Source organism: Phacochoerus africanus, chromosome 11 (genome assembly GCF_016906955.1).
Source record: "Phacochoerus africanus isolate WHEZ1 chromosome 11, ROS_Pafr_v1, whole genome shotgun sequence".
NCBI classification, from domain to species: domain Eukaryota; kingdom Metazoa; phylum Chordata; class Mammalia; order Artiodactyla; family Suidae; genus Phacochoerus; species Phacochoerus africanus.
Window position 1 is genome coordinate 121540014 of NC_062554.1, and position 265810 is coordinate 121805823.

General features: G+C 38.0%; 2 protein-coding genes across 2 annotated transcripts; one reads left to right on the forward strand and one right to left on the reverse strand.

The window, feature by feature from the left end:
- Positions 1-13405: 13405 nt before the first annotated feature.
- Positions 13406-240141, forward strand: XPR1 (xenotropic and polytropic retrovirus receptor 1). The gene is made up of 15 exons (XM_047752002.1): positions 13406-13654; positions 40284-40335; positions 135311-135412; positions 146423-146646; positions 150147-150296; positions 150578-150661; positions 161757-161838; positions 173248-173438; positions 173652-173831; positions 181253-181424; positions 182574-182768; positions 223193-223359; positions 226679-226818; positions 234683-234904; positions 237944-240141. The coding sequence occupies exons 1-15, from the start codon at positions 13586-13588 to the stop codon at positions 238002-238004; spliced, it is 2091 nt and encodes a 696-aa protein (XP_047607958.1). The 5' UTR covers positions 13406-13585; the 3' UTR covers positions 238005-240141.
- Positions 79649-80166, reverse strand: LOC125110624 (40S ribosomal protein S24-like). The gene has a single exon (XM_047752003.1). The coding sequence runs from the start codon at positions 80129-80131 to the stop codon at positions 79733-79735; it is 399 nt and encodes a 132-aa protein (XP_047607959.1). The 5' UTR covers positions 80132-80166; the 3' UTR covers positions 79649-79732.
- Positions 240142-265810: the final 25669 nt, after the last annotated feature.

Consider the following 265810-nt stretch of genomic DNA (forward strand, 5'->3'; position numbering starts at 1 on the left):
AGAATAATTACCTCCTCTAGTGAGGATAAATTACTTCCTCTCTCCCCAGCTCCCATGATGGGAACAGATCAATGTAATCAACCCTACACCAGGTATTTGACTAGTCTACCACCCATCAAATACGGTGAATGTGCTAACCACTACACTATGGAAACGTGATTACCTCAAATATGGGATTCACCACAAATTATATTAGGGACTCAGCCCTGGTCCCTCTCCGTAGTTGATGGACCAGCCATGGTGAAGAAAAGGCAATATTTTTGAGCCCCTATATATCCTCCATCCCTGCTGCTATGACCGTTTGATCCATGAGCCCATTAACCAAGCCCCACTCATGAAAATCATTATGGGTATCTGATTATTGAGTACCTCCTTGGCAACAACTATAGGCAAAGTTCTTAATCCCTATGACCCATCTAGGGTGCTTGGTTATAAACAGGAAAATCTGACTCTGGTTAACTTAAACAGAAATAGATTTTATTGGATGGCTTTGAGTTGCTCACAGTATCAATGTGAGGCCTTGTAAACAAGTCTAAGATAAACACCGAAGCCAAGAAAAGCTTACAGCCAAGAACACAGCAGAGGTCATTCCAGAGAAACAATCAGATTGGGACCCTGCGTTAGACAATCCAACTGTGGACACTTGCTACCATTTTCACGGCTGGATTTGAAATCTATTGCAGCTTCTCAGAACATACTCTATCTAGTGCCCTGTCTTTGATTACTTCCACAGGAGACAAATTCCTGGCAGGAGCATCTGATTGGCCAAATCCGGGCCACATATTTCCTGCCAAAGAGCTGACATAAGGATATCTACCCACTTTATCCCTAGTTGGAGCTGGGGTCTTGCCTCCTATCAAGCCCTAAGGGATGAGGGATCTCACTGGCTAGAAAGGTAGCTCCCAAACCTGGCAAATACCTTCCATGCCTGAGGTTTCTCATCTGAGAAATATCCTTTCTTATTGTTATCTTTCACTATGATATTTTATTTTTATTTATTTATTTTTCGCTTTTTAGGACCATACCCGTGACATATGGAGGTTCCCAGGCTAGGGGTCCAATTGGAGCTACAGCTACCAGCCTACGCCACAGCCACAGCAATGCGGAATCTGAGCTGAGTCTGTGACTTACATCACGGCTCATGGCAATGTTGGATCCTTAACCCGCTGAGCGAGGCCAGGGCTCGAACCCGAAACCTCATGGTTCCTAAGGAACTCCCGATTATGACATTTTAATCTAATATACTTTTAATCCTTATCCATTGCCATAAGGATTAGTTTAAGCAATGCATGTGAAATACAACAAATTTTAGTTGTTATTCTTTTGTTTCCATTAGTACCCCAGTGTCTTTATCTCCTTGTCCCAAGGCGATTTCTGCAATTCCTAACCTTGAATCAATGCACTATCCTTTCCTTCAAGTCCTACTCCTAGACTGCTGACCACTGCTGGAAAAAATTAACAAAGTCATTCTGGTTGATTCTATTGCAAGTGAATAGTTTACAAACTCAAGGGGCCCTCAGTGCTACTTGCAAACCTCTGTTCCCATTTTCTCACATGGATGAGCTTTGCTCCTTTAGAGATAAATCCTTCCCCTTCCAGCTACAAACTTATGTATGTCCACCCCAATCATTGCTACCATTCCTGCTCCTCAGTCTCAAATGATGTCAAGTGTCTCCTTTTTTTTAAATGGCTGTACCCAGGGCAGAAGGAAGTTCCCAGGCAGGGACTGAACCTGAGCCATGGCTCAGACCCACGCCGCAGCTGTGGTAGTGCCGGATCCTTTCATCCACTATGCCGGCCAAGGAGCAAACCTGCCTCCAAAGTGACCAAGCTGCTGCAGTCAGATTCTTAACCCACCGCACCACAGTGGGAACTCCAAGTGTCTCCTCCTTTTAAGGGCTAATCCTTTGTTTGCACTCTTCTGTTTACTCTGCGCCCTTGATTGAGTTTTCACTGCCTGGATTTCCTAGTCCACTGGTTTGTTCCCTGTAGCGTGCAGTATCCAATGCTGCAGATAATTTTTTGTACTCATTGGACATCACTTGTTCTGGAATTATTTACACAGAATACTTGTTTTTGTAGATTTGATAAATGTACTTTGTAAAAATTGAAAGTAGCAGAGAAAAATATAAGGAAAAATCCCTTGAAATCTCTAAGCCCGAGGCAATTTTTCTGAACATCCTTCTTGAAGACTTGTCTCACTATTCAGACACTTGTGTATTTTATGTTTGATTTTACATAGAGAAAATTTATGGGCCCTTTCTTTCCTGTATGATCACTTTTTTCTACACTGAATCACCTCCATCAGAATACATACATACTGTAATTTCTCCCATCTTAAAAAAAAAAAAAAAAAAGCAAAAAAACAGCAACCCTCTAGGAGTTCCCCCTGTGGCAAAACCAGATCTGTGGTGTCTTGGGAGCACTGGGACACAGCTTTGATCCCCGGCCTGGCACAGTGGGTTGAGGATCTGGCGTTGCTGCAGCTGCAGCTCAGGTCTGATCCCTGGCCCGGGAACTCCATATGCTGTGGGAAAGCCAAAAAATAAAAACAAAGTAAAAGAAAGAAAGAAAGGAAAAAGGAAAAAACCCTCTATTACTACATTCCAATTCAACTATTACCTTATTACCCTTTTATAGAATCATTTCCTGAAAGAATGATCAATTCTCACAATGTTGGCTTCTTCTCATCCTAATCTCTTCTTATCAGTTTCCTTTGTGAATTCCTCCTCACCTTCCCAACATTTAAGCATCAGTGTAGCCCAGGGATCTGTCTTTAGATCTTTTCCCTTTTCTATCTACACTCACTTCCTGGGCAATGCCATGGATTGCTTTACACATCACTTTTATTCCATTGACTCCCAAATTTATACCTTGACCCAGGGCCTATCTTGTGACCTCCAACTCTAAATTGCCTATTGGACAGTTCCACCTGCATGTCTGATAGGCATAACACACCTCAAACTGAACTTCTGGGTGTCACCCTCCACTTCAAACCTGCTCCCTCTGCAATATCCCCCCATCCTCATTGTATTATATTGTATTGTATTGTATTGTATTGTATTGTATTGTATTGTATTTATTTATATTAGGGCCTCACCGGCTTCCAGGACTGTGGGAGAATAATTTTTCTGTTGTTTTAAGCCAGCCAGTTTGTGGGGAAAAAGTACATGATTTATCTGATTGATGATGTCGCCTCCAAAGCCCCATGTCCTCAAAAAGTTAAACACAGAATTACCATATGATTCAGCAATTCCACTGCTAGGTATATGACCCAAAGAATTTAAAGCAAGGATTCAGGATGTTCATGGAAGCATTATTCACACTAGTCAAAAGGTGGAAATAACCCAAATATCCATCAACAGATGAATGGTATATTTTCTTTACCTGTAACAAATGGCATAAATGGTAAGCCCTTACCACTAACAAATGGTAACAATGCACTTAAAAAGGAAACGGAGGAGTTCCTATCGAATGTGACTAGGAACCATGAGGTTGTGGGTTCGATCCCTGTCCTTGCTCAGTGGGTTAGGGATCCTGCATTGCTGTGAGCTGTGGTGTAGCTTGCAGATGCGGTTTGGGTCTGGCATGGCTGTGGCTCTGGCGGAGGCTGGCAGCTGTCGCTCTGATCAGACCCCCAGCCTGGGAACCTCCATGTGCCTCCGGTACAGCCCTAAAAATACAAAAGATAACAAACAAACCAACAAACAAAAAATAAAAAGGAAACAGCGATACATGTAACAACATGGATGAACCCTGAAAAGATTATGCTAAGTGAAATAGGCCAAACACAGAAGGACAAATATTGTATATTCAACACATGTGAGGCACCTAGAATAAGCAAATCCATAGAGATTGCAGGTAAAATAGAAGTTATTAGGGCCTGGGGGCCAGAGGGAGGATTAGGAATTATTGTTTAATGGGGACAGAACTTCTGTTTGGGATTATGAAAAAGTTCTGGAAACAGATCGTGATGATGGTTGCACAACACTGTGAATGACACTGAATTGTACACTTAAAATACGGTTAAATGGAAAATTTTATGTTCTGTTTATTTTACCACACTTTTTAGAAATGTGTTAGAAAGAAAAAGGTGGTTATTACTGCATGTAAAGGAAAACAAAAAAAAAGAAACCAAAAACCAAAAACAAAAACCATCTCCAAAGGCCTCAATTCACTCAGAGCCTCAGAGCCCCACAGCCCAAATCTTCACCTTGGCCCTAAACGCTAAGAAATTTGGCTTCCAACTACCCCTCTGACCTTATCTTTCTCCCTGCAACTCTTTAACCACACTGGCATCCTTGCTGTTTCTCAGCACATTCTGGCCTCAGGGCCTTTGGACTTGTTGATTCCTCTGCTTTGAACTCTACTTCCCCACCCAACTCCCATCTCCAAACCATAGCTACCTAGTTCTCGCCTTCCCTGCTTCAGAGCTCTGATTAAAGATCACCTGATCAGCAAGGCCTTTCCTGACAACCCTATATAAAATTATACAGCAATCTTTCTAGCCCTTACTCTGCTTTATCTTTCTGTACATGCTTATCTCTGTCTACCCTACTCCATGCTTGTTTGTTGTGTGTATCCTCCCACTGGGCAGCAAGTTCCATAATGTCAAGGACTTTGTTTTATTCACTGCCCTACCTAGAACAGTGCCTAGAATAGTGCCTGGTAAGTAGCGGCTGCCCAGTAAGTATTTTTTGAATGAATGAATGAATGTTATAAATGCTCTTTGTAAAATTTTTTTTTTTTGGTCTTTTTGCCATTTCTAGGGCCGCTCCTGCGGCATATGGAGGTTCCCAGGCTAGGGGTCTAATCTGAGCTGTAGCCGCTGGCCTACACCAGAGCCACAGCAACGCCAGATCCGAACCACATCTGCGACCTACACCACAGCTCACGGCAATGCCGGATCGTTAACCCACTGAGCAAGGGCAGGGACCGAACCCGCAACCTCATGGTTCCTAGTCGGATTTGTTAACCACTGAGCCACGATGGGAACTCTGCTCTTTGTAAATTTTAAAATACCCCTCTTGCTCTTTTAAAACAACAACAACAACACTTAGCGTTCCCTAGTGGCACAGGGGATTAAGGATCTGGTATTGTCACTGCTGTGGCTGGGGTTTGATCCCTGACCAGGGAACTTCTGCATGCCGTGGGTGTGACCAAACAAACAAAACACTCAAGGTGTACTTAATCAGAACTGTGTTGAAATAAAATTATTTCTAGAAATAACTACATTGGATTGTTTAAAACCTCTTTATGTTAGTTTTTTTCCAGGGAGGAGGAGGGACATTTAATGCCCTGGTGCTATTGTTTTCAATGTTTGCTGGGTGTGAACACTTTTGAGAAATGATGTTGATGCTTTCTCTAGAAAAATTTTCAAATAACACACAAAGTTTTGCATGTAATTTTATGAGGGCCATGGACCACGTGGCGCCCATCTCTTGAACCCCTTTTAGGTATATAAGTCTATCACGTTTTACAGCTAGATGAGCCTCCTATATGCCGAGCCTGGGCTGTACTGAGAACACCGTCTTTTCTCCTATGACTCCCTAGCTTATTCAGCTTCAGTGGGAAGTATAGCTTAAGATTTGATCTCTGCAGGTCAGTTTCTCACCTTTCAGCATGATCACCAGTCTCATTTGCTCAAGCAACAGTTCGACTTTATATTTATCACACATAATTCTAAGTTTTAGAAGAGGTGCTCTGTGGTAAGTATAACTATTCCCAAACTTAGAATTATATGTGATAAAAATAAAGTGTTCAGACTCAGCACTTATGAATTTCTAGATAAGCTGCTGAGTGTACTGTTAAATTCTCACGCCTGGTCCTACAACATGTACGCAGAATCAAGACAATTTAGGGATATACAAAACCCAAATGTTATTTACTGCTCAGCCTTCTGAAGCTGTTCAAGGTATTGGAGCCACTTTCTCTGAGCTTACTCATGACTCTTTAGTTGCTAAATCCAGTGGCCTGCAAGTCATCCTATTCAACCTCTCTGTAACAACTGAGAGAGCTGATCCTGCCTCCTTTATGAAACTTTTTTTATGGCTTCCTTGACACTGCTCTCTCTGTATTGTCTTGCTGCCCACTCTGGCCACACCCCAGCCTCCTTTCTTGGCCCATCGTCTTTATCAGGCTCACAATAGGATGGTCCCTTGGACCACTTTCCGTCTCAGTGTGTGGCCTCCCCCTGGGCAGACATACCAGGGCTGAATTATCACCTAAAAGTGAATGGCTCCCAGTCCTCGGCCCTACCCTCTTTTTCCAGAGCTCTAGATTTCTATCTCTGAGGGAAGAAGTTGACTTCCCGTCACGGTGCAGCGGAAACAAATGTGACTAGGAACCATGAGGTTTGGGGTTCGATGCCTGCCCTTGCTCAGTGGGTTAGGGATCTGGTGTTGACGTGAGCTGTGGTGTAGGTCGCAGATGTGGCTCAGATCCTGCATTGCTGTGGCTCTGACATAGGCCAGGAGCTGTAGCTCTCATTGGACCCCTAGCCTGGGACCTCCATATGCCACAGGTGCCCTAAAAAGACAAAAGACCAAAAAAAAAAAAAGATTGTCCAATGGGAGAACTGCATGTCTTACAGATTCTATTTAACACACCCAACCATGCCCCAAACCTGCCCTCTACCTCCTTATCTCAGTTTGTGGCTGCATCATCTACCCTGTCACTAGGCTTAGAGTCACATGTCATACCTCCTTTTGTCCATTACTGTGACTGACATTGGTTGTTGCATCAATAGTTAGTATAACATAGTGGTCAAGAGCAAGGACCCTGGAATTGGACTGCCCGGCTTCAAACCCAGCTCTGCCACTTACCAGGAGGATGACTTTGAGCAACACTCTGTTTTTTGCCACAGCGTGTCAGTGGCTTATTGTAGGATCTCAATTCCCAGACCAGGGATTGAACCCTGGCCATAGCAGTGAAAGCACCTTGGACACAGTGGTGAAGGCACCACTAGGGAACTTCCTGAGCAAGATTCTTAACTGTTCTGTCTGAGTTTACTCATCTCTAAAATAAGAACAATAATAGTAGCTGCCTCCCAGGGTCCTTGTGAGGATTAAATAAATTTGTATTTGTAAAGCACTTAGAACACTGTCTGGCACAGAGTAAGTGCTACCTAGGTGCTTGTTAATAACTTGGTTTCTGTTTTGTCCCTCTTCTAATCCACCCTTCACCCTGCTAATCAAGGTTTTTGAGGGGCTGCCAATTACTGACTGAGTGGTCAACTGGAGGCCAGTCCTTGTGTAAAGTGCTTTATGTGCAGAATCTAATGTAATCCTCATTACAGTCTGTTAAAGAAGTGTAAAAATTCCCATTTGAGAGATGAGGCATTAAGAGCTGAGGTACCTTGCCCAAAGTCACACAGACTATAAATGCCAAAGTTGGGATTTTTAATTTTTTCTGTCTTTTCCAGGGCTGCACCTGCAGCATATGGAGGTTCCCAGGCTAGGGGGTCTAATCGGAGCTGTAGCCAACAGCCTACACCAGATCCGAGCTGTGTCTGCGACCTACACCACAGCCCAATGGCAACGCCGGATCCCTAACCCACTGAGCGAGGCCAGGGATCAAACCCGCAACCTTGTGGTTCCCAGTCGGATTCATTAACCACTGAACCACGACGAGAACTCCCCAGAGCTGGGATTTTAACTTAGGTCTGTCTCCTCCCAGAACCTGTTTCAAAACCAGGAAGCTATACAATACTGCTTTCCCAAGCCAGAGTCAGTCCCTTACTGCACAGACTTCTCCTAAGATCATGCACTGCCTCTGCTGTCATGATCTATTCCTTTACAATCTTTCCCCAACGTACCTTTATTTCCTGCAACTTCACTCCAGGTGGATGCCCTTTCCTTCCTCCTTCCTTCTTCCCTTCCCTTCTTTCTTTCCTTTCTAGCATCAAGACTTACTGAATGCTTAAATCCCAGGCACCAGGGTGAAGTGGAGAAAATGAGAAAAAGAGTAATTTGTCTTCAAGGGGCTCATAGTCTGACACAAATTATGATTGACAATAGAGTGAGGGGAGTGTGCCAGGGGGATATGGGAGCCAGAATGGGTAAGGAGGGGAAGGGGATGGGGAGAAGTTCTTTGAAGTGGGGGACATTTAGCAGCCTTAAGGGATTTTCTAGTCAGATAACTTCTTGCCATTCTCTAACAACCCTCCTGACTTCTCCTTGCTTTTTTTTTTTTGCCTTTTTGCCTTTTTGCCATTTCTTGGGCCGCTCCCGTGGCACATGGAGGTTCCCAGGCTAGGGGTGGAATCGGAGCTGTAGCTGCCAGCCTATGCCAGAGCCACAGCAATGCAGGATCCGAGCCGCGTCTGTGACTTACACCACAGCTCACAGCAACGCCAGATCGTTAACCCACTGAGCAAGGCCAGGGATTGAACCCGCAACTTCATGGTTCCTAGTCAGATTCGTTAACCACTGCGCCATGATGGGAACTCCTTTTTTTTTTTTTTTTGTCTTTCCTTGCTTTTTGCCTTTTGGATCTTTAAGGATCTTTCTCCCTATCAGATTGTCATTTAACTGTATCTGAAAGTCACTTTGTCTGGGATGCCATCCTTTCCTTCCTAATCACTTGGATGTTTCTTTCCTTGTAGATACTATAGTGCATCTCACACTGTATTCTAGCTATTGGTCTATTTGCCTGACTTTTTTCTTTCTTTTTTTTTAAATTACTCAAATGAATTTATCACATCTGTAGTTGTATAATGATCATAACAATCCAATTTCACAAGATTTACATCCCCTAACCCAAGCACATCCCCCCACCCCCCAAACTGTCTCCTCTGGAGACCATAAGTTTTTCAATGTCTGTGAGTCAGCATCTGTTCTACAAAGAAATTCAGTCTGTCCTTTTTTCAGATTCCACACATCAGTGAAAGCATTTGATGTTGGTGTCTCATTGTATGGCTGACTTCACTTAACATGATAGTTTCTAGGTCCATCCATGTTGCTAAAAATGTTGGTATTTCACTCCTTTTAATGGCTGAGAAATATTCCATCGTGTATATGTACCACATCTTCTTGATCCACTCCTCTGTCAATGGACATTTAGGTTGTTTCCATGTCTTGGCTATTGTAAATAGTGCTGCAATGAACATCGGAGTACATGTGTCTTTTTGAGTCGTGGTTTTCTCTGGGTAGATGCCCAGGAGTGGGATTGCTGGATCAAAGGGTAGTTCTATTTTTAGTTTTCTGAGGAATCTCCATTCTGTTTTCCACAGTAGTTGCACCAATTTACGGTCCCACCAACACTGCGCCTGTGGCATATGGAAATTCCCAGGCTGGGGGCTGAATCAGAGCTGCAGCTAAGGGCTCTGCTGCAGCCACAGCAACACGGGATCAGAGACACATCTGCGACCTACACTGCAGCCTGCAGCAATGCCAGATTTTTAACCCACTGAGCAAAGCCAGGGATTGGACCCATATCCTCACGGAGACTACATTGGGTCCTTAAGCCACTGAGCCACAGTGGGAGCTCCTTTTCTGTCTTTGTTTGGTTTATGATGTCCTCCACAGAAAAGACAGTCTTATTTATTTCTGAACTGTCCTTCATTCCCAAAGTGGCATAGCAAGCATATCACAGTGCTCAATAAAATTTCGATGAATGAAGAATTATTTGCCTACTTACAAAAGAAAGTGTAAGAGTTACTTCTGATTAGAGTAAGACCTGAATGTAAGAGTTACTTCTGATTAGAGAGTAAGACCTGAATGTAAGAGTTACTTCTTTTTTTTTTTTTTTGTCTTTTTGCCATTTCTTGGGCCACTCCCGCGGCATATGGAGGTTCCCAGGCTAGGGGTCTAATCGGAGCTGTAGCCACTGGCCTATGACAGAGCCACAGCAACGAGGGATCCCAGCCACGTCTGCGACCTACACCACAGCTCACGGCAATGCTGGGTCCTTAACCCACTGAGCAAGACCAGAGATCGAACCCGAAACCTCATGGTTCCTAGTCGGATTCGTTAACCACTGAGCCACGACGGGAACTCCAAGAGTTACTTCTGATTAGAGTAAAAGACCATTCAGGTGATCATTCTTAGTACCTTAGCACAAGGCTCTATAGAAAGTAGGTGTTTAATAAATACTAATATTTGATGGTTCTGTCAGTGAACTCTCTGAAGTAACACTAGGGATAGGAAATTTATTACTAAATCTACTTTTTTGTCCAACTGAGTGTCAGTGCCCTTGATCAGGTATGAGAAAATTAAGAACTGCTGGTTATAGAGCTAATATGAGGCTTTCTTTTCTTCCCTGAGTTGGGCCATGGTTCCAGAATCTTGTGCATAGTTGAGGCACCAAGAGATGATGCTGTTGGGAGCAGGATGCCATGGTCTACAGGAGTTGCTACCAAGAGTCTGCCATTTTTCCATCATCAAAAAGTCCACAAATGATAAATGCTAGAGAGGGTATGGAGGAAAAAAACACCTTCCTACAGTTCTGGTGGGAATGCAGATTGGTGCAGCCACCATTGAGAACAGAATTGAGTTTTCTTTAAAAAACTAAAAATAGGAATTCCCATTGTGGCTCAGTGGTAAGGAACCCAACCAGTATCCATGAGGATGTGGGTTCAATCCCCGGCCTTGCTCAGTGGGTTAAGGATCTGCTGTTGCTGTGAGCTGTGGCGTAGGCTGGAAGCTGCAGCTCTGATTCGACCCTTAGCCCGGGAACTTCCATATGCTGCACATGTGGCCCTAAAAAGAAAAAAAAAAAAACAAAAACCAAAAAAATGAAAAACTAAAAATAGAGTTACCACATGATTCAGCAATTTTACTCCTGGGCATATATCCGGAGAAACTCTAATCTGAAAAGATACATGCGCTCCAATGTTCACAGCAGCATTATTTACAATAGCTAAGACATGGAAGCAACCCAAATGTCCATGGACAGATGAATAAAGAAGATGTGGTATATATACAAAATAGAATATTATTGGGCTACAAAAAGAGTGAAATAATGCCATTTTCAGCAACATGAGTGGACCTAGAGATTATCATAGTAAGTGAAGTAAATCAGGAAAAGATAGACAAATATCATATGCTCTCACATATGTGGAATCTAGGAACTTATTTACAAAACAGATATAGATTCACAGACATAGAAAACAAACTTGTGTTTACCAAAGGGGAAAGAGGGGGAGGGATAAATTAGGGATTTGGGATTAATAGGTACATACTACTATATATAAAATAGATAAAAAATAAGGACCTACTGTACAGTACAGGAAACTATATATAGTTTCCTTTAAAAACCCATAATGGAAAAGAATCTGAAAACTTACATGTATAACTAGATCATTTTGCTCTACACTTGAAACATTGTAAATCAACTATAGTTCAATTAAAAAAAAAAAAAAAAAAGAGTTGGAGTTCCTGTCATGGCACAGTGGAAACGAATCTGACTAGGAACCATGAGGATGCAGGTTCTATCCCTGGCCTCCCTCAGTGGGTTAAGGATCTGGCGTTGCCGTGAGCTGTGGTATAGCTCACAGATTTGGCTTAGATCTGATGTTGCTGCTATGGTGTAGGCCGCTAGCTGTAGTTCCGATTTGACACCTGGCCTGGGAATCTCCATATACTTCGGGTGTGGCCCTAAAAAGCCAACAACAACAACAAAATAAATAAAAAGAGTCTTCCATTCCAGCTCACATGTGGTAAAGGCCCAGCAATAGCTTTTGCAGCTACCCCTGGTTCTGTCTTCCTAGGCACACCACGCAGCCACCCCCTCTCTGTGGTGGCACTTCCTTTCTGGGAGCACAGCCCTCTCTTTTGCCTTTCTCTCCTGGCAACATTTACCTCTAGTAGAGGGGAATTGTTATGGTGGACAGAGGAGTACAGTGCTGACCTGAGATGAGTCTTCCTCCTCCTCTTCCTCCTCCTTCCCGTTCCTCTCCTTCCCCTTCCTCCCCTTCTCCTTCCTCTCCTTCTCCTCCTTCTTCTTCCCTGATTACCCTTTCACAGAGGTTGAGGCTTTTGTACAACAAAAAATCAGAAAGCCTCATAGCCCATGACTATTTTCCATCATGCATCATCCCCTGTCCTGAGGAAATAATTCTAGTATCCCTACTGACATGATTTAAGAGGAAGAGGAAGGGGGAAAAATACATAGAGAAAAAAACCTCAAAAAACCCAAACCAACAGTAGATACTGGTATCACAGAACACTGTCCCAGTCATAGTTGCCACTTAATCTTTGGATCTCACCAAAATTGTGAGAATTAAAGGACAAAGTACTTTGCTTCGATTTAAAATAATTTTTGTTCCACGGACAGTAAGTGCTTAATAAATTATTATTCAGGTCTCCTCCACTCAGGGAAAGACCTTGATTTCTGTCCAAAATCCAGGACAATTGCTCCCATACTCAAATAGTGCCAGCTGTGTGAGTGATCTGTTCTCTATGCTCCCTGAGAAGAGTCAGCCTGGATGCTGGACCCCTTTTTTGATCTCCTTGGAGGTGGGGTTCCTACTGTACTTCTAGAGGATTCTCTCTCCTCCCAGCATTGGTTTCCCTCTCAAACCTCACTCCTAATCCCCACGAAGCTTAGCCACAAGTCCAGTTGATACCCCAGTCCTAGTTTGAGTCCAGGTGTTGTGGTTGGCCTTTCTGGGAGCCCTGGGGCTAGACAATTACATTGAAATTCAGAAGCAGCATGCAATTTTTGGCACTGATATCTTTAATTAAATTCAACAAGCACTTATCGAGCACCTAGAATGTGTAAAATAAGCTTCCTTTAAATACATCTGGCCCTTAACTATTTAGTCTGTTTTTGCCTTTTTTTTTTTTTTTTTTTTAGGTCCGCACCTGCGGCATAAGGAAGTTCCCATGCTAGGGGTCCAACTGGAGCTGTAGCCACAGGCCTACACACAGCCACAGCAAGGCCAGATCTGAGCCGAGTCTGCAACCTACACCACAGCTCACGAGAAGGCCAGATCCTTAACCTACTGAGCGAGGCCAGGGATGGAACCCACAACCTCATGGTTCGTAGTTGGATTCGTTCCCGCTGCGCCAAGAAGGGAACTCCTATTTAGTCTGCTTTTAATTTGAATTAATGTTGACCCATCCTTAAGGGTTTTACGAAGAATAAATATTAAAAAGAAAAAATACTTGCACAAATCTTTGCAAATATAAACGTCTTCTGTGGAGTATTGTTGCTACAGTATTAATATTAATTGCAATAACACCACAGCTTCCCAAGCAAGCGTTAAGAGCGCAGCTGTAAGGCCAACAAGAACCAGACGGAAGAGGTCAGGGGAGGTGCCTTCAGCACGTCCGGCCCAGAGGGGCGGAGCTATAAGGAATATACTAAAATACCGCCCGTTACCCCGCCCTTTTCGTCGGTGCGGCGTAGGCGGTTACCATGGCGATGACGTATAGAGGGCGGGGCGGGGAGGGGCGGGGCTATGGAGAGGAGGAGGAAGATGGCGGGAGGGCGGCTCTGAGGAGACCTCGGCGGCGGCGGAGGAGGAGAGAAGCGCAGCGCCGCGCCGCGCCGGGGCCCATGTGGGGAGGAGTCGGAGTCGCTGTTGCCGCCGCCGCCAGTAACTGCTGGACCCGAGTGGGAGTGAGGGGGAGACGGCAGGATGAAGTTCGCCGAGCACCTCTCCGCGCACATCACTCCTGAGTGGAGGAAGCAATACATCCAGTATGAGGTACCGGCAGCGGCCGGGGAGTGGGAGGACTCTGAGGGGCCACCATCTCCCCAGTCCTGACCTCCACCGCCGCCTTCGGCTCCTGCTGCCTCCCCGCGCCCGGGCGGACTTTGACCCGGTGCGGCGGGGAGCCACTGCGGCATCCCCGCCGCGGCCGGCCCCCTCTGGGCCCCGCTGACCTTCCCCTCCCCCGCAGCCCCGCTGCCGCCGGGGTAACGGATATGCGGGCGGCGGGCCGGGAGGGAAGGCACAGCCGGCCGGGGCTGGGGAATGGCGGTGGGAGGGCGAGCCGCAGGTGGAGGAGTCGGGGTGTGAGGGCAGCCCCGGGGTCGCGGCGGTTTCGCGCTAATCCCCTCCTCCCGCTCACCCTAACCTCGCGTCCCCACCCTGGGCGAGCGCCCCCTCGCCAAGGTTAGGTCTTGTTTCTCTCTGCTCACCTCTCACCGAGGAATCCTCTTCCGAGATAAGCCCCTCCAGTGATTTCCTTCATTCCACGGAGCCCTTCAGCTTTTCTTCACTTGCCCGCTGTTGACAAAGGCTTTGTAACAGGGTTGAAACTTGATTTAAATGTGTATTACACATGCAGTGGTTACAATATGCACACGTACCGTAATCAGCTATTTTGTTTTGATGAGACTGACTTGTCTTTTCACTGATTGCATAAAGTATACAAAGTATATAAAACATCCTTATCTTTGTTTTTGGCTCTTCTCTTGTTTTGGGATGAAGGGGGAAGTGGAAGGAAGAAAGAGAAGGGAATTATTTACAATTTTCACATTTTCTTTCCTAAATTTTTTGTTATCTAGGGAGAAAAGTACTACATTGTAAACAATGTACTTTGAAAACATACCTGTGTATTACAGAAATCATGGCCCGTCTCACCCTTAATTTCTGTAATAACGGCTCTTGGAGTGTATTTAATAGATAGTGATAAGGAACCTTGCATTAATAAAAGGAAGAGTAAAGGTGATGAGCCCATTTAGAGATTCAGAAGCCAAGATACCTGAAGGGCTTTAAGCATTGCAATAGGTTATTTTCCTTAACTGGCAGTTCAGCTCCTGGATAGAGAAAGACTTATCTGTAACCTCCAGGAATTCACATCTATGTTATGTGCAGGAACAAAGAGTATAAAATCAATATGAACACAAATATTCTAGCTAGGTTTTATGAATTAAAATATTTTGGTTCTCTATTTAATTTCTATTTTAAGTTCATTGATAGGTGTTTAGGCAATAGTTTATTCATATAACAGTTGTAATAATTGAAGAAGACAGGGAAAGGGATTGTTAAGTAGGTTAAACAGAACCTTGAAGAACCTTGTAAAATAAATTCACCTTGTAACATACAGTATTTGATTATTGCCAGAAATGAAAGCCCGAAAATTATTAATGCTTTCTTTTCACTTAATTTTCTTACAGTGTTTTGTGGCTATGTTTCATGAGAATGAAAAAAAGGGACTAGCTTTTCACCTTGTAGAGGTTTTGATTTATTGTTTCTAATAACGTTTGGTCAGTTTAAAACCTTGGCTAGAGTCCAGATGATGGTTTTTATTGAAAGGAAGGTATTGGTCTTTCATCTCTCTAGTAGTAATTTTCAGCACCACTGCCAGTTCTTCATAGAAGCATAGAACACAGCATGCTGAAGCAACATCTTATACTTAAGTAGTATGGAATGCTTCATTTGGGGAGAAGTAATGGTGGTTGGTTGTATGCTATGATTTGTTTTAAATATTACAGCACTCAGCTGTTTCATAGAATTGTATTAACTTGGAATACAATTTCTGGGGCTGGAAGGAGAAGCATAAGATTTAGTTTGAATACATAATTACTTCTTGATTTATAATGTCAGCTTTGTGGCTGGAGTAATTCTGGGATTCCTTATTCACATACTCCATTTGGACACTAGTCCTAAGTGGTTACTTTAGGTTGGTCACAGAGGAACAAAATTCCTGAGCATATGTGTGACTGCATTATCTTTCCTAGTCTAATTATAAATTATTTTTTGAAAAATTCATTAATTGTGGATAATTGAAATTTTATTCTGCAGAGAATTCCTACCATGTGACTCTTGACTAGGATAAGCTCATTGTTTGGTAGGCAAAATTAATAAGAAACACTTTTCTTTGTGAATTGGAGCCATTGAGGACATTTTTTAGAGGCTTGGGATCTGTTGTGTATTGTTTCTTGAGAACTGGTGCTGTTCCTTTAAAAATAGTTGAAGAGTCATAAATAAGAGTCTTTAGAGTCCAGGAATTTTAGTAGCTTAAAAACTTTGGGGAAAAAAAGGACATCATAAAAGATATTAGTATTTACTAGAGAAATGAACTTCCTTATAATGCAGTAACATGTAGTTTCTCATATATGAAGATGATGCTCTTGAAACACTGTTAGTAGAACAGACACTTGAATTTGCTTTTCAAGTACTGATGATGAAATTTCAGTGTATTGCCCCTGATTTCTAGCATAGGGTGCTTTCTAGTACTGTGAACCACGGTGAACTGTTCAGCTTCTTTGTGGTTTATTTCATTTTGCTATGTCAAATTTTACTTGAAATAAGCAGAGCTTCAGGTAGAAGCTGAAAATACTGTTTTACATCTATGATTAGATGTATTATTGTGTACACACGATCATACAATAACTGCTAGTTCTCATATGTGCTCGTCATGAGGCTTTGAGGAGAGTCTTTTTGCCTTTCCAAGGTTCTTCTTTCATAAAATAAGAATATAGAGCCAGAGCTTTTCATAGGATTTTTTATTTAACTTTCACTGGCTTTTATTTTTTAGATTGTTAAAATTATTAATTTTAGTGATGCATCAGTATCCTGAAAATTATTAGTTTCTGATTTAAAAGTGAATTGTAGAGTTCATAGATTCAGTCTTCATAGACAGAATGATAAAACATAAAAGAAGAGAGCAACATGGAGAAACTATATGAAGAAAATCTGATCCATTTGGGAATAGTTTTTACACAGAATAAACACAGTGGGAAGAGACTGTCCCTGTTTCCAGTAATCTAGTTGAGTGTAAATCTTGGTTTATATTATAGAACATCAATAAATCTTTATAAGAGCATAAAAACTTAGAATCAGTGGCATCTGGGTGACAGTGAAACAAACAAACTGGCAAAAAAAATTTGGAATCAGTGATTGTATATTTTAGAGCTCTGTAATTGATTAATCAAAATTAATTTAGACCAGTTTCAGCCAAATAGACTAGTATGACCATATTAATATTTTACAGAATACTAGCAAAAGAAGCAAATATATTTGGTGTTGTAGGCTGCTGACTTGTGTTTTTTTCCCTAGGGTCCTGTGCTGCTTTGGTTTCTCAGAAATGTGGCATTTTTTTTTTTTCAGTGTACACTAATTTTGTAAGGTAATAAAATAATGAGACATCTAAATTTCGGGATTTTAGAGTTTGAAGGGAATTTAGAGATTATTTGCCTTCTTGTTTGTTTGTTTGTTTTTTTCAAGTAAGGAAACTGAGGTCCAGAAAGGTTAAGTTACTTGTCCAGGATCATATCTAGATAGCTAGTCTCTTGAGCAGAAGGCGTGTAAGCTTTGGTAGTGAGGTTACCCTAACTGTGTGACCCTGAAGAAATCACTTCCTCTTTCTGGGCTTTAAGCTCTTCATCTGTAAAGTGAGAGAACTGGACTTGATGGTTTCTAAGCTCACAGACCTCTATTTTCTAAGGACCATATAGCTCTAAATTTCTGTGCATTTTTTGTGGTTTGTGTTTGATATATGAAGAGGAGAGAACTTAAAGCATTATTGTTAATAGCATCTTTTTAAATTAATAGTCACCTTTCAAAATTCTTTGATGATATTTTAATGCGTGAATGGAAAGCTGACCCAGTGAAACTTTTATTTAACTTAAATAAAAAATGATGGTCATAGATTAATTTTTTGTTGCAAGATTTGGGAAAAGAGAGATTCTTCATAAACTGCGTATCTTATTTTTAATTGCAAGGAAACAGTGCTGTAACGTTATTGTGATTTTCATTTATAGAACTCTCCCATGAGAACACTTGTGTTGCAGGCTTCAATTTCCCAAAGGTATTATGTTGATTAGTTAGGGTTAACTTGCCTTGCTGGAACTTGTTTTGAAATTTCCAGTTTGGCCACCCGATGGGGCACAAACCACACTTTTTCTTTCACTCACTTCTGCAAATGAAAACCCAGTATAGCATATTTAAAATAACACTTGTAAATGATTATGTCAGTAAAATGCTTTGCATTTCAGAATGTTTCTTAACTGAGTGAATGAGTGTTGTATAAGACAGAAAACTATTACTCTTCTTTATTATTTTTGTATAATAAAGTGTGTTAGAGTGAGTATCCTGGAAAGATTATACTTGCCCTCCCATCCCTGAAGGTTGGTTTTGGATCAGTTTTTGGGTGAAGGCCCAGATCATAAGAACCTAAGAGTCTTATTTGACCTGGGGTGACCATGGAAAATCAGTCCTGGCTTCAAATCCAGTCCTAATCTGGAAAACATCTGAGAGACTGAGTTGTGCTGGCTAGAGATTTCAAGTATATTTGCATCATAGCCCCCAAAGGAGAGTACCCAAAACTCCCATGGAGTAAGGGAAGATAGTTGTTGTTGTTGTTGTTGTTTTAATGATTTTCATTTTTTCCATTATAGTTGGTTTACAGTGTTCTGTCAGTTTCTACCATACAGCAAAGTGACCCAGTCATACACATACGTATATATTCTTTATTATTTTTTAAAAGTGATTTTCATTTTTTTCCGTTATTGTTGGTTTACAGTGTTCTGTCAGTTTTCTACTATACAGCAAAGTGACCCAGTCACACACACATATATATACATACATTCTTTTTCTCGCATTATCCTCCATCACAGGTGACTGAAAATAGTTCCCTGTGCTATACAGCAGGATCTTATTAGAAAATAGTTTTAGAAATGTTAATTGTATTTGTTTTTGTGCATAAAACAGAAAGAAAATTTTACTAATATTGAATAAATGGGTTAATACAGTGACCTTGTTTAGGAGGTAGTCGGAGGGCAAATAGCAGTTAATCCAGTTTATGGGTACATAGTTAAATGAATATATATGGCTGTTACCTAATTTTGACTAAATGAACCCTTATAAAATGGATGAGACTTAAAAAGACTCCTGTAAAGAAGCCTCAGCAGCAGTACCAATAATCAGGCACACGTGAATATCAAGAAAATGGCAGAGCTGGCAATTCTACTTCTAGTACTAGCTTTTTGTCAGCCAAATTATAGAGAAAACAGTGATACTTAAATAGATCTGACAGGAAGTTTGCCAGAATGTTTCAAAATAATTAAGATAATTCTTTGAAGTACTGTTTTACATCCATTGTCATTTACAGTGAACTCCACCTTAAATAAATATGATATATTAGAGTATTTTGTCTTTAAAAGGTCTGTTTTTGGAGTTCCCGTCGTGGCGCAGTGGTTAACGAATCCGACTAGGAACCATGAGGTTGCGGGTTCAGTCCCTGTCCTTGCTCAGTGGGTTAACGATCCAGCGTTGCCGTGAGCCGTGAGCTGTGGTGTAGGTTGCAGACGCGGGGGTTGCTGTGGCTCTGGTGTAGGCCGGCAGCTACAGCTCCGATTGGACCCCTAGCCTGGGAACCTCCATATGCCGTGGGAGCAGCCCAAAGAAATAGCAAAAAAAGACAAAAAAAAAAAAAAGGTCTGTTTTCCAGCCATTATAATCAGGTTTCAAAATCAGCTGAACCCTACAGTTTGAACTAGGCTTTTGAAATACTATTATCATGAAATGTTAAACTAAAATTTTAAAAAGTAATGAATCTTTTCAGTTAGGTTGTTCTTTAAAAGTATTGTTACTGATGATAATTTCTTAAAGGAGGTTAAAAATATTTTAGTATTATTCACAAATGAAAGGTTAAAATTATTTATTTTATCATTGTCTCAGCTTTTAAAACTTCCATTAAAAAAAATCCTGTGTTTTATAATGTAAACAGATGTAGAAGGAAATAATTTATAAATAAATGTACCTATATTGGAGGTGCATAGTAAGCTTTTTTTTTTTTTTTTTTTTTAGTAATGATATGTCATAAAAAAATATTTGGAAAATTTTGCTCAAGTTGTACTACTTAACCAGAGCTATTTTGTGGGTTGCTTGGTATTTAATTGGCCTTTGGGACTGAGAAATTGTCAAAATTCTCTAGGTTTCTTGCCCAATTGTATTTGCCTTTTCAGGTCTTCACTCTACCTAGTAAATGCTAAAAGAAGCCAAGTAGACAACACTCATGAACAAGTACTGTAAAAAAATTATTCATTCATTCAACAAATATTTATAGGGGCTCTACTCTGTGCCATGGGTTGATAGATATGCCATTAAATTCTAGTTCTTTTGCTATCTTAAAAATAGAAAAAACAAAAACCAGTATTTTCTTGTGTGTTTTTGGTTTTATATTTCATTTAATGTAGTGCTTTCAAAATTAAAAATGGTATAGAAAGGGGAGATTGCAGATTGAGGACTTGGAACAGGTTTTAAATTTGAATCTCTTGTGTTAAGTCATATGAAAGAATTCTCCCTGGCTTTTCAAACTTTTTTTGTTATTCATCTTTAAAGTCAATTTGTTTATAGGAGGAGATTTAGTTACTTGTTTCTTCCCATCACCAGGCAGGTGTGGTATCTATGGGGCCTGATCAAAAAATCCTTAAAAAGTTGTTTGTTTATAATAGGTAAGAGGAAAGTACAATTAGCTTGCTGCAAGCAAAACTTAAGATTTTCATATTCTCTGTAACAAGAGGGACAGTTATGTTAAGAAAACATAGTCATCTCTTAATAAAGATGACTGCAGTATTTAAAAAGACCAGACCGTTAACAAGGAGATACAAGTCCTTAGACCCAGTTTTGTCATTGACTATTCATAAATAATTAGTGACCAAGTGCTTTTTTTGAAGATTGAAGGCTGAAATGTAGTCATGGTAAAGTGAGAAGTTTTTTAGATTATTGCATGAATTACTTATTCAGGCTAAATTGGTAAAGTTGTAATTCATGGATTAATCCATGTGCTTTGTGGGCTTTTTCTGTACCTTAGAGCAGTAGTTCTTCAACTCTTTGGTCTTGGGACCATTTGAAACTCTTACAAATTGAGGATTCCAATATCTACTGATAATGTGCTATACTAGAAATTCTGAGAAATGTCTGAAACACAAAAGTATACAAGCTCACCTTCAACTAGCCATCAGATACATGACATCACATTTCATGTAGCCTTTGGAAAACTCCACTGTGAAAGGATGAGAGTATAAAAAGCACATGAAGTTGTAGTATTATTATGAAAATAGTTTTGACTTTCTGGGTTCCCTGAGTTTCTGAGAGTTGCTGCTTTAAAGCACAGAAGTCCTTTCAGAAAGTTTAGAGATGGCCTGATAATCTCTCTAGTCTTAGGAAGCACATAAGAGGATAAAGGAGATCCCATGAGTGAGGATTCTCTGGTATCTCTGTCCTGTAAGGATGGTAGAGAAAGGAAAGTTGTCTTCCCTGGGATCCCCATTCTGTTTTCTCTTCTTTGAATTGAATTAGTGAAAATGTGATCATTTTATCAGTAAGGAGAAAGGATTTAACATTTATTGACCAGTTAGGAACCAAGTATCAGCAATTGTTACCTTATTTAATCTTCACAACAGTTTTGCGAGATAGATGATTTATTATCACTATTTTACTGATGAGGAACCCAGGCTTAGAAAAACTAATCAATTTGTTCATGGTCACACACCTAGGAAGTAGTAGAGCCAGAATTTGAAATCAAATTTTGTCATACTTTGGAGCTCTTGCTTTTATAGGGGAATTGTAAATAACTGCAAGGTGGTAGCAGTGGCAATAACAACAGCCATTATTTTTTTAGTTTTACTTTTGCCAGTCACTGTGGCATTCCGTTAAAAACATTTTCTCTTTTTAGCAAGCTGTTTAGGTTGGTTGTTATTTTAACTTTGTTTGTAGATTGGGGAACCTGAGCCTTAGAGCCATTAAGTAACTGATTATGTTGATACTGTGATTGTGGGTAGCAGAGATGAGATTGTAAGTGTACCTTCTCTTAATTTCTACCTCATACTGCTTTATGAAAAATAAATCCACCCACTTATACATACATACATTTAGGCATAATGTGACCTGTTTGCCAGAACCTGCTGAAGTAATGGCTAGTCTGTTTTCAGTCCCAGGTCTCAGTCTACGTGGTTTGGAGGTAGCAGGGTGTGGTATGGAGGTCAGAGTTCACCTGTCAGTTTATATTTTCCTCAAGATTTCTGAATCGACTCTTATGAGATACCTAGCGTATACAGAGGACCTTATAAAGATGAGCCATAAGAAAAAAATAATGAGATGTAATGATAACGGTAAAAAGAGGAAGATAAAGAAGAGTAGACAGGAGTTCCCCTTGTGGTGCAGCGGAAACGAATCCAACTAGTATCCATGAGGATGTGGGTTCAATCCCCGGCCTCTTTCAGTAGGTTGCTTGGATCCCGGGTTGCTGCGGCTGTGGCATAGGCTGACAGCTGTAGCTCCAATTCGACCCCTAGCCTGGGAACTTCCATAAGATACATCACAGCCACTGCAACCCTAGATCTGAGCTGCATCTCCGACCTGCACCACAGCTCATGGCAGCACCAGGGAAAAAAAGAAGAGTGGACACAGTTGTTGCTATAACACAGTCGTGGCTTTGGGCTTTTAGATCATAGATCATGAGATGTTAGACCTGTCAGGAATTTCACAGATTATTTAGCCCAATTTCCTGTTTCACTTAAATGGGGAAGGTCCAGAGAGGTTGTGATTTAAGGTCACAAGGCTTGGTTAGTGGCTGAGGTATCACAATCACCCTGATTCACTTTGTTGTTTAACTATTTTTCATCAGAGGCTTATATGTTAATAATGCATACAGAGAGCAAACTCTGAAGCCAGACTGCCTAGGTTTCTATTTCAGCTCCACAGTTTGCTAGCTAAGTGACTCCAGGCAAGTCATTCAACCTCTCTGTGCTTCAGTTTTCTCACCTGTAAAATGGGGTCAGTAATAGAAGTTATAGGACTTTTGTGGGGATTATATGAATTAAAATATGAAAAGTGCTTAGAATAATGCCTAGCACATAGTAAGAGCTATATATTTGCTATTAAAATTATTTGTCCTGCAGAGCTCAGTGGTATTACTTAATGCTAGGTTAACAGTATCTTTGTGAGGGAAACTGAGCCTCAAATTTTTACCTCTGGTCTTGTTCAATTCAAGTTTTCTTGGAAAATGGCTGTGTTGATTTTTTCTCTTATTATGTGATATTTATGTTAATAAGCTGTCCTTTTTATATACCGTTAAGAAATTCAGGTGGGAACAGGTATATGGTTTTGAAATAAATGAGCTCCTCTTTGTTACTTGTAACCCATATACATTTCAGGTATAGACTGTGCCTGTGTATTCTTTTCTTTCTTTTTTTTTTTATTTTTTAAATTTCTTTTTTCTTTTTTTTTAGGGCCACACCTGCGGCACATGGAAGTTCCCAGGCTAGGCATCGAATCAGAGCTGCAGCTGCTGGACTACATCACAGCCACTGCAATCCTAGATCTGAGCTGCATCTCTGACCTGCACCACAGCTCATGGCAGCACCAGATCCTTAACCCACCGATCAGGGCCAGGGATCGAACCTGCATCCTCATGGATACTAGTCACATTCGTTACCACTGAGCCACAAGGGTACTCCCTCTTTCTTTTTTTAAATTGGGTTGAAATTCACATGTGCCTTCCTAAGTATGTCTAAATAGCTTAAGTGAATCCTTGGAGTTTTTAGTGGATATCTAATTTTAGTTCTTTTCAATTTTCTGGTGGAAATTTAATTTTTAATACTAAAATTGGTTTTAGAGTCGAAAAAGACCTTCTCAACTCTTCTGTTTCACAGATGAATAAATTGAGGGCACAAAGGCCAAGGTATGTGGTCAGTCTCACAACTAGCTAATAGCAGAGCCTGGAATAAAAATATTACCTCCTGCTTATTGCTTTACCTCACTGAGTCTTATCACTGCCATATAAACATTTCTTTGCTTTTAATTTTTAGAATGAATTTTCTTTTTAAGAGCCCATATGAATTTAAATGTTCTTGTTAATGATTACCTTAGCATTAGTACATTTATCTGAATATAATCTATTAGTTCACATCAACAGCTTAAAATTGTTCTTGTGTGTGTCAATTAAGACTAAGTAAATTAAGAGACTCAAACCTTAAAAATATTATTTACTCAACTACAGAAAATTAGCCATTGCTCCTTCTAAGTGGAAATCTATATTAGGTGAGGAGACAGGATTGAGGAATTATGGTGAGGCTTGAGGAGTTAGGTAGAGATGAAAGCACAACTCGGGAAAATTAAAAAATCATTTGGGCATTGCTGTGTAACATACCTGTTTTTGAATGTTAACAGAGGCTACATGTCACCTGTCCATGTAGAGCACCCCACCCTACAACATCTCTTTAACCCTCTGCCAAGCCAAAGTGAGGGCTTACCTGACTAGAGAAGATTAGAATATATATTAAGCCAATTCATTAAGTATTCTGGAGCATCCCCTTCCTTTTAAAAAAATTAATAAAATGATGGTAATAACAACAGCTAATGTTTAGTGTTTCCAGTATGCCAAGCATTTTACGTTTAATCCTTGGCCTCTAAGGCAGGTTTTGTTATCCTTGTTTTAAGCAGTCACTGAGTCTTAGATTGAGTGGATTGCCCAAGGTCACATGGCTAATGAATGATAAAAACCAGAATTCAAACACAGATTTGTCTTATTTCAGAGCCTGGATTCTTAACATGGTGTTATATGGTCAGGATCATGCAAGGGGCTGGTGATATAAAAATAAGTAAGCCCCTGTCCTAGAGGAGCTGGTAACTTGGGTGGTCCCCTAATCATAGTATATTGTGATTACCTTACAGAGGAATGCCGATTGATTTTGCCCTGGAGATCAAGGTATTTATCTTTTTTTTTTTTTTTTGTCTTTTTGCCATTTCTTGGGCCGCTCCCACGGCATATGGAGGTTCCCAGGCTAGGGGTGGAATCGGAGCTGTAGCTGCCAGCCTACGCCAGAGCCACAGCAACATGGGATCCGAGCCGCGTCTGCAACCTACACCACAGCTCACGGCAACGCCGGATCGTTAACCCACTGAGCAAGGGCAGGGATCGAACCCACAACCTCATGGTTCCTAGTTGGATTCATTAACCACTGCGCCACGACGGGAACTCCCCAAGGTATTTATCTTGAAAGCTTTTCACAGAGCTGGTATTTAAACTGGGTACTAGAGACTGAGTAAGATTTGTGAAGAGGAGATAGGGCACTGGCAGCTTTCTGGGCAGATAAGGTAATATTGAACAAAGGCATAGATGGGTGGAAGCATCCAAGCATATTAATGAAATTTGGTTTAGTAGGTGTCTTGGAGAGCCGATAATGTGAGTTGGGGAAGTGGACTAGGAGGTATCAAGGACTGTAGGGCCTTAGATACTATGCTGAGGAGTTTAAATGTTTCCTGGTTGTGAACCATTAAGTTTTTTTGTTGTTGTTGTTGTTGTTTGTGTTTTTTTTTTTTTTGTCTTCTTGCCTTTTTTAGGCTGCTCCTCCGGCATAGGGAGGTTCCCGGGCTAGGGGTCTAATCAGAGTTGCAGCCTCCGGCCTACACCAGAGCCACAGCAATGCGGGATCCGAGCCGCGTCTGCAAGCTACCCCACAGTTCACGGCAATGCCTGATCCTTAACCCACCGAGCAAGGCCAGGGATGGAACCCACAACTTCATGGTTCCTAGTTGGATTCGTTAACCACTGTGTCACGAGGGGATCTCCCATTAAGGATTTTTAAAAAAAGAGATTGGGAAAAGGAATCAGGGCAAAGTGAGAGTGTAATTTAGATCTTGGAGGAAACATGGGAAAGACTAAGACCAAAGACAGGAAGACCAAATAGTATAACTAAAAATAGTAAAAGCTTAAATTAATACCTATTTAGTAAACATTTTAACATCTGTTTTTTTGTTTGTTTTTTTTTGGTCACCTGCTGGCATATGGAGTTCCTGGGCCAGGGTCAGATCTGAGCTGCAGTTGTGACTGATGCTGCAGCTTCGGCATTGCTGGATCCTTTAACCCACTGTTCCTGGCCAGGGATCAAACCTGTGTCCTGGTGCTGCAGAGACACTGTCGATCTCATTGTGCCGCAACAGGAATTCCCCACCTTTTAACATCCTAAATCAGAATACATCTCATAATTAATTGTCATAGGTTGGCAGACATTTTTTTCATTCGTAGAAGTGCATAAAATAATGCCTTTTATTACTATTAGCACCTTAGATTTGATGAAATATGATAATAATAATATATAGTATTTACTGAATGCCTGCTGTGTGTTAGGCGGTGTCGTAGATATCTGTCAGCATCCAGCATCTGGCAGTGTCTGGCATATTTAGAAACTTAAAAAATGACAACAGCAGCAACAGAAAGTGACCGAAAGGCCATGAGATCTGCCTGAGATGTCATTAAGGGATAAGAAAGAGAAGTTGACAAGAACGTGGTTGAAGACAGTGAATAGAGAAAATAAGAAAAGTTCATGTTTATCCCCTACAGAGTGTGGCTCATGCTCTGGAAATGAGTTACTTTGGTATCAATTTAGAGAAATTGGTCTTATTCTTTTAGTTTTTTTTTTAATTCAGTGAGTGCAGAGCTAGGCCTTTTACTTAGTTTTATGTAACACACACATGTGTGATCAATGATGATGAAATTGAGGTGATATTCTTTCCCCTATTTTTTCAAAATATTTGTATAACATCAGGTAACAAAACTGTTGATAAGTAGGTGAGTCACCACCTCTAATCAAAGAGTTCAAACATCTTTTGATTAAACCATTCTTTTTTTTTTTTTGGCCACCCCATGGCATATGGAGTTCCTGGGCCAGGGATCAGATCCAAACCATAGTTGTGACCTAAGTCACAGCTGTGGCAACGGTGGATCCTTAACCCACTGTGCTGGGCCAGGGACTGGAACCTGCGTCCCAGCACTCCCAAGAAGCCACCGATCCCATTGTACCACAGAGTAGAATAAGATTATTTGAAATATGAGTATTTCAGATTATGTCGCCATTAGAAATTTCTTAAAGAGGATTGCAAAATTTTTTCCTAGGATTTGTTTGCTTAATATCATGGACTTTCACAAATTCATTTCTTGAAAAATCCAGAAATTAGAAATTGCATTGATTTAGAGACCATGGATGCTGGTATTATAATAACCCTGTGAGCTTGGACAAGTCATTTAGACTTTCTATGCTATGATTCTGCTATCTTTAAACTGGGATAATAGGAATTATCCTTTGAATTATTCTGGAAGGATCATGTGAAATGAAATGAATCAATAATTGGAAAGGATCATGTGAAATGAATCAATAATCGGAAAATAGGACAGTAAGTATAATAGCTACCATGCATAGTATTATATAACTATTAGCCACTATTACATATCTGTCCCTAGTGGTTTGAAACCAGCAGTTGAGCAGTATCTTACTTGATTCATTTACTCTTGACCCAACTGGGGGAAGGAGTTAGTGAAACTAACTAGGAGTCAGTGAAACTAACTGACTAACTATTGAACAAATGGAAATTGTAAGAATTTTACCTTTTTATTTTTTTATTTTTTATTCTTTTTGTCTTTTTAGGGCTGCACCCGTGGCATACGGAAGTTGCCAGGCGAAGGGTCGAATAGGAGCTGTAGCCGTTGGGCCTAAGCCACAACCACAGCAACGTGGGATCTAAGCCTTGTCTGCAACCTACACCACAGCTCACAGCAATGCCAGATCCTTTAACCTACTGAGCGAGTCCAGAGATGAAACCCGTGTCATCATGGATACTAAAGAAGAAGATGTTTTAGGGAAAAACATACTATCAAATGAAGAATTTTGAAATTCCCCCTTGCTCTTTATTGGTAACATTTTCTTTTTCTTTTTTTTTGGCCACACCCATGACATGTGGAAGTTTCTGGGCTAGGGATTGAATCTGAGCTGTAGCTTTGACCTGGGCCACAATGCAGGATCCTTAACCCAGTGTGCTGGGCTGGGGGTCGAACCCTTGCCACCACAGAGACACTGCCAGATCCTTAACCCACTGCACCACTGTAGGAACTCCCTCTTCCGTTTTAGAGATAGTATTATTTATTTATTTATTCTCTTTTAAGGTCATACCCATGGCATATAGAAGTTCCCAGGCTAGAGGTTAAATCGGAGCTTCAGCTGCTGGCCTATGTCACAGCCACCAACAATGCCAGATCTGAACCATGTTTGTGACTTACCTTGCAGCTGGTGGCAACCCTGGATCCTTTAACCCACTGAAAGAGGCAAGGGATCAAACCAGCATCATCATGGATACTAGTCAGGTTCATTTCTGCTGAGCCAAAATGGGAACTCCAGGCTGGGAGGCTTTTAAACAGTTACTTTGTTTCTGTGAACCTCATTTTTCTTGCATGAAAAAGGGGGTTAATACTCACAAGACCCTCAATGTTAGGAAATTTCTTGGAAACCAAATGATGTAGCTGGACTTTTAGAATCTATTGCTTGGAAAACTGCATTTTTGACTACATGAATTACTGCATTTTGTAGATTCTAAGATAGATGCACATTCCCTGTTCCACATTCCAATACCTTTGAATTCATTTTACAGATGTTATTATAGTTAATTGGTATGTTTCTGTTTCTTAATGGTACATATAATAATGGTGCAATGATACTTAATGGTGCATCTTAATAGTTGAAGGTTTCTTAGACTCGATGAAGTATGATGGTATTTTTTTAAGTACAAACATATTCATGTATTTTGACAAGTAGTAATATATTTTTGGGAAACATTATTTAGCCTACAGAGAAAACCTAGTTTTTAAGGTTTTACAGTATTGAAATTGAATCTGTGAAGTGGTCTGAGACTCATGGATTAGAAACCAGTTTTATAGGTGTATTGGGAAAAGCATTGTGGAACTTTTGGGTTCTTTTGTTTTCTTTCAGTTAAACTGGAAGAGCTGAGAGAATTTTGTTACCATACTATTATATTAGGACAAAATGTGTTTTACCAACCTATAACCTTATATATTAAAGAGGGGAGTTCCCGTCGTGGCGCAGTGGTTAACAAATCCGACTAGGAACCATGAGGTTGCGGGTTTGATCCCTGGCCTTACTCAGTGGATTAACAATCCAGCGTTGCCGTGAGCTGTGGTGTAGGTCGCAGACGTGGCTCAGATCCCACGTTGCTGTGGCTCTGGCGTAGGCCGGTGGCTACAGCTCCAATTAGACCCCTAGCCTGGGAACCTCCATTTGCTGTGGGAGCGGCCCAAGAAAAGGCAAAATGACAAAAAAAAAGTAAATGAAAGAGGTTTGAATTTTGTGTAGAAATAAAAGATAATGTAAATTGGGAAAAATAAGAGCTTCTCATTTTGACATTTCATAAAACTGGAAATGCTGTAAAATAATTCAATACAATAACATAGCTAACACTTAAAAATTAAATTTGTGTTGAAACTGGAGATTTAGGTTTTGTATTAAAATTCTGTGTAGTTTACAAACATATTTTGAACTTGTACTGTGCTAGATGCTGTGGCCGGTAAGAATTGAAGTGAGACTGCTCCCTGCCCTTAGAGAATTTATAACTGTTACAATAAATGTAAGAATGAGCCATGTGGATTTAATTAGTTATAAGAGAGCTTTATTTTATCATCAGAAGAAGGTCTTTTTTTTATTTTTCCATTTTTTTTAATTACTCAAATGAATTTATCACATCTGTAGTTGTATAATGATGATAACAATCTGATTTCACAGGATTTCCATCCCACAGCCCAAGCACATCCCCCCACCCCCCACAGAATAAGATCTTTAGACAAGGAAGACACTGATTTATTCTGTCAGACGTGTTCCAGCTCAGAAGCACAGCTATATGGCTTCTCAGGGCATTCATTTTAAGTTAAATTACAATGTTGGTGGCTGTGACATACAGAAATGCAGTTTTGCTTATTATTGTTAAATAAATCACCTACTTGAAATTGTCAGTCTTCCTTTCCATAATTTTTGTATCTTTATAGAATAAAATTTTTAGGTACTTTGATCAAGACAAGCCAAAGATGTTGGTTTTGAGCTGATGACATTACATTCTATATAATGTCTATAGAAGTGTTTTTCAGATCTAGTCTTATGTATTAATTATCTACTGCTATGTAGCAAATTAACTCAAATTTAGAGCTTAAAATAATAAGAAACATTTGTTATCTTACGCTGTTTCTGTGTCAGAAGAGTTTGGAAGCAGACCAAGTGGGGGTAGTTGTAGCTCAGGATCTTTTTGAGGTCGCAGTCAAGATGCTCAGTCAGGGCCACAGTCATCTTAAGGCTTGTCTGTGGCTGAATTCCATTCTAACACGGCTCCTCATATGGTTCACAAATTTGTGCTGGCTTTTTTTCAGGAGGTCTCAATTTGTTACCAATTGGACCTCTCCATAGGCTGCCTCAGTTTTTTTGTGACTGGCTTTCCCCAAAGTGGGTAATTCAAGAGAGAGCAAAACAAAAACCAGAGTGCCTTCTGACCTAGCCTTGGAAGTAGTATTCTGTCATTTATGCAATATTCTATTGGTTATACAGGTCATTCTTATTTAGTGAGGAAGGGGATTGCACAAGAACATTACTGCCAGGAGACAAGAGTTATTGGGGGCTGTTTCCGAGGCTAGTTTCCACACCTGATATAAAAATCTAATGGCTTAGAAAAGTTTGGAAGTAAAAGGGAGAGTATCAGAAAACTGAGAGGCCAAAATTAGAGGTAAATCTTAGAAAATAAGATTTCACTCCAAATAGTGGGCTGTGTGTCTTTTTCTCAAAGAAGCAGATTATAGAATGAGTAGTACTTGGGCAAGGTACTTTAATAACCTTTCTGAATTTCTGATCTTCAGTGGTAAAATGAAAATCATATTTACATTAAAGAATTGTAGGCCTCTGTTAAGGTAGTATGTTTAAAATACTCAGACCAGTATCTGGTAGCAGGCATTCAGTCAAGCTATTACTACTTTTATTATTGAACAGTATTCATGGCTGTCATATTCTCAGCTCTCATATGTACTCAAGCCAATCTAATCTAGCTTCTGTCCCATCACTCTACAGAAACCATTTTTTGATGGTCATCAGTGAGCTCCTGATCCTCAGATCTAATTTAATCTCTTGTTATTTTCTTCCTTCTTGATCTCTCAGCAGCTTTTAATTTTTTCTTTAACTTAAGGATATATTTTATTAATCTTACGTATGGATGGTGTAAGTTACAGGCTGTAAAGTAGAAGGTCAAAGTCTAGGCATTCTAATGTTAGCTATTTTTCATTCTTTGTAAATCAATTGCAGCATTCCAGTTACATAGATAAGTAGGTAGATAGGCATTGGTATTCACCTTCTAGCCCAAGAAACAGAACAATTATTAGTATATTGAACCTTTCCTTGATTGCTGTTTCATTTAACTCAAATGTTCTGTTTCCTTTAAAATTTTTTCCAGTTTGAGATATAATTGACATATAACGTGTAAATTTAAGATCCTGTACAATGTGTTGATAGGATACATTTATAGATTGTAAATGATTACCGGTATTATAGCATTAGCTAACACCTCCATCTTGTCACATAAACAACCATTTTTTTTGTGTGTGGTGAAAACATGTAAGATCTACCACTTTTATGATTTTTGAGTATACATGATACATTGTTATTAGCTGTAATCATCATGCTGTACATTAGATGCTCAAACTTTTAAATTTTGTAACTGGAAGTTTGTACCCTTTGCCCAATATCTTCCCATTTCTCTCCCCCATCCTTACCCCCACTCCCACAGCCCTAGGCAACCATCATTCTATTCTTTGTTTCTTTGAGTTTGGCTTTTTTAGATTCTACTAAAAAAAGGATCACTATTCTAGTATAGTGATATCCTATACTATTTGTCTTTCTCTGACTTATTTTGCTTAGGGTAATGACCTGAAGGTTTATGCAAGTTGTTGCAAATGGCTGGATTTCCTTCTTTCCCTTGGAATATATTCCTCTCACCACCCCTCCTCGTGTGTGTGTGTGTGTGTGTGTGTGTGTGCGCGCGCGCACCCGCGCGTGTGTGTACACGCATGCGCACATGCGTGTATTTCACATCTTTATCCATTCATCTGTTGACAGACACCTAGGTTGTTTCCATGTCTTGGCCATTGTGAATAATACTGCAGCAAACATGGAGGTGCAGAAATCTCTAAGCACCTTTTGATAATTTTTAATATATCTTCTTTCTTGAAATGTTCCTTTAATTATTGTGGCCCTCTATACATCTGAATTTTTTTCCTTATTATCTCCTCTGCTGCTTTGTATTCTAAAAGAGTCTGTCTTGGCCCACTATCACTTTATGAAAAATTTTATTTTCTTAGAGCATAGGCAGTTTCAAATCACCTTGATATAGATAATTTGCAACTCTTAACCAACTAGCTATGACCCATCTTCCAAATTGTAGATCTCTATTTTCATTTATTTGCTGACCATCTCAGTTGTCCAGTGGATACCTAAAGTTATTTGTTAACCCAAACTCCTATCTTTTCTTTGCCCAAAGTTTTTTCTTTGGTGTTTTTATAGCTTGGTTAATAGTATCATTAATCATCTTTAATCATCTACCTAGGCTCAGAATCTTGGAGATCTTTAATTCCCTTAGTTCACATTTAGTTGCTGGTCTGACCTTTCTGTTTTGCCTTTTGGTATCTCCCCTTTTTTTCATTTATCACCGTTTTTTGTTTGTTTGTTTTTAATTGCTTCTGTGTTTGGCCGTCAGTTTGTTCTGATCATTTTGAAAAGTATTCAACATATTATGTTAAAACATACCTATTTATATGTCTGTCTTCTTGTTTGATGTACCATTGTTTTCATTAGAGCCTGGCATAGTGCACAGAGTAGATATCCAGTAATGAATAAAACTTTGTCACATCTCTTATGATGATATTAAATAATCTAGAAATATTTATGATAATGCCTCTTATAAAAGATCAGCAAGGTGGCTAATACCCTGACTTTACAGTCAAATGGGGAATGAGTAAAACAGATAAATAATTAAAACATGAGGTGGAAATATCAAGTGCTGTAAATGGTTTCAAATAGAATACTACAGAATTTTAGAGGAGTGAGTAATGACTTCCAGCTGGAGGAATCAGGACAAAGCATAAAAAAAGTTAAATTTGATTTGGACCTTGAAGGATGGTTAAGATTGGGAAATTAGATTTAAAAGACGGGGGGTATGGCTAGGGGATTCTAGGTAGAGGTAATAGCTGTAAACAAAAGGCAGAGATGGAGGAACTATTGAGGTCTCCAAAATGAGTAATAGGTAATTAGTTTTGGCTTGAGGGCTGGGTTATAAGAATGAAATTGATTTTTTTCCAATTTGGAAGGAAAGCCTAGAAAAATAGATTGGATCATTCTGGGTGCTTTAAAGGCCAGCAGAAGAGTATAGGCTTTATTTTGTGGCCATTGAGAAGTCCTTCTAAGTTTTAAAGCAGGAAAATCAGACTGGTGCTTTGGAAAGACTGATTATGGCAGCCATTTGTGAGCTGCCTTAAAGAGATGAAAACCTAAATCAGTTAAGAGTCCACTGAAATAGTTCAGTTGGAAGGATAGGAGAGAATGAATGTAAAGAGGTTATGGTAGTGGCATTGACTGAATCAGATCACTAAACTTAGGAGTGGAAAGAGGAGAATGTAAGAATGTTAACTCCATCAGGACAGGGACTTTTGTTTTCCTTGTGATTTATCCCAGGTACCTAGAACAGATCTGGCACGTGGCAGTTACTCAGATATTTGTTAAATGAGAGAAACAGTAACTGAGATTGTGAATCTTTGTGATGTGGATACTGTCAGTGGCATTAACAGAAATAAAGACTTAAGAGTAGGCTTTGGGAAGAAAATAAATTGAATTTTGGACATTTGTGTTAGCGGACAAGTGGCTGAGGATATAGATTTGGGAAATAGTAGAAGCCATGTCAAGGGGTGTCAGAGTATGTTGGTGAGGAAATTTATAAAAGTGGAATATAAAGGACGTGTTGTAAGTTCTTATAAATCATATATATTTTATACAGTTAATGAATTCAGTGATAATTAATGTTGTAACTTTCTTTATATTGAATTACTTTTTGCTAATGGGGTACATTTGAATTCCATGAAAATTTTGAGTCGCACAAAATCCTTCTCATATAACATAGGGTTTTAATTGTTTGAAGTAGGTTCAAGAATACATTAAATTTTAGTATACTAGATTATAAAAATTTGTATAAGAGTTTCTATTGACTTTACAGATTATTTCTATCATCAAAAACAGAGCTAGGTTTATTTATTTCTATTTGGGATAGAAATGAAGATTAATTAGATGGTCATTCTTTGTAAGGACACATGAGAGGCTCAGTGCCCTCTTTGGAGGTTTTTAATTTGCTTTTTAAAACTGTTCTTAGCACTTTACTTATTTTTTTATTTGTTTTTGGCCACACCTGTGGCATATGAAAGTTCCCAGGGATCGAACCAGGAATCTAGTCTGAGCTGCACCTGCAACCTATGCCACAGATGTGGCAGTGCCACATCCTTAACCCACTGCACTGGGTGGGGGGTCAAATCCAGGTTGCCGCAGAGGCAATGCTGGATCATTACCCCCATGTACCACAGCAGGAACTCCTTCTTAGCACTTTAGTGTTAGGAAAACATGACTGATTTTTAGATGATGAGACAAAGAAACCAGGTCAGATGTAACTGACTTGCACGTTATTCACAGACTATTCGGTATTTCTGGTGAAAAAATTTAAAAGGGAAATACACAAAGAAGTAGAAACTGAAAAAAAGGTAAGTGGAGAATATTTCTATGGTTTGTAGACCTGGCATAGTGTACATATTTTAAGGTATGTATCAAAATTCTAGTCAAGGGGATTCCCATCATGGCTCATCGGAAATGAACCCAAATAGTATCCATGAGGACACTGGTTTGATACCTGTCCCCACTCAGTGGGTCAAGGATCCTGTGTTACCTTGAGCTGTGGTGTAGGTTAAAGACACAGTTTGGACCCATATCACTGTGGCTGTGGCGCAGGCCGGCAGCTGTAGCTCCAGTTCGACCCCTAGCCTGGGAACTTCCACATACCGCAGGTGTGGCCCTAAAAAGCAAAAAAAAATTCTAGTGAAAAGTGCCATTTGGAAAAGTTTTTAATATAAAAAACAGGCTCATGTAAATTTTATCAAATTAAACACCATAAATAGGGATTATGACTTCATTAAATTTTCATTATATTCCTTGCCCTTCTTCTTCAAATGCTTGTGTTTATTAATTTTTATTTTCATTTTTTTTTCTTTTTAGGATTGCACCCGCAGCATATGGAGGTTCCCAGGTTAGGGGTCTAATCAGAGATACAGCTGCCAGCCTACGCCACAGCAGTGCAGGATCTGAACTGCATCTGCGACCTACACCACAGCTCACAGCAATGCCAGATCCCTGACACAGTGATCGAGGCCAGGGATCGAACCTGAAACCTCATGGTTCCTAGTCACATTTGTTTCCGTTGCACCATGATAGGCACTCCTGTTTTCATTTTTAGTTTTTATTCACCTGTGTTTTTTGTTCATAATCCAGTAATTAGATTGCAGTGTACTGACTAAATGAATGTTGAAGCAGATGAGAACAACATAGATATTTTGTTGATAGAGATATATTTATAGTATGTTATATATGTAGCTAATGGCAAGTTAATAAGAAGTAGGAATTCTTCTAGCTTCTGATACTTGTTCTGTAAAGTGGTCTGTGAAACCCGTCTGTTTGGAAAAGAGATTAGAGATGATCTGTGGGTTATGAAAATTAACAACATAAATAATTTTATTAGTATTTAATATCATTATTATTATTATTTGGTCTTTGTAAGGCTGCACCCGCAGCATATGGAGGTTCCCAGGCTAGGGGTCGAATCAGAACTGTAGCGGCTGGCCCACTCCACAGCCATAGCAACACAGGATCCAAGCCACATTTGCGTCCTATGCCACATCTGCGACCTACACCACAGCTCATGACAATGCCGGATTCTTTTTTTTTTTTGCCTTTTCTAGGGCCACTCCCACGGCATATGGAGGTTCCCAGGCTAGGGGTCGAATCGGAGCTGTAGCCAGCGGCCTACACCACAGCCACAGCAACGTGGGATCTGAGCCGCCTCTGCATCCTACACCACAGCTCGTGGCAATGCCGAACCCTTAACCCACTGAGCAAGGGCAGGGACCGAACCCTCAACCTCATGGTTCCTAGTTGGATTCGCTAACCACTACACCACAACAGGAACTCCGCAGTGCCGGATTCTTAACTCACTGAGCGAGTTAGACATATATTCTAAGTCATCTAGATGATCATCTTGTAAACTAGTAATGCTAGGAGATTGCATCCTTATGATACTAGTTGGGTTCATTATTGTTGAGCTACAATGGGAACTCCCTGTACTGACAGTATTATTGAACATACATGTTAAGTTTGAACTTTACCCTATTTTGTACAATAAATATGTTGTAGAAAGTTTAAGTTATAAAATTAGTAGTCCTTGTTATTTAAAGCGTACACAAATTGGGATTGCCTATATTTTCTTAGGTGTCTGTAGATTTCTTATAAAAATTAAAAACTGTGTGTGCTCATGTTAGTGGTCTTCTGTAAATATAGTAGACATATATTCTAAGTCATCTAGATGACCATCTTATAAACTAGTAATGCTAGGAGATTGCAGTGCCTCTATTTATATTTGCTTGGTCGTGTTGGCTCCAGGTAGTATTCTACTATTTTGCGAAGAGTTAATTAAGAATTGAAGCATATCTAATGCAATAAATGATATATTCATGTCTAGTGGATGGCCAAGTGATGCTACAGTCCATTGCATGACATAAGTTTTGTGATAGTTCACATTCTGTTAGCTAAAGTTTTTTGAGCATCTTCTATGTTTTAGGCACTGTTCAACATACTCTTCATGTATAATCATCAATCAGTTAATATAAAAATTTGTGTTTTAAGCTTTTAATTCTTCAAATAGACCTGTGAGTTATGTGTAATTACTATTCCTATTTTACCGATGAGGGTGCTGAAGTATGGAGAAGTGGTAGAGTTGATTTTCATACATATTGTCTGACTCCATAGCTCTTAGCTGCTGTACTATGCTGCCTCACAGTAGATCCCATCTGAGGGCAGTTAAATGGGCATTCTAGACTCAGAACAGGTAAACTGGCAGTCAGCAACGTATTCATGTTACCAGTTGAAATTTTGTTTCAGCAAACATCTTTTTTCCTGTCTCATTAATGTTGGTTGAATAATATTGGTTTTGTGGTTGTGTTTGGATTTAATCTGTAAGATTTTACTATTATATGCGTTATTATAAGCACTGAGAGTTTTGTCCTAGTTTATATATTTCAATAACATTATAACAAAATAAGTTTTTTTTATGGCCACAACAGCAGCATATGGAAGTTCCTGGGCCAGGGATCAAATCAGAGCTGCAACTGCAGCCTACATCACAGCCACAGCAACACTGGATCCAAGCTGCATCTGTGACCTACTCAGCAGCTTGTGGCAACACTAGATCCTTAACCCACTGAGCAAGACCAGGGATCCAACCTGTATCCTCACTGAGATAAGGTTGGGTCCTTAACCTGCTGAGCCACAGCAGGAATTCCTGTAACAAAAATAATTTAATACTCAGAGATTATGATAGAGATGCTGATGTAAAGGATTGCTTTGAAGCCTTTGGAGATCAAAAATCTTTTGTAGGAATTTCTGTTGTGGCCCAGTGGTTAATGAATCCAACTAGGAATTGTGAGGTTGTGGGTTCCATCCGTGGCCTTGCTCAATAGGTTGAGGATTCGGCGTTGCTGTGGCGTAGGCTGGCAGCTGCAGCTCCAACTCAACTCCTAGCCTGGGAACCTCTATGTGCCGTGGGTGCGGCCATAGAAAAAGTCAAAAAGACAAAAAAATAAAATCTTTTGTAATGCACATTAATACATATTGATTTACTTATTATACAAATTCATCATTTTATGTGAAGTATTGGATTTCCTTGATGTAAAACAGCATGAATTGAGGAAACTTTGTTGTTTTGTGTATTTGGAACTTCTGCTCCCAACCCACGTGACACATATTATAGACAAACAATCCATAGGCACTAATATAGACAATATTTTTTTGCCGTTTTCCCTCTCTGGGACTATTTTCTTGTCACAGGCAGGGAATGGTATCCTATTTATGGAGTTCTCTAAAGTATATTATTATCAAAAACATAGAGGGTCTCTTATTCAGAGGAAAACAAATAGTAAGAAGGAAAAAAATTTGTCCCTGATTTTACCAAGAGTTGTCTTGATTTAAATGAAGTATGAGTTTTATAATCAAAATGAAGACTGTCATAATTTTCCTCTTTATAAAATTTAAATCATCTTTTAAAAACTTAATTTGGTAAGCTTTCCTATAGCAAATTTAATTCATTTTCATTACGTGTCAGGAGATTCTGCTTAGTGTGCTTTTTCAGTGTGCTAAGAAAGCCTTTTGAATTCAAGAACTATTTATAGAGCTCCTTCTGCATAAAAGACACTGCTAGTTATTGATGGTTTACTTGATTACTGATAACATAATTTGATTTTGGTACACATGCCTATCATACTCTAGAAGTAGAAAAACATCATTCAGATATTTGAGTTGCTGATATTCTTGTTGCCATGATGGATCTATTTCCTTAAGTATTTTCTGGCTGAATTTTTTGTTACTTTCTTCTTAAATTTTTCTGCTTCCAGAGATTTACTCAGCTCTAAGCAAATAATTAGATTGCTTAAAAAAATTCTATAGAAGAAATGTAATTTAACTACCATTCTGCACTTATATAAATTTAATATAAAATTCCGATCTATGAAGTGAAATAAAGACTTTCTAATATTTGATAAGCACTTAAGAACTAAATTCTTTTTTAGACTGGAAGTTAGTTGTTCGTGAGACATCTGAAATTGTAAAGAAAGTAGTGTATATACATTTTTCTTGAAAGAAGTTCTGTGTCTTTGTCATAGTCACTTAGGGCTTTTTGTATATTGTCAGACTTGGTTAGGGTCAGTCATGGAACTGATAGGTTGGCCACTACTTTAAAGTAAATAGTATATTCACTTGGGAAGAATCTAACTTACTAGACTTGAATACAGAGCGGGTTACCCTGGAAATTTGTTTCTTCTTTTTTGGTTTTATATTGCTTAAATGACTCTAGGCCAGTGGTTCTGGGGAGGGGTGATCTTTGTCCCTCCAGGGCATTTAGCAAAAAAAAAAAAAAAGGCAGTCTCTGGACATTTTTAATTGTCACAACTTTGGGTGGGGGGAGGGTTGCTACTGGGTACTAGGGATAGTACTAAAAATCCTATTTTGCACAGAACAGCCCCCCACAGCAAAGAGTTATAAGGCCTTAAATGTCAGCTGTACCAAGGTTGAGAAATGCTGGAAGCCAATTTGGGAATCACTAGTGGTTGGTTAGATGGTATTAAAAGCAATAGAATTGGATAAGGTCACCTAAACTTATGACCTGGTCTTCTGCTCTGAAGCTTATCCACTTAATCGATTCTACCATTTTGATAGGTATGGAGAAATACTTTTTATTCCTGTCCTAAACCAGTTATTGAGGGACCAAACTTCAACCATCTAAATTATCTAGATACAATTATTAATTAATTGGTTTGGGAAAAAAAGAATAAAAGCTATACTGTCTTTATAGTCCTGAACAGAGGACTTACCAGCCCTTCACTGGAAAGTATTTGTATCCATGGTGAAAAGAATTCTGGAGAGTGTCTATACAACAGTGTAAGTGTACTTAACACTATGAATTGTTCACTTGAAAATGGTTAAGATGGTGAATTTTATGTTTATGTATATGATAACCACAATTTGAAAAAAATTTGTATCCTGTGTTTTTTCTTTTCTTATTCAGTGTTTCATTGTATTCCTCTGGAACCATTCCCAATCTCTATCACTATATTTTTTCATTCAAGAGAGTTTATGATCTCTTAGGTGATTTTTTTCATGCTTTTTCAAATGCCTTTTAATGTTTAAGGTGTGCACACACAAACTCTCCTCTTTTTTTTTGTCTTTTTTTTTGTCTTTTTGTCTTTTTGCCATTTCTTGGGCCGCTCCCGCGGCATATGGAGGTTCCCAGGCTAGGGGTCGAATCGGAGCTATAGCTGCCAGCCTACACCAGAGCCACAGCAACGCAGGATCCAAGCCGCGTCTTCAACCTACACCACAGCTCACAGCAACGCTGGATCGTTAACCCACTGAGCAAGTGCAGGGATCGAACCTGCAACCTCATGGTTCCTAGTCGGATTCGTTAATCACTGCGCCATGACGGGAACTCCTAAACCCTCCTCTTAAAGATGGACAATATTGGATTGATATGAAAGTATAATATTTGGGTTTTTGCTTATTAAAGTTAATTAAAGTACTTCACTAAATTCTCAATTTAGGGAACCATATATAGTCATTGTCTAGAAACTGAAAAAGAAGTAATTGCTTAGCTCAAAATGCTTTTATTGTAAAGATTACTCATGATTTCATGTACTTCTTTTCTTTCTTTCTAATAGGCTTTTAAGGATATGCTATACTCAGCTCAGGACCAGGCACCTTCTGTGGAAGGTAAGATGCATTAATCCCTGTGTTTAGCCACATAAACCTCTTTTTAAGAAAAGATATTTTAAACTGAGCAGTATAAAACTAATATAACCTACCCTATTATATAGATCTTTTTTGCTTTTTATAATTATATCATGATTACTTTATGTTTCAGTAATTTTTTTGTGTAGCTCACATTTACCTTATGGTGGATCTCTTATTCTGTCCTTTAGTCACCTTAGCATTATGAATCACAAATATTGGTTTAAAGTTCTTAATCTGCATCATGTTCCCTCTTCCCAACAATGTATTTTTATTTCTCTCTCTGTTTATCTATTCATCCATCCCCCATCCATCCTTCATTCAGTGGATCCTCAGTCTGTAATTAGTCTGGGCAACATAGCTTTTTCTTTCTATTTATGTCATGTCATTAGACTGGGATTAGTAAAACAATGGAACATATTTACTCTCTGTGTGTGGGTATAAGCGTGTATATATATGCATGTGCACAGTTCGGCATTCATAAAATGACTGACCTAAGGACAGTAGTTATCTTTCCAATTATCTTTATTGATCCTTCCTTTACTGTTATCTCGGCTTCTGTTCACCAGCTCATTCTTTATGGGTTTAACCTTTGGTAGATTTGGAGAGTTGTAAGTTAAAGTTATAGTTCTTCTGTCAGTAAATAATTAGGAGCTAATTCAGCAGCTATTTCTTGAGTGAGTGTTACTTCAGAGGCTGGAAATATCAAGCAAAATTAAAAATGTTTGCATCACATATTTTTAGGAGAGATGAATATGAAGTTGTTCATTGAAAAGAGAGATCTGTAGTTAAAAATCTCATTGTCTTTAATGACATAGAAGTATATATCTCATCTCTGACTATTCTGCAATCAAATGCCCTAACATCGAGCTATATCTTCTCACTGACCATTCCGAATTCAAAATGTGCTTCCTTCAAAATCTTTATTAGCGTATTGGCGCTTAGGTATTAGCTTTATAATATGTTACTGAATTTTGGATTATAGTATATTTATTTCCCTAATATTTAAGTGAAGACTCTTAAGATTTATCAAAATGTTTAATTCTTTATTGGGTTATTATTTCTTGTTTATGTGTTCTAAAGAGTATCTCCTTAAAATATTTTAAGAATGTAAGAAAAATGAAATTACATTGAAGTTAAACTGATTTCCTCACCCTGTGTAACTTGCTTTAGTATTGATTCTTCTAATATTATTCTTAAGGTTAGGCTACTTATCCCTAATTCTTTCAAAGTTTTACCATCTGGTTTGTAACAAAGGTATTCTGAAATGTACTGACAGTTATCATAATCTTTATTCATACCTCTCTGCTGGGTCATGTTGCTAGTAATTCTTATACACATTAGTTATTATTATAGAAAAAGTAAATTCTCTCAAAGTATGCTAAAATGACAAATATTTATAGTTAACTTTTAATTTCTTTGCTCAAAGACATGAACTTCTTTGGACCTTGTTATAAAGGGAGTATTATTGACTGATCATGCAGATGTGTATGCTGCTCTCATAAGGGAAATATTCTGCACTTGCTCTTTCTTCCACTCTCAGATTAACAAACTAAAGCTGTGTATTGGGAAGTAATATTGAGGTTTAAAAAAGTTATTAAAGGGACTCTAATTTTGTCTCATTAGTATATATTTAGTATCTTTTATATGATATTAAATTTAAACATTTCTTTATTCTTGTTATTTAATCTGTATTTCTAGGTTTTTATTTAGCAGTTATTTATAAAATAACACCACACCAGCAGATTTATCACAAAGTCCAAGACAGGACTTTCAACTTTTAACATTTTTAAAGGAAAAAATATTTGATGGGCCTCAGTTATTTTTTAGAATATTGTCTTTCTCTCTTTCCTTTAGTCCCCTTTTTGCTACACCTTAAGTTTTAGTGGACCTAAGACTTTTGGTGCCAGTAAGCAAGTTTTGGGGGTTTTTTAATCTTATTAAAACTGAAGTGTACCATAAATTGTTGATTTTCAAATCTGCTGCTCAGTTAACTCAGTTTGCTTGTGTTTTGTTTGTATGTTTGTTTTACAAATACTAATATTTGGCACACCAATCAAAATAGGGTTTGGGGGGTGGAGCCCAGGCTTTGATAGTTTTACAGTCTCTCTAGGTGATTCTAATATGTAGCCAAAGTTGAGAACCCTTGCCATAAATAATTTTAGATCAGTATGGTTAATTCTGAGGTTTTTTAAGGCAGTAGCCAGTAAGTTTATAGCCTTCTAATTTTTTTTTTTTTTTTTTTTTTTTGCCATTTCTTGGGCCGCTCCCGCGGCATGTGGAGGTGGAGGTTCGCAGGCTAGGGGTCGAATTGGAGCTGTAGCTACCGGCCTATGCTAGAGCCACAGCAACGCGGGATCCGAGCCATGTCTGCAACCTTCACCACAGTTCACAGCAATGCCAGATCCTTAACCCACTGAGCAAGGCCAGGAATCGAACCCAAAACCTCATGGTTCCCAGTTGGATTCGTCAACCACTGAGCCACGACAGGAACTCCCAATTTATAGGCTTCTTAAGTTCATTGATGGTTTGACTATTCTATTATCATCTATAGGATGTTTATTTTTTAATGTTTATTGCATTGAATTGAAGTAATAGCTATCCTGATTATTTACATATATTAAATGGTTATAACTTAACATCATTATTAGAATAAAAAAACATTTTTGTTACTTACTGCTTAAGATGAGTTATAGTAAAATAAGTTCCTTCTTCATATTTCACAGTACCTTTAATTAAGATGAAATGGATTTATAATTATAGGGAAAGAAAGATAACTTAAAATGGATTCTCAAAGAGTAAAGTGGTTTATTTAATAAAAGTATATTAGGGAGTTCCCGTGTGGCGCAGCATTGTGATTGGAGCAGTTTGGGTCGCTGCTGTGGCATGGGGGCAGTTCCTGCCCCAGGAACCTCCACATGTCACAAGGCACAGTATATGAAAAAATTTTTCTGATGAAAAGTTGACTATTATTTTTTATACTAGTTGATTATTTTCTTCTAATTTGAAGAATTACTCTTCATAGATAAGGCGGCTTTTTTACACTTCAAAAAAAAGCAGCCAAACAAAATAATTTCAGTGTATTAAGAAATCAAGGAGTGTTTATTTAAAGTTGCTTTTATTGGAGTTCCCATCGTGGCTAAGTGGAAACAAATCTGACTAGTACCTGTGAGGACGCAGGTTCAATCCCTGGCATTGCTTAGTGGGTTAAGGACCTGAGGTTGAGCTGTGGTATAGGTCGCAGACATGGCTCTGATCTGATGTTGCTACAGTTCGATTAGACTTCTGGGAACCTCCATGTGCCATGGGTACAGCCCTAAAAAGACAAAAAAAAAGTTGTTTTTATTATTCAAATAAACAGACATTCAGATTCTTGGTTATTTTGCTTCATTCATCATTTGGGAGTGAATTTCATGAAGCATTTATGCATTGATTCATGAAAAATAAAGGGTCTCCACTTTTATTTAAAATAAGTGTCTTTTGATTGTAACTAGGAAATGATCATATTCTGAAGTAGTATGTATGTAACACTTAAACAATTATTCTCAGATATTCCTTATCAGTTTACATCTGATCTCCTTTGATAGATATCATTACCTACTCCTCTGTGTAATTTCTGTTATTTTTGGTGGCATTTACATTTGAAAATATGTGACTGAGAAGGTGATTTATAATTTTACCCTAAAGCTTGTAGAGTGTATTGATTTTTTTTTTCTTTTTTGCCATGCCCATGTGGAAGTTCCCAGGCCAGGGATCGAGCCCACGCCACAGCAGCAACCTGAGCAACCACTGTGGTGATAATGCCAAATCCCTAACTCATTGTGCCACAAAGGAAAAGGAATTCTCAGCAATTACTGATTTTTTTTTTTTTTTTTTTTTTGCTTTGTAGGGCTGTACCTGTGGCATATGGGTGTTCCCAGGCAAGGGGTCGAATCAGAGCTACAGCTTCTGGCCTGCACCACAGCCACAGCAATGCTGGATCCCCGACCCACTGAGCAAGGCCAGGGATCAAACCCACATCTTCGTGGATACTAGTCAGATTTGTCTCCACTGCACCACAATGGGAACTCCCTGATTTTTAAATAGTGTCATGAATAAAATTAAAATTTTACTATTTTATCTTTTTCTGCAGAAAGATTTGTTGGGCATACATAACAGTAAAATAAGTGGTCTAGACTTGTGGGGTTATTTTTTGTGTGGAAGGGTAGACACACATTTAGGGCCCTTAGAGTCAGTCTTTCATGGAGTAATGTTTTGGAGAATTTTTGGAAATAGATGATAAAAACTTTAAGCTATATTATGTTTTTACAGTGCCTGCTGTCAGTGAGGTATTTGGTATTTGGATATTTGGGGCAGAGTAGATTAAGCTGCAAACTAGAAGTCCCACCATAAATGAATCAGTCACATCTTAATAATCAGGATTGTCTCAAGGCAAGACAATTTATTATAAATACGAAAACAGAACTCTTAATTGTGTTACCCATTTGACATAGTCCAATTCTGTCAAATTTGCTTGGGTAAATATTCACACCTCTTTCGTGGGAAACTCCCCCTTTCCTCGGGATGCTTTTGAGATTTATATAGTTACATATATATATATAAACTTATTCACTTAGTATAACTTATACAATAAATTAATGTTTTGATTTATACTTAATAAATTTCAAGTAAAGCTTCAAACTTTATTTTGCCATCCTCTTTTAAAAATGTAGTATCTTTTGTTTAGAAACATTAAATGTTTTCCTCTCTTTACTTGTGATGGAAAAATGTCAAGATGAGAATGTAGGAGTTCCCTTCGTGGCTCAGTGGTCAATGAATCCGGCTAGGAACCATGAGGTTGTGGGTTCGATTCCTGTCCTTACTCAGTGGGTTGAGGATCCGGCATTGCTGTGAGCTGTGGTGTAGGTTGCAGACGCAGCTTGGATCCCGCGTTGCTGTGGCTCTGGCATAGACCGGCGGCTACAGCTCCAATTCGACCCCTAGCCTGGGAACCTCCATATGCCATGGGAGCGGCCCAAGAAATGGCAAAAAAAAAAAAAAAAGAGAGAGAGAATGTAAGAGCCTAGGTCACAGAATTAAGATATCAATATTTCTAATTGAAAAGGACTTTAAAAGATCATTTTGCCTCACCCTTATCTTAGATTTGTGTGATCTGAGACCATGTTAAGGCTCAGTAAGAACAATCAGGATTACTAATGCTGAATGTCAATTAAACTAGTATGGAAACATAAAAATGCTTTTTTTATAATAACTTTGCATTTTTATCCAAATGATATCTTTGAATAACATTTTTATTTGAACATTTCTTTGAGTCTCTATATTTTTAAGAGATTTATGAAGCATTACCTACTCTGAATAATCCTAAACTATTAGACCTGAGCAAAAGCTAATTGTGTCTTTTGAAAACTCTGCTAATTTTTTTTCCCACATAGTTCCCAGAAGTATTGGAAAAGGTTCATAGAATTAGATAAATATATATTAGGTAGTAGTCACAGAGGTAAGGATAAGGGGGAAATAAAGGCAGAGTAGTAAAATAAAGCTCCAGTAAAAATCTAATAGATATCATAAAGATCCTGGAAGAAAAAGAGCATCAGGTAAAAATTAGGGAAATCTGAGTAAATTATAGACTTTAGTTAATAATATATCATTGTTTGCTCATTAATTGTGACAAATATGCAATGCTTATCATGTAAGGTATTAATGATAGGGGAAACTGGTTGACAGCTTGGATATATGGGAACTCTCTGCACTACTTTTAATAACTTTTCTGTAAATATAAAACTCTTCTACAGAGTTCGCATTTTAGCTCTGCAGGTTAAGGACCTGACATTGCCTCTGTAAGGATGCTGTTTGACCCCTGGCCTCACTCAGTGAGTTAAGGATCTGGTGTTGCTGCAAGCTGCGGTGTAGATGGCAGATGTAGTTCAGATCTGGTGTTGCCATGGCTGTGGTACAGGCCTCAGCTGCCACTCCAATTCAGCCCTTAGCCTGGGAGCTTCCATATGCCACAGATGTGGCTGTAAAAAGAAGAAAAACTTCTAAAATAAAAAGTTTATTAAAAAATAGATGCCATAAGGTTTATACAGCTGCCAGAAGCTAATTGCAAATTCCACCTTGACTATTCTAGAGTTCAGAGGATAGAGGAAGGCATGATTAATTTCTCAATTCACATAAGGTAAATTTATACCAATTCCTCAGAAAAAGATCAGCTTTTATTGAACATGATTGAAAGAAATTCTTCCTTTGGAGCTTCCTTAAGAATGTTTTGTTTGGTGTGGTGAATAGTATCCAGCTGTTTTACAAAAAGCATGACAGTAAGTTTCAGGATGCTGCTTCTTACAATCCAAGGGTATAATATAAAAATTTATTGCTCTAACCTAGAAGGCCCTAAATAATCTGATCATGTGTTTGTGACCTTCTGCCATTTTCCCTCTTCTTCAGAAGGCTCTAGTCACATTGCTTTTTGTTCTATACCTAAATCAGGCTAAGCTAGATCTTATATTCAAGCCTTAGCTCTTAAATTTTATTGAGAATCATTAGATTATTCCATGGGCTATATCCTTCAGGAGGCCTTCTGAATACCCGATCTTATAGCCACTTTATATTATATTACCCTATTTTATTTTTTTTGCATACTGTTTGTCACTTTTTGATATCTCGTGTTTTTTCCATTGGTTTATTAATTCTCTTGAGACATTGTAAGTACCTTGAGACCAGAGATTTTGTCCTTTTTTTTTTCATTTTTTAAAGTTCTATTGAAGTATAGTTGATTTACAATGTTGTGATAATTTCTGCTCTACAACACATTGCTTCAGTAGACGTATACCCACATCCATTGTTTTTCAGATTCTTTTCCCATGTAGATTATCACAGAATATTGGGTAGAGTTCTTTGTGCTATATATAGCAGGTCCCTGTTGGCCAGGCATTCTGTATACTGCAGTCTGTATGCTAGTCCTAGACACCCCTAGTCCATCCTTCTCCCTCACCTGTCCCCTTTGGTAACCCCATAAGTTTGTTTTCCAAATCCATGAGTCTGTTCATGTTCTGCAAATAAATTCATTTGTATCTTTTTTTTTTTTTTAAGATTCCACATATAAGTGATGTCATATGATGTTTATTTTTCACTGACTAATTTCACCTGGTTTGGTAACCTCTAGGTCCATTCATGTTGCTGCAAGTGGCATTATTTCATTCTTTTTAATGACTAATATTCCACTGTATATATGTACTGCATCTTCCTTATCCATTCCGCTGTTGATGGACATTTAGGTTGCTTCCATGTCTTGGCTATTATAAATAGTGCTGATGTGAACACTGGGGTGCATGTATCAGAGTTTTCAGAGTATAGGTCTTTTGTCTCTTTAGATAGGTTTATTCCTGGTATTTTATTCTTTTTGATGTGATGGTAAGTGGGATTGTTTCCCTGATTTCTCTTTCTGAACTTTCGTTGTTAGTATATAGAAATACAGTAGATTTCTGTATTAATTTTGTGTCCAGCAACTTTACTGAATTCATTGATGAGCTCTACCAGTGTTCTGGTAGTGTTTTTAGGATTTTCTATATATAGTATCTTGTCATCTGCAAACAGTGATAGTTTTACTTGTTTTCCAATTTGGATTCCTTTTATTTCTCTGTTCATCAGTGATCTTGGCTTGTAATTTTCTTTTTTTGTGCTATCCTTGTCTGGTTTTGGTATCAGAGTAATGGTGGCCTCATAGAATGAGCTTGGGAGTATTCCTTCCTTTTCTTCTTCTCTTCTTCTTCTTCTTCTTTTTTTTTTTTTTTTTTGATAGTTTTAGAAGGGTAGGTGTTAACTCTTCTCTAAACCATTGATAGAATTCGAAAAGTTTTAAATTACGGTTTCAATTTTAAATCATAGTTCTTGTTTTTGGTCTGTTCATCTGTTTCTTACTGGTTTGGTTTTGGAAGGTTGTATCTTTGGAGGAGTCTGTTTCTTCTAGGTTGTCCATTTTATTGGTATTTAGTTGCTTATAGTAATCTCTTAATGATCCTTTGTATTTCTGTGATGTATATTGTAACCTCTCCATTTTCATTTCTAATTTTATTGATTTGAGTCCTCTATCCTTTTTTCTTGATGAGTCTAGGGAAGAGTTTATCAATTTTGTTGATCTTTTCAAAGAACCAGCTTTTAGTAATTGCTCTTTTCTGTTGTTTTCTTCATTTCTATTTCATTTATTTCTGCTCTGATCTTTTTTATTTCTTTCCTTCTACTAAGTTCTAGGTTTTATTTGTTTTTCTTTCTCAAGTTGCTTTCGGTGTAAGGTTAGTTTATTAGAAATTTATGTTCTTTTTTGATGTAGTCTTATATTGTGATAAACTTCCCCCTTAGAACTGTTTTTACCACATCCCATAGGTTTTGGATCATTGTTTTTCTTTTTTTTTCCTTTTTTTTTTTTGTCTTTTTGCTATTTCTTTGGGGCCGCTCCCGCAGCATATGAAGGTTCCCAGGCTAGGGGTCGAATCGGAGCTGTAGCCACTGGCCTACGCCAGAGCCACAGCAACGTGGGATCTGAGCCGCGTCTGTAACCTACACCACAGCTCACGGCAATGCCGGATCCTTAACCCACTGAGCAAGGGCAGGGACCGAACCCGCAACCTCATGGTTCCTAGTCGGATTCCTTAAGCACTGCGCCACGATGGGAACTCCTGTTTTTCTTTTTTATTTGTAGATATTGTTTGGTTTCCTCTTTGATTTCTTCATTGATTCATTGATTATTTAGTAACATATTGTTTAGTCTGCACATGTTTGTGATGTTTTGCAGCTTTCTCTCTGTTTTTTGGCAGGTTTTTTTTTTTTTTTTAGTAGTTGATTTCTAGTCTTACAGCATTGTGGTCAGAAAAGATGCTTGATATTTTAATTTTCTTAAATTTATCAAGGTTTGATTCGTGGCCCAGAATGTGATCTATCCTAGAGAATGTTCCAGGTGCACTTGAGAAGAATGTCTATTCTGCTTTCAGATGGAATGTTCTATAAATATCTATTAAATCTTCCATCTGGCCTAATGCATCATTTAAGGTTTGTGTTTCCTTGTTGATTTTATGTGTGGATGACTTGTCCATTACTGTAAGTAGGGTGTTAATGTCCCCCACTATTATTGTGTTCATTGTTAATTTCTCCTTTCATGGCTGTTAGCATTTGCCTTATATATTGAAGTGCTCCTATGTTGGGTGCATATATATTTATAATTGTATTTTCTTCTTGGATCGATCTGTTGATCATTATGTAATGTCCTTCTTTGTCTCTTGTAACCATTTTTATTTTAAATTCTCTTTTGTCTGATATGAGTATTGCTACTCCAGCTTTGTTTTAACTTCCGTTTTCATGGAATATCTTCTTCTATCTTCTCACTTTCAGTTTGTATATGTCCCTAGAACTGAAGGGGGTCTTTTGTAGACAGGGTGTATATGGGTCTTATTTTTGTATCCATTCAGCTAGTCTATGTCTTTTGGTTGGAACATGTAGTCCATTACATTTAAGGTAATTGTTGATATATATGTTCTTGTTGACATTTTAATTGTTTTGGATTTGTTTTTGTTGGTCTTTTTTCTTTTGTTTTCTCTTGTGGTTTGCTGTCTTTAGTGTTGTGTTTGGATTGCTTTTTCTTATCTGTGTGTGTATATATATCTCTTTTAGATTTTTGGTTTGTAGTTCCCATGAAGTTTTGATATAGGATATACAAGATTGTTCTAAATTACTGGTCTCTCGATTGCAAATTCATTTCTAGTAACCTGCATTTGGACCCTCTTTTCATGATTGCTGGTTTTGATATCATATTTGTATGTTGGTGATTTCCTACCTTTACTATATATTTGCCTTTATCAGTGAGCCTTCTCATTTGTAATTTTTAGTCATGGCTTTTTCTTTTCCTCCTAGGGAAATTCCTTTTTTTAATATTTGTTGTAAAGCTGGTTTTGTGGTGCTGAATTCTCTTAGCTTTTGCTTGACTGTAAAGCTTTTGATTTCTCCTTCATATCTGAATGAGAGACTTGCTGGGTGGAGTATTCTTTTTGTTTTTTCTTTTTTGGTCTCCCTGAAGCATATGGAGTTACCAGGGCAGAGATCAGATCTGATCCTCACTTGCAACCTACACCACAGCTGCGGCAACACCAAATCCTTAATTCCACTGTGCCAGGCTGTGGATTGAACATGCATCTCAGCATTCCAGAGGTGCCACCAATCGTGTTGTGCCACAGTGGCAACTCCTGGGTAGTGTATTCTTGGTTGTAGGTTTTGCCAGTCACTTCTGGCCTGCAGAGTTTATGCTGAAAAATCGGCTGATAACCTTATTGTTCCTTGTATGTAATTTGTTGCTTTTCCTTAGGTGCTTTCAGTATTTTCTCTCTTTTTTATTTCTCCTTTTTGCTTTTTAGGACCTCACCTATGGCATATGGAGGTTCCCAGGCTAGGGGTTGAATCAGAGCTACAGCTTCTGGCCTACACCACAGCTGCAGCAATGCCAGATCTTAGCTGTGCCTGTGACCTACACCATAGCTCATGGTAATGCCAGATCCTTAACCCACTGAGTGAGGCCAGCAATAGAATCCACATCCTCATGGGTACTAGTTGGGTTAGTTTCTGCTGAGCCACACCAGGAACTCCCAATTCTTTTTTTTTCCCCCTTTTTTTTTGGTCTTTTTATGGCCGCACCCTCAGCCTAAGGAGGTTCCCAGCTAGGGGTCGAATTGGAGCTGTAGCTGCTGGCCTACACCACATCCACAGCAACATGGGAATTGAGCCACATCTGCGACTTATGCCACAGCTCACAGCAATGCCAGATCCTGAACCCACAGAGCAAGGTCAGGGATCGAACCTGCATTGTTTTATAATGCTGACTGTGGTTTAGAGTCTAAAGTGATACACGTATCATTTCTTTAAAGCCAGTAGAGAAGCAGATGATATTGGATCCTAGTTTATAAATATTTTTTGACATTGTGTTGTCTTGATGCCAAGAATTGTTTCCTTTGATGGCTTATAAATCAAATTTTATAAGCTGTTGGGTAATTGTATGTTTTTTGGTAAGACATTAAATTACTTCTTTTTGTTTTGGTATGCTTCCTTTCAGAGGTATATGAAATACGCTTTGGTTTGAAAAATCATATAGGAATTGTTGGAGAATTTTTTCATATATGCCTACTTAGTGCAATAAATGTTTTAGCTTATTTGAATTATAATGGAAAGACCTACAAGTGCTTCGATTGTTTTCTTTTTGTATTTTGCCATTTCTATTATAAAGTATTCCTTTTGATGGGGAGGATACATAGCTAATATTAGCATAATGTAGCCTTCTGCTTCAGTTGATTTAATACAGCTATCTGACTTTCTAAAATGAAATGAATAGATACAGTTAAGGTAAAAGTCATTGACCACTACTACACCAGTCTTTGCCTTTCTGCCATTTCTTTTTAGTTCCCCAACCCCTTCCCCAATCTTATGAACAGGTTTTATTGAATCATTTTTGCTTAGTCTCCTCTGTTTATTCAACTTGGTTATCTGATGTGTTACAGTCTCCCTAAGCTCCTTAGAATTCAGTTCTTAGTGGCAATGAAGATGAAAGTAAGCTTGTAAATTATTCATTCTGATTATATGCTTGAATGGACAGAATCTACTTCAGGCTTCCTCTTCCACCTCACCTCTGTCCTCAGGTCTTTTTTGTTTTAACAGATGTGAGCTTGCTTTTTTTTTTTTTTTTTTAGTTCAAGAGGATAGAAGACTGAATTGCATTTGTAAAATTCATGAAGTAGTTTTTGCATATATAGATTATTGTCAAATACATACATTCATAATACATTACTTTTCTTATGTTGTTTATAATCTGATGTCTCCCCTCCTCCCAGTTTTCCGTTTTGTTAGCCTGCATCACTGTCTCTTTAAACATTTTTTTTTCAGACCTAGAAATAAAATATTTGATATATGTTATAGGGAAGACTGTATCTAATTTGTAACATTTTCAGCTGGGCAGTGGCAGGAGAGTATCTTTTCTAAGTTTCACTTTTCTATTAGTGTTGTTTTGTTTAGTCATTTATTGTTGATTTTCAAAAATCCTTCTGCTGGTAGTAGGTTAATATTCAATGAGAAGACTATATCCAAGGACTAGTCGAGAGTTTAAGCCCAAAAATGAAATGCTGCATTCATCTGTTAGCCACTGCAACCTTGTTTTGAAATAAAGAAATACGGATAGCTACTAGTGGAAGTTGAGACACAAGCCAAGCCAAAACGATAATTGTCATATCTTTAAGGATGATATGTTTTCTTTTTTCTTTGTAGGGCTTCACCTTTGGCATATGAAAGTTTCCATGCTAGAGGTTGAATCAGAGTTGCAGCTGCTGACCTACACCACAGCTGACAGCAATGCCAGATCCTTAACCCACTGAGCAGGGCCAGGGATTGAACCTGCCTCATGGATACCTGTTGGGTTTGTTACCGCCGAGCCACAACAGGAACTCCCAAGAATGATATATTTTCTAATCTCATTTAACTTCTTTTAGAAAAGATCAAAAGACCTGATTGATATTCAGAAACATGTAATGGGGTTTTTTCTTCTGAAGGATGTGCTTTTTTCATATTTACATTGAAAAAGGATTGTGTATTCATTTGTATTGTGAAATAACTTCTAGATAAAAAAAGTTTATCACCTTCAAAAATACACTTGTTAAAGATGCCACTACAAACTAGTTCACTAATAGGAAAGACATGTTTTAGATAATAAATAGCATTACTATTCAAGTTGACAAAAATATCTACTTCTCTTTCATAGAGAATTAAACTTAATTTAATGCTCATCGTTATAGAACAGTGTTAATAAGTAGTAAAATTATGTGACAAAAAATATATATATCCAGTTTAACAGGTAGGTAGCCAGAAGAAATGAAGAAATGTTTTGAACAGCCTTTTAATCCCTTTTTTGTGACACTGCAGAGTAGGTAACATATTTTCAGTGTTTAAAAATTTCCTTTGCATACAAAAGTCCATAATACATAAAGGTACTCACACAGTGCTATTTCTTTTTTTTTTTTTTATTGGTAAGTTTGAGGGAAGTTCATAAAGTAGAAAAATAATTACAAAACACTAAATCATGAAACAAAAGTGCTCTGCAAATTCTTGGTATATAGTCTACATTGTATAGGAAAAGATCGTATACCACATGAATGAATATGATGATTTCAGATAGAATTTTCTAAATGGGCCGTTAGGAAACTGGAATGATGTTAAAGCTTAAAGTTGGCAGAATTTAAAGAAAGAGAAGGAGTTCCCGTCGTGGCACAATGGTTAATGAATCCGACTAGGAACCATGAGGTTGCGGGTTCAGTCCCTGCCCTTGCTCAGTGGGTTAAGGATCCAGCGTTGCCGTGAGCTGTGGTGTAGGTTGCAGATGCGGCTCGGATCTGGTGTTGCTGTGGCTCTGGTGTAGGCCGGTGGCTACAGCTCCAATTCGACCCCTAGCCTGGGAACCTCCATATGCCGAGGAAGCGGCCCAAGAAATAACAAATAGACAAAAAAAAAAAAAAAAGATAAAGAAAGAGAAGTATTTTCTTGTCATCTTTTTGTTTTCCTTAGGCAGGACCACCTTAGATGTTTAATGAAAGAATGCTAATGAGAAAAGTGTAGAAAGAGGCATAAAAAAGTATGATCAGAGAGTAGTTTTCCAGCACTTGGTATACATCATTGAATAAAAGAAACAAAAATGCCTGCCCTCAAAACAGAAAAGATGTGGAGTTCCTATTGTGACTCAGCGGGTTAAGAACCCAGATTGCCTCTTTGAGGATGCAGGTTTGATCCCTGCCTTGCTGAGTGGGTTAGGGATCCAGTGTTGCCTGCCGTAAGATGTGGCATGTTTCAGATATGTTTCAGATCTAGTGTTGCTGTGGATGTGGCATAGGCCTCGGCTGCAGCTCCAATTTGACCCCTAGCCCAGGAACTTCCATATGTCACAGGTATGGCCATAAAAAGAAAAAAAAAAAAAGGTCTAGAAGTCATTTTGATTCCCAGTAACATTTAATTATTGAGGCAACATGAGAAAAGAGAGGTATTCAGTAATTCAAAGAGTAGATAATCCTTTTGTTAATTTTCTGTGGCTGCCTCAACAATTTATCACAGACTTAGTGGCTTAAAGTAAGAGAAATTTATTCTCTCACAGTTCTGGAGGCCACAGTCTGAAATCAAGATGTTGCCAGCACTGTACTTCTGGAATTTTGAGGGGATAATCTGCCTCTTCCAGCCTCTCGTGATTGCTGACTTCCTTGGTTTGTGGCCGCTTCACTCCAATCTCTGCCTCTTCACTTTGCCTTCTCCTCCATCTATTCTCTCATGTTTCTGAGGACATTTGTCATTGGATTTAAGGTCCTCTTGGTAATGTAGGATGATTTCATCTCAGGATCCCTAATTACCTTGAAAGACCCTTTTTCCAATTATGATAACATCAGAGGTTCCAGAGATTTGCTGTGGATATCTTTTGCTGGAGATGGGGTAGTGGTGGTGATCTTTGGCCTACCATATCCCTAAATCTAAGCTGGAAAAAAAAAAAAAAAACACTGCAGTTAATGTCCTTTCTTCAAATTTTGAGCCAGAGTTAAAGGTACAACTGAGGCATATGCATTCACATTCTAATCTACCCACATCGAAAGGAGCAGTCAAATAATATCAAAAAAAGTTTGTGTATTACCCAGAAATAAAAAGCTGTCCAATAGATAGTCAGGCTTAAGTGTATCAAATATAGTATAGGACAGTTTATCTGCCTCTAACCAAACTATCCCTCTTAAGAATTTCTTTTGTATTTCCAATATCCTTCCTGGGAGAGACAAAAAGGCAAACTTCCTCCTATCACACAGGTTAAGTGTCTTTTCCTCCCCCAACAATTTTTATCATGGAAAATTACAAAAATATACAAAAGTACAGAGACAGTATATAGAGTCCCATTTATCCATCACCCAGCTGCAATCTCTGTCAATTCATTGCCTAATCTTAGATTATTCCCTTTGATTATTTTGAAGCAAATTTTAGAAATTAAATCATTTTATTTGTAAATATTTCTAAAGGGTAGTTTCTGCCCTCATTACCAAAATACAGTTATCACACATAAAAATGTTAATAGTAATTTCTTAATATTGAGAATGTCAAATATTTTATGCTTTTAAGAAATTACTATTAATATATATTTTAAAGATTTTATTAATTTGGTTCAGATAAGATCCATCATATGATATATTATGATTGATTAATAGGTCTCTTAATTCTCCATTGATCAATAATGGCATCACCCAGTAGGGTAGCCACTAACCACAAGTAGCTGTTTAAATTTAAATTAATTACAATTAAAATGAAATATTCCAATCTTTAGTATATCAAGTGCTCAGGAGCCACATGAAGTTAGGGGCTGCCATATTAGATAGTACAGAGCATTTCACTCATTGAAGAATGTTTTATTGGTCAGAACTGATCTATAGATTCCCTCCAACTCTTTTTTCCTTGTGTTTTCCATTTTCTTTTAAAAATGTTTATTATTATTATTTGGTGGAACAAAGTCCTTGTTTGGATTTTTTTTTTTTTTTTTTGGTCTCCCAGAGTCTGAATTTTACTGATTGTACTCCTGTGGTGTACCTTAACATGGTGTCTCTTCTCTCTATTTCCTGTAAATTTGTAGTTAAGCCTAGAGACTTGACCTAATTCAAATTAAATGTTATATATACATACTTTCCCCTAAGAACACTTTATAGGTTGCCCTTAATTACAGATTGTATAAGAAAGGTAGGATGATTGCCTAATTCTTTTATTTTACAGTTTTCAAAGTAATAATTTGTGTTTCAAACTTTCCAAAGATGACCAGTGTACTATTTTTAGGTAATTTAATAAATTAATATGTTTAAACTTGTTTAGTATGTTTTGGTCCAGTGCAGTTTTTATCCTTAGTAATGATCAGATAATCAACTTTGATTCAATAGGAGCATCTTCAGGTATTTCCTCATTCCTTTTGATATGACCCTCCTAGTCTTTGATAGCTTCTTTTTTCTGTCTGATATGATAGAGCTTTCCAGACTCATCTAACATATCTCTAACCTAGTACTTAGAATCAGCCGTTTTTTCCAAAGAATCTTAATTCTTTTAATGATAAAGAGTCTTAATTCCTTTAGAAGCCACATATCAGCACTTCTTTCAAAGTAGCATTGCTACTGAGTTATTCCTTGTTTTAGACTTTCTTTTTCAATGGGAAGTAATAGGTACATACACACCCACATATGCATGCATATATGCACACTTAAATTTTAAGATAAACCACCTCGTTCTTTAAAGCTTAATTTCTTAGTATACTTTGGACTTGAAAGTGTCCACTCTAGCTGAAAAGGTGAACCGTGTTGATTTTTAGGATCGAATAACACTCTTAGGCATGGTGACCACAAGTGCAGCTTTTTGGAAATATAGGGATTCTACCTTTATTGATTAAATTTTCATTTCCTTTATTGAAGGTTGAGAGGTGAAACATAGTTTATCAATTCCGAGTCTGAGAGCCAATTTTTAGTTCCTGATGAGAAATTGATCAGCTATGTTCTTGTTACAAAAGGTAACAGTGAGATTGGCAAAGGAAATTGAATTTATATTGGTGTGTTATCCCATGCAATTAATTTTGCATATACACTTGAGGCACATGAATCTTATTCGAGGTTGAAATATCTATACTTTGAATCAGGACATTGCAAATCTAGTGTGATTAAATATATTAAGAGTTTCTGTTGTTCTACAATTGCTGTGCAATTCTAAAATATGTTCTTATTAGGCTATTCACAAAGAAATCTTTTGGTCATTATAATGAGAAAATTGAAATAGCTAAATTTGTACATTCTTTTTACAAAGGATGGAACAGAATAAGGTAATTTATATTGTAAGATTTATTATTTTTACACTTTTATTTTTTCTGTATGAGATCTCTGTCATCTGAGTTATGGAAATAACATAGTATATTAGATAGACATTCTCAGGAGCAGTTTAGCTCAAGTATCCACAAAAGAATCTTCATAAATGAAGTAGTAAGAGAATGATTAATGGAGAAAATGAGATCTGAATTGGGTCTTGAAATAGTTTTAATAGGAACATAGTGTCATTTCATTGCAGTTTTAATTTGCACTAATATTGACCACTTTCCTTTTGCTCATTTGCCATTTGTATGTCTTCTTTGGTGAAATGTCTGTTCGAATCTTTTGCACATTTTTTAAATTAAGGTTGTTATTCTTGAGTTTTGAGAATTCTTTTTATAATCTGGGTACCAGATCTTTATTCAGATATAACCTTTGCAGAGATTTTCTCCCTTGTCTTTTCATGCTCTTAAAAATGGCTTCTCCAGAGTGGAAGTTTTAAACTTTTGATGTAATCTACTATATCAACTTATTCTTTTATGGATCATGTTTTTGGTGAAATCTAAGAATTCTCTGTTTAATTCAAGTTGCTATGGACTGAATGTTTGTATTCCTCCCAGTTGATATGTTTAACCCTAGTTCTTAATGTGCTGGCATTTGAAGATGAGGCCTTTGGGAAGTAATAGGTCATGAAAATAGAGCCCTTATGAATGAGAGATTATTGCCTTTATAAGAGACATGAGAGAGCTTGTATCCTTTTTCTACTCCCTGCTGTGTGAAGATGCAACAAGAAGGCAGCCTACTGCAAGCCAGAAAAGGTCTCACCAGAACCTGACCTTGTGTCCATGTTGGCACCGAGATCTCAGACTTCCCAACTTCTAGAACTGTGAGAAATAAATTTCTGCTGTTTAAGCCATCCAGTATGATGTATGTAACAAAATTTATATTTTGCATACAGATGTCAGCTAGGGCCAGCCTCATTTCTTGTTTAATGAACTTTGGTAGTTGATGTCTTTTGAGGAAGTAGTACATTTAATCTAAATTGTTGAATTTATTGACGTAAAGTTGCTCAAATGCCTTTGTATTGCTTTGGCATCAGGGTAATGTTGGCATCATAGAATGAGTTGGGAAAAATTCTTTCCTCTTTAATTTTCTGGAAGAGTTTGAGTTGGGATCATTCTTTTTAAATATTCAGTAGAATTCAGCAGTGAAGACATTTGGGCTTGAAGTTTTGTCTGTGGAGAAGTTTAAATAAGGGTATGTAGATTATTCATTTCTTCTTGAGTGATTCTGTTGAAGGAACCATTGAGCGAGGGCCAGCACTAAAGTTGATCTACCTTATCCCATACTTTCCAAACTGATTTTTTGACAGTGAATATAGGATTTGAGATTTTTCCTAGTTAGCCTGCATCTTGATATGTTTAGGCCACCATCTAGTCTTTTGGATTCAGTTTGGTACTTCAGAATATTCTCTCCAATTCACGAAGTAGTCGAACATACTGTTATCAACATTCTCAATAGACACTGATTAAATAAAATGCTGATTAGAAGGGCTGATCAACAGAAAAGGATCACACTGGAAATAAAGCTTCCATTTTAAAAAACTTGAAAAAGAAAAGCAAATTAAACTCAAAGTAAGCAAAAAAAGGAAATAATAAAGGTCAAAGAGAAAATCGATGAAATAGGAAACAAAACCAAAAAAAAAAAATAGAGAAATCAGTGAAACAGAAGTATAGGTCTTTGAGGAGAACAATAAAATTGATAAATCTCTAGCCAGACTATGAGTTAACAAAAATAGAAGACACGTATTGCCAGTATCAGGAATGAACAAGATAACACAGCTACAGATACTTAAACTAATGAAATAATAATGAGAGAATATTATCAGGAGCTGTCTGTTGGTTAACTCAATCAAATAAGTGTTAAAGATTGGATTTTCAGTTTCTAGAGATCTTTCAGCATTCTTTCCAGTGACCCATGTTGTCATCAAGATATGGTTCAGAAGAGATGTGAGAGTCTTGAAATCATCTGTATGAAAAGAGATCAGTTATCATCAGTAAAGTGTTGCAGTAAAATTGTTTTATTAATCTTAACAAAAAGTTTGAGCTGTCCATGTTGTTTCCAGTTCCTGTAGGTAGTCAGTGGGAGACTGGACCAGACAGCCCCTAGTTGTGGTTGAATTCATGTGTCAGATAAACTTTCTATATCAGCTGTCGGAGTCTCTTTGTTCTTTTGGTAGTTGCCATAGTCATCCTTAAAAGCATTTTCATATTGCCGCTGTTTTCCCTATTACTAAAGTAGTGCTGCCACAAGCTTGGAATTCCCAAGGGTGAGTTGTGAGAGACAGGTACTCTTTACAATTCTAAGACAGGTTTGCCTCTTCCTGTCTGTATTAGGGCCAAATTCCTTTTTCTGGGTGTCAGCCTCTTTGGGAAGTTTCTTACTTGTATGTTTTAAGAAGAAACAAGTTTTTCTCTTCATCTTCTAAGTTTAGAAGATGACTTTTCTTTTAGAGCATTTGTGCTTCTACCCTAGCCCTGTTTCCCAAGTTGGAGTCTCAGTTTCATTGCTCTTTATGTGTATTTGACAGCTAAAATCAATGCTTTCTTTCTTTTTTTTTTTTTTGGTCTTTTTTTTTGCTATTTCTTTGGGCTGCTCCCTCGGCACATGGAGGTTCCCAGGCTAGCGGTCTAATTGGAGCCATAGCCATTGGCCTACGCCAGAGCCACAGCAACGCCAGATCCGAGCCGCATCTGCAACCTACACCATAGCTCACGGCAATGCCGGATCGTTAACCCACTGAGCGAGGGCAGGGACCGAACCCGCAACCTCATGGTTCCTAGTCAGATTCGTTAACCACTGCGCCACGACGGGAACTCCTCAATGCTTTCTAATGGTTATGCCTAATAACAGATATGATAAATAAATATAAACTTATGCTCATAGATGTAAGTAATAGGAGACTTCAGAAATTATGAGCCGAAAGTGTTCTGTGGCCAAATAAATTTGTGAAACATTCAATAAAACAAAAATGGGATTTTCTACTGTTGTTTATTAATATTATTGTTATTTTTTTAATTCTAGGGCATTTTAGTGGTTTCCTTACTTTTTAGCATATACTGTGACTATCAAAGAGGAAGAGATACAGTATTTAATGTTTCTCAGATTTATTTGAGCATGAAACCCCTTTTGCTTTTAAGGGTCTAAAATTCTGTGAAGCATTTTTTTCAGAAAAATTCACTTTGTTCTCCTTAGTTTACAAGATGAAGTTATTACTAGGACTTCGAGAAGTGAACCAAATTTCAAATTTCCCACATCACTAGTTAGTGATTAAGAAATCACTGTTCGGGAGTTCCCTTCGTGGTGCAGTGGTTAACGAATCCGACTAGGATCCATGAGGTTGCGGGTTCGGTCCCTGCCCTTGCTCAGTGGGTTAACGATCCAGCGTTGCCGTGAGCTGTGGTGTAGGTTGCAGATGCGGCTCAGATCTGGCGTTGCTGTGGCTCTGGCGTAGGCCGGTGGCTACAGCTCCGATTCAACCCCTAGCCTGGGAACCTCCATATGCCGCGGGAGCAGCCCAAGAAATAGCAACAACAACAACAACAAAAAGACAAAAGACAAAAAAAAAAAGAAATTACTGTTCGTCTGATCAGTTTCAGGGCTCTCACAACTAAAAAAATAATACACCTTCTTTTTACATTTGACACAATTCTCATTGTTATTCTTTTCCCCTACCTCTTAGCCACTCTTTTTCCTTCTTCCTAAGTAACTTTTTCCCCCTTGTCAGTCCTCTCTCATTCCCTTACATAGTTAAGACACTTGAAATTGTAGTTTTATATGGCTTCTCAAATCATTTTTTCTCTTGGAATTAAGTTTTGATTTTTGTTGGTTGAAACCTAAATATGTTGTTTTTCAAAAGCAGCCTCCACTGTGCAGTTTTTTTTTTTTAAAGTATCCTCAAATTGTAGACATTTTCAAATGTGTATGGATAATTTTAATTTTCTTTAACTTCTAACTATGCAAAGTGTGACTCTAAGGTTACTTTCCTTCTAACATCTAAAGTAGGGGCAAAATATGGAAGTTTTAGTTGGTAGCTCAGGTCAGTAGGAATATGAAGTAGTTTGGGAACATGAGTTACTCTGAGGAGTTTAGGTCTGAGTGAAAAGTGGATCTTATTGACATTTAAAGTTAATTAGCTTGGGAGGCTGTTCTTTTGCCATTTACAATGAGAAAGATGAAATTAAAATGTACCTTGTTTTACTAAAATAATAACACTGATACATATAAAATATTTTCAATGTGAATAATTGAAAACATTTTTATTTTCTGGGTATTCTGTATTTCACTTGTGTAGTATTTTTATGGTGAAATATAAATATTTATACTTCCTTAAAAGGCAGTTCCAACTTTATAGCTGTGGAACCCTGAGTAGGCTCAAATGCCTATTGTGTTTACTTTTTAATTTAATGAAGTCTTTGACAAGTAGAGGGTATTGGTGAATAGTGAGTGAGCCAGTGTCTGAAAGAAAACAAGCTGAGATTAATTTAAATTTAGAGGCACAACTGTTACTGCCATTAATGGGTTAACAACTAAAAAAGAATAGAACATGTTGTTCCCTAGGTATAAACAAAAGCTCTCTATGGATAAATTTGTAACTTTTTGTGAAACTTAACTTGTTACCTTACAAATTATTAACTGTTGTCAATTGAGCTTTTGTACCTTGTTAAAGCATGCTTGCATTTATTTTAAAATAATTGTACTTTTACCATAGTTACTCCAGTGCTTGGTTTCTGTCCTGCTGTCATACAGACTGTGAATGTAGTCAGCACCTCAGGAATTACAGAGTAGGAGTCCAGATTGTTCACTTGTGCAAATGTTTCATAGTGCTTGTTAAGAGTTGGGTAAATATTAAATTTTCTATTGCAAGTGATTTTTTAGAACATTTAAAAAAATTAAACCTCATTTTGTTCTATAGTATTGATTTTATGACAGTTTTTAGTGTCTAAGACTTTTTGTAACTTTACTGTCCCAGACTTACACTTCTGCTGTTAATTGCTATTGTTTGTTTTCTAAACAGCCATTCCCTTTCTTCTACCTTTCTTCTTACTTGCTAATTGAATTGCAACTTTCTTCAGATTTTGGGGTGTTTTATTTATATAGTTCTGGGAGGTTGAGCCATTTCCAGTTTCAGGGGATGAATCTCATTTGGTGTAAGCCAGAAGTTCTTAAAATGTGGATCCTAGGAGGGTTTGAGATTTGAATTTTCAGGGAGTTTGTGAGGTATAAACTGTTTTTATGATATGTGCTCAGATGATTACTTGTTTTTTAAGAAATCTCATTCTATCATGATTGTCTAGTAGAGTTTCCCAGCAGCTACATGATGTGTCATACCCAACACATAGGAAATGCTGGATGTTAAATTTGCAAAAAATAAAACAGTAGCATTCTTTTTATTAATTTTTGTGTGTTTTTGGAAAGCAGTTATTTTTCACCAGTATGTTATTTGTTGTTATTTTAAGTGAACTGATAAAATATATATTGTGAATATTCTTCAAATTTTATTTCTATTATGGTAAATAGTGATAGGTATTATTTATGTAAACTAAGCTTTTTGTGGGTCTTTAATAATTTTTAGAGTGTATAAAAGGTCACGAGATTGCATGGTTTTTTATTTTTAATTTAATTAATTAATTAAGTCTTTTTAGGGCTGCACCCACAGCGTATGGAAGTTCCCAGGCTGGGGATTGAGTTGGAGCTGCAGCTACCAGCCTATACCACAGCCATAGCAACACCAGATTTGAGCCCTGTCTGCGACCTATACCAAAGCTCATGGCAACATTGGGTCCTTTAACCCACTGAGTGAGGTCAGGGATCAAACCTTGGTCGTCTTCATGGATACTAGTCAGATTCATTACCGCTGAGCCAGGTCAGGAACTCCTTTTATTTTTTATTTTTATGGCCACACCCACAGCATATGGAAGTTCCTGAGCCAGGGATTGAATCTGAGCCACAGCTGCAACCTATGCCACAGCTATAGCAATGCTGGATCCTTAACCCACCATGCCAGGCTGGCGACTGAACCCATGCCTCTGCAGCAACCATTGTAGTTGGATTCTTAACTAATTTCTCTTCTTTAGGAAAAAGGAAATAATCCCAAATGGAAAAACAGAAACATAGAAAGAAATGAAGAATACCAGAAAGGGCAGGTATCAGAAAAATGACTATTAACTGAAAAAAAAATTGTAATGATTTGCAAAATTTAAAATACATGTATAACTAAAATATTCAACAACAATATGTAAAAAGTGGAGGGTGAAAGATAAAGGTTCTAAAGTTCTCCTGGGGTAGTGATAAAAGTAGTAATTCAAGAATGCATTTTGTAATCACCAATGTTAAAAAAAATTAATATGTGCCAGTTTCTGGAAAAATGCAAATGTTAAAGATCAAAACATCAAAAACTCATATATTATGGAATGCAGCTCAGAGTAAATCATAGTACACAAACCATAATCTCAAAGTCAAACAAATGACTGTTGATATGCACTTGCAAAAATTAACAAAATTCAATGGAGTAAAAGTCCAGTAGAAACCTTTTTTTCCTGAGAGAAAGATTTCAGATGTGAAACTAAAGAAGCCGCCATAAATGCAGTACACAACAGACATGTTCAGGCTGACAGCCATAAAAGGAAAGAATATAAATTTGGAGAGTCACCTGAAGAAAAACATTCTAACAATATAATCAAGAGGAAAGGATGGTGGTAAGACATATTTATTCTACAATCACACAGGCACTGGGGCATCCTTATATTTCATCTCTTATTAGAGCTGATCCAGGGAGATCTACAGTTGATGGTCAGTATGCCAGGACAATTTACTGGTGAAAAGTGGCTCTAAGTCTATGGTCACAGAGGGTGGTAAATCACACACAATCTCAGTATAGAAGCATCTTTTCTCCCAGTGTTTGGTGGGCTGCTGGATGGCAGCTGGTCACCCAAAAGACCAGGCTGTCATTAGAAGCTTGGAATTTTCAGATCTGCAGATCTGCTGATCGAAAATTCTTTTAGTTTTTATTTGTCAAGAAAATTTTATTTTACTATCACTTTTAAAGAATGGGTTCACCATGAATATAATGAAAAGTTTAACAGTTTTCCTTTCAGCAATTTAAAGATGTCATTCCATTGCTTTCTGTACTCAGTATTTTCTTGTTTCTTTTCTTTTTTAAGGCCGTATCTTTGGCATATGGAAGTTCTCAGGCTAGGGGTTGAATAGGAACTGCAGCTGAGGCCTACACCACAGCCATGGCAACATAGGATCTGAGCTACAACTGTGATCTAAGCTTCAGCTTGTGGCAACACAGGATCCTTAACCCACTGAGTGAGGCCAGGGATTGAACCCACATCCTCACAGAGACAGCATCAGGTTCTTAACCTGCTGAGCCACAGTGAGAACTCCTGAACTCAGCATTTTCTGATAGTAAGTCAGCTGCCTGTCTTATTGTTGCTTTTTTTTGAAGGTACTATGTTTTTTTCCCCCCATGGATGCTTTTAAAGTTTTTGTTTCTTCCCATGTCTTTGATTTCCATCACTTTTACAAAGAGTGAGTCTAGATGTGGTTTTCTTTATGTTTATTCAGCTTGGCATTTGCTGAACTTCTTGAATTTGTGTATTGTTTTTGTTTTGTTTTTATTAGTTTGGGAGGCTTGCTCAGTTTTTATCCATTCAAATTGCTTCACCCCATTGTCTTCTACCTTCTCCTTCTGAGACTTGTAACCATATGTGTGTTCTATATCCCTCACACATCTCTGACACTCTTTTCCATTTTTCTTCTTAAGAAACCTTGGTATTTTCTATTGAACTGTCTTCCAGTATACCAGTCCTAGCTTTTTCCATGTCCAATCTGCTATTAAATTCATTCATTGAACTCTTAATTTCATATATTGTATTTTTCAGTGGTATAATATCACTTTCATTTGTTTTTGTTTATTTTGATTTTCTGATGAATATTTAAATCCTTTTATCTCTATATCCATTTCTACTAAGGTTTTTTTTTAATAACTGCACCTGCAGCATATGGAAGTCCGTGGGCCAGGGATTGAGTCTGAACTGCAGCTACAACCTACGCCACAACTGCAGCAGTGCCAGATTCTTTTTTTTGTTTGTTTGTTTTTTGTGTTTTTAGGGTCACACCCAAGGCATATGGAAAATCCCAGGCTAGGGGTCCAATCGGCACTACGGTTGCCATCCTACACCACAGCTCACAGCAACACTGGATCCTTAACCCACTGAGCAAGGCCAGGGATCAAACCCATGTCCTCATGGATCCTAGTCGGGTTCATTAACCACTGAGTCATGACAGGAACTCCTGAGTGCCAGATTTCCTCTTTTTTGTTAGTCTTTTTTTTTTTTTTTTTTTTTAAGTCTTTTTGTCTTTTAGGGCTGCACCTAAAAGTTCCTAGGCTAGGAGTCCAATCAGAGCTGTAGCCACTGGCCTATGTACCACAGCCACAGCAACTTGGGATCCGAGCCACATCTTTGACCTACACCACAGCTCATGGCAATGCCGGATCCTTAACCCACTGAGCGAGGCCAGGGATTGAACCCCCATCTTCATGGATGCTAGTCAGGTTCGCTAACCACTGAGCCACGATGGGAACTTCCTGAGTGCCAGATTTTTGAACCCTCTGTGCTGGGCCAGGATCAAACCCGAGCCTCCACAACAACCTGAGCTGCTGCAGTTGGGATTCTTAACCTACTGTGCCACAGTGGGAACGTCTACTAATGTTTTCTTGCAATATTAATCACAGATATTTTAAAGTCCTTGACAATCCATTATCTGAATGATCTGTGCATCTATGTTATTGTTTGGCTTTTTCTTCTTGGTTATCATATTTTCTTGCCTATTTTCATTATATGTAGAACATTGTATGTAAAGGAAGCTTAGAGACTTAAGATGATATCATCCTTGACCAGAGAAGATTCTCACTTTTCTCTGTTAGGCGGATAGACCAGTGGCTGAGTACCTCAATCCAGTCAGAGATTGAGCCAGGTTTGGGCTTTGCTGCACTTTTAGTAGTTTGATTAAAACTGTAGTTGTGGGGTTTTCGTGGTGGCTCAGTGGTAATGAGCCTGACTAGTGTCCATGAGATTGCAAGCTTGATTCCTGGCCCTGCTCAGTGGGTTAAGGATCCGGTGTTGCCATGAGCTGCAGTATATAGATTGCAGACGCAGCTCAAATCCCACGTTTCTGTGGCTGTGTTGTAGGCCGGCAGCTGCAGTTCCAGTTTGATCCCTAGCCTGTGAATTTCCATATGCCATGGGTGTGGCCCTAAATTTAAAAAACAGAAACGAAATCAAAACTGTAGTTGCTCTTGTTCCTAAGTCCTGGTGATTTCAATTGAGAACCTAACTGATCTCTGTCTCCTCAGCCCTGAAATGCTGCAAGAGTTCATTTCTGCTTTGCAGAGGTTCTTAGCCCACTTTCCAGCCTCCTGCCACGCATGTACCTTTAAAACCTAGCAAATGTCTTGAGGAACAAGTGTACTAAATCAGTTGTGTACTTGAGGCAAGGTACCTTTCTCTGTCAGGCTTTTGTGTCCCAAACAACTGTATGCTCAAGTTTATGATCCCATACAAACTACTGGAAGCTTTGTGGATTTCTTTTTACTACCTCAGAGATTCCCTATGTGGGCCAGCCAAATCCATAGCCTGGTCCCCTGAATCAGAGATTGATGGAGTTTAGAAACAAAAAAACAACTCTGATGGTACTACTTGATCTATAAGTCTGTAGCTCCTACAGCTCTCTGGTACTTCTGCCAATAAGATTTAAAAATTTATCCAGCTTTTTCTAGTTTTTGCATTGTGAATGTTTGCTTTGACCTGCTACAAATAGAAGTCTATTTTTTTTAATTAAAAGGATGCTGTGATAAGTGCCATTTTTGAAAATACAATCTTATTTCCTATATATAACATGATTTAGGTGTACCATTTCTTTGTCCTTACATACATTTTTGACTTTTACTCTGGTAAAATCAGTTATTTTAAGTCCTCAAGATACAGAATATGTTAATGATAGCAGAGGTGACTTCTGTAGGGAAAGGTAGCAGCAGAAGTAACATGAGTTTTGCAAAGGAGCTGTTGGACAGATATGATGAGAAAAGACAAGTAAGAGGGAATTGAAGATTGTGGTCACTGAAAAATAAACATTTTTAAGATTTCAAAGTCAAAATATTCTAGAGAATCAAAAGTTCCACCAAGGCATAGTTTCTGTCCTCCAGATGCCGTATTCTAATTGGGAGATGTAAGTTTAAGACTGAGTGTATTTTAAATACCATTTGAGAGAAGGGCAGGGAACTAGAAGTTTATTGACAGAGAAGATGGTAGGGAGAAACAGTATATGTAATTGGTCTAGTAATGGTCAAAAAATTATATTTTCTTATATTGGTTCTTAATAGTTACATTATTTTATTAATCTTTCATTCTTTCAGCAGTATTTATTGAGTACTTGTACTATTCAAAGAGATTAAGTTGTAAGCCAAGACAGATGTAGTCCCTGTAATTGTGGAATTTTTAGTCTAATAGAGAAGCATCATACAGATACTCAGCTTTGTAATAAGGAATCTGAAAACATACAGGGTTCTGTGAGTTCCCTGGTGCCTCAGCAGGTTAAGGACCTAGTTTTGTCACTCTGCGGCATGGGTCCAGTCCCTGTCTGGGAACTTCTGCATGCCAGGGGCACAGCCAAAAGAAAGAGTACAGAGTTCTTTGTAAGTGTATGGTGGGAAAATGGGATGAATTGGGGGGTGGATAGTTTGTGAGAGATTTTCTTTGAAGACGTTGCCTTTGAATTGAGGGATGTGGAGGAATTAACTAGCAAGGGGAATGATTAAGGGGTTTTTATATGTTATAGGACTGGGTTCAGTGGTATATCCCAAATGTGAGAATACCTAGAAATGCAGTCTAGACATTTCCCCCAAAAGTCTGCTATGAAATTGAATCAAATAATTAATTTATATTATTCTTAATACTACAAAACCATGTGAATTTTAAGTATAATATGTTGCATGATTATCATAGCAACAGACAGTGTTGTGGGACATGAATAAAAATTTGAAATATTCCTCCTGGTATGTGACTGTAACCACAGTTTGATTCCTCCCCTTTATGAGCACCCCAGAATTTATCTTCTAATTGCCATGTTTACTTTCACTGCAACATTATGATCATGTAAGAAATTCTATAAGATATCACAGTATGAAATAATTACAGATGTATTTTGCTGCTTTTATCTATATCATAACATAATAATGTATTGATTGATGAATTTGATTAGATACTTTTTCAGTATCTGTTGATATCATATGGGTTTTCTATTTTAATTTGTTAGTGTAATTGATTATATTGGTACATTTATTGATGCTTTACTCTCTCCCTTTTACATTTCTGGAATAAACCATGCCTGGTCATAGTACATTAATTACTCTTTTGAACATTTCTGGATTTTATTTTAGATGGGTTTCTCCATCCATATCTGTAAGCAGTATACAAGTTACTTCTCTCTGTGCCTCAGTTTTCTTCATCTATAAAATATAGGTTATGGTTATTACTATTTTTAGTTTCATATGAGATTAGTTTAAGTAACATATGGAAGTGCTTAGAGCAGTGCCATGCCCATAATACACTCAGATAAGTTTTAGCTATCATAATTATCATTTTTTCCTTAAGTTAAGGGGGAATGATCTGAAATGGTAACTTTCCAGTCATTTTTTTAATCATTTCTATAATAATTTGAGTATTCAAGTTTACTACTTATTATTGAGTCATTTTGGTCATTCATATTTTGCTGGTAAATTATTATTATTATTATTGCTTTTTATGGCCACACCTGTGGCATATAGAGGTTCCCAGGCTAAGGGTCCAATCTGAGCTATGGCTGCCGCCTACGCCGAAGCCACAGTAACAAGATCTGAGCCATGTCTGAAACCTACACCACAGCTGACGGAAACGCCGCATCCTTAACCCACTGATAGAGGCCAGGGATCGAACCTGCAACCTCATGATTCCTAGTTGAATTTGTTTCTGCTGTGCCACAACGGGAACTCCTGGAAAGTTTTTTGAATTCTTTAAGTTTGCAAATACTGCCATACTATCATTTGGGGTCTGCTTTTTTATGTCTTTTAAAAATACATTAAAAATGTGTCCTCTCTTCTTTATCTTGTCTGTTTTACTCTCCCTGTTTTCCAGTTTGGAATTATTTTAATACTCCCTACCACCCTTCTTTGTTTTTTATTAGATTAATTTTACCTTTTGTCTTTATTGTTTGGACTTAATAGGTTTTGGTCTGAATTAGTCTCTTTTGCTTTTTATTGCTTTCTAGATTCTTGGAAATTTCCTTTTAGTATCTTCTTTTATCCAAGTGTTACCTAAAAATATGTTTCCTAATTTCTAAGTACTTAGGGTTTTTAGAAAGTCACTTTTATTATTTGCTTTCAGTTTTATTGTTAAGGATTTTGGAAGTTCCATAATCATATTTATTTGAGGTTGTAAGAATCTCTTCATAGATATTTGTTGAGTTATATTTAACAGGTATGTTTTTTATTTTTTAAGCATTTTTTCCCCTCTATTTCTTTTATTTGTTTGTCTTTTGGTCTCCTGACCTGGACAGCAGGAATTTTACAGGATATGTCCATGTATGGGATTTTTTTCCTCATTAATAGTAAGTCCTTTTGGTCTGCACGTCTAGGTTGTTTTATATATGTAGATATATATGTAGATTTATATATATAGATAGATAGATATATCTGTATACACACAGGTGTGTGTGTGCATGTGTATAGTTGTTATTGTTGTTTAAAGTTGTTTAAATTGCCTCTAAAGTCTCTTGGATAGATTCTTCAAGTGTCATCTTTTTATTCAGATTTTCTGCTTCAAACTTTGCTCTGGGCTTAGAGATGTTTTTTTCCCTGTTTATTCTGGGGTAGAAATTTGGGTTTGAATGGTAAACTTTTACTGAATGATTAATTAGGAAATCATGTTTTTTACAAATTGAAAGAATTTCTTATTCCGTGTACAGAATTACTTTAGTTGTTTAATTATATTATTCATTCCTTTATCTTTCTCCTTCAGCATCATATTTCACTGAGTCTTCTGATTATTCTGTATTCTGATTATTCTGCTTGTTATTTGTTCTATTGGATTTCTTTGCCTTGTTGGACCTTTTAAAGGAATCTAAGTCAAAAAGAGAAAGACAAATACCATCTGGAATCTAATATACAGCACAAATGAACCTTTCCACAGAAAAGAAAATCATGGACTTGGAGAATAGACTTGTGGGTTGCCAAGGGGGGAGGGAGTGGGAAGGATTGGGAGCTTGGGGTTAATAGATGCAAACTATTGCCTTTGGAATGGATTAGCAGTGAGATCCTGCTGTGTAGCACTGGGAACTCTGTCTAGTCAGTTATGAGGGAGCATGAGAATGTGAGGGAAAAAAATGTATATATGTATGTGTAACTGGGTCACCATGCTGTACAGTAGGAAAAAAATTGTATTGGGGAAATAACAATTAAAAAATAAATAGGAGTTCCCATCATGGCTCAGTGGTTAATGAATCTGACTAGGACGGGGGTTGTGGGTTCAATCTCTGGCCTCACTCAGTGGGTCAGGGATCCCCCATTGCTGTGAGCTGTGGTATAGGTTGCAGATGAGGCTCGGATCTGGCGTTGCTGTGGCTCTGGTATAGGCCAGTGACGACTACAGCTCCGATTGGACCCCTAGCCTGGGAACCTCCATATGCTGCGGGAGCAGCCCTAGAAAAGGCAATATAAAATAAATAAATAAATAAATAGTTAATGTATACAAAAAAAAAAAAGGAATCTAGGTCTAGAATTTAGACAGTACAAATAGATAGGAATCTTCTGGGTGTTTGAAAGCAAAGCAGTTCCTACTCCCATGGATCTATAGTGGTAAAGACAGGCGAATTATTGTAGTTTCCTTCTGATGCAACTAGAGGAATACTTCTATTTGCTTTTCTCTCTGTATTCTCTGTGGGAAGACTCAGTCCACCCATTTATGTTGGGAAGGTTAAGGAGACATGGACCACTAATACTAGGCTGATGTTGATCTTCTTGTGGGGCTCCACAGTGTTCTGAAAGCTGAAGGCCTCCCAGAGTAGCCTAGTCTTTCCTTCTTTTCCTTAGCTCTACAATTGTATATCCAGCTCATGAGGGAAAAGACCATACCAGTTATCTCTGCAAGGTTCTCAACAGTTATGAAGTCCTCAGTTACACTCAGTTGCCCATGGGCTACAGTAGCCATATGTTTCAGGAAGATTAGATAACTTGGAATTAGTAATGGAACAGAAGAAAGCCCTCATCCTGTTGCCAGAATCAAATTAGGTAAAATCTTCATTGCTGAAATCGTCACTGTCCATTCAATTTCACCACTCCCTACCTCCCAAGGAGAAAATGACTTAATAGTGACCATAATACAAGTTTGGAAAGTTGAAAATCTTTCTTGAAAAATATTTTATGTTCTCCAAAAGGTATGGCCTTGTGTTGTCCAACTTATGAATACTCTTTTTGATGTTCTTATGTCTTACTTAAAGTATATTGATAGTTACCAAATTTTCTTAGTGACAGGCCCACATTACATAGTTTTATGTATTTTTTTTTTTTTTAAACACAAGAACCGATAGTCTGTGGCCTTTCTGCTAAATGTTTAATGTCTGTTCATGTTTGTTAAAGTATGATGGATACCTTAACAGACATTTTCTCAAAAATGAACAAAGTATTACTTCAAGAAAAGCAACTGACAATATTAGTTGCCAATAAAAATTTTTGAGGAGTTCCCGTAGTGGCGCAGTGGTTAACGAATCCGACTAGGATCCATGAGGTTGCGGGTTCGGTCCCTGCCCTTGCTCAGTGGGTTAACGATCCGGCGTTGCCGTGAGCTGTGGTGTAGGTTGCAGACGCGGCTCGGATCCTGCGTTGCTGTGGCTCTGGTGTAGGCCAGTGGCTACAGCTCCGATTCAACCCCTAGCCTGGGAACCTCCATATGCCGCGGGAGCGGCCCAAGAAATAGCAACAACAACAACAACAACAAAAAAGACAAAAGAAAAAAAAATTTTTTTTGAGCTTTTAAGTGAAAATTAGAATTTTGGAAAACTTTATGTGTCACTGTAAGCTTGACAGCTTCCCACTACTTACCACTTTTCTTTTGAAACCAGTGTTAATATTAACTTATCTCACTTTAAAATGAAACTTGGCAACTTTTGGAAGATCTGTATAACTGAATGAACTAATATTTTCCAAATGACCAGGATATGTTACTACATAATTATGAATGGGTACAAGATCTGTTCAAAGTATAGGATAGGCAAATGGATCTTAATGTTAACAGTATGAAAAAAGACACTTATACATTACAAGTAACCTTTTTTTGTTTGTTTGTTTGATTTTTAGGGCCACACTCGCAACATATGGAGGTTCCCAGGCTAGGAGTCAAATCAGAGCTGTAGCTGCTGTCCTACGCCACATCCAGGGCTACACAGAATCCAAGCTGTGTCTGTGAACCACAGCACAGCTCATGGCAATGCTGGATCCTTAATCCACTGAGCAAGGCCAGGGATCGAACCTGCATCCTCATGGAAGCTAGTCACATTCATTTCCACTGAGCCACATGGGAACTCCCCAACAGGAAACCTTTAAGATACGTTACTGCTTGTTGAGTTTTGGTGTGGTGTCAAAAAAGAATATACACAATTATCTGAAAAGAATAGTAAGATATCTTTCCAACTACATGTGTGTGAAGCTTGATCTTCTTTAATCACAGCAAACTTAATGCAGACAAGAGCATCCAGCTATCTTATATTAAGCCAGGAATTGAAGAGATTTGAAAAAAATATAGTACAGTGCCACCCTTCTTACTAAATTTCTTTTGTTTTGGAAGGTATGATTATTTTCATAAAATATGTTACTTATGCCAGCATATTAATATGGGTTTGTTATTATTTTTTCTTTTTAAATTGAGATATAAGTGACATACACATATATATGATTATCACATTAACTTCAGTTATTATCTATCACCATTTTTAAATGAATAGCATTCATTAACTATATTGTTAATATAGTTAATTTCTAGTATGATATACATCCATAGATATAATCCATATAAGCAGAAACACCTCAGGGTATCAGTAATTTTTAAGAGTGTAAAAGGGTCCTGAGATGAGAGTTTGACTCATTGGCTCGACAATGTAATGTTATATTACTATGTTATACTTCCAAAAATCAGTCTTAATTGTTCTCTTGCCCAGAAGCTTTTTATTGTCTGTCAGATAAAACTTATACCTGTTTACTTGACTTTCAGGTGAGTTTACCCCAAATTAATTCTTTAGCCCTATTTCTTAGTATTCTCTGAAGCTAACCCAGATTGCTTAATGTTCCTTGAAAATTCAGCATTAGTGAGTTGATTTTTGCTTATGCTGTCTTTTTTGTCAAAGGAGTGCAACTGTCTTCCTTTATCTGCCAGTAGAAATTTTGTCCAGGTTTATAGATTGATTTAATCTTCTATAATGCTTTTAGTGGGAAATAATATTTTTTAATACTCCTAGTAGTCTCTTTTTCCCTCATGATACTGATCAAATTCTAATTTGTATTATAGTTAACTATGTATATGTCTTATTTGTTTTAGTAGTTTGTAAGATATTAAGGGAAAGATAGATTTGTACTTCTTCCCAGTATACTCTGCTTATGTATAATAGGTGCTCAACAAATATTTTTTTATGAAGACTATTACTTTGTGTTAATTATGCGGCTATATAAAAAGGGCTTTTGTGTTTCTTTTCTCATGTCTAATAAATAATTTCAAGGTTTATATTGTGCTAGGTATTTTTTTATTGTTTTTAACCTCCTAAGTCATGAGTTTAACATTATCTGTCTCAGTAAGTGGCTTTGAGTTTTGTCCTGTCACAAAGCTTAACTTATGTTCTAGAGCAGTGTTTCCTGAAATGTGATATATATACAACAGATAGGATTATTTTAAGTAGAACACTTCCTAAAATTTTCTACTTTAATACTTATATATAACTTCAACATGCAACAGGATAAATAAAACCAGTACATTATGAATTCAAGAGTTGTGGGTTTTTTTTTAAACAAACATGTTCTAGAAATTATTAATACTTTTAAACTGGCTTTTTGGAGATCCCATCATGGCTCAGTGGTTAAGGAATCTGACTAGCATCCATGAGGATGCATTTTCGATCCCTGGCCTCACTCAGTGGGTTAAGGATCCGGCGTTGCCATGAGCTGTGGTGTAGTTTGCAGATGCGGCTCGAATCATGCATTGCTGTGGCTGTGGCGTAGGACAGCAGCTACAGCTCTGATTTGACCCCTAGCCTGGGAACCTCTATATGTTGCGAGTGTGGCCTTAAAAAAGCAAACAAAAAGAAAGTAAACTGGCTTTTAAACTGGCATAATGAGGCTAAAGAAATTATGGCAAAGAATAAGTACCTTATGATTATCATATTTCCTTAGCATATCAGATACTTTAAGAGGCATAATACATTGATGTGAAATAGTGCAAACAAGGAAGAAATATTAAAAACATAAAAGAAAGAAATATTACCCTTTGTTTTAAAATGCTTAGTTGCTATTACTTCATTGTCATTTATTTATTTGTTTATTTTATTTTTCTTTTTACAGCTGCGCCTGTGGCATATGAAGGTTCCTGGGCTAGGGGGTCCAATCAGAGCTACAGCTGCTGGCCTGTGCCACGGCCACGGCCACACTGGATCTGAGCTGTGTCTATGACCTATACTGCAGCTTATGCCAACAGTGGGATCCTTAACCCACTGAGTGAGACCAGGGATTGAACCTGCATCCTCACGGACACCATGTCGGGTTCTTAACCCACTGAACTCGTGGAAACTTGTGTCATCCCTTTTTTATAGAGCAAGGAAACTGGAGGGACATTATATGTATAAGAATGCGTAATTCTTGCAGAATTTTACTCCTTCTTATATCAAGTACTTTGCTTTGTAAAACTAACTACAGCTTTTACTACTAAAAAATCAAATAGGACTGACATTCTTTTTTGCAGCTCAGTGACTGCAACACTTTCTTCATGATGTGTAGTGCATTTAGTAACATAACAGAAATTGTTTCTTTGGTTTCTTTAATTCTTTACTAATGTGATTTAATTATCACTTTTTGCTCCATGAGTTACGTGCAGTTCTTTCTCTGATCTTAATAGGTGTACTAAATGTCACCCCCTAAATGTCATTTTAAAAAAACCCAAAAACTTAAGTCTCTACCAGCTATTATTCTTATTAACTAATGTTTTCATGTTGAAAATGCTGTCATTCTTATTTTATCTATAAACGATTTTTGGCTTAGCTAGCTTGAAAACAGTAAATCAAGAATTACATTGTAGTCAAAAGACCCTTAGTCTAATCTCAGCTTTGCCTCGAACTACCTATATGACTATCTATGGGCCTCAGTTGCTTCATCTGTAAAATAAGAGGAGTGGATTAGATAACTGATAAAATCCATTCCAGATTCAAAACCTGTGTTTTGACTGTTCTACCAGAAGAGTTGAATACATTCTGGATTTTTTCACCAACACTGATGTAATGGTTTTCATTAAAATCTTTGTTACTTTCACTATTAGTATTAATTAAGTGTTATGTAATAGAGCATGGGGGTAAAAGTTTTAGGAACGTAATGCCCATTTTAAAATATACTCTACCTATTTAATAGAGGTTTATAGTTTCTTTTGATGTAGGAGGTGACCTGTTTCAAATTTCTTTATCTTCAGAGAGATACATTTTTGTTAAGAATATTGTATCTTTATGATATCAGTTATAAGGCCAGGAAACTAATAAAACTGAGGGCTGTAACAAAAAAAGAAAGAAAACTAGGAAAAAACTTCTTTTAAATTAAAAAAATAAGTGCACTCTTTGAGCAGAGAGTAACCCTGGTAAAAATTAGTTCTTTATATAAGCTGTTATGTTACGTTATCTTTCTGGTGTCCTTGCTGATACTTACACATCTTAAACAGTATTTTAATTTTTCTACCCCACATGGTTTATATGTTTGAAAATATTTTCCTTTAGAGGGAAGTTTTTTTAAACCAAGAGGTTGTATAATTTTGGTTATTTGAATCAGAATAGTATTGGAATTGTTCCTAGTTAATTGTTTTCTGTTATCTATAACAAAGTATGTGTGTGTGTGTAATAACACTTTTTAAGACAGTGGTACTCAGGTAACTATTAAAATATTTTATGCCAAGGGGGAGGGGGAAGGAGTGGGATGGACTGGGAATCTGGGGTTAATAGATACAAACTATTGCATTTGGAATGGATAAGCAATGAGATACTACTGTGTAGCACTGGGAACTGTATCTGGTCACTTGTGATGGAGCATGATTGAGGATAATGTGAGAAAAAGAATTTGTGCGTGTGTGTGTGTGTCTGGGTCACTTTGCTCTATAGTAGAAAATTGGCAGACACTGTAAACCAACTATAATGGAAAAAATAAAAATCATTAAAAAAAAGAAAACTGCTTTAACAAATATCTCATGTATTTAACTATTAGCAGTCTGAACTTTAGGAGACATTGCCCTTTATAGCCTGGAAAATCTCAAGAACAGGGTTTAAATCCACCTGGCTTAGTTGCTCAAAGATCTTATTGTCATAGAATGCTTACTATTTCATAAAAATCTACAGTCAAAAAATTATTTTATACTATTTATTTTGGATCAGAATAGTATGATGAAGCATGATGACATAGGTAAACGTGGCTTGAAAGTTAAGACTTGTTCTCTACTAAATGGAATCAGCCTATTTTGGTTACAGTATTAGTTGTTTTCCTCACTTTTCTTATTGAAATTTTTACTTTGTCTGCAAAGGTCTTGGAAATAAAGCCCTTGTGAGTGGTTCAGATATAGTATAGTCCTGTTTCTAATATGAATGAAATACTATAAATACTCTAGTAAAAATACTGTGTAAGAAATTATTTTCAAACATCACAATATATCACCTATTTCATTGTACTATACATAATCTACTGTACTATTGAACATAGTGAAGGAACATTGATGAATGAATAAAGGCTATTAATACTTTCAGGTTGTACTTAGGACAATGTACAGTTAAATCACTGGAAATTATTTTTAAAAAGAATTTTTAAAATTTCCTAAGCATTATTGACCATATTAATATCAGTAGTGCTAGTTTTGTATCAAATCAACCCAAATTTCAGTGGTTTAACATAGTGACAGTTTAATTCTCATTCACACAAAATGTCTTATGGGTATGCAGTATGCTTGATCAGGACATCCTCCTAGACAAGTTTCTTCCACAAAGTGATCTAAGGATCTAGGCTTCTTCATATGTATTTCTACCATTTTCAACCTGTTGACTTCAAAGGTTACCACATAAAAAGAGAGTATAAGAAATCATGTGGAAGATTTAAATTGCCCAGGCCTAGCGTTAAAATTTGTCACTTATCTGCATCGTTGACCAAAACTCTATTATTTGGGCCTGCTTAATTGCAGAGGCCTTCAAAAATATTATTTATTTGTGTGCCAGGCAGAAGAGGAGATACAGTTATATTGGTAGCCACTAACATTCTCTTCCACATTGATATTTTGTAAACCTAGTTATTTGTCAAAATTGTGGTATTTAGTAAGCATTTATTACAGCCATCTTATATGGAGTATAGTTTTCTTTAAATTAAGGAATCAGAAGAAATCAGGGAACTTCAGTTTTGGGGAACAAGGTGATTACTCACTGAGTGACTTGGCAAAAGCTGTTTTTTGAAAGGTTCAAAACAGTATAGTTCAAATACAATGTATGTTTGCAGATTAAAAATGATCAGAATGAATTGAAAGCAATCAGGGAAAAATGAATTAGTACCTGATTCAAACTGGTTTTTGAGGTAATTTTAATTGAAAGAGAAGAGCATAGAGCTTTACAGTTGAGAATGAAATTTAGTGGGAAGTTTGCAGATATGCTTGTAAAAGAATCTGAACAAGAAGATTGGAGAGTTATGTTGGGGTCTTATCTAGTGGATCACAATGTTTGATTTTGATGTTTAATAAATACTCATGTGTTTTAGCATCTTTTAACAATTTTATTTCTTAGAGATAGGCAGAGCCAAAGTATAGTTTATGAAAAGGTAAATGGTTCAGATAGGAGAATGTGCTAGGAGATAGGAATGCTTTTTTATATAGTAATAAAGTTTATTAGATTATCTTTCAAATAAAGTAAAAGGAAAACTAATTATCTAAACCAAATCAAGTCATAATGTTTTAGAGAATAAACCTGATTAATAAGGGATGGCAAACATAATTCTATGATGACATAGGGTAGAATTTATAAAGACTTTCAGATTCCATTGTCTAAAAGCAGCAGGTGAAGCATCAGCACTTTCCTTTTTGGAAGCTTTTCTTTTTTGTTAAAGGTAAAACATAAAAAGACTTGAGGACATAGGCTGCCATGTTGGTTTTTTACCATCCAGTAAAAAATGTGGAAACTGCTGGCTTAAAGTAACTTACTTAAATTAATGAATAAGAACAATCTGAGGTATGATTTTGTGTGTAGGACCTGAAAATGAATATTATAATTTAACATTATTAGATCTGTGATTTTCAAAGTGTGGTCCCTGGACAAATAGCATCAGTATTACCTAGGTACTTGTTAGAAGTGTATATTCTTAGATTTCACCTCAGACCTACTAAATCCTGATTCCTATTGAATCAGGAGATGGAACTTGGCGATCTGTGTTCTTCATAGTATCCTGATCCATGCTAAAGTTTAAAAACTAACAACTTAATTTACTCTCCTCTCTTGTACTAGCCACTAAGCAGAATTCTATATGTGTTATCCTGTTTGAGTTGTGCCCTTATAAAGTGTCTTAGTTATATACTGTTTGTATCAGAATATTTAAAATTTAGAATTGAGAGAGTAAAATCAGAGGATGTGGTGGCTAGATGTTATAGAAGGAAATTGCACTAGTTAGTGCTGACACTGGAGAAATCCAGGTTGCAAGATTTCAGTGTCATGTCTTTTGGGCACCATTTATTGACATTTAGCCAATAAATATGAAAGTGTTGAGTTTGGAAGACTGAGCGTAGACTTAGGTAGTTGTTAGTAATTGGCCTGGAATATTATTTGGGACAGTATCAAAGTAGGTGTTTGAGAGAGGTAAGGAAAGAAGTTGTGCCCGTCTTGGGTTTGAGCAGGGGTTGAAACAGTCTATTTTGCCATTGATTATGTGGATCATAGTTTGAAAGTCATTGTTTTAATGTAGTAAAACATGTCTTTCTAAGGCACATTATTAGGGTTTAGATTATTGTTATATACAACAAACCATTTGAATAGAAATACAAATACATTTAGAGGGGAGAGTTAAATGTTAAATTTGAAACTTTTTTTTTTTTAAAGTTCTTAGTTTATTGGGCCCCTCATGAAAATTTTGCACAATCACCACAGACACAGTCACTGCAGAATCTTTACTCCTTCTTTTTGCCAGCACCAACATTGGCCTTTGCAGTTCCCCTAACTTTCTTCATCCTGTTCTTGCGTTCTTTTCTCTGTTTTCTTGAGGTCTTTTTCTTCTCACACAAGCCGTGTCTTGCAAGCCTGTGTTTGGGCTCATTTTTCTTTGCATAATCCAAGGAATCATAAATCATGCCAAAGCCGGTTGTCTTGCCACCACCAAGATGGGTTCTGAATCCAAAGACAAAGATGACGTCTGGGGTAGTCTTGTACATTTTGGCTAGTTTTTCCCGAATTTCTGTCTTAGGTACCGTTGCCTTCCCAGGGTGAAGGACATCAATGACCATTTGTTTCCGCTGAAGTAGTCGGTTGGTCATGAACTTCCTGGTCCAGATAGTGACTGTGTCGTTCATGATGGCGGCTGGCCTTCAAGCAACCAGGGAGAAAAAGAAGCTAAATTTGAAACATTTTAAATGTTACTTTAAATTTATACTTTCAGTTTAATGTTTTACATTATTTTAGAACTCTCATTTGAGAAAGGACTAAATGAAATTGTAGAAATTAGTTGAGAAATTGGCCTATGGTATATAATGATCTGATGTATAATGTAACTTAATTGAACAAAAAATGTGATTTCATTGTTTTTAACTGATAAATTCATTTATGCTTATTTATCTGGGATTTGATTGTTCTTTTGAAAAATCCTACCAAAGAAAGCGAAATGTTTGACCATCAGAAACTGGTCCCAAAATAGAGTTCAGACTGTTTTTCAACTTGACACAGTTGTCTCTCTTGCTTTGCTTTCCTCCTGAAATGATGTTTCCATTTTGGGGATCGGAAGAGCTATGATTATTTATAGACAAGTGTGTTTTGGACAGGTGGTGTGTTTACACAGATCAGTGGAATTATCAAATGTCCCCCAAGACCTTTAATGTAATACATTTCATTTCATCATCACTCTGTATTTTTAAAAACAAAATAATTATGTAGGATGGATGGAGAACTTTCTTTAATTTTATATTTGAGCACAACAGTTGTCCTATATATGTCAGGAATTTTTCAGTTTGGGAATGTTAAGAGTTTCTTGTAAACCATAAAGTTTTGTCATTTAACGTTTTTAAAGATTGTGTTTCCTTAAAGAGCGTACAAATTATAAACATCTCATCCCCTTTTCCAATTTTGGCTATTTGACAGGAGTTTTTTAGGGAGTTAGGCCCTATAGGAACTAAACCATACATAAATTATTGAAAGTTCCAGTATCATGATTCCAAAATTATAATAAAGTCATAAAATAACTTGGAAATACTACATAACAAAAACATTACAACTTAAAAAACTCCTGACCATCAGAAACTGGCATGTGCACAGATTTTTCAGCTCTAAAACCATTGTTACATCAATTACGTAAGTAACCTTAGACTCAATGCCAGTTACTGTATTAGGGCCATTTTTTTGCCACCAAAAATACCAAATAATATTTTTCAATCATTGTGTATATGATAGCTGTCTTCTCTAATAATAATGTACCTAATGAACTGCTTCCACTTCCTCCTTGTAGTAGATAGGGACTACTTTCATGTTATTCCTTTTTGAGACCCCCTGTTTCTTTTGAACCTACTCCTATATGCTTAGGGACTGGATGATATAATATAGTCCTATTCAGAAAAATACTGATAGTAAAGTAGTCTTTTTTCTTCTGCTTACCTGTCTTCAGCTCCCTTCTGGAATCTCTTTGTACTATGGCCTTAAAGTCCTGGTCATTCAAAGCCATCTTCAGTTTTCTGTGTTCTTCATTATGCTGAATTAACAACTCACTGTAGGATCATCCAGATACTTTAAGTGTTTAGCATGCCTCTTAAGACATTTGGCTATTCATCATTTGCATCATATGGTTAAAAGCTTCTTTCTATCTGGATATCGTGGTGTGACCACAGTGCATACCAGTCTTTTCTGTTCTTGTAATTCCTATTTTACCCTTCTTTCTACATCCAAAAATGGAGAGAAGAGTGGATTCTATCCTGAGTATATTTACACTTAGTTTAATTAAAAAAACAGAATTGTCTGCCAAATCCTGGTGGTGAGAAGTAATAGTGAAAAAAATTGAGTAAGCCGTAGTAGGGAAGAAGATTCTTAAGTGTCTGATTTAATAAGATAAATATTATGAGAAGAAAGAGAACCAAGTGCTATGAGAGTAAGAAGATTACATTCTGCCTAGGCCAAGGTTAGGAGGAGATCAAAGAATAACTAGAGGAGGTGACACTGAAGCAGAGCCTTGAAACAGGGCTGATTTAATCCATTAGACACCATAAGCACAGTGCCTAGGGCCCACACTTCTCTTAGGCACCCACCAAAACATGTTTCAATTTTAATATATTTTAAAGTCCAAAGAAAAAGGAGTATAAGAATAGTGAGTATGTAATAATAAATCCAGCCTGAATTATATTCCTCTTTATACTAATGCAATTGTAAAATGTAATTATCAGTATTTTTTACAATGGGGGTTGTGGCTTACCAAGGCAGAAGTAGCCTTGGGGTGGGACTTGGGAAAGTTAAAATGCAACCTGTCTTTAAAGGTAAGTAAGGGTTTTCTGCTAGAGGCCGAGATAAGCAAAATTCTAGTAAGAATTGATAATTAAACCACAAATTCACTGTAAGGAACTTTAATAAGTATGGTTTCTCTTATACATGCTTCTAGGAGCAGTGATGACTACAGAAATAAATAATAGTTAGCTAGAATAAATACTGTTTGATACATGCTAAACCCTAATTAAAGATGTCATTAATTAGTTGGTGAAATAATCATTATGCTGAGAGGCAATATTTACTTTAAAATATCAATTTAATATCAGCTCTTCAGAAAAAGTATTTAAGGTGTCCACATCATTAATAACAGAAATGGGGTTAAAATGCAGTGGTATAGAAAATACATTTTTGATTCTAAGAAGCACTGTAATTTTTTTGGTTTCACACACCCATTGTCATAAAATAAATCTCACCGTAGCATGAACTCCATGGTGAAACAAGGATGACCGCTTCAGACCTTGATTTTATTCGCTACTATAAATATAACCAGTAGATGTAGTATAATTACAATTATTATTTCTATTTTATAGATGAGAAAAATAGTCAAAGATTGGAGTGTCTTTCCCAGGATCAGACATTTAATAATAAGAAAGAGGCAAAGCCAGGATTTCAACCCATAGTGTCTTCATTCCAGAACATTTGCCTCCTAACCATTATACTTCTAAGTTGCTAAATTCAGTTTTGGAAATGCTGAGTTCCAGGTGTTTGTGGGAGAACCAGTGGCGGATATTCAGTATTATGTGTCAGTTTGAAGCTGAATAAGTAATGAAATTGTCAAACCCAAGTTTGTGTGCCTGACTCACAGTGATGCCAAGTGAATTGAAATGAGGTGTTGGGAGCAGAGAAAGGTTTATTGCAAGGGCCCCTCAAGGATGGCTTATGCTGAAAAGAACTCCCTGAAGGGTCTCAGGGAAGAGTTTTTAAGGGGAAGATGAAGGGGAGTCACAGGGTATGTAATCAGCTTGTGCACAATTCTGTGATTGGTTGATGGTGAGGTAACAAGGTCATGTCACAGAGGTTAAAATTATCAATACTCAGGATCCAGTAGGTATGCTTTGTCATCAGATAGTTATCTACTTCTATTTGGTAGGGGTTTTGGCATCTATGAAACAATAGTTCTCCTTGCCCAACTGACATTTTTATGTGTTCCTATCCTTTTAATCATTAGGATTGAAAAGTTTTGTGACTCAGGGAAGCCTAGGAGACTACAGCTTTTCTCTAAGAGGCAGGCAGAGGATATGCAGGAAAGTTCTGTCACAGAAAGGTCCCATACCTGCTGAGTTACAGTACAGTCCAGAGATAAAGATTTTGGTGTCTTCATCCACTAAAAGGTGGTAGACTTAAGTAGAAAGAGCCAGCGATGAATATTAGTATCTTGGAAACCAAGATGGAGGTGTAAGATGTCAAGAACTGAGTAGTCAGTATTGTGAAATGTGGTAGAAGGATCTCATAAGAACCGAAAAAGATCTGTTGCCAGCAAGAAGGATGTCCTTGGTGTCTGTGGACACCATAGAGGCTTTATTTAATCAGCACTGCCTCTTTCGTATTAGAGGGAATGCCAAAAAATATTAACTTCAGAATGTGACCTTATTTGGAAACAGGATCTTTGGAGGTGTAGTTAAAGATCCTGAGAATCTTGTCCATAATGAGTCATTGAGGAATAACAGAGATGCAATTTATTTAGTTCCCTTGACTATTCATAAGGAAGAGTTGATCTTTAATGTGTTTTTATTGTGACTTCATTGAATAATGCCTGTTGATGTGCAGAAACACACAAATTCAGAAATACATATTGTCAGACAGAATGTGTCTGTTCTGTATTTAATAGTCCAAGTATTTTTGAAAACTGAACACATAGTGTGTTTTTAAATGGTTTTAAACAGATTTGGGTATTACATTATGGCTCTCTCTAGACATTTAACTTGTTTAGACTTAAGAAAAATTGATTTCCAATTAACACCAGATTTCATAAGAAAGAAAATATTAGCTAAATAATTAATTCCATGAAATGACATGTATTCCAAACAAAAATGGGCAACGTCTGTTAATTCAGTTGGGAGGATGAGATTGAGTTTTGTCTTTTAATTTTTAAATTAAGTATTGTTCATAATTTTAAAAAATTTTATTTTTTTGTTACAGTTGGTTTACAGTGTTCTGCCAGTTTCTGCTGTGCAGCAAAATGACCCAGTTATACATGTGGATACAGTCTTTTTCTCACATTATCCTCCATCGTGTTCCATCACAGGTGATTAGCTATAGGTACCTGTGCTATACAGCAGGACCTCATTGCTTATCCACTCCAAATGCAATTGTTTGCATTCACTAACCTCACATTAAAGATCACCCCCAATCCATCCTACTTCCTCCCTGGTGGCAAACACAGGTCTGTCCTCCATGTCTGTGATCTGTTTCTGTTTTGTAGATAGATCATTCGTGCCATATTTTAGACTTCCCATATGAGTGATATCATCTTTCTCTTTCTTACTTCACTCAGTACAAGAGTCTCTAGTTCCATCCATGTTTCTGCAAATGGCGCTGTTTTGTCCTCTTTTATGGTTGACTGGTGTTCCATTGTGTATACGTACCACCTCTTCTTAACCCATTCATCTGTTGATGGACATTTAGGTTGTTTCCATGTCTTGGCTATTGTGAATAGTGATGTGATGAACATATGGGTGCTTGTATTTTTTTCAGTGAAAGTTTTGTCCGGATATATGCCCAGGAGTGGGATTGCTGGATCATATGGTAGTTCTATATTTAGTTTCCTGAGGTATTTCCGTACTGTTTTCTATAGTGGTTGTATCAGTTTACATTCCTACCAACAGCGAAGAAGGGTTCTCTTTTCTCCACATCCTCTCCAGCATTTGCTGTTTGTTGATTTGTTAGTTAACTACTCTAACTGGTGTTTGGTGGTACCTCATTGTAGTTTTTATTTGCATTTCTCTAATAATTAGTAAAGTTGAGCATTTTTTTTATGTGCCTGCTGGCCATCTGTATGTCTTTGGAGAAATGTCTGTTTAGGTCTTCTGCCCATTTTTCGATTGCTTTTGTTGTTGTCGTTGTTGAGTTGTATGAGTTGTTTGTATATTTTGGAGATTAAACCTTTGTCAGTTGAGTCATTTACAAAGATTTTCTCCCAATCTGTGGGTTGTCTTTTTGTTTTTTTTTAATGGTTTCCTTTGTTGTGCAGAAGCTTTTGAGTTTAATTAGGTCCCATTGGTTTATTTGTGTTTTTATTGTCTATTCTAGGAGGTGAGTGAAACAAAATAATTGCTGTGATTTATGTCAAAGAGCGTTCTGCCTATGTTTTCCTCTAGGAGTTTTATGGTATCTGGCCTTACATTTAGAGAATTTTTATTTCAGGCATCTTTTAAGGACATTTGTGACTAATACTGTTGTCATAACCAGACTTGAAGTATTTGATTTGTGAATAGTCATCAAATATTTTATTGATTGATCTAGTGATGAGAGCTGGTCAGCTGATACCCTTTTTACCCCAACTCCCTGTTAATGATTTTCTTCATCTACAGTATGACAATTAACTTTATTATCTGGACTTAGTAACTCTGAGGCACTGTGGTTTTTAAAATAGATTTGTAAATAAGATAGTATAGAATAGATTATCCTCAGAGTAGTTTTATTATATGTTAAATTGTATTCTAATTATTTAAAATTTTGTAATTCCCATTATAAGAAGATATTTTAGGGGATTTTGAAGGTCCTCTAGTTTCTGCTCCCATTTTTTGTGTAAATCCCTTTTACGTTATTACTGAGATGGTCCTATAACCTTCTTTTCACACCTCCGGGGATAAAGGAGATCATTATTTCTCAAGGTATACAGCAGCCACTCGTGTGTGTCTGCCATATACTAGACACCAGAAATGTGATATGGCAATGAAGAAAATAGACAATTGCCCTCTCTTGTGGAGTCCATACCTTAGGACAAAATAATTAAACATAATCTGGGAGGGTCAGAGAATGTTGTCTTAAGGTATTAATGCTTTAGCTGACACTTGTAGGATGAGTTAGCTAGGGAAAAGGTGGGGAAGTTTTTCAAGCTGAGGAAACAGCATGCCTCAAGATCTTGAATTGAGAGCATGGCACATTCAAGGAACCTGAAATAATTATGAGAGGGCATTCTCCTCATCTCTAAAGGGACCTTGCATTGTCTCTTATGTATTGAAGACAAAAGGAATTCTTTAAGGATTTGCAGCTTTAGAAGGAGAGTATGAGCAATGGTAAAGCACTTCCATTAAACGACTTTATAAAAATCAGACATCAACAAAATAGGGACAGGATGTGAAGAACATATGAAGACCTGTGAGACATCTGCAGCCTCCCATAAATAACTGGGGTTGGGGGTGGGGTGGGGAGTGGAGGCCAGGAGGAGATATGAACCATTACGCAAGTTAAGGACAACAAAGAGTAAACAGTAGAGTTATCACTAATACTTTTCAGGCTGGTAAGGCTGGAGAAAATTCAAGTTATATATTACCTAATATAGCATTTTCTAAAACAAATGATTTAAACTGTTTTCTTCCTCTTTGTTTCATTTCCCTCTTTACTGGGAAAGGGCCTCTTGCAATATTGATAATTTAAATTGATAGTGCTATTTGCTTAACATTTTAAAATTTATTTTTTAAGTTAACATATACAATAAGGTTGACTTTGGGGGGGGGTTACAGTTCTATGAATTTCAACACATGTATAAAATCCATGTCAAGACTACCACAATCAGACTACAAAAAAAGCTCTATCCACCACCCCAAAAAACTCCTTGAGCTATCCCTTTGTAGTCACACTTTCCTCCTACACATAATCGCTATCAACCACTGGTCTGTTTTCCATCACTTTACTTTCATCTTTTTGCAAATGTCATATAAGTAGAATAGTAGAGTATGTAATTTTTGGTACTGGCTCCACTCATACAGCATAATTACTTTGAGATTAATGCAAGTTGTGGCTTGTATCAATAATTCATTCCTTGTTATTGCTGAATAGTATTCCACTATGATGGATATGCTACAGCTTGTTTCCACTTGGCTGCTGAAGGAAGTTTGGGTTTCCAGTTTTTTATGGCCATGGAAAAAAGCTGCTTTAAACATTTATGTACAGATTTCTGTGTGAATACAAGGTTTTATTTCTCCAGATACTCAAGAGTGGGATTGCTAGGTCATTTGGTAAGTCTACTTTTAACTTTATAAGAAACTACCAAACTGTTTTGCAGAGTGGCTGTACCATTCTGCATTCCCACCAGCAATATTAGCTTGAATTGTTCTACATCCTCACCAACATTTGAAAATGTTAGTATTTTTAATTTTTACACATTCTAATAAGTGGGTAAATGGTATCTCATTATAGTTCAGTTTTTTAGTATCTTTATTATAATTTACATAAAATATAAGTTACTCAGGTAAAGCATACAATCTAGTGGTTTTTAGTATATTCACAGAGTTGTGCAACCATTACCACAATCTAAAGTCTAGAACATTTTCATCACTGTGGTTTTATTTTGCATTTCTCTAATGGCTAATGGTGTTGAGCATCTTTTCATGTGCTTATTTACTGTATTTTTTTTCCTAGTCTTTTTGCTTATTTTTTACTTGAATTGTTTATATTCTCACTACTGAGTTTTGAGAGTTCCTTATACATGTGTCCTGGACACAAGTCTTTTGTTGATTATGGGACTTGCACGTGTTTTCTCCCACTCTGTAGCTTGTCTCTTTTTATAATCCTCTTAATAATGTCCTTCACACAGCAAACGTTTTTAATTTTGATGAAGTCCATTTTATCAGTTTTTTCATTTTTGGTATCATGCCTGGTATATTTACTAAGCCTCTGATCACAAAGATTTCCTTCTTTGTTTTCTTCTGAAAAGTTGTATATTTTTATATTTAGTTCTGTTGTCCTTTTGAGTTTATTTTTGTAGAAGATGTGAGGTTTAGGCCAGTTCATATTCTTATGTATGGATGTCCAGTTGTTCTAATATGACTTGTTGGAAAAACTCTCCTTTCTCTTTTGAATTACCTTTGCGCCTTTGTTGAGAAGCTAATGGACCATGTTTGTTTGGATCTGTTTCTGAACTCTATTCTGTTTCCTTGTGCACTGTCAACATTGTCTTGATTATGTCTTAAAATAAGGTAATGTAATTTCTTTGACCTTATTTTTTTTCAAATACATAATGCTGGAGTTCCCACTGTGGCTCAGTGGTTAACGAACCTGACTAGTATCATGAGGATGTGGGTTTGATCCCTGGGCTTGCTTAGTGGATTAAGGCCAGAACTGCCATGAGCTATGGTGTAGGTTGCAAATGTGGCTTGGATCCGTGTTGCTGGGGCTGTGGTGTAGGCTGGCAGCTACAGCTCTGATTTGACCCCTAGCCTGGGAACTTACGTATGCCCTGGGTGTGGCACTAAAAAGACACACAAAAAATACTTAATGCTTGCTCTAATTCTTTGGCCTCTCCATATAAATTTTAGACTCAATTTATCAATATTTATCTGTCCATCAAGAAATCCAGCATATTGATTGAAAGAGTGTTAAATATATGAATCAATTTAGGGAGAGTTGATATCTTTACTGTTTAGTCTTCTAATCCATGATCATTGTTAAGTCTCTAGGTCTTCTTCTGATATTTTACCAGTTGTTTATAGTTTTCAGGATATACATATTTTGTTATATTTATGCCTAATTACTTCCTTTTGTTAAAGCTATTGTAAATGGTATTGATTTTTAAATTTTCCAATTATTCATTGCTGGTGTATGAAAATACACTTGATATTTTTCTATGTGTTGATTTTGAATCTTGTGACCTTGAAAATTCATTTATTATAGGGTTTTTGGTAGATTCTTTGGGATTGTCTATATAAAACAATTATGTTATCTGAGAATAGGGGTAGTTTTGTGTCTTTTCTTCCAATTTTTATGCCTTTTATTTCTTTTCTTACCTTACTGCATTGATCAGGACTTCTAATATGATATTCATTAAGCCTGAAAGTAGTCATCCTTTTCCCTTTTTCCCATCTTGGTCTTCACCATTAAGTGTAGTAGTATGTTAGCTGCAGTTCACCCTTCCCCACCCCTCGACACACACATACACTTCCTAGAACTCTGGAGAAGAATAGTTAATTACATGTATGTAGATATATATCACTTCTGTTACTTTTTCTTCATTCCTGAGGTTCCCATTTTCCTGATGATTTCTCTTTTACCTAAATCACTAAATCACTGCCTTTAACGGTTTTGTTTTAAGAGCAGCCTGCTGTTGAAAAATTCTCTTAGCTTTCCTTCTATTCAGATTACTTTTATTTCACCTTTATTCCTAAAGGATGTATTTGCTGAATATATTTTCTGAGTTGGTATTTCTTTTCTTGGTGTATTTGAAAACATTAAACCATCTCCCTGGCTGATCTCTCTTGATTTCTGACAAGAAATCTGCAGTCATTCAAATTAATGTTTCACTACAAGTGATCATTTGTTTTTTCTCTGAGCAGGGAAGGAGGGGAAGCGGGGCGGGCGGGGGCGGAGGCGGAGGGCAGGGAGGGAGGGAGGGGAGGAGGGAGGAGGGAGAGCGAGAGAGAGAGAGAGAGAGAGAGGAGAGAGAGAGGGAAAGGAAGGAAGGAAGGGAAGAAGAGAGAGAGAGAGAGAGGGCGAGGGAGGGCGGGAGGGAGGGATGGGAGGCGGGAGGGAGAGAGGGAGAGAGGAGAGAGGGAGCCCTTCTCTTTCTCTTTCTATCTTCTCCTCCTCCATCCTTATCCTTTCCTTCCTTCCTTCCTCCCTTCCTTCCCTCCCTCCCTCCCTCCTTCCTTCTTCCTTTCTTTCTTTCGTCTTTTAGGGCTGCACCGGTGGCATATGGAGGTTCCCAGGCTAGGGGTCGAATCGGAACTATAGCCGCCAGCCTATGCCACAGCCACAGCAATGCAGGATCTGAGCCGTGTCTGCAGCCTACACCACTGCTCATGGCAATGCCAGATCCTTAACCCACTGAAAGAGGCCAGGAATCAAACTCACGTCCTCATGGATGCTAGTCGGGTTCGTTAACCACTGAGCCACAACTGGAAATCCTATTTTTACTTTTATCCTTTTAGGCCTGTACCCGTAGCATTATAGAAGTTCCCAGGCTAGATGTAGCTGCTGGCCTACGCCACAGCAACAGCAGATCTGAGCCATGTCTGCAACCTATACCACAGCTGATGGCAATGCTAGATCCTTAACCCCTGAGCAAGGCCAGGGGTTGAACCTGCGTCCTCATGGAATCTAGTTAGGTTCATTACCGCTGCACCACAATGGGAACTCTAGGAATTTATTTTAGTCTTGAGTTTTCTGCAATTGATTATAGTTTGCCCAGGCATGGATTTCTTTAGATTTATCCCATTTAGTATTAAAGGAAAACCGTTTTTCTACTCATTACTATTCTGATACCAAATTTTGGATTTTCCACACCAAGCAATTTTCTAATTCTTTGTGAACACCAACTGGTTTCCTATGACCTAATTCAGTTCTGATACTATCTACCTGGAGTTAGCACAAAACCCACAGGTTAAGGCCTAAGTCCCATAAGATTGTCCCCACTTTAGGTATCAATAATAAGTAGTAGGTCCTCAGGTTACCTCCACTTCTATCTGACTTGACTGCAAATCAGGAATTTCCACAACCCTCTACGTAGGTTTAAAAATTTTCTGTAACAGCTCATAGAACTCAGGGAGACATTAGTTATTATCATTAGTTTATTATAAAGGGTGTTATAATTATTTTTTATTTTTATTGAAGAATAGCGGTCTCATGATACGTGTCTTTGGCCTAGTTCACTTAGTATGGTAATGTCATCCATGTTGCTTCAGGTGCTTGAGTGGTATTCATGTGTGTGTGTGTGTGTGTGCACACACACCACATCCTCTTTATCCACTTATCTATTGATGGACATTTAGATTGCTTCTATGTCTTGGCTATTGTAAATGGTGCTGCAGTGAACATTGGGGTGCGTGTATCTTTTTGAATATATGCCTGAGAGTGGGATTGCTGGATCGGATGGTAGTTCTATATTTAGTTTTTTAAGGAACCTCCATGGTATTCTCCATAGTGGCTACACCAGTCTACATTCCCACCAACAGTGTAGGAAAGTTCCTTTTTCTCTACACCCTCCTAGCATTTATTATTTGTAGACTTGTTGATGATAGCCTTTCTGATTGGGGTGTATTATAAAGGGTGCAGATGAGCAGCCAGTTGAAGTAATACATAAAGCAAAGTCTCAAAGTGTCCTGAGCACAGGAATTCCCATGGGGTGGGTGGGGTGCAGCTGCCTTATGGCGTGTGGATACATTCATCAATCTGAAGCTCGCCAAACCCATTTATTTGGGGTTTTTTAGGAGATTCCATTATGATGACCTGTTTGATTAAGTCATTGGTTATTACCATCTCTTCCCATCCTGGAGGTCTGAGGTGGGGTGTAGTGGGACTGAAAGTTATAGCCTTGTAATCACATGGTTGGTTCCTTTGGCAGCCAGCCCTAATCCTTAAACTCTCTGGGATCTTCTAGCCACCAGTCATCTTATTAACATAAACTCAGGTACTGTTGAAAGAGGTTTGTTAGTAAAATTATAAAAGATGCTCCTCTCACTCCTGTCACCTAAGAAATTACAAGAGTTTTTGGAGCTCTGTGCCAGGAACCAGGGAGGAAGACTAAATATGTATTTCTTAGTCTATCACAACAATCATGTATGTTTTTGTAACATAATTCTAACATCTGTGTTTCGTGGAGTTGATATCTGTTGTCTTGGTTAAGTATATTGAGATTTTCCTAGTATTTGTATGCAAGGTGATTTTGGATTGTATTTTGGGCATTTTAAGTTTTATAAGGTTCAAAGTCATGCTTGTATCCTGTGGAGAAGCAGATTCTACACAGATTGACTCAGGTTGGGAGATATGACCTAGTTTAGCTTCTGAAGCACACCTCTATTAAGATACTTATGGGCGAGTCTGTAGCTTTTTAAACCAAAACCTTTATGTCCAGGCAGCAAACCTTCCCTTATTTAAAGTGATTAGAGTATCTGTTCTTCAAAATCAAAAGAGCATACTAACTAGTTTCCACTTAAACATTTGCAAAGAAAACATTTTTGCTTTAGTATTTAATATCAGTTTTAATATTAAAGTTTGGTATAGAGTGTATCTTTGGTAACGTAGAATAATAGAGTACAGATTTAGAGTCAGTCATATCCCACCATTTGTGGGATCTTGAATAAATCAATACCGAATTTTAGTTCTCTTATCTATGAAACATTTATATGGTATCCAGCCAGTAGTCTACTGGAGCTGGCTTGTACCAGCTCACAAGGGCCAATTAAGTTCTTAGAACTCTTGTGAGCTGATTGTTTAATGATGCAACCATCATTAAAAATTAAATTACATAAACTTATAATTAAATTATGTTAAAAGCAGTGACATATAGATGCTCAAAACTCATCACTTCTTAATTATTTTGTTACACTGCACTATTACTTATGTCTGTTATATCTATGTATGGTGAAATAAATAATGATATGCTATTGCTTATCTCTTCCCAATTCTGTGTTTGGTGCTTTTACATTGATAGCTTGACAGAAATCTATCAATAAATACTATCATGGTAGTAGTTATACCATGAAAATTGTTAAATAGTATAATTATAACTAGAGCGTAATTTACTGCTTGATTGCTTGATTGTCTAGATTTAAGGAAGTGATGGGAAAAATGCCAGTAAAGCAGATTAAACTTAAACAATCTGTTGCTTGTTGTTATGAGTAGCACAAAAAATTAAGGAACTATTCTCATTATTAGCTAATTTAGCCAAGAGGTTGCTCATTTCATTGGTGAGGTTATGACGTACGTCTTTGTTGTTGTTTCACTTCCCTCATATTTTTTCACATAAATGACAGTGTTAAGGTTGGAACTACACTTATGCATCAGTTGCAACCCTAGGTTGGCTTCTCGTGACTTTTGCAAAATCAGTAAGAGCATTTTGTCAGAACCATTTAGCTCCAAGGGATTTATAATAAAGAGTATTGTATACTTTATTATAATTGATTTTAATTTATTATAATTGTATATTTTATTATAATACTTTATTATAATTGTAGTTTGTAAATTGTGTCCGAAACATCTTTTATATTGGTGAAATTTATAATAAACATATATTTCACACACACACATACACACTGAGAACTGATTGTTAAACATTTATGAAGCACAACATTGTGTTGGGCACAGAGCAGGCCTTCATTAAATATTACTTTCTCCAAAGGGGAGAAAAGGAAATAGAATTTCAAATAGAATCAAAGTACCTGCTATACTTAGAGTAATCGGAGTTGGTGAAAGAAAAGCTTTAACACTGGCGTTTACTTCAGGGTTAGTATATCCTTTGCTATTACTATTACCACTGTCACCAGTTTTAGAAAATACCTTAGTTTAAAAGACAAATAATAGGATGAGGGAGTATGATTTCCTTTTGAATTCCATATGCTAGGAATATCAGTACTTCAGTATATTTCAGAGAGGGACTTTAGAAACTTAAAGGATATAATATTTATTGAATATTAAAAAACAGCCATGAATCATACCACTTATCAACATTTTCTTGAAAAGGTTTTCCCAAGAAATGGGCCTGACTTAAATTTTGGTTTTAATTTTCATTTTTTTTTCATCTTTTGTCCACCTTCTTGTATTAATAAGGAAATTATTTTATAAAAAGCATTTCAGCATTGGGAACATCACAGGCTGATTATGTTTTTTAATCACTGCAAAAATAGATTTTTTTGACAACATTTTCCATCATTATGATGACTTTTCTTCCCATTTTAAATCTGGAATAAAATATTTTTTAAGCATCCTGGTTGACAGGTTCCCCCCCCCCCCAATAGGTTTTTTTTTTCTCCCTGCTTCCATTTAGAATATATTCTAAGGGTCATGTGGTCAGTGTTCTTACTTCCCAACTACCTCCATCTTGTTTAAATAAGAAAAAAGCATCTGTATTTCTATAGTGCCTAGCTGATTGTGTTCCATCTCCCAAAGGAGAGGAACTAATTGCTGAACATAGAGAAGATAAAACATTGAGATACCTTCCTGTGTGGATTTAATGTGTTACTAATAAGAGAAAAGTAAGCCTTTACACGTTTTAATCCTATTACTTCCAAAAGAATAACATGAAGTATTTCCTCCTCACGTATGTTTGAAAATATATACAGAAAGGGTTGAATTATATTAATATCTTAGTAGAAAACCAATTAACCATACATATGTGTGTCTATTTCTGGGCTCTCTATTGTATTCCATAGGGTTTATCCTCCTTATGCCAAAGTAACACTTGTCTTCATTACTATAGCTTCATAATTAGTTCTGAAATTGGACAGTATAAATCTTCCAGCTTTTTTCTTTATTTTCGACATTTTTTGGCTATTCTAGATTTTTTTGCACTCCCAAATAATTTGTCAAGTTTTGAAAAAAAAAAAGCCTACTGGGATATTGTTTGATATTTGCACTGAATCTGTAAATCATTTTGGTGAGAATTGACATATTAACAGTGTTGAATATTGTCATCTATGAACATTATATATTTTTTCACTTATTTAGGGCATCTTTACTTTGTCTTTGCAATGTTTTTAGTTTTCCATGTTTGTATTTACAGACGTTGTGTATATTTTGCTAAATTTATCCCTAAGTATTTCATATTTTTGATGCTATAATAGTAATGTTTTAAAACTTTATTTTCTAATTATTTGTTGCTAGTATATAGAGATATAATTGAATTTTGTGTATTGTTCTTAATATCTGAAACCCCTACTTAAGTTCATTTATTAGCTCTAGCAGTACTTTTGTAGATTTGTTAGGATGTGGTATATACACATTATATTGTCAGTGAATAAAAATAGTCTTAAGTTTTTTCATTTCTGATCCATATGCTTTATATTTTTATAATTGCTAACCCACAAGTTACAAAGCATTTCTTAATTCATTTATACATCTTTTGTCTAATCATTAGTAACTCCCTTAATTTGAAGGCATATGATCAAATTTTCTTAATCATAGTAGATAGAGGATCTCTTTGGTATAGCTTTTCTAATAAGGCCAGTCATTCGAAACATCTCTTTCATATCAGTCCATAGTAAACAATACTTGGATGAATTTATTAGAGAGTAGAAGTTTCAAATTTCTACAGAAAACTGAAGTTCTTTTAAGCTATATCTTTTATTTTTATTTTTATTTATTTTTTGTCTTTTTGCTATTTCTTGGGCTGCTCCCACGGCATATGGAGGTTCCCAGGCTAGGGGTTGAATCAGAGCTGTAGCCACGGGCCTACGCCAGAGCCACAGCAACGCGGGATCCGAGCTGCATCTGCAACCTACACCACAGCTCACGGCAACGCCGGATCCTTAACCCACTGAGCAAGGGCAGGGACCGAACCCGCAACCTCATGGTTCCTAGTCGGAATCCTTAAGCACTGCACCACGATGGGAACTCCTGAGCTATATCTTTTAGGTAAAAGTAGCAAGTCTGCTGTTTAAAAATTTAAGAGTTTTATATTGTTTACTTTGTGAGTATTACATTTCCTTTGTAAGCATGTAACATTTTGTATTACATATAAAATAGCAGTAAAAGGAAAGCCAAATCTGCTGATAGTATTTTAAAATGTTATTCTTCAATACTATTACAGTTGTCATAGTACATTACTATTTTATATATTTCCTGGAAAATTAAATATAGGTCATATTCGACATAGAATAATTTAAATGAACCAATAGTTTACTTTGCAAATGGCAGACCCTCATTCCTGTAGAATAGAAAGAGCAGATGGCAATAATCATTGAAATAAATCTCACCAACATGTCTATAATTTTAAGTGTGTAAGGGATGGTGGCTCATCTTTCACACAGACTGTTGAAAATTGTTTCCATCAAGAGGAAGGAGAAAGGAAGAGTTAATGTCTAAAGGGAATAAATGTGTCGCCCATAAGTCTGGGGATATGAGCTTGGACTCTTATAAGTATAGAAAGCAATATAATGATAGCATCATCTTTGACACTTAGTAATGGAAAAAGAGGAAGGAGATAGTATGAGTATGAGTAAAAATAAGATTGAAGCTTCAAGTGAAAGTTGAATGTTGATAGCATTAATTAACATTTACTTGCAGACTCAAATGCTAACCATGGATGGCAGAAGACTCAATGGATTGGAAAGGAACTTTGTTATAAATAAGAACAGAAGAAATGTGACAAAATAAAGGGTAGTTTAGATGACTAAAATTTTTAAACATTGTACAACTATAAATGTAATAAATTCATTGAGTAATAAAAAAATAAAAACAAACCAAAAAAAGAATTATTTTGGAATTATATGGCTAAATTTGTTCTCTTTAATATAGGTTCATTTTAGATGCTAAAATTATTTGGATGTTGAAACTTTACCATAAAACATTAGACAGTATTGGTTCTCCCTGTTCCAACTTGATATTTTTGAAGGGTTTTAGCAGTAGAAATTTTTACCAAAGTCTTATATACTTGATCTTTGGCATTTGAAACCTGCCCGATTGTCATCTTTTGTATGTAACTCTGTCATTTTTCTTTGGAGATTTTTACGAATTTCCCCATTGCCCGACCATACACGTTGGTTGAACAACTTGATTGTGATGAAGAGGTTTGACTGACTGTAATTTTAACTGAAGATTAACTATTTTGATTTAACAGATCCCAGCTCTTCCATAGCCTGGCTCTGGAATGTCCGTGCAGAGAAATTGAACTTTTGGTTATTTATTTATTTTTTTAGAAATACAACAATTTCCAAATCACAGATCTGGCTTGTTACTAGATCATCATGGACACTATAATGTATTTTTAAAGAGCACTCAAAAAAATAAAGATAAGCTTACTGATAATGATTTTAAATAGGCACAATGACTGATGGAACTGAAAAATAATTCTCCAATTTGATGTTGGAACATTAAGTCTTAGAAGTTGATAGAGGAGTTGCCGTTGTGGCTCAGCGGAAACAGAATCTGACTAGGAACCATGAGGTTATGGGTATGATCCCTGGCCTAGCTCGGTGGGTTAAGGATCTGGAGTTGCCATGAGCTGTGGTTAAATTTACAAATGTAGCTTGGTTTCTGGGTTGCTGTGGCTGTGGTGTAGGCTGGCAGCTGTAGCTCCAATTGGACCCCTAGCCCGCGCCCCTTCATATGCTGCAAGTATGGCCATAAAAAAGCAAAAAAAAAAAACAAAAAAAACCCCAAAGTCAATAGAAGTACCACATAGTAAAGAAGTAGCAGGTATCTAAACATTACTTTTAATGATTTAAAAAACAAAAGCAGCAGTTCCTTGATGGCTCAGTGAGTTAAGGATCTGGCATTATCACTGCTGTGGCTTTGGTAAGTGGCACAAGTTTCATTCCTGCCCAGAGAACTTGTGCATGCTGTGGGCACGGCCAAAAAAAGGCAACAACAACAAAAGCAGAAGATAATTGAGCTGTACATTTTGTAGAAAGAGTACTGTGTTAGCAGCAGAATCTGAATTTGAATCCCAATTCTACCACTTAGTTGACTTCCGGCAGGTCTCTTTGAGCCTAACTTTGCTATGCACAAAATGTTAATTCGAGTTATGACAATTCAAGACTGCTGTATGCACAGGACCTATCATAGGACCAAGTAAATTGTAGACACTCAACAAATCATAGTTGAATCTCTCCTGAAAAAAAAAAAAAACAGAACAGTTAGAAAGTAATTGTGAATGTAATGATCTTTAAAGAGGTAGTACTAAAAATATTAGAACTCACTTCAGTAGTACTGTTAATAAATAAGCTGAGAGGAAAACTAATTTTCTTTTTGTGTAGTTATATACTATTCATTTAATTACTTAATTATATATCTTTTATCAATTTGATGTATGTCTGTAAAATCAATATGCTGTATTTTGCCTGAGAGAAGGAAATGTCCTCTACTTTTAGTACAGTTGTAATTAGCATGGTCCTAAACATGTATTCATATGTGTGGTTAATAATTGGGTGAATACGTATTTGAAATTGTACTTTTATTTCCTCAGCTTTCACAATTGTGGTTCCTGTAGTTCTCTTACAGTACTATTTCCCACCAGTGAAATGTCTGCCCTCAAACATGCCAACTCTTGCTTTAGAGTCTTTCTATTTTGTGTGCTCTTTGTTCTCACATTGTTGCAAGGTTTGCTGCTTTTTGTCATTTAGATCTCAACTCAAATGCCACCTCTTCAGAGAGGTGTTCTCTGACCATCCATGCTAAAGTCACCCTCCCTGCACATGTTACACTATCATATTAGCCAGTTTTGCTTTCCTCATAGCCATTCTGGTGCTCCGAAAGTATCTTTTTAAATTTAATTCCTTGTTTGTCCTTTGTATGGAATATGGATTCCATAAGAGCAGGGCCCTAGTATTTCCTATACTGTCTAAATGACCCCTTGTGGAAAAGTTAATATCATTTATGGAGACTGTTAACTTCTTTGTGTCCAATGTACTTGTATTCCTGTTAATTTATAGGTCTGTAAGAGCTCATGGTATTCTTTCTAATTTTGTCTATGTTTGAGTTTTTCTACAATGTAAATTTTCTACAATGCAAAGTGTTATAAAAGATAAAACTGCTTTATATTACAGAAAAATATTTAATATATGGAACCCAAGTTTGTCCTTTACGCTTCTCCTTATATTTGAAAATGACTTTGTAAGAGTGGAGCCCACTCCTCCCTCAGATTTTTTCAGATCTGCTTTTCTTTAAAAAGTCTTGCTTTCTCTTCCCCTCCCATATTCCCCATCCCCCCAGTAATTAATTCCTAATTAATGCATGTTACTGGAGCCTGAATGGAATAGGACACCTGCATGGATGGGAGTGGATTGCTGCAGCTGTGGTACATTGGTTACACACAGTGGATTGATCAAATAAGTAAACATGTTGGAAGTAATAGGAACCAGTTTCTAACTTTTAGGAAAGGAAATTCCAGATATGGAGAAGGATAAAACTAAAATGAACCATACAGTTTTGCGTTGGCATTGGAGATATTAAGAACTCATGATTTTCAGCATATATAGGTAGGCATATATATAGGTAGACAGACAGACACACACACACACACACACACACACACACACACACACACACACGCATGCACATGCGCCTTAGCTCTGCTTCCAGCACTTCAATAATGATGAGCACACTGAGCATCCAGATGTTAGTTTCTAAGTATAGTTAGTTCTACTCTAACAGTTAGTTGTTAAGAAAACATGAGTTTGTTCCAGTACAATTAATGTATTAGGGAACAGGTGGAAAACAAGTGAATTTTGTCTTTATTTATGTATGATTTTGCCCTAAGTAAATTCAGAATACTACACACAGCTGAACCAAGCTGTGTAAAAATACGCAAAATGCACACGTGCACACCTCAAACATTTTCAGCTATCTCATTTTACCACTTGTGTTATCCACAGCAACCATCCACATCTGTTAGAAATTTTCCCTATTTCTTATAGCTAGCCCTCTTCAAAATAATTCGCAAACTACACGTACCTTTAGACACCCACTTCCACAAGCAAATTTGATATCTGTTTTGAGATAAACTGCCAGACTTATTGTAGCATTTATGTATTTCTCAGCCATTTAACATATATAAAACTATGATACTATATTAAGTTCTTTTTTTTTTTAATGTGCCCTAATGTACTGAAGGTTTTGATTTTTGTGTTCCTTAACCCACTTTACTCATAAGCCTTGTTGTGGTTGTTATTGAACAACTTTGCGTAATGCACTGATTTGGGGGAACATGTATATCACCCTATAGAGATGACCAAACTATTTCCTCATTCTCGTTTTCTTTATGGTGTTAACTTACAGTCTTTAAGGAGATAATAAACTCTTGATATATAAAAGAGCCTTAGGAGTTCCCTTCGTGGCTCAGTGGTTAACAAATCTGACCAGGATCCATGGGGATGCAGGTTTGATCCCTGACCTCGCTCAGTGGGTTAAGGATCCTGTGTTGCCATGAGCTATGACATAGGTTGCAGACATGGCTTGGATCCCGCGCTGCTCTGGCTGTGGTATAGGCCAACAGCTGTAGCTCCGATTCGACCCCTAGCCTGGGAATTTCCATATGCTGCAGGTGCAGCCATAAAAAGCAAATAAAAGAAAAGAAAAGAACCTTAGAAGAAAAAAGAAAAACAAAAACAATAGGCCCCTGAGATAGAGAAAGCTTACCTTGCTGTGATCATATAACTTTATCATTAATGGAATTGAAAGTGGAACTTAAATGTTCTGTTTTCTGGTTCTCTGTCCTTTTTATCATACCCTTCTGCTTCCTAACTTAGTAGGTTACAATATATTTTTACTATCTTATTTAATATTTAGGAAGATTGCATTTGTTTGGTGTTATAGACATATCCTAATGCTATGAGATCAGTAAGGCAAAAATGATTTGGATTTCCAGAAAAATGCTGTCTAAATACAAACAAATGTTTTCTGTACAGGTTGGTGCTGATGGGAAGGATTGAAGTTAAAATTAGCAAGAATGATGTAGTTTTGGTAAATCACATTACTTTTCTGATACGCACGGTATTTATATATCATTAAGGAAAGAAACACTGAACCTGGTGTGTAATAAACATGCACTTAAAACATGTGTCGGGTATGTTTAATTGTCAAATGTAATTCTAAGTGGGAAGTAAATTTTTGTGCTTCTGCCACAGGTTTGGGATATAAACTTAAAGGAAATAGAATATACTTTCAAAAAAATTTTAAAAGAAAATAACATAGAATTGTTGTGAAATATTTCTAGCAGTTTAAAAAAAAAACCTTGTGAAATTGTGATTTAAAAATAAGTTGCAGTAAATAGGTTTACAGTGCTGGTGGTTTAAAATTAAGAACACATTTGTTCTGGAGAGAGAGAGTGATTTCAGGGGGAAAATATAAATAAAAATCATCAGTAAGTTTTCATTTTGTATCTTCAATTAACATGTTTATATTTTATGCCTTTTATTTCTTATTTTGGGTTTTAAAAAAATGAAGCAGTGAATGATGATCCCCAATTATTGGCTACTTTTGTTTTCCTAATAGCCTTTAACAAAAATTTTATTTGTAACTGTGTTTAATATAGGTTTTGTTATCAAATAAGTTTGTGCCCTGTACATGGTGGACAAAGAGTCATGATGCTCTATATAGTTTCTTATGCTGAAGTCAAATGCTAAACTCAGAAGAAAAAAGCAGATTCTAAAGAACTTCTCATCTTTTTTTTTTCTTTCTCCTTCCATTCCTCATTTGACCAAATTCTTTGTTGGCGCCTACAAATATTTGAATTTGAGAAAGAGAGAGGGAAATCTTACTGAGTTCCAAACAGATCATTTCTCTTTGTTATTTTTCAACATGGAAGAAGTTTTTGTATCTTTATAATAAATTTTGAAATATGGCATTAAACAGTTTGAATAGCTGACAGTTTAAAAGCACAGTAAGCAGAAGAGCTTTTTTATTTTTATTTTTTTAAGGCCGCACCCACGGTGTATGGAGGTTCCCAGGCTAGGGGTTGAATTGGAGCTGCAGCTGCCAGATTACACCACAGCCACAGCAATGCCAGATCCGAGCCACGTCTGTGACCTACACCACAGCTCACAGCAACGTTGGATCCTTAACCCACAGAGCAAGGCCAGGGATCGAACCCACAACCTCATGGTTCCTCGTCAGATTTGTTTCCGATGTACCATGACGGGAACTCCCAGAAGAGCTTTAATAATAAGAAAAAACTCTCATTTACTCCCTTTAAAATAAAACCATTTAATAGGAAATTGAACTTAGATATCATAGGTGTCAGTGCTTAGAAGATTGAAACTGAAGTGTGTTCATTTAAGTGGTAATAGCGAAATTAATTGTAGTTTTCAAGACAGAATAGACTGTTGAAAGATGAATCTATTCATTTTGATAGTGTAGAAATTTTTAAAATATGTAAATTGCTAATTCTTAGTGTGTTTCTCTTTTTGCAGTATTCCTATAGAATATTAACTAGGTAAAAGTTGCCCAGGGCTTCCTATTATACATATTTATTTGAAAAAATAGTTTGATGCTGTAAACGAGCTATAATGGGAAAAAATTAAAAATTTTTCTTCTTCATTAAAAAGAAGAAAAAATAATGTTTGATCTTTTTAATATAATTTTCAAGTAGTCATAGGAAATAATAAATTAGAAAAATTGCTATCTATGGACATAATTATATTCTCCCCCCCCACCTTTTTTTTTTGTCTTTTGTCTTGTTGTTGTTGTTGTTGTTGTTGTTGCTATTTCTTGGGCCGCTCCCGCGGCATATGGAGGTTCCCAGGCTAGGGGTTGAATCGGAGCTGTAGCCACCGGCCTACGCCAGAGCCACAGCAACGCCAGATCTGAGCCGCATCTGCAACCTACACCACAGCTCACGGCAACGCCGGATCGTTAACTCACTGAGCAAGGGCAGGGACCGAACCCGCAACCTCATGGTTCCTAGTCGGATTTGTTAACCACTGCGCCATGACAGAAACTCCCTCCCCCCCTTTTTTTCAGAAAGAAAAGTCATTTGGCTTATGATAAAATTTGATCTGGGTAAACAATTTACTCTTGTGGTTTTTTGTTCATAAATTTGATTATTAAGATACAAAGAGCCTGAGAATATTCATAATTTTAAAAGGGATAGCAATTAAAAATGGTAAAATTATTTCTAAGGTGTATAAATGATGGACCAAAAGTAATGATTTATTTACAGAAAGTTTTGAATAGTTTATCTTTAAATTTCCTACTCTTAATCTCTTACTGGTTTAAATAGTCTTAAATAAAATCAACTTATAGCACTTGAAGTAATCAAAACAGTGGTTGAATCCCAACCTCTAATACCTGATAGATGTATAAGCTTGAATAAGTTACTTGGATTTCTCTGAACTTCAGTCTCAGTCTGTAAAATGAAAGTAGTATAACTGTCTTGATGACTTTATGAGAAGATTGAAGAATCAAATTACAGTTCCCAGTACAATATTTCCTATATGTTCTAAGGCAAATTGTATATGTTATCTCCTTTAACATTTACAGTATAAATATTGTTAATGCAGGTAGTATTTTTATGCCCAGTTTAAAAATGGAGAATTGATCTCTTGTAGCTCAGCAGGTTACAAATCTGGTATTGTCACTGTTGTAACTTGGGCTGCTGCTGTGGCATGGGTGCAAACCCTAGCCTGTGAACTTCCACGTGCCACAGGTGCAACCAAAACAAAACAACAAAAAAGGAGTGGGGGGAACAAGGCCTAAAACAATTAGGAAATTTTTACATGGACACAAGGCTGATAAGTGGCAGAGCAGGGTCTTGATCACAAACTTTTTTTTTTTTTTTTTGGCCACTTCTTAGGCCACTGCCACAGCATATGGAAGTTCCCAGGCTAGGGGTCGACTTGGAGCTGTAGTTGCCGGCCTACACCAGAGCCATAGCAACACGGGATCCGAGCCACATCTGCGACCTACACCGCAGCTCTCGGCAACGCCAGATCCTCAACCCACTGAGCAAGGCCAGGGATCGAACCCACAACCTCATAATTCCTAGTCAGATTCGTTAACCACTGAGCCACAACGGGAACTCCTTGATCACAAACTTTTAAACTGCTACAGTAACCTTGGTGCTCTCAATAAGTTGATGAATACGAAAGCATCTTTTATCATAAGAAACTTAATTTTTTTTTCATCTAAACCGAATGAGTACAGGTTTGGCCTACAATTAAGTTTTACGTTGAAATTTTATTCAGTTTGGGTGCTGCGTAAACCTTAGAGATTGTCTTATTCAGGGCTTTCTAGGAGGATCTGCTTCATTCGTAGAAGATACACAGATCTGTTTCTTGATTTTTATATGCCAAAATAGTCAGAATCGATGTTTCTTTATGAAACCTTGAAGTCCTATATAATTTGGAGAATGCTACCTTAGCTTTGATTGGAAACACGATTAATAAGATTATATTTGTGCAGTTCTTTGTGACTCTGAGGACAAAAGATGAAGAAGATACTGTACAATGAAATCATAATCATTAAGTATTTCAGAAGTTCCCGTCATGGCTCAGTGGTTAACGAATCCAACTAGGAACCATTAGGTTGCAGGTTCAATCCCTGGCCTCACTCAGTGTGTTAAGGATCCAGAATTGCCTTGCGCTGTAGTGTAGGTTGCAGACGCGGCTCAGATCTGGCATTGCTGTGGCTCTGGCGTAGGCCGGCGGCTAAAGCTCTGAGTAGACTCCTAGCCTGGGAACCTCCATATGCCGCAGAAGCAGCCCTAGAAAAGGCAAAAAGACCTCCCCCCCCCCAAAAAAAAGTATTTCTCTCTGTGGGATTTATGCACATTACCCTTTAACAGAGTTAAATGGAAAATGTTAAATGTAAGCCTGAAAAGCACATAAACTTTGCTGCAAGAATTAAAGGCTTCTTATTCCACTGAATATATTCCAGCCTATTAAACATTTCAGATTCCTTCCTTTAGTAACTAGAGCCATTTCTCAGTGTCCAAAAGGCTCCAAGCTATTGCTGTTCATAATGATTCTCCAAATCTTACCCAATAAAAGAACTTTATTTCCCTCTGTGAATAAAAATTCTATGACTAAAGATTTCAGTAAGTTCAGAAAAGAGCAATGCTTTCACTGGCTAACATTCAGTAAGTTCAGTCAGCTGCAGTCTGCTTGGACTAATTTGTTCCAGGCATCTTGGAACAGGGAAGAATTGCTGTTGTATTCTCTGCTATTTGCTTCAGATCTTTTAACATTCTGAAACAGTAAGTCTTAACTTTCTTTAAGGTAAATAAATCATCTTACTTATTTGAAGAACAGTATAGATGTCTCCTGGAATCTATAACATTTTACATCTAGTTTTTAGAGGAGTTTTTTATGGTTTATCTGTTAAATTCTGGTTAAGAATGCCAGTTTTAAGAGTGTCTTTGATTTTCTTTGGGTCTTTGGAACTCATTTTGAATACTGTTTGTCCTGTTTTCTTCCTTTCTGCTTGCCTGCCTGCCTGCCTCCCTGCCTGCCTGCCTGCCTGCCTGCCTGCCTGCCTGCCTGCCTTCCTTCCTTCCTTCCTTCCTTCCTTCCTTCCTTCCTTCCTTCCTTTTCAGGGCCCAGTGTGTGGCGTATGAAAGTTACCAGGCTAGGGGTCAAGTTGGAGCTTAGCTGCTGGCCTATACCACAGTCATAGCAACTCAGGATCTGAGCCACATCTGTGACGTACACCACAACTCTTGGATCCTTAACCCATTGAGTGAGGCCGGGAATTGAACCCTCATCCTCACGTATACTAGTCAGGTTTGTTACTGCTGAGCCAGAGTTGAACATGGAGGTCATAAAGTTGTAAGCCTACACACACAAAGCATGTCCTTCTCTTTTGCAAAGGAGTGGATCATTACTTTGAGGTTGACAAAGTAAAGGTAGGATTAAATACCTCTCACTCTCAAATTAATTTTTGTTGGGATAGTTATTCTCTCTCCTGGTACTTACTGAGTAACAATTATATGCTAAATGAGGCCCTTGGGAGAAATATGGCAGCCAAGACACAAAAGTGGCCTTGGTATTAAGACAGAAAAGCTAGAAGATGTTTAGATGAACTGAATTTATAATAACTAAAGAATTGAAAGAGAATTACTAAAGAGTTTACTCATTTAAGTTCTAAATTGTATAATAAGGTTGCCTAAACTTTAGTACTAGAAGTGTAGTAGTAGCAGAAGTTAAGCTTGTACTGTCTTGATTCCGCTGAACATATACAGTGATTCACCTGGTAACATATATCCTAAATGTAGATAGAAATTATTCGTCTCCATGGATATATAATATGTTCCTCTTTGAGTGTAGAAATGATTATCAGTCAAGTTCTTTCATTGCAAGCTGCTGAAGTTGAATGAGTAAATAAAATGGGGATTTATTGAAGGCTGTTAGGGTAGCACATAGAATTGAAAGAATAGGATAACTAGATCAACTGAAAAGAAAAAAATAGGTAACTTTGGTGCTTCCATCACTAGGCTGTGGACTAACTTTTAGAGCATATCTGTTAAATTATCTGTGGTGAAGGACATCTGTATCTCTTGGTTTTTATATTTAATAATCTTTCTTTTAAATAATATTTTGGTTTTGAGCTTACTATTATGTTTATATATAAATGCTGTTTAATTCTGATAGTTTATTACTTCATTAACCAGTTTATCTCTCTAGATGTCTTTGGGATAGCTTTTTGCTTCAGTGTTCAGTTACTGCTTGGAATTGTGTTTTCTCTTAGGTTTTTGACCTCTGAAGGTGTCTCTTACTCTCTTTCAGCTATGCATGTAAAGAGATGGCTTTTAAATTTTATCCAGCATTTTAAGCTTTTTGTACTGTGAAAGATACTTAGTATGTCTAATCTTCTTGGTTCCTAGAAATAAAAGTCTCAGTCTCTTCACTCTTAACTCAAAACAATCTTGTTAAAAGTGCATCAGACCATACTACTTCCCTGCTTGTTATCTTTTACAAGTCTTACATGGCCTTTTATCCACCTCCTGCCTCTCTCTTTGGCTTTCTTTATTTCAGATTAATTTGCAGTGGTCCAGCAGTATTGGATATTTTTCTCAAGTCAGCTGTACTCTCAATTCTTGCATATATTCCGTTATTTCTTCCTACTCCACATCCTTTAGTTTCTTCTTTAGAGCTCATGTAAGGTGTCATTTCCTCAGGAAAACTCAACTTGGTCACTTTACCCTGGCTTGGTGCTTGTTGTTATGTTCTCCTAGCATCGTGTGTTTTTTATTTTATACTTTGCTCATATAATTACTTGATTAGTATACATTTTCTATCAAAGGGTAAAAACTGTGTTAGCCTTCTTGATTACTATATTCCTAGTCAACAGCACAGGCCTGGCACATAGACATTTTAAAAATATTTGCCATTTAGTATATAATCTTGATATATAAGACTAGTTATTGGACTATCTTATTAATTAAATAGCATAGGGAATGGTATTACAATTAAATTATTCTCTTGACTAGGTTTAGTTGTTTTTTATTTCTTAATTGATTTGTCTTCAAACCCTAGACATTTTGAATTAATATTTTTTGGGCTTTTTTTTTTGTTTAGGGCTGCAGCTGTGGCATATGGAGGTTCCCAGGCTAGAGGGCTAATCGGAGCTGTAGCCACCGGCCTACACCACAGCCACAGCAACTCCAGATCCAAGCCACAACTTTGACCTACACCGCAGCTCATGGGAATGCCCGATCCTTAACCCATTGAGCGAGGCCAGGGATCGAACCCCGCAACCTCATCGTTCATAGTTGGATTCATTTCTCCTGTGCCACGGCAGGAACTCACTGAATTAACATTTTTTTTTATTTTGAAATAATTTTAAACTTACAAAAACATTACAGGAAGAGTACAGAGAGTTTGTATATACTCTTCATTTAATTTTCCCTAATGTTGACAGCTTACTTAACCATAGTGCAATTATAAAAACCAGGAAATTAACATGTTGGTACAATACTATTAAATAAAGACAGATCTTATTGGAATTTTCTCCTTGTGTCCTTTTCTATACAAGGATCCAATTCCGTATCCCACATTGCACTGAGTTGTTTGTTTAGTCTGCTTCAATCTGTAATGTTTCTTTAGTCATGACATTGACAACTTTGATGAATACAATACTTGCTTTTTTTAAATTTTATTTTTAAATTACTCAAATGAATTTATCACATCTGTAGTTGTATGATGATCATAACAATCCAATTTCACAGGATTTCCATCCCCTAACCCAAGCACATCCCCCCACCCCCCAGACTGTCTCCTCTGGAGACCATAAGTTTTTCAATGTCTGTGAGTCAGCATCTGTTCTGTAAAGAAGTGCTGTCTGTCCTTTTTTCAGATTCCACACATCAGTGAAAGCATTTGATGTTGGTGTCTCATTGTATGGCTGACTTCACTTAACATGATAGTTTCTAGGTCCATCCATGTTGCAGAAAATGCTGGTATTTTGTTCTTTTTAATGGCTGAGTAATATTCCATTGTGTATATGTACCACATCTTCTTGATCCACTCCTCTGTCAATGGACATTTAGGTTGTTTCCATGTCTTGGCTATTGTAAATGGTGCTGCAATGAACATTGGAGTACATGTGTCTTTGCGAGTCATGGTTTTCTCTGGAGAGATGCCCAGGAGTGGGATTGCTGGATCAAAGGGTAGTTCTGTTTAGTTTTCTGAGGAATCTTCATACTGCTTTCCACAGTGGTTGCACCAATTGACAATCCCACCAACAGTGTACTAGGGTTCCTTTTTCTCCACACCCTCTCCAGCACTTATTGTTTGTAGACTTTTGGATGATGGCCTTTCTGGCTGGTGTAAGGTGGTACCTCATCGTGGTTTTGATTTGCATCTCTCTAATCATGAGTGATGTTGAACATCTTTTCATGTGTTTTTTGGCCATCTGTATGTCTTCTTTAGAGAACTGTCTGTTTAGATCTTCTGCCCATTTTTTGATAGGCTTGTTTGTTTTTTTGGTATGGAGCTGCAGAAGGTGTTTATAAATTTTGGAGATTAATCCCTTGTCAGTGGATTCACTTGCAAAGATTTTCTCCCATTCTGTGGGTTGTCTTTTTGTGTTGTTTAGGGTTTCCTTTGCTGTGCAGAAACTTTGAAGTTTGAGTGGGTCCCATTTGTTTATTTTTGTTTTTGTTGTCCATACTCTGGTAGGTGGATCTGAGAAGATGTTGCTGTCATTTATGTCAGAGAGTGTTTGGCCTATGTTTTCCTCTAAGAGTTTTATAGTGTCTGGTCTTATATCTAGGTCTTTAATCCATTTGGAGTTTATTTTTGTGTATGGTGTTAGGGAGTGTTCTAATTTCATTCTTTTCCATGTGGCTGTCCAGTTTTCCCAGCACCACTTATTGAACAAGCTGTCCTTTCTCCATTGTATATTCTTGCCTCCTTTATCATAGATGAGTTGGCTGTAGGTGTGTGGGTTTAATTCTGGCTTTCTATCCTGTTCCACTGATCTGTATTTCTGTCTTTGTGCCAGTACCATGTGGTTTTGATGATTGTTGCTTTGTAGTATAGTCTGAAGTCCAGGAAACTGATTCCTCCAGCTCCGTTTTTCTTTTTCAGGATGTCTTTGGCTGTTCTGGGTCTCTTGTGCTTCCAAACAAACTTTAAAATATTTTGTTCAAGTTCTGTGAAAAATGTCCTTGGTAATTTGATAGGGATTGCATTGAATCTGTAGATTGCCTTAGGTAGTATAGTCATTTTGATAATATTAACTCTTCCAATCCACAAGCATGGTATATCTTTCCATCTATTTGTGTCCTCTTTGATTTCTTTCATCAGTGGCTTATAATTTTCAGAGTACAGGTCTTTTGTCTCTTTAGGTAGGTTTACTCCTAGGTATTTTATTCTTTTGGATGCAATGGTAAATGGGATTGCTTCCCTAATTTCCTTTTCTGCTCTTTCATTGTTAGTCTATAGAAATGCCATTGATTTCTGTGTATTGATTTTGTATCCTGCGACTTTGCCAAATTCGTGGATGAGCTCTAACAGTTTTCTGGTAGAGTCTTTAGGATTCTCTAGGTATAGTATCATGTCATCTGCAAATAGGGATAGTTTTACTTCTTCCTTTCCAATTTGGGTTCCTTTTATTTCTTTTACTTCTCTGATTGCTGTGGCTAGGACTTAGAAGTATGTTGAAGAGTAGTGGCGAGAGCGGACATCCTTGTCTTGTTCCTGATCTCAGTGGGAATTCTTTCAGCTTTTCACCATTGAGAATGATGTTCACTGTGGGTTTGTTGTATATGGCCTTTATCATGTTGAGGTAGGATCCCGTTATGCCCACTTTCTGAAGGCTTTTTATCAGAAATGGGTATTGGATTTTGTCAAAGGCTTTTTCCACATCTATTGAGAGGATCATGTGGTTTTTATTCTTTAGTTTGTTAATGTGGTGTATCACACTGATGGATTTGCGGATATTGAAGAACCCTTGCATCCCTGGGATAAGTCCCACTTGATCGTGATGTACAATCCTTTTAATGTATTGTTGGATGCAGTTTGCTAGTATTTTGTTGAGGATTTTTGCATTGATGTTCATCAGTGAAATTGGCCTGTAGTTTTCTTTTTTTGTGGAATCTTTGTATGGTTTCGGTACCAGGGTGATGGTGGTCTCATAGAATGAGTTTGGGAGTATCCCTTCCTCTGCAATTTTTTGAAATAGTTTCAGAAGGAGAGGTGTTAGCTCTTCTCTAAATGTTTGATAGAATTTGCCTGTGAAGCCATCTGGTCCTGGACTTTTGTTTGTTGGAAGTTTTTTAATCACAGTTTCAATTTCAGTTCTTGTGATTGGTCCATTCATCTTTTCTATTTCATCTTGGTTTAGTCTTGGAAGATTGTACTTTTCTAAGAATTTGTCCATTTCTTCTAGATTTTCCATTTTATTGGCATATAGTTGCATATAGTAGTCTCTTATGATCCTTTGTATTTCTGTGATGTCCATTGTTACTTCTCCTTTTTCATTTCTAATTTTATTGATTTGAGTCCTCTATCTTTTTTTCTTGATAAGTCTGTCTAGGGGTTTATCAATTTTGTTGATCTTTTCAAAGAACCGGCTTTTCGTTTCATTGATCTTTTCTATGGTTTTCTTTGTTTCTATTTCATTGATTTCAGCTCTGATCTTTATGATTTCTTTCCTTCTACTAACTTTAGGTCTTGTCTGTTCTTTTCTCTCGAAATGCTTTAGATGTAAAGTGAGCTTGTTGATTTGAGCTTTTTCTTGTTTCCTAAGGTAGGCTTGTATTGCTATAAACTTTCGTCTTAGAACAGCTTTTGCTCCATCCCACAGGTTTTGGAGTGTTGTATCTTCATTGTCATTTGCTGCTAGGTATTTTTTAATTTCCTCTTTGATTTCTTCAGTGATCCATTGGTTGTTTAGTAGCATGTTGTTTAGTCTCCACGTGTTTGTGTCTTTTGCAGTTTTTTTCTTGTTGATTTCCAATCATATAATGTTGTGGTCAGAAAAGATGCTTGATATGATTTCAATTTTCTTAAAGTTACCAAGGTTAGATTTGTAGCCCAGGATATGATCAGTCTTAGAGAATGCTCCATGTGCACTTGAGAAGAATGTGTATTCTCTTGCTTTTGGTTGAAATGTCCCATAAATATCTATTAAGTCCATCTGGTTTAACGCATCATTCAGGGCCTTTGTTTCCTTATTTATTTGTTGATCTGTCCATTGCTGTAAGTGGGGTGTTAAAGTCCCCCACTATTGTGTTATTGTCGATTTGTCCTCTTAAGGTTGTTAACAGTTGCCTTACATATTGTGGTGAACCAGTGTTGGGTGCGTAGATATTTAAAATTGTTATATCATCTTCTTGGATTGATCCTTTGATCATTATGTAATGTCCTTCTTTGTCCCCTAAAATATTCTTCATTTTAAAATCTATTTTGTCTGATATGAGTATTGCTACTCCAGCTTCCTTTTGATCCCCATTTGCATGAAATATTTTCTTCTATCCTCTCACTTTGAATTTGTATGTGTCCCTAGAAGTGAAGTGGGTCTCTTGAAGACAGCATTTATATGGGTCTTGTTTTTGTATCCATTCAGCAAGTCTATGTCTTTCGATTGGGGTGTTTAGTCCATTAACATTTAAGGTAATTATTGATATGTATGTTCTTATTGCCATTTTATTAATTACTTTGAATTTGTTCTTGCTGCTCTTTTTTCTTTCCTTTTTCTCTTGTTCTTTTCTGCCTGTAAAAGTTCCTTTAGTATTTGTTTTAAGGCTGGTTTAGTGTTGCTAAATTCTCTCAGCTTTTGCTTATCTGTGAAGGTTTTGATTTCTCCTTCAAATCTGAATGAGAGACTTGCTGGGTAATCTTGGTTGGAGGTTTTTTCCTTTCATCACGTGAAGTATATCATGCCACTCCCTTCTGCCGCAGAGTTTCTGTTGAAAAATCTGCCGATAACCTTATTGGGGGTCCCTTGTATGTTATTTGTTTATTTTCCCTAGCTGCTTTCAAGATTTCCTCTTTGTTTTTAATTTTGGTCAGTTTGATTAGTATGTGTCTCGGGGTGTTCCTCTTTGGATTTATTTTATATGGTACTCGTGCTTCCTGGATTTGAGTGAGTGATTCCCTTCTCCATGTTAGGGAAGTTTTGGGCTATTATCTCTTGGAATATTTTTTCTGTCTCCTTCTCTCTCTCTCTTGTCCTTCTGGCACCCCTATAATATGGATGTTGGTGCATTCCATGTTGTCCCAGAGTTCTCTGAGACGCTCTTCATTTGTTTTCAATCTTTTTTCTCTTTTCTGTTCTGCATCCGTAATTTCCACTAATCTGTCCTCCACCTCGCTTATTCGTTCTTCTGCCTCCTGTATTCTGCTGTTAGCTGCTTCTAGTGAATTTTTTATTTCAGTTATTGTATTTTGCATCTCTTCTTATTTAAGTTTTATATCTTGTATCTCTTGCTCAGTGTTTCCTGAAAGTTATCCATCTTTGCCTCCAGTTTATTCCCAATGTCTTGCATCATCCTCAGCATCAACAGTCTAAAGTCTTTTTCCTGGAGGCTGAGAAACTCCTCATTGCTTAGCTGATTTTCTGGGGTTTTTCCTTTTTCCCTCATCTGAGTTATAGTTCTCTCTCTTTTCATTTTTATAGGTTTTTAGTGTGGTGACCTTTTTATAGATAATGAAGTTGCAGCCTCTCTTACTTCTGGTATCTGCCCCCCCTGTGGCTGACGTTGGTATGGGGGCTTGCTGTAGGCTTCCTGATGGGAGAGGCTGATGCCTGCCCCCTGGTAGGTGGAGCCGATTCTAATCCCTCTGTTGGGTGGGGCTTAGTCTCTGAATGGGATTAGAGGCAGCTGTGTGCCTGAGGGGTCTTTAGGTAGCCTGTTTACTGAGGGGTGGGGCTGTGATCCCACCTGGGTTGTTGTTTGCCCTGGGGCTTCTCAGCAACTGACTGATTTTCCCAAAATGGCCCCCTCCAGAGAAAGGCAGGGCTGCTGAATATTCACAAGAGCTTTACTTTTCAATGTCCTTCCCTCACAACAAGCCACGTTCACCCCGTTTTCCCAGGATGTCCTCCAAGAACTGCGGTCAGGTTTGAACCAGATTCCCATGGAGACTTTGCTTTGCCCTGGGACCCAGTGCATGTGAAAGTCTGTGTGCTCCTTTTAAGAATGGGGTCTCCGTTTCCCCCAGTCCCATGGAGCTCCTGCACACAAGCCCCACTGGTGTTCAATGCCAGATGCTCTGAGGCTTTTTCTCCCTGTGCCAGATCCCCACACATGAGAATCTGATGTGTGGCTCAGAACTCTCACTCCTGTAGGTGAGTTTCTGTGAACCAGTTAGTTTCCAGTCTGTGGAGCTTCCCACCCAGGAGGTATGGGGTTGTTTATATTGTGAAATCGCCCCTCCTACCTCTTGATGTGTCCTCCTCTTTTTCTTCTGGAGTAGGATATCTTTTTTAAGGTTTCCAGTCCATTTGGGTGAAGAGTGCTCAGTCTTTAGTTGTGAATTTTGTTGTTTTTAGGAGAGAAGTTGAGCTGCAGTCCTTCTTTTCCGCCATCTTCACTTTCTTTTTTTTTTTTTTTTTTACAGTATCTCTCTAGGTTTACCTTGTCAGACTTTTTTCATTAATAGGTTCACATTATGCCTTTTTGTCAAGAATACCACAGAATACCTTCAAAATACATCATTTCACGGGATACGTGATGTTGATATGTCTTTTTTTATTAGCAATGTTTATCTTGATTACTTGCTTAAAGCATTCATACAGTTTCTGCACTGTTTCCCCTTTTGTATTGATAAATATCTTCCTGATCTGCAGACTTTTTTGCCCATTGATTTTAGCATGTGTAGGTAGATACTGCCTGCAACAGTTCAATACTGTGGAATTTGCCTAATGGTGATTTAATATTTCTCTCATTCCTTCTATATTTATTAATTAGAATTCCTCTGTAAAGGAGAGTTTTCCTTTCTTCCACAATTATTTAATTATTTATATCAATATGGACCAGTAGATATTTGTTTTGTTATATGAGTTATAATGTATTCTAAAACTTATTTTATTGCTTTGGATATTTGGAATGTTTTCAGACTGGCTCCTGTGTCTTTTTGACATATACCCATCCTTTTGTGAGAATTTCTTGTTTTCTGGTATCACAAGATATTTCAGTGTCATTTTTGTATTTTCCGTCCTCCAGCCCTGGAATCAACCTCTTTTCCTAATAGTTCTGACTCCTGTTATTTGGGGGATGGTGTTTAGGAATCAAGATCTGAGTACTGAGTGTCCTCATTTTTATTAGAAGATCACTGTTCCTAAGCACTGATAGCAGATAGAGCCAGGAAGTGTGTGTGTGTGTGTGTGTGTGTGTGTGTGTTAATTCTTGTACATATACATACCTATATTGCTATGTCTGTCTATATATGCATATATAAACAACCATGAGTTCATTCACACTGATATCTGTGATTCCACTCGAACACATAAGGTTCATTTTAGTTTTTTCTCTTTTCTAGCTCCCCAAGATAGATCCTTAATACCCTTTATCCTATTCTGTGGCTACAATTTGCCAGATAATCTTTGTCTCAAGAGATATAGACTGTTCGACTATACAATAATTTAATGTGTTAAGTATGTGCAGGGTTGTTCTGGTCAGTGATGTTGCTGAGAAGGGTAATTTAAGAAAATAAGTGTCAGGGAACAAAGGAGATAATGTGAATGTGAATTTTGGGGCTGGGGAAAGAGACAATTGGGGGGGCTTAGGAAATGGTTAGGGAAAAGTACAGTTGATATTAAGATCCAAGGGTAAGAGAAATACAGCTGGTTCAGGAAACTGAATATAGTTAAGGATAGCTATAGACATTGAGACATGGAAGTTCTAATTTATTTTATAACGAATTTCATAGCAGTTGGAAAAGATGTTTAATGTGATTTCAGCCTTCTTAAACTTATTAAGACTTGTTTCACTAACATATGAGCCATCCTGAAGAATGTTCCATGTATACTTGAGAAGACTATGTATAGGCATATCTTGGAGATATTACAGGTTTGCTTCCAGACCATTGCAATAAATTGAATACTTCAGAAAGCGAGTCACACAATATTTTGGTTTTCCAGTGCATGTAAAAGTTTTGTTTAGGAGAGAGGAGTAAAGATGGCAGAGTAGAAAGACTTGAGCTCACCTCCTCTCACGAAAATACCAAAGTCACATTAACTGTTGAGTTGAATCTACCAAAAAAGATATTCTACACCCAAAGACAGAGAAGCGGGTAGTAGGGGTGCTTTTGCAATATAATCAAATCCCATACATGCCTGATGGGCATCCCACAAACTGGAAAGTAATTATATCACAGAGAGTTCTCTGATAGAAGTCCTATATCAGCCCCCCCCACCTCCTGGGGGTCTGGCATTGGGAGGAGGAGCCCCCAAAGCATTTGGCTTTGAAAGACAGCAGAGCTTGGGTGCATGAATGCCACGGGACTGCAGGAAACAGAGACTTCACTCTTGGAGGGCACACAAAGTTTCATGTTTACTTGGACTTAGAGCAATGCAGTGACTTCATAGGAACCTGGGCCAGATCTACTTACAGGTCTTGTGGGGAGGCAAGGGTCGGCTGTGGCTCACTGTGGGGAATTGGTCACAGGTGCCAGAGGCTCCAGGGAATAGTCATCAGTGTGAAGTTCCCTGGAGGTCATCATTTTGACATTGAGACCTGCCTGAAGTCATCCTGAGCCCACACCTGCTTCTAAACACACCCCTCAATACTGTCTTGCTCACCAGAGAGACAAAACTCAGCTCCACCCACCAATGGGCAGGCACCAGTTCCTCTCACAGGAAGCCTGCACAAGCCCCTGGATCAACCTCTTCAACCAGGGGTTAGAGACCAGGAGCAAGAAGACTGTGATCCTACAGCCTGTGGAATGGAGACCACAAACACTGAAAGTTAGACAAAATGAGATGGCACAGAAATATGTTCCAGATGAAGGAACAAGATAAAACCACAGAGGAACAACTAAGTGAAGTGGAGATAAGCAATTTACCTGAAAAATAATTCAGAGTAATGATAGTAAGGATGATACAAGATCTTGGAAAAAGAATGGAGGCACAGACTGAGAAGATACAAGAAATGTGTATCAAAGAACTAGAAGATTTAAATAGCAAACAAATGAATAATACAATAACAAATGAAAATTCACTAGAAAGAATCAATAGCAGAATAAATGAAGCAGCTGGAAGACAGACTGGTGGAAATCACTGACATGGAACAGAATAAAGAACAAAGAATGAAAAAAAATGAAGACAGTCTCAAAAGACAACATTAAGTGCGCCACCATTTGCATTATAGGGGTCCCAGAAGGAGAGAAAGAGAAAGGGCCTGAATAAATGTTTGAACACAAAGTAGCCAAAAACTTCCCTAACGTGGTAAAGGAAATATTCACTAAAATCCAGGAAGTGCAGAGAGTCTCATACAGGATAAACCCAAGGATGAACACAATGAGACATGTATCACTCACACTGACAAAAATTAAAGGCATAAAGTATTAAAAGCAACAAATAACATGCAAGAAAATCCCCAAAAGGTTATGAGCTAACTTTTCAACAGAAACTCTTCAGGCCAGAAGGGAGTGGTACCATATATTTAAAGTGATAAAAAGGGAAAAACTACAACCGAGAATACTCTACCTAGGAAGGCTCTCATTCAGACTTGACAGAGAAGTCAAAAGCTGTGCAGAAAAGCAAAAACTAAAAGAATTCAGCACCACCAAACCAGCATTACAACAAATGCTGAAGGAACTTCTCTTGCAGAAAAGAAAAGGCTACAACTAGAAACAAGAAAATTTTGAGTGGGCTCACTGTAAAGGCAAAAACATACAATAAAGGTGGGAAATAATCCACACACAAATATATCAAAAGCAGCAATTGTGAGAAGAGGAGAATACAAATGCAGGATATTGGAAATGCATTTTAAATTAAGACACCAACAACTTAAAACAATTATATATATACACACACACATATTAAGTTAGTGTATATATTATATGTTATACATATTACATATATATGTATATTGTACATTTATATAGGTGTAAGGTGCTGTGAGGTTAGAAGTCAACTACAAGAAAAAAACTGTAAGTAGCAAGACAGGTGTTGGCCAAACAATATGTTGCTAAACAATTAATGGATCACTGAAGAAATCAAATAATATTTAGAGACAAATGAAAATGAAAACATGAGGATCCAAAATCTATGGGACTCAGCAAAAGCGCTTCAAAGAGAGAAGTTAATAACAATATAGTCTTACCTTTAGAAACAAGAAAAATTGTAAGTAAACAACCTAACCTTATACCTAAAGCAACTAAAGAAAACAAACAACCCCAAAGTTAATAGAAGGAAAGAAATCATAAAGCTCAGAGCAGAAGTAAATAAAATAGAGACAAAGAAAACACTAGAAAAGATCAATGAAACTAAAAGCTGGTTCTTGGAACAGATACAAAAATATGGATCAACATTTAGTCAGACTCCTCAAGAAGAAAAGGGAGAGAGAGCTCAAATCAATACAATTAGAAATGAAAAAGAAGTTACATCTGACCCCACAGAGATACAAAGGATTATAAGAGACTACTACAAGCAACTTTATGCCAATAAAATAGACAACCTAGAGGAAATAGACAAATTTTTATTTTTGCTGCCTTTTTTTTTTTTTTTTTTTTTTTTAAGGGCTGTACCTGCACCTGCAGCATATGGAAGTTCCCACACTAGGGGTCAAATTGGAGCTGCAGCTGCTAGCCTGTGTCACAGCCACAGTAAAGCTGGATCTGAGCCACATCTGTGACCTATACCATAGCTCATGGCAGTGCTGAATCCTTATCCCCCTGAGTGAGGTCAGGGATCAGTGAATCCTAGTCAGGTTTGTAACCTACTAGCCATGACAGGAACTCCCTGGACAAATTCTTAGAAAGGTACAGTCATCCAAGACTGAATCAGGAAGGAATAGAAAATATGAACAGACCAACCATAAGTACTGAAATTGAAACTGTGATTTAAAAACTTCCAACAAATAAACTTCTAAGACCAGATTGTTTCACAGGCAAATTCAGTCAAACATTTAGAGAAGAGTTAACACGTATCCTTTGAAGCTGTTACAAAAAATTGTAAAGAAAGGAACACTCCCAAATTCATTCCATGAGGCCACTATCACCATTACACCAAAACCAGACAAAGATACCACAAAATTACAGGCCAGTATCACTGATGAATGTATATGCAGAAACCCTCAACAAATTAAGAGCAGATAGAATCCAATGATACATTAAAAGGACTGTACGCCATGATCGAGTGGGGTTTATTCCAGGGATGCAAGGATTTTTCAGTATCCACAAATCAGTCAGTGTGATATACCACATTAACAAATTGAAGAATAAAAACCACATGATCATTTCAGTAAATGCAGAAGAAGCTTTTGAGAAAATTTAGCACCCATTTATAGTAAAAACTCTCAAAAAGTGGGTGTAGAAGGAACCTACCTCAACATAATAAAGGCTATTTATGACAAGCCCACAGCTAATATCATACTCAGCAGTGCAAAGCTGAAAGCATTTCCTCTAAGACCAGGAACAAGACTAGGATGTCCACTCTAGTCACTTTTATTCAACAGAGTCTAGGAAGTCCTAGCCACAGTCAGAGAAGACAAAGAAATATAGGGAATCCAAATTGGAAAAGAAGAAGTAAAACTATCACTGTAGATGACATGATACTATACATAGAAAACCCTAAAGCTACATCAGAAAACTACTAGAGCTCATCAGTGAATTCTGTAGTGTTGCAGGATACAAAATTAATACACAGAAATCTCTCATATTCCTATACACAAACAATGAAAGATGAGAAAAATAGAGGAAACTTTTCCATTCATCATCACATCAAAAAGAATAAAATATGTAGGAATAAACCTACTAACCTAAGGAGGCAAAAGACCTGGACTCTGAAAAGTATAAGACATCGATGAAAGAAATCAAAGATGACCACAGATGGAAAGATATACCATGTTCTTCAACTGGAAGAGTCAATATTGTCAAAATGACTATACTACCCAAGGCAATATACAGATTCAATGTAATCCACAGATTCAGTGCAGTCCATCAAATTACCAATAGCATTTTTCACAAGAGTAGAATTAAAAATTTTTTAAATTGTATGGAAACACAAAAGACCCTGAATAGCCAAAGCAATCCTGAGAAAGAAAAACAGAACTAGAGAAATCAGGCACCCCAGTGTAATCTTCAGTCTATACGACAAAGCTACAGTAATTAAAACTATGATATAGTATGATACAGAAAATATAGATCAGTGGAACAGGATGGAGAGCCCAGAAATAAAGCCATGCACCTATGGTCAATTAATGTTTAACAAAGAAGGCAAGAATATACAATGGAGAAAAGAAATCTTCTTCAATAAGTGGTGCTGGGAAAGTGGGACAGCTACATGTAAAAGAGTGAAATTAGAACATTTCTGGCACTGTTAAGAAAAATAAACTCAAAATGGATTAAAGGCTTAAATGTTAGATTGGATATTTTAAAACTCATAGAGGAATACATGGGCAGACTGCTCTTTGACATAACTAGCAACAGTATCTTTTAAAATCCACATCCTAGAATAAATGAAAACAAAAACAAAAAATAAACAAACAGGACCTAAACTTAAAAGCTCTTACACTGCAAAGAAAACCATAAACAAAACAAAAAGCCCATAGAATGGGAGAAAATATTTGCAAATGAAGCAACTGACAAGGGATTAATCTCCAAAATATACAAACAGCTCATACAGTACATATCAATAAAACAAACAACCCAATCAAAAAATGGGCAGAAGATCTTAATAGGCATTTCTCCAAAGAAGACATACAGGTTGCCAAAAAGCACATAAAAAGATGCTTAACATCACTAATCATTACAGAAATGCAAATCAAAACTGCAATGATCTCACACTGGTCAGAATAGCCATCATCAAAAATGTCTACAAACAATAAATGCTATAGCTGGTGTGGAGAAAAGGGATCCTTCCTCCTCTGTTGGTGGGAATGAACGTTAGTATAACCACTATGGAGAACAGTATGGTGTTTTCTTCAAAAACTAAAAATAGGCCTAACATATGACCCAGCAATCATAGTCCTAGGCATATATCCCAATAAAACCATAATTCAAAGAAACATGCATCCCAGTGTTCATTGCAGCACCATTTGCAATAGCCAGAACATAGAAGCAGCCTAAATATTCATTAACAAAGGAATGGATAAAGAAGATGTGATATATACATACAATGGCGTATTACTCAGCCATAGAAAAGAATGAAATGGTGCCATTTGCAGCAACATGGGTGGACCTAGAGATTATCGTACTTAGTAAGTCAAAGAAAGACAAATACCTTATGATATCACTTACATGTGGAATCTTAAAAAAAAATGATACAAATGAAATTATTTACAAAGCAAAAACAGGCAGACTTTGAAAACAGACATACAGTTACGAAAGGGAAAATGTGGCGAGAGGGAAGGATAAATTAGGAGTTTGGGATTAACATATATACACTCTATGCAGTAGGCTGTAATAACCTATATGGGAAAAGAATCTGTAAAAGAATGGGTATATGTATATGTATAACTGAATCACTTTGCTGTATACCTGAAATTAACACAGCATCTTAAATATACTCCAATATAAAATAAAAATTAAAAAACTTTTATGTTGGAGTTCCTGTCGTGGCCCAGTGGTAATGAACCCAACTAGTATCCATGAGGATGAGGGCTTGATCCCTGGCCTTACTCCGTGGGTTAAGGATCTGGTGTTGCCATGAGCTATGGTATAGGTTGCAGATGCGGCTTGGATCCTGAGTTGCTGTGGCCATGGCATAGACCGGCATCTGTAGCTCTTATTGGGCCCCTAGCCTGGGAACTTCCATGTGCCGCACCTGCGGCCCTAATAAAAAAGAAAAAAACAAAGCAAAACAAAAATGAAGGGATGGTGGTTATCTTATTGCTGTGGAATTTAAATTTCATTAGTTATGTTTAAAACAAACAATTTTAATTTAAAATGCAAGTAATTACAGTGCATCAGAAATTACATTGCAAGATAGTTTTTTCAAAATTCTTTTAGAGATTATGAAAGCTAAAAACATTTGAAAGCACAGGTTTATACCATTTGCTTTACTATTGAATTTATGCCCTTGTTGGAATTATTTATTGCTATTTCATTTATTGGTGATTTTTGACTAACAGACATTAGGTAAATGTTAATTGGGGTGATAACTAGTTCTAATTATATCAAAGCTAGTGCCAGTGAAATTAATTTCATCTTAACTGTATGTTACTAACATAATTTAAAAGAATTTTTTATTTTTCTATCAGGCATTATTTATAAAGCACGTTTAGTTAGATCTTATATGATGAAATGTCAAAGTAGCTCAGAAAATCTTGTTACCACTTCATCCTAGTTGGATTCACAATCATTTACCAGAAATGAGCAGCTTTAATTATGGAATATGAACTTTAGAATTTGAGGAAAACTTAGATTGCTTATTGAAATGTCCTCATTTGTCAAAGAGAAAATAGAGACCCAGAGAGTCACTTACTCAGGCTAATACAGGGAGTAGGCAACACAACCATAGTCACTGAAGCCTATTAATTTTTCCTCCAGAATCTCTACTGAATTTCTGTACTTCTCTATCTCTAGTGCCCTTACTCTTGTTCAGGCAATCATGATCTCTCATTCGATACCAACTGTATTAAATCTGATTGGTCTCCACACACTGCCTCATTTGCAAAGCATGTCTGATCACAGTTATTCCTCTGCTTAAAACCCTTCAAAAATATCTCATTTGTCATAGGGAAAAAGGCTAGTCCTTTATTCTACAAGGCCCGGATAGATCAGGTCCCTGCTTACCCGTCTGGCCTTAACTGCCACTACTGTCCCCATGCCTCCTGGATTCCAGGCCTCTTCAGTTTCTCAAGTGTACCTTGCTTGTTTCTTTTTACAGTATTATGTTATGTGCTGTTCCTGCTGCTTGGAGTGCTTCTACTGCTCTAGCAAATGCATACCATTCCATCAGATTTCATCTCAAATGACACTCTGAGAGACTCCCTCATTGCCTCTCCCCCAGTCTTTGCAGGCTAGACTGTCTCACTGCTGTTTTTCTCATCTTTTTCTTCAAACCTTTATTACAGTTGTATATTTGTTTGAGTATTTGATGAAAGTCTGTTTCCTTGGGTAGCATGTAATCTCTGACTCCAGAGTTTGTATGTATTTTCCTTACCATTATTTCCCCAGCACCTGCCTCATTGCCTGGTGCATAGGAAGAACTTAATGCTTGGTGAATGAATGACGCCCGATTAGTTCTATGTCTTACTATACCAGTGATTTTAGAGTAACATTTTTATGTTTGAAATCTTCTTTACCATATGCTTTATATAATTCACCCATATGTTGATGAAATAGCATTTGGGGGAAAAAAAGATGTTCAAGTTATTTATTGCTAATTTGTAAATCACACTTTAAAAAAAAACTCCAAACACCTTCTTTTCCCCTTAAAACCATGAACCCAGTAGTGCTAAATATTCTTCTATATTTGATGGAACTTAGTCACATGTTAATTTTTATTTATCAGCTCTCTTCATTTATGAGTAGTTTTTGAGAAGCTATACTATTGCGTATGGAATATAATACAAATGCAGAGAGACAGTGGTAATATTAAAGGTAGTGACTGGAGTTTCCTTTGTGACTTGGTGGGGTAAGAACCTGATATAGTATCCATGAGGGTGTGGGTTCAATCCCTGGCTTCACTCAGTGGGTTAAGAATCTGGAGTTGCTGAAAGCTGTGGTGTAGGTTGCACATAAAGCTTGGATCCAGCATTGCTGTGGCTGAGGCATAAGCCAGCAGCTGCAGCTTGGATTCAACCCCTAGCCTAGGAACTTCCATGTGCCAAAGGTGCAGCTGTAAAAAAAAAGAAAGAAAGAAAAGAAAAGGAAAAAAAATAATAATAAAGTTAATGCCTCTCAAACTAGCATTTCACAGAATTGTATTCCAAAATTTTAATATATATTCTTCACCCCCCTTTCCCACCTTCTCCCAGCCATTCCCCCTCCATCCCCAAGATTCTTATAAATAACTTTGGAAAACACTGTATACTACTTCTCCTTCTTATAGAATAATATCCATGTATGTTATCACAATAAAGCTTTGTATTAAAGCAGTTTCTCAGCCTTGGTGGTGGTGACATTTTGGACTAGATAATCTTTTGTTGTGGAGGAAGGGTGAGAGAATTATGTACAGGGTATTACAGAGTGTTTAGCAGTATCCCTGACCTCTGTTCATTAGACTCCAGTAAAACTTTCTCGTTTATGACAGCCAAAAATGCCTCCTGACATTGCCAGATGACCCCTGGGAGACAGTCATCCCCAGTTGAGAATTACTACCTTAAAGAGATCAGTTTAACTCTTTGCTCATATTTCCCAAACTAATTTGAATCCCTTGGAATTCTCCTTCTTTTCCTTTATCTACATACATAATGTTCTGGGAAATGATATTTTAATTTATCACTTATTAAACCGAAACTAATTCTACTTTCCCCTTGTACTTTTTAGACTCCCCCTTTTAAAACAAAAACAAACAAACAAAAACCTTTTAAAACTTTTCACTGTACTTTGAATAAAAAGCTAACTCCTTAACATGGCCTTCCTGCATGTAAAGGTCTTTGCCTACCTCCCTAACCTTACCTCGTATTATGCTCCTCATGCCATCAGTCCCACTGTGACCAGTCGTCAGGCACCTGTTTCTTTCCTAATGTTTTATTCCTTCTTTGGGTAATCATTTTGCCCTTGCTTTTTCTTATTCTTTAGGTTCATGTTTCAGATTGTCATCCTCAGACAGAGGTCTTTTCTGACCCTCTTTTACTATGCCAAAAAAGATAGTCATTCACCCTAGGACCTACCCTCTATCTCAGTACTGTTTCTTGCCTTCACAGTGCTTTCCAGTTTGTAATTCTTTGTTTATATGTGTGGGTTTGTTTGTTTTTTTTTTTCCTGCCTCAGTCATTAGAATGCAAACTCTATGTGGGTAGGAACCACATCTATCCTGTTCATCATTTTATCTCCAGCATTTAACACAGAGCCTTTTATCTAATAGGCATAATAATTATTTGTTAAACAAATAAATGAATAAATATGCTTATCAGTGTGTTTCTGCTGTAGGGTTAAACTTGGAGTTAAAAATTTTTGTTGAGGTATAATTCAAATACTATAAAACTTCACCCTTTGAAAGTGTTAAATTTAGTGGTTTCTAATAGATTCACAAAGTTGTACAGCCGTCACCACTATCTAGTTCTTGGACATTTTCATCTTTCCCCATTTCCCCTTTCCCCAACCCTAGTTCACCACTAGCCTGCTTTCTGTCTCTATGGATTTGCCTATTCTAGACATTTCATGTAAATAGAATTTTCTTATATGTTATCTTGGACTTCTGTTGTTGTTCAGCAGGTTAAGGACCTGACATTGTCTCTTTGAGGATGGAGGTTCTATCCCTGGTCTCACTCAGTGGGTTAAGGATCCATCATTGCATAAGCTGCAGCGTAGGTTACAGATGCAGCTTGGATCTGGTGTTACCGTGGCTGGGTTGTAAGCCGGCAGCTGCAGCTCCCATTTGACCCCTGGCCTGAAAGTTCCATATGCCACAGGTGCAACAGTAAAAAGAAAAAAAAATGTGGTCATTAGTGTCAGGCTTCTTTCCCTTTCATATAATGTTTTCAAGGTTTATCCATGCTATAACATGTAATACTACTTCATTCCATCTTATGGCTGAATAATATTTCATTATATGCATATGCCATGTTTTGTTTATCCATTCGTAAATTGATAGACATTTGTATTGTTTATACTTTTTGGCTATTATGAATAATGTTGCAGTGGGCATTCATGTATAAGTTTTTGTTTTCACTTCTCTTGGATATATACCTAGAAGTGAAATTGCTTAGATCCATATGGTAGCTGTATGTTTAATTTTTTGAGGAACTCCCAGGATCTTTTCCAAAATGCCTATACCATTGCCACCAACACTATATGAGGGTTCCAATTTCTATTCATCCCTGCCAGCGCTTGTTATTGTCTTTTATTATAGCCATCCTACTGGGTATGAAATGACATTGTGCTTTTGATTTGTGTTTCCCCAGTGACTGATGATGTTGAAATATTTTCATGTGCTCTTGGTCATTTATATATTTCTTTTTTTGAGAAATGTCTATTCAGATTCCCCCCCCTTTTTCTATTTAGGGCCACACCTATGATACATGGAAGTTCCCAGGCTAGGGGTCGAATTGGAGCTACAGCTGCTGGCCTATACCATAGCCACAGCAACATGGGATCTAAGCCATGTCTACGACCTACACCACAGCTCATAACAATGCTGGATCCCCAACCCACTGAGCGAGGCCAGGGATCGGATTCATTTCCACTGAGGCATATGGAATTCCAGAGCCAGGGATCAGATCTGAGCTGCAGTTGTGACCTAGCCGCAGCAACACCGGATCCTGTATTTTTTTTTTTAATATTTTTATTTTGATGAAATTATACTTGATTTCCAATGTGTCTTCAATTTCTCTTGTACAGCAAAGTGACCAAATCACACATAGTTCTTTGTGCTATATAGTAGGGCCCCATTGCCCATCCATTCCAAATGTAACAGTTTGCATCCAAAAACCCCAAACTGCCCATCCATCCCACTCCCTTCCCCCTGCACCCTGAGAACCACAAGTCTGCTCTCCTTGGCCATGGTCTGTTTTGGATACCTTAACCCTCTGTGCCAGGCCAGGGATGGAACCTGTGTCCTGGCACTGCAGAGATGCCACTGACCATAGCATCAGAGCAGGAATTCCTATTTGTCTTTTTATTGTTGAGTCCTAGGAGTTCTTTACATATTTTGGGTGCTAGATTCTTTTTTTTTTTTGCTATTTCTTGGGCTGCTCCCACGGCATATGGAGGTTCCCAGGCTAGGGATCTAATCGGAGCTGTAGCCACTGGCCTACGCCAGAGCCACAGCAACGCAGGATCCGAGCCACGTCTGCAACCCACACCACAGCTCACGGCAACGCCGGATCGTTAACCCACTGAGCAAGGGCAGGGACCAAACCCGCAACCTCATGGTTCCTAGTCGAATTCGTTAACCACTGCGCCATGACGGGAACTCCAGGGTGCTAGATTCTTAACTGACATACAGTGCGCACACATTTTCTCCCATTCTGTGGTTGTCTTTTCACTTTCTTGATAGTGCCTTTTTATACACAAGTTTTGTTTTTTTTTATTGAGATGTAGTTGATTTACAGTATTGTGATGTAATGTTTCAGGTACACAGTAAAGTGATTCAGTTGTGTGTGTTTATGCATTTATGCATGTGTTTGTGTGTGCACAGATATATATATATATTTTTTTGCTTTTTAGAGCTGCACCCACGGCAAATGGAAGTTCCCAGGCTAGAGGTCAAATCAGAGTTACAGCTGCTGGCCTATACCACAGCCACAGAAACTTGGGGTCTGAGCCATGTCTTCAATCTACATGACAGCTCATGGCAATGTAGGATTCTTAACCCACTGGGTGAGGCCAGAAATTGATCCTGTGTCCTCATGGATACTAGTCAGATGTGTTTCCACTGGACCACAATGGAACTCCTGTATATGTATTCTTTTTCAGATTATTTTCCTTTATAGGTTATTATAAGATATTTAATATACTTCCCTATACATTGTTTTTAATTACTGATGTACCATGTACTTGTTCTGACAAGTGAAATAATGCAAAGATACCTTAAGAGTTCATCATCTATCTCCACTATATTTTGAGTTTTACCCTCCCTGCCCCACCCATGGTTACCACAGTCACATTAATTAGAATAAATGCTTTTTTTTTTTTTTTGTCTTTTTGCCATTTCTTGGGCCGCTCTTGCGGCATATGGAGGTTCCCAGGCTAGGGGTCTAATCGGAGCCGTAGCCACCGGCCTACGCCAGAGCCACAGCAACACGGGATCCTAGCCACGTCTGCAACCTACACCACAGCTCACGGCAATGCCAGATAATCCACTGAGCAAGGCCAGGAATCGAACCCGCAGCCTCATGGTTCCTAGTCGGATTCATTAACCACTGCGCCATGACGGGAACTCCTAATTAGAATGAAGTCTTAAACACAAAAGTTTTTTTAATTTTGATGAACTCCGATATACCAATATTTTATCTTTTATTGCTTATAGCACTTTCAGTGTTATGTCTAAGAAACCATTGCCTCATCAAAGGTCATGAAGATTTATGCCTGTTTTCTTTTGAGAGTTTTATCCTTTTTGCTTTTATATTTAGGTCTTTGACCCATTTAGATAATTTTTGTATATGATGTGAGGTAGAGGCGCAGCTTCATTTTTTATGAACAGATATTCAATTGTTGGGAGTTTTTAAAAAAAACTTTAATAAAGCATAATTTTCTCAATTATTGAGACAAATATGTTTCAATATTTACAATTTAAGAAATAAGGTATGCAGCATATACTGTGCACCAGACATTATGTTGGCCATATGATCTGTAAAGATAAAAGAGATGTAATTTTTACCTTTAGTTATCTCACAGATCTGGAAATTAAGAAAATTGAAAGTAATGATAAAAATTTGAATGGAACATATAAGATGTTTTAAAAGGTTATTAGTGATTTTAAAGAATTGACTTTTGAGGGGTTGCATATAAAAGTAAAATTACACTTATGGTAAAAATAAAAATATTCCTAAAATTTGCTATAAAAAGCACTCAGTGGTTGCTATGCAGTACGAATATTTTACCTTGATTAGTATTCTTAGAGTCATTCGCTTTTAACTTAGTAATTTGGGGGTGGTAAATGAGAAAGATACTGTCTGTCATCCACAAATGCAAGATAAAGATAAGACCATAATAGAAATGACAAAGAAATCTCTTGCTCAGTCCCTTTCTGTCTCTCTGTCTCTCTCTGTCTCTCTCTCATAACTGAATGAATTAATATTTATCCAGCTAAGGCAAAGAGTTCTCTGAAGCAGCACTGAGTAATTTTTTGCCAGTTCTGGATTTTTTCACTCCTTCGTCTTCCTTTTTTTTCCCCTCTAGATGCTAGTCTTAAAATTATTGATATCTCTTGCTAAGATTTGTACTTATTTATAATAACTTTCTTCGAACTGAATCTAGTCTTTTGTAACTAATTACTGAGTTAATAGTTTTGTGACTAATTGACATCAGGACATGTTAGGTTCATTGTAGTCTGCTAGGCCTGCCATAACAGAATACCAAAGACTAGGTAGCTTAGACAACAGAAATTTGTGTTCTTATAGTTTTAGAGACTTGAAATGCAAGATCAAGGTGCCAGCTTTTCAGGTAAGGCCCTTCTTCCTGGCTTGCAGAGGGCCCTCTTGCTGTTTCTCACATTGCCTTTGCTTAGCATGCAAGTGCAGGCAAGAGTGGTGGGGAGGTAGGGAGAGGGCTGCATCTATTGTCTCTTCCTCTACTTAGAAGGACACCAGTCCTATTGGAATAAAGCCCCACCCTTTTGACCTCACTTAACCTTAATTACCTCTTCAGTGTCCTATCCAGCCATATTGGGATTAGGGACTCAGATTTAATTGGGTGTAGAGCACAATTCAGTTCATAACACCTGTGCATTCATTGTAGTCACTTTGATATTCTTTATTTTATAATGAGAAAATACAGTGAGTCTCTGTGAAACTGGAGAGGATGGGAAAAAACCTCGTGTTATCTAGGCTCTTTACCTCTGTATTTCCTTACCTATACAACAAGGAAATTGAACTAGTTGATTTCTGAATGCTGAAATTCTCTGTTCCTTTAATTAAGAGTTACTGATATCTAATACTCAGCACATAGGTTATAGGGAGCATCTTACAGTAACTCGTGTTCTGTAAATCAGCATTCTACCAACTCATAAGTGAAAGTCTTAATCGTTCATGCACCTTTAAATTCTGACATAGATTGATTTTTCAACTAGGTACACTGATTAGGTTTTATATATTCTTTTAAACTAGCTATGCTGTTTAGGTTTGTTGTTTTTTTTTTTTTTCACCTTGTATATGCCTTCTTTATTTTTTTTTAATTTTTAAATTAGAGTTGGTTTTCAGTGTTCTGTCAATTTCTGCTGTACAGCAAAGTGACCCAGTCATACACATAAATATATTCTTTGGTTAGGTATAATTTAAAGATTTGTATGTGACATGTTTCTTTTTTTCTTCCAATACATAGTACCTTTATACATTACAGTTTATCCTTCATAAATGCATTCCATCCTAATGGATTCAAACAATACAATAAGTGTAGACAGCAAAATGTGAGCATCCCCGTCATAATTACTCCTCTTTCAAAGGGGTTAACAACAATTTTTAACAGTTTGGTATATATCCCACTCTTCTTTCTATCAGTGTACATAGGAATATTAATTTTTGTACTTTTTTCATAAATGAGAATATGTAGTATATATTAGTCATTTAAATTTTTTTCCTTAACATTGTGTCTTAGGGTTTTCATACATATCAAGATGTATGTATGTCATTTTTTAAATGACTACATAGTGTTATAGAATGTTATTGTAATTTATTTAACTATTACTCTTTTGTTGGATATCAGTTTTTCTGTATCACTCTAATAAAAATGTTCAGATTCCTTTAGATAAATTTCCTACATGTGGGATTGAACATCATGAAACTTGTGATAGCTATTATCTGTCTTCCTAAAAGATTTTACAAATTTACATTCCACCAACAGGGAGTGAGAGTGTTCGTTTGCTTTCACCACTGCCAAAATAATATCATTATTTACAAATCACTTCCAATCTGATGGTTGGGAAGTTACATTTTGTTGTTTTAAATGTGCATTTATCTGATATCTGGGTTGTTGAGTATCCTTTTACTTGTACATGGCCATATGTAGTTTTCTATGAATTACTCTAATTTACCCATTTTCTTACAAATTACTTTTTAATATTGATTTTTAAAAAACATTTGTAAAATATATTTCACATTTGAATCCTTTATTTTAAATGTTGCAGATTAGTTTTCCCTATCTGATTTTCATCTTGTAGCTTTGCATGCAGTATCTTATGGAATAGAGATTTTTCATTTTATGAGAATGTCAGTCATTCCCATTGTCTTCTCTGTTTTGTGTAGTGTTTAGGAAGGCCTTCTTCATGTAGTTATTTAATTTTTTTAGTAGAAATTAACAGAACACTATAAACCAACTACAATGGAAAAATAAGTAAATAAAAATCATTTAAGGAGTTCCCGTCATGGCGCAGTGGTTAACGAATCCGACTAGGAACCATGAGGTTGTGGGTTCGATCCCTGCCCTTGCTCAGTGGGTTAACGATCCAGCGTTGCCGTGAGCTGTGGTGTAGGTTGCAGACGCGGCTCGGATCCCGCGTTGCTGTGGCTCTGGCGTAGGCCAGTGGCTACAGCTCCGATTCGACCCCTAGCCTGGGAACCTCCATATGCCGCAGGAGCGGCCCAAAGAAATAGCAAAAAGACAAAAAAATTTTAAAAATTAAAAAAAATCATTTAAGAGCTCAAAAAAATTTTTTGCAGTATTTTATAATGTAATTTCCTTAACTCTTCTTGAAGGTTATTTAAGTGGATAGTCAGTTCACACAACCCTATTTGTTATATAGTACATTCTCTTCTCACTGATTTGAAGCCCTTTTATCTTAACCTAAATTTCTGTGTATATTTCTGGATTTTCTATTCTGTTCTTTTTGTTGTGTTTCCTTAATTTCTTTACCAATAGTGTCCATCTTTATTTTAAAGATTTTTTTTGGAGTTCCCGTCGTGGCACAGTGGTTAACGAATCTGACTAGGAACCATGAGGTTGCGGGTTCCATCCCTGCCCTTGCTCAGTGGGTTAAGGATCCGGCATTGCCGTGAGCTGTGGTGTAGGTCGCAGACGTGGCTCGGATCCCGCGTTGCTGTGGCTCTTGGGTAGGCCAGTGGCTACAGCTCTGATTAGACGCCTAGCCTGGGAACCTCCATATGCCGCAAGAGCGGCCCAAGAAATGGCAAAAAGACAAAAAAAGAAAAGATTTTTTTTGTTGTAGTTGATTTACAATGTACAGTCAATTTCTGCTATACAACAGAGTGACCCATATGTACATATATACATACATATTTATATATATACACATTCTTTTCCTCCATCATGTTCCATCACAAGTGATTAGATAGAGTTCCCTGTACTATACAGCAGGATCTCATTGCTATCCACTTCAAATGCAGTAGTTTGCACCTGGGAGTTCCTGTTGTGCAGTAGAAACGAATCCAAATAGTATTCATGAGGATGCGGGTTTGATCCCTCGCCTCAATCAGGGAGTTGGTTATCCAGCATTGCAGTAAGCTGTGGTTTAGGTCACAGATATGGGTCGGATCTCATGTTGCTATGGTGTAGGCTGGCAGCTGTGGCTCTGATTTGACCCCTAACCTGGGAACTTGGTTATGCCTCAGGTGCAGCTGTAAAAAGCAAAGAAAAAAGAAAGTCCAAACTCCCAGTCCATCCCAGTGCCTCCCTCTTGGCAACCGCAGGTCTGTTCTTCAAGCTCCATATTAGGAGTGCTAGTCGTGTCCTGATTCCTTCTCTCTCTTTTTTCCTTTTTCCTTTTCTACCCAGTTATGTGGAGGGTTTCTTGCCCCTTTTGGAAGTTTAAGGTCTTCTGCCAGCATTCAGTAGATATTCTACATGTATTTTTTTTTTTTTTTTTGATGTGTTTGTTGGAAAAGGTGAGCGCCACATCTTACTCCTCCACCATCTTTTTTTTTTTGTCTTTCTCTCTTTTTCACGGTCGCACCTGGTGGCATATGGAGGTTCCCAGGCTAGGGATCCAGTTGGAGCTGTAGCCACCAGCCTACCCAAGAGCCACAGCAATGTGGGATCCGAGCCAGGTCTGCGACCTACACCACAGTTCACACCAACCCTGGATCCTTAACCCACTGAGCAAGGCAAGGGATTGAACCTGCATCCTCATGGATCCTAGTCGGGTTCATTAACCACTGAGCCACAATGGGAACTCCCACTCCTCCACCATCTTGATCCTTCCTCTTTTTTTTTTCATAGCCACACCTTCGGCATATGGAAGTTCCCAGGCCAGGCATTGAATCCAAGGCACAGCTGCAAGCTATGCCACAGCCATGGAAATGCCGGATCCTTTAACCCACTTCTGATTGGGGCTTGAACCCACACCTCTGCAGTAGCCCGAGCCACTGTAGTCAGATTCTTAACCCACTGTGCCACGGGAAGAACTTCAACCAATAGTGTACTTCTAATTACGTCAGGTTACTATGTCTTTTGAAATCTGAGACGATGAGAACATTTTCCTTCATTTAATTTATTTTACACAGCTATTCTTACTGCTTTCCTCTATAGCTTTTTTCCTCTTTTCTCTCTGCTTACTACTACTTCTTAGTGTTGCTGTAATCTTACTCTACCCTCTTCTCATTTCTGGCTATTAAGTTATATGTGAACTAGAAAACTAGATAACAGACTACTGGTATTTTAGATAAAGTGATCTTTAAATTGAGGAAATGAAGAATTCATATGAGATTGATTCGTGAGTAGAATGTTCATGCTTTAATACATAAAATTTATTACATGTGTTTTAATTTCTAGGAGGCTTAATTTGTTGTTTCTAGGTTCTTTGTAATATTTTAAATAGTTGATGTTGCTGAATATGCAACCTATATATAAACATTCATGTATGTTAAAATTATTTTTTTAATTATATAGTTGATTTCAAATATCATGTTAGTTTCAGGTGTACATCAAAGTGATTCAGTTATACGCACACACATATTCTTTTCAATTATAGGTCATTATAAGGTATTGAATATAGTTCCCTGTGCTATACAGTAGGACCTTATTGTTTATCTATTTTTATATAGTAGTATCTGTTAATCCCATAATCCTAATTTATCCCTCCCCTCTAAAATTTTTAAAACAGAAACTATGTTTAAATCACTTTGCTGAACAACTTTCTTTATTTCTATCATTTTACATTAATGAAAGCTGTCTTTTAATAGAGAAACAAAGTAAATATGACCAAGCCTGGTTTTTTCCCTTTGGGGTTTTCTTTTCTGATAATACAGTAGAGATTAAAATTAAAATTTTAAAAGAGGAGTAGGTAGTTAAGTAGAATAAGATATTACTTTACATCAGTTATAATCAGATGCTATTATAAGAGTAGCATATGTTCCCATGGTGCATCTTTAACTCAAGGTCAGCTTTAAAAAAAGCTTTGACTTGTTCTGTGGTTTGAAAAAAATAATTCTCACTGGCCTTGGGCAGTTATAGCATTTATTTTACCTAAGTTGCTAGGCTTATATGAGGAATTTAAAGTAGCCATCTCTTCCTCACTGCAAAATCAGTAATAGACTCCTGCATTAGCTGTTCGGTTCTAAAGCATAGGAAATAGAAAAAATAGTAGTGCTGTTTTGTTTTTTGGTTTGGTTTGTTTCTTTTTAGGGCTGCACCTGTGGCATATGAAGTTTCCAGGCTAGGGGTCAAATTGGAGCTTCAGCTGATGGCCTGCACCACAGCCACAGCCACCCAGGATCCTAGCCACGTCTATGACCCACACCACAGTTGATGGCAACTCCAGATCTTTAACCCACTGAGTGAGGCCAGGGATCAAACCCACATCCTCCTGAATACTACTAGTTGGGTTCGTTACCACTGAGCTAAGACGGGAACTCCAGTAGTGCTATTTTGTTACATTTGTATATTCAAATTAAATGAATATATTCAGTATGCTTTTTGAAATTTTATTTTAAGCTTTTTTTTCTTTTTCTTCAGTATCTCTCTGGCACTGTGAATTAGAGTGTGTGTGTGTTGCATACTACTTAGGACATACCTGAACAGGTGAATTAAGAGTTTCTGTGATTGTACTAAGATTAGGAACATCTGACAGACATAAAAAAACCTATACTTTTTCTAGACATTTCAAGTTTAGAATACTTTCACAGATCTAGAAATAGGATAGTTCTAAATTAAAATTAGCATCTGGAGTCTAGTCAGAGCTCACTTGGGCAAGAAACATACCCATTTAGGCTTGGGGTTCCTAAGCCATATATATATATATTTTTTTTTTTTTCCTATAAGATTCAGCAAATTGACATGCTATGTGACAACAAAGAGGATCCTGCCTACAAAGACATATATTGGTTGGCGCACACAGAGTTTTAAAATATTTAGATTTATGGCTTATCCCTGAAAAATTGAAAGATCTGACAACCTGGGCAGCAACTAGCTAGATGGATTTGTACTGTACAGTTTGCTAGAATCCATACCGCTACTTATCCTGAATGTGTCAGTTGCTGTTTATCACCACACTTGCGCAATTATCCACTTGCTTAACTCATTTATGTTCCTACCCAGCAACTGAAGACTTGGAATATCTAATTTATATTCGTCAGTCTATATCTTTCTGTGTCCGGTTCAGCTAAGGTAAAAATGACTAGATAGCAATTTACTATAGTTAGAACAATCAACTCTTTTTTTTCCAGAGACACATTCATATTCATGTCTTCATTTTCTTTTTTTCATTTTTTGAATGCAGTACTTAATTCTGAGATATTTAATCTGCTAGCTACTGAATCCTACTCACTTAAACTCCCAGCACCTTGACTCTGCCTTGATCACCTCTATCTGCAGTAGTATCTTCTGCTTCTGAAGTCTTAGAATACTTATTTTCTGTACTACTACAAGTTTATTGTAGTAGAAATTTAGAAAACGTCATGCAATTAAAAAATAATTGTGGGCTTCGGTTAGCCTTTTCCTATTATGGTTCATAGTTCACTTTTTCAAAGAAATACGTATAGTGTTGTCATTTTGAAGATTAAAATTTTAAGTTACTACTTTCTTAATTTCTGTAATTTTCCTTGTTGGCCTTTGAATATTAAATTTAAATACTATTTTCCTTGCTTTCAGTTACAGATGAGGACACAGTAAAGAGGTATTTTGCCAAGTTTGAAGAAAAATTCTTCCAAACCTGTGAAAAAGAACTTGCCAAAATCAACACATTTTATTCAGGTAAGTAATTTTTTTTGGTATAACATACAAGAGACAATTTCTGCTGCTAAGGAAGGAGAAACTCTACTATTATAGTTGAAACTTCTGATCATTTTAATATTTGGGCTTGTTTTTCTAACTGTGCTGCAGTTAAGGGATATTTAGCTGAGGTAGTAATGCATCCGGAATTCACTGATTGAGCTTTATATGGTCGTTGCCTAGATTCTCTTGCATTTGCAAGGATTTGGGGACCTTATTGTGAAGGAATACCTTGACAGAGCTTCTCTGTAGCCCAGTCCAAAGCATTAAAGAGTCAGAAACTTGATTTTATCATTTCTCTCAGAGCTGAACAATGCAGTTGCAGCTTTTCAATAATACAAGTTTTATGCCTTTACATTGCTTAGGACATTCATCTGTCTCTCTAGGGCATGGTTTCCAGAGTGGCATTTGTAAGATGCTATTGGAGTTGAGAAGATACGATATTAGAACTTCTATTTATTTATGTCTGACCTTTTAAATTTTTGTTTTATATATATATTTATTCCCCTACTCCTTTAACATCTGTTTTTCCATCTGCAGAACTCATATTGCTTCACTCTCTCAGGCTCCTTCCAAAATTACTTCTGTTTCCATTAGCCCTTGTGTTTTTAGTCCCTTTACCCTCATTGCCTGACGTTGATTGCTTCTGTTTAGCACAGTCCAACTGTGTACCAATCTAACCTTTTACCTTCTTCATGCCAACGCAGGCTGTTTGAGACAGCTAGGAAAAAAGAAAAATCGTGTAACAGAACAAATTTGAACCACTGTAAATTTATTGTTGCATTCTTAACTGTGCCCTCAAAGCTGCCTGTTAGTCCTAATCAGTACCCTTGTCTGTGCACCAAAGTGCTTTTCTAATCCCTATACCATTCTCTTGAACGCTCAACCCAACTGTCTCCCTATCGTAGTCATTATACGTCCTACTTTACAAATAAAACTAAGGCCTTTGATTCCTGTTGATGTATAATACTTATGCAGATCTGTGCCACCCCTCCCCCAAATACCTAGCCATTCTGACCCTTATTTATTTTCTTCCAGTGTTTGTAGAAAAGATATCCCTCTTCAGCCCATGGCAAATCCTAAAATTACTCTGACTGAATTTCAGCTCTTGGAGACCTTGTTCTAGAAATTATTTTGTCCAAAGTATTATTGAATAAATGCATTGTTAACTTCCCTTTTTACTAGTTTAGTCTACTTAGCAAGTCATTCCCTTAAAATAAAAAATAAATTAAAAGGAAACAAATAACTTAGCTCTTTGTTCTTCTTCTCTTCCATTTATGGCTGGATTTCTTCTAAGCAGAGGGAGCAGTTTATGCAGAGTCACAAAGCTGTGAAAGGGCTTGGCATATATGCATATCCTTTTCATTACACCTGGAAAGCAGAGACAAAACAAATATTATTTGAAACCATGCAAACAAATAGATTTTCAGCAAGGGAAAATTGTACAAAAGGAGTTGTAGTGTTCAACGACAAAGATAATTTCCACAATTAGGAGGTAAGAGGATAAAGAGGAAGCAGCAATGCAGAGGAGAGGGCAGTAATAGAATGTGGAATGAGGAAGAGGAGACTAAAAGAGGAAGGTATTTGTAGTGGAAAGATTATTTAGACTGAGAAAAGGCTATTGGGAGATTTAAGGCTGTAAATGAGAAATACACAAGGTCAAGTTTATTAACATTTTTCTTTTACTATGAATGTTTCTGGGAAGAATTTCTGATCCCAACTGTGATTGGATAATTTGATCACAAAAAATAGGTAATGCTTCTTGGTTTACAAAGAAAATAAATATCTGCTCTTAGCAATAGGTACATTATTGTGTTTTGAATTACAGTAAAAAATACAAATTATGACCCCATTTCACAGACAGATGTGTGTTTTATGTATGTTTGCATGCATTATCTTGAGTGTGTATATGCAATATGTTTGATTAAAATTTTTTTCATGAAATACTTATCCTTACTGTTTATAATATATTCTGTTTCATCTAATTTGTATTTGGTTTTTAAATGCTGATTTATGATATGTTAAATTGCTTTCATGACCCCATATTTGGTTACAACTCTCAGTCTGAAAAATGGTATTTTAGACTTGGGTATTTTTCAAAAATAATTTTAGGCTTTCCATGATTAAAAATTGGGGAACTGTAATTTAATGACTTTCTTCCTCTGTGTGTATTGGTAGAATGCTTAGAGCATATCTCTTGATGTCATCAAGGAGTAGGTACAGATTGATAGACTTGAGACTGATCTTTTGCCAGGTCAGGAAGTGGTAGGTAATATGAAGACATGATTGACAGAAATAGAATTTGGCACTTGTCCTAGACAGTGTCATTTTTCTCCTTGTTTAGCCACCTTCTTCATGGCAGATTGTCTTGTAGACTGCAATCCTCAGTTACTAGGACATACCAAAAACTATAAATAATGTAGGGGTGAGTTCATCTTATAAACTTATGTCCGCCCAGTTACATTTCACAAATTATTTAATGATCAGCTAAAGATGGTTTGTTCGTTTGTTTGTTTTGGGGCCGCATCTGCAGCATATGGAAATTCCCAGGCTAGGGGTTGAATCGGAGATCCAGTTGCCAGCCTACACCACAGCCACAGCAACATGGGATCCAAGCTCTATAACCTATACCACAGCTCATGGCAACACCAGATCCTTAACCCACATCCTCATGAATCGTAGTTGGGTTTGTTAACCACTGAGCCATGAAGGGAACTCCCATTTTTCTTTACTTTTATAGAATTTGAGGCACCATATAACCACTGAGTGTTTGTAATGAAACATAAGAGTATCTCACTGAAATGCTAAATGTTCATTTTATAAGCCATTATATCTAGTACTTGCACATCTAAATTGTGACTTAATGGATAGTTTTGCTCTTTGCTTATATGTGGGTTAAAATGTGGATTAAATATATTTAATTAAGTGACCATAGGTTTGTAGTATTGTTTAAAATTCTGTTGCCTTCGCATTTCTTCCTACCTCATTGCAACAGAATCAATTACATAAAAGCTGTTAAAGGATGGAAAGTTGGGAAGGTAAATTAAAGCTTTCGGGGTGGCTTGCTTTCTTGTTAATGTGCCTGATGAAAATTAGAATTCTAATTATTTATGTTCTGTCCAAAATAAATGTTGCTTTCTTCATTTTTTTTTTAATGATTGATAGGATTCTATTAATAAACAAGCCATGGGACACCAACTTCCTTTTCTTTTTTCTTCTTTCTTTCCTCCTTCTTCTTGCTTATGCTTTCTTATCCTAAGACTGAAAGCATGGGGAATGTCCGTAGTTATAGGGTAACATTTTTAGGATGGCATTTTCACCAGAAAAAAAGCAGACTGTCATCTAAATTAGCATGCTTTTAAACAATTGTAGGTTGCAATCCAATAAAAAATCCAGGCATTTAAGAAAAATATGAATAGAATATAGTAGAATGAAAAATATCCAAGTACATCTAATGCATTTCTTTACCAATTGTATCTTTTTTTTAGTTTTATGTACAATACGATACTTGTTATTTCAGAGTTTTGCAAAGTACTGTGAAAGTGAACATGAAGAAGCATGAATGGAAACATTTAAACTTTGTCTTTGAAAATGTATGGGCATTTGCCAAATGCCCTTGGAGGAGTATGTTTGGGAATGGCTGAGCGGGGAGTGGGAGATTTGGAGTACAGTGTTCCAGGGCAAGGGGAAAATCTATCTGGAGGCATAGTGCATTAAAGTACACTATGGGGTACTTTAATGGGGTAAAGAGAATAACAAATAGTCACCTGAGGCTGAAGTTGTAAGAAAATAAGGAGTATTGTTAATTAGAGAGAAAAGTGAAATGGAAGAATATGGGTTTTTTTCACCCATGAAGATTTTAGATGTAAGTATTTAAAGTGTAAAAATTTCAGGTAGTAAGAACTCCAGATAAAAGCAGTGCAGAAATTGCATGTAATGTAACAAGATTAACTATTCCAAATTATCTATAGTCGGTCAAAATACTTACGAACTTACTTTGTATTTCAGGTAACAGTGGTCCATAAATTTAATCAGCAAGATGGTAACATTGCAAGACAAATAAGCAATAAAAGTATTCTAAGACATTAACTTTATCTTATCAAGAATTATTCTTTGGAGTTCCCATTGTGGCTCAGCGGAAACAAATCCAACTAGGAACCATGAGGTTGCAGGTTCGAGCCCTGGCCTTGCTCAGTGGGGTTAAGGATCTGGCATTGCCATGAACTGTGGTATAGGTCGCAGACATGGCTTGGATCCTGCATTTCTGTGGCTGTGGTGTAGGCTGGCAACTGTAGCTCCGATTTGACCCTTAGCCTGGGAACCTCCTTGTGCCATGGGTGTGGCCCTAAAAAGCAAAAAAAAAAAAAAAAAGAATTATTCTTCAATTGCATAACAATATAACAGCTTTGCTATTTCGAGGATACCTTGTATTTCCAAAATACATTTTTTTAAAGTAAAAATATATATACAAATCTGGTTAAACCTAAAAAATACCTTGTTAGTCTTTTTTATTTAGCTCTTTGAGGGACACATAGGTGCTTTGAAAGTTCTTGAATGGTTATTGGAAATTTTTATCAAATTTTTATTATATGAGAGCTTGTGGCATTAAACATATTTTATTAAAATAATTATTCTTATTCAGAGTCAGTTGATTCACTGGCATGGATAGAAATTGGGATTTATTGCCAAAATAGGCTATTTTTATCAGTATAAAATTGCTAAGGAATATTCATTTTTATTTTTTATAACTGATTTGTCGATTTTTATTCATAGACCAAAGTATATTTTTTACTAATGATTTTTATTTTTCCATTAGAGCTGGTTTACAGTGTTCTGTCAGTTTCTAATATACAGCAATGTGACCCAGTCACACACACATATATATATATATATACACATGCTTTTTCTCACATTATCCTCCATAAGTGATTAGATATAGTTGTTTGTGCTATACAGGAGGATCTCATTGCTTATCCACTCCAAATGCAATAGTTTGCTTCTATTAACCCCAGACTCCCAGTCCATCCCACTTCCTTCCCTTCCGTTTTGGCAACCACAGGTCCATTCTTCAAGTCCCTGAGTTTCTTTTCTGTGGAAAGGTTCATTTGTGCCATATATTACATTCTAGATATAAGTGATATCATACAGTATTTGTCTTTCTCTTTCTGACTTCCTTCATTTAGTATGAGAGTGTCTAGTTCCATCTCCATGTTACTGAAAATGGCGTTGTTTTGTTCTTTTTATGGCTGAGTAGTATTCCATCATCATATATATACCACATTATCATAATCCATTCATCAGTCGATGAACATTTAGGTTATTTCCATGTCTTAGCTATTGTCAGTAATGTTGCAATGAACATAGGGGTTTTTGTATCTTTTTCAGTGAAAGTTTTGCCCAGGTATATGCCCAGGAGTGGGATTACTAGGTTGAACCATAGTTCTATATTTACTTTTCTGAGGCACCTCCATACTGTTTTCCATAGTAGTTGTACCAGTTTACATTCCTACCAAGAGTACAGGAGGGAACCCTTGCTGGAGAAATTCTTTATTTCTTCTTCTGTTTTAAATGATATTCTTGTTGGGGAGAGTATTCTAGGCTGCAGATTTTTCCCTTTTAGAACTTTGAATATACCTTGCCACTCTCTTCTGGCCAGGAGTGTTTCTGCAGAGAAATCAGCTGGTAGGCTTATGGGGGTTCTGTTATAATTAATGCTTTGTTTTTCTCTTGCTGCCTTTAGAATTCTCTCCTTAACTTTAACTTTTGCTGTTTTTGTTGTAATATGGCTTGGGGTGGGCCTGTTTGGGTTCAACTTGTTTGGGGCCCTCTCTGCTTCCTGTATCTTGATATCTGTTTCCTTTAGGTTTGGACAGTTTTCAGCCATAATTTCTTCAAATATATTTTCAGTCCTCTTTTCTTCTCCTTCTACAGTCCCTATTATGCATAGATTGGCCTGCTTTATACTATCCCATAGATCTCTTATATTGCCTTCATGTTTTTTCATTTGGTTTTCTGTTTTCTGTCCCGATTGGGTGTTTTCCATTATTCTTGGGTTGAATCCCACTTGGTCATGGTTTATGATGTTTTTAATGTATGATTGGATTCTATTTGCTGATATTTTGTTGAGAACTTTTGCATCTGTATTCATCTAGGATACTGGCCTGTACTTTTCTTTTTTATTAGTGTCTTTGTCTGATTTTGGTATCAGGGTGATGGTGGCTTTTTAGAATGTCTTTGGGAGTATTCCCTCATCTTCAGTCTTTTGGAAGAATTTGAGAAGGATCAGTATAAGTTCTTTGTATGTTTGGTAGAATTCACCTGGGAAGCCATCTAGTCCTGGACTTTTATTTGTATGGAGTTTTAAATTATAGATTACATTTCACTTCTACTGATCAGTCTGTTTAATTTTATCTGTTTCTTCTTGATTCATTTTTAGTGAAACTTGTCCATTTCTTTTAGGTTATTGAATTTGTTGGCATATTTGTTCATAGTATTCCCTTATGGCTTTTTGTGTTTCTACAGTGTTGGTTGTTATGTCTCCTTTTTCACATCTTATTTTTTTATTTGTGTTCTCTCCTCTCGGTGAGCCTTCCCAAAGGTTTGTCAATTTTGTGTACCTTTTCAAAGAACTAGCTCTTGGTTTTATTGATTTTTTTTTTCTTTTTTAAATTTAATCTTTATTTATTTCCTCTCAGATCTTTATTATTTTCTTCCTTCTGCTGACTTTAGGTTTATTTTGTTATTCTTTTTCTAATTCTTTCAAGTGGTAGATTGTTCATTTGATATTTTTCCTGCTTTTTGAATTTTCATGTATTGCTTGAATTTCCTATGCTTGCTTTTATTGCATCCCATAGATTTTTGTATGGTAATCTATACTGTTTTTGATCATGAGGGTAATAAGACAACATATATGCAGTAGAAATGCTTAACTTGTATAAAAAGAATCCTGAGATTAATTTTACTTTAGACTTACTTTTATAAAAAGAATCCTGAGATTAATTTTACTTTAGACTTAAGTGTGAAGTTTGAATATAGGTGAATAGTTATTTTTCACCTATAGAAGACTACAAAACACTAAACTGCTGTATAAAATATGTAAATTATTAGGTACAAAATAAAATATATGCTTAGTCTGGCTTTAGACATAAAAGAGTATCAAAACCATGAGCAAATAATAAACTATTAAAATTGACCTTTAAAAATAACATAATAGAAATTTTTAATGAAAACGTAGTCACTTAAGTTAATATCTTAAACAGTGATTAGGTAGAGCTTAAGAGAGAATTTATAAATGGCAGACAGAGCTGCAGTAGTCATTCAGAATGAAGCACAACAAGACAGAGAAGAAAATATAAGATATGTAAACAACAGAGCAAGAAGATCAAGAAGGAATAGTTGATATCTGTGGTTTGCATTTTTTATTACCTATTCCATTATTTCCTTTGTCCTCAACCAGTACCTTAGCTGGCTAGAGTTCTTTATTGGATGGGATAACCTAAACTCTTAATTCATCAAGATGTTGGATAGCTCTTATCTTTTTTGATTGCTTTATTTTTCCATTAAATTTATTATTGGTCATGGAACTACTAGGATGTATTCTGGAGAGTCTCCTGGGTTGCACATTACTTTTTTGCTATTTTTGTCTTATCTCTCCCCTTGGTAATCAGAATCAATCACTTTAACCAATAAATAACCTTCTTTGCCTATTGGTTCAGTGGTGTATGATGAGCCCAAAATGGCAGGTGGCTGTCTCATCTTCTTTCAGTGAAACTATTATTGTATTCCTGTGAAAGAGGCATTTCTCCTTGAGAACTAACCATAGGCAGAGCTCAAGTTACAGATTGGGAAGCAAAAATTATGAGTGGATTATTAGATAAAATAGCGAAAGGAGCCACTCCTACTTCCACCCAATTCCTAGACTATATTTTGGCTGTGATTGGGATGGCAACATACAATGCTCTTGATACTGCATTCTGTAAGATGGAACCCCATCCTTTTAGAGTTTTGCCTCCCGCCTCATTTCAATATGCCTTTCTCTTAGGCCAGCTCTTTCTAAGTATGTGGTAAAACCTTTTATTCCACAGGTATGCCCTTTGCTTTACTACCGTGAAAATGGACGAGGCATTCCAGTTCATTGTGATGCTAGCAGAAACATGCTAGCAGGGAAGGCACATCCATATCAAGAAAACACTTTTTCTAGAGTTCCCATTGTGGCTCAGCAGTAATGAACTCAACTAGTATCCATGAGGACGCAGGTTCGATCCCTGGCTTAGCTCAGTGGGTTATGGATCCAGTGTTGCCGTGAGCTGTGGTGTAGGCTGGCAGCTTAAGCTCCAATTCAGCCCCTAGCCTTGGAACTTCCATGGGTGCAGCCCTACAAAGGCAAAAAAAAAAAGAAAACGTTTGTTCTGGAGTTCCCTTTGTGTTTGCCTCAGCAGGTTAAGTACCTGACATAGTCTCCGTGAGGATGAGGGTTCATTCCCTGGCCTCGCTCAGTAGGTTAAGGATACAGTGTTGCTGTGAGGTGTGGTGTAGTTGGCAGATGCGCTTGGATCCCATGTTGCTGTGGCGTAGGTGGGCAGCTTCAGCTCCAATTCAACCACTAGCCTAGGAACCTCCATATGCTGAGAGTGCAGCCCTACAAAGACAAAACAAAAGAAAAGAAAACATTTATTCTGGAGTTCCCGTTGTGTGTGCCACAGTAGGTTAAGAACCTGACGTAATCTCCATGAGGATGAGGGTTCAATCCCTGGCGTCGCTCAGTGGGTTAAGGATCCAGTGTTTCCGAAAGCTGGGGCATAGGTCACAGATGTGGCTCAGATCTGGTGTTGCTGTGGCTATGGCGTAGGCTGGCAGCTGCAGCTCTGATTTGACCCCTAGCTTGGGTACTTCCATATGGTGCAGGTGTGGCCATAACAAGAAAACAAAAAGAAAAAAAGAAAGAAAACATTTGTTCCAAAGAGAACAAATCTCTGCTCCCTGCATCCAGTGCCTGCAACCTGCTGCTAAGTAGCTGACCATTTCCAATGACAAAAGATGTCATTCATTTATGGAGCTCATTGCTAGTCTCTGCTGCCAGGCAAGTATCTGCATTATTAGATATGTAATTGCACACTATGTGCCTGAGACTGTGTTGATGCTTCAGTAACAATACCACATCTACAATAGTAGCTGCCTTCAGAATGACCGCTTAAGTTTACAGTAATAATTCACACTTATTCTTGAAGATCTGTCCAACTTCTGCACAGACTAAACAAATTAATTAAATGGAGATGTGATAAATAACATCATCCCTGGTGGCACTAACTTCTGAAGTTCCCCTAAGGATATGTTTTTGCTTCTGGCTTATTACTATCTTGATAGGGAGAAATTCCAGGAATTCTCACTGGCCCTTCATACCATAACCGTCCTTTCCCCTGGGTCAGAGTCAGTGTGGAAATTCCACCAGTAGCCCACTATTTCTATTCCAATTATACATCACATAATTAGGGATATAATCACAGCACAAACCTGTGAACCAGCTGGGTCCACTGTTAGTTAAACCTGGGCTAATATTCCATCTGTCACTTAAATGCTGTAAATCTCCATTTTGACTGCTGGATTAAATGGCATTTGGACTCCAGAAATTTGCATCAGTTAAAAGATATATAGTAGACATAATGCTAAAGTGGTCTCCAAGATCCCTTCCCTCTTATATACACATCTTTTCTCTTAGTTACTCAGTCAAACACTAACTTAGGTGCTGCTATGAATGGATTTTGTGGGTATATGCTATGAAGGTTTCAAATCAATTGACTTTAGGAAAGTGAGGTTATTCCCCATGAGCCTGACCTCCTCATGGGAGACTTTAAAAGGGACTGACCTATTTCTGAAGTGAGAGATTTAAAGCATAAATATTCGCAAGGTTGTACAACGCTCACCACTGTCTAATTTCAGAACATTCATCACCCCCAAAAGACCCTGTACCCATTAGCAATCACTTCTTTTCTTCCCTCCTACTATCCCCTGCCATCCGGTAATCTATTTTCTTTCTCTGTGGATTTGTCTGTTCTGGGCATTTCATATAAATGGAATGACACAATTCTGCGGCATTTTACACCTGGCTTCTTTCACTTAGCGTTATGTCTTCAAGAATTTTCCATGTTGTGGACCTAGAAATTATCATGCTAAGTGAAGTTAGATATTGAGACACCACTAACATGTGGAGTCTAAAAAAAGGACATAATGAACTTCTTTGTGGAACAGATATTGATTCACAGACTCTGAAAAACTTATGGTTTCCAAAGGAGACAGGCTGGGGGTGGGGGGATGGGTTGGGGGATTGGGATGGAAGTGCTATGAAATTGGGTTGTAATGATCATTGTACAACTATAAATGTCATAAAGTTCATTGAGTAAAAAAAAAAGATTCATCCATATTGTAACTTGAATCAGTACTTCATTATTTTTTGACTCAGAAATCTTCTGTTGTATATATATACCATATTTCACTTATCCATTCACCAGTTAATGGATATTTGGGTTGTTGCCACTTTTTAATTTTGTGAATACCAGTTTTTGTTTATATACAAATTTTTGTTTGAATGTATTTTTGCAGTTCTCTTGGGTAGATACCTAGGAGTAGAATTGGCTGGATCTTAAGGTATCTCTATGTTTAACCTTTTGAGAACTGCCAAACTGTTTTCCATATTATAATGTGGCTGTACCATTTTGTTTTCTCACTCTTAGCAGCTTTTAAAATTCTTTATCTTCAATCTTCATCTGTAAAAGGAAGAGGGCGAGAGTGTTGCAGGGGCAAGAGTGGGGTAGAATTAAGGGAGGGTATTAGACTGAAATATGTGTTTTCCTATCTAATTCTAATTATACGTGCAGCATTTTTTTCTTCTAGAAATTTTAGGGCAACAAACTAATTAGTAAAAAATCTAAAGTCATTGAGAACTTTTATCAGCTTTTTTATCTTGATGATTTGACAATTTTGTTTTATTTCTTGTAGAAAAGCTTGCAGAGGCTCAGCGCAGGTTTGCTACACTTCAGAATGAGCTTCAGTCATCACTGGATGCGCAGAAAGAAAGCACTGGTGTTACTACACTGCGACAACGCAGAAAGCCAGTCTTCCACCTGTCCCATGAGGAACGTGTCCAACATAGGAATATTAAAGACCTTAAATTGGCCTTCAGTGAGTTCTACCTCAGTCTTATCCTGCTGCAGAACTATCAGGTACTTCAGTTCTTACACCTGGAGAATAGAACCTTTAAATGATTGAGAAATTATAATAAATGAAGTTAACCTTGAGCTGTACTAATGGGACAGTCCAAAAAGGGAAATTCTTAGCATGTCAATTTCATTATTGTTTTGGGTCTTACGAGGATTTCAGATGTTCTTATTGGCTAAAAAAACAGCTATCAGAGATGGTAAAATAATGTTAACAAGATCTCAAAAAGATCAGTTTTCCAAACTCTTTTTTACCGTATTCAGGGGTAGCTCTTCACTCAAGGAGTAATAGTTAGCTTCCTGTTTAGGAGGCATCCCTGTTAGTAGTGAGTAGAAATAAGAAATAATATTTGTCTATGCAGCCACTGCTGGTTTTGTAAGAGCTTTTATACCCCTCCAGATCTACAGCTGAGAATCCTTTCAATTTTATTATCTGTAAGCTGCAATATGACTGTATTTTAAAAAAAAAAAAAAACTTGCAAAAGAAAAGAAAATTTAAAACCCTTCCTGGGAGTTCCCATAATGGCTCAGTGGGTTAAGAACCCAACATAATGTTTGTGAGAATGCGGCTTTGACCCCTGGCATTGTTCAGTGGGTTAAAGATCTGGTGTTGCTGCAAGCTGGAGCATCATAGGTAGCAGATGCATCTCGGATCCAGCATTGCTGTGGCCATGGTGTAGGCCAGCAGCTGCAGCTCTGATTTGACCCCTAGCCCAGGAACTTCCATATGCTGCAGGTATGGCCATAAAAAGAAAAGTTTTTTTTTTTTAAATCTGAAACTTTGAACTACCTTGTATACTAAATTATGGAAATGAATGGCATTTATTAATTTGTAATCCATTGTAGATTTGTTCACATAGTTAGATCTATAAAGAATATATTGAAAAACACATTATTTGTTCAGTGATAAACATTTAAATAGGCAAAAGCATCTTCTTAATCTTAAGAGACCTTATGTACTATATTTTTTCCATTTTATTCTTGTGATTGTTACTTTTAATCAGTAATTAAGATCATCACAGGATCATATGCTATAGGAAAAATAGAGGTTATAGAATAAAAGTATTATCATGAGTAAATACTAGAATTTTAAAATAAAAAGATCCATCCATGTTGGTGCAAATGGCATAGTCTCAATTCTGTAGTAATCTGAGTTGTTAATGCATATAATTATTTCCATTTTTCCCTTTCACAATTCTACTTTCTTCTTTGCTTATTTCATATTTTATCATTCAGAGAAGAACCCAGATGGAAAATAATTTTAGAAGAATAAAAAAGTAATTATATAAAATATGTATGATGGGAAATTCCTTTGAAATTTATCTATAGCTTTATAATTTTTTAAAAAGCATATAAAATGTATTTCTTCTTGTTTATAATGCTATAAAACATTAATATTTCTAATATTTCATATTTTATTAATTATATTTGCGTATTACAAGGAAATACCCTTGTTAAATTTTATTTTATTAATTTTGCCCGAAGTTTTTGTTTAGGGTCATTATTAAAAGCTTCTTTTTTTCATTTTTTAAAGTTTTATTGAAGTATAGTTGATTTACAAGGTTGTGGTAATTTCTGCTGTACAAGAAAGTGATTCAGTTATACATGTACACACATCCATTCTCTTTCAGATTATTTTTCCACATAGATTATCACAGAATATTGGGTAGAGTTCCATGTGCCATACAGCAGGTCCTGGTTGGCCAATCATTCCATATACCTCAGTGTGCATATGCCAATCCCAACCCTCAAGTCCATCCTTTGGTAAACAAGTTTTTCAAAGTCTGTGAGTCTGTTTCTGTTCTGGAAATAAGTTCATTTGTATTTTTTTAAGATTCCACATGTAAGTGATATCATATGATGTTTGTTTTTTACTATCTAACTTCACTTAGTATGATAATTTCCATGTCCATCCATGTTGCTGCTGCAAATGGCATTATTTCATTCTTTTTTATGACTGAGTGATATTCCATTCTATATATATACCACATCTTCTTTATCCATTCCTCTGTCACTAAACATTTATGCTGCTTCCATGTCTTGGCTGTTGTAAATAGTACTGCAGTCAACATTGGGGTGCATATATCCTTTCGAATTATGGTTTTCTTTGGATAGATGCCCAGGAGTAGGATTGCTGGATCATATGGTAGTTGTATTTTTGCCAGAAATTTTTATTGGGGGTCATTATTAAAAGCTTCTTGAAAAATAGTTCTTAATTGTAAGTTTTAATCAATCCTTCATTCTTTTAGACTGTCTGTAAGAATGCATTTATTTTGCACATGAGGAAAAAGGAAAATGGATTAAAAGGAATCTCCAAATCATGGTGTATGCATCTCAAGGAAGGTTTAAGATGATCCATTAAAGTCTGAAAAAAAAAATATTAGCAAACCAGCAAACAAGCAAAATCCAATTTGGAGTGACTGCTCAATTTTTTCTTTTTCTTTATAACTGATGGGGATATGGGGTCAGTAAATTTGGAAGACCTCTGATTTAAAAGAACCTTGCAGGGAGTTCCCGTCGTGGCGCAGTGGTTGACGAATCCGACTAGGAACCATGAGGTCGCGGGTTCGGTCCCTGCCCTTGCTCAGTGGGTTAATGATCCGGCGTTGCCATGAGCTGTGGTGTAGGTTGCAGACGCGGCTCGGATCCCGCGTTGCTGTGGCTCTGGCGTAGGCTGGTGGCTACAGCTCCAATTGGACCCCTAGCCTGGGAACCTCCATATGCCGCGGGAGCGGCCCAAAGAAACAGCAAAAAGACAAAATAAATAAACAAACAAATAAATAAAAGAACCTTGCAAATCCATGATTTCCCACTTTTTTGTCTGTTGATCAAAGAACAACAGAATTTGAGAATGTAGAAGAGTACAGTATTTTGATATTACAGAAATGGATGAAAGGCATGAGTGCCTACCTGTTTTGTTATCAGCAAAACCCTATAAGTATAATCACTTCTTTTCCACTGACTCTTCTTTGCATACCTATCCCCAAACAGAATGGATGGAAACAAAATAAAAATTAAGAGAAATAGATGATCATCCATTTTCCATGGCTGTTTGTACATGCTTGCATATTAGGGGGGAAATACATAGCTGTACCAGTCCTTCAGAAAGCAAAGAATAACTGTATCAGTGTGTGATAAATCCAAAATATTTTCTGAAAATATTCTTTTGATCAAAGAAGCAAAATAATATAAATTAGCTGTTTTAAGAACAATTGTACATAGGAAAATGGAAATAAGAAAGTTTTGAGTTTAGGATTTGAATTAATTTACATAAAATAGCAATAATAGAGTTCATGATTCAAGGTTTATATTTCTATAGCATACTACCTTGAAATGGATAAATGAAATAAGAAGTATCTTATTCTTTTATAGTAAATGCTTTTATGAAAGCATTGCTATTTGCCTCAGTGCTCAATCTTAGTCAACTCAGCCAGTGCAAATGCTTATTACTTTTCATTTTGTCTCATGGTGGTAGAAATATAAGTGTTTCTCATTTCTTTCTGTAGAATCTGAATTTTACAGGGTTCCGAAAAATCCTTAAAAAGCATGACAAGATCCTGGAAACATCTCGTGGAGCAGATTGGCGAGTGGCTCATGTAGAAGTAGCCCCATTTTATACGTGCAAAAAAATCAACCAGCTCATCTCTGAAACTGAGGTACAGTAATTCACTGATATACTACATATTTTCAATAACATCATTTGAAATAAATATTTCATTATTTTTAACAAAACAGTTCTTCTATTCTCCTATTATTAGTTAGTTGCTAGCTTTAAATAAGTATATTCTTACTCATGATTTTTTTCTTTTGCTTTTGTCAGTATATATTTACCAAGGGATCATCAGATTACTATATATATATAAGTGGTTCAGAATTATTTATGCATTACTCAAGTTTAGTATAACCTACATCAAAGTTCAATAATATGTCTCTCTAGGCTGTAGTGACCAATGAACTTGAAGATGGTGACAGACAAAAAGCTATGAAGCGTTTACGTGTTCCCCCTTTGGGAGCTGCTCAGGTTAGTATTTGTTTCCAGTTGTTTGGTGGTTCATTTTGCCTGTTTAATACTCAACACAGTCTGTTAGCTGATAAAGTATACTAATTTCATTACTTTAAAAAATGTTTCGGCCAAAGTTTCTAAGTAGTTAGTACTATTGTTATTTTCATTTTAAAAAATTAGATACCAGATCTCACTTCATAGTAAATTGTACTGTCTTTCCACCTTTCTCTTCTTTGTCTGTACTTCTTCTCTTGTTTATCCTTATTGACATACTAACTTGGTCTCACCAAATGATTAAGACGAGATATTTATTTGATGATATGTGGGCAGGGAGTTCAGCTATTGCATACCTTGATCCAAGATGCAATAATTATATCTAAAAAGCATTTTTTTTGTCTTTTTAGGGCCACATCCATGGCCTGGGGAAGTTCTCAGGCTAGGGGTCTAATCGGAGTTGTAGCTGCCGGCCTACACTACAACCACAGCAACACAGGATCCAGGCCGTGTCTGTGACCTACACTGCAGCTCATGGCAACGCCGGATCCTTAACCCACTGAGCAAGGCCAGGGATAAAACCCTTGTCCTCATGGATACTAGTCATATTCGTTACCATTGAACCACAATGGGAACTCCTAAAAAGCATTTATTAAATGATACCTACATAGTAGTTATACCAACAAAAAATTTAAGGGCTATCTTCTGCATCATAAATCTCAATAAATTTAAAAGGATTTAAATCATAGAAAGTATGTTCTCTGACCACAGCAGAATGGAAATCAATAACAGAAAGAGCTTCCTCATCCCAATGAAAGGTATTTACAAAAACCGCACAACTAAAACCATACTTGATGGTGAAACACTGAATGCTTTCTCCCTAACTAGGGACAAAAAAAGGGTATTCATTCACCCTACCACTTCTATTCAGCATTATACTAGAAATTATGGCCAATACATTAAGGTAAGAAAAAGAAATAAAAGACATTTAGATTAGAAGGAAACAAGTAAAACTGGTGGTGTTTTGTATTGTTTTGTTTGCTGATGACATGATGACCTGATTGTAGAAAATCCAGTGACTTCATAGAATCTCTACTAGAACTAACTAGTGAGTTTAACAAGGTTGCAGAGTACAAGGTCAATATATAAAAATTAATTTTATTTCTTTATACCATCAAGAACAATTAGAAATCAAAAATTTTTAAATAAAAATTTATAGTAAAAATATGAGATATTTAGGGATAAATCTGACAAAATATGTGCAGGACCTTTACATTGAAAATTACAAAACAATTCTGAGAAAAGTTAAAGATGACAGATACACGTGAGAAGTTAGAAAACCCAGCATTTTTAAAGTGTAAGTTTCTTTTAAAATTCATCCATAGACACAACACAAACTCAAAATCTCAATAGGCTGTTTTTTAAATAATTAGGAAGCAATTTTAAAATTTATATGAAAATATGAAGGACCAAGAATAGCCAAAACAACTTTGAAACAACTAAGTTAAAAGTAATATGAGGAAAAAAATATATATGTATGTATGAGTAGGTGACTTTGCTGTACAGCAGAAATTGACACAGCATTGTAAATGAACTATAGTTTCATAAAAAAGATTTTTTAAAGAATTAACATTGATATGAAACTTCTTTACAGTTATAGTAAATAAGACAGTGTGTTATTAATGTCAGGATAGGTAAAGAAATTAATGCAAAGAATATAGAGTCCAAAAATAAACCAATTTTCAATAAAGATGCAAAGGCAGTTCACTGGAGCAATTGTCTTTCCTATGCCAAAAAAAAAAAAAAAGAAAGAACGAACTTCCATCCTTCAAAAATTAATTTTAGTTGTACCATTGACCTGAAAATCTAAAACTAGGAATCTTGAAGAAAATATGGGAGAAAGTCCTGGTGGCCTTGGGTTATGCAAACATTTTTTTGGAAATGACACCAAAAGCACTTTACCAAAATTAAAAACTTTTGCTCTTCAAAAGACAGTGTTAATAGGATGAAAAGAAAAGCAACTGACTGGGAAAAAATACCTTAAAAATATATCTGATAAAAGACTTGTACCCAGAAAATGCAAAGAACTCTATCTAGTACTCAGTAATAAGAAAACAAACAACCCAACTTAAAAATGGACAAAAGATCTTAGTGAATGATGTATGGGTGGCAAATAGGCATGTAAATAGGTGCTCAGTATCATTAATGGGGAAATGCAAATTAAAACCACAGTGGGATAACACCTGTTAGAATGACTGAAGTGAAAAAGATTGACATTCTAAATAAATATTGGAGGGCCAAGAATTTTGATATCTTGCATGTTGCTGGTGGAGTGTAAAATGATAAAACTACATGGGTAAACAGTTTGGCAGTTTCTTAAAAAGTTAAAACTTCATCTAAAAAAGATCTGTCCATTACACTGCTAGATATAATCCAAGACAGATGTAAGCATATGTTCATGTAAAGACAGATGTTCATAGCAGCTTTATTCATAATAGCCTAAGACTGGAAACAACCCAAATGTCTGTCAATAGGTGAATGGATAAACAATGTAGTGTAGTATATCCATATGATGGAATATCACTCAGCAATAAAAAAGAATAAACACTGATATATGCAAAAACATGATGCATCTCAGAATAATTATTCTGAGAAAAAGAAGCCAGAGCAAAAAAGAGTACATATTTTGTGGTTTTGTTTAACCTAAAACTCTGGAAAATGCAAAGTAATATATATCGTCAGAAAGCAGGTTTGTGATTGCCTGGGGTTGGGATGGGATGTGGTAAGAGGAAAAGAATTGCAGAAGAGCTTGAGGAAACTCTTGGGGGTGATAGATATATTCAATAAGCTCATTGTCTTGATTATGGTGATAGTTTTTTGTATACTTTAAATGTGTGCAGTGTACCATATGTCAATTTAGTCAATAAAAGTTTTTAAAAAACGTAGGTATATCATAGCCAAACTGCTTGAAGATGAGCAAAGAAAAATCTTAAAAGCATCCAGAGAGGAAAGAACCAAGCTGTGTACTTTAAATAAGTGCAGTTCGGTGCATAATTTTGAAAATTAGGTGTTTAGGAATGCATGTAGAAGTGGTAGAGCTAAACAAACAAACAAAAAACGTGGAAATTGTTAACTTCTGTGAGGAGGGAAGGGTTTTGGGCCTTGAAGAGATAAGGATTTCAAAACAACAGAAATGTGCTGTTCCTAAAGTTGGGTGATAGGTTTAGGTACCCTTTGTTATTCAATCTCTAGTAGTCCAAATACATTATTTATATGTATACTATATATATGTATATATATCCTTTTGTATATATGATAAATTCCACAATTTTTCGAATAAAAGATTTTTTTGAAAAAGACAAACGTCTTCCTTCCAAATGCTTTCAGTCCTCAACTAACAATACAGATATCTATTACTGATAAATAATAAGTTAGAGGGAGTCTTAATGCATTTTTTCATTGAAGATTTTTAGAAAACATTTAAAGTATCTTAAATGTATTATTAGCTCTAACAACAACAAAGTTTTTTTTGTAACATAGCAAATATTTCAGTCGAAAAGATCCTCTCTCACCATGTTTCTCATTTTACATTTAAAATGTCAGATACTTTCTTTTCTTTTAGAGAGCAGAAGACTTCTTTTTATCATTTTCTAAATATAAAATTACATTTATGATACAGAAAAATAATTTCTGCATGTACACTTCCTGGAAAATTTTTTTTTTCTTTTTAGGGCCACACCTGTGACATATGGAAATTCCCAGGCTAAGGGTCGAATTGGAGCTGTAGCTAGAAGCCTAAGACACAGCCATGGCAACTTGGAATCCCAGCCACATCTGCAGCCTATACTGGAGTTTGTGCCAATGCCAGATCCTTAAACTATTAAGCAAGGCTAGGAATCTAACCCACATCTTCATGAATATTAGTTGGGTTCTTAACCTGCTGAACCACAACAGGAACTCCTAGAAATTCTAATATGCTATTCACTTGAGAATCACTAGTGTATCTTTAAAAATTCTCTTAAGTTATTTTAGCATGTTAACATAAGGACTGAGAAAATGAGTATTGTTATTTTTACCAGTTTCTCTTACTACTATTTATAGTACCAAATGTGTAAACTCTAATTGGGTAATACTGACTTGCAAAGTTTAAAGATGTGTATATTGTAAAAATGAAATTGTACTTAAATCTCTTCTATAAGAAAATTCAGTATATACATAATTTTATGCCTGAAATTATACTTTATTTTTTTCAATTTTTTATTATAGTTGGTTTACAGTGTTCTGTCAATTTCTGCTGTATAGTGAGTGACCCATTTATACATATGTATGTGTTCTTTTTCTCATATTATCTTCTATCATGTTCTATCCAAGTGATTGAATATAATTTCCTTGCTATACAGTAGAACCTAATTGCTTATCCATTCCAAGTGTAATAGTTTGCATCAACTAACTCCAAACTCCCAGTCCATCCTATTCTTCCCTCTCCCTCTTGGAAACCACAGGTCTCTTCTCCATGTCCATGAGTTTCTGTTCTGTGGATAGGTTCATCTGTGCCATATTTTAGATTCCACATATAAGTGATATCATATGGTATTTGTCTTTCTCATTCTGACTTACTTCACTTAGTGTGAGAGTCTCTAGTTCCATCCACAGTGCTGCAGATGGCATTATTTTATTCTTTTTTATGGCTAAATAGTATTCCATTATGTATATGTACCACATCTTCTTAATCCACTCATCTCTCAGTGGACATTTAGGTAGTTTCCATGTCTTGGCTATTGTGAATAGTGCTGCAGTGAACATAGGGGTGCATGATTCTTTTTGAATTTTAGTTTTGTCTGGTTATATGCCCAGTAGTGGGATTGCTGGATAATATGGTAGTTGTATATTTAGTTTTTTGAGTTATCTCCATGTGTTTTTCCATAGTGGTTGTACCAATTTGCATTCCCACCAACAGCGCAGGAGAGTTCCCTTTCCTCCACACTCTCTCCTGCATTTGTTATTCGTAGACTTATTAGCAATAGCCATTGTGACTGCGGTGAGATGGTACCTCATTGTGGTTTTGATTTGCATTTCTCTAATAATTAGTGATGTTGAGCATTTTCTTCATGTGCCTGTTGGCCATCCATATGTCGTCTTTGGAGAAATGTCTATTTAGGTCTTCTGCCTATTTTTCAATTGGGTTGTTTGGGGTTTTTTGCTGTTGAGTTGTTTAAGTTATTTGTATATTTTGGAGATTGAACTCTTATTGGTTGCATTGTTTGCAACTATTTTCTCACATTCCATAGGTTGTCTTTTTGATTTTTTTTTTTTTTTATGGCTATCTTTGCTGTGCAAATGCTTGTAAGTTTGATTAGGTCCCATTGGTTTATTTGTGCTTTCATTTCTGTTGTCTTGGGAGACTGACCTAAGAAAAGAAACATTTGTATGGTTGATGTCAGAGAATGTTTTGCTTATATTCTCTTCTTGGAGTTTTATGGTGTCTTGTCTTACGTTTAAGTCTTTAAGCCATTTTGAGTTTATTTTTGTGCATGGTGTGAAGGTGTGTTCTAGTTTCATTGATGTACTTGGTGTCTGGTTTTCCCAGAACCACTTGCTGAAGAGACTGTCTTTTTCCCATTTTGTGTTTTTTGTGTTTTTTTTTTTTTTTTTTTTTTTGGTCTTTTTGCCATTTCTGTGGGCTGCTTTCACGGCATATGGAGGTTCCCAGGCTAGGGGTCTAATTGGAGCTGTAGCCACTGGCCTATGCCAGAGCCACAGCAATGCGGGATCCAAGCCACGTCTGCAACCTACACCACAGCTCACGGCAATGCCGGATCGTTAACCCACTGAGCAAGGGCAGGGACCTAACCCACAACCTCATGGTTCCTAATCAGATTCGTTAACCAATTGCACCACGACAGGAACTCCCCATTTTGTATTCTTGCCTCCTTTCTTGAAGATTAATTGACCATAGGTGCCCGGGTTTGTTTCTGGATTCTATTCTGTTCCATTGATCTGTATGACTGTTTTCATACCAGAATCACACTGTCTTGATCACTGTAGCATTGTAGTATTGTTTGTAGTCTGGGAGAGTTATGCTTCCTGCTTGGTTTTTGTTCCTCAGGATTGCTTTGGCAATTATGGGTCTTTTATGGTTCTATATAAATTTTTGGATTGTTTGTTCAAGTTCTGTGAAAAATGTCATGGGTAATTTGATAGAGATTGCATTAAATCTGTATATTGCTTTGGATAGTACAGCCATTTTAACAGTATTAATTCTTCCAGCCCAGGAGCATGGAATATCTTTCCATTTCTTTGAATCCTCTTTAATTTCCTTGATTAATGTTTTATAGTTCTCAGCATATAAGTCTTTCACTTCCTTGGTCAGGTTTATTCCTAGGTATTTAATTTTGGTGGGATGTAATTTTGAAAGGTACTATATTTTTATATTCCTTTTCTAATATTTCTTTGGTAGTATACAGAAATGCAACCGATTTCTGAATGTTCATCTTATATACTGCTACTTTGCTGAATCTGTTGATCAGTTCCAGTAGGTTTTATGTGGAGTCCTTAGGGATTTCTATATGTAGTGTCATGTCATCTGTATATAGTAACAATTTTATCTCTTCTGATCCAATTCGGATATCTTTTTTGTTTGTTTGTCTGATTACTATGGATAGGACTTCCAATACTATGCTGTTTTTGTTTGTTTGTTTGCTTTTTAGCACTTGCATCTTATGGAGGTTCCCATGCTAGGGGTCTGCCTAATTGAAGCAACAACTGCCAGCCTACACTAGAGCCACAGCAACGCCAGAACTGAGCCAGATCTGTGACCTACACCACACCTCACAGCAACACTGGATCCTTAACCCACTGAGCAAGGCCAGGGATCAAACCCACAACCTCATGGTTCCTAGTTGGATTCGTTTCCGCTGCACCATGATGGAAACTCCTCCAATACTATGTTGAATAAAAGTGGTAAGAGTGGGCATCCTTGTCTTTCTCCAAAATTTAGCAGGAAGGCTTTCAGCTTTTCTCCATTGACTCTTACATTGGCTGTGGGTTTGTCATAAACGGCTTTTATCGTGTTAAGGTTATGTTCCCTCTATACCCACTTTGGTAAGAATGTATATTCTGGGTTTTGGTGGGTTTTTTTTTTATATATATATAATGTCCTGAAAATATCAGTTAAGTCTAAATTTTCTAATGTGTCATTTAGGGTCTCTGTTGCCTTATTGATTTTCTGTCTAGAGGGTCTGTCCATTGATTGAATGGGATGCTAAAGTCTCCTACTATTATTGTATTCCCGTCACTTTCCCCTTCTATAGTCTATTAGTATTTGTTGTATATATTTGGGGGCTGCTATATTAGGGGCATGTATATTAACAAGTGTAATATCCTCTTCTTGAATGGATCCTTTATCATTAAATAGTGTCCATCTTTGTCTTTCTTTATGACTTCTGTATTAAAGTCCGTTTTGTCTGATAGGAGCATCCTGCTTTGCTGTCTTTTCCATTCATATGAAATATCCTTTTCTATCCCTCACTTTCAATTTATATGTGTCCTTTGCTTGTAGACAGCATATTATAGGCTCTTATTTTTTTATCCAGTCTGCCACTCTATGTCTTTTGATTGGAGCATTCAGTCCATTGACATTTAAGGTAATCATTGGTAAATATGTATTTATTGCCATTTTAAACCTTGTTTTCCAGTTGATTCTTTATCCTTTGTTTCTTTCCTTTGTTGTTGTTGTTGTTGGATGATTCCTTTTATTTTATGCTTGTACCCTCTTCTTTTTTTTTTTTTTTTTTTTGTCCTTTTGCTATTTCTTGGGCCGCTCCTGCGGCATATGGAGGTTCCCAGGCTAGGGGTCTAATCGGAGCTATGGCCGCCAGCGTACGCCAGAGCCACAGCAACGCGGGATCCGAGCCGCGTCTGTAACCTACACCACAGCTCACGGCAACGCCGGATCGTTAACCCACTGAGCAAGGGCAGGGACCGAACCCCAAACCCGCCACCTCGTGGTTCCTAGTCGGATTCGTTAACCACTGCGCCACGACGGGAACTCCTTCTTTTTAATTTTTGTGAATGTATTGTTTGGTTTTGATTTGTGATTCCCCTTTTTTTCATGTATGTTAACCCCTTTCTTTAGCCTAATAGTCATATAGGCCCAAACTCATTCTAAAAAAAAAAAAGAGAGAGTCTAGGTTTTCTTACTTTCCCTCCCCACATTTTATGATTTTAAGGTCCTTTTTAACATCTTCATTTTTATTATTTTGCTGTTCCTTATGTTTATCATCACCATTACAATACGTTTCTTTCTTTTCCTTTTGCATCTGTATACTGGCTCATTTAAGTGATTGCTTTCCAGTTGTGATTTCCTCCACTCTGTTTCTTCTTATTTCTTTCCTATTTAGAGGAACCCTTTCAGTATTTTTTAAAGAAAGGGTTTAGTATTGGTCTGTTCTTTTAGTTTTTGTTTGTTGAAGAAATTCTTTATTTCTCCTGTTTTAAATAATATTCTCACTGGGGAGAATATTCTAGGCTGCACATTTTTCCCCTTTAGAGCTTTGAATATACCTTGCCACTCTCTTCTGGCTGGTAGTATTTCTGCAGAGAAATCAGCTGATAGCCTTATGGGGGTCCCCTTATAATGAACTCTTTGTTTTTCTCTTGCTGCCTTTTGCCATTTTAGTTACAATATGTCTTGATGTGGGCCTGTTTGGGTTCAACTTGTTTGGGGCCCTCTCTGCTTTCTGTATCTTGCTATCTGTTTCCTTTAGATTTGGAAAGTTTTCAGCCATAATTTCTTCAAATATATTTTCAATCCCCTTTTCTTCCCCCCTCCCCATAGGTTTATTTTTTTATTTTTTTATTTTTATTTTTTTGTCTTTTTAGGACCACACCTGTGACATATGGAGGTTCCCAGGCTAAGGATCAAATCATAGCCATAGCCACTGGCCTACACCACAGCCATAGCAACGCCAGATCCAAGCCACATCTGCAACCTACACCACAGCTCATGGCAATGCCAGATCCTTAAGTCCCTGAGCAAGGCCAGGAATCAAATCTGTGTCCTCATGGATGCTAGTCAGATTCACTTCCACTGAGCCACTATGGGAACTCTCTTCAATCCCCATTTCTTTTTCTTCTCCTTCTAGAATCCCTATTATGCATAGATTGGCCTACTTTGTATTATCCCGGAGATCCCTTAATTGCTTTCATATTTTTTCCTTTGGTTTTCTGTCTGCTGTCCTGATTGAGTGATTTCCATTATTCTGTCTTCCAAGTCAGTTATTTGTTCCTCTGCATTATGCATTCTGCTCTTCTTCAGTGCTTTTAACTTAGCTTGCATCTCTGCAGATGAATTTTCTAATTTTCTTGGCTCCTCTGTATATTTTCTAGTTCCTTTCTAAAGTAATCTGCATTAGTGTTCATATCTGCTCTTAATTCCTTCTTACTTGCTCTTAATTTCTTCAATACTTGCACTGTCTCCTTTTTGAGCTTGGTGTCTGTTAGACTACAAGGGCTATTTCATTGTTTGCTCCTTCAGGGGAATTCTCCTGTTCTTTTAACTGAGATTGGTTCTTGAACTTCTTCATTTGCTTATATTTTGCTTATTCTGTGAGTTTAGGGAAACCAACTACTGTATCTTAGAGGACCACATATATGCAAGATTGCCCTTGGGTATTTTGTGAAGTTTCCTTTTTTTTTTTTTTTTTTTTTTTTCGTGTGAGGGCTGCTTTTGGTTTGGATGCTTGCTTTCTCTTTCCTCAGTGTGTCCAGTCTATTATCCCCATGCTGGTGTACAGACTGTGCATACTTCCAGGGAGATGAAGGCAATGGGCAGGGCCTGTAGCCAGTGCCTGGTTGCTGGGCCCTTGACAGTGGCAAAGACCCACAGGCAGGTGGCACAGGTTGCTTCTGGTTGCAGGGCCCTGGGAAGTGGCAGCAACCCTCAGTCAGGTGTAGGTGGCGGCCAGAGCATTTGGCCATGGTAACCACAGGTCATGTGTGTTCCCGGGGGAGAGAGAGCAGCAAGGGTGGTACTTGGTTACAGTGCCCTCCTCTGCAGCGACCCTTGAGACCAGGTATGCCAGTCTCTTCATGTGGTCTGTTCACGGACTGCTAGTGGTGGTAGGTCATGCACACCTCTGGAGTCTGAGATACCTGTAGCAGTTTGCCCCTAACAGCCGAAGGCTATGCAAGAGGCGCCCCAGCACCCAAGAGCCTGTGTGTGTGCAGAGAAGGATATTCTTATGGCCGTCCCCTGCCTTCTCCATTCCCCTCCCCAGCAATGGTGCCTTGCTTCTCCTGCAGGCCCAGGCCTTCTCCGTGCTCCCTCAGCTGTGGCATTCCACTCTGCAGCCCATGTCACACTGCTCCCTATGCCCTTACGCTGTCTCCACACAGTCAACCCTAGTCCCATCCCCAGAGCTATCCTCCGAAGCCTGAATCTCTGCACCCAGCCACCACCCAAGTGTCTCAGGCTGTGGTGTCTGGGGGCGGTTGTACCTATGGTCTGTGAGGCTGTCTCTCTGCTTTGCCCTCCTCAGTCCAGCTGTTGCACTTTACTCAAGGCTCTGAGGTCCCTCCCTCTCAGCTGATCTCCCTGTCAGTTAAGTGGCCTCCCAGGGTGCGGGTTCTTTTCCTCTTTCACAGCTCCCTCTCAGGAGTGCTGGTTCTATTTCAGTTCCCTTTTTTTCGTCCCTTCTCTCTCTTGTTTTTTCCCTTTTGTTCTACCCAGTTATGTGGAGGGTTTCCTGTCCTCTTGGGAATTTAAGATTTTCTGCCAACGATCAGTAGATGTTCTATGTTCTACACGTAGATGTCTTGTGTGTGTGTGTGTGTGTGTGTGTGTGTGTGTGTTTGTGGGAGAAGGTGAGCACCATGTCTTGCTCTTCCACCATCTTGATCCCACTCCCAGTTTTCTTTATTTATCCCATAATACTCAATTCTAGTATTATAGGATGATGGAGGATGATTCTCTTGTTCAGATTTATAAGCATTCTGATCATAACATATTTTTGTTTTCATGGTAGAACTTTGAGGCTTATAGTTCTAATATATTATACCAGATACTTAAATGTATTCAATATTTTGCCCTTTACTCACAATGCTGTTTTTCTCTCCACAGCCTGCACCAGCATGGACTACTTTTAGAGTTGGCCTTTTTTGTGGAATATTCATTGTACTGAATATTACCCTTGTGCTTGCCGGTAAGTAATTTATATTATTTATTTATTTAGCTGTACCCAGTGCATGCAGAAGTTCCAGGCCAGGGATCTGACCCACGCCACAGCAATGACCTGAGCCACAGCAAGACAACACTGAATCCTTAATACACAGAGCCACCAGGGAACTCCATGATTATTTTTATTTCAAATTAAATTATTCTTACTAATCCACTTATGTCATATTCTGTCCCACTACCAAAGCTACTACTAACCAAAACTATTGAAAGAGAAATGTGTCAGGGCGAAGTTTTTTGTTTTTTTAAGTAATGGATGGGGAGAGCTGTGTTAATTGGTTGTTTTATTTTGTTTTTCCCTTTAGGTATAGGTATCCCTTTAAACATTGCTAGTTTATGACTTATTATTCTCCATTGTTTTCAGTGTTCCGTTATCAAGAACCTCATCTTCCTTGAGTAAATAAGATACCACAAAGTTTTTATACTAAGCTCATTTTCTTTGCATTTCTGAGACTCTCTCACATCCTTTCCAGAACCTATTTACAATTAACTTATAAGCAACTTGGCTATCTAATACTCTATTGTATAGAAGTTGAAAATTATAAAGAGATAGGAGGAATTGCTGGAGACAAGAAATGATATAAAAACAAGGGAAACATAATTCTACCAAACCATCTAACAATTTGACATACCCCTCAGCAGCATCTGACATTGTAGATCACTACTTCTTGAAACTGTTGGTTTTGCTGGGAAACCACACTCTGCTGGTTTCTTATTAAAATTTACTGGCAGTTCTTCCCCACTTTCCTTTGCTAGATATTCTTTTCTTTTGGCATCTAAATATTAAGGAGTATGTCCTTAAATCTCTGTCTACATTCATTTCCTACCTAGGCAATCTTATTCAAGCCTATGGCTATAAATTCCATCTATATGCTAATGACTTCCAAGTGTATGTACTCTTTTCTCTGAATAATATCTACTTAATTACTTAGATGTCTAATATGCTCCTCAAACTTACATGGATGGACAAATTTTTTGCTCCTAAACATGCTTTCTCTTCCCATGTAGCGTTACCTCTCATTTCTCAGGACAAAAACTTTTTATCCTCTCTTTTCCCTCATACCTCGTCTCCAATTCATGAGCAAATCCTATTGCTCTGTCTTCAGAATACGTTCCAAATCTGACAACCTGCACCAGTGCCCTCCTTGTCTAAGCAACCATTTTTTGCATAGGATACTGCCACAGCCTTCTGAAATTGGTTCCATATAGCCACTCCTGCCTCCTTATAGCTACCAGTGTCTCTTTTTTTATTAGTGCAAATTAGATAATGTCAGTCTTCTCTTCAAAATCTGTTAAATGGCTTCTCTTATAATAAAATTGAAAGTCCCTACTATGGCATATAAGATCTTACCTGTTTGTGTGGTTACTATTCCTTGAACACACCGAGTTCATTCCCATCTATAACCCTTTTCAATTGCCTAAAAGGCCCTTTTCCAGGATGTCTATTTGGCTTACTCCTTCACTTCATATAGCCTCTATTCAAATGCCACATCCTTGTTAAGGCCTTCCCTACCCTAAAATAGCCTGTTCTAGCCCTTTGGTCTACATTAGTTTTCATTGGAGCACTTGTGCTTACATGACATAATATTCCATATTTATTTTTCTAATTATCTTCTTTACCAGTGGAATGTAAGTTCCCTGATGCCTGAACTTCTGTCTCTTCTGTTCACCATTGTAGCTGTAGTACCTAGAACATTGCCTTGAATAAGTACAGTTTCCAGAAATATTGGTTCAAGTTTGAATGAATGGAAGAGAAGGACAGAGATGAAATTAAATGCTACACAGAAAACACAAACAGCAAAAAGACAAACACAAAACTCAAAGATTCTTGCATATGGCGACTTTTACTTTAAGGGCAAATAGTCCTTAAAGTAAGTTTTCTATATCACTGTCACACTTACCAATCTCGATCATAGGGACTTTGTATTTTTCATTTTTGTATTTCAAATTCCTAACGTAATGCCAGACATACAACAGATGTTCAAGAAATAATTAACTGAACTCATTATTCCTCATAAACATTCTTAATTAAGATTGTCAAATTAAATATTATGAAATTATAACCCAAGTTGTAATGACTTTTAAGTAGTGTGTATGAATGTTACATATTAACCATTTGTTTTCATTTGTATTTTTAGAGTTCTCCTCCCCACTAATTTTACTAAAAGTTATAATCAGTGTCTACTCTAAGCTCATAATTTAATATTAGTATAATTTATTATTGTATTTTAATCTGGTTCTACATCTTTAGAGGTGAATGCAGTTTATTTATATAGAATGCATAGAAACACTATGGTTAAAAAAAAAAAACAAAAAACCTAGCCCTAGATTATCAAGCTAGATGTTTTGGAAAAACACTGACTTCTCTTCAAAAGGCTTTACATGGGTCCCAGCTCAACAGGTTTTTTTGGTTGGTTTGTTTGTTTTGGAATTAGTTTTTCTTTATTTTTCTCATTTCTTGGGTTGTAGGGTTAGGTTATTGATTTGAGTTCTTCTTTTATATGTGCTTAAAGCAGTGTTATCACTGCAACCTGTAAGGGTTGTATTCAGCAGTTCATTAATTGTTTTGGCTTTAAGGACTTAACCTCACTTCCCTGAAACAATTTCCTCATCTGTCAAATGAGGAATTAATAAAGGTATTAACTTCAACATTCAGTGTTGTATTAGAATTCATTCATTCAAGAAGTAAATTTTATGTGTCCATGATTATGCTTGATATCTTGAATCTTAAGAGAGATAAGAGAATTCCTTTCCTTATGAAGCTTATTGTTATGCCAGGGAAGTTAAGCTGTATTAAACAACATAATACACTACAAAATAGAAAGTGTTCTCTAAGCAGGTCAAGGGAACAAGTGATTACTTTCAAATGAGAGCGTTAGGGAAGACTTTATGGAAGAAATGGCATTTATACTGGATGTTGATGGAATGAAAGGCATTCCAAGAGTGGGATTTCAGAATCATGTGGTAGTTCTGTTTTTAGTTTAAGAAACTGCCATACTATTTTCCATAGTAGCTGTACCAATTTACATTCCCACCAGCAGTGTAGGAGGGTTCTCTTCTCCCCACCCTCTCTAGCATTTGTTATTTGTAGGCTTTTTTTTTTTTTTTTTCTTTTTAAGGCCATAGCCACGACATATGGAAGTTCTCAGGCTAGGAATCGAATTGTAGCTGCAGCTGCCAGCCTGCACCACAGCCACAGCAACGCTAGATCTGAGCCAAGTCCACGACCTACACCACAGCTCACAGTACTGCTGGATCCTTAAGCCACTGGGCAAGCCCAGGAATTGGATCCAAGCCTCTGTCATAACCTATGCTGCAGCTGTGGCAACACCAGATCCTTAACCCTCTGTGCCTGGCCAGGGGATTAAACCTGTATCCCAGAACTCCAGAAATGCCACCCATCCCATTATACCACAGTGGGAGCTCCTTGTAGACTTTTAATGATGACCTGGTGTGAGGTCTGGTGACTGGTATGAGGTGGTAGTACCTCATTGTCATTTTTATTTGCTTTTCTCTAATAATTAGTGATGTTGAACATCTTTTCATGTGCTTTTTGATCACCTGTATGTCTTCTTTGGAGAAATGTCTATTTAGATCTTCTACCTATTTTTTGATTGGGTTGTTTTGTTTTTTTGGTATTGAGCTGTATGAGCTGTTTATATATTTTGGAGATTAATCCCTTGCAGTCCCATCATTCGCAAATATCTTCTCCCATTCTGCAAGTCACCTTTTCATTTTGTTATAGTTTCCTTTGCTGTGCAAAAGCATCTGAGTTTATTAGGGATCCTGCAATCCCATTTCTGGGTATAGATCCAGAGAACGCTGTAATTCAAAAAGATATTTGCACCCCAGTGTTTATTGCAGCACTATTCACAATAGCCTAGACATGGAAACAATCTAAATGACCATTAACAGACAAATAGATAAAGAAGAATGTGGTATATTTATACAACGGGATATTATTCAGCCATTAAAAAAAAGGAATGGGAGTTTCTGTCGTGGCTCAGTGGATAACGAATCCGACTAGGAACCATGAGGTTGTGGGTTCGATCCCTGGCCTTGCTCAGTGGGTTAAAGATCCGGCATTGCCATGAGCTGTGGTGTAGGTTGCAGACGCAGCTCGGATCCCGTGTTGCTGTGGCTCTGGTGTAGGCCAGCGGCTATAGCTCCGATTAGACCCCTAGCCTGGGAACCTCCATATGCCACGGGAGTGGCCCTAGAAAAGGCAAAAAGGCAAAAAGACAAAAAAATAAATAAAAAATTAAAAAAAGAATGGAATAATGCCATTTGCAGAAGCGTGGGTGGACCTAGAGATGATCATACTAAGTGAAGTCAGAGAAAGACAAGCTAACATATGATATCGCTTATATGTGGAATTTAAAAAATGATACAAATGAACTTACATATAAAACAGAAATAAACCTGAGACATAGAAAACAAATATATGGTTATCAAAGGGGAAGGGAGAGGGAGGAAACAAATTAAGAGTTTGGGATTAACATATATATATATTCTACTATATATAGAATAGATAACCAACAAGGACCTACTCTACACCACAAGGAATTATATTCAATATTTTATAAAAACCTATAAGAGAAAAGAATCTAAAAATATATATATGTATAAATTAATCCCTTTGCTGTACACCTGAAACTAACACAAGACTAAATGAACTATACTTCAGTTTTAAAAAGAGAGAGAAAGAGACATGTGAGCAGATATTTAGTTAGCTGGGCTAGAGGGTAGGGTATAGGAGAAGAGAGTGGCTTATGTGGGAGAGAAGTGATAAATTCACCTAAGGCGAAGGAGAGTATTAGAGGATAAGAGTGAAAATATAGCTTGAGACCAGTTCATAGATAACAGCTAAGAAGTGTAAGTAGGAGTTCCCATTGTGGTGCAGAGGAAACTAATCCAACTAGCAACCATAAGGTTGAAGGTTTGATCCCTGGCCTCTCTCAGTGGGTTAAGGATCCTGCATCACTGTGGCTGTGGTGTAGGCCAGCAGCTGTAGCTCCATTTTGTCCCCTAGCCTGCGAACCTCCAATGCTGCCAGTGTAGCCCTAAAAGGCAAAAAAAAAAAGAATTTAAAAAACACTCATTGGGAGTTCCCATCGTGACTCAGTGGTTAACGAATCCAACTAGGAACCATGAGGTTGTGAGTTCGATCCCTGGCCTTGCTCAGTGGGTTAAGGATCCGGCATTGCTGTGAGCTGTGGTATAGGTTGCACATGCAGCTCGGATCCTGCATTGCTGTGGCTCTGGCGTAGGCCAGCAGCTATAGCTCCAGTTAGACCCCTAGCCTGGAAACCTCCATATGCTGCGAGTGCAACCCTAGAAAAGAAAAAGAAAAAAAGTGTAAGTGAAATGTGTTTATAGGTGTGGAGTACATCAATATAAAGGATGTGGCATATATGATGGATATTGTTCTTTATGTAGGAAAAACCTTCCTTGTCTGTGTGTGGAATTTTTTCATTTATTTTCAAGATGAGCATGGTGGTGCTCATGGTGGTGAGCATCATCACCATCATTAAATAAGACAGGAGAATTGATAGACAAATTCCATTCTTTTTCTGTGAATGAATTGAAATTTTCCTAAATTCAGGGACAAGGTTGGGGTTTTATTTCCGTTCGTGTATATATATATATCTTATGTTTTGTGAGACAGTCTGATTTATTTGCTAAAGTATACTATTTATGCATTTAATGTTGTGCATTTATGTTCTTGGAACCCTTCTTTGTTTGATCTTGGTGTGTCTATGAGGGGAGGTAGGGTAAATATAGTTAAAGCCAACTGTCTATCTTTATTTATCTCCCAGCAGTTGCATAAAGATAACAGAGTTGAGAATTGAGAGAGAAACACAGCAATAGTAAAGCATGTACAAGCATGATTCCTTTTTTCAAACATTCACATAAAAAATGCGCATAATTGCTGTGGTTTCTCAAGGGGACATGACTTAATTTTTAATAATTTCTCTGAAATTCACATATTCCAGATATTTAGCATTGTGACGATGAAAAGGTTTCCTGTGTAGATTTTTAAAAACTTGTTCTTAGAGTTTCCTAGTAACCTATACTAATATAATTACAATATGTCATATTTCACTTTTTGGGTTGACAAAGAGTTTGGCCATTTAAAGTGCATATAAGAATGAGAAATAGCAGGTACTCATACATTAGTAGTGAGTATTATTAGTTGTTTCAGTCTCTTTAGAGGATAATTTGGTAGTGTATATTAAATTTTTTTTTTGTCTTTTTTTCCTTTTTAGGGCCACACTTGCAGTATATGGAGGTTCCCAGGCCAGGGGTCCAATCGGAGCTGTTGCTGCTGACCTATGCCAGAGCCACAGCAACGTCAGATCCAAGCCACGCCTGCAACCTACACCACAGCTCACAGCAACGCCTGATCGTTAACCCACTGAGCGAGGCCAGGGATCAAACCCGAAACCTCATGGTTCCTAGTTGGATTCATTTCTGCTGCGCCACAATGGGAACTCCATATATTAAAATTTTTATGTAATCACTTTGTTTGTTTGTTTGTTTTGTTTTTTTGCTATTTCTTGGGCCGTTCCTGCGGCATATGGAGGTTCCCAGGCTAGGGGTCTAATCGGAGCCGTAGCCACCAGCCTACACCAGAGCCACAGCAACGCGTGATCCAAGCCGCGTCTGCAACCTGCACCACAGCTCACGGCAACGCTGGATCGTCAACCCACTGAGCAAGGGCAGGGACCGAACCCACAACCCCATGGTTCCTAGTCGGATTTGTTAACCACTGCGCCACGACGGGAACTCCTGTAATCACTTTAATTAAGCAATTTTATTTCTAGAAATTTACCCTACAAACAACTTGTGCATGGGTGCAAAGACATATATGAAAGGAGGATATTCACTGCCATTTTGTTTATAATAGTAAAAATCCTAGAAACCTTTCAGATGTCTGTCAATTAGGAACTATTTTTTGAAAATAAATGATATTACCCTTAGAGTGGGATACCATGAAGATATTAAAGTGAATGAGTGGAAATGGGCATAGTACTTTGAAGAATTGTTTGGCAATATCTACCAAAACCAAATATGTATTATGCTGGGTTGTTCCTGCCTTTTAGCTAATAGGAATTTTGCTTCTATGAACATACATATACTTGGATTTGTTTAGATACTTGTTCTCAATTCTTTCAGATACATGCCTGTGAGTAGAATTGCTCAGTTATATGATAATTCTTTTTAACTTTCTGAGGTACCATCAAATTGTTTTCCACAGAGGCTGCACCATATTCTCTTCCCACCATTTTAAGATTTTTCCATTTTCTCCATATTCTCATCAACATTTGTGATTTCTTTCCTCTTTTTTTAAAATTGTAGCCATCCTAGTTGGTGTGAAGTAGTATCTTGTTATAGTCTTGATTTGCATTTTTCTAATGACTAATGATATTGAGCATGCTTATTGGCTATGTGTATGTTTTCTTTGAAAAAATGTCTATCCACGTCCTTTGCCCAATTTTTTAATTGTCTTCTTATTGTTATGTTAAGAGATTTTTTTATATATCCTGGACACTAGACCCGTAATCAGTACATGATTTGCAAGTATTTTCTCTCATTCGTTAGATTTTTTTTTTTACTTCTTTTGATAATGTCCTTTGATGCACAAAAGTTTTTAATTTTGTTGAGGTCCATTTTATCTACTTTTATTGTTGTTATGTTTTTGGTGTCATATGTAAGAATCCATTGCCAAATACAAGGTCCTGAAGATATACCCTTATATTTTTTTCTAAGGATTTTGTGGTTTTAGCTTTTATATTTGGCTTATTGATCCATTTTGAACTACTTTTTGTATATGGTATGAGGAATGGGTTCAACTTCATTCTTTTGCCTATGGATGTCCAGTTGTCTCAGCACCATTTATTTGTTGAAGAGAATTTTCTTTTTCATTGAGTGGTCTTGATGCTGTTATTGAAAATCAACCATAGATGTATAAATATATTTCTGAATTCTCAATCTATTCCATTTGTTTTTTTTTTTTACTCTAGTACCATACTGTTTTATTGTAGTAAAATTTGAAATAATGAATTATGAGTCCTCCAACTTTGTTCTTCTATTTTTCAATGTTGTTTTTACTGTCTGGGGCCTTTAGCAATTCCATATGAATTTAGGTATCGATTTTTTCATTTCTGCAAAAAAAAAAAAAAAAGACCATCAGAATTTTGATATGGATTATATTAAACCTGTAGAATGTTTTGAATAGCACAGCCATTTTAATAATATGAAGTCTTCAAGTACATGAACATGGAATTGCTTTCAGCAGTGTTTTGTACTTTTCAATGTACAAGTCTTGTCACCTTTGATTAAATTTATTCCTTGGTGTTTTTTCTTTTGTTTGCTATTGTAATTTGAATTATTTCCTTCATTTCATTTTATGTTGTTCATTGCTGGTGTATAAAAAGAATTTTGTGAATTTTGTATATTGATCTTGTACTCTGCAACTTTGCTGAATTTATTAGCTCTAGTAGTTTTATTATATATTCTTTGGGATTTATATTTATTATTTTTGTTTCTGACTGTTGTGTCGTATCTCTGGTCTTTGCTTGAGAATCTGGATTTACAACCATATGTATGTATTTTTTAAAAATGTTTAGCCTCCTAATTTTTTTCCTACCATACTTGTTCCTTTGCAATATGTTCTTCATATGACAGCTAGAGCAGCCCCTTAAAATTAGTAGTCTGGGAGTTTCCGTCGTGGAGCAGTGGTTAACAAATCCTACTAGGAACCATGAGGTTGCGGGTTCGGTCCCTGCCCTTGCTCAGTGGGTTAACGATCCGGCGTTGCCGTGAGCTGTGGTGTAGGTTGCAGACGCGGCTTGGATCCCGCGTTGCTGTGGCTCTGGCGTAGGCTGGTGGCCACAGCTCCGATTAGACCCCTAGCCTGGGAACCTCCATATGCCGCAGGAGTGGCCCAAGAAATAGCAAAAAAAGACAAAAAAAAATTAGTAGTCTGGTTGTATTACTTATGTGCAAAACCTTTTATTGGCTTCATATACGTGAGTAAAAGCTTAAGTTTTGACATAGTACTACCAAGTCCTACCTAATCTGCCTCTAGATAACATTTTGCCCCTTTACCTCTCATTCATTCCATTTGTAGTGGCCCTGGGCTTCTTCCTGTTCTTAAACTACACGAAGCTCATACCTGCCTTTTAGGGCCGTTTTTACTTTCCCTCTCCTTGGAGCCCTATTCCTCCAGATATGCATACGATTCAGTCTGTTTTGTTAAGGTCTCTGTAAATGTCATCTTTCGAGAGGTCTTCTTGACCATCCTACCCAAAATAACACCTAACATTCTTTATCCGCTTACCTTTTTTTCCCTTGGAAACCCTTATGTCACTGTCTGACATTATACAGAATAGAAGTTTCCTGAAAACAGGTATTTTGTCTGTTGTTCATTACTGAATCTCCAGCTTTTAGAATGATGTCACACATAGTAGGCACCTAATAAATATTTGTCAAATTGATGAAAAAAAATGAATTTTCATCAAGTAAAAGGAAAAAGAAACTGGAAATTAAATACTCAGAATGGGCCAAAGATTGTTTTAGGCGTTTAATATATGTTGTTCAGATTTAATCTTAACAAATTTATGAGAATAGATAGTATCCCCATTGACCAAGAAGGAAACTGAGACTTAGAAAAATTAAATAATTTGCCCTAGTAAAGCTAGAATTTGTGTAAAGATAGGTCTGTAGTATTTGACTCCAAAGCAGAGGCTTTCTCTACCCTGTTATTTTTATTTTTTAATTGTTTTAATATTTTGGCCACATTCGTGGCATGCAGAAGTTCCCAGGCCATGGGAGTTCCCGTTGTGGTGCAGTGGATAACGAATCCGACTAGGAACCATGAAGTTGCAGGTTCAATCGCTGGCCTTGCTCAGTGGGTTTAGGGTCTGGCGTTGCCGTGAGCTGTGATGTAGGTTGCAGACGCAGCTTGGATCTGGCGTGGCTGTGGCTGTGGCATAGGCCAGCGGCTACAGCTCCAATAAGACCCCTAGCCTGGGAAACTCCATATGCTGCGAGAGCAGCCCAAGAAATGGCAAAAAGACAAAAAAGAAGTTCCCAGGCCAGAGATTGGTTGTGATCCACAGCAGTAGCAGTGCTGGTTCCTTAACCCACTGAGCCACAAGGGAACCCCTGCCATGTTATTTTAAAATTATTAAATATGTCATGTACTATAGAGAATACAAAGATTAAATAATAATCTTTAAATTAAATGTATAAAATATATAATTAAATTTCAAATGAGTAGTACTAATAGTAAGTTTAATAGTTATTTGGAAAATTGAGAAATTGGTAGCCAAATTGAAATGCTTGGCACATAGTAGACTCAAAATGAAACTTATTGATTCAATGAATTTATAAACAGATGAGGATCTGGCTCTTAAATAAGTAGAAGTGGACTTGGTCAAAAGAAAGAGCAAGGCCACTTTAGGTACAGGAAGTAACATATGCAATTGTGAAAAGCAAACTTGTTAGAAGGATAGTAAAATCTATCAGGAGATAAGAATTAATTTAGGAGCACTATAAGGTAAGTGAGAAAAGTGAGTTAAGAGATCAGATTGTAAAGAACTTGAATTGTGAGACTAAAGTGTTTAAATGTTTTAATTATTGGAGAGCTATATGATAATAGTGATACTGAACATTTGTATGGGCATATGGGCAATTGAATGTGGTAATTAGGAGTGTGGGCTTTGGAGCGAAACTGTCTGAGTTAAAAATCTTGACTCTGCCCTATACTAGCTTGGTAACACTAAGCAAATTACTTAACCTCTCTGTGCTGTAGATTCCTCATTAATCAAATGAAGGTAATAGTTTTTAACTCACAGAACCACTGTGAAGATTAGATGAATTGTTATATGTAAAAATACTGAGAACAAGCCTAAGTACATAGTAAGCATTCTATAAACACTAACTGTTGTTAAATGTGAAAACATTTCAGTTTTCACATTGCTTTCATGTATACTATTTTAATTTTCATAGCAGCTCTGTGAGGTCGGCATTACTATATCCAGTTTAATAATGGACAAAACAAAGCCAAAGAAGTTGTGTCATGCCAGAAATTCCCAGCTGGCAGAAGTGATCTAATAGTTTTAAAGTACTTCACCATGGGCTAGTATGCAGTAAGTCAAATTTTAGGAAAATTATTCTGGGGGAATTTTGCAGAGTGAGCTGAAGAAGAGGAAGAACCTCAAAGCAAGTTTATCAGGCTCTTGAGATAACCTAGATTTAGGACTTATTTATTAAAAATCCCTATGCAAGGGCTATATCATTGAGAATTAAGAGAAAAGAAAAAGGAGACATTATGGATTTTCTAACTAATCAATTGATATTCTTTCAGCTGTATTTAAACTTGAAACAGATAGAAGTATATGGCCCTTGATAAGAATCTATCGGGGTGGCTTTCTTCTGATTGAATTCCTTTTTCTACTGGGCATCAACACATATGGTTGGAGACAGGCTGGAGTAAATCATGTGCTCATCTTTGAACTTAATCCGAGAAGCAATTTGTCTCATCAGCATCTCTTTGAGGTAATCAAAGCAAGACATAAAGTCCCATGAATATTGTTTGCAGTAGCTATATAGCTGGTTTAGTTGGTGCTAAAGTCTGTTTTCTCTTTGAAGAGGATTAATTGACTTCATAGTTAAACATTTTTCTTACCTTTGTTTTATTAAAGATATTTCTGAGTAATGGTAAAAATAAAAATAATTTTCTTTCTTTTTGTCTTTCCCATCCTTTATCAGATTGCTGGATTCCTTGGGATATTGTGGTGCCTGAGCCTTCTGGCATGCTTCTTTGCTCCAATTAGCATCATCCCCACATATGTATACCCACTTGTCCTTTATGGATTTATGGTTTTCTTTCTCATCAACCCCACCAAAACTTTCTATTACAAATCCCGGTTTTGGCTGCTTAAACTGCTGGTAAGTCCAAAAATTTGTGTATCATTTGTAGGGTAGCATATTAGTCATTGGCTTCCTCCAGAATGATACCAAAGCTTCTGTATTGCACAACTCCAGAAGGCATGTTCACATTGTAGTCTGAATGAGTGGTACCCCAGCTGTAGGGACAAAGAACACAGTGTGACTGGTACACCTGATGCTGGGCAGCACAGTGACCCTGGGAAAAGCACTTGTGCTTATTTCTCCTAAAATGGGGTATGAACTCCAGATATTGAAATGATTTTGCAAATTAATATAATTCATTTAGTCATAATAATAATTCATAATACTTTACAGATTATTTAATCAGCTGTGATAACATGTAGAACTTTGTTTCCTTTTTTTTAAAGTGGTAAAACTATTATTTCCCTGTTAAATTGCTATAAGGCGGAGTTCCCGTCATGGCGCGGTGGAAACGAAACTGACTAGGAACCCTGAGGTTGCAGGTTCAATTCTGGCCTTGCTCAGTGGGTTAAGGATCCGGCATTGCCGTGAGCTGTGCTGTGGTTTGCAGACGCGGCTCGGATCTGGCGTTGCTGTGGCTGTGGCGTAGGCCGGCAGCTACAGCTCTCATTTGACCCCTGGCCTGGGAATCTCCATGTGCCGCAGGTACTGCCCTAAAAAAACAAAAACAAAATTGCTGTAAGGGGTCAATCAAAACATTTTTAATTTATGAAGAATTGATTCTCTAAAAACAGTGGGAATATCTTGTCTTATCACTAAACTTAACTTGAAAAATTGACTTTGGTTCTTGTTTATAATTCTATTTCTTCTTCCACTTTACCTATTAATGATCTCAAAACCAAGCAATCTCAGCATAAGGATATAGAATATCCTTCAAAAATGGTAGCTGTGTTTTTGAGTGTATTGTAAAGATTGCCCTGGGAAGGAACTTCTGCTTACTCCCCAGTTTACCAAACTGTTATTTTGAAAATCAGTATCATTGATAATTTCATGTAATTATTTCTTAGATTATGAATTACAACTCACAGTAAAGATTAGCGATGAAATTGACCAATCTCCACAAAATTGCCGAATTCCAATAATTATTGTCTCATTTTTTTCACCTTATAAAACATAGTGCCTTGAAAACAGTAGTTTTTATTTCTTTTCCTTTTTTATGCCCATTAGGATTAGCAGAATTTTGTTGTTGTTCTTAGCAGTATACTCTCTCTAAATAACATTAACTAAATTTTTAAAATCAGAACACATAAAATATGACTTTCCTATTAAAAAAACATAGTAAGCACTCAACAAATTTAAAAGCAACCCATGTTCCAATATAAGTAAATATTTATTACCAATATAGGTAAATAAATTTGTACTTATTGCTCTCAAAACAATAAAGTGGCCAAAATCTTGGTTTTTTTTCCCAAAGTTGTGCATTTATTTATATTTTTTATTTCTTCCACTAGGATTGTTATCACAAATTGAGAGTCTCCCTCTTTTCCACCAACTTTGTTAAATATAAATAAGTAAAAGAGCAAATCATTCCCTTTAAGTAACACTACTAGGCCTAATTTTGAGTTTAAATTCTGAGTGTAGAACTTAGATGTTCAAGTGTATTTTGATAAATTCGAGTTTCCATTGTGGCTCAGCAGGTTAAGAACCCAACATAGTCTCTGTGAGAATGTGGGTTTGATCCCTGGTCTTGCTCAGTGGGTGAAGGATTCGGCGTTGCCACAAGCTGCAGTGTAGGTTACAGGTGCAGCTTGGATCCAGCATTGCTGTGGCTGTGGTATAGGCCTGCAGCTGCAGCTGCCATTAACTCCTAGCCTGTGAACTTCCGTATGCTGCAGGCACAGCTGTAAAAAGAAGAAGAGTATTTTGGTAAATCATAAGTTATATCATTACCCTTAATGTGTCTTGTGTCTTGTCATTGTCTAGAAAACATGCTTTTTAAGGATTTTTTTTATAAGAAAGAAAAATTTAAGGCATTTTTTTCTGTCTTGAAATTTATACTAAAAAAAAAATCATTTCCAGTTAGTGCAGCAATATTAGATTACCTTATTTGGAGATTATTTGTCCCTGTATTACTAAAACTACGCTATTTGCATAAAAAATGTAATATTCTGGTTACAAGGAAATAGCTTTAAGATTATAAGTACCTAGAGAGTTCCCATCGTGGCTCAGTGAAGCAAATCTGACTAGTATCCATGAGGACACAGTTTGATCCCTCGCCTCGCTCATTGGGTTAAGGATCCAGCATTGCTGTGAGCTGTGGTGTAGGTCACAGACGTGCCTCGGATCTTGTGTTGCTGTGCTGTGGTGTAGGCCGGCAGCTGCAGCTCCAATTCAACCCCTAGCCTGGGAATCTCTATATGCCACAGGTGCGGCTCTAAAAAGACAAAAAAAAAAAAAAAAGATTATAAATACCTATTGTTCCTTCCTAAATTGTTGTGAAATCTCTATAAAGTTATTTTCCAATGAGATTTGAAAGTCTCAGAAAACTCATATTTGAGTGCAACATTACAGTAGCAAAATAATACAGTTGTGTATATTATGTGCTAAGTGAGCATTTCTTCACTGCATCCTTCTTTGTTTAAATAGGAAGCAGTTATGATTCATGCATGACCAGTTATTCTTATTAGAAGAATAATTACTCCCCATTAAGTAGAATTTATCTGTGCATCTGCTGTGTCTTAATAAATGAGGACTTGATGGAATTGGTTAACAGTGATGATATAAGAAAAAATAAGAGAATAATAGAATATACTGTCAGAAGCAGTGAAATACAGAAAGAAGCGTTGTGGTTTGTTACATTTGTAATAATAATTGTAAATAATAAAAATGTTGTTTATAGATTATTTTAATATTAATTGACCTATTGATGTATTTTAATTCAAATTTCACTGAGAAAACTTACCCTTAGACTTATTCTAGTGAATTAACAAGTGATTCCACCCTGTATTTCTCTCATATAGCTTTACTTAAAGCCTCCTCCTAAAGTAAACTGCATTTCCTTTTTCCTTTACTTTTTTCTTTCTTTTTTTTTTTTTTTTGGTCTTTTTGCCTTTTTAGGGCCGCACCCTCGGCATATGGAGGTTCCCAAACTAGGGGTCTAATCAGAGCTGTTGCTGCCGGCCTGCACAAGAGCCACAGCAATGCCAGATCCGAGCCGCATCTGCAACCTACACCACAGCTTATGGCAACGCCGGATCCTTAACCTACTGAGTGAGGCCAGGGATCGAAGCCCGCAACCTCATGATTCCTAGTCAGATTCGTTTCCACTGTGCCACAGCGGGAATTCCTCCTTTACTTTTAAGTGGGAAAAGAACATATGTCACTTGGCCATAGTGATAGGCACTGACTGCGCGGCATCTCTGCAGTGCCAGGACGCAGGTTCTGTACCTGCCTCAGCACAGCAGGTTAAAGGATCCAGGTTGCCACGGGTGTGGCATATGTTGCAACTGCAGCTTAGGTCACATCTGATCCTGGCCCTGAAACTCTATATGCCATGGGGAGGCCAAAAAGGGAGAAAAAAAGCAAGCAAGCAAGCATAAACAGAGTTGCTACTATGGCACAGGGGATTAAGGATCCATCTGGTTGTCTCTGTGGTATTGTGGGTTCTGTCCCTGGCCCGGTGCTGTGGCTTAAAGATCTGATGTTGCCACACTGTGGCATAGGTCGCAGCTGCAACTTGGATTCAGTCCCTGGTCTGGGAACTTCCATATGCCATGGGTGTGGCCATAAGAAAAAAAAAAGAAAGCATGAACAAATGCCTCAGATTGTCTAACCAACAGTATCAACTTATGAAAGCTACATGAAGTTTTAAAAATTAGAGTCCTTTGGTATGTTATTTGGGTATTTCTTTTTTCTAATACTTTCCATAGTTGTATACTAAAATTTTTATGTGTCTCTATTATAAGAATATTATTAGAAAAATGTTCTCTTTTAATAATGCACTGTTCTGGACATTTTATAAGTTGTCAATTTATTTAATCCTTTTTTTTTTTTTTTGTCTTTTTGCTATTTCTTGGGCCGCTCCCACGGCATATGGAGGTTCCCAGGCCAGGGGTCCAATCGGAGCTGTAGCCCCCGGCCTATGCCAGAGCCACAGCAACGCGGGATCCAAGCCTCGTCTGCAACCTACACCACAGCTCACGGCAACGCCGGATCGTCAACCCACTGAGCAAGGGCAGGGACCGAACCCGCGCTTCCTAGTCGAATTCGTTAACCACTGCGCCACGACGGGAACTCCTTAATCCTTTTAATAAACCATGAAGTTGGAGCTGCTGTTAATCCACATTTTATAAGTGAGGAAGCTTAGGTTCAGAGAAGTTAAATAAGATCACATAGCAAAGATATAATGGAGATGGGTTATGAGCACAGGCGGTCTGGCTCCATAATCTATTTCTTAAATGCTACCATTTAAGAGTTAGACCTGAAAGTTACTTTATCTAAGATGTTTAACTTTGATCTAGTGGATCAACTAATGGAATTTAAAAATCAAATTTGGCAAGAATGTGATTATCCATAGTAGAAATTAAGACTTCATCTCCTGGGAGTTCCCGTCGTGACTCAGTGGTTAACGAATCCGACTAAGAACCATGAAGTTGCAGGTTCCATCTCTGCACTTGCTCAGTGGATTAAGGATCCAGCATTGCCGTGCGCTGTGGTGTGGGTCACAGATGCGGCTCGGATCCTGCGTTGCTGTGGCTCTGGCGTAGGCTGGCAACTACAGCTCCAATTAGACCCCTGGCCTGGGAACCTCCCATATGCTGTGGGAGCAGCCCAAGAAAAAAGAAAGAAAGAAAAGACTTCATCTCCTTAACTGTTTACCTATATTAACTTAGAAAATGATATTAACATATATTCTTTGTAACAATTTATTAGTGACTTTTTGTGTAAGTGGGTAAAATAATCAAGTATCCAGATTGTCTCTAGCTTTCTTAATACTATTACTCAGTGATTTGTTATCATTTTTTAGGTTTTTGTTTTGTTTTGTTTTTTGTCTTTGTAGTGCCACACCTGTGGCATATGGAGGTTCCAGGCTAGGGGTCAAATCAGAGCTGTAGCCTCTGGCCTATACCACAGCCACAGCAACGCCAGATCCAAGCTGCGTCTGTGACCTACACCACAGTTCACGGCAACGCTGGATCCCTAACCCACTGAGCCAGTCCAGGGATTGTACCTGCATCCTTATGGATGCTAGTCAGATTCATTTCCACTGAAACAGGATGGGAACACCCTGTTATTGTTTTCATCATAAATTACAAGGTAGAAATTGAAAGATCTTAGCCAGAACAAGAAAGGAAGAAGGAGCATTCTGTGTGTAAATATCAGGTAGTTAAGTATGGTCTGTTTATTTTCTTCCCCACTTGTCCTACCTCAGACCAAACTACTTGCTCCCTTCCCTGTATTTCCAGAGTATTTTGTATGCCTGTCTGTAATAGCAGGTGCTACACGATGCTGTCATTTCTTCATGTGTTCAATTGCCCAAAGAGATTATAGGTCTTTGAGGGTACATGCCATGTTTTATTTATTCAGTATTTCCACAATGCATGACCTGTAGTAAATAAATACTTATAAACCTTTGTTAAATGCATGAAAGACTTTCCTTCATTAGTTGTCTTATACCAACAAATACCACTCTTTTCTTTTTTCATCTTCTCTCTTCTGTAAATTTTCCCTTCCTCCAGTTGCCTTTTTATGTCACTTCTTCCCTCTTATAGTCCATCCATCTATCTCTTTGTTTCTTATTTAATACACTCTTCTTACCTTCTGCTCTTATGGAGGTTTTCTATAATAGCCAGGTTTGGGAGCTGAGTTTGGCAGGTTGTGAGAGTAGTGGTATTCTATCTCATGTCAGTGAGAAATGAAAAATTTGCAGTTAGGCTACCAGTTTCACAAAAGTCTATGACTAGAGACTGAGTTAGACTTCCTGATCCTTTGCTGTTATATACTGTGTTATCCTCTGAATCCATTCTGCACCTAGAGTTTCTTAAAGTATTGTATAAACTGTACCAGGACCTCTTTGAGCGTAAATGATTAACGTTTCACTTTCTTAATACCTCCTACCCCAACCCATCCTGCAAAAAAAAAAAAAAAAAAAAAAAAAAGGTTTGCTGTGTGGAGCTTATGGTTGCAAACAATATAGCTTACCTGCCTTACTTATTGAAAGAGTAATAAGCAAGTCGTCAAAAGCTGAGCCATAGACTCAAAATATATTAGCTCCAGAAAATAATGTCTTCAAGCCTATATTGTGTCTTGTAGATCCCTGGTTTAATTTCCAAAGCTCTAGGGCAATACCTGTCATAGATAGTTGATCCCAGGGTTGATTTATAATATAGCCATTTATCTCCCTGAAGTAATCAAGGGAGTTATTTAGAGAAAGAAAGAACCAGCTAAGGCTGAGAGTCAAGAGCCATAGTCTCCCAGGCTGAATGTCTATTAAATGAGTTTACCCAGATCCCGAGAGAGCTATAGATTTAGACTCATTTTCTCAAAACTGTCACTTAGTCAGGATTCCTTGTTTTAGGAGTCCATTCTTACTATGTTAGACAGAAAGGGCCTAGCAGGGTGAGGAAGAAAGCTGCCTGCATTCCATCTTCACTTCACTTGAAGGCTTCTTAAGGCAATCTATAAATTTGAGCCTATTTCTGATGATTAGTATATGCCTCTCTCTGCAGTGCCAGAATTTCCCTTTGCAATAGTAAACAGGCTCCACACATGAGTGGTCAGGATGAATTTTGGTTACAGGTCTTCTGTAAAATGGGGATATGGATAATACCTAGCTCATAGAATTGTTATAGTTAATGAATCATAAGAAATGCACGATGAGAAAAATACACAACATGGATTAGTGCTCAGTACATTTAACCTGAATTGATTTATTATTGTTTTCATAACAGTGGTATGTGTGCTGATTTTTGTAGTATAATTTCAAGACAAATACAGTCATCCTCATGGCATTAGTGAAATCAAAGTGACTTTGGTCAGAGAATAAAATATGCTTCCCATGAGGTACCATCCTTCCCTTCATATCCTTTGTAGGCAAAGAAGAGCTTTGTGTTAGGCTAGCTAAGATGGGAGAATAGTCCAAAAATTGTCATAGCACATGGGTCTTTAGCAAATTTATTTTAGACCCTAATGTTAAATGTCCTCTCAATGCATTTTTGCCACTCTGCTTTCTACTTAATTGCTTCCAAAATCTCTGCTTTCTGTTTTGTAACTATAGCTATTCTTGCCTTCCACCTGCCCCACCCTTTCTTAGTTATACATTCCCTTGACTAATTCTCAATCTAGCCACCATTGCCAGGTCCCCCTATGTTTGTGGTTGGTTCATTAGTTTCCATTTGATCAACTAAAGTAATCATGCAGCAGTGTCAGACATGAATTAGAGAAATTTAATTTGAATTTTCTTGTTTCTTTGTTTTCTGATTTTTTTTCCTCTCTCCCAGTTTCGAGTATTTACAGCCCCCTTCCATAAGGTAGGCTTTGCTGATTTCTGGCTGGCCGATCAGCTGAACAGCCTGTCAGTGATACTCATGGACCTGGAATATATGATCTGCTTCTACAGTTTTGAGCTCAAATGGGATGAAAGTGGCGGCCTCTTGCCAAATGATTCAGAAGGTAGGGTATGAATGTGCATCCACACTATCGAACTGCCAATGTAAACCAAGAAATATTGGGAATGATAACTGAGAAATTTAAGATCATCCAATAATATTAAAAACTTAATTAAATGTACTTGGCACTCTTTTAGCTATCTCTATATCTGATATAGTTTGGCTCTTGAATTATGTATTATAATTTTAGCCATTCATTTGCCAGGAGATTTATAACTTACACTTAAAAAATTCTAAAACTAGAAAAATCTTCTAGTACATTGGTAATTATATCACAGATGCTTTACTGTCAATAATTGCCATCACAGTATTGCTTTACAGTTATTTAGAGGTAGATCAAGTGCTTTGAGAAAGTCTTTGTAAATTGTTTATTAATTCTTACTGGAGACCTTGTTTTTTTGTTTGTTTGTTTGTTTTGGCTCTTTTCCTCACTCTTAGTTTATGCCAGGTGTTCAAGATATTAAGGAATTTTGCCTTAATGACAAAGACCAAATTTAGACAGATTATGTAACATCTGACTAACAAAAGTTAATGAAGCCAATAGCAACACATTTTCATCAATTGCGAGCAGATCACAACTCTGTTGTATGTTGAGCCACTAAGATACATTTCCAAAATTTGAAGAAAATTGGTTTACCAACTTCATTCTTCTCATTTTAAAAAATACAAACTCTGTTCATTGGTTTTTTTTTTTTTTTTGGAGGGGGTTGTTTTATCTTTAAAGAGCAAGAATATGAACAGAGTATAGTGGGTATAATATAGTGGTTTGGAGCTCAGAAAATTGACTTGAGTCACAGTGATATTTATAGGTTTTCCTGATGTTTCAGGTTATAGAGCTTACTAATTTTTTTTCTCTTTGATAAGTATACTCATCTTCTAATTGTCTTAGAGTTTTACTGCACTCCAAAGGTGATTCTAGAACAGATAGAAATCTGAGCAGGCAGATTTTCATAAGTTCCCACTGTGTATTTTACTTTCTCTCTTCAGTTTAACAGCCACTGAAAAGTTTGAGAATACAGTAGCTGCAAAGAAAAAAGTGATTCTGAAACTCAGGTTCCTTGCTTCTATGGATTTCCTAGTGGTTGCAATATATGACTAAATGATGTGAACAAGTTGTTTAATTGTAGTCTTTTCTTCTTTGAAATCTTCACAGAACCAGAAATTTGCCACAAATATTCATATGGTGTGCGGGCTATTGTTCAGTGCATTCCTGCTTGGCTTCGCTTTATCCAGTGCCTGCGCAGATACCGAGACACAAAGAGAGCCTTTCCTCATTTAGTTAATGCTGGGAAATACTCCACGACTTTCTTCATGGTGACGTTTGCAGCCCTTTACAGCACGCACAAAGGTATTCTATGATTGCGAAAAGGTTTTTTTTTAATCCAGATTTTCACCACGTGAATCTCTTTCTTATTCTATGTTACCTTTCCACTTGTCTTCTTTTTTTTCCCCATTGAAGCTCTAGTCCCCTCAGTAATACTAGTTTGTTCCTGAACACAATTTTAGTCTCATTACAATATTTACTAACAAGTACCATTAAAAAGATTCAAAATCATGCAGAATAGGAAGGATTTGTGATAACATCTGAAATTCTGAATTATGTTTAATGAGCTCAGTCCAAGACACTTTGGGTTTTCATTTGGTTTTTTAGACTTTTTGTTCATTAATGAGGTTGAGAAATGCTAGGTGAAAAAGATTCCCTGTGGCAATCATGTATATTTTTAATCTCTTTCCTTCACCAAGTAGTAAGGATTGTTTCCAGCCCATTTAACTGCAAATTGAGTTCTTTGATCTCTCTAGTTTCTTATCTCCATGGCAACCAGTTATTACTTGAGACTGCTCTTCTGTTGGGTGGAGAAAAAGGCTTTTAGGTTCTGAGCCACATGCAGTCACTCCTTTTGAATTTTTAACCTTTTTCCAAGAACTGTCAATCAAAGATCTTACTTCCTTTTACTAAAATGCCTTCCTTCTTTGTCTGTTTAAATCAGTGTCAGCCTACACCTTAGAGGGTGCATTCTCATCTGTGGGTGATAAAGAAATGTCCTAATTGAAATTATTGCAGTTATTTTTAAATACTTTGGTAAAAAATTTTTCTTCCGTGGTTTTTTTTTTTAAGATACTAGTTTAGGAGCCTTAACTAGTGCTCTAGAACTGTTGCTGTGTGTCTGATGGTCTTGAAAAATCAGGATGGTTGTTTTTTATAAAGCTTGCAGTTTGGTCCAGCAGAACACTTTACAACATACTTCCACATTTTGCAGTAGATTCTCTGATTCAGTCATATTAATTATGTAGCCAATAATTTTACCACTGTGGAGGTACTCTTGTTAAATGATATAATTTAACTTAAGTATTGCAATGAAGGAAATACAGCCTAAAGCTCTCATAATTTTTTTTTAATTCCTCTTTCACTTGCACCTACTTTTTGGCTAGCTCCTCAGACTCTCCACTGCACATTCTTACTTGTCAGTCACCTGGGATTTTGTCGATTTTGTACTCATATTTTGCATTTTACCCTTTCTGCAAGTCTCTACCTTCAACGGTTCCCCCTCTAAATTTCCACCTGTTCCATCAATCCTGACTGTCATGGAGGTAGTAAGACTGATTGTGTGTGTGTGTGTGTGTGTGTGTGTGTGTGTGTGTGTGTGTGTGAGAGAGAGAGAGAGAGAGAGAGAGAGAGAGAGAGAGAGACTGGAATAGAAAGAGGATATTGGGAGCACCCTCAGGCAAAAAGCCATGAACTCATAATTGTTTATTAGTCAACATTTTTTCTTAGTAAGCTCAGGCTTTTTGCCTGCTTTTGATACTTTCCAGTGAGTTCTGATAGTTATTCTTTTTTTCCCCCCTTGAGGTGTAATTGATTTACAATATTATATTAGTTTCAGGTGTACAACAGTGATTCAGTATTTTTATAAAATGTAAAGTGATCATGATAGGTCTAGTTACTGTCTGAAGTTACTATAATACTCTTAACTATAATATTATTGACTATATTCCCTCTGCTATACATTATATCCCTGTGACCCATTTATTTTATAACTGGAAGTTTATACCTTTTAATCTCCCTCAGTTACTTCACTCACTCCCAACCCCACTCCACTCTGGCAACCATCAGTTTGTTCCCTGTATGTATAAATCTGCTTCCGTTTTGTTTTATTTGTTCTTTTTGTTTGTTTTTTAGATTCCACACATAAGTGAAATCATACAGTATTTGTCCTTCTCTATCTGACTTATATCACTTAGCATAATACCCTCTAGGCTTATTCATGTTGCAAATAGCAAGATCTCATTCTTTTTTGTGGCTGAGTAACATTCCATTGTGTGTATATACACGACATCTTTATACATTCATCTACCAGTGGGCACTTAGGTTGCTTCCATACCTTAACTATTGTGAATGATGCTGCAGTAAACACAGGGGTGCATATATCTTTTCAAATTAGTGCTTTTGTTTTCCTTAGAAAATTCCCAGAAGTGGAGTTGCTGGATTGTATGGTAGCTAAATTTTTAATTTTTTGAGGAATTGAAAACTTCCATGGTGGCTGCACTAATTTATGTTGCCACCTATGGTGCACTACACCTGGAAAACGTGCATTTTAAAAAAGGCAGTATGCTCTTGACATAACTGTGTTTTCATTTAGGAGTTTTATGGTTTTAGGTCTTATATTTAAATCTTTAACTCATTTTGGGTTTATTTTCGTGTATAATATAAAAAGGTAGTACAATTTGATTCTTTTGCATATAGCTGTCCAGTTTTCCCCGCACTATTTATTGAAGAGACAGTCTTTTCCCCATTGTATATTCTTGCCTCCTTTGTCATAGATCGTAATTGCATGGGTTTATTTCTGAGTTCTCACTTCTCTTCCATTAACTCTTTGTCTCTTTTTTTTGTGCCAGTACCATACTGCTTTGATTATTGAAGCTTTATAGTATAGTTTGAAACCAGGGAGTTTGTTACTTCCAACTCTGTTCTTCTTTCTCTAGATTGTTTTGTCCATGGTTGGAGGGAGGGTCTTTTGTGTTTCCATACAAATTTTAGAGTGATTTTTCTAGTCTGTGGTAAATGTCATTGGTATTTTGATAGGGATTGCATTGAATCTATAGATTGCCTTGGTAGTATGATTATTCTAACAATATTCTTTCTATCTGTGAATGCTCCTATAATTTCTAGAAGCAGTGATTTGGGGTAGTGTTTTTTTGCTCATGTACCCATTCATTATAACTTTTTAAAACTTTTATCATTTTACATTTTATTATTTTAAATTATATTACTTCTCAGACATTTTTAAGTTTATGTCTGAAATTTTTCATCTTAATTTTAAATAATAACAGTTTCCAATAAACTTTAAATATTCACATTTTACCCTTTTTTTGGAGGGGGTCTTTTTAGGGCCACACCCGTGGCATATGGATGTTCCCAGGCTAGCGGTTGAACCAGAGCTGTAGCTGCCAGCCTACACCAGACCCACAGCAACACAGGATCCGAGCCATGTCTGTGACCTACACCACAGCTCATGGCAACGCCAGATCTTTAACCCACTGAGCGAGGCCAGGGATCAAACCTGCGTCCTCATGGATGTTAGTTGGGTTTGTTAACTGCTGAGCCACAATGGGAACTCCTAAATATTCATATTTTAAAGGGAACCCTCCTACACTGTTGGTGGGAATGTAAACTGGTACAGCCACTATGGAGAACAGTTTGGAGATACCTTAGAAATCTATACATAGAACTTCCATATGACCCCACAATCCCACTCTTGGGCATCTATCCGGACAAAACTCTACTTAAAAGAGACACGTGCACCCGCATGTTCATTGCAGCACTATTCACAATAGCCAGGACATGGAAACAACCCAAATGTCCATCGACAGATGATTGGATTCGGAAGATGTGGTTTATATACACAATGGAATACTACTCAGCCATAAAAAAGAATGACATAATGCCATTTGCAGCAACATGGATGGAGCTAGAGAATCTCATACCGAGTGAAATGAGCCAGAAAGACAAAGACCAATACCATATGATATCACTTATAACTGGAATCGAATATCCAGCACAAATGAACATCTCCTCAGAAAAGAAAATCATGGACTTGGAGAAGAGACTTGTGGCTGCCTGATGGGAGGGGGAGGGAGTGGGAGGGATCGGGAGCTTGGGCTTATCAGACACAACTTAGAATAGATTTACAAGGAGATCCTGCTGAATAGCATTGAGAACTTTGTCTAGATACTCATGTTGCAACAGAAGAAAGGATGGGGGAAAAATGTAGTTGTAATGTATACATGTAAGGATAACCTGACCCCCTTGCGGTACAGTGGGAAAATAAAAAAAAAAAAATACAAAAAAAAAATTCGTATTTTAAAATGAAATTGCTAAATGTTTCTACTAAGTCTAGCTAGGTAATGTAAATATAAAAGCATGATAGTCACTATCATTTAATTTTTTAAATGAAGCAATTCTAGTCAAAAATTTTATCTTTCCCATTGAACTTTTATTTTAATGTGATATTTTAGTGAGATAAATTTATATTACTTACTACTTCCATTTTTCAGTTTTTACATAAGTAAACCCTGAGAAACTTTAACATTGCTATATAAGTGAGAATGGAAATTTTGTTGTTGCTGCGTCACTCAATTTTTTGAACAAATAATGATTTATATGCCAAAAAATTGTATAGTAGTCTGTTATTAATAATTATTTTTTGTGATCTATCAAGTTTTCTTTGTTGAAGGCAAAGAGTTGAAAGTATACTGAGTAAAGAATTGAACATAAAATGAATGAAAAAGGATTTCTCTGTTTCTGAACAGTATAGCAAAGCTGGAATAGGACCAATCATATGATATTTAATTTTAGAGCCTCCTTGTTTAGTTCAGTATACATGCTCAAGAAACAATTAGGAAAATTAAAATACTGTTAATTTTAATATACGTTTGGCAGTACAGTGTTTTTTGATGAAATGCTTTCACACATTCTTTAAATGTATTTTTGAGAAATAATTTTGAAACTGCAGATTACACTCATCCAGCTTATAGAGAATATCTGCTATATACCCTAATTGGAAAACCAGTAGGCTAAATCAGAAAAGGTTTTGACTTTATGTACCTTAATTTAAAATGTTTTATTGCGGAGTTCCTGTCATGGTGCAGTGGTTAACAATCTGACTAGAAACCATGAGGTTTCAGGTTCGGTCCCTGCGCTTGCTCAGTGGGTTGATGATCCGTTGTTGCCATGAGCTGTGGTGTAGGTTGCAGACGCGGCTCGGATCCCGTGTCGCTGTGGCTCTGGCGTAAGCTGGTGGCTACAGTTCCGATTTGACCCCTAGCCTGGGAACCTCCATATGCCGAGAGAGTGGCCCTAGAAATGGCAAAAAAAAAAAAAAAAACCGAAATGTTTTGTTGCTAAAAAATGCTAATTATCATATGAGACATCAGGGAGTCCTGATGTTTTTACAGTGGAAATGTCAGAGATCACTGATCACAATTACAAATGCAGTAATAGTAAAAAGTTTAAAACATTGAAAGAATTAACAAAATTTGACAGAGACATGAAATGAGCAAAAGCTATTAGAAAAATAATGCCCATAGACTTCAATATGTAAAATACACAATACATGCAAAGAGAAATTAATTGATGCATAACAAAAAAAGAAAAAGTTTTAACATTTTTATATATACTTCTATGTAAACACCTCACTTTTTAATTCTGAGGTAGGTAGATGAAAGAGTAAATAGGTACATAGATAGATTTAGTAAGTATTGAGAGTATTCTGTGTATCGGGCTATGTCAGACACTAAAATTAGAGCAACAAACAAAACATGATTCTTGCCCTTAAGAATTTATAAACTGGAGTGCCGGTTGTGGCTCAGCAGTAATGAAAACCGACTAGTATCCACAAGGATGCGGGTTCAGTCCCTGGCCTAAAAAGAAAAAGATGTTACAATTGCTACTGTTGCCCAGTTTTGTTCATCTTCAGCCTAGGGCTTTTTTTTCCTTTCAACCACAAAACCACACCTTTAAAGTAGAGATAATAGTATCTATACCTTCTCTTTTTTTTTTTTTTATGCTTGAAATGTACTCTTTATTTCTGAAATATTTTTCCTTTTCTCTGAGGATAACTAGATATCTATTTCTTTTTTATCCCCAAATGATATTTTTACTTTTAGCTTTTTTATATTTTATTATAATTGACTTACAATGTCCTGTCAGTTTCTGCTGTACAGCAAAGTGACCCACATTATCCTCCATCTTTTTCTCACATTATCCTCCATCATGTTCCATCACAAATGACTATAGTTCCCTGTGCTATACAGGAGGATCTCATTGCTTATCCACTCCAGATGCAATAGTTTGCATCTACTAACCCCAAACTCCCAGTCCATCCCACTCCCTATCCCTCCCTCTTGGCAAGCACAAGTCTTCTCCATGTCCATGAGATTTTTTCTTTTTTGTAGATAGGTTCATCTGTGCCATATATTAGATTCCACATGTAGGTGGTATCATATTGTATTTGTCTTTCTCTTTCTGATTTACTTCACTTAGTATGAGAGTTGCTAGCTCCATCCATGTTGCAGCAAATGGCATTATTTTATGCTTTTTTATGGCTGAGTAGTATTTTCATTGTGTATATGTACCACATCTTCTAACCCATTCATCTGTCAGTGGACATTTAGATTGTTTCCATGTCTTGGCTATTGTGAATAGTGCTGCAGTGAACATAGGGGTGCATGTATCTTTTTCAATGAAAGTTTTGTCCAGATATTTGCCCAGGAGTGGGATTGCTGGATAATGTGGTAGTTCCATATTTAGTTTTCTCTGATGCCTCCATGCTGTTTTCCATAGAGGTTATAACAATTTCCATTTCCACCAACAGTGCAGGAAGGTTCCCTTTTCTCCACACCCTCTCCTGCATTTGTTATTTGTACAATTATTAACAATAGCCAATTTGACCAGTGTGAGGTGGTACCTCATTTTAGTTTTGATTCGCATTGCTCTAATAATTAGTGATGTTGAACATTTTTTCACGTGCCTGTTGGCCATCCATATGTCTTCTTTGGAGAAATGTCTATGCAGGTCTTCTGCCCATTTTTCTTTTGCTGCTGAGTTGTATGAATTGTTTGTATATTTTGGGGATTAAGCCCTTGTCAGTTGTTTTGTTTGCAACTATTTTCTCCCATTCCATACGTTGTCTTTTTTTTTTTTTTTAATGGTTTCCTTTGCTCTGAAAAAGCCTGTCAGTTTTTGGTTTATTTTTGCTTTCATTTCTATTGCTTTGGGAGAGTGACCTAAGTAAACATTTGTATGGTTGATATCAGAAAATGTTTTGCTTATGTTCTCTTCTAGGAGTTTTATGGTATGTTGTCTTATGTTTAAGTCTTTAAGCCATTTTGAGTTTATTTTTGTGCATGGTGTGAAGGTGTGTTCTAGTTTCATTGATTTACATGCAGCTGTCTAGTTTTCCCAGCACCAATTGCTGAAGAGACTGTTTTTTTCCCATTTTGTATTCTTTCCTTCTTTCTTAAAGATTAATTGACCATAGGTGTCTGGGTTTATTTCTAGACTATTCTGTTCCATTGGTCTATATGTCTATTTTTGTACCTGTATCACAATGTCTTAATTACTATAGCTTTGTAGTATTGTTTGAAGTCTGGGAGTTATGCCTCCTACTTTTTTCTTTTTTTCTTCAGGATTGTTTTGGTAATTCTGGGTCTTTTATGGTTCCATATACATTTTTGGGTTGTTTAAGTTATGTGAAAAATGTCATGGGTAATTTGATAGGGATTGCATTGACTCTGTGGATTGCTTTTGGGTAGTATGGCCATTTTTAGCAGTATTAATTCTGTTGATTCCAGTCCAGGAGCATGGAATATCTTTCTCTTTCTTAGAATCCTCTTTATTTTCCTTGATTAATGTTTTATAGTTCTAAGCATGTAAGTACTTCACTTCCTTGGCCAGGTTTATTCCTAGGTATTTAATTTTGGGGGGAGTTTATTTTGAAAGGTATTGTAGTTTTGTATACTTTTTCTTATATTTCATTGTTAGTATACAGGAACACAACTGATTTCTGAATGTTAATCTTGTATCCTGCTACTTTGCTGAATTTCTTGATCAGTTCGAATAGTTTTTGTGTAGAGTCCTTAGGTTTTTCTATATATAATATCATGTCATCTGCATATAGTAACAGTTTTTCCTCTTCTGTTCCAATTTGGATACCTTTAATTCTTTTGTTTATCTGATTGCTATGGCTAGGACTTCCAATACTGTGCTGAATAAAAGTGGTGAGAATGGGCATCCCTTATATTCTTTGATTATAGCAGGAAGGCTTTGATTATAGCAGGAAAACTTTTCTCCGTTGAGTATTACATTGGCTATGGGTTTGTCATAATGATCTTTTTTATAGATTGTTGAATTCAGTTGGATAAAATTTTGTTGAGAATTTTTGCATCTATATTCATGAAAGATACTGATAAAAACTCTTATCAAAGTAAGTGCTGCTTTTACAGCATCCCATAGATTTTGAATAGTTGTGTCTTCATTATCACTTGTCTCAAGGTTTGTTTTTGTTTTTTTTTTTTTGTCTTTTTGCTATTTCTTTGGGCTGCTCCCAGGGCATATGGAGGTTCCCAGGCTAGGGGTCTAATCGGAGCTGTAGCCACCGGCCTACGCCAGAGCCACAGCAACGCGGGATCCGAGCCGCGTCTGCAACCTACACCACAGCTCATGGCAACGCCGGATCCTTAACCCACTGAGCAAGACCAGGGACCAAACCCGCCACCTCATGGTTCCTAGTCAGATTCGTTAACCACTGCGCCACGACGGGAACTCCTCAAGGTTTTTTTTAATTTCCCTTTTGATTTCCTCATTGACTCCTTAGTTTTTTAGTAGCATGTTGTTTAGTCTCCATGTAGTTAATTATTTCTCACTTCTTTTCCTGTAGTTGATTTCTAGTTTCATGCCATTGTGGTCAGAGGAGATGCTTAAAATAATTCCTGTACTCTTAAATTTGTTAAGGTTAGTTTTCTGCCACAGTATGTGGTCAGTCGTTGAGATGGTTCTATGTACACTTGAAAAGAATGTATATTCTGATTTTTTTGGGTGTAATGTCCTGAAAATGTCAATTAAATGTAACTTTTCTAATTCTGTCATTTAGGATTTCTGTTGCCTTATAGATTTTCTGTCCATTGATTGAATGGGGCGTTAAAGTCTCCTACTATTATTGTATTCCCATCAGTTTCTTCTTTTATAGTCTGTTAGTGTATATTTGGGGGCTCCTATATTAGGGGCATGTATATTAACAAGTGTAATATCCTCTTCTTGAATGGATCCTTTATCCTTAAATGGTGTCCTTCTTTGTCTTTCTTTATGACCTTCATATTAAAGTCTGTTTTGTCTAATAAGAGTATTGCAACTCCCACTTTGCTCTTTACCATTCATATGAAATATCCTTTTCCTCACTTTCAATTTGTATGTGTCCTTTGCTTGTAGACAGTATAGTGTAGGCTCTTATTTTTTTATCCAGTCTGCCGCTCTATGTCTTTTGATTGGAGCATTCAGTCCATTGACATTTAAGGTAATCATTGGTAAATATGTATTTATTGCCATTTTAAACCTTGTTTTCCAGTTGATACTGTGCTTCCTCTTTCTTTCTTTTTCTTCCTTTTGTTGGATGATTTCCTTTTATGCTTGTGTCCTCTTCCTTTTCTTTTTGTGAATGTATTGTTTGGTTTTGATTCGTGATTTCCCTCTTCTTCAAGTATGTTAACCCCTTCCTAAATCTGCTCTCTTTAACCTGATAAATCATATAGGCTCAAACTCATTCTAAAAAAAAAAAAAAAAAGAGTCTAGCTTTTCTTACTTTCTTTCCCCACATTTTATGATTTTGAGGTCCTTTTTAACATCTTCATGTTTGTTGTTTTGCTCTCCCTTGTGTTTATCGTCACTTTAACCATAGGTTTCTTTTTTCCTTTTACATCTGTGTACTGGCTTATTTAAATGATTACTTTGCAATTGTGATTTCCTCCACTCTGTTTCTTCTTACTTCTTTCCTATTTAGAGGAGCCCTTTCAGTATTTCTTTTAGAATGTGTTTAGTATTGCTCTACTCTTGCCGTTTTTGTTTGTTGGAGAAATTCTTTATTTCTCCTTCTATTTTAATTGATATTCTCACTGGGGAGAGTATTCTAGGCTGCAAATTTTTCCCTTTTAGAACTTTGAATATACCTTGCCACTCTCTTCTGGCCAGTAGTGTTTCTGTAAGGTAATTAGCCAAGAGCCTTGTGGAGGTTCCCTTATAATTAACTCTTTGTTTTTCTCTTGCTGCTTTTAGAATCCTCTCCTTCAATTTTTGCCATTTTTGTTATAATATGTCTTGATGTGGGCCTATTTGGGTTCAACCTGTTTGGAGCCCTCTCTTCTTTCTGTATCCTGCTATCCGTTTCCTTTAGATTTGCAAAGTTTTCAGCCGTAATTTTCTTCAAATGTATTTTCAATCCTGTTTTCTTTTTTTTCTTTTTTTTTTCTTTTTTTTTTGTCTTTTTGCTATTTCTTGGGCCGCTCCCGCAGCATATGGAGGTTCCCAGGCTAGGGGTCTAATCGGAGCTGTAGCCACCCGCCTACGCCAGAGCCACAGCAACTCGGGATCCGAGCCGCATCTGCAACCTACACCACAGCTCACGGCAACGCCGGATCCTTAACCCACTGAGCAAGACCAGGGACCAAACCCACAACCTCATGGTTCCTAGTCGGATTCGTTAACCACTGCACCACGACGGGAACTCCCCTGTTTTCTTTTTCTTCTCCTTCTGGAATCCCTATTATGTGTAGAATGGCCCGCTTTGTATTATCCCATGGATCTCTTATATTGCTTTCATGTTTTTTCATTTGGTTGTCCTGATTGGGTGATTTCCATTATTCTGTCTTCCAAGTCAGTTATTCGTTCCTCTGCATTATGCATTCTGCTCTTCAGTGCTTTTAACTCAGCTTGCATCTCTGCAAGTGAATTTTCTAATTTTTCTTGGCTACTCTGTATATTTTCTAGTTCCTTTCTAAAGTAATCTGCGTTAGTGTTCATATCTGCTCTTAATTCCTTATTTGCTCTTAATTTCTACAGTGTTTTCCACTGCCTCCTGTTTTTTTGTTTGTTTGTTTGTTTGTTTTTTGTCTTATTGGGGTACACCCATGGCATATGGAGGTTCCCAGGCTAGGGGTCAAACCAGAGCAGGAGCCACCAGCCTACACCACAGCCACAGCAACAGAGGGTCCAAGCTGTGTCTGTGACCTACACCACAGCTCACAGCAACACCCAATCCTTAACACACTGAGCAAAGTCAGGGCTCAAACCTGGATTCTTATGGATACTAGTCAGATTCATTTCCGTTGAGCCACAGCAGGAACTCCCTCACTGTCACCTTTTGAACTCGGTGTCTTTTAGACTGCAGGGACTGTTAAATTGTTTGCTCCTTCAGGGGAATTCTCCTGTTCTTTAACTGGGAATGTTTCTTCATTTTGCATGTATTTTTCTTATTCTGTGCATTTTGTAGTCTTGGAGGTCTGTTTATATGCAAGAGTGCCCCTGGTTATTTTGTGAGTGCTTATTATTATTATCATTATTTTGGTGTGATGGCTGCTTTTGGTTTGGATGCTTGTTGCAGTCTCTTTCCTCAGTGTGTGCAGGCTTTTATCTCCATGCTGGTGTCCTGCCTGTGGGTTGCTTTCAGGGAGATGGAGGCATTGGGCAGAGCTAGTAGACAGTGCGTGGTTGCTGAGCCCTTGACCATGACAAGGACCCGTGGGAAGGTGGCTCAGGCTGCTCCTGATTGCAGGTCTCTGGGAAGTGGCAGTGACTCTCAGGCAGGTGTAGGCAGTGGCCAGAGCATTTGGCAGTGGTATTAGCAGGGCATGTGCATTCCCAGGGGAGTAAGAGCAACAACAGGTGGTGCTAGGTTAGAGTACCCTCCTCTGTGCTGACCTCCAAGGTGACTGAGGCCATAGGTGGTGCCCATTCATGGACCCCTAGTGGTGACTGGTCACACCCACCTCTGAAGTCTGAGATGTCTACAGTTGTCTGCCCCCACCACCCTTAGCCCATGCAGGATGTGCCCCTCTAGTCACAACCTGTGTAAGAGCCACCCTGCTGCCCAAGAGTCCTCATGTGTATAGAGAAAGATATTCCTATGGTGGTTCACCCCACTTCGCCTCGCACTCCCCAGCAGTGGCACCTTACTTCTCCTGTGGCCCCAGGCCTCCTCCCGCTCTCCCTCAACTGTGGCGTTCCACTCCCCAGCCCGTAGCCCATCGCTCCCTAGCCCCTCAGACTGTTTCCACACAGCCAACCCTAGTCCTCTCCCAGGAACTGACTTCCAAAGCCTGAGGCTTAACACCCAGCCCCCACCCAAGTGTCTCAGACTGTGTTGTCCAAGGGCAATGGTACCAATGGTTCGTATAGCTCTCTCTCTGCTTTGCCCTCCTCAGTCCAGTTGCTGCAGTTTTCTCCGAGGCTCTGAGGTCCCTCCATGTCAGCTGATCCCCCTTCAGTTAGTGGCTTCCCAGGGTACAGATTCCTTCCTCTTTCACAGTCACAGCTCCCTCTCAGGGATGCTTGTTCCATTTTGATTCCCCCCCTTTCTCTCTCTCTCTCTCTCTCTCTCTCTTTTTTTTTTTCCTTTTGTTCTACCCAATTACATAGAAAGTTCCTTGCCCCTTTTGGAGGTTTAAGGTCTTCTGCCAGAGTTCAGGTGATGTTCTGTGTGAATCATTCTACATATAGGGTTGGTTTTTTTGTTTTTTGTTTTTTTTTTTTTTTTGGTCTTTTTCCTAGGGCCGCATCTGCGGCATATGGAGGTTCCCAGGCTAGGGGTCTAATTGGAGCTATGGCCACTGGCCTACGCCACAGCCACAGCAACACAGGATCCTTAACCCACTGAGCGAGGCCAGGGAGCAAACCCTCAACCTCATGGTTCCTAGTCGGATTTGTTAACCACTGAGCCACAAGAACTCCTTATAGGGGTTTTTTTTGGATATATTTGTGGGAGAAGATGAGCACCACATCTCACTCCTCTGCCATCTTGATGCCTAGATCATATCTATTCTCTTTATGTCACAGATTTGTTGTAAGGATAAAGTAAGGTAGTGCCCATGAAATCACCTTATAAACTCTTAACTTGCTGCCAGTGGAATTTATGATTAAATGCCTAAATGAAATATAGTTCTCTTTGCTGTCTAGAGCTGGTATATGTGGATCTTCTCTAATTGAAAGTCTTTTTAAGAGAAACATTTATATTCACCTTGAGAGGTAAAGAAGGTGAGACAGAGTGAGCGTGTGTGTGTTGGGATGGGGGGATTGGAGGTTGTGTGGTACTGGGTAAGTGTCAATTAGGAATGTGTCATCACTAAGTTTTTTTCTTTCTTTCTTTTTTTTTTTTTTACCAAAAAGACAACACAAAGAACCATTGACAGAAAATTTAACATTGAATGGTGATCAGAAGTAAAATTTGATTTTGTTTTCTTGGACAATATCCTAAGGCAAAAGGCATCAGAAAACATAGACTTTAGAAATAATTATTGAGCCAAAAGTATAGATTCTGCATGGTTATTGAGGTAGAACTTTTCCTACTGAATATGTGTGTGCTACACACACATTTTCTGTGGAGGGATGTTTAAAAAATGGTGAACTAAAAACCTTGTTCACACTCAGGAATCTGAGTCTTTTCGGAGAACTAGCCTACAAGAGTCACCATAGTAACAGCATTATTGGGGGTATTTTCAAGATTATTTCAAAGGTTATGTCTTATGCTGCATGATTTATAAAAATAGAGGCACAAGATTTATACCTAGAATCATTTTTTAAAAGGTGAGGGAAGGGGTTTAGATCTACCTTAGGGAGAGTAAGTGTATTGCAGCTGGCCTTCATTCAAGTAAGAAAGAAACACATGTTAAACATTTCAGTAAATTTTATTTTCCATCATTGATTTTAGAAACAAGGGAATTTAGCTCACAGCCTATCTCCGTATTTTAAGAATTCACATTTCATTACAAGCCTAAATTTGAAGCCAGTTCCTACAAGTTTTTGTTGGAATTGGGAGTGGAGGAGACAGGAAAATGTTTTAAATCGTTTTTGTGTCCTTGAGGTTTCTTGGTCTTGGCAAGGAAAAGCGTGTGGGAGGTACAACAGTGAAAGAAAGCTATTGGGTTGTTATTTCTAATCCATTGATGAAGAGAAAGTACTTCATTAGATTTTGGTTTTAATTTACCACTCTAAAATATTTATAAATTCTTACTGAATTTTACTTTTTGCTATTCTCTGAATACACGGAAGGAAAAAAAAACTTCTTGTAAAAATATTTCATGTTTTACTTCAGATGTTTTTGTTAGCATTTTGTTAGCATTTTCTACTAGACATTTAAAAATACTTGGAAAAAAATTTCTCTATTCACTTGAAAGCTTGAGTTCATTTATATTTATCTGCTTGGTTGTTTTTCAGTGCCCAGATCTCTTATATATCATCTAGATCCCCTCTTGTTTAACATTCTGTAAAGGGTGCTGTGCTCCCTAATGAGGATTCCTTAGCAGTAGTTCAGTGCCTTCAGGCCAAATAGTCATTTCATTGTTTTGGGTGGGCACACATAGTCCTGAAGTGCTTCCTCTCTGGGGGTATGGCCAGTTTGTTACCCTATTCTACCCAGAATAATAGGCTTCTATGCCAGAATTTTTAAATTTTAGTCTTGTTTTACTATATTAGAAATGCTATTTAAAAAAAAAAAAAAAAAAACCTCTAGGGAAACTTTTGTTTCATTAACTTTTAAAGACATACAAAATTTTTTAAAACAATGTATTTGAATAAATGCTTTCATTTTGAACTTCCTGCTGAAAGTAGCTCAACTCTTTAACCCTTTTGAAATTTGTTACATTTTGCTGTAATTTCTCTGGTCTAATAATGTGGACAAGAGATCAGTTATTTTAGAATTCACCATTTGTCAGTATTGACTTAAATCCTGCTGATGTTATAAAGTCAAATGTGAGATATTGTTTGTTTCTGATTATTAATTTGACTTAATACTAATTCTTGAGTAGCTTTATCTGCTTGGATTTATGCTGATTTTAAGTGGTTTTATAAATAGTATACTAACAATCCCATTTATATTTCACATAAAATTGCTTTTAAAATAATAATTATAGCTTTGAATAAGTTTTATTTTTTTGCAGTGTCTTTTTCACTTAAAAGAAAAAACTTATCCTTATACCCTGATGCTACTTGTATTTTCTCTAATCGTGTTTGTTTTCTCAGTTGCCCTTACAGCAGATGTAATTTATTAGCATTTCTCTGTAAATTATGTTGCTTTTGAAACACTAATGCACAAAAATTTTAAGTTTAAAAACAATCTCTACTATTGTTTAGATATTGGTAGAGAATCTGTGGTGTTTAAAAGAACAAATTCAAAATTACTTATGAATTCAGCTTATGGAACAATATCTCTAATTGGAAAGGAATTTAAAAACCATTATTTGCAAATAAAATTTTTAATTTTAATATATATTCTATTGTATATAACTTTACATGAGACTTTTATTGGTGAGAAGTATAACCATCAAGGAAAGTTATAGTGTCTAGGTACTTCAGCAAAAAGAAAAGAGAAAAAATAAGCAGGCAAATGAATTATAAATCCTTCAGTTCCTTCTCGGTATATGTTACTCTAGGGAATATAAGTGGTAGATTATACATGAATCTCTTTTTTTCAGACTTTCGTAGTATGATACAATAAGTGCTCTAAAATTTTACCTTTTAAAAAAATTTAAATAGGCGTTTCCGTCGTGTCGCATTGGAAACAAATCCGACTAGGCACCCAAGGTTGTGGGTTTGATCCCTGGCCTTGCTCAGTGAGTTAAGGATCTGGTGCTTCTGTGAGCTGTGGTGTAGGTCACAAATGCGGCTTGAATCTGATGTTGCTGTGGCTCTGGCATAGGCCAAGCGGCTACAGCTCTTATTAGACCCCTCGCCTGGGAACCACATATGCCATGGTTGCTGCCCTAAAAAAACAAAAAAAGAAAGAAAAAATGAAAATACATGTACTCGAGGATCAAAATTTAATAAAATTGATCGTTTTTACTGCTTCATCAGGGACAAAAAAAAAATAAGTGTTCAAATCAGATATTGCATAATAAACCACCGCAAAACTCAGCTTAAAACAGTAATAATTTATCCTTCTTTACATATTTCACATATATATGTGTGTGTGTGTGTGTGTGTGTGTGTATGTATATATGTGTGTGTGTATATATGTGTGTGTGTGTGTGTGTATATGACCCACAGATATAAAGGAGGAGATATACATATCTTTGGGTCAACTGGAAATTGGTGGAACTAGGCTATGCTCAGCTGGATAGCACTGCCTCAGACCACTGTTACCACCAGGTTTTTGACTCTTCCCTGCCAACTGGGTTTGAGTTTATTACATGTTTGTTCATTTTGAGGCCCTAGCCAAAGGAACAGTAGTTATCCAAGAAAAAACTCTTCACATGGTACTAGCGGAAACAATTCCTATTACACAAACACATTTTAAGTCTGTGCTTGTTTCATATCTGGTAACCTCCCACTGGCCAAAGCAAGTCATATAGCCAGGCCTAAAGGAAGTCTAACCATTCTGAATAGCCAGAGCAAATTAGTAAACTTGGCATCAGTGGGGTAAGAGTCATGGGAGAAGGGAATGGATATTTTTCAAATGTCATTTAAACCCACAAAACAGAAAGGAGTTTTAACTGATATTTAAGTTGGAAAAAGATATAAACATAATTTTGAAGAATAAACAAACATGGCTAATAAACTCATGAAAAGTGTTCTACTTCACTAATAGCAAAAGAAGTGCAAACTGAAATAATTTAATCATACAAGTGATGATGCTCATTGCTGGCATGGATCTAGAGAGATGAATACTCATTCTCTTGATTGAGTATGAATCGATAGGCAATTTGGGAATTCTGTCAAGGGTATTAAAATCATTCATACCTTTTGACCTAGTCAGTCTCATTCCATAACTATTTCCTTAGGAAGTAATTAGAGAAATGGGTAAAAATAAGTGTATATTTGCAGCATTATACAGTAAAAAACTAAATCTAATAAATGTCCAGCAATAGGAGTATAAATTAATTATAGTGACTGTATGGTACACGATTATTATATAATGGCTTGTCAAAAGTAAACAGCAGAAGAGTTCCCGTCGTGGCTCAGTGGTTAATGAATCTGGCTAGGAACCATGAGGTTGCAGGTTCGATCTCTGGCCTTGCTCAGTGGGTTAAGGATTGGGTGTTGCCGTGAGCTGTGGTGTAGGTTGCAGACATGGCTCAGATCTGGCATTGCTGTGGCTGTGGTGTAGGCCGGCAGCTACAGCTCCAGTTGGACCTCTAGCCTGGGAACCTCCATATGCCTTGGGTGCAGCCCTAGAAAAAGACAAAAATGATAATAATAATAAGTAAACAGCAGAAATTGGCACAACATTGTAAATCAGCTATAATTTTTTAAAAAGGAAAAAATTAAATGCATGAAAAAGTAACCCAAAGCACTTGCAAATAGTAGATAAAAAATAATATATTACTTAAAGTTAATAATTACTGAGTTTTTTATGGGCTGTTACTCTTTTAAGCATTTAACTAGGCTCATTTCTGACATATAGGATGGACAAGTGGGGATTTATAGCCAAGGAGCAGGGTGGGAGACAGCGAGTGAAAAATTACTAAAAGGCAACATCAAGAGTAAGAGAGGATTCTGACTAAACTGACTTGACAGGACTTTTACTGAAAACAGAACAGGGTGATCAGATGCGAAGGGTGGAGGATGAGGAATTTGGTGAGATATGGAGAATGATCAGCTTTTGAGGGTAAAGCGTTCCCTCTAAGCTGACTTAGCACAGTTCTTGCTACAACTAGATGATGCATGCTTGACAAGGACAGACACCAAGTTTTGAGATCTAGAGAGTTTAGCAGAACCTGACTAGTCAAGAAGAGCCTTTGTCAGAGGTAATCACTTGATTGTCATTTTTTAGATGAGGAAATTGCAAATAGAGATTAAGTTACTTGCAAAGTTCTACAGCTATGAAGTGGAAGAACTTAGGTGATGAATCTGAATACAGACAGTATAGCTCCAAAGTCAAGTGGCAAGTAGATGACAAAGCTAGAATTCACACCCAGGTCTTATAATTATTTTTACTCTACTGCCTTCTAATGTTACAGATGATCTGAGCTCTTCCCAGAGGTAAAATGTTTAAACGTGTGATAAACAAAGAAAGATCAGATAGTGTAGTGTGCTATCCCTACAAGTACCAAGTAGATTTGTGTTTGGCAAAGCACAAAGGTACACTGGGGGAGAACAACAATAATTTAAACTATACTTCTATGTGAATAGGTTCAGTTTGTGTTCCTTTTGTCCTAATGGCCACATTCATAGAAAAGAAAAGACATTGCCAGGAACTGGCGATTTCACATTAACAGTTACATGCTTTGATTAGTAAGAGCAGTATTGAGTCAGCCCAACTATGTAATTAATTTCTCTTTGCCAGAAAATTGAAAATCATTCTTTTTTTTTTTTTTCGTCTTTTGTCTTTTCAGGGCCACACCCACAGCATATGGAGGTTCCCAGGCTAGGGGTCTAATCAGAGCCGTAGCTGTCAGCTTATGCCACAGCCACAGCAACACCTGATCCTTAACCAACCGAGCAAAGCCAGGGATCGAACCCACAACCTCATGGTTACTGGTCAGATTCGTTTCCCCTATGCCACGACGGGAACTCCGAAAATCATTCTTGAGGGAAAATAAACACCAACATATTAATGCTGTTGCAAGTGATAGGAGAATGGTTTGACATGAAGAATTTGCTTAGAGTTTTATTCTTTCTTAGTATCTTAAAACTCACTTCCTAAGAAATACTAGCTAATTAGGGAGTTCCCGTCGTGGCGCAGTGGTTAACGAATCCGACTAGGAACCATGAGGTTGCGGGTTCGGTCCCTGTCCTTGCTCAGTGGGTTGACGATCCGGCGTTGCCGTGAGCTGTGGTGTAGGTTGCAGACGCGGCTCGGATCCCGCGTTGCTGTGGCTCTGGCGTAGGCCGGTGGCTACAGCTCCGATTGGACCCCTAGCCTGGGAACCTCCACATGCCGCGGGAGCGGCCCAAGAAATAGCAACAACAACAACAACAAAGACAAAAAGACAAAAAAAAAAAAGAAAAAAAGAAATACTAGCTAATTAAATATTTTTTGAAGCTGGCTGGTTATTTCCTTAGTATATATTTTTAATAAACATTCCAGCATGCTTCCTAAAATGTAGCAAATGAAATATAGAAAGATCAGTGAGCTAGTACTTAGTTTCATTGGTATTATTTTGAATGAGGTATAAAATATGATTTTAATTGGAATGTTTAGTGTGAAAGAAATTTTTCTTATAGTAAAAGCAGTATTTTCTTTACATACTAAAAAAATAGTGGAGTTCTCAGGTGATGCAGCGGGTTGAGGATCCAGCATTGTCACTGCTATGACTCAGGTCACTTCTGTGGCACGGATTCAATCCTCCGCCCAGGATTTTCTGCGTGCCAGGGGTGTGGCCAAAATGATTTTTTAAAAATAGTGCTCCTACTTAATAGGAGGGAAAATAAAGCATATACCAACTATTTAAATATCACGTTGATGTGTTGCATTTCTGTTTCCTCATATGGGATTCTCAGGGCTCTCGGTAAATACTTTTTCGTTGCCTCTAAATAATACCCTAGAGCATGTTTCATTTAAAGGTTAATTGTAATTATTCCGTAGGAAAATGAAAAGAAAGTAAGAATAGTAAAACTTTTTAGGAGTTCCCATCATGGCTCAGCAGGTTAAGAGCCCAACTAGTATCCATGAGGATGAGGGTTTGATCCCTGGCCTCACTTAGTGGGTTAAGGATCTGGCATTGCTCTGAGCTGTGGTGTAGGTCACAGATGCGGCTCGGATCCCAAGTTGTTGTGGCTGTGGTGTAGGCTGGCAGCTGCAGCTCCAATTTGATCCGTAGCCTGGGAACTTTCACATGCTGTGGGTGCAGCCCTAAAAAAAAAAAAAAAAACTTTTTAAAGTATAAGTAAAAATAACATTTATAGATAATATGGTTGTCCAGTGCTCTCACCTTATTTGCCCTTTTATGAATTTTATGGTGCGTGTACAATTCTTTTGTAAACAGGAAAATATTCATTTAAAGAATGAAAAAGAATTGGCCTAGACTGTCTTTCTAAGGCTCCTTCAGCTCTTTATATTGTCATTCTAATGGAGCTGTTTGCCAGTATGTAGCATCTTGGCACACATTATTTCATTTTGAACCTGATATTACCTTGGAGAGAAAGTAGGTATTACTATTTTTTTAATATATCAGGAAATTTAATTGCTTGGGTCACATGGAAGTAAGTAGCAAAACCAGAATTCTAAGTCTGAATCCATTCCTTGTTCTACTCTAAAAAGTTATTTCCTGAGTTCCCGTGGTGGCGCAGTGGTTAACGACTCCGACAGGGAACCATGAGGTTGCAGGTTCGATCCTTGCCCTTGCTCATGGGGTTAACAATCCAGCGTTGCTGTGAGCTGTGGGTGTAGGTCGCAGACACGGCTCGGATCCTGCGCTGCTGTGGCTCTGGCGTAGGCTGGCAGCTACAGCTCCGATTGGACCCCTAGCCTGGGAACCTCCGTATGCCATGGATGTGGCCCTAGAAATGGCGAAAAGACAAAAAAAAAAAAAAAGATAAAAAGTTATTTCCAACAAGGCAGCAAAATGTAATGCCGTGTCCCTCAAACTTTGGTATATGTATGAATTACCATTGATTATTACTTAAAAATGAATGATCTTGGGCCCACTTTCATTCTAATTCAGTAGGATTAGGGTGATGATCCAGAAATTTACATTTTTAATATGTACCTCCTATAGTAGTGCTTCTACTAAAGATAATTCACTGACCACACTTAAGTAAACACTAGTAGAAAGTAGAGAAGGAGATGGTAAACAAATGTGGTGTTAAACAAATATGGAAACATCTGGATTTGCATACTGTTTCTTCTTACTGTACTATTTGCAAGGTCTTAGACAGTCATGCAGTATATGGTAGAGAGGTAGTAGAACATACTGAATGAGGCCATGGGTTTTGGATCACATGCGCCTTGGACATGTTACCTGATAACAGAGTCCCCACTTCATAAGAAAGCTTTAAGAAAGTATGTGTTAATAAGTTCCTTAGAGAGGAATGAGAGAGCAGGGCAGAAACAGACTGGAAGTGTAACTCTAATGAAAGTCTCAACATACACACACACACACACACACACACACACACTCACCAAGAAAGAAGTACCAAGGGTTCTTTTCTGACAAAAGGATTTTATGTTTTCCCATCAGCTTGTATTCTGCTGAAAGTCATTAGAGATTAAACTTTTTATTTTTAACTAAGTCTCAAAGTAGATTGATACTGTGATTGATGAGATGGTCCCTAGCTTCAGTATTCGAATAGGTGTTTCAGAAGTACTGGTAAAGTTTGGGATGATGAAGGTTTTACTCTGTTTCTAATACCCAACTTGAAAGAAAAGGCATCAAGTGAAGGTTTCTATAAAAAGGCAATACAGTCTTGGACGCTGAGATTTCAGATGGCTTTTTTTAGATCTGATATGTTATACTAGTTTAGAGTATTGGCAGGTTGTGTGGAAAATGGTAGAAAAGATTTTGGCTTCCATCTTTTTCTGTGCTTGCTTGCTGTTATATATATTCTTACTGCTACCTTTTTAGATCTGTTAATTAATCATAATATGGAATATATATTGTTATTTTTTATTCAACTCTTATTAACTGTACCCTGCTATTATGACTGCTTAAATCTTATACAATCTTATTTCCATTTCTCATTGGCTATAATTTTAGCTTGTGTTTATGATTTAATTTTTTCCAGTTTAATTAAGAAAAACATTCCAATATATAGGAATGTAGTACTTGAAACTTTTTTTTTTCTTTTTTGTCTTTTTAGGGCTTTACCTGCGGCATGTGGAGGTTTCCAGGCTAGGGGTCAAATCAGAGCTACAGCTACCAGCCTGCACCACAGCTACAGCAATGCCAGATTCAAGCCACATCTGCAACCTACACCACAGCTCATGGCACTGCTGGATCCTTAACCCACTGAGTGAGGCCAGTGATTGAACCTGTGACCTCATGGATACTAGTCAGGTTGATTTCCATGGAGCCATGATGGGAACTGCTTGAAGATTTTTTAATAGCCTCATAAAATAAACACTAGAGACAATGTCAAAAGCTTTTAAGAGTTCCCTGGTGGCCCCATGGGTTAAGGATCCAGCATTGTCACTGGCTGTGGCATGGATTTGGTCCCTGGCCCAGACACTTCCACATGCCATGGGCATGACCAAAACAAACAAACAAAAACTTTAAGCACCCTTATGTTTTTTTGGTCAGTAGCATTCCATGCAGTTAAGTAAGTGAAACTGTGTCTCTTTGCAGGTGAAAAGGCAGGAACACATAATTTTATCTATTCCAGAGTTTATTTAATTATATTCCTAAAGGAGTAAGGAAAGTCAGAAGTCAGTCTTTAATAAAATAACTGAATAGATCATTTTGTTATTTAAGAGCCAGTAAATAAGGATCTATACAGATGGTAAACTGAATATAAGTACAATATAATAATTGAATTGCCTTATTGATTACATTCGTACATCTGTTTTATTCAACATTTACCAAACACCTACAGTGTGTCAGACTGTGCCATATGATAGGCCTACATAGGTGAGCACAACATATCTTTTATTTTTAATTTTTATTTTTTATTGAAGTATAGCTGGTTTACAATGTTTCAGGTATACAATAAAGTAGTTCAGTTATGTGTGTGTGTACATATATATACATATATGTATATACTTTTTCAGATTCTGTTCCATTTTGGATATTACAAGATATTGAATATAGTTCCCTGAATATGGGTCCTTGTTGTTTATCTGTTTTATGGATAATAGTGTGTATCTGTTAATCCCAGATCTTTAATTTGCCCTTCCCCCACCTTTTACCTTTGGTAACCATTAGTTTGTTTTCTATGTCTATGCATCTGTTTCTGTTTTGTAAATAAAGTCTTTTTTATTTTTTTTAGATTCCACATATAAATAATGTCAATATGATATTTGTTTCTTTCTGGCTTACTTTACTTAGTATGTTAATCTCTGGGTCTATCCATGTTGCGACAAATGGCATTATTTCAATCTTCTTGTGGCTGGCTAATGTTCCATTGTATTTAAAAGAACACAGCCTATCTTACCTTTAAGACATTCTCTTGGAGTTCATAGTTTAGTAAGGGACAATAACAGATTAAAGTAAACATGAAAAGTGTGATGATACTGTATTATCACTATTGTATAGGGTACCAAAGTGGTTTAGATGAGACAGTGAATTCAGCGAAGGTTTTGAGGAAGAGCAAAGTTTTCTTTTTTTAATTAACTTTTTATTTTGAGATAATTATAGATACACATGTAGTTGTTAGAAATAATACAGAGATTGCATATACTCTTCACACAGTTTCTCAATGGTAACATATTACAGAAGTAATAGTACAGTGTCACAACCAGGATATTGACCTTGATACAGTCCCAATACAGAACAATTTCAGTCCCAAAGTGTTGCTTTTTTCATATTCACACCCTCTTTCCTACTGCCCCCACTTTCTCCCTAGCTCCTGACAACCACAACCATGTTCTCTTTTTGGTAGTTTTGTCATGTTATAGAAATGAGATCATATAGTCCTATAAAGTTTTTGAGATCTGCTTTTTTTCACTCTGCATAATTTTAAGGAGATTCATCTAGGTTGTGTAAATCAATACATTTGTTCCTTTTTATTGCTGAGTAGTATTCTGTAGTATGGATATACCATAGTTTAACCATTCACTCCCTAAATGATATTTGCGTTGTTTCCAGTTTGGGCTATTATGAATATAAGTTCTATAAACATCCATGTACAGGCTTTGGTGAATATAAATCATCATTTCTCTGTAATAAATGCTCAAGAGTGCAGTTGCTTGGTAGTTTAGTAGCTGCATGTTTAGTTTATGTAAAAACTGCCAAACTGTTTACAAAATAGCTGTACCTTTTTAAAAAAAAAAAAAATTTTTTTTAGGGCTATACCTGTGGCATATGGAAGTTCCCATGCTAGGGATCAAATTGGAGCTGCAGCTGCCGGCCTTCACCACAGCCATAGCAACACAGGATCTTAGCCACATCTGTGACCTATACCACAGCTCACAGCAATGCCAAATCCTTAACCCAGTGAGTGAGGCCAGGGATTGAACCCATGTCCTCATGGATACTAGTTGGATTCTTAACCTGCTATACACTGCCAGGGAACTCCAGCTGTACCGTTTTATATTCTCGTCAGCAATGTATGAGTGGTCTAGTTTCTCTAGATCCTCTCCAGCTTTTGATGATGTCACTCTATTTTAGCCATTCTTTTAGGTGTGTAATGATACCTCATTGTGGTTTTAATTCTCTTGAAAATCTTTTCATATGCCTGTTTGCCATCTGTATATCCTCTTCAGTGAAATGCCTGTTTGTGTCTTTTGCCCATTTTCTAATTAGATTGTTCCCTGTTTTATTGCTCAGTTTTTAGAGTTTTTTATACATATAAGATACTTGTCCTTTATTGGATAATATTTACATATGTTTTCTTCCAGTCATTAGCTTATCTTTTTTAAATTTTTTGGCCACACCCATGGCATATGGAAGTTCCTGGGCCAGGAATTGAACCCACACTGCAATTGTGGCCTGTGCCACAGGTCCTTAACCTGCTGTGCCACAAGGGAACTTCCTAGCTTATCTTTTTTTAAATATTAATGGACTTGTTTTTTTAATACAGTTTTAGATTTACAGAATAAATGAGTAGATAATAGGACTCCTTATATCTGCCCCACCCCCACCCCACTCTCACAAAATTTCCCCTATTATTAATACCTTGCATTAGTGTGGTGCATTTGTTATAATCAGTGAGCCAATATGAATAAATTATTACTAACTGTAGTCCATAGATTACATTAGGATTCAGTCTTTGTACTGTACAGTTCTGTGAGATTTGACAAATGCGTAATGACATGTATTCCCCATTACAGTTTCATGTAGAATAGTTTCCTTATCCTAAAAATCCTCTGTCTACACCTTTTCATTCCTCTACTTCCTCCCTGTGAGCAACCACTGATTTTTTACTAACTCTATAGATTTGCTTTTGCCAAAATATCATATAGCTGGAACCAATAGCAGATGGCCTTTCCAGACTGACTTCTTTCACTCAGCAGTAGGCATTTAAGGTTTTTCCAGTGTCTTTTTCTGGCTTGACAGTTCATTTCTTTTTACTGCTGAATAATACTTTATTACATGGATGTACCAGTTTGCTCATCTCTTCGCTAGAGAGACATCTTGGTCATTTCAAATTTTTGGCAATTTTTGGAGTTCCCATTGTTGCTTAGTGGTAACAAACCTGACTAGCATCCATGAGGACAAGGGTTCGATCCCTGGCCTCACTCAATGAGTTAAGGATCCAGTGTTGCCGTGAGCTGCAGTGGAAGTCACAGATGCAGCTCAGATCTAGTGTTGCTGTGGCTGTGGCGTAGGCTAGCAGCTGCAGCTCCAATTCGACCCCTAGCCTGGGAACCTCCATATGTCACAGGTGTGGCCCTAGAAAGCAAAAACAAAACAAAAAAAAAACACAAATTTTTGGCAATTTTAAATAAATCTGCTGTAGGTGTCCATGTGCTGTGGTTTTGGGATGATTGCTGTGTTTTGATTTTTGGTTTTTTGGGTCTATTGGCTATGCCTAAGACATGTGAAATTTCCTGAGCTAAGGATTGAACCTGCACCATGGCAGTGACCCAGGTCACTCCAGTGACAAAGCCAGATACTTAATCCTCAGTGCCGTAAGAGAACTCCGTATGCTGGTTTCTGTGTGGTTTTAACTCAGCTTAGCCTAGGAGTATAATTGCTGCATCTTACAGTAGAACTCCTCTTAGCTTTTAAGGAGCTGCCAAACTGTCTCTCAAAGTGGCTGAAGCATATTGCATTCTACCAGCAATGAACAAGCATTCCTGCTGCTCTACATCCTTGTTATCATTTGATATTGTCAGTTTTTTGGATTTTAGCCACTCTAATAGTTGCATAGTGGTATCTTATTACTGTTTTAATTTGCATTTCCCCAGTGACATATGATATTGAGCATATCTTCATATGCTTATTTGCCATCCATGTATGTTCTTTGATAAGGTGTGTTCAGACCTCTTAACCATTTTTAAATTAGGTTGTTTTGTTATTATTAGGTTTTAAGAGTTCTCTGTATATTTTGGATACAAGTTGTGTAATATTAGCAAATATATTCTCCACATCTGCAGCTTGTCTTTTCGTCCTCTTAACATGGTCTTTCACAAAACAGAAGTTTTTAACTGTAATGAAGTCAAGCTTATCATTTCTTTTTCTTTTATGGACCATGCCTTTGGTTTCAAGTCTTAAGAGCTTTTTGCCTAGCCCTAGATCCTGTAGGCTTCTCTGTTATTTCCTAAGAGTCTTATAGTTTTATGTCTTATGTTTAAATTCATGATTGAGTTTGTTTTGTATAAGGTGTGAGATAGGTTGAAGTTTGTATTTTGCCTATGGATGTCCAGTTGCTCCAATACCTTTAGTTGAAAGAGTTGTCTTTCGCCTATTAAATTGCTTTTGTGCTTCTGTCAAAAATTAGTTAGGGAAAAAAAAAAAAGGAGTTCCCGTCGTGGCGCAGTGGTTAACGAATCCGACTAGGAACCATGAGGTGGCGGGTTCGGTCCCTGCCCTTGCTCAGTGGGTTAAGGATCCGGCGTTGCCGTGAGCTGTGGTGTAGGTTGCAGATGCGGCTCGGATCCTGCGTTGCTGTGGCTCTGGCGTAGGCCGGTGGCTACAGCTCCGATTCAACCCCTAGCCTGGGAACCTCCATATGCCGCGGGAGCGGCCCAAGAAATAGCAACAACAAAAAAGACAAAAGACAAAAAAAAAATTAGTTAGGAATGTTTCTGTGGATCTGTTTTTGAATTCTCTATTTTGTTCCACTGACCATGTATCTATCCTTTGCCAATACCACACAATCTTAATTACTGCAGCTGTATAATAAATTTTTTTTTTTTTTTAGCTCTTTAGGGCCCCACCTGTGGCATATGCAGGTTCCCAGGCTAGGGGTCAAATCAGAGGTACAGCTGCCGGCCTATGCCACAGCCACAGTAACGCCAGATCCTTAACTCACTGAGCAAGACCAGGGATTAAACCCACAACCTCAAGGTTCCTAGTCGGATTCATTTCCGCCGTGCCACAGATGGGAACTCCTATATAATAAATCTTTATCCTCCTACTTTATTATTCTTTTTCAAAAAAGTTTTAGCTATTCTAGTTCTTTTGCCTTTCTGTATGAATTTTAGAATAGTACTGTCTATGTGTACAAAAAAATCTTGCTACAATTTCAGTAAGAATTGTATTAAACCTGTATATCAGTTTGGGGAGAATTGACCTCTTCACTGTGTCAAATCTCTCTACATTTATTTAAATCTTCGTTGATTTCTCTCATCAACATTTTTTATTTTTCAGTGTACAAATTTCTCACTTTTTTTTGAGCAATTGGGGCTTGTTTTGTTTTGTTTTTTGTGTCTGTGGTGGGTTTTTTTGCTTTTTAGGGCCGCACCCAAGACAATGGAAATTCCCAGGTTAGGGGTCAGATCGGAGCTACAACTGCCCGCCTACGCTACAGCAACACAGGATCTGAGATGCATCTGTGGCCTACACCACAGCTCATGGTAATGCCAAATCCTTAACCCAAAGAGCGGGGCCAGGGATTGAACCCGGACTCTTGTGGATGCTAGTTGGATTCATTTACACTGTGCCACAATGGGAACTACATTTTTAAGTAATTGTAAAGGATGATATTGTATTGTTAAATTTTGGTGTCTGTGTGTTCATTGCTAGTATATAAAAATACAGTTGATTTTTTGTATGTTTGTCTTTTATCCTGAAGCCATGCTGAATTCATTCATCCAAGGAGGGTTTTTTGCCAAAGAAGGCATTAGCCACGTAAACAGTCATCATCCGCAGAAAGGGACAGTTTTATTTCTTCCTTTCCAATTTCTATGCCTTTTACTTCCTTTCGGTTTTTTTGTTTGTTCTTTCATTTTGTTTTGGGGGATTATGGGTTTTGTTTTTTTTTTTAACCTTATTACATTGGCTCAAGCTTCCAATGCTATATTGAATAAGATTGGTAAGAGCAGATACCCTTGCTTGTTTCTAATCTTAGGGGGGAGCTAAAAAGCATTCAGTTTTTTACCAGTAAGTATAATAAATAAAATTTCCTCAGTTAATGCGGTAGGGTTTTTATTGAGGAAGCTTTATTAAGTTTTGTTGAGGAAGTTCCTCTCTATTCCTTTTTTCTGAGAGGTTTTTTTTTTTTTTTTAATCATGTTGGGTGTTGATTTTTTTTCAAGTGCTTTGCCTAGTGTATAAAATGATCATGTCATTTTTCATCTAATGTTTTAGCTCATTAAAATGTTGAATTAGGAGTTCCTGTCATGGCTCAGAGGAAAATGAATCTGACTAGCATCCGTGAGAACAAAGGTTTGATTCGTGGCCTCACTCCATGGGTTAAGGATCCAGTGTTGCCGTGACTGTGGTGTAGTTTGCAGATGCAGCTTAGATCTGGTATTTCAGTGCCTGTGGCATAGGCCAGCAGCTACAGCTCAGATTGGACCCTTAGCTTGGGAACCTCCATGTGACATGGGTGCACAGCCCTAAAAAGACAAAAATAATAAATAAATAAATAAGATGTTGAATTACATTATTAATTTTTGAATATTGAAACAGCATTTAACATATCTGGAATAAACCCCACTTGGTCATGGTGAATAATTCTTCCTATATGTTGCTGAATTCAATTTGCTAATATCTTGTCAAGGGTTTTTATGTTTTTGTTCACAAGGGATATTGGTCTATACTTTTTGTGTACTGTCTTTGGTTTTGGTATAGACGTAAAACTAATTTCATAAAAAATCGGATAGTTTTATCACTTCTAATTTGTGGAAGATTTCTTCTTTAAAAGTTTGGTGGAATTCTCAAGTGAAAATTCTCTTGGGTCTGGAGATTTATTTGGGAGTAGTTTTTAAGTTGTAAATTCAGTTTCCTTGGTAATTATAAGACTGTTCAAATTATGTATTTCAAAATGGGTGAGTTGTGATAGTCTTTATTTTTTGGGAATTTGGTCCATTTCATCTAAATTTATGGGTGTAGAGTTATCTATAGTATTCCCTTATTATCCTTTTGATGTCTTTAGGATTGGTAGAGATAATTCTGTTTCATTCCTGATATTGGTAATATATGTCTTCTTCTCTGTTCTTTGTCAGCTATACTAGAGGGTTGTCATTTTATTGATCTTTTCAAGGAACCAGTTTTTTGTTTCATTTTTTCCCTGTTTTCTTTTTCAATTTCATTGATTTCCGTGCTTAGCTTTATTATTTCCTTCCTTCTGCTTGCTTTGTTTGGATTTATTTTGCTTTTCTTTTTCTAGGTTCTTGAGGTAAGTTCTTAGATTATTGACTTGAGACTTTTTCTCTTTTCTCATGTATGCAGTTCTGTATATAATTATATGTATAATGCTGTGTGCATTTCCCTCTCAGCACTGTCTTAGCCATGTCCTGCAAATTTTAATATGTTATGTTTTCATTTTCATTTTTCATGCATTTTTAAAATTTCCCTTGAGACTTTGTCTTTGGTCCATGAATTATTTGCTAGTGTGTTGTTTAGTTTTCAAGTGTTTGAAGACTTTTCTGTTGTTGATTTTTTATGATCTGTCTTGGCATATGTTCATTGAACACTTGAAGAGACTGTGTAGTCTGCTGTTGAAGGATGGAGTGTTTATTAGATCCCTTTAGTTGATGATGTTGTTGAATTCTATATCTTTGCTTATTTTCTGTCTACTTGTTCCATTAGTTGTTGAGGTGGAGAGTTGATTTTTGGTTTTTTGGAGGGTTTTGTCTTATAGGGCCGCACCTGTGGCATATGGAGGTTCCCAGGCTAGGGGTCAACATGGAGCTGTAGCCGTTGGCCTACGCCACAACCACAGCAATGCCAGATCCAAGCCGTGTCTGAAACCTACACTGAAGCTCATGGCAACGCTGGATCCTTAACCCACAGGGTGAGGCCAGGGATCGAACCTGTGGATGCTAGTCAGATTTGTTTCCACTGAGCCATGGCGGAAACTCTGAGGAGAGTTGAGATCTCCAACTATACTTGTGGATTTGCCTATTTTTATTTTCAATTCTATCAATTTTTGTTTCACATGTTTTGCTAGTGTAGTGGTTTGTTATAGATACAATTGGATTGCTACATCTTCTTGGTAGACTGACTCTGTTATGCTTATATAATGGCCCTGTCTGTCTCCAGTAATTTTCTTTGCTCTGAAATCTACTTTATTTGATAGTAAAATAACCACCCTGCTTGCTTTTGAGTAATGTTTACATGATGCATACTTTTTTATGCTTTTACCGTCAACATAGCTATATTACTATACTTGAAGTAAGCTCTTACAGACAGAATGTATTTAGGTCATTGTTTTTTAATACCTGGAGTTTCCATTGTGGCTCAGTGGGTTAAGAACTTGACGAGTCTCTGAGGATATGGGTTTGATCCCTGGCCTTGCTCAGTGGGTTAAGGATCTGGCATTGCCACAAGCTGCAGCAAAGGTTGCAAATGCAGCTCGGATCTGGTGATGCTGTGGCTGTGGCATAGGCCAGCAGCTGCAGCTCTAATTCGACCCCTAGCCCAGGAACTTCCATATACCATAGGTGTGGTCATAAAAAGAAAAAACAAAAACACATAGTTTTTAATCCCTTTGGCTAGTCTCTTTTAATTGATATATTTACACCATTGACATTTAATGAAAAAAATTTTTTTTCTTTTTAGGGCCTACCCCACAGCATATGGAAGTTCTCAGGAAAGGGGTCGAATTGGAGCTGCAGCTGCTGGCCTATGCCATAGCCACAGCAATACCAGATCCAAGCTGCATCTGCGGCCTACACTGCAGTTCACAGCAACATCGGATCCTTAACCCACTGAGCAGAGCCAGTGGTCAAACGCACATCCTCATGGATAATAGTCAGTTCATTACTGCTGAGCCACAATGGGAACTCCTAATGAAATTATCGATAGGTTAGAATTTAAGTATGCCATTTTCTTTTCTGGCTTTCTCTGTTTTTACTTGAATATTTTAAAATTTCCATTGTGATTATCTATAACATTTTTTACCTTCTCTCTTTATATAGCTTTTTTAGTGGTTGGTCTCAGTATTATGTTATATATATGCATAACTTAGCACAATGTCCTAGTGTCATCATTTTACCAGTTTGAGTGACTTATAAAAACTTTATATCTAAACTTTATACCTCCCTTTATATCTCTTTACCCTCCTTCATTTATAATGTAATGGTTTTAAGTATTTTCTCCATTAATTTAGAACCATGTCGAACAGTGTTATAATTTTTGCCTCAGCTGTCAAGCATTCTTTGGAAAACTCAAGAAGAAAATAAAAGCCTGTTATATTTATCCATATTTTTGCTCACTGGGTTCTTTCTTCTGTCTTGAAGTTCTTAGGCTCCTTCCTTTGTTATTTTCTTTCTGTTGAGAGAATTCAACAGTTCTTTTCTTTTAGAAAACTATTCTCTTAGTTTTCATTTATCTGAGAGCGTTCTGATTTCCCCTTCATTTTTTGAATGATACTGAGTATAGTATAGACATTGGGTTATTCTCTTGCAGCACAGCAAGTTAAAGATCTGGCATTGTCAAGGTAGCCGCTTGGATCACTGCTGTGGCACAGGTTGGATCCCTGGCTCAGGAACTTCCACAGGCCATGGGCATGGCCCTCCCTGCCAAAAAAAAAGAATCTGTATACCTTCAGTATAAGATATGGGTTTAGGAGTTCCCTTCGTAACTCAACAGTTAACAAACCCAACTAGGATCCATGAGAATGCAGGTTCAATCCCTGGCCCTGTTCAGTGGGTTAAGGATCCAGCATTGCTGTGAGCTGTGTTGTAAATCACAGACATGGCTCGGAGCCCACATTGCTATGGCTGTGGCATAGACCAGCAGCTGTAGCTCCAGTTCAACCCCTAGCCTGGGAACTTCCATGTGCTGTGGGTGTGGCCCTAAAAAGCAACAACAGCAGCAACAAAATGTGGGTTTATAGTTCTTTTTTTTCCAGCACTTGACAGATTTTGTGCTACTTCCTACTGGCCTCCAAAAGATTTCTTCTGAGAAATCTGCTATCACTCACATTGTTACAACCCTGTCTGTTAAGGTGTTGGGTTTTTCTTGGCTGCTTTCAAGGGTTTTATCTTTTGTCTTTAGGGTTTGGGGTAGGGGGGCAGTTGTTTTTTTGTTTGGTCACACCCATGGCATGTGGAAGGTCCTAGGCCAGGGATCAAACCTGCACCACAGCAGTGGCAACACCAGATCCTTAATCCGCTGAGCCACCCGCTGAGCTCCAATCTTTAGTTTTCAGAAGTTTGATTATTTTGTGTTTTGGCATAGTTTCTTTGGGTTTGTTTTATTTGAGATTTGCTCAACTTCTTTAATCTGTAGGTGTATGTCTCTTACCAAACTTGAAGAGTTGTCAGCCATTATTTCTTCAAGTACTTTTTCAGCTCCTCCCTATTCTTTCCCTCTGGGCTCTAATGACACAAATATTAGATCTTTTTTTTTTTTTTTTTTTAACGGTTGCACAGGTCCCTGAGTCTCTTTTCTTTCATCTTTTTTTTTTTTTTTCAATTTTCTTTCTGTTGTTCAGATTAGGTAATTTCTATTCTCCTATTTTCCAGGTTGTAGACTCTTTCCTCCGTCATCTCTATTCTGCTGTTAACACCATTCATTAAGCTTATTTTGGTTATTGTATTTTTCAGTTCTCACATTTCCTCTTGGTTTTTATTTGTGTCTTTTATTTCTTTTCTTTCTTTCTTTTTTTTTTTTCTTTTTTTTGGCCATGCCTGTAACATATGGAGGTTCCTGGGCTAGGGATCAAATCGGAGCTGCAGCTACAGGCCTACACCACAGCCACAGCAGTACGGGATCCTAGCTGCATCTGCAACCAACAGCACAGCTTGTGGCAACTCCAAGTCCTTAACCCACTGAGTGAGGCCAGAGATCGAACCCACATCCTCAGAGAGATAGCATTGGATCCTTGACCTACTGAGCCACAGAGAGGATTCCCATCTTCTATTTCTTTGCTGAGATTTGCTATTCTCTGTTGAGGCTCTCTATTTTTTCATTGTTTCAAGCTTTTGAAAGCATTTAAATGCTTTTGAAAGCATTTTAATCAAACAGTTGCAACTCCTCTGTCCTTTCATTTTGTGCATCTACTGATTGACTTTTTTTTTTTGCTTTTTTTTAATTTTCTTTTTTTTTGCTTTTTTTTAATTTTCTTTTTTTTTGCTTTTTTTTTTGCTTTTTTTTTTTTAGGGCCACACTCGTGGCATATGAAAGTTCCCAGGCTAGGGATTGAATCAGAGCTATAGCTGCCATCCTACACCACAGCCACAGCAACACCAGATCAAGCCATGTCTGCAACCTATAGCTCAGCTTATGGTAATATCAGATCCTTAACCCACTGAGTAAGGCCAGAGATCAAACCTGCTTCCTCATGGATACTAGGCGGGTTCATTACCACTGAGCCACAGTGGGAACTCCCCTGACTTTTTTTCATTCAGTTTAAGATCTTCCTGGTTCATCCTTGACTCTATCTTTTATCTCATCTTCACAGTTCACCAATTCCTGACAATGTTAGTCCCTAAATATTGCTCAGTTTTTGCCTGACCTCTCTGTACCTCATGTCTGTACTCAATTCTAGTCCTCATCATTCTTCATTTACTTTCCCTGGTGGTCTAGTGGTTAGGATTTGGCACTCTCATCATTTCTCATTGGGTTACTATAAGAACTTTTTCATTAGTACAGTATTCCTGTCTTCTCATTTCAAACTCATCTCCTTTACAATACAATATCTAGCACTGCACTGTACAGTAATAGAGCTCCTAGCTACATGGAGTTATTGAGCACTTGAAATGTGCCTGGTCTAAATTAAGATATGCTTTAAGTGTAAAATACAAACCAGATTTAAAGACTTAGTATGAAAAAAGTATAAAAGATCTATATTATTATTGATTATATATTAAAATAACATTTAGATAAAATTAATTTTAATAATATATTTTATTTAACCTGTTTCTTTTTAGCTTTTAAAATGTGGTTATTAGAAAACATAATATTATATGTGTAATTCTTCCTCCAGCTTTTCATGTAGCTGGCTCCTTCTTAGTACTCAGGTATCAGCTTGGAGACTGCCTCTGCCTGAACACTCTCTAAAGGAACTCTGCCGGTCTCAATCATGTTACGGTGTTCTGTTTTCTTCGTGGCACTTTTCACTGCCTAAAATCACCTTGTTTATTTGTATCTCTGATAATTGTCTACCCCAACTAAATAGTAAACTATTTAGTTTAGGAAATTTGCCCATCAGTGAATAAGATTAACTACTGTGTACTCGTTGTCTAGAATAATATCTGTAGTAGATATTATAATGTAGTAGATATTCATTTTTTGAATTAATGGTTTAAACTCTTTGACATGGCTTGTTGGCCTCACAAACCTGATTAACTCAAGACCACTAATTTTCAAGATTCAGCTCAAGTAAGCACCTCCTCCAGGAAGCCTTTCTGGGCTATTTCTCCTCATGAAAGCCTAACTTATTGATTCTTCCTCTATGCACAGTTCTACAGTGACACTTACGAGTTGTGATTATGTTTATTTTACATCCCTCCTCTTTCACACCCAGCCCTTAATAATTCTTCAGTACATCCCCATTCTCTTTATTTATTTATTTTTTTGTTAAATCATGCCCCCCCCCCTTTTTTTAAAGGCCACACCCATGGCATATGGAAGTTCCCAGGCTAGGGGTCAAGCTGGAACTGCAGCTGCTGGCCTACATCACAGCCACAACAACACCGGATTCAAGCCACATCTACAACCTACACCACAGCTCACTGCAATTCTGGATCTTTAACCCCCTGAGCAAGGCTAGGGATCAAACCTGCATCCCCATGGACACTAGTTGGGTTTGTTACTGCTGAGCCACGATGGAAACTCCCCATCCCCATTCTCTAAAGTATACTTGATTACCCAGTAGACAGTCAGCATATGTTTGTTGAATGTAGAAGTAAACTTATTTTTCTTTCGAGCTAATCCTAAGTATGATAACTATATAATAAATAACATAGCTAATAGTAGTAGTGTATATTCAGTAAACATTTGTTGAATGAATGAATGAGTGAATTCCTGTGTACTTTTTTATAGTAAAAAGGATATAGCAACATTAAATGCTTGTTATGTCATTGTAAAATATCACCACACTAGCAACTGTTTTCCTTAGCCACTTTCTTTCTTTTTCTTTTAGTTTTAATTATATAAGTAAAACATGGATATGTAAGTACTACTGTAAAAATAAAATCCAAATAATATATAAATACATAAAGTTAAAAGCGAGTTCCTTTAATAATCTTCCTTTCCTAATCAGGGATAGCTACCCCTGTATTTTTCTGTAAATGTAATATTATACACTATGAAATAATAATATACTGTAGTTTTTAAATTCTATTTTCCATATACCTCAGAAAAATTTTTTTAATGTTACATAATAGTTTTATGAAACTTTTTCAAGTTGAGATGTACTTAGGGAAACAGTGCTGTCTAGTACAAGAAAAGTTCCTTGGATAAAGATTCCTATTACTAGTTTCTCATTTAATCCTTAGGCCTAATGATTTCCTTTTTTTTTTTTTTTTTTGCTTTTTAGGGCCGCACCCACGGTATATGGAGTTTCCAAGGCTAGGGATCTACTGGGAGCTACAGCTGCCAGCCTATACCACAGCCGCAGAAACACCAGATCTGAGCCGCATCTGTGACCTACACCACGGCTCATAGCAATACCGGATCCTTAACCCAGTAAGCAAGGCCAGGTATCAAACCTGCAACCTCATGGTTCCTAGTCGGATTTGTTTCCACTGCACCACAACGGGAACTCCATGATTTCCGTTTTTGTCTCTGTCATTTTAAGATTATGAATTTTCTATCATCACAGAGTTGGAAGGAGGCAGAGTCTGGATCCAAACCCAGATTTTCTAACTTCCAATCCAATTATTTTTCTACTGTTTACACTCTCTCTGAACTTCAGCTTCTTTAACTGTAAAATGAGAATGATAATATTTATCTTGCCTGCCCTTGGATAAATTGATAATCACCTGAGGAGGTGTAATACATGTGACCTCAAATATTAACTAAAATGCACTAGAGATCAGGGAAGTATCTATATCCATTAATTTTCAGAGAACCATATTAATATCCTAATTCAATGGTTTGATTTTTTTGGCTATAGTAGTAGAACTAGGATTTGCTAGATGCCAAACTGTTTCTTAACTCAGTTTATCTATATAGGTTTGGGCTTTGAAAACAGTGTCCTATCTCTTTTGTTTCCTTGTTTAATTTCAGATTAAAAACTAATAAACTATTACTAGAATTTTGGTTGAAAGAAGTCTGTGTACTTTCTTTTCACAAAGTGCCACTTTTTTGGTATTTAATCTGTTCTTCCTGAAATATAGTTCAAGATGATGTCCATATGTAATTTCTCTGATTTCTGTCTTAGCGCTTTTCCCTATATATTATTTTCCTTTATCCCTTCTATGATGGTTGATGGGTACAAAACTCTAAGAAGTTTATTTTCATTTGTTTTAGATTCAGTAGATACCATTACCATCCATTCATATGTCTGGTATTAATTATACTTCTAAAATGGCAGGTGTCTAACAGAAGCTTAGGGTAGAATAGCAATGACTTGATTTTCTGTGATTCTGAACATGACAAAAGTGGGCTACTAGAGTTAGCCAAGAGAGAATTAGATGTAATTGCTTGCCTAAAGTGGTAATATCTTCCCACTACAACCCTTGAATACTAATGAAGGCAGATGAACCCAGGGAGAAGCACTGCTTATTTGGAAGTTGGGAAAAATCAGGTGAGGGTAATAATTAAAAAGAGACCAAAATGTAACATATATAGACCAGGTGCATGTTAATTATTGTTTGACGAAATCAATAAGCTAAAAATTACTTATTCCAAAATATTCTGTTAAAATGTTTTTTAAATCAGTAAGTGCTTATGTATGTTCATAGAGATTTCGTAGAAATAGTATGGGCTTAGAAAGGAGGAAGGCACTTAACCATTGTATCCTTTTAAGAATTATATTCTAAGCATAGAACTTATACTTAAAATCTAAAAGAAATAAATGAAAATTAGCACATTACTTTTAGTTTCATTATTAATTCCTTTTTTTTAACTCCCCTCCCCACAATTTTCTTACATATAGTAATTTGAACTCAATGATTTCTTTAGTAATTAGGAAAGAAAATCAGCTTTCAGTAATAAGATTTGGTATTACCTATACTCAGTTGAGAAATAATTGTTTTTCCTTACCTCCTGCTAAATGTAACTTACTGCTTTATTCTCATTTCACTTTTACAAGCAAACAAAATGATGTCTTGTAAAAACTAAATGAGGTAATTTATGTAAAGCATCTTTCACACAGTAAACATTCAGTTAAAAAAAAAGAATTGCCAGGGTAATTTGCAGTTAAGCTGCTAGCCTTTATCTCTTTTATTTTTAATGTTTTCGTCTTTATCTCTGTGTTGATCTTGTTTTGGAAAATATGAGAAGAGTGAATTTTTGCTTTATTTGCTAAAAATTCTTTATTCTTTGCAAATTTTAGTAGATATTATAGGATTTTTTTTCCAGTGCAACCATGATGCTAATTATTAAACAGTACTACTCAGCTAGACTCTTTATATGTATATAGAATGAGGTCAACAGGTATGTCAGAACACATCTGACTAAATCTAGATAATAAGTAAATATTTTGTTTGGTTTTTTAAATTGATAAATCCATATGACCCAATGCTATAGTTATAAATATTAACCAGAGTTCCCACTGTGGTGTAACAGGATCGGCAGCATCTCTGCAGCTTCAGGACTCAGGTTCAATCCCCAGACAACACAGTGAGTTAGGGGATCCGGAGTTGCTGCAGCTGCCATGTGGGTCACCACTGCACCTTGGATCTGGTCCCTGGCCTGGGAACTTCATGTGGAGCAGTCAAAAAAAGAAAAAAGAAAATGGGATGATAAATTTTAATAAATAAATAAATATTAACCCAATTTGCTTTTTTTGGCCACGCCCACAGCGTGCGAAAGCTCCCCAGCCAGGGATCAAACCTGTGCCACAGTAACGACCCAAACCGCTACAGTGACAATGCCAGATCCTTAACCTGCTGCACCACAAGGGAAATCCCAGACCCAATTTGCTTTTTTTTTTTGTCTTTTTTGTCTTTTTAGGGGCGCACCTGTGTCATTTGGAGGTTCCCAGGCTAGGGGTTGAATCGGAGCTATAGCCACCGGCCTACAGCAATGCCAGATCCGAGCCATGTCTGCAGCCTACATACACCACAGCTCATGGCAATGCTGGATACTTAACCCACTGAGCAAGGCCAGGGATCAAACCTATGTCCTCATGGATGCTAGTCAAATTCATTTCCCCTGATCCACGATGGGAACTCCCCAATTTGCTTTTGATGAAGAAAAGTTATTGTGAAAATAATTTAAAGCTGAAAATGTGTTTGTATCCAAGCTTGACTGTTCATTAGAATCAGTTGTGAACCATTTAAAAGACTTTTATTTCTGTTACCTACCATTGACTTTCCAGGAGAAGAAGCTGAACAGTGGTGTGCGGGTATACGTTTAAAAAACAGTCCTCGGGTCAGAGTGGGCACGGGGGCAATGATTTGCAGTTTTTGCTGATTTATATGGTATAAATATGGATTGCCACAACAGCCAATTTCAAGCTGCTAAGATGATTAACATGGAATGTTGGAAAAAGATGTATAGTGTTTCCATTACATAGATAACAATAAACATATAACCTAAAAGAGTGAATAATAGCAAAATTTAGTACAGTAATTAGGAAGGGATGGATTTTGAGTTTTTATTACCTTTGTTTTTAATGTAACTAATTATGAGTTTATGTCATTTAATTTTTAATAATGACCATTCAACAACCAGTTAGCAGAATTTTTGAAATTTTAACAATTGGCTCATAAAGCTGGTATAAACTGACTCTAACACAACACTAGAGCTCCGAGATATTTGAATTTTTTTAAACTGAGTTGATGAAAGCAACCTGCCAGCCAGTTATTTTTATGAATTACACATCTAATTCTAAGGCTGAAGAAGGGATTCTATAGCCAGACCCAGAATGTCTTTTCCAGCCTCATTTCAAATCATACCCACTCCCTCACATCCTCTGTGTTTCACTCACACTAGATTTAGATTACTTGGAGCTTCTCAAACATACCTTGCATTTTCCCACCCTCATGCTTTTTCATTATCTTCTTTTAGCCTTGAATATCCTTGCTTCATCTGCCTGACTTTTGCAACACTATTTATTTATCCTTCTAGAAATAACCCAAGTGCAGTTTCCTCTTACTTCCCACTTTTGGAAACATTCTCATTCTCCTTAGTACTTTGCTTATACTTTATTGAGCTCAAATTTATCATCAGTAACAAATGGCTCTTTTAACTGCAGAGTGCCTTTAAATAATCCTGTACTTAACACTTTATTATCTAAAAATGATTAATAAGTACTTGTTTATTTTAACAGGAAAGATAATGGATAATGCATGGTACATCCTTTACTTTCTGAGCCTTTGGGAATCTTAACCAAATTTAAACTTTTTTTAAAATTAGATGACATCTTTTTTTTCCTGATGGTTGAGGGCCATATTAGTAATAGTTATATACGAATATCCTATACCCAGAGAACACAATATCATGATTTTCAAACTTATCAAAGAAGAGTGTCATTAGAGAATATATGAAGCCCTTGAGAGTGAAACAGTTGTGTCACTGCCTTTGTAAATTATTTTTATTCTTCTGATTTAGTCCACTTTATAGTGTTCTCAGCCCAAAGTTACATTATAGTGTTCTTAGCATAAAGTCAAATTAGGCCTTTGTATCATTAAACAATGTCCAGAATAAGCAAAAATATCATGCTTTGCTTTGTGATTTGAGAGAAATTTGCTTAAATACATTCCTCATCAGTCTGTTGCTTTCTGCCACTTTATCTAGAATTAAAATTATCTGATTGCTTTCACAATAAGAATTGATAAGATCTAAGTATATGGAGGAAACGTTCTTGGAGTATAAAAACAATCCAAGGATTTCTTGAAGCAAATGCAGCACATTCCTTGCCAGTGGCATTTCCTAATTTTTTTTTTATCTTTTACCCTAAGCTGCCACCTGATGGCAAAAATTAAAATGACATCTTTTGTAATATTCAGAATCTCCATCGCAATTATTTGAAATTGTATGTTCTCAGCATAGAGCCTTCAAACTCTAAATGCACATCTGTACAAATTTTATGTACTTAATGAATGTTTGGTAATTACTTTGGTCTTTAGGAGAATCAGATTTATTATTCACCTTTGTTAGACATTGACCCTATAAGGAGATTTGCTTAAAACCTTATTTCCTTTATGGAGCTTAAGAAAGAATCTGTTTTTTATTTATTTTATTTAATGAAGAGTTTTACTTGAATCTAGTCATTTTCTCTTTTCCCTTTCCCTTTTCTTTCTTTAGAACGAGGTCACTCAGACACCGTGGTGTTCTTTTACCTGTGGATTGTCTTTTGTATCATCAGTTCCTGTTATACTCTCATCTGGGATCTGAAGATGGACTGGGGTCTTTTTGATAAGAATGCAGGAGAAAACACCTTCCTCCGAGAAGAAATTGTATACCCCCAGAAAGTATGTGCAAAGAGTGCTTGTGTTTATTTGAAACAAAAACAGGTGTACCTGTTACAGTATATACCCTGTCCCAAGCTAATGTAATTGGAGAAAACAATTACCAAAAAATACTAATCCATTCAGTCAACAAAAATATATCAGATGTTTACTGTATGCTGGGCAGTATAGGAAATAAAGTAAAAATTCTGCTTCTCAAGGAGGCCATGATCTATATTATAAAACAGGTAAACAAACAGATTGTAATACAATGTGATAAAGTCTAAAATAGAGGAATAGGAGTTCCTGTTGTGGCTCAGTGGTTGACGAATCCGACTAGGAACCATGAGGTTGCAGGTTCGCTCCCTGGCCTTGCTCAGTGGGTTAAGGATCCAGCGTTGCCGTGAGCTGTGGTGTAGGTTGCAGACACGGCTCAGATCCCGCTTTGCTGTGGCTGTGGTGTAGGCCGGCAGCTACAGCTCCAATTAGACCCCTAGCCTGGGAACCTCCATATGCCGCAAGAGCAGCCCAAGAAATGGCAAAAAGACAAAATAAAATAAAATAGAGGAATAAGTAACTTACCACCATTTATAATTTATCTGTGAACGTGCAATTCCCTCCCTCTGAAATGCCCTCTTTGCCTCTTTGTTTGCCTTGCAAACTCTTATTCCTTGTTTTTAAGAGTCAGTTTAAGTATTATTTTCTCTAAGAAGCCTTTTTTTATTTCTACAAGCATAATTAGCCATCCATCCTAATCCCATTTTACCCTATTAAAATTTCCATTATGGCAGTTATCACATTGTATTATAATTACCTGTTTAGGTATCTATATCCCTCACTGCCCAGCATAGTCCCTGCCGTAAAGTATCACTGACAGTATTTTTTTAACATGAGTTATAGCAATAATCCCAATGTGCAAATTTAGAATATATGACCAAGATACTACGCATATCTTTATAAATCTTCTTTGAAAAGAAAATAATAGTAAGCACAAGTCAGAGAGTAGACATGTACTCAGGTAAGGATGGCCTTTTGTGTTCACCAGATGTGTGCGCCTCATTGCTCTTTATACTGTTTTCACCTTACTGAGAGATGTAATACATTTATTTCTTATTATAATGGTTGCTTTGATGAACTGTTTACATCTGTTCTTCCTTTTAAATTGTTCTTTTGATATCTGTGCAGTAAAATTAGTTAATAGAATCTTTCAGTTTCTTTTTTATTACATATTTTCATGGCCATAGAAAATAAAGTATATGCTTTTGTACATTATTCTTTGCAAATGTATAAGAAGAATGTTCTGGGGGAATCACCCTTTCAATTTTAAAAAGGCAAATATTAGGAAATAGTTATATGAACCTTAAAATCAGTTGTTCATTGTTAATAATACATACTATTGAACACCACACCCAGATCCAGGATGCATTTGTGTTATCTCCATATTAAATCTTAACTTTTCTGTGTCTCTTGACCTCAAGTTAAGTGTATTCCTTCCAAAAGACTCTGAATTTTTGGTAACATCAGCTTCCACATCAGTCAACTGTGGATCAGTTGACTAGCTCTTTTTAAAGACAGATGAACTTGCAGCTCTTCACTAAGAAGCCTAATAATGGTTCATAGCATTTGAGTTTATCCAAAAATTACATATCACTGTATTGAATGAATGGTGGTGGGGAGAAGGGGGTGTGTTAATGTGTTAAAATCTTCATAAAGTTAATCACATTGGTAGTGGATAATGTCCAAAATGGATTATTCAAGATACAGCAATATACATACATTATTTGGAAAATATGGGGAGGATAAATACTAGGAGAAATTGCTACAAATTTTAAAAATGTTTGTCTCTAGAGAATGGGATGAGAAAGTGGCAAGAGAACTGCTATTTCTTTTGTTTAATAGCCATCTAACATGACTAGTATCCCTTTGTTAAATTTTGTTAATAAAATAAATGCTGTGGCCTAATATATAGCAGTGGTAGTTTCCATAAGATACCACAACCTTTAATGTAATAACCTATATGGGGAAAAAATCTGAAAAAGAATGTGTATATGTATAGCTGAATCACTTTTCTGTATATCTGAAATAACTTGACATTGTAAATCAGATATGCTCCAAAATAAAATAATAATTAAATTGGAAAAAAATGACAACCTTTAAATACATATTTTTAAAGAGTTAATTATCCAGAGATTAATAATGAGAAAATCCATGAATTACAGTTTTGGTCTATTGGCAGTTTGTATTCTTAAGACTTCTGTGTAGCTAAATCTAGACTCCTAAGTACTGGGTTCTGGTACCTGGATAAACTAGTTGAGTGCTGTCTTCCCCATGTGAGAATGGAACATTCCTAAAATTTAACTATGTTTGCAAGTTTAATTTTATTTACTGACATCAAAAACTAGGGCAGTTTGACTGCTGTATAGCACTGGGAACTATATCTAGTCACCTATGATGGAACACAATGGAGGATAATGTGAGAAAAAGAATGTGTGTGTGTGTGTGTATATATGTGTATGTATGTATGTATGTATGTTTGTATGTATGTATGTATGATGGGACACTTAGCTGTACAGCAGAAATTGACAGAACATAGTAAATCAACTATAATAAAAAAATGTGTTTAGGTTGAAAAGCACTAATATAAATGTCTCTAGTTTAAAAAAATTAGAGCAATATGATAATGAAAGTGCAAATAACAGAGTTGATAAATCTGCCAGTATTTTGTGATATTAACTATTGAGTAATTAGTCTATTACATACATATTAGAATATAATCTCAATAAAATCAAGGATATCATCTGGCTTGTATTTCTGAGGCCCAGAGGAGAGCCTATTATACAATATGGGAATGAAGTAAATGATTACTGAAATTCAGTAAAACTTCATTTTGAATATTGTACCATTTAAGAAAAAATTAGGAGTTCCCATCGTGGCGCAGTGGTTAACGAATCCGACTAGGAACCATGAGGTTGCGGGTTCGCTCCCTGGCCTTGCTCAGTGGGTTAACGATCCAGCGTTGCCGTGAGCTGTGGTGTAGGTTGCAGACGCGGCTCGGATCCCGTGTTGCTGTGGCTCTGACATAGGCTGGCAGCTACAGCTCTGATTCTACCCCTAGCCTGGGAACCTCCATATGCCACGGGAGCAGCCCAAGAAATGGCAAACAGACCCAAAAAAAAAAAAAAAGAAAAAATTAAATTGGTGAAGTCTTTGTAAAATATAAAAGATTTTTTTTTCTTTAACCTGTTCTTGTCAATAGGGTATGTGATTCTTGCTACTATGTTTGGTGTGCTTATTCATAAGAAACATGATAGTAAGTGTACTCAATTTGCTTATTATTCCTCAGGCCTATTATTACTGTGCCATCATAGAGGATGTGATACTGCGCTTTGCTTGGACTATCCAAATCTCAATTACCACCACAACTTCGTTGCCTCATTCTGGGGACATCATTGCTACTGTCTTTGCTCCCCTTGAAGTTTTCCGGTAAGCAAAGTACTGAAAAGTTTATCAGAGATTCTCTTTACCTAAAAAGTTGCTCAATACTTATAAATTAGAATTTATTAAAACTTAGATCTGAAAGACTGAACTCTTTCAACTTTGCTTAAACTTCTGATCAGCCTCAGAGTTGGAAGATCCTGGTGGAAGGACTAAGAGATTAATTCTTACAAAGTTAAAACAGCTACCAGTGATGACCTGGTTTTTTTAGAACTAGCTCCATCTGAACATCCCAATGGCTAATGGACATAGGAATAGGTTCTTAACATGTCTAGTCATGGAGGAAATGCAGATTAAACCTGTATTTGAGATGTAGGTACTTTCCTACAATGGCTAAAATGAAAAATACAGACACATCGGATATTGATGAGGATGTAGAATAGGAACAATTGGAATTCTCTGCACGGAAGGTCAGTGTAAACTAATACAACAGCCACTTTGGAAAAATTCTTTGCTTGTACCTACCAAAGCTGTGCATGAACTCCTGGGTACATAGTCAGCAAGAATGCCAACCTAAGGCCACCAAGATCCATGCACAAGAATGTTCACAGTACTGTTTATACCAGACCAAAATGGAAACCACCCAAATGCCCAGCACTATTAGAGTAGATATAAATTGTGGTATATGCACACATGCAAATCTATTCAGTAATGAGAGCAAAAGACTAAATACAACAACATAGATGAATCTTATAAAACATTAAGCAAAAGAAGTTAGATGCAAAAAGTATTCCCTGTTTGACTCCAAATTTATAAAAAAGCAGGCAGAATTTATCTGATATGAGAAGTCATAGATAAATAGTATTTTATAAATAGTATTTTATAAAATACTATTTATCCATGAATAGTATCTATTATCTATAAATAGTATTTGCTTTTGCGCAACAGTGACTGGAAGTGGCACCAGGAGAACCTCCATTTGCGGGGTAAGGGGGCAAGAGTAATGTTGTTTATTGATCTGTGTGCTGGTTACATAATGGGTTCACTTCATGAAAATTCATCATGCTGGGCCCTTCATACTTGTTCACTTCTCTGAATGTGTTGTATACTTAATAAAAGGTTTTTAAGTAAATTGAAAAAAGGAATTGGGTAATTCCAATTGTGGCTCAGCAGGTTAAGGACCCAGAGCTGTCTCTGTGAGAATGCAGGTTTGATCTCTGGCCCGACTCAGTGGGTGAAGAATCTGGCATTGTTGCCAGCCACACCATAGGTCACAGATGCAGCTCAGATCCGGTGTTGCTGTGACTGTGGGGTAGGCCGCAGCTGCAGCTCCGTTTGATCCCTAGCCCCAGAACTTTCATATGCTGCAGGTGAGGCCATTTAAAAAAAAAAAAAAAAAGGAATTGGGCTCCATTGGAAGGGTCATGAGTAGAAACACAGAGGTAAAAGTCTTAGAAATTACAATTAAAATCTTTTTGAGAAAATCATTTTTTACAATATAGCAGGCTGGGTTATTCAGCCCAACCTTCTTAGTGGAAACAATAAAAATGCCAGATCAAACGTTTCAAAATCTTCCTTTAAAAAAAAAAAAACTTCCTAAAAACATCAAGATCTGACAAGATAGCCCAAACTCTAAGTGAAAGCAGGTACCCCCAAGATAAGCAGAACACTAAGGCTCGTTTTGCCCTAAGGAAATTTGCCACACTTAGAGACTTTGAGATACATTTGTGATAGCCAATTGAAATTTGTATGTACTTAATAATATAGCTTGAAAATATGCAAAGCAATGAAAAGAAAAAAATGAAAAAATTTGAAAAGCAAATAAAAAATAAAAGCATGAAAAAAATAAAAAGCAAGTTAAAAATTAGTTTTTATTAAAAAAATAAAAATATTTGTAAAATAAAAATTGAAAAAAGAAAATATCAAAGTAAAAGTTGACATTGCTAAAAAGTAGAAGTAGATGAATGTACAGTTTTCGAGGAGGATTTTAACATGCTTTTCTCAATAATAAACAAGTAGTCAGTTGACCAACTTAATCTAATTGACATGTAGAGGACTATACAACTTCTAAATACAAATGCTTTTAAATACATGTAGGACATTTACCAAAAGTAATTGTATACTGCACTATAAAGGAAGTCTTAAGAAATTTCAGAAGCGTGAAATCACAAAAAGATATCTGAAAATTCCAAAGTGTTTCGATATTAAGTAGCACATGTCTAAATAACCCCATGGGTTGAAGGTGAAATTGCAATGAAATTTTTAAATAATTTGAATAGAACAAAATTGAAAATGTGACCAAAAAAAAAAGGTCAAATGTAGCTAAAGCCTAGTGTATAGCCTAAATGTATAAATTAGAAAAGTGTACAGCTCCAAAAATTAGAAAATAGTTTAAATAGCAAGTCAAACCTCCAAAAAGTAGAAGGAAATATAAAGAACAAATTAATGGAATAGAAAACAGACATATAATAGAAAATTAACAAGCCACAATTATTTAAAAAGACTAATAAAATTGATTAAATATCTATACAGTACTGATAAAGAAAAAAAATGAAAGAAGGTATAAATTATAAATATAAAAAATCCTAAAGACAGGTGGTTTTTTTTTTTTTTTTGCTTTTTTAGGGCCATACCCGTGGCACATGGAGGTTCCCATGCTAGGGGTTGAACCAGAGTTATAGCTGCTGGCCTATACCACAGCCACAGCAATGCGGGATCCAAGCCGTGCCTGCGACCTACACCACCGCTCAAGGCAATGCCGACCCAGTGAGCAAAGCCACAGATCAAACCCGCATCCTCATGGATACTTGGATTTGTTTCCACTGCGCAACAACGGTAACTCCCCTTAAAGACAGTTTTTAAGAGTAAGAACAATATTGTGAGCAACTATGCTCCAAGAAATTTAGAAATTTAAATGAAGTCAACAGGGAGTTCCCATTGTGGCTCAGCAGGTTATGTACCCGAATAGTATCCATGAGATGCAGGTTCGATCCCTAGCCTTGCTCAGTGGGTTAGGGATCCAGCATTGCTATGAGCTATGGTGTAGATTGCAGACATGGCTTGGATCCCATGTTGCTGTGGCTGTAGTGTAGGCCAGCAGCTGCAGCTCCAGTTCAACCCCTAGCCTGGGAACTTCCATATGCTGGAGGTTCAGCCCTAAAAAGAAAGCTAAAAAAAATTAATGAAATGAACAAATTCCTCAAAAAGCACTGTTTACCAAAGCCAATAAAAAAGAAATAGAAAAATCTGACAGGCTTATATTAGTATAGAAATTAAATCCATATTAAAGTCCTTCCCACAAAGAAAACTGCAGGCCTAGGAAATTCTTCCACCTATACAAGAGGGAAATATTACCAGTTTTACACAAAATTTTAGGGAAACAAAACAATAAAAGGAGCACTTCCCAGTTCAGTATAACTTTCATCTCTGAACCTATAGGAACATTCCGTGAAAGAACAAGTTGTCTCAGGTACAGAAATGCAACAATCCTGAAACAAAATATTAGCTAATGGGAGTTCTCGTCATGGCTCAGTGGTTAACAAATCCAACTAAGAACCATGAGGTTGCGGGTTTGATCCCTGGCCTCACTTAGTGGGTTAAGAATCTGGTGTTGCCGTGAGCTGTGGTGTAGGTAGCAGACGTGGCTTGGATCCTGTGTTGCTATGGCTGTGGTATAGGCCGGCGGCTACAGCTCCGATTGGACCCCTAGTCTGGGAACCTCCATATGCCATGGGTGCAGCCCTAGAAAAGACAAAAAGACAAAAAAAAAAGAAAAAAGAAATAGCTAATGAATCCAACAATGTATAAAAAGGATAATATATCACAACCAAGTTAGGGTCATTCTCAGAATGTAAAATGTAATATTCAAAAATCATTTAACATTTAAAAATCAGTCTGTTTAACTCACCACATTAAGGAATAAAGATGAAAGCAAACTTCAACATATGTAGAAAATGCTATTGAGAAAAGTCAATACCTATTTATGAAAAAAAACACTACAAAAATCATAAACAGTATCATATTTATGGTCAAACAAAAAAAAAAAAACACCATAAGTTCTCCCTTTAGATCAAGAATGAAATAAGTGGAGAGTTCCTTCCAAGGCTCAAGCAAAAACAAATCTGACTAGAATCCATGAGGACACAAGTTTAATCCCTGGCCTCGCTCAGTGGGTTAAGTATCTGGTGTTGCAGTGAGCTGTGGTATTGGTCACAGATGCAGCTCGGATCTGGTGTTGCTGCAGCTATGGCATAAGCCAGTGGCTACAGCTCCAATTCAACCCCTAGCCTGGGAACCTCCATATGCCGTGGGTGTGGCCCTAAAAAGACACACACACACACACACACACACACACACAAAGAACGAGATACGTATGCCTACTATCACCACTTCTATTTAACATCATACTGCAAGTATAGCTTGTGCAAGGGGGGGGTGGGGGGCAGGGGTAGTATAAAGATTGGAAAGGAAGAAATAAATTATAATCATTTGTCGATGACATAATTGCGTGTGCAGAAAATTCAAAAGATTTTCCAGATCAGCTATTAAAATGAATGTAGCTTTGTTCCTGATTATAAGGTTAATATAAATTAATATTCTAAAAAACAGAAACAACTAGAAAATTAAATTTTAAAAAAATACCGTTTTGAATAGCACCAGAATATATCAAATACCTAAAGGAATAAATTTAATAGATGATGTATGTGTGTGAAAATTGACAAGCCAGTTCTGTAAATTATATGGAAACAGTAAGGATCAAGAATATCCAAGACTATCCTGAAAAGAACAGAGTTAAAGCCTCTGTCAGAACCTATTATATAACCATTGTAATTAAGACAGTATCTGGTATTGGTGAAACAATAGATAAATAGTCCACTGCAGCAGAATAGGGGGTCCAGAACAAATCCACACATACATTGACACTACTTGATTTATGACAAAGGTGGCTAAGTAACAGTGGGGAAAAAGAGGTTTCTTTGTTTTTTTAATAAATGTTACTGAGTCAACTGGGGAAAAAATGAATCTCAACTCTTACTGCATAGTATATGCAAAATCAATTCCAGGTGGATTGCAGAGCTAACTCTGAAAAGTAAATCAATAAACTCTCTAGAAAATAACATAGGAGGGGATCATAAAGGCAGCATTGGGTGTATGGTAATTTTTTTATTTCTTGTTTCTGAGTGGAAAGTACACAGTGTGATTATTTTATAATAGTTACTAAAGCTGCATACTTACGGTTTACACAGTTCTAGATATCTATGTTTTACTTTGGTTAAAATGCTTGATTTTTTTAAAAAAGCATCCCAAAAGAAAGGATTATCTTCAAAGAAATGGCTGGTAGATTGACAGCTGACTTCTCAATGGCAACAGTGAGAGTCAAAAGTCATTAAAATGGTATCTTCAGTGTGCTGAACAGAAACAACTGCCTGTTTAGAACTCTTTACTCAGTGAAAATATCTTTTACAAATGAAGATGAAATAAAGATATTTTCAGGCAGATGTATAACATTCCTCTGAGTCAGGATGGGCACATTGATCATGATGACGTGATAAAATTGATTGAATCTGGAAACAGTATACTTGTTGGTATCAGTGCTCCCTCCAAACCATCTGTCTCCCCTCCTTGGTTTCTTCACTTTCTCTGATGTCTAAAATTCTAGTTTAAAAAAAGTAGCTCGGAGTTCCCGTCGTGGCGCAGTGGTTAACGAATCCGACTAGGAACCATGAGGTTGCGGGTTCGGTCCCTGCCCTTGCTCAATGGGTTAACGATCCGGCGTTGCCGTGAGCTGTGGTGTAGGTTGCAGACGCGGCTCGGATCCCGCGTTGCTGTGGCTCTGGCATAGGCCGGTGGCTACAGCTCTGATTCAACCCCTAGCCTGGGAACCTCCATATGCCGCAGGAGCAGCCCAAGAAATAGCAACAACTACAACAACAACAACAAAAAAAAGACAAAAGACAAAAAAAAAAAGGGTAGCTCAATTACTTTTTTAACTCTTGATTTTTTCTTTTTAAAAATTATTTGCTTAAAAATAGAATCAGATACTCTGTCACCCATTTAAAGCGAAAGCAAAAACCCTCCTTTGAGTCTTCTTTCTTCCTCCAGCTACTGCCCATTTCTTGCTCTCCTTTACACCAAAACTCTCCAAGAGATGTCTATACTTGCTGTCTCTGCTCTTACTCATCCCCCATTCTCCCTTTAATTCAAGTCTTTTTTCCCCAGTACTCAAGCTAAATTGTTTGTTAATATTCAATAATAATATTAATAATAGCAGCAGCAAACACATATTTTCTGCTCTGTACCTATGCACTATTCTAAGCCCTTTGTATATATTAACTTACTAAATTCTCACAACAGTCTTGTGAGGTGTAGATACTGTTACTATCTCATTTTACTGATGAAGCATAGGTTAAGTAAATCATCCAAGGTTATTACACCTAGTAGTAAGTGGCAGAACCATGATTTGAATCTAGACAGTCTCCTAGAATCTATGCTTTTACATCGTACTACCTCTTTATTCTCTTTATCTAAATCAAGATAGTTTATTTTAGATAAAGAGGTTAGTTCCCTGTAGTTATCTTACTTTTGCCTCTTAGCAAAGCACTTTCTTCACTTGATTTATCAGAAACTATACTTTTCTGTCTCACTATCTGTTCCTTTTCAACTCGTTTACTGGCTCTTCTTCCTCTTCCCAAAGTGTAAATATTGGAGAGCTCCAGGGTATAATCTCTTTACTCTTCTCTCTGCTTATATTATTCCTAAGCCCATGACTTGAAATACTGTTCTTAACTGCTATCAGCAGTCCTAGACCCTCTCTTGAACTGCCAACTCCTGTTCATCTAGCTACTAAATTTTCTTCTTGGATATCTGATGGCTCTGGTCTAACAGGAACAACCCAGATCTCTAGTAAATGGTGTTACCATTCACTGAGAACAAAAACCTGAGATACTCACATCCCATGTCTGTAAGTCCTGTCAGCTCCATCTTCATAAATAAGTCCTTAGTCTGTCTGCTTCTCACATTTCTGTTATCCCCACCTGAATCTAAGTCTTCTGGACTTAGATGATCTCTTTAACTACTAAAGCAGCTTCTAATTGGTCTCTTATAGCTATTCTTTCCTCCCTTTGATCTGTTCACAGTGCAGCAGATACAGTGATCCTTTAAAACAAATCACATCATTCCCCAGCTCAGAACTCTTCTTGTTTTCTATTGCAGTTGAAATCTAACCTCTTTATTATGGTTTATAAGGCCATCTGTGGGTCAGGCCCTCTTCTTTACCTTTCCATCTTCATCTCCTGCCATTTTAACCTTCCCATTACTCCAACCCCACTGACCGTATTGCTGTTGTTTTAACACACCAAAGTCCTGTCCAACTTGGGACCTTTTGTACTTATTTCCTCTGCCTAGGACACTTTTCTTTAGGATTTTTACATGGCTTGCTTCCTTGCATCATTCAGGTTTCTGCTAGATTCCATCTCTTTAGAGAAGCATGTTCTATACCCTTGCAATGCTATATTTTCTTTAGGGCACTTACCATTAGCTAATCGTTTACTTGCTGCTTATTGTCTGTCTCTGCGACTAGAAATTACACCTGTATAGACAGAGGCTTTGTCTTTCTCATTCAGTGCCCATTCCTGCCATATTGTAGGCATTCAGTAAATATTGTTCAATGAAGCAAAAGAATGAGTACTCTGAAACTGCATTCTATGAGTCTCTTTCCTTTGCCTACTCCATTCTTGTTCCCTTCCCCGCATCACCACATTGTCTTTTTTCTATTTTATTTTAATATAATTAAATTTAATTGCTTTTTCTGTTTCCATAAGTGGAAACTTGATATATTGGGAAGTTTACAGATGATCGTCATAGAATGTTCAAATTTTATAAGTGATTTGCCTACTCTACCCATTTTGCCAAGGCGATTTGTGTGGAACTTCTTCCGCCTGGAGAATGAACATCTGAATAACTGTGGTGAATTCCGTGCTGTGCGGGACATCTCTGTGGCCCCTCTGAATGCCGATGATCAGACACTCCTAGAGCAGATGATGGACCAGGAAGACGGGGTACGAAACCGCCAGAAGAATCGGCCATGGAAGTACAGCCAGAGTATATCCCTGCGCCGTCCTCGCCTTGCTTCTCAGTATGTATGACTTCTACCTCTGTGAGCTGAATTCCCTTCAGGTTTTAGTACTGAGTAGCACTTAAGCTAAGAAGCTATCAGGTTGAACCAGGTGAAATTGCTAGCATTCAACCATTTTTCACCTACAAAACCCAGCAATAACAGCACTTTATGTGATTCAACCTATAGTATGTCTTAAGAATACATAGAGTAAAATGCCATTAATATGTTAATTAATGTGTTAATTAATGCTTACTAATTATGGCATTGAAGGTACACTGGGGAAATTTTGTTACAGAATAATTTACTTGACTCTTCAGTATGTTTTGTATAAAAATCATTTTCAAGTTATAAACTTTAGGAATCCTGGCTCTGCTGCTTGCCATCTATGTCACAGCCAAATCACTTAATTTTTCTGTATTCTCCCTCATTTGTAAGTTGGGATTAATATGGTCCCTGCTCATAGGGTGGCTACTAAGTAGATTAAATTTGTTATGACATGAGATTTAGACCAGTTTCCTCACAGAAAAAGCTCAATAAGTTTAAGCTATTATTATTTTTACTTTCTTACTAAATACCTTCAACAGTATTTTTTATCAGTCATTGACTTTGTATGTTCCTAAAAGTAACACTAAATATAGGATATATTGTGGCTCCATTTGAAACTTAAAGACAGTAGATATCACAGTGGATTGGATTGAAGGAGACGTAGGTTGGGCATGAGCAGTTTTCTAAAGGATAAGGGAGTGTTTGAATAGGCTAGAGACACAATAGAGACTTAAAGGTGGAAACAATGGGCCAAAAGAAAAGCCATGTGGCCAAAACTGGAGTAAGAAAATTTAGCTGAATAGATGAAGTATGATTGTAAAAGGCTGAAAAGTACAACCTTGATACTATAGGCAGGAAGGAGTTACAGAGAATTTTTTTCATAGATTGACATTATAAAAAAAAAAGTAATATTTTCATAAGTTTTAATAGCACTGTGCAACATACATTGAGAAAAGGAAAATGGAAGGCCAGAAGATCAACTGAAAGACCATTGCACTACTCTCTACTCTTTTTTTCTTTTTTTTGCATGGTCATACCTGTGGTATGCAGAAGTTCCCATGCTGGGATCAAATTGGAGCTGCAGCTAAGGCCTACTGAGCAAGGTCAGGGATCGAACCCGCACCCTCATGGATATTAGTCGGTTTCTTAATCCGCTGAGCCACATAGGAACCCTGTGCACAACTCTTAAGTATGGAACATTGAGGACTTGGATTAGGACGCTCATAATAGGATTAAAAAGAACGTGAGGAGATGTTTTTGAGGAAGAAAAAAAAATAGGAGGAGGTAATAACCCACAGGGGAGCAGAGTAAAAATTGCCTGAGCTTTCGCTAGAATTAGGAAGTTCTCTGAAGAGAAGGTAGAGAAAAAAAGAAGCAGAGCAGGAGTTCTCGTCGTGGTGCAGTGGAAACAAATCTGACTAGGAACCATGAAGTTGCGGATTCAATCCCTGGCCTTGCTCAGTGGGTTAAGGCTCCGGTGTTGCCTTGAGCTGTGGTGTAGGTCGCAGACATGGCTTGGATCTGGCATTACTGTGGCTCTGGCGTAGGCCAGCAGCAATGTCTACGATTAGACCTCTAGCCTGGCAACCTCCATATGCCATGGGTGCGGCCCTAAAAAAGACAAAAGACAAAAAAAGAGAAAAGCAGAGCAAGGAACTGAGTCCGAATAAACACGGACAAGAGGAAAAAAGAACAAACAAAAGGGGCAGGGAAAGAATGGTCAGGGGGGTCAGTAGGAAGAACATCAAAACAAAGCATTATATACTCTTATAGCAGGAAGCGGAATTTGAAGAAGCCAGAGTCAATAAGGTAAGTGCCAAAAGGGGCTGGAAGACAGTGCTGTAGGCGGTTGTCTCACTGAGCTCCTAAATTTGAAAGTCTAATCCTTGTTAGTTACCAGCAGAGGGCAGGCTAAACATAGACTCTTTCTGCTTCAGAAACAAGGAAGCTTTTTGGCACTAGATCTTTGTTTTAAATTTTAGGTTTTCAGTGGAAAAACACTGGGATACTAGATTGTCACCAGAGGAAGATGTTTAGAACAATGGAGCAGTTTATGTGCAACAGAGAAAGCAGGGAATCTGAAATAAGATCTGAGGTTGAGTACTGACTTAGTGACTCATGCAACCTTTAGCACATCCTTAACCTCTTCAATATCAGTTTCCACCTCTGTCAAGTAATAATAATAATACCTATTTAACCTCATGACTTGCATAATATTTTAACATTATCTAATTCCATTTCTCATCCAGTGCAGGAATCTCTTCTATAACATCCTAAATAGTTGGTCATCTTAGGCTGATTGACAGTCATCAGTGACAGTGAAGTTTATAACCATATACAAGGCACCTGATTTTATTTTTGGATAGTTATTGTGGTGAATAGCTTATGTTAGGTTGAATTATGCTTCACTATAATTCAACCAGTTGATCCTGGTTTGGCTTTCTAACTTAATAACTTAGCTTTGTCTCTCTTCTGTGGCCGACTTTGTCAAGTGTTCAAAGACAACTGTCATGTCTCTCCTTAGGTCTTATCATTTGCTGGCCAACTTGCCTGGTTTTTCATGTGCATTTCAAATGACATTTCTATCATCTTTATTTTTGCTTTACTGATACTTTTTATATCCATTTTCTTACTTGATATTCATACTATCTTCATGAGGTAAAAGTAGTATTATGTGAAATAGGTATCATTATTCCTTCTTTCCAGAGATGAAAGTTGGCACTCGAAGTTAAAGAGATCCATCATAAAATCCAAGTCCCTCCACTGCACATGATCTGCCATTGTTCTTGTTTCCTTCATCTGGTTGCAATCCAGTTTCTTAGTTTTTCCAGTAATACCTGAAATTGAATGTGAAACTCCAGAAAGAGTCCATCTGGTATAGTATATAGTGCCTGTGTGTAGTTAGGATGTATTTTTAATGAAAGTAAGGTTGGAAATGTACCTGATACTTTTGAGTGTGTTTGTATTTTAGTAATGAACTAAGGGGTTTTTTTTCCCTCTTATTACCACTAGATCCAAGGCTCGTGACACTAAGGTATTGATAGAAGACACAGATGATGAAGCTAACACTTGAATCTCTGAAGTCTAGGTTAACATCCTTGGTTTTCCTACTCTACAATTCTTTCTCGACCAATGCAACCTCTAGTACCTTTCCAGCCGAAAACAGGAGAAGACATATAACACATTTTCCGAGCTCTTCCAGATCGGATCCTATGGACTCCAAACAAGCTCACTGTGTTTCTTTTCATTTCTTCTGGTTTAATTTTCATTTTCTACTTTTAAAACAAATATTTACTTCATTTTGCCAATCAGAGGACATTTTAAGGAACAAAAACATTGTATCTTATGGATTGTTTACAATCACAAGGACACAGATACCTATCAGGATGAAGAACAGGCATTGCAAGGACCCTCTGATGGGACGGTACCGAGATACCTCGGCTTCCGCTTGGCCCGGTTTTGACTGGTTGAAACCGGACATTGGTTTTTAAATTTTTTGTCAGTTTATGTGGAGAATTTTTTCCTTTCTTTCATACCCAGCGCAAAAGCACTGGCCGCACTTGCAGGGAAAGTGCAACTTAGAGCAGTACCTTCATTCACGAAGCTACTTTTTAATTTGATGTAACTTTTCTTATTTTGGGGAGGGTTGCTGGGTGGGTGGGAAATATGATGTAATTGTTACATACTGTTTTCTCATTATTTATGAAACTTAACCATAAGAGAACGATATAACTCCTGTACAATGAAGGTGATAACAGTGAAAAAAAGACAGGGGAAACTAATGTTGGACAGCATTTATGAGGGTTTAGTCCACAATACCTCTTTCATGAGACAACTTGCACCAGTTTGACTTTTTCCTTTCTTTTTAATTTTAAGCCAAAGTTTAATTACTATTTTTTTTAAGTTGCTGCTGCTTTAGAATCCCGAGCATGTCTCTCATAACAGAGTAATCACACACTTCCATGCAACTGGTTGAAGTTTATTTAAGAGATCTGATACCGTTGTGTTTTTTTTTTCTTTTTTTTTTTAAGAACAGATGTGGAATACATTTGCCCATATTCAAACCATGACAACTGAAGTTATACATTATTAAGCTTCAGCATGTAGGATGATTGAAGTACAGCCTTTATCAACTCTGAATTGGAAGGCAGTTATTTCAGACAGTTATTTATTATATCCTCGTTGGATAGTTTTTCTTCCAGGCTTACTTACTTTAGCCAGAATTTGATCAAATTAAAAGTCTGTCTTGGGAAGACTTGCTCTTGAGAGCATAGAACAAATCTTTCACATTACAGTGATAGAACAGACCTTGGCAGCCATTTCTCCCAGCAGTTTTAAAGAATAAGCATTGGATTTCATACCCTCCTATGATAGTAAAACAGCTTTTAAAAACTTGTGGGCCTAAACTTGATTATACACGAAAAAAGTGTATTTCTTCGAAAATTCAGACTATCATGGTCTGTACACAGTGCTCATTTTCACTTGTCTTAACTTTTTTCCTATACCCTACATCATCCAGATAAGCCCCCAAACCATAAGGGATTTTACTTTCTTGAAGGTGATTGGCATTAAATTAAGCATCATCACTTACTTAGTATTAAAAACATACGGTTACTGCCTCTGAATATACCCTTTTGTCATCAGCTCTTCTCCCATGCATCACAAATGTTTACTCATCCCTGTCATAATTCCAGTAGATTAATTAAAGTTGTTACTACCGAAATTCTACCAATTAACTGACAAATTGTTTCTTTTTAAAAGAGATTTTTTCATCTTTATTCTGACAAGCCTCCAAAATTTGTTCCCTTCCTGAGTGGATATATTTTTTTCTAAAAAATCATACAACTTTGTGACCTTTATTCCTTTTTTTTTGTTTGTTTTGCCAAGTATGTTCCTTGGCCCAGAACTGAAGAAGTTTAGTTATTTGGGGGGTTTTTTTGTTTGTTTTGTTTTGTTTTAGTTTAAATAAATCATTTATAATAATCAGTGGTAACAATTTAGGGGCCCTTAATAGATTAAAGGTTGCATTATTTATACTTGGGATTTTTTTTCTAACTCTTCTCATTTTTGTACCTTAAAACTATGGGGGAAATATCACTGGTCTGTCAAGAAATAGCAGTAATTATTACTAAGTTATGTAGATAAGTCCAGTGGACCAGTCATTTCTTGTACAAATAAAAATTGGTGGTACTAATGTGTATCCAGAGCCATTTGAATTGTCAGCTTCATTCTCTATTAGTAAACCTATATAATGACACACACAAAATCTTACAATTGACTTCTGGTATTTGAATTCCCCAGTGTTTTTACTTCAGCGTATCCTATGACCTATTTAGTCTTTCTTCAACTGTTAGGATTCTTGGCCCCAATCAGTATTATTTTTTCATAGATGATACGGTGTTAGAATGTATTCCTTTTCCTATGTTTGTCCTATTAGCATAGTCTATTCAAGAGTGATAGGCTCTTAAGTAACTTTCAGCTTACTATGACAGATAGTCAAATCTGTGTTTAAACACAGCAATTCATGTTCCTCCTAAAGCTGTAAAGAGAAAAGAGGGCTTTTTCTCATTAAGAGGAAACAGTTTGGAGACAGAATATATTAAGTTTTTTCCTCCAAAAAAGACCATGTGTTTTTTTCTGTCCTACCTTTGATATGCCCCAGCCATTGTGAATACTCTAAAATTTTATTAGGGCCTCCTGCACACTGAAACTCTGAGTAGTACTCTTAGGAAATGAATATCAGAGTAATTTTAAAGGAGCAGCAATTTAACCAAAGGTAAAACTTCATTTTAGGTTTAGAAATACTAGCTTTATTTTGAGAATCACTCATTTTATGAAATCAGTTAAAATACTCCCCAAATAAAGGAAAAACAAGTATAATTAAAAATAAAATTCCTTTTTCATTTTATGGTAGGTAGTGTGGAGTACATTGATGTATGTAGAGAAAGTAAAAGACAAAAGTGGTTTATTTTCTGTGGACAAATATGTACCTATTATCAAGGCTGACTGTGCCATTAAAATGGAATAGTTGAGAATTTCATACCATGCAGAGACAATAAAATGATCAAGCATTAAGTCATCATTAATTAGGTTATGATGGTTATTTTTAAAATTGGAAAGAAGTTGAAAACCTATGTGCAACTTTCTTTTCCAGCATCAGCCATTTTTCTGAAGGCTGCTTAACTTCAGATTCAGAAGCAATGATGTGAGAGGAGAATGCAAGTCACCTTAGCAGTAACCCGTAGGGAACCTTAAAGCAGGAAAATGGAACCCAGTCCTTGGGATTTATGGCATCCCAGTATTCTCAACATGAGAGTTCTAAGATTTTAACCAAGATTTTACCAGAAGTAACTTGTTGGCATATGGCATCCTTCCACCGTGGTTTGGCCAAAGCACACTCGTGATAACTGGAGAAAGCAGTTCATCCCTTTTTACCAGGTGAACGAAGGCAAGTTAAGAATAGAAAAGAGTAGCCTGTTAATGAGAGGTACAGGCATCAGATTAGCAGAAATTTAGTTGAAGAAAAATGAATTTTTTATGAAGATAGCAGAGAAGAGCAAGAGGATGTTGGCCTTGGCAGCAGAGCAGAGCAGTTAGGAAAGTATGTGAGCTTGATGGCATGGAGGTGACGACGCCTTGCTGCCTCTCTGTGGTTATGCTGCTGAGAGAGACCTGCCTTTGTTTTCCTACCCTCTTTCTCCACTACTTTGCATTATTCAGGAAATAGTTCTTTTTACCCAAATGCAATTTTCTAAGCAATGACTAGAAAAATTTCTTAGTCTAAGGAAAATAGTTTAGAAAATAACTCTACTCATGGCATTATTTCATTCAGAAACTTGGGATTCTCTGATTGCACTTTATTTGGTGAACAAACTTTAGATGATTTAATAGTTTGCATGAAATTTGTCTGGCTCTTTTTTAAAAAATAAGTACTTCTTGCTATACAATGTATTGAAATTTTAAAAAATTAAGGTAGCTTCTCCAACTGAAAAAAAATTATATTGAATCTGTGGCTTTCTCAGCTACAAAATCACCATATTTTTATCAACTCTTAATTTTTAAAAGCCAATAACAGATAAGATCTATGTCACTAGGTTAAGACAATAAAAGTTCTAATAGAACTTCAGGAGAAGTTAGGTAAAGAAGAGTAAGTCAGCTTAATTCATTTTCTTTTTATGATGCATCTAAATTTTATTTCTTGCTTTTGATGATCAGCTGAAGAGGGAAGTTAAAGAGATTTTATCAGTTCCTTAAACATACATTTCTACACTGTATTTTCAGTCTATACAGTGTCAGCATAGTGGTAATGTGGGATAGAGTTGATAACCATTAGAACATAAGTTTGTGCTGGTCAGTGCTACAGACCAATAATTTAACCAGCATTAAGCCACAGTCTATTCATCAAATATGAAAAAGTAAAAGCATTTCATTAGATTTGGAAGAGCTTAATTTAAGCATTATAAGAAGTTTGCCTAGGAATGTAGAGGAGCCTGCCAGTGGGTATGGCTCATAATGCCTTTTTGGTATGAATTGGCAAGACTCCAATATTGAGTTGCCCCTTTTAAAAGCAACTTTCCAGAATATATTTGCTTACTATTACGGAAGGGAAAGTCAGAGGGACAAGATGAGAGTTTCTCCCGAAATGAATCATTACACTGATCTTCTACAACATGTTTCCTTGTAGCAGACCTTTGGTTTATTTTATTATTAAATCAAACCACCTTCATTTCAGGTTTTGTTTTTTGTTTTTTTTTTTTTTTTTTTATGGTGCCATCAACCTAAGGAGGACAATCAAATAACCAATTGTTTGCCTTGGATTCGGTGTGTCTGCTAATTACACAGTCTCATCTTGTATACCTTCAAACCAGTTACTTGACTCAACTTCCACCATATTACCTTAGTACTTCCTGTGCCCTTTCCTCTGTGCCACCGCAAATCAGAGGAAAGACTATCAGAAAGATGTGGACTTCTAAGAAAGAGCAAGGATTCCATCTCACTGTTCCTTTATCATTATCTCTGAAGTCCCTACCCACACTTCCCCAATTGTTCTATAGCAACACCAGCATGGGGGGAATAGGGAGAGGTTGTGGGGAATCCTGAAAGAGCAACTGGTCGTGACATTGTTATTCTTTGGAACTGTAAAGCAAAATTGTGAGCCACTCACATTTGCAAAAAGAGCAGAACTCTCAAGCTTTATCACATTGTAAAGATTAATTTCTTGCAATTTTACAGATTAGCACAGAAGCTTGTATCAATGGAGAGTATTTAGGAGGGCAATAGGGTGTGAAATGTACCTGTCTTTTTGAACCCTCTCCCTCTGCTCGTTTCCCTCGCCCCTACAACCACATTGTGTTGGTCAAATGATACTACACTATGAAACCCTGAGTTGTCGAAAGTAACTATGGAATGTGATTAGTCCTCTGTGGATGTTTCCCTCTTTTTTTTCCCTTGCGTTCTTTCTTAATTTCTCCACTCTGCTAAATGGAAAAGGTGACGTCAAAGAATTGATGCTTGCTTGGACTCACGTTGTATCTGTGACTATGCTATTAGCTGTCTCCTTTTTCCTTCTTATATGGTTAGAATTCTTATGAAGTGTGGAGTTCCCTTCTTGATAAGTAGGTTAAATGCACAATGTGGTACTGTTTTATAGTTTCTAGATGGTTGTATAAAGCAAAAAGTTAATGTGGTTCTGTGTTTTTAAAAGAAAATAAGTGATTGGTTACAAAACTCTGTCCTTTTTTCATTATTACAAGCTCTCTGTTTTCCAAAAATTTCCTGGCTCCTTTATCACTGGTGAATGTTTTGTGTGACTGTGTGTTTTTCTCTCTGGGTTTCTTAGATCCTCAACATGATTCCACTTAGGATTAACTGGTATAAGGGTATTGAGCAAATAGACTTAAAAGTATGAACTTTTTTTTTTAACTCTTTTACTAAGTTAAAAAAATCTTGTGGCCTTTTTTCTTAAGGAAATATATGAAGTGTGACCCAAAAGCAATGGGATTGATGCAACAGGTCTTTTTTTAACTCACCCGAAGAATCTCAATTATCAGGTGAAATGATCTGTTCATTTGTATCTTAGAGAGCTGGACACCTGTTAATCACTCCATGTCCACCATACCCTGTGTAGGGACACAGAACTTTCTATGGAATTCCTGGATTAACTAGTTATTACGCCTTATATGTGTCTAGGAAAAATTATAAAAGGAACCAACCCTAGTTTGTATATACTCAAAATGGAAAGAGAAAAATATTTTACTGACAAAGCCATAAAAGCCTTTTCATTCTATTTTAATAATGCAAGTTCTATTCTGACTATATTTCTGTCTAGGCTAAACCAGAATACGATAATACGCAGTTTCCAGGTTAAAGTCAAGATAAGCTGTGAATATATATGTACCACTGGATGCTCAACACCCCTTCCTATAACCTGATGGTAATAATAAATGTTCAACATTTGTATGCCTATAGGTGTGTGTGTGTGTGTGTATACACACATACATATATACATACATATGTATATATACTAGAGTATTTTACATTTTCCAAATGTACAGCATCTCAGATATGTGGGTTAACAAGTCACTCATCTCAGTTTGTACATGAAGAGACAGAGACCTGGAGCAGCTGGGTCTACAATCCCAGATGGGTCAAGGAGGCTTCTCTTTTTATCCATCTTGGTCATATCCAGAATCCTTGGACTTTGTTAAGTGACCTCTACCTTTATATGAGTAATTTTTATTTATTCTTAGTTTATGAGAATAATAATGATTAATTTCACACTTGCTGATTCATTCCTTTTTCTCTTTTCCCATATTTTCCTAAGGGAATTACGGGATTTTTGAATTTTTAAAAAATTAACTTAGTATGTGTTGAGTTCTTATCTTGTGCTAGGCATTACTTTAGTACTTAATTTCAGCTGAAATTGGTTTCATTATCATTATAGTTCTATGGAGACAAGCAGGGAAATATAAAATTATTTCTAAACTACTTAACTGAAACCACTGCCAAGAAAGCAGACTGTCCTGTTACTAGGTTATCAGCACCCCAGGATAAGCTGAATTTTCTATCTCAAATTAGATAGTCTTCTTCACTCTTTCCCACACAGACATCAAAGTCTATTATCCTGTTTTTCTTAAGTCATCCTTTAAAAAATAAAAGTATTAGGAAATCCCCTTGTGGCACAGTGGGTTAAGGATCCAGCGTTGCCACAGCTATGGCACAGGTCACAAGTGTAGTACATGTTCAACCCCTGGCTCAGGAACTTCCATATGCCATGGGTGCAGCCAGTGGGGTGGGGGGAGTGTTAATTAGAACTGTAGAGATTGATTTCTTCAGAACTTCCCATTACCAAAAAACTGGATGTACTTTTTTTTTTTTTTTTAACCACTGGGAGCAGCTTTCACACAAAAATTTAAATGATACCACCAAGTAACAAATTGGCATCAAAGTTCAACAAATGTTTACCTTTATAAAATGAAGTTTTCCCCAAATATTAATGTATTTTATATTGACTGCATAGCCAGATGAGAACAAGGATGATAAAGCACTCAGCCTTTCTCCAAGTAGGAGAGCCCGCTGGCTTCTTTTCTGCATAAGTGAATAGAATAACCAAAGTCAAATGATTTTTGGCTGTAGATTTGCTATGCTCCTCTATTTTCTCACGGTAAGTTTCTAGGGTGAGAAAAAAACCAAGTGACTCGAGACATAGGCAAGAGAATCAAGGAAAAGCATATTAATGATATGAACTCCCAAATCCCTTGCCACTTTGCTAAATTTCAGAATTGCTGTATCTGTGGTTTCTCAAACACTTTCTTCTGATTAGAAAAGCTAAGAAAATTTAAAATTTCAGTTAACCAGGGCTCCTGTAACTCTTCTTTAAAGAAGAATCAAAGATAGTTTAGAAACATTAGTTTGCCAAAGTTGTCAACTGTTGAACTTAGATTTTTTTCGTGCAATTCCATAGATTCTTTAGAAAAATGGAAGCCTCTCCCTGGCAGCCTTCATCAAAAGACCTTCTGGATAGAGTGTATGCCCTGCTACCAGCTATGGTCGTGTCCACGAGGATAGAGTTGATTTCCTTCCATGTCAATGCCCCAGTCTTGACCAGTCTGGAGCTCTTGTAGTAATACACTTAAGGGGAGAAGAGACGTTCTTTTTCCAAACGTGCTTTGTTGTCACCAGAAGTCACGCAAAATCGTATCTACTGAAATGTGTCGAATACCTAGCAGTTAGCAGAGGCTTACTAAACAGTTGTTAAATGGAAAAGTAACTTCTACAGCCAATTAGTAGATGAGCTACTAAGTACATGTAGGAGGTCACTGGCTTTTTTAATTGATTGCTGCCGAGGCTGTGCCTCTTAGGAATCTTACTTACTGGCAGACTGGTCAGTGTCCTCACTTTGATCCTGTGTTGAATCAGGTCATGTGAAAACTTGACTCATGCTCCCTCACTGGTAATTAGAAGATCGGTCTTCATCCTGTGGACTTTCTATTCCTCCTCATGGAGAGCAGACCGGGTCCCTCAAGGGCAGAGTAGTCACTGCCAACTCACTGCCCACCATAGACAGGGCCCATCTCACATCAGTGTGTATTGTGTAGTGTTAGCATTTGCAGAGGAGAAAACCACAGTGTTGAGTGACTGGCTGTGGGCACAGTAATTTCAACCAGGGATTAGGACTCAGAGCTGGCTGGCTTAGTAGCCCACCTGCTCCCTATTCCTTAAAGGAAAAAGAAAGAAATGGGTGGGGAGGGGAATGTCCTGCCTGGCAGCCAAAACTAGAAAGTGGCTTGTGACTTACTGCTTCTTTCAAAAGCTACGGCTGATTAGATCAGAACATAACCATTTTAAAGAAAATCAAAGAACAGCCTTCTCTCTCCCACAAGACACACACACACAACTACAGATTCCTCAGCAAGCTGGGTCCCCCTGATTGTTGCTGAGAATTTGTCTAACCCTCCAGGGAAGAAGGCTCTTGGTAATGTTTAACTAGTAACAACAAATGAGCTCCCTAATTGACTGCTTTCCATGGGATCCTCTCCCTGGAGCCAGGCACCTTCCTTCCCTCCTGTCCCTTCCTTCCAATGTTTTTAAGGTTTCATCCGTGGTGAATTGGGATGGTATACCCGAGAAGGCATGCACTTGCAGTGTATCAGGCATTGAAGGCGTAGAGAGGAGAGGGTGCCTACAGAGCAATGAGATTGGCTGGCTATTGCTAAGTGCCATTGATGGCTCCAGGAGGATCATGAACAGCAGAGGACAAGTACCAGGCAATTGAAAGCCAGATGTGGAACCAGAAGACTTCTTTGTTTGCATACAAAGAGGCTCTTATCTCCTACGGTGGGAGGGAAGAGGAAGGACCAAGATGAGGACTTAACAGAGTAGCAGACCTACAAAGGCAGGTCTGTTATGCTCCATCAGGGCTCCTGTTGGGAAAACCTGACACATGAGATGCGACATCTGGTTGGATCCTTCCCAAAGATTTTTGACTCCTCAAACCCCTGGGAACAGTCTGAGCCTAGGGACATACCTCACCATAATCCTCACCAGCCTTCCCTCTTCCCATTCCATGATTCCACAGGGGCTGGAGGAGACCCTGAGGGTGCCTGAAGAAAGGAGCCAGAATATAAGATCGAATAGAAAAGAATTTTTGGCTTGGAAGTGCTCTCAAAGATACAGAATATAACTCCCTAGCAAGGATTCCAGGAGTCAGTACAAACTTGCTACCACCATGGCTTCTAGAAACATGGAAAAAGTGGTAGTCCATAATGAGCAAAGTTAAAGTTCCAGAATGTCTACTGCAGGCGGTGAAGGCACAAGCTGAAAGGCTCAGGGAAGTGGGCCTGCTGGATGCACTATGGCTGGAAGACCAAGAGGACATACAATTAGGGACAATTAGGGAATGTAATGGGCAGAGGTACAGCAGGATCACTGCAAGTTCAGAGGTGACTCTCTTCTATAAAGACACCGTTACAGAGCCATGCGGGCTGATAGCAGTAAGGATGATAGGACTCCAGGTGGCAGCACAAACCCATCCAAAGCTGATCATAATTACTGTGAAGACTGGGAAGCTCAGACAGAGTGGCAGCCAAGGTCAGAATCACCGAGTTATGAGAATGTTTACTGGAATAGAGTTCCTAAAGAAAAAAATAGATGGACTGTTACCCAACTTTTACGGCTCAGCTTACTAGCAGAAGAAATCAAAGACGATCCACCAGGAAGCTGAGGGCAGTTGCCCAATGAAAAGTCGTTTCTCCCTTGCCCAATTTCTGAATCTGAGTCAATTTTCAAACCCAAAACTATTGACAGAAGTGGCTGGGTCCATCAGAGGAAAAACACTGCAATATCATGGCATGTATACGCAGTAATGATTCCCCCATATCTTCCCCACAGGCTATTTACTCAGGTAACTAGGCACTAAGGAACAGGGAATACCCAGAAATTTTGAAGAAGGTTGGACCAAAGACCTAAATTATCACTGATGCTCAAAACCTGATTCATCATGGCCCCATGTTAGGGTGAGTCCTATGGGGGCCAAATAATAAATGTAGTCCTGACCAAAGTCCCCTTTACAAAGATCCCCAGCACACATGGTCCCACCAAGTGGTCAATTACCCAGCCCTCGAATATGTAATTGTGATGACCTATTTGGCAATTGGCCTAACCCCCCACCTTGCATCCTCAGACTGCAAAATAAGAGCTATCGTATTGGGAAAGGCCAAATGAAGCCTCTGAAATTAAACCCTTCCACCTAGGCACAAATAAGTAAATGTAAAGTCATATTGTGAGGTGAGAGGGGAATCGAGATTATTGTCTCATTCTAGCCTCTGCTCCTCCTCTCCATCCTTGTTTATTTGACCGAGCCGGTGCCTGAAGAAACTAGATGGGTTGGGAAGGGTCACTGTAGACCATCACAAACTCAGTCAAATACAACCACAATCACAGGCACAGTGCCAGCTGTGGTATCTTCATTAGACCAACTCAATATCACCTCAAGGACATGGTATACAGCTGTGGGTTGTGACGAATGCACTCTTTTCCAATAAAAACACAGGATTAGAAAAAATTCACCTTTCTGAGAAAAATGACCATGTACATTAAGGATTTTTTTTCCAAGACCATGTTAAGTTCAAAGAGATCTGGACCAGCTGGACATTCGCAGGATGACATTATATTGATTGGAGCAAGAGGTGGCTAGCATACTGGAGACCTTTACAAGATATGTGTTCTAGAGGGTGTGGAGACTCCCACACCTGTAACATTTTCAGGACTCAGTAATTAGGTCCAATAACCAGGGCGTTGATAACCGGCTAGAAGTTGTTGAGTCAGCATATTCTACACCTCAGAGATACTGCTCTGACTCATGTACCAGGTGACATGAAAGGCTGCCACCTTTGAGCAACAAAGGGGCAGCAGAGGCAGCTAGCCCAGGATGCCATGCAAGCAATTCTGCTACTTGGACCATATGATGTGACAGACCCTATGGGGTTGGAGGTAAAGGTGGTGGGGAAAGGTACCCCGTGGAATTTGTGGCTCCAGTGAGAGAATCACAATGCAACTCCCCAGTCTCTGGAGCAAGACCATGCCATCTGCAGTGAAGAATTATATGCCTTTGAAAAACAGGTTCTAACCTGCCAGTGGGCCCTGGTAGAGAAAGAATGAGTCAAATCGGGTGGAAGTGGTACCTCCAGGATTGAGCACAAGGAGTGCTGGAGGACACAAGCAAGCTGCATGAACAGCTAACCCAGATAAGCCTGTTGTCTACCTGAGATCACCCAGAGCGCCTCCCTCAGGCCATGCCCATAGCTGTATGGGCATTTTATAAGAGCAACCGAAAGAGGAGGAAAAAAATCTGAGCTTGTTGCATGGATGGGTCAGGACCACATATCTTTTTTGTTTGTTTGTTTGTTTGTTTGTTTTTTGGGTTTTTTTGTTTGTTTGTTTGTTTTGCTTTTTAGGGCCACACCTGAGGCATATGGAATTTCCCAGGCTAGGGATTGAATTGGAGCCACAGCTGCCGGCCTACGCCACAGCCACAGCAACGCCAGATCCGAGCCGCATTTGCATCCTACACCACAGCTCACAGCAATGCCAGATCCTTAACCCATTGAGCGAGGTCAGGGATCGAACTTGCAACCTCACGGTTCCTAGTCAGATTGTTTCTGCTGCACCACAAAAGGAACTCCAAAGCCATATATTTTGAAAAACCATAACGAAGGAAAATCCTCCCAAGGGCCAGAGCTTTGAGTAGTGTACTGGTCATCCATTTGGTGTAGAAAAGAGAAGGGACCCACAGTTAGTCTAAATAGTGGTACGTGCCTGGCCAGCTGATTAAGAAAAACAGAAAGATCAGGGATAATGAGTCTGGGGTAGAGGTACGTGGATGGATTTAGTGGAGGTGAGCATGAAGTGGGAAAATCTCTGTACCACATGTTAACATCCCCAGAGAGTATCTACCTTTGATACTAAACAACCAAGTAGATGGCTCAGTCCACTGACCTCAGCAAGCCTCTGTCATCAGCCACTCCAGTGCTAACACGGCAGAAGCATGAACCAAGTGGCTGTGGGGGCAAAGAGGGAGGCTCTTTATGGGCCAACAGTATGGACTATCACTCAAGGATGATATGGCTTCTGCTGCCCCCAAAGTCATCCTGCCTGAAATAGAACCCCCAATATGGCACCACACTGGTTGGTCTTCCTCAAGAGACAAATCAGCCGGTTGGTAGCAAGCTGACCTCATTAGGGCCTTTCCATTCTGTTCTTCACTCTCAGAGGAATAGACACATATTTAGGCTGTGAGTTTGCCTTTCCTGACAACAGGGTCTTGACCAGCACAACTATCTGAAGGCTTACAGAGTATTTGATCCACTGGTACGGAATTCCATGTAATATCACCTAAGGCCAGAGGACTAATTTTTACAGCATGGGAGGTGTGAGAGTGAGCCCATGGCCATGGAATCCACCACCTAGAAGCTTCCAGCTTGCAAGAGTCCTGGCGTGTATCCTGAAGACACAGCTACAATGCCACGTCAGAGGCAGTACTCTGTGTGGACGGGTGTCAATCTTTCAGGATTCTGTATGTGCACTGAATGAAAAGCCTGTATGTGGTACTGTGCCCACCAAGGGCACACAGGGTCTGAGAACCAAGGTGCGGAAGAAGGAATAGACCCACTTAGCATCACACTTATTAATCCACTTTCCGCTTTGTCCTCCTAACTCTGAGCTCTGCAGGACTGGAGGTCCTGGTCCCACTGAATTATGAGCTAAGGCACTTCGGGCTTCCTCTGTCCAGGCCCTAGCAAGCAAAAAGAGGAGTCATCAGTCGGTAGAATAATTGATCTTGATCATCAGGAAGAGGAGGGCTGCTCTTCCACAGCGGGCGCAGGGAGGAATGTGTTTGGCATCCAGGTATAGAAAAAAACCTGTTTCAGTGAACCCTGTGTCATGTATAGCCTACCCTTCTGGATTCTCAGATTCTAGTCCTTTTCCTCATTTATCTTCAAACGGTTTTTCAACTCTTTGTAAGTTGTAGGTAATTACACGTAAATTCTTTCTTGTCTGGTAGTGATTTTAGTTGACTTTCTTCCCACTATAGAAAAAAGTTTTGTCTCTACTTGCAATTCATCCCAACATTTCTTTATGCCATACCTGTTCGTTTGGGCTTTTATGCCTTTTCTAAACTTTTGTATATATACACACATATCTCATTCATCTTTATATCTGTTTAAGAGTCATGATTTTGTCTTTTTTCTGAAAAGAAAATTATGTTTTAATGCCAGTGACTTGGGCACTCCTGATACTCCTTTGCCCAGGTGTCCCTGTAAATGGAGAAAGACACAAACCTCAGCCCAAGGGCATGGTGACCAGAGCTCAGATGCCCTGAGGGTGGTAAGGTCTGGGTCGTATCACCAGACGAAACTCTGAAGCCGGAAGAGCTGATAACAGATGATGCAAAGCATCTAGAATGAACGGGTGTCAATAAGGCCCAGAGGCCAACCGTATCCGTGGGGGTGGCTCGTCCTACTAACCGTCCTCTTCTGAGTTTCCCTCAGGAAGAGTCACCACTGGAGGAACCACTGTCTGAACCTGTGTAGAAAAGTGTGCCAAACGGGACAGAGGGTGGACCAAGATGGACACAGAAGAGCATGATCCAGATCTCTGTCCCTGGAAGGACTTGCCTCACAGGTGTGGGAGCACAGGTATGGGGGCTGCTGGGAGCCGTGTCTCTGGCTCCCAGCCTGCCCAGGCTCTGCCTCAGTGGCCGACAGTTACCCAGCCCCAGACCATGCCCTTTGTGGGGCAATCCATGTCCAGCGACTAGACCACCTCAATTGGAGTGACTGTGCTGTGTACGGATCATAGAAAGGCTCAGCCGTCTTGTCCGACATGTGACAGTTCTGAGAGGCAGTATCACTCCAGGGTCCCATGCCAGGTTGGTCAAGGATTTGTCAGCCGGTCTCTGAGGATCAACTCCTTCCTCCACCCATCCTGCTTCTCCCTTTAATTTCACAGGGGCAGATCCCTAACCCACTCTATACTCCATATTCCCTCTCAGTGCCTTCTGTGGAACCTACCCTGTGAGGCTGGTCCCCTTGCTTCTAATCCATCTTCCCTCTGCAATTCAGAACTTTTAAACACACACCCAACATCATTCCATCAGAAACTCAAAGTCATGGAGTTCCTGTTGTGGCGCAGTGGAAATGAATCCAACTAGGAACCATGAGGTTGTGGATTCGATCCCTGGCCTCAATCAGTGGGTTAAGGATCCGGCGTTGCTGTGAGCTGTGGTGTAGTTCACAGATGTGGCTCAGATCTGGCATTGCTGTGGCTCTGGCATAAGCTGGCAGCTATAGATCCAATTCGACCCCTAGTCTGGGAACCTCCATTTGCCACAAGCGCAGCCCCAAAAACCAAAAGAGAGAGAGAGAGAGCAACTCAAAGTCATCAGGGACTTCTCAGATCAGGGTATTTGTTCCCTTAGACATGCAGGAGATATGAAAAGCCAAAAATTACTCTCTTCTGTAATTTTAAATATTACCTACAATCTGTCTCTATTGTAGGACACGAGGCCCTTCAGAATCCGACCGTTGTCTGCTAGTCCCTCACCCTCAACCCCCTCCATCCTTGGAAGGGTAGCCCCAGGAAGGCGTACCTCCCAGCCTCCACCTCTGGGGCTGATTCTCCACAGAATCTCCCCACCTGCCCTTCCCCTGTGCAGAAGGGCCAGCAAGTACTGCTCTTCGCTCTCTCTTTCAGGAAGATTAACGTGCCCCCATTCTCACATTCCGACCCCATCTCTGTTAGGTCTGGTCACTTGTTTGTCTCTATCCCCTATCCCAAAATTTCACCCTTTCTAGACGGTTCTTGAGGGCAAGGACATCTTCCAACCACAATGCCTGGTTTGCACTAAGAAATATTAGCTGGGAGTTCCCGTCGTGGCGCAGTGGTTAACGAATCCGACTAGGAACCAGGAGGTTGCGGGTTCGGTCCCTGCCCTTGCTCAGTGGGTTAACGATCCGGCGTTGCCGTGACCTGTGGTATAGGTTGCAGACGCGACTCGGATCCCACGTTGCTGTGGCTCTGGCGTAGGCTGGCGGCCACAGCTCCGATTCGACCCCTAGCCTGGGAACCTCCGTATGCTGCAGGAGCGGCCCAAGAAATAGCAAAAAAGACAAAAAAAAAAAAAGAAAGAAATATTAGCTGAATAAATGAATTGAGTAAATTTGGCCAAAGACAATTTTTTTGAATACGAATGTCAATAGCAGCCTTATTCATAATTGCAAAAAATTAGGAACAGCCAAATGTCATCAACAGACAAGTGGATAAACAAATTGGGTAAACTGTCTTAGTCTGCTAGGGCTACCATAACAGAATGCCACACGCTGGGTAGCTTAGATAACAGAACTATATTTCTCATTGTCCTGGAAGCTGGTAACACAGATCAAGGCATTAGTAGATTTGGTTTTTCTGGAAGCCTATCTGCTTAGCTTGCACATGGCTGCCTTCTCACTGTGTCCACACACGGCCCTTTCTCTGTGGACACACCAAAAAATTATTTTAAAAGAGGGCATAGAAATGCCTTTCACAGAGGTATAACATGAACATGTGTCATGGAAACCCATCATGGCTCAGTGGTTAATGAATCCGACTAGGAACCAGGAGGTTGCGGGTTCAATCCCTGGCCTCGCTCAGTGGGTGAAGGATCCAGCATTGCCATGAGCTGTGGTAGCTTGGACCCCGAGTTGCTGTGGCTCTGGTGTAGGCCAATGGCTACAGCTCTGATTGGACCCCTAGCCTGGGAACCTCTGTATGCCGCATGGGTGCGGCCCTAGAAAAGACCAAAAAAAAAGTGTCAGACTTCATTTAAGTCATTAATTAATGAGAATCAATACAATGTTCCAACTTGTTCAAAAGAGAATCTAAAACACAAATATATACATATTTGAAATGCTGAGAAAAGTTTATAAATAAATGCAAAATCAGCAAAACTGGTCAATATTCATGGATCAATTCCACCAAATGCAATTGGCATTTCTATGGACAAAAATCATTGGCATTACTATCAGTTTTTCTACAACTTGGATAATGGTAGAGTAGCTCAGATAACCTGAAAGTGTGCACGAGGCAGAACATCCAATAATGGTTTTGGTCCATTTCAATGTTTTTCACAGTTTCCCCTACATTTTAATTAATGGCTAATGACCCCAAATGATATCATGTCATTTGACATAATTAGATACACACACACATACACCCTGGAAAAAAATCCTTTTCCACTTCGGGCAGTTAGCTACAGCCAGCAGCCAGTTCAGGTCCTGGGGCAGATGGAATCCTTCTCAGTTCTCTTGTTTCCTCTAAATCTTCACAGAAATGGTCCAATTCTTAGTAAGAGATATTATTAGCACCATCACTATCAGCAAGAGAAAGGTTTTTGTGTCTTAGATGCTCCATACGGAAGAATTTTTAAAAGCTAAGCACCTTTTTGTGATGTACAGGGCCCTATCAACCATAATTTCACCACGGCTCTCCTGGGGGCAGAGACAAATCCCCAGGGCCCAGCTCCCAGGGCTGCTGCAGACAGGGAGCTGGACTTGCAGGAGAGACACTGGTGCAGAGGCCCAGGGCAGGGAGACAGGGTGGGAGACTAGAGAGGTGATTCTGGGTGAACTGCATCTTGGGGGAGAAAGTAAACAGCCATGAACCATGCAGAGTGCCTTTCCAGATGGGGCTGCTTGTGAAGGGCCGATGGGGAGCCCAATGGGGCAGGACTTTGCTCATGGAAAATCACAGCTTTCAAGGGCTTGCAAAGCCCCAAACATGGGCACTTCTAGAAGGCTTTCTAGGAAAGTCAGAGAGTCTGCTTTGGCCTGATCCTGAACCCACTGGCCACGTGAGGATTCTTCTGTCCTCACCTCAGTCAAGGGAGCATCTCACACCCTGACTTAGCCCACCCGGGCCCCTCCCCAGCAAGCTCTGGAAAGGGACACTGTCACAGCTGCTGCTTTGACACACTTCTGCACACCACTCCTGGGGTCCCCACCCCAGGGCTCCTTGGGGGGGGGGCACCTTCCCTTTGAACACCCTAACCTCCCCCACAGCCCATCCACCCCCTTCTTTCTCCACCATGGCTCTTCTAATTTGGTTTTGGACCCAACCTCTTGAAAAAGGAGCACCTTACCATTTTGTTACCAGCGGATCCTTGATTACTGCTATGGACCTTAAATGTGTAAAGATTTTGTTCATCAGCCCTATTTATTGCATAATAATCCTTGTCCCCATGACAACCCGTGGTGTCATACTGAGTGGATACAACGCTAGTCAAAAGCAAAGATACTTCTCATGGTAAATGTATAATTTCCATTAGACTCCTTTAAATACGGGATAGAGTTTATGCGCCCCTCCCCCTTCGCTGTCTGGGGACCCAGGTTGGGAAATTCTGTGCTGAGAAATAATGTTGAGGGAATACAGCCAAGTATCCCTTGCTCTCCCCTGTCTCAGGTGGGCAAACTGAGGCTGTTGGTTGTAAGGGGAATTGACTTAGTCAAATTGACAAAGAATCAGAGTGGGAATTGAGGTTTTTTTTTTTAGAAGTCTTCCCCTTTTTTGTCTCTAACTCCTCATAGCATTAAACGCTTTTAAAAAATAAAATAAACCTGGGGTGGGCTGCTATTTTTTGCTCCCTCAGGGAGTCTTTTCTGCCTGCAGCCTGGTCCTTCCTATGGGATCCTAGAAGTATGGCCTGCTCCTCCCTTCAAGAGGCCTAGACCATCCCGGCAGGAAGGGGCCTGAGAGGTTATGTGGTCCAGATTGTCCCCTAGGATGTTATTTGGGGAAAAAACAGCTTCTGCATCAATGACTTTTGAGTAAGGCAATATTTAACAAAGAGAAATAGGTTTAGCTTAGTTTTTTTTTCATGTCAGGACTTGGCTGAGCCTTTGAAATGCCTTTGGGCCTCATGACCTACCAGGATGGGACTATTATCACCCAAATTTATGGGACCTGAAGTCTCTTTGTCAGAGGAAACCTATTAATACCTCATGGACCTGGGGTTCTGAGGAGCTTAGTTTAGGACCTCTTAGTCCAGCCCACCATTTCCAGATGAGGACCGAGCTGCAGGGAGGGCCCAGCACTTGGACCCACAAGGAGATGTGGCCCAGCCAGAGCCGAACCCAGGTTGCCAGAGTCTAATCCTGGACTTTTCAAATGTGGGTATTTCCCTCCACATCTCACCCACCACCTCCCTTCATTTCAACCACAGAGAAAACTTCCGGTGGCCCCCGGAAGTGGAGGGAATTTGCTCAGACAGAGGCTGCTTCTGAGGCTCGTTTGTTTCCTCAGCAAAACCTCCCAGGCTGGTGGGAGCAGGAGAGGAGGCAGGAACCTCCCCCCTCCCCCCCAGGATGAGGTGTTGCACAGCCTGGGGGTTCAGAAGGGCTCGCTCTGCAGCGGAAAAGCCCTGAAGGCAGCTTTCACACAGCTTCCTACGAGCCTGCCTGCGTCTGGTCTTGTGCCTGGGCCAGTGGGAGGCCGTCTGGCTGCAGCTGCTGTGAGGGCTTTCAGGTGTCTGTCACCACCCTGGTGGGCAGGACGACGCCTCTGGGAGGTGGAGAGGACCCGACTGCTCTTCAGAGCTTGATGGACAGCATTCCAGCCAGAAGAGAGGGGTCAGCAGGGCTCCAGGCTAACTGCTGCGTGACTCGAGGCAGTGCCTGAGGGGCTGCCAACAGCAAGGTAAAAAAAGACTTATTTTTCTCAAGAGCAGCATCTGGAACCCAGAAGAGCTGGGGCTTTCCGGTGCAATTGTGCCGCCTTCCATGCAGCTAAGTTGTACCCCGTCTCTCCCCTCTGCCCAAAGTGGCTTCTGAGACTCCAGGGAGACTCTCTCCCACGCAGGGTTAGGTTAGCCCTCCAGCAAAGCCAGACCTCCCTCCCTCCTTCCCCACCTGCCCCTAAAAATGTGCGAGGGGCATGTGTGCAGCTGTCCTTGGCGCCCAAGATGCCTAAAGTGAATGTCGAGCGTTCAAGGTGTGCGTGTGTGAGAGAGAGAGAGAGGGGAGCGTTCTTAGGGCCCCCCACTCTGAGAGCAGAGGTCTGGAGGGGCATGTGCGGGACTGTTGCTGGAAGGCTAGTCCCTGCCAACAGCCAGAAATGTAGTATCCTGGCCTGAAGTGGGGCTGGGGACCAGGTTTCTTTGCAACTGAGGCTAAATTCCTAGACCTTGGGTCTTAGCATCTTCTTCTGCAAAATCTGATTTGGGATAGTGATTGGGAGGTTTTTAAGAAATATGAGGTGCTGCTCTAATGCACACACAGGTATCTGCCTTTCACAGCAGGGAGACAGAGGCGATGGCGGCGTTTTAACACCTGTCTCCACTGACATGGGCGGGAGATATGTGGGGAGGTTTATCCCCAACCCAAGACCCAGTGCTTCAGTCCTGAGTGAAAACCTCCTTAGAGAGTTTCTTCAAGTGACATGCATGTCCACTGCCCTCTTTATCCTCATTTCACTTGATCGAGTTCATACCCAGACCTGAGCTAAACCCTCGACCAAAGGATTCCACAGACAATCTGTGACCTCTTGTCAGCAGTGTAAGGAAATGAAGGGGAGGGGTTACCTGAAGGCAGGCTCCTCTGGTAGTTGCAGATAAGGAAGGAAGCATCTCGACTGATTGAGAAATATTTCAGGTCCCACGAACAGAGAAGGAAGAGGTGAGGCGTTCCCATTGTGGCTCAGTGGTGATGAATCCAGCTAGGATCCATGAGGATGCTGGTTGGATCCCTGGCCCCACTCAGTGGGTGAAGGATCCAGCATTGCCGTGAGCTGTGGTGTAGGTCGCAGAAGCAGCTGGGATCCTGCGTGGCTTTGGCTGTGGTGTAGGCCGGCAGCCATAGCTCCGATTTGACCCCTAGCTTGGGAGTTTGCATATGCCACTGGTGTGTGGCCCTAAAAAGCCCAAAAAGAGAGAAAAAAAAGAGAGAGAGAGAGAAAGAAAGAAAAAGAAAGAGTGCGAAATGGGAATACATGGGCTGGATGACCAAAACAGCCTCTCTTAATAGGGACTGGTTGGTCACACCGCCCTTGACAAGATCCCTGTCTAGTCACAAATGCCCTTTGGAGGCAGGTGACCAGCCTTGCCTCTTGGGCTAGGTGGTTGTCCCTCTGAGCCTCGGTTTACGCATCTATAGCAGGGGGGTGACAATATCGACTCTTAGGCTTGCCTTGTGGGTTAGACTAAGTAACGTACGCAAAGTCGGCCTGATTCTAAACCTCAGGACTTAATCACTGCAAAGAGCTATGGACTCGTGGAAGAGACAGAATAAACCCACCCAGAAGGCGCTGCAGACCGTGGGTGGTGTTGGGACAGAGGAGGTGGATCGTGAGAGACCCCAGGTGGGGAAGGAGGGGCCTTCCATTTAGGGAGTACACCGAACGTGAATTCCACGGGTGAGGCAAATGGGACATGGGGTGTAGACAGGATGTGGGAGAGAAGAGACCAGAGCAGGTGGAAAATGTGGGTAAGGAGGCTTCAGGCCTGCGAGCCGAGGTCGTGGACCACATTTCACTGGTCACGAGGACGATCGGCTGAGAAAGCATGATCAGATTTGGGTTTTAGAAAGCTCAGCCGGCAGCTGCAAGGAGGAGAGACTGGAGCTGGGAGGCCAGGCAAGATGTGGGTTGGCTTCTGTGGGGCTTCCCAGTGCTCTGGACAGAGGGGAGGGCGTGGAGAGAGGAGACAAGTGAGGGCTCAAGCCATGTGAAGGGGGAGCCCGTCAAATGGCTGTCTTGGGGGATGGATGATGCCATTTGAGGGGAAAGGTTCAGAAACAGGGAAGATGATCTTTTTAGCTCCTAACATCTTCAGTTTGAAGTGTCTGAATAGGTGGACATGTCCTCCACCCAGTTATGTAGCACATAGCAGGAGCTTCATAAATACCCATGAGTAGGAGTTCCCATTGTGTGCTCAGTGGAAAGAAATCTGACTGGTATCCATGAGGACGCAGGTTTGATCCCTGGCCTCGCTCAGTGGGTTAAGGATCTGGTGTTGCCGTGAGCTGTGCTGTAGGTCGCAGATGAGGCTCAGATCCCAAGTTGCTGTGGCTGTGGCGTAGGCCAGCGGCTACAGCTCCAATTCAGCCCCTAGCCTGGGAACCTCCAAGAGCCCCAGATGCAGCCCTAAAAAGAGAAAAATAAATAATGAATGAAATAAATACCTGTGAGTAAATGCGGTTGGGAGCTCAGCAGAGAGGGCAGCCTGAGAGGGGGCTGGGGCTTTGGCATACAGGGTGTGGCAGGGTGGTCTCAGGTTTAAGTGATGTCCCTTGGGGAGTCTGTACCACGTGAGAGTGGGGGACAGAGCCCTGGGGGCCGACGGGGGCAGGCAGAGGAGCTGAGAAGGAGCAGTTGGTGGCCCATGAGGATAAGCAGGAAAGACGGGGCCGTGGCGGCTGAGCGAAGAGACAGACTACAGAGAGGCTGAGGGACAAGGATTGTGAGGCATGCAGGGCATCCTGCAGCCCCAACCCTGGCACCTGGGGGCAGGGAGCCACCACTACACGGTTGCAAAGGGTACATATAGCTTTTTCAATTTTTCATTTAAAAAACTCTTTTTGAAGGATAGTTGATTTAAAGAGTTAGAGATTTTGGTATAAAGGAAAGACTCATTCAGAACCCGAAGGAGTGATATTACCCCTTTTAACCATTCTTTCTTATTAAGGACAAACCTCCACAGAATTAGCATTAGTTTTTAGCCACATGGCTGCGTGTGTAAGACCTGGAGTTTCGAGGCAGTGGTGAATTTTGTAAAGTACCTTTTTACCCTCCATGGAAATAGGATGGGGGGGTTGTTGTTTGTTTCTTCTGTCTTTTTAGGGCCGCACCCGAGGTATATGGAGGTTCCCAGGCTGGGGGTCAAATCCGCCACTGGCCTACACCACAGCCACAGCGAAGCCAGATCGGAGCTACATCTGCAACCTACACCATAGGTCATGGCAATGCCAGATCCTTAACCGACTGAGCAAGGTCGGGGATCAAACCTGCGTCCCCATGGATACTAGTCAGATTCATTTCCACTGAGCTACAACGGGAACTCCAAATAGGATAGTTTTTTAACTGAACTCTTGGTGTGAGGATTAATCTATTTTTTTCATAGCTTCATGTGTCTTAATCGAATGATTAATATAGTACAGAGCACTTTCTATCTTTTCTCAAAATCGAAAACTGTTATAACCTTGACTCCAGCTTCAAACATCAATATCTTTCTCCCTGAAGCTGCTCTCATTCTGTGAATGAGAAAATGGACTTGGCCAAGATGACAGCGGTCACTGACAGAGAGCTTGGAGCTATAGGTGTCCCTCATACCGATGACAGCCTCCCACACAGCAGGCATGGGAGAGGAGAAGGGAGAGTATTAAAATATTTTCCTAATCCCCGTCATTTCCCCGTGATGAGGCTTATGGGATGAAAGGCTACAGTTTGGACTCGGACACAGGAACGGATACCCAGCAGAGTCAGGGTGGGTACAGGGTGAGTGGGGTTCAACGGTGATGACGTCTGGATCTCCCACAAAGGTCCCTGTCCCATCCCAGCAGCCTCCCTGCCTGCCCGCCTGGGGGAGCGGGTACAGGCTGACCCTGACCAGGTAGGAACCATGCCTTTGTTCTTCTTGGGTCTTAGTCAATTCAGGCGTGCATGGCAAAGGAGCGCGTGGCATACGTGTGTTCACACATGTGTCTGTACGTGTGTGTTGGCATGTGCAGAGAGGTATGACTAGGAAACTGGGCGGCCACTTTCTGGAGGTGCCCATTTGTTCTAATGTCCTCATGTCTTCTCCCAGCCTATTTTTGTTATTTTCCCTTGCCCCCGCCCCCGGCCCCCACGCTTGACTGTTTCTTCTTCTGATGGTTATTGTATCGCCAAGTTTCCAGGTCACTCAGGACTGACGTGTAAGGCCCACACCACTGTCTGTGATCCATGGCCACGCTGGGAAACGGGAGGAGGGCAGGTGGAAGGAGGCCTGAGCGGCGGGTACAAATGGAGTCAGGAAGCCCGGGTGTTGGTCTTGACCCTGCTAGTGACCGACCTTCTCACCGACCTTCTCACAGGCCCTGGGGCAGGATGGGCCGTACTGAGGGAGTGAATGAAACCCTCCGGAAATGACCTCGATCCTCCTAGAAAGCAACGGCCCCCTCTTCTCCGCTTGGGCATCCTTACCTAGTAGAGAATTTTTTCTTTCATTTAACCACGTGGCGTTTAGTCAATACCTTTTATGTGGCAGGCACGTGTTGGGACCAGGAATACAGATTGGGATCAGCATGTGCTCTGGGCGGTGTCAGATGTTGACAGCTCAGGGTGATAAGTGCTCTGGCAGAAGGGGCTCAGGGTGTTCAAACCCGGGTTAGGAGGACTGTGGAGGATGTGGGGAAAGCGTCCTTGCGGAGGCAGCACTTGAGCTGAGGTGGCAGGTCCAGGAAGGGTCAGCCAGACTGGGACAGGATGTATGTGTGTGTGGAGCAGAGCAGCGTGTTTCAGGCTGAGGGAAAGGCAAGGAGGCGTGAACTAGTCTGGCCAAGCAGTTTAGACTGTGAGCTGGATGGATCTGTGCACCACGAGCAGGAGTTTGAGTTTTCACCTGCGGACTTGTGCTTCTTGAAACTGACTGAGCTCAAAATCACCTGAGAAATTGATTAGGAAACAGATTCCTGGGCCTAACTAGGGAGTCAGTATCCCCACGAGTGAGACCTCAGAATCAACCTTTTCAGCAGCATCCCAGGAGAGTCTACACAGGCGCTGGTCCGACCGGCTGTGGGAAGCTGCGGGAGGGTTCTGAGCTGGGGAGAGGCAGGCACCTGGAAGACCAGTCCTGACACTCTTGGGCCTCTGCTGGAAGGAAATGATGAGGCCCAAGGGCAGGCCCCATGAGCTGCTCCAGGATCAGACCGTGCACCCCATGAGCAGGACAGGAGCAGCCAGGAAATTCTGATTTCCAGCTGGACAAGCTCCTCCAGGCAGCACAGTGCAGGGATGGCAGAGGTGTCCCTCCCACCCCACCTGCTCTAACGGGGAAACCTCCAAGACTCTCTCACCTTTTCCCTCCATCCTAAGTGAAACCCTATTTCCACCTCCCACAAGGCTCTTTATTCAAGGAGAGTGTTCAGAGCCCACGGCGGCGGGGGGGGTGGGGGGGGGGGGAGAAGAGGCGTGAGGCTTGTGTTTTCATCCCCAGACGAAAGGGAACGAGGCTCCCTGGGATGGTGGATTTCCTGGGTGGTTCAAATGGAGGAAGGGGGCTCTGTGATTACTATTTGCCAGATATGCGTGTTCCTCCTAGATTTCTCTCCAAAAGATAGTCATGAAAGAGTCTGACTGATACCCAAAGAAATAAGGCAGTTCCCTGGCACAGACCACCTTCCAGGGACTCCCAATTCAAAGGATGGAGCCTAAGCCAGGCTCCTGCTCTGCAGCCTCATCTCACCTCCAGCCTTTCCCAGATTAATTTACACTTAACGCTTAAACCAGGCAGTTTCACACCTCCTTGCCTGTGTTTATGCTGATCTGGCCGGCTGAAAGGCCTTCTCCCACCCCTCCCCCTCTATCTGGCCAATTCCTGCTCTTTCTGCAAGTCCTCACTCTCCGTGATAGCCCTGCCCACCCAACACACATCTCAACCTAGCTCTTCCTGTGAACCACCCACACCTCCATGCTCTGCTGACCTTGACGGGATCACTTACATGGAAAGTTTACGAACCTGCCCTGCCCCAGCACCAACTAGACCAGAAATTCCTCAAGGGCAGGGCGCATTTTGTCTCCTGGTGCCTGGTACTTGGTAGGAGCTCCAGAGATCTTTGCTGAACCAAACAGAATGCAGGTGAATGAGAAGTGCCCTCAGACACGTGAATGCCCAGATAATTTAACAGCATTCCAACGATTTGCTTGTGGGTGTTCATAGGACAGGTGCCTTTTAAAGCTTCTATAGAGATAGGACACCTCATCTCCCTATAATAAGTGCAAAATAACAAATGTATTGACTAAATCAAACGGGGATTATTTGCATTTTAAAGGTCGGGGGCGGGTTTCCTTTAAATATTAAGCTTTTGCTAGAACTTTCAGAACCTTGCCTTACGGATCATTAACTTCTGAGGGAGGGGCGGGAGCAGCAGTCATGGAGCCAGAACCTCTATGAATCTGAGCTCCAAAGTGTTGCCTCTAAAAAGAGGAAGCAAGGCAGAAGCTTTTGGATCCAGACAGAACTGGATTCAGATTCTGGCTGTACTAGCTGTGTGGCCTTGGGCAAGCCCTATAACCTCTCCGTACCCTGATTTTCATATTCCTAAAGTGGGGACACACTGCACCTCCTTGACAGGCTTGTTTTAAAGATGGAAAAGATTCTCCGTAGAATGCCTTGCCTCAAAGGAGGTCCCCAGTAATAAGCAGTGACAGCAGTGTTGTTGGTAGGGTGACAACGCAGGTGGAGGAGAGGAAGGAGCCTTTTGAGGTTTACAGGAGTTTCCCTGGGCTGGCAGAACAGGTAGGGAGAAAGGATCCAGAAAGGAAGGGCAGGACCACCGTGGCAGCATATTTTGACTATCACAGCATTTTACAACTTTTTTGATTTTTTTTTTTTTTTTGCTTTTTTCAGGGCTGCACTTGCGGCATATGGAGGATCCCAGGCTACGGATGGAATCAGAGCTACAGCTGCCACCCTACACCACAGCCACAGCAGCGCAGGATCCAAGCCGCACGTGCAGTGTACACCACAGCTCATGGCAACGCCAGATCCTTAACCCACTGAGGGAGGCCAGGGATCGAACATGCAACCTCATGGTTCCTAGTCGGATTTGTTTCTACTGCGCCACAACGGGAACTCCTGAATTTCTTTCTTTTTTTTTTTTTTTTTTTAACCTTTCCAAGTTGAATGTGACTGCTGGCGACAGCACTCTGCTGTGTGGTTAATGTGAGGGTCTTGGACTTACTAGCTCTGTGATCTTGGGCAGATCACCTGACTCAGTTTCCTCATCCGTAGAAAGGAGACAATAAAGAGTACCTATCTCTTAAGGCCGCAATCTGAGATAAGGAGTGTAAGGTGCTTAACCCAAGGCCAGGTGCACTGGATGCCCTCCATAACTAGTACTAGTTACTGAAGTGATCAGTACTAATAAGCACAGAGTGGTAAGTTCCCTATTGGAGCAACTACTTACTCTGAGAATATGGAGCCGGGAGGGTGTTAATTGCAAGGGCCCTACCTTTGACTCTGGAGACCACCTGTCCCAGAGCTGTGTAAGCTTGGGCCTGTTCTGTAGCAGAAGGTTTGGCCTAGATAATCTCCCAGGTTCCTAAATTAGCTAGTCCTCCCCACTCCCACAGCTACCCAAACAGCTGCTCTCAGGCCTGGCCGGGTGCTATCGCCCTGCCCCTGTTCCCACCTTCTGCAGGGTAACTCCTACTAACTCAAGGGGGGGCCTGGGCTGGCTGGTTACCACCCTTCCCTGCCACCCACCCCTGCTCCCTGCGGGGTCACCCTGAGGTCCTTACTGTTGCTACGCCTGTTATCGCGAGGCGACCCTAGCACATCAGTGCAAATAGGAGAGTGGCCAGGCTTGAGAGCGAAGCCTTTGGGCAGAAGGAAAGATGAGCCAGCACTTTCCCTTTATAGAGATTTCCAGAATCTCCTGGGTCCTAACTTATTGTTTCCCGGTGGAAAATAGATTTGAAAACAGTTGAGGGAGTTCTCCTCCTGATGCAGTGGTTAACGAATCCGACTAGGAACCATGAAGTTGCCGGTTCGATCCCTGGCCTTGCTCAGTGGGTTAAGGATCCGGCATTGCCGTGAGCTGTCGTGTAGGTCCCAGACTCAGCTGGGATCTGGCATTGCTGTGGCTGTGGCTGTGGTACAGGCTGGCGCTACAGCTCTGATTAGACCCCTAGCCTGGGAATCTCCATATGCCGCGGGTGGGGCCCTAGAAAAAGACTAAAAAAAAACCCAAAAAACAGTTGAGGCTCACCCCTCCCTCAAAGGAAATTCAGAAACTCCCTTTGGCTGGGGCCACAGCTGCAGGTAAAGTCCTTTGCGCCTCTTTCCACGTCTGGAGTCCCCTGGAGCCCCGAGAACCGGTCTCCTACCCAAGATGACTGCCAATGCGGGCACCTGGCTCCCCCCTTAGCAGAACACGTTGAGGGAACTCGCGTCCCCTTGGGTTTCCCTGGTGCCGCTGGAAAGAGGAAACAAATGACCTTGACCTCCAAGGAGAGGGCCCCTGGCAGAGGGCGACTCCTCCAGAAAAGCTGTCCCAACAAAGGGCATTCCTCAGTTTCCACCCCGCTGCCGACAGCCGACGGCCCAGCTTCCTCCCCACGCCCGGGTGGAGGGTTACCCGCCCTCCCACGACC

Bases quoted from the DNA above. Each gene is read 5' to 3' on its own strand.
- LOC125110624 (XM_047752003.1), bottom strand. From the start codon at position 80,131: ATGAACGACACAGTCACTATCTGGACCAGGAAGTTCATGACCAACCGA.
- XPR1 (XM_047752002.1), top strand. From the start codon at position 13,586: ATGAAGTTCGCCGAGCACCTCTCCGCGCACATCACTCCTGAGTGGAGG. The intron at 161,839-173,247 runs GTAAGTAATTTA...ATATTCTTTCAG, and splicing joins TATTACCCTTGTGCTTGCCG to CTGTATTTAAACTTGAAACA. The intron at 226,819-234,682 runs GTAAGCAAAGTA...CATTTTGCCAAG, and splicing joins GCTCCCCTTGAAGTTTTCCG to GCGATTTGTGTGGAACTTCT.